This window comes from Carcharhinus amblyrhynchos, chromosome 26 (assembly GCF_965287045.1).
Source record: "Carcharhinus amblyrhynchos chromosome 26, sCarAmb.v2.hapA, whole genome shotgun sequence".
In the NCBI taxonomy this organism is placed as follows: domain Eukaryota; kingdom Metazoa; phylum Chordata; class Chondrichthyes; order Carcharhiniformes; family Carcharhinidae; genus Carcharhinus; species Carcharhinus amblyrhynchos.
In genome coordinates this window covers 29244492-29532849 of record NC_137349.1, presented here as the reverse complement: position 1 = coordinate 29532849, position 288358 = coordinate 29244492, and the positions used below count along the sequence as shown (strand labels likewise).

At 42.8% G+C, this 288358-nt stretch overlaps 5 protein-coding genes across 12 annotated transcripts; 1 reads left to right on the top strand and 4 right to left on the bottom strand.

The window, feature by feature from the left end:
* Positions 1 to 6671: 6671 nt before the first annotated feature.
* Positions 6672 to 53933, bottom strand: malt2 (MALT paracaspase 2). Its single transcript, XM_080212846.1, has 18 exons — positions 53356 to 53933; positions 50298 to 50445; positions 49192 to 49404; positions 44558 to 44724; positions 39711 to 39868; positions 37568 to 37712; positions 34898 to 35076; positions 30699 to 30795; positions 26915 to 26962; positions 26004 to 26057; positions 24172 to 24375; positions 22219 to 22396; positions 20362 to 20436; positions 19722 to 19849; positions 14092 to 14241; positions 12547 to 12704; positions 11201 to 11335; positions 6672 to 8207 (listed from the first exon to the last, which is right to left on the bottom strand). Exons 3-18 carry the CDS (start codon positions 49329 to 49331, stop codon positions 7767 to 7769), a joined length of 2457 nt encoding a protein of 818 aa, XP_080068972.1. The 5' UTR covers positions 49332 to 49404; positions 50298 to 50445; positions 53356 to 53933; the 3' UTR covers positions 6672 to 7766.
* Positions 53934 to 57435: 3502 nt separating this feature from the next.
* Positions 57436 to 62654, bottom strand: mrpl54 (mitochondrial ribosomal protein L54). The gene is made up of 3 exons (XM_080212710.1): positions 62526 to 62654; positions 60671 to 60827; positions 57436 to 58030 (listed from the first exon to the last, which is right to left on the bottom strand). The coding sequence occupies exons 1-3, from the start codon at positions 62632 to 62634 to the stop codon at positions 57898 to 57900; spliced, it is 399 nt and encodes a 132-aa protein (XP_080068836.1). The 5' UTR covers positions 62635 to 62654; the 3' UTR covers positions 57436 to 57897.
* A 12902-nt stretch (positions 62655 to 75556) lies between these two features.
* Positions 75557 to 158471, bottom strand: LOC145358506 (phosphatidylinositol 4-phosphate 5-kinase type-1 gamma-like). 6 transcript variants are annotated; one of them, XM_080212625.1, is made up of 19 exons: positions 158131 to 158471; positions 120412 to 120443; positions 120217 to 120309; positions 118330 to 118460; positions 116638 to 116755; positions 109391 to 109543; positions 107085 to 107384; positions 106166 to 106371; positions 104621 to 104704; positions 103599 to 103647; positions 99143 to 99227; positions 97831 to 98016; positions 95709 to 95862; positions 91972 to 92004; positions 89779 to 89901; positions 86380 to 86533; positions 84801 to 84875; positions 81377 to 81460; positions 75557 to 78102 (listed from the first exon to the last, which is right to left on the bottom strand). In XM_080212625.1, exons 1-19 carry the CDS (start codon positions 158231 to 158233, stop codon positions 78100 to 78102), a joined length of 2166 nt encoding a protein of 721 aa, XP_080068751.1. In that variant the 5' UTR covers positions 158234 to 158471; the 3' UTR covers positions 75557 to 78099. The 6 variants fall into 6 exon arrangements, with proteins under 6 accessions (XP_080068751.1, XP_080068748.1, XP_080068749.1 ...); XM_080212622.1 differs by having other exon boundaries at positions 75557 to 81460; XM_080212623.1 differs by having other exon boundaries at positions 75557 to 81460; positions 97831 to 97992.
* A 15024-nt stretch (positions 158472 to 173495) lies between these two features.
* Positions 173496 to 261381, top strand: LOC145358923 (tight junction protein ZO-3-like). 2 transcript variants are annotated; one of them, XM_080213299.1, is made up of 21 exons: positions 173496 to 173650; positions 215555 to 215611; positions 217692 to 217816; positions 222182 to 222284; positions 225707 to 226154; positions 231605 to 231708; positions 232730 to 232886; positions 235104 to 235203; positions 236369 to 236436; positions 237345 to 237417; positions 239106 to 239262; positions 240685 to 240793; positions 243894 to 244113; positions 246804 to 246997; positions 248132 to 248227; positions 249667 to 249749; positions 251073 to 251283; positions 254066 to 254166; positions 256137 to 256394; positions 258335 to 258375; positions 260597 to 261381. In XM_080213299.1, the coding sequence occupies exons 2-21, from the start codon at positions 215564 to 215566 to the stop codon at positions 260706 to 260708; spliced, it is 2808 nt and encodes a 935-aa protein (XP_080069425.1). In that variant the 5' UTR covers positions 173496 to 173650; positions 215555 to 215563; the 3' UTR covers positions 260709 to 261381. The 2 variants fall into 2 exon arrangements, with proteins under 2 accessions (XP_080069425.1, XP_080069424.1); XM_080213298.1 differs by lacking the exon at positions 173496 to 173650 and adding an exon at positions 198245 to 198304.
* A 4185-nt stretch (positions 261382 to 265566) lies between these two features.
* On the bottom strand, positions 265567 to 287292 carry LOC145358573 (amyloid-beta A4 precursor protein-binding family A member 1-like). 2 transcript variants are annotated; one of them, XM_080212738.1, is made up of 11 exons: positions 287198 to 287292; positions 286675 to 286817; positions 281985 to 282021; positions 280669 to 280814; positions 280023 to 280109; positions 279247 to 279423; positions 278654 to 278830; positions 277141 to 277353; positions 272614 to 272733; positions 269303 to 269443; positions 265567 to 267869 (listed from the first exon to the last, which is right to left on the bottom strand). In XM_080212738.1, the coding sequence occupies exons 2-11, from the start codon at positions 286720 to 286722 to the stop codon at positions 267798 to 267800; spliced, it is 1218 nt and encodes a 405-aa protein (XP_080068864.1). In that variant the 5' UTR covers positions 286723 to 286817; positions 287198 to 287292; the 3' UTR covers positions 265567 to 267797. The 2 variants fall into 2 exon arrangements, with proteins under 2 accessions (XP_080068864.1, XP_080068863.1); XM_080212737.1 differs by having other exon boundaries at positions 286675 to 287292.
* Between the last annotated feature and the right edge of the window lie 1066 nt (positions 287293 to 288358).

Sequence of the window (288358 nt, the reverse complement as noted above, 5' to 3'; positions counted from 1 at the left end):
TTTTTTCATGATAAGCTAGCCATTCACCAGCCTCCAGCATGAGGAATGGCTGTTTGGGAGAGTGGAGGGTCACCGATACCTCCTCCCGTACGGCCCACACTCCAGCATGAGTCAGGATGGGGTGGAAGGCAAGACGAGATATTTGTTTAAACTGAACTCACCTACGGCCCACTGGGAGTTCCATTTGACCAGCCTGCTATTCTGATCTCTTTGAAAAGTTGGCACCGGGATGGCACCCAGCCCTGAGGTGACCAGCGCAACATTCCAGAATCAAAGCCCAAATTGTTGCGCCGTCTCAGTCTAAAGCAGTTATCTGCTGAACAAACAAGAAACAGTTGTCTTTGCATCGCGTCCAAGGCTCCTTTTTTTTGAGAGCATAACTTCCTTCACCCACCACCCTCGTCTGAAATCAAATTCTGAGCGACTCAGGTATCACATTAATAGAATAATGCTTACAGCTGGACTTCCTGTTAGATATGTGTCCGTTCACCTAATTAACTCATTAAAAGCAGTTTTCACGATAACCAGCTCATATCTGCACAGTAAGAATGGAATTCACAGCAGAGTCTTTTACAGAATAAATCTTTGCTTTCTTTACAGTTGAAATCTCCGATAGCCGCACACTGCCTGTGGCCAAGTTATCCAGGTGAACAATCTATCCCCCAGCTTTCACCCAGTACCACTCAAACTGCTGAGATAAACACCTTACATTTAAATAACACGATGTCACTACATCTCTCAGGAATATCTACAACACACACAAAGGGCTCGATACTCCCAAAAACATGCTGCACTGGCGAGACAAATGGTGCAATTCGTGGTTGATTTTTCAGTGGGAGTTCAGACTCGAATCTCCCACTCTGTGCACCGCAGAGGTCACAACTGTGAGAATATCATTAAAAGTTTGGGGGGGGGGTGGGGGCAGGGTCTATTTACGCTGGAGTCTGACAGTTCCACAACTCTGCACGAGGACGGCCCCAAACTGTCCGACTGCAGTTTGCTGGCCAATGTGATCACACCTTCACAGTGCTGTCCCCCCCCACCAACCCCTTCTCCAACTCCTCCTCCTCCCCGCACCCACCCCCCCACCCCAAACCCACCCACCCACCCACCCTTCACTCCAGCAGTTTGCCCGACTAGTTCCCCGCTGGAATGAAATATTCCTGGTAGGGTGAAAGATGCTATTGGGCCTGGAGAATTCCATGCCAAGCCTGATAATGACATCTAATTAAGATTAAAAGCAGATTTAAATCACTTATCTGGCCTTCCCGCCAGTTTCCAGAACAATCCCGCCTGCTCTCTGGCTGTGGGAAAAGCACATGAGTCGGGAATGCATGTGCGAATCCAGTGAAATGGCCAACACGCGATTCTCCCAACCTGACGCGCCAAAAAAGACGTGCGTATCGGGGTGGGAGAATCAGGTCCAAAGACTTTGTTTGTATACAATGAACAATTTTTGAAGTATAGTCACTGTTTGTTATGGAGGTTAACACGGGGTCACATTGTTCATTTGTTTTAGGATGGCGATTGTTTGGCAGGGTGGGGGAAGGAGACCTATTTTTCTAGTTAGAAAACAGAAGCAGGAGGAGGCCATTCGGCCCTTCGAGCTTGCTCCACCATTCATTATGATCATGGCTGATCATCCAAATCAATAGCCCAATCCCGCTTTGCACCCCCCCCCAATATCCTTTGATCCCCTTCATCCCAAGAGCGTTATCTAACTACATCTTGAAAACATTCAATGTTTTGGCCTCAACTATTTCCCGTGATAGTGAATTCTACCGTCTGACCGCTCTCTGGGTGAAGATCACCCGCCTGCTGTAGCAGATTGTCATTAGCACATGGATGCTGATGTTTTCATGTGTGCAAATTGGCTGCCACAGTTACACTGATTACACTTGAAAGGATCCTTCATTGACTTTAAAGCACATTGTCCTGAGATCAGTAAAGGGACTATATAATAATGCTTGTTACGAGGGGTGTAATTGCAGCATGCTTTGGACTCGTTACCAGACAGGGTGATGTCATTGGTGATGTTTAGATCATGAGTCAAATAATCCAGAAATACGTCCTTTTGCATCATCACATTGGTTCAGTCGATAGGTCTCTTCATTCAGAAGGTCATGGATTTAAATTCCAGTCGATGGCTTCACCATTTTAAAAGTTTAGTTTATTTGTTTGTGCCACGAGTAGGCTTACATTCACACTGCAATGAAGTTACTGTCGTATCACTCCAGTGCCTGTTTGGGCGCACGGAGGGAGAATTTAACATGGCTCAATGCACCAAAACTGGAGGAAACCCACGCAGACACAGGGAGAATGTGCAAACTCCACACAGATTGTGATCCAATGTCAGGAACCAAACACAGGTCCCTGGTGCTGTGAGGCAGCAGTGCTAACCACAGTGCCATCATCAGGGTTCGCTCCTACAGTACAGTAATGAAGGAATGCTGCCTTGTCATGCTTTCTTGCAGATGAGAGATGGCTGGAGGTAAAATACTTATTAATGTGAATTTGTTCAATATTCTAGTCAACATCAGAAACCTTCGCTCCTTATCAGCACTGTAGGTGTACCTATACCACATGGACTGCAGTGGTTCAAGATGGCAGCTCACCACCACCTGCTGAAGGACAATTAGGAATGGGAACTAGGCCTAGTCAACAACACCCGCATCCATCAGAGAATAATTTTTAAAAAGCCAACATCATGTGAAAGAACAAAAGAAACTTGAAGGGTTGCAGAATCTCCACAAATTGTCTCTTACGGATGTGTAAGAGCAGCAATTGTATTTCAGAAGTGACTCAGTGGTTGTGCTATATGAATGGAAGTGTTTTAATGAAGTGAAGCTGCCTTTCCTGACAGTTCATACACTCGAATAAGGTCCACATCCCACCCAAGAGGCTGGCATTAGCGCACCGAGCAGGCCACTGCACATACTCCAGTCTGTCAGTGCAGAGATTGGCGCATGCACACTGGTCTCCCCACCACTGGCCTCCCGATCCCCCACCAATTGCTATCCTCTCACCACCCCCCATCGCTGGTCTCCTGGCCCCACCCTCCACCCCCACTGGGCCAACCCCAAGCCACCCCCCCCAGCACTGATCTACCCACCTCTGATGGCCAGCCCCAACTGCGTCTCCCCTCACTCCCGCCCCCACCAACCCCACTTGCAGAATGGCAGCAGATTCCACCCCCCCCACTATCAATCAACCCCCCAATAGGCCCCATCCCTAGTATGCCCCGTCTTCTCTGACCCTGCCCCTCAGCACTAACTGGTGCCCTGTGGGCAGTACCAGTTTGCCGTGCTGGCTGTGTCAGGGTGCCAGGCTGACATTGCCAGGCTATCACTGCCCAAGGTGCACCTTTGCTCCCGACCTTCTTTGGGGGGGGGGGGGGCGGGGGGAAGTGGGGGGGTGCCTCAATGGCCCCTGTCCCCATCCGCGGGGTGAGCATCTGTTCCCCATTAGGGGGGAGCAGTTGTAAACGCCCTCCAGCGGGAACCTCGTGGGTGGGGGTGGTAGATGCTAGAGGATCCGGAGAATATCGTCCCGGGCCGGATAATCAGATGGAAATGTCAATTTCCATATGATAATCAGCTCCATGTGGATTTCTAGTGCAGAGCTAATTATGTCAGTAAAGGAGCCTGGGAGACTAGCGATCGGCTGGATGCTGGTCGTGAGTCCTGCTAAAGGCTCCCCACTGATGTCTCCCTGCCCATATCTTTGAGGTATTTCAATAAATCATTTAGTCCATGTTAACGAGGTTGAATTTGTTGAATCTCTCAAATTCTGATACTGTGTGGACCACTTAGGCCAGAGGATCAATTTACTTGATTGTACATTAACTATATTGACCACACTGACTGTGCACTAACTGTACTATATGACCATACTGACCAGAAACTAGACATACAACAAACCCTGGAAACCAAGCAGCAGATGAGCCTGCACTGATGCATTTGCCTCCTGTAAGCTTACAAAACTGCAATAAGAGGCAGAAAGGTGCAAGGGAATGGGACACCACAGAAAGAGGTGACTATTGCAATTAGAACCCAACTTCCCCACAACCCTGACCAGCACCACTTCCTGAGCAACAGGCAACCCTCATACAAATTCCTCAACTGCTCTATATTCTTCATTCTAAGCTATTGATGCTGTACATATTGTATCATAAATAATTTAACGCAAGTAAGAATGGAATGCAATTAAAACAGAAAATGCAGGAAATGCTCAGCAGGTCTGGCAGCATCTGTCGGGATGGAAATTGAATGAACATTTCAGGTCAACGATATCACAGTGATGGAGAAAAACCCCAAAGTATGGATGGGTATGTTGGCTGAAAAACTTTCCAGTACTCATGCCAGTGGGATCTTCCAGTCCTGCTGATGGTGCACCCCCCACTGCAGGTTTCCTGGTTGTGAGGGGTGCATTCAACTGGAAAACCCGTTGACAATGGTGGGATGAGAAGGTCCCGCCACCTGTCAATGTCGGGCCACCTCCGCTACCACAAAGCATGTAGCACAGTGGATTGCATGGAAAATCCCTCCCATTGAACTTTTAAATAAGGTTTGCATTTTAAACATGGTCTACAAGCCAAAGTTCGCTGAGGGAATAAATTCTGAGGATGTAAATTCAGTCACTGTCTGAACTGCTGCAGTGTGAGTGATACTAAGGGAGAGAGAATGGAATGTCATCTTGTCTCAGACAGACATTCAGAAGGAACAAGCCATACAAATGTGAACTGTCATCTCCTGTGGAGATAATGGAAACTGATCATCCTCTTGGCAGAAATTATGTCCTGCAAGTTATGTCCTAGGCCGGTTTGTGGATTTTCACCTTCCGGGAACATACAAGGGAAGACGTTAAAAAAACACAGTTGCAAAACTTGGTTAGTGTGGATTAGTGCTGATTATGTCAGAGTGTGTGATACAGAAACAAGCGTACAGCATTCCACACGCCCCACACACATGCACAGTGTGGTTGCTGTAAAATCGCAGTTGGAAAGGAAGCTGGGCAACTTCTCAGTTAAACTGCTGGACCCTCAGATCTCGTAACTAACTCCTGAAGTCAGCACTACTGAAATCACAAACCTCAAATGACCACAACATTTCACCATCTACTCACAACAAGTTAAAGAGTGAATTGCATTTTTCAAAACTTATTTTTGGACTCGCTTCTCATTTCTAATGTGTGAATGTATGTCCATGTGTTTTACTATATTCATCGCATTTAGTGGGTAACAAACTCACTCACTCCACAACTCAAGGAATCCTGGTTAAATTGGCTTCTTTTAAGAGATAAATATATGGGGATGGGGATGGGGACTTGCGAGGGAAATTATTCATTTGAAATAATCTTGTTGCGACCGACCGAGGGTCTGAATAAAGGAGCCAGTCCACTCCTCCTCACCTACGGATTTAACAATTCTGGGGGGTGTCCCTTAAAACATCTGGGACTCGTGCCCAGATAGTTCCCACAGAGGGGATGGAGGATAACAAATTTGGGGACCTGGCCTGGGAACAGTTGTAGTAATGACCATTCATCAAAAATAAGAACCCCATGGTTCTCTCTTTTAAATTTGAGATCAATTAATGAAAAGTTTTAAGCTGCACTGAAACTTTATTGCAAGAATACTAGACTTTCATGGATTGCTTGGCTATGGGGTGCTTACCAAGTATTCAGTATTGTCAACCCATCAGCAAAAGGGAAGAACATGTCAGGCATAGACTAGCATCATAGAATCTCTACAGTACAGAAGGAAGTCATTCAGTCCAACAAGCCTACACTGACAACAATCTCACCCAGGTCCTATCCCTGTAACCCCACCTATTTACCCTGACTGTGGCAAATGGGAGATTTCCCCAGTAACTCCATCGCAGTATTAATGTAAGCCTACTGGTGACACTAATAAATAAACTTCAACTTACTAACATCTCATAATAACAGAATTAATGTACATCATGATCAAGAACAATGGAAAGGTTACACTGAGTAACCATCACAAAGCAATAACCTCAAACTACACCAATTTACACAAGATTATTCTTCCCACTTTTACTTCTTGGTGCAAGTGTTTTCTTCTTTCTTGTCCTAGGAGTTCTGACTTGCTGGAGTTCAGGCATTGTCCCCTTCCCGCTTAACCAGATGACCAGTCTTCGATAGGCCAGTCAGTGAGTGCAGAGCAATTGTGTGGGGGGGGCGGGGGATTATAGTACAGCACAGCCAACATCCACACACACATTCATTCTTGATAACCCCCTCAAGCAGGTACTCCAACTGACATCACTCTTTCAGAGCCCAGGGAGGCAAACATCAATGCTTCAGTAATTCCTGGCAGAGACTGGCCAACTCACCAAAACTGTGGATCATGTCTACACAATTTGACTGATCTAGTGAGCATAATAAACAATCGGAGCAATAGAGGGGAAATTGGCCTCCACTTCAAAATGCCTTAAAGGTGTGAAAGGATAGAAGCAAAATCATTCTTTTTACTCTCTCTCAAAGAGGAAGTACGTGACAGACAATATTTCTGCTCATTGTGTTAGGAATCAGATCAGAAACTCCAGGGTATATTGTGAAGATAGTCTAGACTCCACCTTCTTTTGATTTTGGCACTAGCATAAATATAAGGTATTTTACTCCAGCTGTGATTCTATTAACTCATAGGAAGCTTTTATTAAAACAAACTTTATTTAACACAGTTACAATATTAAAAAAAATCGGATAACTTGTACCAATTAAAATACTTAAACATGACAAGGTATAATTCTTAACAGCTAGCTATCTCTATAGTTCCAATTTAAGCAATATCCCCACACAAATAAATCCTTTTTCAGAATCAGCATAAAAACAGATATGCTCACATGGGTGCTACATTCCCAGCCTTGTAACCCCACTGAACACAGATAAAGGAAGATACCTGATTCCAATACAGCAGCCTCCAGGGAAAGATCTATCTTTGAACAGCAGTATTTCAGAGCAAGGGACTTATTTTCTGGCACATCCCAATCTCCAGATCCATTGAGAGACAGAGACCTGCAGAGATCTACTTCTTTCTAAAGATCTCAAGCAGCAACTGAGCTTGTGTCTCTCTCCGAGCTGAGCGCCGCCCAGTCACATGATTTCTCTGTCAATCAACCTAATCAAGCCCCACCCTGAAAATCCCCAGAGGAAAACACAAAATAACAATGCTGCAGTAGCCCAGGTTAAAACAAACATCTTGGCAATTAAGAGAAACTATGCTTCTGCAGAATCAACATGGGCTGTCAGTTATAGACAAAGCAGCACCGGGTGAATAGAATGGACAGCTAAAACAAATCCTGCAAAAGAAACATGACACAAATACATTTCTTAAAGGCACAGTATCGTTACAATTAGCTGAAGTGCTTGCTCTGAAGTTGATTAAAGGGTGAATCTGAGAGTCACGTGAGACAAATCCAGTCAGTGGTTTTGCGCTAAGCCAAGTCAACAAAGTCCATCCCTTTTTCTCCAATAGGCCAATAATGAGGTACGAAGCTACTCCATTCTGAAGGAGGAAAAGAACATGTTGATTATCAGGAAGGACTGGGTAAAGCAGGAAGTGGTTAAATATTAAGTGTAGAGTATTACAAGAAAACTATTTCTTTTCCCTAGGATCCCTGAGTTCCACAATCAATCTCCTGCCTCTCTAACTAATCTTTGTTCAAGCATTTTGCATTTTGGTATGAAGCTCTCCAATATCGTGCTGTTGTCCCTCCTGATGTCTCTGTGTGAAGAGAATGTCCCAATTATTGCGAGGAATTCAGAGACTTAAACTGGGCGGTAATCCCTTCAATGGTCTCTTTGGCAGTTAGCCCAGTCGTAACTCCTGCTGACTTTCGGCTCTGCTTCTGTTGTGCCTGGGTGCTATAGAACAGATTGGTGGATTTGTTTCTGCATTGGTATAAATCAGCATAACCCTCAAGATCATTCAAACTATTGCAGGAGCGTAAAGGGGTTGGTATACAGGAATGGAAGAGGCTAGAGTCTCGGATCAGCAGCCGTGAAGGCTCACTTAAGGAACTCTGCAATGAGCCATAAACGGAGATGTATTCGCTCTGGTGCTCCCATCCATGCAGGTTGAGCTTAGATACAAGGGGCTTTCCGACACTGACTATTTTCTTCTCTTCTATGGTTTCCTCCATTTCCTTGTACTGGTACTGCAGGCAAACGGAAAAGCTCAGCTCCTTCTACACAACAGAGATAAAGCAAAGAAGATCGTTAATTTATGTGATATAGTCCCTAATTTCTCTTCCCCTTTGCCCCATCATCATATTGGGGGTCAGTTTCACCCTGGAGTACAGTATAGACAACAACTTGCCTTTCTCAGTGTGTCTGGACAGTGTCACTGGTCTAACTATCCTGATAGGGTCCACACCAGACTCCACATGCACAGGAAGACAGATATAAGACCAAAAGAGGAAATGCTGGAAAATCCCAGCGGGTCTGGCAGCATCTGTAGGGAGAGAAAAGAGCTGATGTTTTGAGTCCAGATGACCCTTTGTCAAAGCTTTGGCAAGGAGCCATCTGGACTGAAAATGTCAGCTCTTTTCTCTCCTTACAGATGCTGTCAGACTTGCTGGGATTTTCCAGCATTTCCTCTTTTGATTTCAGATCCCAGCACTCGCAGTAATTTAGTTTTATTTAGATAGAAACAAGAGAAGGCCATTTAGTTCTTTGAGCTTTTTCCATTGTTCAATCAGATGATGGCTGATATGCAAATTAACTTCATTTTGCCCATAACCTTTCATATGTTTAGTTAATAAAAGATCTATTAATCTTGGATTTAAAATTAATCGCACTGCCATTTGCAGAACAGAGTTCCAAATTTTTACTATCTTTGCACATAGAATTGCTTATTAATTTCACTTCACAAAAGTCTGGCACTGATCTTTAGGCTTTGTATCCTGTTCCTGGACTCCACAATCAGTGGAACTCGTTTCCTTCTCTCTCGCCTATCAATTCCCCAAAATATCTTAAAAACTTAAATCGTAACACCCCTTCACCCTGAAAATGCAGAGAACCTAATCTTGTTATAATGTAACCAATGATAACATGCTGTGAGGGTCAGCTGACCCAACAGACAATGTAACCAATGGCAAAATGATGTGGTGGTCAGCTGACCCAGTATAACAAGAAAGCAGGTGGGGATTGTGGGCAGCTTGTGTGGCCAGAGTGTTGGTGTAATGAAGTTTCTTTATCAAGCCTTTTTCTTTGATTTACTTTAACTTTGTGAAGTTAGTTCTTTTATTGCTTGCAACTGAAGTATCCTTACTGCCAGATGAACAAGCCTGCACTAGATTAACCTCTCCTCACAATTTAACCCATGGGATCCAGGTAACATTCTGGTAAATCTTCGCTGCGGTCCTTCCAAGAGCAATACATTTTTCCCAAGGTGTGGTGAACACAGCACAGAAATGTCTTACCATTCATAGGGGCTATGTCCCTGTGAAATCTTGAACAATGAACATACTTTATAATGGGGAATGAGTCAGATAGGTTCAGACATTGCCAAATTACTCTCCACCTGTACATCTGAGCAATGATCTTCCAGATGTGGAAACCTCTCCAACTCTTTACCTATCTCTCTCGAGCAGTGACAACCCTCAATTAAATTAACTTCTCCTCAGCCCCCTCTCTCCAAAGAGAACAGCACTAACCTACTCTTTTCCTGTGGCTAAAATTCTCCTGTCTGGACAATGTCTTCATAAATCTCCTCTGTATGCACTCGAGTACAAATCCATCTGTCCTGTAATGCAGCAATCGGAACTATACACAGTACTTGAGCAATTGCCTAACCAGTATTTTGTACAGTTCTTGTATTACCTCCCTGTTTTATATTTTATGCCTTAGCAATTAATGCAACTATCCTGTTTAACCTATTCCACTATCCTTAAGGAATCTTAGACAAGCACTCTAAGGTTCCTCTGTGTTACACTTCTCAATATTCTACCACTTATTCCCTTGCCTCACATCTTTCTAGGTTGGCTTCCCTTTGCCACTTTTCTGTCTGCCTGTCCAGGCCACTTGTACTTTCCTTCCTCATGCTCAATGTTGTGACCAAAATAGGCACTTTTCTGATCAATATGACACTGGTGCGTTTACTTACTGAGTTATTGGGGAACGATGAAGTTATTGATTTTATGGTGAGCTGATGTGTCAGCTTGGCTCAGTGGATAGCAGCTTTGCATCTGAATCAGGTTATGACATCAGGGCCTGCTCTCGGATGTAAACTACAGTATAATGCAGGCTGACATGTCAGCTCATTACTGAGGGAGCGCTTCATTGTTGTCCTTTGAATGAGATATTAAACTGGTATTCTGCCAGTGTTTCAAGTAGAAGTTAAGCACCCCACAGGACAAGGGCATGTCCTGGAAATCACCCCTCCCTTAACCAAAAACAACTCAGAGGGCAGGATTTTCCAGCTGCGTTCGCCCCGAAACTAGAAAATTCTGCCCGAGGTCAAAGGATCTCTCCATGGTTCACCCCTTGCCCACCATGGTTCCTGAAGTGGGCGGAATGGGAAAATTCACCCCACTGAGTCACTCTTCTCAAACTTTCTTTAAACTATCTTCAACCACCAAAGCCAGACAGGGTGGGCCCTTGGTGCTTCCGGGCATACTTCACATCCATGGTCGTCGCCGTTTTGTGCTTGGCATGTTCGGTGTAGGTCACCCAGTCCCTGATGATATTTTCCAGGGAAACCTTTAGGACCCCGAGGATCTCTTTGTAGATCAGCTCTGCAATGCGCTCGACATCCCCACGGTGAGCCAGGCTGTGGTGCCATGGATGTTACCACAACACTTTGCGGTGCCAGTTGGTTCTGGCTTTGCCCAGCCCCTGCCCACCTTTCTCTCTGCCTGACATGATCTGCACTGAACGATATACACTCTTCTCATTGCTGTGAGGGAGACATTGTTACTGACAAAGTAACTTGAATTCACCTAGATAACGTGGAGCACGAGGTAGTGTTCTGTGTAAAGTACTGTGAGGCATCTTGATGCTGTACAAGACCAGAAGATAGAGGAGCAGAATTATGCCATTCAGCCCATCAAATCTGTTCTGCCGCCATTCAATCATGGCTGATAAGTTGCTCAACCCCAATCTCCTGCCATTTCCCCTTGATCCCTTTATAAGTACAAGATGGTAATTAGGGAGGTGACAATGGAAAGTGGATGATTACCTTTAACTTCTGCAGGCCACTTAGCCTGGTGTAGAGACACTTATCTGGATAGTCAAAGTTCCTGATGGTGAACAGGATGCTGCCTGTTTCCTCAGGACAGTCTTTGTTTGTGTGCTTCAGGTCTATGTCCAGATCCTATGATTCAGAAAGTTAAAAAGGAAAATCACTGGGAGAACCAGCATTCTGCTGTAAATGGGATCACCCACCAATATAGCACAAGACAGACACTCAGCAAACATTCCAATTTGATCGTTATTGTATTTCACCCCTCTGCCGGAAGGGTGGACTCGCTTGCTGAGGTGCATTGAGCTCTCTGCCATGATTCTTTGTGATCTCAGGTAACACATTCTAGCAGGAGTCAGCGGACAGCAACAAGGAGCAGTAACTCTTTCCTGTGCTTCACCCAGAAGCACCGAACCGACTATAATCTCTCCAACTGAGAGCAGCTACCTCAGCCTAGACCAGGCATCAATCCTGAATGCAGTTATCTGTGTAGTATGGTGCTTATTATCAGAGCTTTAAGCTTATTTTGTTAGTGTCACAAGTAAGGCTTACATTAACACTGCAATGGAGTTACTGTGAAAATCCCCTGGTCGCCACACTCCGGTTCGGGTACACTGAGGGAGAATTTAGTATGGCCAATGCACCTAACCAGCACATCTTTCAGACTATTAGGCTACTGGGAGAATGGAGAAAGGACAAGCTTGCCAAGAATGACAAGAAGCTAGGATATGTTTTCTGACAGTCACTTGTACTGAGTCATTGGTGTGCCCTGTTGTGAGATGAACCTGGAATTTACCAAAGAATTCCTGTCCATACCTGAAGATTGGATACATGCTTCACAATAGTGAGTACAACATTATGTGCCAGGGGATGAACCCCCCTCCTTATCATCAGTGCTGAGGAAGGCCCAAGCTTGGGCAGCCAGCAACCGATATTTATCTTTGGCTTTTGTTGCCTCTTAACCCCCTCTCCAGAGCATTTGGCCTCTAAAGACACCAATGTAATATAAGGGGAGTCATTGTATAATGTTCCTGTGGAAATCCCATTACTGTTGTGGGGGGATACTTCAAGTCTGCAAGTTCAGTATCAGTGCAAAGCTTGGCAGCAATGTTAAAACCTGGAGCTGAACTAACTCCAAAGCAAAGGGGAATGAGTCTCCCACAACTTGAAGTCTGCTTCCCCTTCACTCGGGTGCCAGACGGGATCCTAATGTTGGATTCAGATTGGAGTTACTTTATTACTGCCACCTCAGTGAGAAACAAACCATTTCACACCAATGTTGTGTTTGTAGCGTGGGTGATCCTTGAAAGGAATATTGAGCAACCTTCTGCATTGTTCCATACCTCTGAAAAATCAGTCAGCTTGGCTTCACATTTAGTGATGTCCTTCCGAGTTTGCTCTATCCTGGTATAAATAATCATAATGTTTGAAAACTCAGCTGCAAATCCAAGACGAACTGTGACCCCGCATTCAAAATGGACGTACAGGCTCTCTGGAAGAGCTAGAAAGAGCAGACCGATTGGACAGTGAGCATTCTGATCTCATTTAGATGAATTCACATCTTTTAAACCCCCAACATTACCAGCAACTCCCCCGAAGTTCAGATTCATTGCAGGCACTTCAGAACTATGGAACTCCTCACCTTTCTCATAACTAAACATCAGAGAGACAGGATACCTTAAGGGAAAATGCTGGAAAATCCAGCAGGTCTGGCAGCATCTGCAAAGAGAGACAAAGGCTGATGTTTCGAATCCAGACAACCCCCTGTCAAAGCTGTTGAGCTTTGACAAAGGGTCATCAGTACTCAAAACATCAGCTCTTTTCTCTCCTCGCAGATGTTGCCCGACCTGCTGAGATTTTCCAGCATTTTCTCCTTTGGTTTCAGATTCCAGCATCTGCAGTAATTTGCTTTTATAGAGAGTACAGGTTATTGGTGAGAAAGTGACCCGTGACAGCACTATTGACAACATCTTCCGCTATTTTGTCAATGGTTGAGAAGAGGTTTGTCGGGTAGTATTTGTTTGGAGTGGATTTGTCCTACCAGGTGGCTAGGACATACCTGGACAATGGTTCCACAATGTCCAGTAGATGTCAGTGTTACAGCTGTACTGGAACAGCTTGCTTAGCTGCGGGGCCAGTTCTGGAGCATAAGTCTACTTCATAACAACCAGAATATTCTCGGGGCCCACAGCCTTTGCTCTGTGTCGTGTGTGCAGCTGATATTGCGAGGAGGGATTCAATTGGTCATCTTTGATTCTGGGGGCCATGGGAGGAGGCTGAGATGGACCATCCAGTCCACAGCTCTGGCTGAAAATGTTTCAGCTTGTCTTTTACATTCACTTGCTGGACCCAACCATCAATGAGGGTGTTGATGGAACATTTCCCTGCTCCTATTAACTGTCCATCACCATTGATGTCTGGACATGACAGGAGTGCAGAGCTGTGATTTGATTTGTTGATTGTGTAGCTTCATACATTGCCTGCTGTTTAGCTTGCATATGTAACCCTATGTTGTAGCTTCACCAAGGTGGACGACTCACTTTCCATTCACCTGACAAAGGGCAAACCCAGAAAGCTGGTGAGTTTACTGTCAAATAAATTGGTTGGACTTAAACCTAATGTTGTCAGACTTCTTACTGTGTTTACACCAGTCCAACGCCAGCATCTCCACATCATTAATCCCACATGAACAGTAGGCACTGGAGCTTGACATGGGAGCGTGCAGGCTCTTTAGGTGCTTTTCCCTTGCAAAGATATTCATCAAAATTTATGGACAGAGAAATTGATGCCAAACTCAGGAAAATTATTTCCCTCTTTAAATGCTTAGCGCTAAGAACAGAAAGACTTATGACAAGTTGAAGCATTGAAAGGAGTGAACACTCTCATACCATGGGCTTTGGCCCACTGCAGGTTCCTGGCTGAATACTCATCCTGATATTTGGGTGGTTTAATGTGATCTCTCAATGACCGTCTCTCTGACAGGCTGCTCCGGATTTCTAAAGCTTGTCTTCCTCTTGTGAGTTCACACTTCCCCATATCTGAAATCACAAGGGGGAAAGTGACAGCGAAATTATTGCATTTCTTAATTCATTTATTCAGCTTGATGGCCACTTCATGTCACGGGGAATTCGAACTCTTTCCCCCTTTCAGCTGGAATGGAACAGGCGAACACTGGATACGGAGCCTCTCTAATTCCCACTCAGTCCTGAAGATTTCTCGTTTTAGTACCAGTGTTTTTTTGCTGGAGCTGCAAATCATGGTCATATGACATACAAGGGGCTCCAATGGAGTTTTAATCTGCCCTGGAGTAATCGACTGCAGCAACAACTTGCATTCGTTAGTATCTTTATGTTGTTAACCATCCCAAGATATTTCACAGGGGTATATAAAACAAAACTGACATCGAGCCAAGTAAGGTGGATAGGTAACAAAGAGATAAGTTTTGAGAACTGTCTTGAAGGAGAAGATTAGAGGGAAGCTCCCATCAGACTAACATGGTTGAACTTTATGAGAAGTCATAGGTATGGATCAGAAACCCCAAGGTATATTAGGAAGTCAGACTAGATCCCAATAATTTTCTATTTTGGCATTAATATGAGGACTATAAATCCCTACCAAGCAGAAAGAGGATATGATGCTTTACTCCAGGCATGATACTACTGATGCACTGGGAAGTTTTTAATCAAAGAAACTTTATTTAACAACACGGTTTAACGACAACAAATGACTTAGCTTGTCATTTAAAAATTGAACAATACTTAAAGGAGACAAGGTACAATTCTTAACTCTCATGATGAGTCCCAATTCAAGCAATATTCCTCTTATGGACTTAAAGCCTTTTTTAAAATGAGTTAGCAAAACACACATTTACTTGCTTGTCTTAGGTTAACAGCCTAGAGCTCTCAAAGAGGCCTTTTCAGAGAGAGGTAGAGACAGAGAAATACATCTTGCTTCCTTCAGAATCAGACAGGAACTCACTTTCAAAATGAAAGAGAATCTGTATTTTCCTGAAGCTTAGCTCCTCCTATTAGCATGAGTCTGTCTTTGTCAATCAACCTAATCAAAACCCTACTCTGAAACCCCAGAGCAAAACTCAAGTAAACACAAATGCATTAACTCTGTTGAGACAAACACACCATTAGCTAAAATCCTATAGTCTCAGCATGCAGCTGCATGTTTTTACAGATAAACTGACTTCTTGCAACAAAACACTGCCTCTTACAAAAAACATAATATAAATAAATTTCGTAAAGGCACAGTATCACTACAGAAGAGACCAAGGTAGGTTGATGCCGTTAATGTTAGCAAGGCTCTTGACCAGGAAACGTAATAACTGAGGGGATACAAGGGTAAAAGGACAAATTGGATCCAAAACTGGCTCAGTGGCAGGAAATAGAGGATAACAGCTGTATGACACTTTTGTGACTGGAAGGCTGTTTCCATTGAGGATCTACAGGGCTCAAAACAAGGTTATTTGCTTTTATGACAAACACCAACAATTTAGATTTAAAATGTCAGGCCCATCATTAACAATATTGAAAAGCTTTAGACTGCTGGGAGATTTCAGTGGTCTGCTCAGTTGGACTGAAAAGTGGCAAATGCAGTTCAATGAAATAATAATGCATTTAGGGAAGACAAACAAGACAAGGAAACATACAACAAATGGCTGGAAACTGAAGAGTGTAGAGGAACGGAAGAACCTTGGAGTACATGTCCAGGGGGAGGCAATGGTCTACTAGTATTATTGGTAGATTATTAATCCAGATAAGTCAGCTAATGTTCTGGGGACACAGGTTCGAATCCCACCATGGTAGATAGTGGAATTTGAATTCAATTTTTTTAAAAACCTGGAATTAAGAATCTATTGATGACCAGAAGGCCATTGTCAATTGTCAGAAAAAACCCATCTGGTTCACCACTGTCCTTTAGGGAAGGAAATTTCTTATCTGTTCTGGCCTACATACTCCAGAGCCACAGCAATGTAGCTGATTCTCAACTGCCCTCAGGCAACTAGGGATGGACAATAAATGCTGGGCAGAGAGTGATGCCCGTGTCTCATGAATGAATACTTTTTTTAAAACCCTGAAAGTAGCCACACTTAGTGTAGTTAAAGAGGAAACTATCCCAGATGACTTCATCAACTGGGGAATAAAATAGGGAGTTTATGCTTGAGCTGTAAAAAATACTGGTTAGGCCACAGCTGGACTACTCCCTGTTTTCACTGCTTTCCACCCTATATTTTATCCACCCATCTAATCTCGAATGGTAACATATTATCACTCTCAACCGCTAATCCTGGAAGTGAATTCCACAGCCTTGTGACTTTGTGTGTGGACATTTCTCCAGCTGTTTGCTTGGAGGAAGAGAAGCCATTGCTAGATTAGATTAGAGGGATGATGGTGGAGAGGCATTGGAGGCGATTAGTGTGATCAACCGTGTCAAAAGCTGTATATAGGTCGAAGTTGCTGAAAAGAGGTTTATTATCTTTATTACAGTCGCATAGGATGTCATTTGGGACTTAGATGAGAACCTTTAATAAAAGCTGAGGGCAGTAATCTGTCATACACAACACCAAGTCGCTGAGACTACTAGGCCAAGTCTAGCTATACCTTCATTAATGTTTGCTGGAAGTTTCTCTATCCACACTTCAGGAACAAAGTGTGTCCAAGTATATTTGTGTGTGTGTGTGTGCGCATGTCCGTGTCTGTGCGTGAGCGTGTCCGTGCCCGTGCGCACACGTCCGAGTGTGACCGTGTGCATCTGTCCCTATGTGTGCATATGAGCTGCTATATCACATCAGACAAGGAAACGAGTGACATGAAAAGGCTGCTGAATCACTAAGGAAATTAAAACAAAAAAGAAAGCAAAAATTAAGAAATACATCTGGTTAAATTTACAGGGTAAAGGTCATTGATATTTAAAGGGCATTTTTAGAATGAATCTAAATCAAAGTTAAACTGAATCAGTACCAGAGAAATTGAGGGTTGCATAAGGAGAACAAGGGGAATAGGAATTGTTTTAAAGCTGGAGAGTAGAGGGAGAAGGGCTCTGTTTGTCAGGGAGCTGCAGACTTGAAGGGAGGAGGGAAAGAAGGCTGAATATATGGTTTTGGTGTTCAGTGGTTATTCTGCGTTTAATTAAAAAGACTCAGGTAACTGATTTATGCTCTCTATGCTTGATTAAGTCTGGGTGTGGACTCAGAGCAAAGTAAACGGCTATCACAGAAGGTAATAGATGCTGAGTGGTAAGCATGGGCACAGACATTTTGTGGTTGCAGAAATATTTTAAAATTCTTGTAAATACACCTGTTGCACAGTGTCCACTCTGCATTGTTCTGAAAGATATAAAAGATATGGCTGCACCCTTTCCAAAATGGCTCACTGTGTCTGCACAGCAGTGTTAGCTTTAGATACCATCACCTCAAAGGGAGATCAGCAGCCATGACCCTTAGCAACTGCTCTTGGTCTTGTTAAATTACAGCAAACGCCCTGAATAACAGGCTGGCCGTGGGAAGGAGATGGGTGACGATAGGGTTGCTAACTCAAAGTGAAAATATTTCAGGGAGGGTTCATCATACATCACCAATCAACCTTTTTCCTAATTTCTATCAACAAAAGTGTTTAAAGAAAATGAAAAAAAAAGTTGGCAGGACTTCTTGTGAAACAGAGATGCCCTGCTATTGGCTGGTGGATTGGTGCCATTGGCGGGATGTTCTGGTCCCACCATTGTCAACAGGGTTTCCCATTGAATTCACCGCTCCCCACTGAGAATCATAGAATCCCTACAGTGCAGAAGGAGGCCATTCAACCCATCAAGTCTGCACAGACAACAATTCACCCCAGGCCCTATTTTGGTAACCCCACATATTTACTCTGCTGCTCCATCTAATCTAAGCATCTCAGGACACTAAGAGACAATTTAGCATGGCCAGTCAACCTAACCTGCACATCTTTGGACTCTGGGAGGAAACCGGAGCACCCGGAGGAAATCCACGCTGACACGGGGAGAAAGTGCAAAGTCCACACAGACAGTGACCCTGGAAATTCAACCTGGGTCCCTAGCACTGTGAGGCAGCAGTGCTAACCAACGTGCCACTATGCTGCCCACAAAGAGAAATCCATGGCAGGTCTGTGCCATCGGCAGCACCGGGAGATCTCACCCTGTGAATGGTGAGAAAATTCCAGCCTGTACTTCTTTTTCAATGCCACTGATTATCTTTCCCCTGGGTTGTGAACATTAGTGCCCAGGGGAAGACTCTTCAACATCTGGGACCAAGGGTAAATCAGGGAGGTAAGAAATCACCACAGGAAAATTGAAGGCAGGACTTGTAGAAGCCGGGGGTGGGGGGTGCTAAAGAAAGGGGGAGCAAGAACAGCAGGCAGGGGTTAGACAAAAAACTAGCAGGATAACAGAGATATTGGCCAAAGAGAGGGGAAGAAGGGAATGAGGAAAACCATTATCAAACCATAATGAAATGCTGAAATTGCTGAAGGCAGGAACGTGCGTAGCATCATAAAATCCCTAGAATGCAGAAGGAGGCCATTCCACCCATCAGGTCTGCACCGACCACAATCCCACCCAGGCCCTATTCCCGTAACCCCACATATTTACCCTGCTAATCCCTGACAGTGGGGCTAATTTAGCACGGCCAATCCACCTAACTGGCACGTCTTTGGACCGTGGGAGGAAACCGGAGCCGACACAGGGAGAACGTGTAAACTCCAGACAGACAGTCACCTGAGGCTGGAATTGAACCCGGGTCCCTGGCACTGTGAGGCAGCAGCGCTAACCACTGTGCCACCCTGCCGCAGCTTGGGACGCACTGCTTGGAGAGTGAGAGACTTCACATCTGAGGTGAAGTGAGAGAGAGAATGAGGCAGAGAGGAGGAAGAATGTGTAATAGGCAGGAAGTGACTGACGTCACTTCAGGACTGACAGGAAATTGAAAGTCTGAGATACAGGGATGGAGACGATGATGTGGGCAGCTCAGAATAAATGAAATAGTGAAACTGTCTAAATAAAGCAACATTACCATAGCGACAGTGGAGGCATGTCACAAGCACTTCCTATTGGGACAGGAAATCCCAGTGTCCACAGGGACATACCCACGTCACCAGGTGAATCAGCTGAAATTTCTCCTTTCTGTTTGAGTCGGCCAAATCCAACCCAAAATCCTACTGGAGAGTGGGATCAGGCAGTAATCATGGATCCTCCCCCAGATAAATAGCAATGAGTTGGCCATAAAGCCCAGTATTGGGAAGAATGGACAGGCAGCCAGACTGCCCTAGGCCAGCAGGGAGATGGGATACATCAGGCTGGATAAGTAAAACGTGGCTGTGAAGAACAGTGACAGGTCTGAATAGAACGAGAGGGCAATGACCTCCTTCTTTAACCTGCAATGTTTCCAGCTCTTTGCGACCCAGTTCCTGAGTCACTGGCTTAACCCAGTGAGGAGAACTTACCTCACTGCCTTAACCCACTGAGCAGAGCTTTATTCTTTGTGTCAAATCAAACTCACCTTCTGCAACTTTATCCAGGAGGACTGTGATTTTCTCATCCTCCAATAAACGTTTCTTCAGGAAGCTGATGAAAATCCCATTTGCAAGCTCCCCTTGGCTGATTTCATACGCTTCTGCATCTGGGCAACTGGATCAACAAATAATAAGTCTGTGAATCATCAACACTCTCTGAAACAGAGCCACCGCGTGGTCAGGGACTAATTACTGCCCATTGTTCAGCCACCTAATCTTTAATCAATGATAGCTCGCCCTGGAGACTTTCATCTGGACTGGCACCAGGCTTAGCACCATCAGCAGGCCTGGCACCTGAGACAGGACCACCACATGAACTGGCACGAGACAGGACCACCACCTGGTTTGGGGTCTGCAATAGGACCACCAACATGACATCAATGATCTGGATATTATCACATTGCTGTTTATGGGAGCTTGCTGTGCACAATATGACCGACGCATTCCCTACACTTCAAAGGCAACATATTGGCGTTAAATTAGCCTGCCAGGTTCGGAGTTGTGAAAAGCACAATCAAAGTTCTCTCTATGACGAAAATTGGAATATCTCTAAGAGGCAACAGTGTAAATAATTACAAAATTAGGCTGCTAAAGTTTGAGAGGATAAGGAGCAGGTGTATTACTTACGTAGCATAACCGTAGACAATATTCGCTGTGACCCTTAGGGCTTCCATTTGTGGAATGATTTCATCATGCATGTTCCTGAGAAGGGAAAGTTACAAAGAAGCCCTTACAGCCACAGTTATACCTGCACTGGTCCCACAGCTACCCCATCACCATCATTTTTGTCAGATAGTCATTTCTGCTCTTCCTCCTATCACAGGCCCTTCCCCTGTACTTTCCTTAGCTCAACAAACACCCCCAACTGCCCTCACGCACAACAGCACCCCCTGACACACACTGACACCGCACCCCCCCACACACATCTATCCACCCACTCGCACCCACACACACCTACCCACTTCCCCCCCCAGCTGCCCTCACACACACTGACCCACCAACACCCACACACACACACCCCCACACACATCTATCCACCCACTTGCACCCACACATACTTACCCACCTCACCCGCCCAACTGCCCACACACACATGCCGCCCCCCCACCTCCCAGCTCACATAAACACCTCTCTGCCACCTGCCTACCCACCACCCACACACCAACCCACCCAACACCCCATCACCCACCCACTCCTCTGTCCCCACACACACCAACCAAGTCCCGCAAACCACCCCCGCATATATACCTATCCACCCACTCGTGCCAACAGACACATAGCCACCTCCCCCCCTCCACATATACACACACACACACACACACACACACACACACAAAACTACCCACCCACCCACTCACCTCACACACACACATCTAACCAGTCCTTCCTGCATACACACACACCTACCCACCAACTACCCTGTCCCCACACACCTACCCAACTCTCGCCCAAACATACCCCCCTCCATTAACCCCCTCCTTCCCACCCCACCATCTACTCACCTAACCCTGAACTCTTGTTCTTGGTTTTGTGTCTGCTCAAAAGTTTCTCCTCTCTCACTCGAGCTCTGATGAAAGATCACTGACCCGAAACATTAACTGTCTCTCTCTGAGGGTGCTGCCTTATCTGCCAAGTGTTTCCAGCATTTTTGGTTCTTATTCCCTAAGGTTGTAAGCCTGATGATGGTTTATCTTTGCTTGGGGTGGGGAAGGGGAGGAGAAGGAGAAGGGGAGGGGGAGAGGTTGGGGTTGGGGTTGAGGCGTTTATGAAGGAAGGGGGGAATGAAAAACCTGCAGCTCTCAGATAACATCTCCACCCAATTCCTGGTGGCCGGACACCTGGACTCTGGCCCTGGTTTAAGAGTCAAGCAACTGCAGTGAGAGGGACCAGCAGATGTGGAAACTTAAAATAATCAGACCAGAGTTCGGGACAAGAGCACCTTTGCTATTGCTGCCCCAGGAATGTTTGATGCAGCAAGTGCAGGGGGAGCTCTGTTCTGTATCTAACCCAGTGTGGGTTGTGACTCCCAGTGGGGTGGTGAGGTGAGACTTTAGGAGCATGGGTTGATTTTTGGGCAACTGTGACATCTCTTTAAATTTCGGGGGGTTATTTTTCTATTGGTGGGTGTGGCCTAATGGACTGCTCTGTGAAGCCTGATTGCTGCTGCAAAAATAGTGTAAGAAAGCAGACGTTCAGTAACAGAACCCCCCAATCGCCCCTCTCCCCCGACTCCCTACACAACAGCTCTGAGGTCACACAATCCGCGGCATTAAAATAGGGTCAGACGGGATAAAGTTTGGGAAGTGACCCGTTCCACACCTGTTTACTGGACAGTGTGGAGAGGGATACACTCCACACCTAACCCATACTGTTCCTGCTCTCAGTGCCCTGGGAGTGTTTGATGGTGTCTGCACTATTCCCCAACACCACAAACACAGAAATTGAGCAGCGAGAGTGCAAGAATGAAATTCTCCTTTTCTGCACCTTTTGCGACACATGTCAAGGAGGAAGACATTCAGCCCAGTTTGTTTTTCTTGCATCAACTGCAGAATGTTTTGGACACAGAGACAGTGCTCGGATGTGTAGGAACCTGGAGCATCAATGGGTACCATGAAACTGTTCCCGTAGTTTTCATATCCATGACCAGCATAATACAGCAAACCTGAGGAAAAATCAACAAACAGCTCCCCTCAATAAAAACAGACAGCCTGGACTCACCCCATATCTCCCCCAAAACACCCCGTACCTCCCCCAAAACACCCCGTATCTCCTCCAAAACACCCCGTACCTCCCCCTAAACAGCCCGTACCCCCCAAAACACCCTGTATCTCTCCCAAAACACCCTGTATCTCTCCCAAAACACCCTGTACCTCCCCCAAAACAGCCCATATCTCCCCCAAAACACCCTGTATCTTTCCTAAAACACCCTGTATTTCCCCAAAACACCCCGTATCTCCCTGACAGTAGACCCTAGGAGCGATCTTACTGTATCGCCCCCTCCGGCCGATGGGCAGGGCAAGCCAGAAAGATGGTGCAAGAACCGAGATATCAGGTCCATGCTGGATTTCTCGCCTTTCATGATCTTGCCATCACCGGATGTCCAGCACATTCAGCCTCCCACTCATTTCCGGCACAGGGCTGAATAATTTATTCAAATCATATTCATATCTGTTTTTCATTGATTTTATGAGCCTGGGTGTTATCGTCCGTTTGTGGCCTCGCCGGGGGGAGATTCTCTCTGGCGAGAATCACAGCTAGTCCTCGGCAACAGGGACCAGCTATGATGGTCTCGCCAGTAGAACTGAAGGATGTTGAAGCCCCACGAGGAGGTCGGAGGCAAAGATCTGCACATGCGCAATGGTGCTCTCTGCTACTCTCAGCCAGTGTTCAGGTGACTTAAGCTCCACCCCCTCCCTCTACAGGTGAGCAAGCATTTCTGTTGGTTTTTCATGCGCTGAGTGCAAATGATCACAGATTCAAACTCACTCTTAAAAAAATCTGAAACTCTCCTATTTTCACACCCATCCTAGACTTCAAAGTTATTTTGGTAAGTTTGCACCCCCATCTCCCAACTTTCACACCCAAAACACTCCCAACAACTCACCCTGGTGTGACACCCAAAACTACCCCAACAACTGACCTGTGTTCACACCCATCTCTCCCCCAACAACTGACCCTATGTCACACTCAAAACACCCCCCACAACTGACCATTGTATGACACCCAAAACTCTACCAACAACTGACCCCAGTGTTACACCCAAAACTCCCCCAACAACTGACCTCCGTGTCACACCCAAAACTCCCCCAACAACTGACCCCCATGTCACACCTAACTCTTCCCCAACAACCGGCTACAATTCCTGTGGCAGGCGGGATGGGAAAATTCTGCCCTGTCACACCCAACTCTCCCCCAACCTTGATGCACTGTGTCACAGCCAAATGCCCCTAAAAATACAGGTTTCCAATACTCACTCCCAACAACACAAACTCCCTGTGTCATACCCACTCCCCTCTCCAACAGGATGGACACTGTGAATAAGATCCACCTCCACCCCCACCGCATCCAACAACACCGACCGCCCTGTCTCACAGCGGGCTCAAGAACTCCAAACCTCAGGCTATACTAAGTGGCACATCTCAACTCCAGCTACAATCAATGGTGTTACAATTCAGCATCACTATGTTAGTGAGTGGAGGGAGGATCAGGCTGGTTTCCTGCTCCTCATCACTACCCACTAATTCTTGCTCAGAATCGAGCAATGCAGGTGTTGGACAGGATCAGCAGAATGACAATGGCCCTGATGGTCAAATCCCCCAGCAACACTGCAGGCATGTCAAGCTGGCATCTGGAGTCCCTGGAATGGTGCCCAGCTTTGAGAGTGTGGGGAGAGGGAGCCTGTTTGAATCCGGGTTGGAAGAGTGAAGTTGTAGGTACCATACACTCCCTTGTCAAGCAGCAGTAGAAATTCATTCACGGCTCTGTGCATTTCAAGTCGGGTGAGGTCAAGAAGGGACACAACCTTGAAGTCGAGTTGGCGGAGGAGGTTGGTGAGCTCATGCACATCCACCATTGGAGCCTTCAGCTGCTTGTGGTATAAATAATTCATGTTCCCCATCAGCAGGGCTACCTTGTCTGTCGCTGAAAGAAAGAAGGAGTGAGTAGAAGCATTGTAAGTCCCCTCTGTATGGTCTGGAATCAGCAATAGAACGCATTAGGCTTTCAGTGTCAGCATCAAGCATCAGCTAGAGATGGCATAGGTCAGAGTTCAGAGTGAGATTCACTTATCAATAGCATATCTCAGTCCCATGACAACGCAAAATCGCCGAGCAGAAACTGATACCCAAGTTGCACACAAATGAGAATGGCCTCAACTAGGAGCTTGGATTCATCTCACATTGTATGTAATCCCCACCATACTGCCTGGGTTTGCAAAATCCTGCAAACTGTCCTGGTTTGAGACACCTCTTTAATCTGTGATTATCCCTCTCTCCATGAACACTGTTTGTACCTGTAAAGACTTGATTACCTGTAAAGACTCACATTCCAATCTGTAATTATCTTAGAATTACATATGCCGTGTTTGTGAACTAACCTCCACTCAGCGCTCCAAAAGCTCGTGATTCCAAATAAACCTGTTGGATTTCAACCTGGTGTCGTGAGACTTCTTACTCAGCCCCAAGCTCAGAGAACGCACCAGTACAACTCCTATTTCTCAGGCACTTTATGCGTTTTGGGGGTCATTTCTAAAGATGGGCCCCTGCCCACTGAATGTGAATTGATTCTGGTCAAACATTTCTCACGTAGGAAAAAACCCAATCTGCTGTCGGCTTAAATTGAACCCAGGTCCCTAACGTAAAGAGTCTGCTCCGTGAGTCACCCAATCATTCATTTCCCCCCACCACCGAGCCACTGAATTCAGCGTTGTTAAATTGAAGAATCTATTGCCTGATGTTCCTGAAGCTTATCACAAATTAAAAATGAATATAAAAGAATAAATTCTTTGTGGATCTGTTGCAGGGCACAAATATCTAGTGCTGCACTGTCAGAGGTGCTCACTGCCAGGTCAGATGGTAAATTGAGGCCCTCCTGGGTAGAAAAGAAAGATCCCACGCTGCTATTCTGCAGAAAGGCAAGTGAGTTCTCCCATGTATCCAGGGCAATATCCATTCCGCAATCTAAAAAACATGACTTGGTCATTTTCACAGTGCTTTTGTGGAATCTTACTGTGCACAAATCAGCTGCTGTGTTTCTAACATCACCATGGTGATAATACTTCAAAGAAAAAAGTACCTCACTGGCTTTGAGACATCCTGAGGTTGTAAACAATATTAGATTTTAGTCTAGATTCTTGTGTTCATACTGCAGTGGGGGATGTAGAGGGAGGGGGCTTATGGAGAGGGAGGGTACGTAGGGGAGGATGTAGAGACGGAGGGGATGTGGAGAGCGGGAAATGTGGAGGGGGGATGTGGAGAGGGAGGGGATGTTGCGGGGGAATAAGGTGATGGTATTTATTTTGGTATTATCCCATTTCTTCATCTGCATGTTCCCAGTGTAGCCATTGCACAGTGGCCCAGTGTAGAACTCTTCAGGAGTATGAATCAAACTACTATCCAGTGAACCACTGGCAAATGCCTCTCTGGACAGAGAGATCAGGCCCAGTGTCAACAAGGTTCAATACTCTGCTGAAACTCATGGTCCAGGTTCACTCAATGATAGTTCCCTTTGTGGAAAGAAAATACAAAGTGATTTGAAAACTGCAAACTTACCACAGAAATCCACAGGCTGATGGGGAGTTCTCAGCAGTGGGTCCGGACTGGAATCTATAGAAAAACACAGAACAACATCCATGAGCATTCATTGGAGACAGAAAGTGCAATGTGGAGCATCAGTTACCAAGGATTAACCGTCTGGATTCACACCCTCACTGACCATGATTCCCCTCACTAACCGTGATTCACACCATTATTGCTCAGAGTTATTTCACAGAAGTAGATTCAGACAAAAATAAGCATCAGGCAGCAAGCTGCTGGAACTGGTGATAAAAAGCACGCTGCGGTGATTAATTTTAAGCTGTAGAAGGAGGTGTGAAGATTAAGGGAAAATTAAGGGAAGATTAAGGGAAAAAATTCCAGATCTTTGGGCATGGAATTCTGAAGGCACATCCATGGGTGGCATGGTGGCACAGTGGTTAGCACTGCAGCCTCACAGCGCCAGGGACCCGGGTTCGATTATCGGCTTGGGTCACCTTCTCCCCATGTCTGTGTGCGTTTCCTCTGGTTTTCTCCCACAGTCTGAAAGACGTGCTGGTTAGGTGCATTGGCCATGTTAAGTTCTCTCTCAGTGTACCCAAACAGGCGCCGGAGCGTGGCAATGAGGGGATTTTCACAGTAGCTTCATTGCAGTGTTAACGTAAACCTACTTGTGACAATAATAAATAAACTTAACACAAATGTGTGTCTGTTTCCAAAAGGCAGGGCTGATGGATTGCAGAATCCTCAGCACTCTGCAGTGCTGTAACAGAAAACATAGACAGGGAAGTGAGAGGCTATTTATACATTTAAATTGGAGACCCTGGGAGCCAACATTGGCCAGCGAGCACACAGAGTTTTGGTGATCACCGTGTGATGTGAAGTAAGATAGCGCACCAATGCCTTGGAGACCATTCTGAAAACATTACCTTCATCACTACCCACGAAGAATGCCTCATTGATGGAGGTATTGGGTCCTTGAAGGACAAAGAAGAAAAATAAATTTGTGACAGCATTAACAATGACAACACTGAAGGTTTGTTAAGATAAAATGTCCTCAAATAGATTTTGACATTGCACTGCCTGGGAGGATGGTGGAGGTGGGATGCCTCACATCCTTTAAAAAGTACCTGGATGAGTACTTGGCACCCCATAACATAGAACATAGAACATTACAGCGCAGTACAGGCCCTCCAGCCCTCGATGTTGCACTGAAACAGTGGAACCAATCTAATGACCCTCTAACCTAAACTATTCCAATATTATACATATGTCTATCCAATGACCATTTGAACGCTCTTAAAGTTGGTGAGTCCACTACTGCTGCAGACAGGGCATTCCACGCCCTTACTATCCTCTGAGTAAAGAACCTACCTCTGACATCTGTCCTATATTTATCACCCCTCAATTTAAAGCTTTGCCCCCTCGTGTTAGCCATCACCATCCGAGGAAAAAGGCTCTCACTATCTCCCCTATCTAATCCTCTGATCATCTTGTATGCCTCAATTAAGTCACTTCTTAACCTTATTCTCTCTAACAAAAACAACCTCAAGTCCCTCAGCCTTTCCTCATAAGACCTTCAAGGCTGTGGGCCAGGTGCTGGCAAGTGGGATAAGGTGGGCAGGTCAGGGCCTTTCATGCATCGGTGCAGACTCAATGGGCTGAAGGGCCTCTTCTGCACTGTAGTATTCTGTGATTCAGTAATTCAGTTGTAGAATGGAAATGCACTGACTAGAACAAATCTCAACACGGAAGTCTCCCATTTCACTCAGGCATTAAGTTGATGGCAAAAGAGATTTCATCTTTTCCAATCAAAATTAAACTTTTGTCAGTTCCCCGTTAAGTGCAGCAACAAATATTAAACAGAGTGATATAAAACCCATCGCACCAGGGTCAATCGCACCAGTGGTGCTTTTTGTAACAATACTTATAATTCATTCTCAGATCGCAGTTAACACTGGCAAGGCCACTTTTACTGTGCAGGAAGCTCTGAGAAGTCACAATGATATTTGTCACAGAACTTGGGCAGTAATCAATTATAAAATGGGTGACTAGCTCTGGCACACTGGAGAGCATTCAGAGTCAACAACATGGTGATCAGACTGGGCATGGATGCCAAGCTCATTTTTTTGATGGGCACTGGTGAAGTAGCTGGGTTAATAAAGGTCGTGAATGTAGCCCAATCCATCACGCAAACCAGCCTCCCATCCATTGACTCTGTCTACACTTCCTGCTGCCTCGGCAGGGCAGGCAGCAAAATAAGGACCCCACACACCCCGGACATTCTCTCTTCCGCCTTCTTCCATCGGGAAAAAGATACAAAAGTCTGAGGTCACGTACCAACCGACTCAAGAACAGCTTCTTTCCTCCTGCCATCGGACTCTTGACTGGACCTACCCTGCATTAAGTTGATCTTTCTCTACACCCTAGCTATGACTGTAAGAGTACATTCTGCACTGTCTCGTTTCCTTCTCCATGAATGGTATGTACTGTCTATATAGTGTGCAAGAAACAATACTTTTCACTGTATGTTAATACAGGTGACAATAATAAATTAAATCAAAATCAAATTTTATGAAACAATTGTAATCGGCGGCAGCCCACAAACTATCAAAGTTTATTCTGAATTGAAATTCCCCTGCCCTCATCGTGGGTGCACCCTCTCAGACCCTGTGGCCTTCAGGTCCTGCCCCCTCCCCTTAGGCCCCAACCCCTTGGCAGTGCCTGCTATCCAGTGGACAGTGTCAGATGCCTGATGGGCACTGCCAGGTTCTCAGGCTGGCAGTGCTAGGCTGGCACTAATGAAGGGGCACTGCCTATCCCTTTCACCAATCATCTGGGGGGGCTTCAATCCCTCCGGCAAGGCCATCACATCAGGTCTCCATTAGGAAGGACCATATGTGATCCTTGCTGTTGAGGAGCTCCACTGGCGAGACCAAGGCAAGTGAGTCAGGGACTCACTATCATATTTAAATTATTCAATAGATATTTAAATCAGCCTGATATCCTTCCTGGGTGCCAGGCTGATTACACCAGCAGAAAGGGGCCAGTATCATTGAACGAATTGAGAAACTGGGCGCAACCTGGTTTTTTCCCTCGTGCCTGACCTTATCGCCTCGTCACACTGGCTGAATGGCGTTGCAAGCTGGTAAAAAAGTGTGCCTCCCCCCACTACCCCCCACCACCAGAATTTTGACCCAGCAACAAAAAGGGATTGTCAGCATATTTAGTCAGAAGGGCGCGTGACCGGGAGTGGAACCTCCAGGCAGTAGTGTTCCCATCTATCCGCTGTTCTTGTCCATGTCGGTGGTGGCAGGTGGGTCTGGAGGGTACTGTAATGAAGGCTTGGTGATTTGCTACAGTGCGTCTTGTAGATGGTACACACTGCTGCACCGTATATCTGTGGAGTGGATACAAACGGTGGTGGATGGGCTGTCAAGTATACCGGCTGCTTTGTCCTTGATTTCATTGAACTCCATGAATATTGTTGGAGTTACACTCATCCAGTCATATGGACAGTACTCCATCCACTAATCATAGCCAGATTAGTTTTAGGGATCTGGCAAATAGCCTCACCATCTCTACACTCAGGAAATGAAAAAACAGCCAGGAGTCCTGTGTTCATCCAGTGACTCCTGCCATCTTTGTTGATGGTAGGTGAGGATAAGATGGGCCTCAAAAGGTAAGAGTGTGGTCAAATAAACTGCAAGTTATTGGAGAGGTACCTGGCAATGGATAGCAATTGACACATGGTGTGCAATAGGATTTGGGAGTGTTGAATGATCCTAGCCATTCTGAAACCATTGCCTTCACCAGTGCCCATAAAGGAACACTTCACCAAAGGAGGCACTGGGTCATTAATGGATAAAGAAGAAACATAAACTTCCACAATTATGAAATCAAACCATAGGGCAGCACAGTGGTTAGCACTGCTGCCTCACAGCACAAAGGAGCCAGGTTCAATTCCAGCCTTGGGTCACTGTCTGTGTGGAGTTTGCACATACTTTCAAGTCTGCACAGGTTTCCTCCGGGTGCTCCGGTTTCCTCCCACAGTCCAAAGTTGTGCGGGTTAGGTGGATTGGCCACGCCCCTTAGTGTCAGAGGGATTAGCAGAGTAAATATGTAGGGTTATGGGGATAGGGCATGGGTAGGATTGTTGTCAGTGCAGACTTGATGGGCCGAATGGCCTCCTTATGGACTGCAGGGATTCTACGATTCTACCTCAGTGTAAGTTGGTTTTTACGGAGATGAGGAGAGCAAACCGAGTAGAACAAATTTCCCAGAGAAACAATGACCATAGATAAGTATAAATAAACTTTTTGCAGCCTTAATAAAATCACACCAAAAACAGGGGTTGGCTTATAGACCCAGTGTCAAAGTGAACTGCTGGAGTGGGTATGGGTGGTCGCCATTTCGAAATATCATCCAGCAACCAATGCAAAAAGTGGGCGTATCTTAAGCTTCCACACATCTTCACAAAAAGTCCCTACCACTTGTTTCCTTGTATCTATCTGGTTGGAAGGTATCAAGAAGTGAAACTTGCATTTATGGGGTGAACAATTGACGCTGACTACAAGTATAACATCTTGCGGCTGAAAAGGGGGAGTAGACATACATGCTGAGTATATGATTTTTGGGGTTGGTAGAATGGGGTTGCCTTATACGCCAGGTTGGTTTATGCTCTGAGATTTATGGTAATTATGCTGAACATACCGATCTCCACTGAGACAACCTTGCTCCAGACTTGATGATAAAGATTAAACACATGGCAGCAATAGTCCCCACGGTCAGCAGTCGTGACTCCATTAATCTGGGTGTAAAATCGATAAGAGGGAAATCAGTACATCTTCGCCTGTTTAGATGTTCACATCACCATTTAGTTATGCGCTTCCAATCAGGAAGTTGGTTGTAACAGCAGAGAACCAGCTCCTTCCCAGAGAAGGAAGAGTTTACTCACTGCCTTTTAAAATGAACTTGGTCTTACGATGCAGCTGACAATACTGTGGTACAAGACATCAAGGTCTCAAACTACAATTTGCCCTTTTCCTGGGGCCTCAGCAGCAACTGATGGGGAGGCCCCAGGTCCTTTGACGGTCTTTGGCTCTGTGTCCACGTTGCTGGATCTCACTCTAGTGGGGGAGGGGGAAAGATAGGATATTCCATTTGACCTCAGTGCCCCTAAGTCTGGGAGGTGCCAAACAGCCAGGAGTCCTACTCTTGGTGATTCTCCAGGGGTTTCCTGCTGGAATGACATGCTTGTGAGCATCAAGTAAGGAGAGGGCAAGTCCTCCTCATCCTTCTTGATATCCTCATCCTTTAGGGGAGGCGATGGCCTAGTGGTAAAAGCAAAATACTGCAGATGCTGGAATCTGAAACTAGAACAGAAAATACTGGAAAATCTCAGGAGGTCTGGCAGCATCTGTGGAGAGAGAATACAGCCAATGAAGAACTGATGAAGGGTCATCCAGACTCGAAACATTGGCTCTATTCTTTCCTCATCGATGCTGTCAAACCTGCTGAGATTTTCCAGCATTTAGATTTTGTGTTGGTCTAGTGGTATTATCGTTAGACTATTAATCCAGAAACTCAACAAATGATCTGGGGACCTGGGTTCAAATCCTGCCACAGTAGATGGTGGAATTTGAATTCAATTAAAAAAATATCTGCAGTTAAGAATTGACTGATGACCATGAAGGCATCATTCGATTGTTGGAAAAATCCATCTGGTTCACTAATGTCCTTTAGGGAAGGAAATCTGCTGTCCTTACCTGCTCTGGCCTACTTGTGACTCCAGAGCCACAGCAATGTGGTTGACTGTCAACTGCCCTTGGGCAACTAGGGATGGGCAATAAATGCTGACTAGCCAGTGATGCCTGTGACCCATGAATGAATTTTAAAAAAGTATCCTGACGCTCTCCGGAATGACTATCCATAAAGTAACGGAGGACAGCCATGGATCAGTGGGGTCTCTTTTGCCTCTGAAGATCAGGAGTTCAGTGCATCTCCAGAGAATGGAGCAGGTAATGCAAGCTGGCACTACAGCGAGGGAGTGGTGCATTGTCAGAGGTCTCTTCTTTCAAGTTAGGCGTTGAAACCTGTGCCACCTCTGTCCTGAGAGGGTCAACATCAAAGATTCCAGAGCAAAATCAGGGAAAGAGCAGGGGAATACTGCTATCCCAGTATTTACCCCTCAACCAAAACCTTCATCAGACGATCACTTACTCTGTGGGAGCTTTCTGTCTGAAAATTGGCCGTCACATTTCAAATGTATTTCACTTGGTTAAGGTTTATTTATTAGTGTCACAAGGAGGCTTACAATAACACTGTCATGATGCTACTGTGAAGTATCCTGGAGTAAGGAAAGGTGTTGGATAAATGCAAGTCCTTTCTCTATTTCAAGGGTGAACAGCTAAAGCCTGTGGGATTGCACCCAACATTCAGCTTATTTGAAGCAAAGGGGAGAGATAAAGGGAAAGAAATAAAACATGTTAAGTCCACCAAATTTCTTGAGCAGGAAAGTGAAAATGTTTGTCAGCTGATTGGGTGCGGTAACCAGGAAATCCAACCTGCATCTGCTGGACCTGAGCTGGGAACGTTTAATGCTGGCAGAGAGGACTCCCCATAAACATAAAAATAAGAAGGAGGAGTAGGCCATTTGGCCCCTTACGCTTATTTCCATTTGATGAGATTGTGACTGATCTGACTGTGGCCTCTATTCTCCCATCTACCCCCATAGGTGGCATGGTTGCACATTGGTTAGCATTGCTGCCTCACAGTGCCAAGGACCCGGGTTCAATTCCCAGGTTGGATGACTGTCTGCACTGGATCTGCACAATCTCCCTGTGTCTGTGTGGGTTTCTTCCGGGTGCTCCAGTTTCCTCCCACAGTCCAAAAGATATGCTGGTTAGGTGCACTGGCCATGCTGAATTCTCCCTCAGTGTACCTGAACAGGCGCCGGAGTGTGGTGACTAGGGAATTTTCACAGTAACTTCATTGAAATGTTAATGTAAGCCTACTTGTGACAATAATAAATAAATTTTAAACCACCCTTTGATTTACTTGAGTCAAGAATCTATTTAATTCAGCCCTAAAAATATGTTCCAGCCTACACTGCTGTCTGGGGAAGAGAATTCCACAGTGTAGTGACTGAGAGAAAAATTCTCCTCAACTGCATCTTAAATTGCAGAGACCTTATTTTTAAATTGAGCCCTCTAGTTCCAGCCTCTCTATAAAGGGAAACATTCTTTCACATCCACCCCATCAAGTCCCTTCAGGGTATTATATATTTCAATAAAATCGCCTCTCATCCATTTAAACTCCAATGAATACAGACCCAATCTGTCCAATATTTCCTCATAAGGTACCCTTTCATCCCACGAACCCGGCACTGCCATTCTCTACCTTCTCAAAGACAGTGAGGTATTGTGGTATTTATCAGAATCCAGATTTAGTATCTTTAGTTTACACATCCAGGCCATGCTGGAGTGGGACCCACGGTGGAACCTTCCTCTGCTAGGAAATATAAAGGCTAAATTCACCTGAATTTTGAAACCTAGGCTCTCGGTTGACTAGAAAGAAATCTGCATTTCAAGCCTGATTGAAGGCATTTAAAACCAAGTTCTTCAAAATCGGCACTAAACTCCCAAATACAGAGTGTGATCCCAGAGGATCCTAAACAGAAGGGATCACAAAGTTGAGAAAAAGGTCACTGGACTCATTGACGTCCACTCTTATTTTACTCACACCCTCATTCCTGCCTTTGTTAGCTCCAAACGTGACTATTCCAACACACTCCTGAGCAGTCACCCATTTTCTACCCTTTGTAAATCCAGGACATCCAGCTTACACCAAGTCCCATTTAGTCATCTTTCCTGTCCTCACTGATCTCCTTTGGCTCCTGGTTAAACAACGCCTTGATTTTTAAAACGCTCATCCTTGTTCACAGATCTTTCCCTGGCCTTAGCCCTCCCTACCTCTGTAACCTCCTCCAGCCTGACAATCTTCCAGGGTATCTGCACTCCTCAAATTCTGTCTTCTTTAGTATCACTGAATTGAACTGTTTTACCATTGGTGGCCGTGCCTTCAGCTGCAGAAGATCTATGCTCTGAAATTTCCTCCTTAAACCACTTCTCTACATTGCTTTCATTTTTTAAAATGCTTCTTAAAACCGACTACCTACTTGACCCAGCTTTGCACCAGCTGCCTTAATAACTCTGAAGTTTAAAGTTTATTTATTAGTGTCATGAGTGGGCTTACATTAACACTGCAATGAAGTTCCTCTGAAAATCCCCTGGTCGCCACACTCCGACGCCTGTTTGGGTGCACTGAGGGAGAATTTAGCATGGCCAATGCACTTAACAGCATGTCTTTGGACTGTGGGAGGAAACTGGAGCACCTGGAGGAAACCCACGCAGACACGGGGAGAACATACAGACTTCGCACAGACAGTGACCCAAGCCGGAAATCAAACCCGGGTCCCCGGTGTTATGAGGCAGCAGTGCTAACCACTGTGCCGCCTTATAAGGGAGTTTATGTCAAATCTTGTTTGATAATAGTCCTGTGTTGCACTTTGTAACAATTTACAACCTTCAAGGTGCTATAGAAATATAAGTTTTTATCTCAACATCAGTGAATGCGTTAAATAATTGCTCAATCCGGGCAGTGTGACAGCAGAAGGGTTTAATACTTCTAACACTTAGGAAAGACTTGGAGCCGGATTCTCTGATCTCGTTCGTGGCCACCCCATGGTAAGTGAGAACAGAGAATTTGGCGTTGCAGCTAAAACTCCATCACTTTCAGCGGCACAGGAGAATTCCAGCTGCAAACAAGGGGGGAGATTTTCGGTGTTGGTCTCTGTCACAGTCAAACATTCAAAGCCTAGCCAAACATTTGGACCAAGAATGGTCACAAACCTTCAGGTACGGTTCGTTTGCCTCAGGCAGCTTCCGGCTATTGCAAAACCACTGGTACTTTGGCGGAGGATCACCAACAGCGTAACAAGGAAGCACCAAGGTATCGCCCTCCTTCAGGGTCAGTGAGCTGGGATGCACCACAATGTGCACAGTGTTCAAAGTCAGGCAAAAGCCACTCGCTGCAGGGGAAACAAAACAGAGATTCCATCGTGAAGGTCGATGGCAGATCAACTGAGTTCAGTCTCAATAAAACCACACATGGCCACGGGCGGCACGGTAATAGTGTTGGTTAGTGCTGCTGCCTCACAGCTCCAGGGACCTGGGTTCAATTCCTGGCTTGGGTCCCTGTCTGTGTGGAGTTTGCACATTCTCCCTGTGCCTGCATGGGTTTCCTCCAGGTGCTCCGGTTTCCTCCCATAGTCCAAAGATATGCAGGTCAGGGGCACTGGCCAGGCTAAATTGCCCCCATGGTATCCCGGGATGTGTAGGTTTGAGGGATTAATGGGGTAAATATGTTGGGTTGGGTTGTGGGGAAAGGGCCTGGGGTGGGATTGTTGTCAGTGCAGACTCGATGGGTCAAATGGTCTCATTCTGCACTATAGGGTTTCTGTGACATTTTGATGACAAAACAGGGTAACCCTGCTGCAATAGCAGAGAGAAGTAGCATCCATTGTACTACTGGGGTGTACATGTCAGGAGGTCCTGGGCCTGCTCAGTGCTGTATTAGATGAATTTCTCAGGTTTGTGAGAATGGGAAGAAGCTGTCACTTCTACAGTTGGTCTCAGTGAGGTGAAGTTCATTCTGCTTGCCTGCTCCCAAGTGAATACAGTGCAGAGCCCCGTGGCTATCAGTTGAGAAAAGTATGGACTCTGGCACTGGGTCTCTGGCAGTTCCTGCACTCTCTGGTATTTCCCTAAAATGAGCATTCTATTGGTGTTGGCAGGATGTCCAATTAACTCAAGTCCCAGCCTCATCTGAATCTCACATTCCGAGCTCTCTGACCCACTTTGAACTCCCTAGGCGCTGAAACCAATGGTGGGGGCTGACTGAGATTAGCCAACTCAGTGAATATCTTGTTCTTGGCACCTACTCCAAAGAATTTGGCTGAAAACAGGAGCTAACTGGGCGATCAGTATGGTTTGATATTATGGAGTGTGGTCCTTGACTAATCTGCTCCTTATCTCACTCCTCATCTTGAGCAGATCAAGATTTAGAAAGTGAAAGTCACGGACAGGCAGTGACTAAACAAGCCTCATTTACACGCAGCCCAAGCTGTGTGTGCAGGAAGGAGTGGGTTTTAAGGTTGAACCAACAGGCAGCAACTCTAATGGAAAATGACCACACCAAGACACAGGATATGGAAAAGAGGAAGGAACCAGCAGAGCTAAGAATATCGAGCAGCTAATACAGGTGCTGCACTCAATCTGCACTCCGCAGCTTCATAAAGTGACAGTGACGCTTTACTCTAACTGAGATCAACTAACACAGCAACTGGGCACCAAACCTAGGAACCTCCATGTACCGCATCAGATACAACATTGCCCAACCATAAGGGGCGTTTTTTTTCTCCCTCTGTTTATACATCACTGAGGGGCGATTTCTATACTTTTTGTGCTTAGATTCCACTGCAATCTGGAGAGAAATAGACAAACAATGTTAAGGTTCTTGGAAATGTTAAATGTGGGTGGGTTGCATCAAAAACTACTCACGCTCCTGTTTTCCATGATCTTTTACATCAGTTTAAGATTCAAATTTGAATGAATCAGGCCCTGTGCACAAAACTGGCCAGACTTGGCTAAAATTACAAGCCTATACCAACAGCATTTTCCAAATGGGTGGCATAGTGCTTAGCACTGCTGCCTCATGGCACCAGGGACATGGGTTCAATTCCCAGCTTGGGTCACTGTCTGCACGGAGTTTGCACATTCTCCCCATGTCTGCATGGGTTTCCTCCAGGTGCTCCGATTTCCTCCCACAGTTCAAAAGGTGTGTTGGTTAGGTGCATTGGCTGTGCTAAATTCTCCCTCAGTGTACCCTAACAGGCGCCGGAGTGTGGTGACTAGGAGAGGTTCACAATGTTAATCAAAGCCTACTTGTGACACTAATAAATAAACTAAACTAAACCGGTGGTCTCTACCACCAAGAGGGACAAGGGAAGCAGACACATGGCAACACATCTGCCTGCAGGTTCCCCTCCTTCCCTGGAGGACATTAGTGAACCAGATGGGTTTTTTAACGACAAGTTCCAAAGGTAGAAAAGTCAGGTACTAGGGGACATAGGTTTAAGGTGAACGGGGAAAAGTTTAGAGGAGATGTGCGAGGCAAGTTTTTTTTTACACAGAAGGTGGTGAATGTCTGGAACACGCTGCCCTGGGGAGGTGGTAGGATCAGATACGATAGCAGCATTTAAGGGGCAACTAGACGAACACATGAATGTGATGGGAATGGAAGGATAGGGACTCCGTAAGTGCGTAGGGTTTTAGTTTAGGCAGACATCATGATTGGTGCAGGTTTGGAGGGCCGAAGGGCCTGTTCCTGTGCTGTAGTGTTCTTTGTTCTAATTCATGGTCACCATCAGAATTTTAATTCCAGATTTTTTTTATTGAATTCAAATACAAACATAATTTGCTGATCACAGAGACACAACTATCAAAGGACTTTTAACTTACTTGTTGTTGGACCGCTGGCAACTCGGAGTTGAACCCATCTGGAATAGGTGTAGTGGGTTTCACAGTGAACCCGACAAACATACCAGTCGCCATCACCAAGGTCAGCGCGCTTAAAGAGAAGCTCCGAGGAGTTACCACCCTTCACCTAGGCAAAAGAAAGTTCGTCCTGATATTGAGATGGGTGACAATGCCCTTTAACAGGTAATTAAAATGGCAGCTGACTACATGAAGAAAATACATGAGAAACAATGATTTGCTAATTAATCCTATCCCCCTCGTAGCCTCCATACAATCTATCCCATCACTGACTCATTTAAACACTCTCACCGGCTCCCTCACACCATTCATGTACAATATCCTTTATCCTACCCACAATCCACACGCATTTATTTAGCGCCTTGAATCTAATACAATGTCCCAGCATGCTTCACAGGTGCATTCTAACACAAGATGCGACGCCAAGCTACACGAGGAGATCAGAAGACCAATAGCTGGATTGAATGGGTAGGTTTCAAGCAATGTCTTCAATAAGAGAGTGAGGTAGAAAGGTAAAGAGTTGAAATAGGAGGCCTTGGTGGTGTCTCAAATGGAAGCTCAGGTTTGGCAAGGGTCTGCTCCAATCTCAGGGAGAGGGGTGGAGTCAGTGGAAAGTAAATTGAGTTTGTGGTAAGAATCAGAGACAATGGGTGTGATTCTCCCAGCTTGCTGAGCTGCTTTAGTAGGGCAGCGGGCCGGGAGACTCAAGTGGAGGCCATTACACAGGCTCTCCGCTGGGCACCATGAGCCTCTGGCAGCTGGATTTCCGGTGCCACACCTTAGCTGCATAATTTATTCAAGTGACAATTTTAATCTATTTTGCATATTATTAGCGAGTCCGGGACTGAAATCTGAAGGTCCGATAGCATTCCATCCCCCCCTTCACCAGAGTGGTTCACTCCAGCGGGGTTTACTATAGCTCCCGATTTGCAGGGAGCTGAGGGCTCGACCCCGCTGGAGCGAAGCGGGGGGGGGAGCCATTAAGACTCCCCCCCCCCCAGTGGGTTGGGGGTAATGGAGTGTGCCCCCAGGCATTAGCACCTTGGTGGTGCCAGCTTGACACCCGGCACTGCTCAAGAGCAAAGTTGCAATGCCCACCTTGGTACTGCTCATCAGATATCAGGCAAAGTAAAGGCGCGGGGGTGGCGGACCTAATAGAGGCAGGGCCTAAAGGGTGAGAGGCTTTTGTGGGGCGTGATTAATGGAGGCAGAGGGTCCCGCTGCTATTCTGCATACGGGATCGTGAGCAGAGGGATGAAAGCCAGAGATCAGGGCTGGGCATCGGGATGGGGGCAGGGAGTCAGGACTAGCAATGGAGGGGGTGGGGGGGGGGGGGGGCAGGGGGAGGGGGTGGGTGGGTCAGGGCTGCCTTTGTGGGGGGGCGGCAGATTGTGAGATCAGGGCAGCTGGGGGTGGGGGTGAGGTCGACGCTGGGCCACACGTATTTGCGAGGCCGGCGATCAGGCCATAGGGAGGTCACACGGCTGGCCAGTGATCGGGAAGCCAGCAGACAGGGGTTACTGTGCATGCACTGATCCCAGCCCTGACAAATTGGCGCATGTGCAGTGGCACACTCAGCACTATGCTGCCGGCCTCTCCAGCGGGAATAGGCCCTGACCTCTGATTTCTCATGTGATTCATGCTAGTGCACTCTGCAATGCACAGGAGTGTGGGAGATTCACTTTGAAACTTCCATTGAAAAACCAGTGGGATTTACTCCAGTTTTTTTGTGAATTGGACTCTTCGAATCTTCTCCCTAAATGGTTTCTGTCTTCCAAATATTTAACTGGAGGAATTTTCTATATGTGGTAAGGCAGCAGCCTGAAGGGAGAGATTTAAACATGAATAACATTGACATGATCTTGATCTCAGCTACATCACATCCTACCAGCCTGTAGGAACAAGGCCAAATGTCTCACAATAACACTCATCAGACATTACCCAAAAGTAGCCCTTTGCAAGTCCAGAATTTTGGTTGCCATTAGAATGAGATGTACCTCTATTATTTATTAAAGGGATTAGGTATCTCTCTTGTATTTCGGATACCATAAAAGACTTATTTTGCATAATGTGAATGTAAGAGGATGGCTGAAGTCACCACTTTTACCTCATACTTTCGTCGAAACCACTGATAGCTGAGACCTGGGGGACCAATGGCTTGACAGCAGAGAGAGACCCTGTCTCCAACCGTCGCATCTTGGTCTTTGGGCTGCACAATGATCTGAATAGTTGTTGGGGTTGAGGGCAACGTAGACATCAGCAATCCTAACGATGCAAGGAGAGAGATATCGAGAAGCTGATCTCACTGTAATCATATACTGTAATCACTGTAATCATGGTGGACTTCAATGAGATCCCCCTGAAACACAGTGGGCAAAATCTTTAGTCCACCCTTTGCCATCTGCAAGGCGGGACTCAGTTCGACTTCCAGATTTTGAGCCTTGCCCCTTGCCGGGGGCATGAACCTTCTTTGCATGTATTTGCATACCCATCCCCTCTCCCCCCTCCAGTCCCAACCAACAGATGCTGTTGTAGCATCTGCATGGTTTCCCCAATGTACCATGCCTCAGGATATCCTTTCCTGCAGCGTATCAGGTAGACAACGTTGACCGAGTTGCAAAAGTATATACCTTATACCTGGTGGATGGTGTTCTCAAGAGAGATGATGTCATCTGTGTCGATGATCTGGCGCGTCTTGCAGAGGTTGCTCTGGCAGGGTTGTGTGGTGTCATGGTCACTGTTCTCCTGAAGGCTGGGTAGTTTGCTGCAGACAATTTGATGTTGTGCGGTTGTTTGAAGGCAAGAAGTGGGGGTGTAGGGATGGCCTTGGCGAGATGTTCGTCTTCATCAAGGACATGTTGAAGACTCCTGAGAAGATGTCGTAGCTTCTCCGCTCCAGGGAAGTACTGGACAACATGAGGAGGCCGGTGTGGTTTTTCGCTGTGGCATATGGAGCTGTCGATCGATGTCAAGTGCCATATCCTGTTCTTATGAGGGCATCTTTCAGCATCTGGAGGTGTCTGTTGCAATCCTCCTCATCAGATCCTGTGTATACGGAGGGCTTGTCCATAGGGGATGGCTTCTTTAATGTATTTAGGGTGGAAGCTGGAGAAGTGGAGCATCGTGAGCTATCTGTGGTCCTGTGGTATAGTGAAGTACAGCTACAACAGCGGATGAATGAACACCACTCGACAATCACTAGGCAAGAGTGTTCTCTTCCTGTTGGGGAACACTTCAGTTGTCGTGGGCATTTGGTCTCTGATCTTCGGGTAAGTGTTCTCCAAGGTGGCCTTCACGACACACGACAGCGCAGTCGCTGAGCAGAGACTGATAGCCAAGTTCCGCACACACGAGGACGGCCTCAACCAGGATCTTGTGTTCATGTCGCACTATCTGTGACCCCCATAACTTGCCTTGGCTTGCAAAATCTCACTCACTGTCTTGACTGGAGACAATACACATCTCTTTAACCTGTGCTTAACCCTCTCTCCACACACATTACCTGTAGCTTTGAGATTTGATTACCTGTAAAGACTCGCATTCCAACCATTATTTTGTAAATTGAGTTTGTGTCTTTATATGCCCTGTTTGTGAACAGAACTCCCAATCACCTGACGAAGGAGCAGCACTCCGAAAGCTAGTGGCTTTTGTTACCAAATAAACCTGTTGGATTTTATCTTGGTGTTGTGAGACTTCTTACTAACACATCTGTATCAGATATTTTCCATTCTTGAAATGCAGGCATCATGGCAAATCTCCATTTCCTCCTCATTGCTATTTGTAGAGAGGGTGGTGGTGGGCTGCCATCTAGACGATAAAATTGTCTTGACCACACAGGCCGGTTAAGAGTCAATCTTTGTTGTTGGCCTGGAGTTACATAAAGACCAGACCAGGAAAGCTCAGCAAGTGTCCTTCACTAGAGGATGTTAGTGAACTAAGGGCCCAGTTTTATCATTGCAGGCGCGAGAACTTGGTAAAGTCGGGCATGAGGCAATTTGCACAATCCGTGCCCGCGTCCGCACAGATGCCTACTTTATCAAGACCAGAAAATGGCCACGATCTGAACCGCACCCAAAACAGTGCAATGGTGATTTAATGGGCTGCCCGCCCAACTTTACCCCAACATTTCCCTCTTTACCATCCAGATTCAGCACAAAACAGACGTGCTCAGCAAAGGTCTGCTGGCGTGGGGCGTGGGGTGGAGGGGTGGGGGTGGGAGTGGGGGTTGGGGGGGGGGGATGGACCAGATCATTCTCTAGTGAGGGGGGGGAGGGAGGCCAGATTGTTCCCGGGAGAGGATGGCCGGGGTGGGGGGTGGCAGGGGTGGCCGGGGGGGTGGGGGGAGGCCAAATGGTTTTCTGGTGGGGGGTATGGGGGGGTACTGCAGCCACTCTGTGGGCAATTGATGGGGGCGGGGGTGTCCGCTGCCACTCTGTGGGCAATCGATGGGGAGGAAGGGGGGGACAGAGGGTCACGATTGGTCTGAGTAGCCGGGGGGGGAGGTGGGTGGACAAGGGGGACAGTTATGTTGGGGGGGGTGGGGTGATGTCTGTGGGGGCCATCGTTCCCGCTTTTCGCTCCCGGGCTGCTTTATCCACTTTTTGCAGCCTGGGGCCAATGTGAAAGAGGCACGTTTATCAATTATTTTTTTCACTGAGCATGCGCAGTTCGAAGTTCCAATTGGAACTGCAGCATTTCAGGCGCGATAAGCCCCATCTACAGCGCAATTCACACTCACGATATTTTTTTCAGCCTGAGAGCAGATTTCCAAGTCGGATTTGAAACGCGCCCAGATTCAGCACTTAGAATGAAAATGGTAAAATTGGGCCCTAATTGTAACAATCCAACAATTTCAAATCCATCTTTACAAATATTAAACTTTTCTTTCCACATTTTAAAAAATCCGATTCGAATTCGCAAACTGCCAATGTAAGAGTTGAACTCTTCCATGTTTAGATTGTTAGCTTGGTCCCCTATGTTATTAAGTCCAGTAACATTACAGCTAGGCAAGTATAGTAATAAAGCAAAATATCCCAGATCCTGGAGATCTGAAATAAAAATGGACAGTACTGGATAAACTCAGCAAGTCTGGCAGCCTCTGTGAAGAGAGAAACAGAGATAATGTATCAAGTCCAATATGACTCTTTGGCAGCTATGCTATCCTCTCATATCTGAGCCATCAAAGGAAAGGTGAAGACAGACTTTTAGAGAGTGTTCAGCAGCTCAAATGTGGGGGCAGGGCAGAGTAGCTGAGGCAAAATTCTAGTCATTTAAGAAACAGGATAGTTCCTGTCTATCCAATGCCGGTATCTCCATATCATATCCTGTAAGGAAGACAGGATATCAGGTGGGATCAAGCGGGGTTAAAAGCTTTCATTTGAATTGATTTCACAACTGTGTTCCGACTATACTTCCCTGACTTACTTCATTTAATTTTGATTTGATGTATTATTATCACATGTATCAACATACAGTAAAAAGTATTGCTTCTTGCGCACTATACAGACAAAACATACCATTCATAGAGAAGGAAACAAGAGAGTGCAGAATGTAAGCAGAGAACGAGAGTAAAAAGTATGTTGGGCACAGCTTGCAGCCTCGGTCTGGTGCCATCTTCAGCAGTTGTACAAGAGCAAAGTTTTAATTCCTATTTTCTATGGAAAAACTTACAAACTTCCTAGAAACTTTCTTGATGCTGTTTCAATTCCTCTGACTATCTTTAATTTGTATTTTTTTTTAATCTGTCGTATGTCAGCATTGGGTGTACACAAGTTCCCATCGTTTGCATGCTCTGCGGTAATATCATTCTGCCTGTGTTTAGGTGACAGAGTAACAAGTCTGTCCAATGATGATCGATTTGGTTCCAAATTTGCATTGCTAGTTGTCTCATCATGGGGGTACCTCAACCCCAAGGAGAAGCTGTTTGTAATATTGATCTCCTGTGGAGACAGACTCATGGTAAATATTAAGTAAGGACAGGATTGTATTCATTCGCTGATCAGGTGTCCCTTTGAGTCTCACTTTGGAACAGGAACAGGCTCTTCAGTGCCTTGAGCTATTCAATGGAACCTTGGCTGAGTTGTATCCGTTCACTTGTCTTCAGTCCATATCCTTTCATTTAGTGAAGCAAATGGAATCTCTGGTGTCAGGCAGAATTCAATTGCTGTTTAGTCAATCATATGCTTGTTAATTTCAGATTGCAAGCACCCAGTATTTCAAGACTACTTTGTAAATGTGTCAAAGGAGGTAATTTTAACCATTAAAAGTGGGTGAGATGTATAACATTAAAAGTAACTCGAACGCAACCCATCTCAGATTATTTTAACAGAGGCAGCCAACCACCTCTTCACACATTCATCGGAATCTCGCTGCCATTTACATCAGCTGGATCTTACGGTCCTGCTGACAAGTGCATCCCCGCTACGGGTTTCCCAGAGGCGAGGGGTGCGTTCAACGAGAATCCCCATTAACAACGCTGGGACTATCAGATCCCACCACCAGTAAAACATGCCATGGGAGTGGCGGAAAATCTCGTTCAATGTAAAGACACTGTCTGCCTCAGGCTATATCTCTCTTCCAGCTGGCCTCAGGAAACAAAGCAATTAATGAGGCCAATTGTGTGAAATAGGTAAATGCTTTTCCAGCGCAGCTTGTGGGCCAAGAGCCTCTGGCCTCTCTAACATGATACTTTTTTTTAAGCTTATCAGTAAAATAACTTGTCATGTTACTCAATACAAGTCAGAAGATTCATTGCTCTATAAGAACAGGCACGTAACCGCAATGTATTATTTCTGCAAGGAAGCTTTCCCTTTTAGAGTGCAGACAGCCATCATTTAACATTCTTGAAATGAATGAGATAAAAATAAACTGCAGCATCCTGACTACTGCTGTATCCTAATCACTCAGACTCTCTCCAAATTATTCACCCTATGTCGTCTCCATTATCTTACTCACCCACTGACATGAGGCACTTCATTGCCTCTGTGTGTCCCATCTTATGCAGACTGCTGATTAGATAATTCACCGAGCAGCCGCGATCTGCCATTAACTGGATGAAATATCGACCTGGGCTTCCATCTGGCTCCAGAACTTTCAAGGAGCAAGTCTCCAACTCCTTCTCACTGTCAACAGATTTTCACACAATTTATTGGTCAGATGGTCTGTTTGTACTGTAACATTCTATGATCTAAGTACAACAAGGGAACTTTTAGGATAGGGAAAGGCTTTTGCGCTCAACAAAACAACTCCTTTTTCTATCCACTTTCCTACCATGTTCCTCAGCCCCACATATCCACCATAATTCCGCAACGTCCTGTCTTTAGCTCCTATTCTATCTCTAATTAGAATGTCCATTTCCTAATAAATCATGTTATCTTTTGGATGAAAAATCTCCCATACTTTTAACTTGCACATTTTTTTTAGTCTGTGTCCTGGGATTTGATTATTTCAATGTACCATATTAGGCATCTATAGCAAAAGGAATAGAATGTAAAAGTGAGGAAGTATTGTTGCAACTGTACAAGGCATTGGTGAGGCCGCACCTGGAGTATTGTGCAATGTTTTGGTCCCCTTATTTCAGAAAAGATGTAGTGGCATTGGAGGCAGTTCAGAGGAGGTTGACTAGATTGATTCCAGATTTGAGGTATTTGTCATATGAAGAGTGATTGAACAGTTTAGGCCTATCCTTTCTGGAATTTAGAAGAATGGGGGAAGATCAAATTGAGGTATATAAGATGATTAAAGAAATGGACAAGGTGGACATGGAGTGGATGCTTCCTCTTGTGGGACATTCTAGGATGAAAGGCTGTAGTCTTAGGATAAGGGGTAGCAAATTTAAAACAGAGTTGAGGAGAAACTACTTCTCCCAAAGGGTTGTGAATCTGTGTGGTGGATGCTGGGACAGGGAGTAAATTTACGGAGCAGTTAGACAGATTTTTAATTGGTAATGGGTTGAAGGGTTATAGGGAGAAGACAAAAAATTGGGGATGAGGAGCATATCAGTCATGATTGAATGGCGGAGCAGACTCAATGGGCCAAATGGCCTAATTCTGCTTCTATATCTTATAAACCTATGAGCCAATTATCTACTTCATTGAGGGTGGGTGAAACTGGTGGAGATGGGCAAACATTCAGCTGCATCAACATATATTCCACAGCCATTTTCCCTTCACACAACACTGTTGTTTTTGCGCTACGGGATGTTAATAAGTTTATTGTTGTTGTAGAGGCATCCAGGCATGACCATCTCCAACAAGAGATGATTTAATCATTACCCCTTGAATGGTATTATCATCACTGAGTCCCCCACAATCAACATCCTGGGAATTACCATTGACCAGAAACTGAACTGGACCAGCCAGATAAATACTGTGGCTACCAGAGCAGGTCAGATGCTAGGAATCCTGCAGCGAGTAACTCACCTCCTGACCCTCCAAAGCATGTCCACCATCTACAAGGCACAAGTCAGGAGTGTAATGAAGTTCTCGCCAATTGCCTAGATGAGTACAACCCCAATAGCACTCAAGAAGTTGACACCATCCAGGACAAAGCAGCCCACAAAAACTACCCCTCCTACAAACATTCAATCCCTCCACCATCGACAAACAGTGGCAGCCATGTGTACCAACAAGATGCACTGCAGGAACTCACTAAGATTCTTTAAGCAGCACCTTCCAAACCATGACTGCTACCATCTAGAAGATCAAGAGCAGCAGACACATGGGAGCACCACTACTACCTGGACATTCCCCTCCAAGTCACTCACCATCCTGACTTGAAAACATATTGCCATTCCTTCAATGTCACTGGGTCAAAATCCTGGAATTCCCACTATAACTGCACTGTGGGTGGGCCTACAACTCAATGACTATAGCAGTTTAAGAAGGCAGCTCACCACCACCTTCTAAAGGGTAAGTAAGGATGGGCAATAAATGTTGATCTAGAAAGCCATGTTGTGAATTGACCGTATGTGAGAAGCTCCCAGGGCTGAAGGGGCTGGTGATATGGTCAGAGCCCAACACTGCACTTGCTGATCACAAACAGGATCAGCAGGATCACAAGCAGATCTGGCTTTGCCCACTGAGATCTTTCAGTCCAACTCATCATTTGTACAGCATCTATTATCAGACCCCAACATGTTCATCCGATAAAATATTCAGACAGTCAATAACTTGCACAAACACTGCAGACATCTTGTAAGCAGGCACAAACAGAAATAAGATGTATATGAATCATATGGATACAGAACTGGCTTGGTCATAGAAGACAGAGCGTAACAATGGAAGGGTGAGTTTCTGAATGGAGGGCTGTGACTATTAGAGTTCCTCAGGGATCAGTGCTGAGACCTTTGCTGCTTGTAATATATATATAAATGATTTGAAGGAAAACTGATTTGATTAGTAAATAAATAAGACAACATAAAGATTGGTGGATTTGCAGATAGTAATGAGGATCATCAGAGGATACAGCAGGATATTGATTGGTTGGAGACTTGGGCGGAGAGATGGCAGGTGGAGTTTAATCTGGAAAAATGTGAGATAATGCATTTTGGAAAGTCTAATACAGATGGGAAAAATACAGGAAATGGCAGAACCCTTAAGAACATTGATAGGCAGAGGGATCTGGGTGTACAGGTACGCAGGTCACTGAAAGTGGCAATGCAGGTGGAGAAAGTAGTTAAGAAGGCATATGGCATGCTTGCCTTCATTGGCTGGGGCATTGAGTTTAAAAATTGACAGGTCATGTTGCAGCTTTATGGAACCTTAATTAAGCCCCACTTGGAATATAATGTTCGATTCTGATTGCCACACTACCAGAAGAATGAGGAAACTTTGGAGAGGGTACAGAAAAGATCTACCAGGATGCTGCCCGATACGGAGGCCATTAGCTATGAGGAGAGGTTGGTAAAACTTGGTTTGTTCTCACTGGAACCATGAAGGTTGAGGAGCGACTTGATAGAAGTCTACAAGATTATGAGGGGCATGAACAGAGTGGATAATCAGAAGCTTTTTCCCAGGTGGAAGAGTCAGTTACTAGGGAGCACGGGTTTAAGGTGTGAGGGGCAAGTTTTAAAGGAGATGCGTGAAACATGTTATTTACACAGAGCGTAATGGGTGCCTAGAACTTGCTACCAGGAGAGGTAGTGGAAGCAGATACAATAGTGACTTTTAAGGGGCATCTGGACAAATACACGAACAGAATGGGAATAGAGGAATATAGTCCCCAGAAGGGTAGGGGGTTTTAGTTCAGTCGGGCAGCATGGTCGGTGCAGGCTTGGAGGGTCGAAGGGCCTGTTGCTGTGCTGTAATTGTTCTTTGTGTTAAGTAGTGTTAGTTGAAAAGGGTTAGCACATTGGGAAAACTCCAGTGACTCTTCAGCAGAAGCTGTACCCTATCTAAAGGATGGCATGGTACCATTGAAAATACTCCCTCTGTACCACACTGAACTATCAGCGTAAAATATGACCAGGAGTAGGATTTGCAGCGTTCTGAGACAAAGTCAGAGCGAAGCTGACACAGGGCAGAAAATCTTTTTGTTTACTGCTTGAATCTGTCAGACACTTTCCATAATCACCAGGGTTAGTTGAGACTTGGGAGCGACTCCAAGAATAACATATAACTGGAAGTGAATTCTGCAGAAAGCGAGAGATATCCAAAAGTGAGCTACATGAAGATATAAAAATATTCACGAGAGTTACCTGGAGAGTGGGTCACACAGTTTGTAATGGATACCTGGAAGTGTGTTACACAGAGTGCAACAAGTGGCTGGAATGAATTATACTAAGAGTAGGGGATAATTTAACAAGGACCAAAGATTTTATAGGAAAGTAAATTGCGCAGCCATTCTTAAGGGCGGCACAGTGGTCAACGCTGCTGCCTCACAGTGCCAGGGCCCCGGGTTCAATTCTGGCCTCAGGTCACTATCTGTGTGGAGTTTGCACATTCTCCCCATGTCTGCGTGGTTTCCTTCAGGGGAGCCGGTTTCCTCCCACAGTCCAAAGATGTGCAGATTAGGTGGATTGGCCATGCTAAATTGACTCTTAGTGTCAGGGGGACCATCAGAGTAAATATGTGGGTTTACTGGGATAGGGCCTGCGTGAAATTGTTATCGGTGGAGGCCAGATGGGCTGAATGGCCTTCTTCTGCACTGTAATGATTCTGTGAAAAGTGGCACCCTGTATGACTCCAATCTCAATCTGTACTGAGTTTCTTGGTCTTGGATCAGGCTGGTGATAATGATGACAATTGGCCTGAAATATCTCTGGGCTAAATTAGCCCTGGTTTCCATTCCTGACCACTCTCCCGAGAGGTTTGCTGGGAATTTCCTTTATGTTGGACAGACACAAAGGTGGGCTCGGTTGTGATGATTCCACAATGGTAAAACAACCTGTTAATTCATGGTCTGGTTCACACATGAAGAATGGCCACTTTAGATTACTTACAGAATTGTAAACTAAAAATGGTACCAGTCTTCCACTGAAAGACTCAGGCCTCCAGGAGCAAATGTTTGTTTGTAAAATTATACTGAAATTGGGGATTTGTGTCACCATTTCTAACAGTCCTGTGGTTGGATAGTAAATGTGTACTCACCTGCACTTAAACCGTCTGTCTGTGCCAATAACTTCAGCCAGTTTCCTCCATCCCTTCTTGGTGCAGTTATCCAGAAACATGCTGAGCTTCCTCAGTGTTGCTTCCCCAAGGCTATTTAAAGGCAAACTCCCGTTCTCCATGATTTCCCCTTCAATGTTTCAAGAGAGTGGCGAGTGTTGCTCGAAGTGCATTGCAGATGGGCAATTGTGAAAGCTGCGTCACAAAACAAGCGTTGAGGAAGAGAGACTCAAGAAACTTAGACCACAAGACTATAAGACATAGGAGCAGAATTAGGCCACTCTGCCCATCAAATCTGCTCTGCCATTCAATCATGGCTGATAGTTTTCTCATCCCCATTCTCCTGCCTTTTCCCCATAACTCTTAATCCCCTTACTAATCAAGAACCTAGAAATTTCAAGCTCATTCTGAGCAGGAATAATTTGTTGTATAACTGGGATCCAAGTCAAACTACAGAAGGGGAAAAAAAAGACAGGGAAAGACTTTTCCCATTGATTGGTGAACCGACCGCTATTGGTGGAATGAAGGAGGAAGTTAGAGTAATTAATTTTTCTGCACATATTGGAATTAGAATCTTGCTTTATAACAACTGGCTCTTTGGGCAAAGGCTAGGATCATTTACAAGGTGATGGAATTCCTATTTGCAAAGGAATAATATAAAAGGATGTATATAAGGGGAATGGGAGAGATATAAAATTCAGCTGAAGAGTCAGCGCCAGCACAGATCTGTCAGGAAGGTCTGTAATCGACTGATTCTGTGGCTCTGACTGACTCTTTAAGTAATAATTTACAACCACTGCACAACAAAGAACACCGACAAACCATTGAAAACAAGGAAATTTCAGTCCTAAGCAATGAGGATTGTACATTGATAATTAAACAGCACTCCATTCCAATTTTAATAGGCACTATCTGAAAATAACCAACAGAAACATTTTAGATAATATCAGAAAGACTTCAGATTTCAAAATAAAAATATAAAATGAGGCAATTACACATCAGATCTCCATCGAAAACCTGTCTGCTTCTTTTTCCAGATCTCCTAAACTTTAACTTTTTCTAACATTAAAGGGATTTGAAAAACTTGCCTTTGATTAACTGCTCTGGAAGCTGTCGGAACGGAGGCTGTCCATGTGGGACAATGGCTGGTTCAGCTTCGCATTGGTTACAAATCATTCATAACCTCCCAGCTTGTCACAGCAGCAACAGAAGTGGTTTCCTGCTGGTCTCTTCAGCCTAAAAAAGAGGAAGCGTTTATAGGCACATAAGCAAACACACAGACACAAACCTGCGGATGTGAAACTCAGATACACATATAAAAACACTCACTTCTGCTTTTCCATTCAACGCTCCCCAACTTCACATTCTGCCCAGCATTCTGCTCCCAATAAAGCAGAACATCTAAGATTTGCAAACTCTCTCCCGGCAGAATCAGAAGTTTTGAAATCACAAACCACTGGAAGGCTAATTGGGTAAATTTCTTTTTATTCATTCATGGGACATGGGCCTCGCTGGCTGGCCAGCATTTACTGCCCATCCCTAGTTGCCCAAGGGCAATTGAGAGTCAACCACATATACACAGCCTGGTGAGATTAATCCTGGGGGGGCGTGTGAAGACTTGTGTTTATGGAGTGCCTCTCACCACCTCAGGTCAGAGGTGTAACCAGGTTCTAAAGTTGAGGGGAGCGAGCACATAAAAAAGGCGCTGCTGCCACGACGCATACCAAACAATTTTAAATTCATTACACATTTTTATTTTGGGTTGAAAATCAAAATATAATAAAAACACGTGTTTTATTTAATTATTTTACATTTTAAACGTAAAATGAAAACAAAATGAAGCAATATTGAAAAGGCATGAAGCAACTACAACAGCCTCTTTCATCTAGGCTTCATTCTAGCAAAGTTATCTATTACTTTATTATAATCTACCTCAGTAGCCAACTGTCTTTCAATGGAGATCAAAGCTAACCCAGACAATCTATCCTCGCCTATTGTAGAACGAAGGTAGGACTTTGTGTTTGAGCCAGCTAAAGGATTGTTCCACAACTGCGCTACTTATTGGTAAGGTCAGAAAAATCTGGTACAATGTGGACAGGTTAGGATAAATGGAACACATGTCATGAATTTTAGTACATTGTTGATGGTCAGTTTCTGGACACTTGAATTTGCCTTACTGCTAGTGCTTATTATCTCTGTACATGTCTTTGAATGAAAGAAACTTTTGTACAATTTCAGTCGATGACGTCTAGGTATGTGTCTGCTAAAAATTCTCATTTGTTCACATTAGCTGCGCTGTCAAAATGCTTTGGATCTAAACCAATAAACATGGAAACCACATTTTTAAAATGCTCAAATCTTTTACTTATGCTATTTATAACAGAACCTAAGGATATTAAGTAGGATTCAACTATGAAGTTCTTTCTGGCATCAAATATTCCTTCATCCTCTGCAATTTCTCCAGGGAATCTTTTTTCTTTAACGTTCTCCGTGAACGTTGTAGTCTGTATTAAAATCACATTTTCGAGCCAACTTGGTTGCTTCATTCTCAATCTGCTTGAATTGAGATTCATACTCAATTCGCATGTTTTTCATATATTTTTCAAAAAGCTGAATCAAATGAGGAAATGTTACCAGATCTAGACTAGTTTTCTGTAAATATGTGGATAAATTAAAAGCTTCATCTAGCACTTTACTCCAGAATATAAGAAAAACTAAGAATTCATAAGTACTGAGCGTTTCCAGTGTACTGTTTGCCTCAGCGAGCTGTTCAGGAATACAGTTTTTTAATCTCACCATCCAGAATTCTTTGCAGAGCAACTACTGGTGCTGGTAAATTCTGCAACACTGCCTCTACTGCTATCTTTCAGGACGCCCATCTAATATCACAAAGTTTCTTTAGAGGCAGTGCGAAAGATTTGATATGATTGCGTTGTTCTTCTTTTAGTACTGAAAGATGAGGTAAACTGCCAGAAAAGAAGGTTTAGACACTTTGTAGAGTTCCAGAAAAACAACTTGGATTGAATATTGGAGTTTACTGCATCAATTAGAACCAAATTTAAATTATGTGCACAGCAGTGTGTAAAAAGTGCATTTGGAGCAACTTTTCTAATCTTTGTTTGGAGACCAGATATTTCACCCGACATGGTGCTTGCTCCTTTGTAAGACTGACCATAACACATAGTCATTGACATCCCTAAGTTTTTGATTGCTGGAAAAAGAACGTTGAAAAAAGTCTGCCCTTGCTCCAGGTACTTCGCTGAATTGTATAAATCATTCCACTGCATCACCGTTTATTGTTACAGATCGCAAAGATAAAGAAAATTGATCAGTTCTGCCAATATCAATAGTAGAGTCAACAATTATTGCAAAGTACTTAGCCACCTTGATTTCAGCTATTATCTTTGATAGAACCTGGGCTGATAAGGACTGTATCAGACCATTTTGTATGTCAGGGCTGAGATATGTTGCATTTCAATCACTCATGTTGCTCCAGTAATGTATCATTTTTGGCAATACCTTAATAAATTCCAAAAAATTGCCTTCTTTTGTACTTGGGGAACCTAAACCTCAATACTCGCGATGGCCACAGAATGCCAAATCCCTGTTTTCCCAAATAAAGAACCGCATCTATAATAGAGGCTAGAATCATCTTATTTTTCTCTATCACTTCCCTTCTCGTTGTTATAACGCCAACCAAGACAGTTCTGTTGTTGAACAAATAAAATTTGGTAAGGAAAAGAATTTTCTGTTTTTTTTGGGACTTTCACTTTGTTCGTGTTTTTCAATTTTGTGTGTACCTTTAACAAAATTCTTGCAACCAGTTTTTGGATCACTCCAACTATCCAGCTGATTTGCAAAAAGCCAACAAGCAAAGCAAAGCATAGTGTTTGCTCTTGGTGAGTAAACCTGCCAGTGCCTATCCATTTCACAACCACATTTGACTTGTTTCTTGTACCAAGTTGCACTGAAATGACGTCCAGCTTCATCTTTTGGAAAACTGTCAAAATTATCTTTAAGACCTGGTTGACGAGGGCCTAACTCAAGAAGAGCACATACTCGATCAGATATTACAGGTGTTTCACAAAACAGGTATGAATCTGTTGGGTATTCCGTATGTGTGTCAATGATCACGCATGGTCTCACCGTGTCATCTTCATCCCCCGGACGACAGTCGGCTGAAGTGGTCACATCTTCTAGGGGCTCCACTTCCACCACCTGTGCAGCCGCAGCAGCCAGGGTGCTGTCACCAGCTCCTAGGATGAAAGTAGGTACTAGCAAGTCCCCACAGGCTTCCACCTCTGGTGCAGCGAACGTTGTGTGCTTGCTGAATGAAAAGTAGGTCTCCAATTTCTGACATTTTGATGATTCTTTCTCTCGATTTGTAACTTCTTTCATCTTCCTTCTGTCCCACTCAGATAGTTTCTTTTTCTTACTGTTTTTCTCCATGGATTTCCTTATCAGAAAAAAATGATAGTCTTTCTAGGCAATCTTAACAATAGACATATAACACCCTCATAACGAAACAAAAAAGCATCTCAAACTTGCCTTTGCAACACATATGCCGTATATTAAATAGAACAAACCCGTAATCCATATCATCATTTTCACTTTGCTCACGCATGGCAGGGCATGTGCACTTGTACCCGCTGAGCATGCATGGCAGGGCATGTGCACTTGTACCCGCTGAGCACGCATGGGCAGGGCATGTGCACTTGTACCCGCTGAGCACGCATGGGCAGGGCATGTGCACTTGTACCCGCTGAGCACACATGGCAGGGCGTGTGCACTTGTACCCGCTGAGCACGCATGGGCAGGGCATGTGCACTTGTACCCGCTGAGCACGCATGGGCAGGGCGTGTGCACTTGTACCCGCTGAGCACGCATGGCAGGGCGTGTGCACTTGTACCCGCTGAGCACGCATGGCAGGGCGTGTGCACTTGTACCCTCCAGAAACTGGAAATCATGGCAATAATGGCAATCATGTTGCTTCCGCAAACTCATTAATTCATTGGCTATGCTCGAGACACAGCTAGCTCAAAATAACCAGTGCTTAAAATGGACAAAACAATCAAATGTTCATGCAAATGGAGAGATGCAAGGTTCCAGATTCTAGTTCAGCTTTGGAGTAGTTAATTCTAATGATACACAGGCACATAATTTAGTTTTATTCACCATTCATTCAATACTGTGTAACACAGTATTGAAATAATGGTGACTTAAAACTGTAAATTACATGCCAAATATTTTCACTAAACCATTCACTAATTTGATTAATTAAACTAATTTGATCTTTGCAATGTACTTAAGATTCAATGTACTCGCCCAGACTCAGCTGGTGATCTCCGTCAGTGAGGGATGCTTGGTGTCGACTGCACGTTGGTGGATGCTTTTCTCCTTCACGCCTCTGCAGGGGCCTGTGAGGAAGGGCCTGTTAAAAAGGTGCCACTTCAGCAAAATGCACTCAGGGGGAACAGTCACTCCCCCTGCATCCTCCCCCCCACCCCCAACCCCCAACCCCAACCCCTCCACCCCAGCTACACCACCTCAGGTATATTGAACTTTAACAGCCACTAAAGTGACTACACTAGATGTAAATCTAGACTTAGATGCACAGTATTACAGTGATTATCACTACTGCTTCATAACACCAGGGACCCGGGTTCGATTCCCGGCTTGGGTCACTGTGTGGAGTTTCCACATTCTCCTCGTGTCTACATGAGTCTCCTCCTGCAGTCCAAAGATGTACGAGTTATTGAATTGGCTATGTTAAACTGTGCCTTAGTGTCAGGGAGACTAGCTAGGGTATATGCATGGGGGTATGAGGATAGGGCCTGGGTGGGATTGTGGTCGGTGCAGACTCAATGGGCCAAATGGCCTCCTTCTGCACTGTAGGGATTCTATGAGTAGATCCTGGATTTAATCCATCTTCCATGTTGAGGTAGCTGATCTCGGCGGGGACATGGTGACAGTGGGGTGAATAGGAGAGGCATTACAGTCCATTTAGCTCAACGTCCTATCAAGCAGGATTGGGGGAATTGTGGCTGAATTTGATCCCTTGTCAACGTGCGTTGTGCTCAGTTGTGTTACCTCAACTGCTGCCCTGCCTCGAGTGTCTTTCCTGTAGCCTAGAGGCATAGGTCACTGAACTGGTAAACCTAGAGCAATGCTCTGGGGTGCCAGGTTCAAACTTCACCAGAGCAGGTAGTTGAATTTGAATTTTGAAATAATAGCAAAATATTGCTGATTCTGGAGAAACTGAAATAAGAACAGAAAATGCTGGATAAATTCAGGTCAACAGGACTATCTTGCAGAAGGATCATTTCAATTTGAAACATTAACTCTGTTTCTCTCCCCAAAGATGCTGCATCATTTTCTGTTTTGATTGTGGGGAGCATCCAAGTGAGCACAGGTTGACCAATTCAGATAGCACAGCACTGTGACTCAGCACAGCAGTCGGATTACTAAGCCAATTATGCCCACTAACTCACTACTGATGTGAGTGCGATTGATTGCCACTCAGCCCTATAGGATTCTAAACACATTTGGTCCTGTATTGGGCTCTGGGTTCAACTGCAGTACCGACGAGATTGATTAGTGCCTGTTCTCTCACTGCTGGGAAGAGGCTATATGGTACGTAGCTATGGACATGAGGATAATGCAGACATTTGCCACAATTCAAATCTAACTGAACTCTGCACACTGTATGTTGGATGTGTAGGAAGCAGAAATGTAACAGCAGACCAGTGGCATGAGTGCAGTCTCAGTGTATGTGTGTGTGTGTGTGGGGGGGGGGGGGGGGGGCGCACAGTCATTTGCTGCATTCATTCATCCTTCAAATAAGCCAGTTTTATTGATGTCCTTAATGGTTCTTGTTTTCATATCTGCACTCACTTCCCTTGGAGAACAATACAAAGGGAAAGGAATCATAAGCTGATGCATGGACTGACAGACCACTGCACTATCACACCTGCCATTCAGCCCCTTGAGCCTGTGTTCTGCAATTCAATTAGACTTTGTTGGTCTGTATCATAGTATCTGTCCGCTGTCCATCAATCTCAGTTTTAACCTGGAGCTTCAACAGCTTTGTGGGGGGGGGGGGGGGGGGGGAAGAGTTTCAGATCACCACATTACCCTCTGCGTGAAGAAATGCTTCTAACCATCAGTCCTGAATGACCTGGTTCTAATTTTATGATTCTTGATTTTCTGCACCAAACAAAAGTTTATTCCTATTTATGCCACCCCACCTTTAATCAGCCTAAACACCTCAATCAGATCACCCTTTGATCTTCTATACAAAAAGGAATACTAGCCTGGTCCACATAACATACATTCATACCTGAATCAGTGGTGCACACTTTTGAGGCTAATACCTATTTTTTCCTGAAGTGCGATACCCAGATTGAACCCAACATTCTAAGTGGGGTCTTACCGGAGCTGTATATAATGTTAACACATTTCCCCCCACTTTGTATTCAAGCCCCTTTGAAATAAAGACCAGCATTTGACCAGACATTTCAAGTGTTTTTTAACCTGTCCACCACCTTTTAGTGACTTCTGCACTTGGGCTCTTAAATCTCTCTGCTTGTCCCCATTTCCAGGCCTCTCACCATTTAGATCGATCTTTCTCAGCTCCACATAGATGGCACCACATTGAGTTTTCTTTGACTGCCAGTTTTAGCCATTGACTTAAACTATTGATGCCCATTTGCAACTCTTTTGCTCCAAGCTATGTATCATCTACTTGCTGTTGTCAGCAATCTTGGATACAAGACTCTCTCTTCCTTCACCCAAGTCATTAAGATGTAAAGCTGAGGTCCAGAGCTGTGGGAAACATCACTTGTCATACATCCCCAAATTGATTACATTACAATTACTTTTTGTCTCCTACCTCCAGTTCCTTACCCACATCAGTATGTGCCTCCGGTCCCATGCACTCTTATTTGGTGCAGTGCCAAATACAGAATTTTGTCCTGGACGTCCATATAAATCTGTCATCTTGGATACCTTCTCAAAATCCAACCAAGATCACTAGCTTTAACAACTCCGTGTTGGTTCTAATCAGTTGTTAATTGCCCCAATGTTCAATCGTTCTGACTAGTAACTTCCCCAGAATAAGTGTGAATAAGTGAATAAGTGTGAAACTATGTGGCCTATAATTTCATAGTTGTTTGTTTCCCCAAATTTTCTTAATACAAAGATATGAGCAATCTCTCAAAGGGACCATTCATTCTGTAGCCAATAATGTCTTTATTAACAGTTGCAGAACCCACAACACAGCAACGCTCAGGGTCTGTTGAGCCCCGACCCCTCTGAGTCAGGGCCTACAGGGACAGGGTCACAGAGTCTGTACCTCTCCGAGGGTCAGAGCCAACAGAAGGTCAGAGCGTGATGGCTGTGGAGAGAAAATAACATTTTAGAAAATTGCTAATTTTATTTTTCATCATTCACCAGTAAATCAAAATGTTCAATGCACTTTCACTTTCCCTAAGTAGCAGGGTCTGACTCAGGTCACATGCAACTGAGGAAACCAGGCTCAATGCCTTCACAGCACTGCCCTGTGTACTGTCTGTTGGTTTGAAGTGTAAGTAGTAGCACTGTGTGGCTGCAACTCAGATTCTCTCCTCAGGCTGCTGTCCTTGTTTTAGTGAAACGGATCTTTGGGCCACATTGTCCAGATGTTTTTCCCTAGAATTTTTTTCCTTTGTGAACTTTGTTGTGTTGCCACATGTGATGCTTCCTTATCCTTTTCCAGTATTCCCAAGATTCCGGGTCCAGTTCATCTAGACTCTTCGGGGGTCCTAGGTTCAGCGTAAACAACCTGCAAGATATTCATCTATTAAAAGCAAACCAATTTATGGTGTGCAAGGCAGCCACTTAGTTATACAATAAACAAACCCCAGCTCTGGGTTTCCCCCTGGTGGGACAAAAGGTACATGGCATGTGTTAATATCAAGTATGTCCTAACTTATCTGGTCTCAGCACAAAGACTTAGCTCACTGGGAGAAAGTTTTTCAAAAATCCAGCTCGGGAATCCATTCCTGATCAAAGTCATAGTGCTTATATCAGTTTTTTTTTTAAATGTCCTTCAGGTGTTGACAGTGCTGTTGTCCAGCCCAAGATAGTGGTGCAATCAAACTCTGCAGTGAACTGAGTGACATGGTGAATCACTTCATAAGGATCAAGAGTCAATCATAGAGCATGGGGGTGTATCAGGGCCACATTTCTTCGAGTGAACGATATTAATCAACCAGTGGGTTTTTACAACGATCAGCTGCTTTCAAGGTTAAATCTGATTTATTGAATTCAATATCACACTCCCCAGGTGGAATCTAAACTCACAGAAGCCAAGTCAAAGTCTAATACCACTAGGTTACCACATCTGTTGAAACTTCTTCACATCAATATTGGGGGAGGGGGTGTGTGAGTGTGTGTCAGTGTGAGAGAGAGAGAAAATTCTCTACCTCAATGTTCTGATAGACTTATCCACACACTCATTACTTGGGTATAGTATGGGATACTTAATATGAGGCAAAACAAAGTAATCAGGGACAACTCTCCATTCTTACATGAGTAACCACAACAAGGGGACAGAATTCAAATTAAGCTGGTTAAAAAACAAATCAGGAAAAGTTTGCAAAAGTTGCAAGGGTCTGGAAATGACTGCATTCGATGGGCCAACAACTGAAGTTCTAGGGAGAGATACGCAAATGAACATATGGACAAGAGGAGGCCATTTGGCCATTGGAGCCTGCTTTGCAATTCAACAAGACCATGGGTGATCTTCTAGCTCCACTCCACCGCACTATCCAAAAACTATCAACCTGTCTCAAATATACTCACCAATGGAGCACTCACAGCTCTGTGGGGCACAGAATTCCAAAGGTTCACAGGCCTTTTATCAAAGCAGTGTCTCATCTCAGTCCAAAATGACCAATCCTTTATTCTGAGACTGTTCTAGATTTCTGAGCCAGGGGAAACATTTCCTCAACAATCACCCTGTCAAGCTCCTTAAGAATTGTGTATGTCAATTAGGTCACTTCTCCTTCCTCTAAATACGGAGAATATAGATCTGGTTTACTCAACCTCCCTTCATAAGAAATTGTCCAGTAAACCTTTGTTGCAGTTCCTCTGGAGCAAATATTTTCTTCTTTAGGTAAAGAGACCAAAGTTTGGCCTTACCAATGCCTTGCACAATTAGAGTCTTGGGGATATCCAAGTTAGGTTGATTGGCTATGTTAAGTTGTTCCTTAGTGTCAGGAGGATTAGCAGAGTAAATACATTGGTTACAGGGATAGGGTCTGGGTGGGATTGTTGTCAGTGCAGGCTCAATGGGCCAAATGGCCTCCTTCTCTACTGTAGGGATTCTACGAGATATGCAGCACAGAAACAGGCCCTTCGGCCAAACTCATCCATGCCAACCAGATTTCCTAAACTGAACTAGTCCGATTAAAGTGTGATTTCTTTACTGCTACACTCCAATCTATTTGTAACAAACGTTAATATGCCATTTACCTTCCTAATTGCTTGCTTTACACGCATGTTAATTTTCTCCACGCCATACAAAAGGACACCCTGGACTCTGAATGCAAACACTTCCCAGTCTCTCAGTACTCGAGAATTTTTTTCCCCCCTATCGAACTGGATAACTTTATGCTTGACAATATTGTGATCCATCTGCCTTGTTCTTGCTACCCATATTACTTTGTAGTCTCTTTACACCCTCATTGCTAACATCCCCAAATTCTTTTAGTCTTAAAATTTTATATTCAAGGGGAGCTATGCAGTGGTGGAAAGACCAACATTCCAGACTGCACAGTGGCTAGCACCGCTGTCTCACAGTGCCAGGGACCTAGGTTCAATTCTCAGCTTGGATCACAGTCTGTGCAGAGTCTGCATGTGACTGTGACTGTGTGGGTTTCCTCCAGGTGCTCCAGTTTTCTCCTACAGTCCAAAAGACATGCTGGTTAGATGCATTGGCCATGCTAAATTCCCCCTCAGTGTACCTGAAAAGTGCTGAAGTGTGGCAACTAGGGGATTTTCACAGTAACTTAATTTGCAGTAAGGCCACTTGTAACATTTATTGTCCATCTATACTAGTCCCATAAAAGGAGACATTGAGCCTCCTTCTTGCATGCACTGAGTGATTTACCAGGCCATTCCAGAAAGCAGTTCAGATCTGGAGTCACATACAGACCAGACCAGGTGAGGATGGCAAATTTCATTCCCTGAAAGACATTCATGAACCAGATTGGTTTTCATGGCAATCAGTAGTTTTATGGTCACAATTACCAATTTTAGCATTTTAATTTTAGATGTTTTTAACCAACTGAATTTAAATTCACCTCCCTCCATATAACATTTACCATAGCCACAAGTCAACATCCATACCCAATCATGTATGCCTAAAGGAAGGAAATAGGCAACAAAAAAAAAAACAGGTAAGGGGGTACACACTCACCACTCAGGGTATTCGCTGTCTGGCTGCAGTTCTGGATCTTTGCCTTGCTTGTAGATATTGACTCCCACAGCATGAGTGGTCAAAACGACAGGGTCCTTGCAAACCTCTGGTCCTTGCGGAACATCTTTAGTTCCCATCTTACCTTTCCCTTTAACAGCTGAAATTATGCAGAGAAGTAATCAGGAATGAAGAAAATATATCAGCATCCTGAGGACCTCCTGAAGAGCTTCGCAGGCAACACACCTTCCTACAGTCACCATTGTAAAGAAACTGGCTATGGATTTAAACCCTAGAAAATATCCTAATAGGCAGCCCCCTCCACCAGTTCGCCCAGTCTGGGGGGAGAAGCAGTCATTGCCCAGTCAGGGGGAGGGTGGGGGGAAGGAACTGTCACTGCCCAGTCTGGGGCGGGGGGGCGGGGGGGGAAGGAACTGTCACTGCCCAGTCGCGGGCGGGCGGGCGGGGGGGAAGGAACTGTCACTGCCCAGTCTGGGGCGGGGGGGGAAGGAACTGTCACTGCCCAGTCTGGGGCGGGGGGGGAAGGAACTGTCACTGCCCAGTCTGGGGCGGGGGGGGAAGGAACTGTCACTGCCCAGTCTGGGGCGGGGGGGGAAGGAACTGTCACTGCCCAGTCTGGGGCGGGGGGGGAAGGAACTGTCACTGCCCAGTCTGGGGCGGGGGGGGAAGGAACTGTCACTGCCCAGTCTGGGGCGGGGGGGGAAGGAACTGTCACTGCCCAGTCGGGGGGGGGGGGGAAGGAACTGTCACTGCCCAGTCTGGGGGAGGGTGGGGGGAGGAACTGTCACTGCCCAGTCGGGGGGGGGGGAGGAGGAACTGTCACTGCCCAGTCGGGGAGGGGGGGGGAGGAACTGTCACTGCCCAGTCGGGGGGGGGGGGGGGGGGGGAGGAACTGTCACTGCCCAGTCGGGGGGGGGGGGGGGTGGGGTGGGGTGGGAAGGAACTGTCACTGCCCAGTCTGGGGTGGTGGGGTGGTGTGGTGGGGTGGTGTGGTGGGGTGGTGGGGTGGGGGGAGGAACTATCACTGCCCAGTCTGGGGGAGGGTGGGGGGAGGAACTGTCACTGCCCAGTCTGGGGTGGGGGGGTGGGGGGAACTGTCACTGCCCAGTCTGGGGTGGGGTGGGGTGGGGTGGGGTGGGGTGGGGAGGAACTGTCACTGCCCAGTCTGGGGTGGGGGGAACTGTCACTGCCCAGTCTGGGGGGGAGGAACTGTCACTGCCCAGTCTGGGGGGGGAGGAACTGTCACTGCCCAGTCTGGGGGGGGAGGAACTGTCACTGCCCAGTCTGGGGGGGGAGGAACTGTCACTGCCCAGTCTGGGGTGGGGGTGGGGGTGGGGGTGGGGGGGTGGGGGTGGGGGGGGGAAGGAACTGTCACTGCCCAGTCTGGGGTGGGGGTGGGGGTGGGTGGGGTGGGGTGGGGGGGGGGGAAGGAACTGTCACTGCCCAGTCTGGGGGGGGAGGAACTGTCACTGCCCAGTCTGAGTCTGAGTCTGGGTCTGGGTCTGGGTCTGGGGCTGGGGCGGGGTGGGGGGACTGTCACTGTCCAGTCTGGGGTGGGGTGGGGTGGGGTGGGGTGGGGGGGGGGGAAGGAACTGTCACTGCCCAGTCTGGGGGGGGGGGGGGGAGGAACTGTCACTACCCAGTCTGGGGGGGGGGGGGGCGGGGAGAAGAGGAACTGTCACTACCCAGTCTGGGGGGGGGGGGGGGGGGGACACTGTCACTGCCCAGTCTGGGGGATGAAGAGGGATTGCTCAGCCCAGTTGACACTCCGCGGCCTGGGGCAGTACACACCCTCCCCGGAAACCCGGTCCCCGCGGCCTGTCCGCATTCAGCTCACCTGCTTTCTTGGCGTAGCCGCTGACGGTGTCGATGCGGAGCCGGCCACGCTGCAGCAAAGCGCCCCTGAGCCAGCACCAGCTCCGCCAGCAGCTGCCCGCAGCCGCCATGACAGCTCCCGTCAACCCCAGCGCCGCCTCAAACCACGCCCCTTTCGCTTACGTGATTCAATTGACAGCAAGGCTGCGTCGCCCCCATGAGGCCCCCCTGCCACACTGCAGCAAGTTCAGCCTGACCACAGAGAGGTGGCTTTATTAGTGTGACAAGTAGGCTTACATTAACACTGCAGTGAAGCTACTCTGAAAATCCTCTCCGGCGCCTGTTCGGGTACACTGAGGGAGAATTTAGTAAGACCAATCTACCCAACCCGCACATCTTTCAGACTGTGGAAGGAAACTGGAGCACCCGCAGGAAACCCAGGCAGACACAGGGAAAATGTGTAAACTCTGCCCAGTGACCCAAGCAGGGAATCAAACTCAGGTCCCTGACCGTAAGAGGCTGTAATGCTAAGCATTGTGCCTCCAAGCTGAGATCAGAGAATTGGAAGGGAATGTAAAGCACACTTTAGAATTCAGTGAATTCTAATGTGTTGCACGGTCCCATGCAAGCAAATAGCTGTTGCCTATTCACCTTCAAGTTCCTTATAGTCCCTGCCTCAGGCAGAAGCTCCAGGTTTGAGTCCCACCACAGTACTTGATGACCGAGGAAGGTTCATTCATAACATGGTCAAAAATATTCATATTGCAACTCAGCCTCAGAGTGAACCACCTCATCACCACTACAGTGAATTTTTTTTAAAAAGAATGCAGTAGATTGCTGTAAATGCAACTGATTAGGCATCTGCTTTAGTGAAATTTGTCTCAGCTGGCAAACGTGAGCAGAGTTTTCAAAGCACATTATTGGCACAGATTGGCCTGAAGTTTCCTCAGTGGGCGCAGCTTTGTACTTAGAGCATCATGGTAAGGCTCAAGGAAGAACTGCATAATTGTAAAAACACAGCATGGTGGAGGGATACACTTCACTGAGCACCATTTTCAACTTCTGAAATGTAGCTGCTGCATAGAGAAGAGCAACAACGAATTTGCGCACAAGAATGAGATGACAAGTGTGTTTATTTCAGTGTTAGTTGTAGGAGAATTAAGGGAAAATGGAGATTAGCATTGCTATGCTAATACAATGCAATTGATTTTATATATTGGCATACTGGGTCAGAAGTGGCATAATCAAGATTAAATATAAGGTACGTTCCATGTTCACACAGAATGTGGCAAACTATGGGCAATCCACGTTTGTGACATAGATGTACCCAGAATCAATCCACCCCTTACAAGACCAGTCTTTACCTTTGTGAGAGAGGGTGCTTTCACATAACTATTGTCTTTTTAAGTTGATATTTTTGAACTTGGCCTTGTCTTGCAACAACCAAAATGGACCATCAGTTCCAAGTTATCTAAAGAACAATCTTAGAAATAATGCACAAGAGCAACAGTCTACAACAGAAATCCAGGCCATGAAGAAAGGTAAACTGGATGAGAATCTTCAGTAGTGAGGACAGTATAGATAAACTTGAGTTTGTTTCACTAGATCAAATAGGTTAAAAGGGAGATCCAACAGAGGCACTTAAAATTAGAAGAACTCCAATGGTCAGTGCCTAAAAGGCATACTTTTAGTTCCATAATGAAGTTACTTTAAGGGTTTTCTTTTCTTAAGAATGATTAGAGCTATGTAATTCCTTACCAGATAGGGATGGAAGTAAAATACAACATTGCTTTTAAAGGGATTCAAGTTGATAAATTTTTAAAAAGTGTATTTAATTAAGACATGGCAATATAGTTAAGTGAATAGTCCTTTCGGAGAGCTGTGCATTTGTAGTTTGCCAAAGTGGCTTGCTATTCTGTAAAAGTGATTTTTTAATTATTTGAATACTAAAAGTCGAGTTTTCCTCCTAGCTCACCATTGTATGTTTTTTGTTCAGGATCATCTTGTCAAATGCATGAATCTGGGAAATGTGAAATTAGCTTAAATCAGGATACAATTGTTAACCACTTGACAAAGACATATCTGATCATTGTGCAATCTGTTTCTGGTTGAGGGCTTCTATACAATACAAATTACTACATTTACTATGTACCATTTTTGTTTAATCAGGAAGCTTGGAAAGGCTCACAATGCAAAATGCACATCAAAGTTTCAGAAATGGTGATGAAATGAAAGGATATGCAATACCGGAGACCATTTGCTACACCATCTCTTCTACTCTAATCTACTCCCATTCACTGGCCTTTTCCAAATGTGCTTTTTTGTTTCAAAATCATATCCTTGTGGAATATTTTATACATTTCTGTGCTTACCAGTCACATTAGACTAAGGTCTTTTCCAGTGGGACACACTGAAATGTTAAATAATGAAGTTGCATTAGGTGTGGAACTTGACATGCAGCATCACTAAAAAGCCTATCACAAACTACATTTTGTGAAATAAGTTCAATGCTGGAGATAATGGGGACCTTGAATCCTAACATGTTCGACAGTCATATCTCTGCAATGCTGCACAGACTCAACCTAAATAAACTGATGCTTTTATAAAGCTTCACTGCTTTTGATTCCTGACATGCAGGTCTCACGACAACACCAAAGTAAGTTTGCCAGATTAGATGGGAGGCAGGGTTGCACAGTGGTTAGCACTGCTGCCTCTCAGCACCAAGGACCTGGATTTGATTCCCGACTTGGGTCAGTGTGTGGGGTTTTCACATTCCCTCTTCATGTCTGTGTGGGTTTCCTCCGGGTACTCTGGTTTCCTCTCATAGTCCAAAGATGTGCGGGTTAAGTGGATTGGCCATGCTAAATTGCCACTTAGTATCAGGGGACCAGCTAGGGTAAATGCATGGGGTTATGTGGATAGGGCCTGAGTGGCATTGTGATCGGTGCAGATTTGAGAGGCTGAAAGCCTCCTTCTGCCCTGCAGAATTCAGATTTGGAGACCTCCAATGTGAACAATTTTATAAGTTTATCTGGCATTGCTGCCAGTCACATATGGCCAGAACTTGAGGAATCAAAAGTGCATCAACTTTAAAATACAAAGTAAGGCGATTATATGGAGCTAACTGACTAGGACGGCAGAGCATCAGCACTCAAAAAACAATGCCTCAAATAGAAGGACTACTAGATCAATAGAAAATGGTCTCTGTACAACTCTATAATCAGGGATTTTCATACCAAATTACCATTAGTCTAAGTGCACAGGTTGATCGGTGAGAATGTTTAAAAATATTGAATTCAATTAAACGCATTTTAAAAACCAAACAACAGATATTCAGCAATGTAGTGTTTTATTATAATGTTGACATTTCATAAGAAAAACAGCAGCAAGAACAAAAGAGCTATCAAACGAATTTCATCCAACTTCACAAACCTAATTGTTTAAAATCAGGATTAAAAATATGCATGAGCAACACACACGCTCCATTTTAATACAAGTCTACGTTCAGGTGCCCAGTCATTTGCACAATGTAAATGAGCCAGAGTTGAAAGAAAATAAATGCTTTGAGCTTTCAGAACAGACAGCAGCTGAGCACTGGAGTAGAACGTGATTCTGAATGTTAATAAAGACAAAGGTGCCAAAAGAACATTCCCTGTGCAGCAAGGGTTAAACACATTACCTGGAAATTCATTAACTGAAATGAAGACCTATCACTGGGTCATAGGATGAAGCAGTTTCACATTGCTTACTACTTATAACAGGGGAATGTGATTTAACCCCTTGTGCACTACTTGCCAGCTGCCAGGCACTAATACACTAATCAATATCAAATAGTCTTTGATTTAGAAATACACCATGGGGGGAAATATTTCCATGTCTTTTTATGTACAATCATTAACAAATATATACAAAAAACAGCATATGTACAGAAAAGAAGTTAGTTGAGCCACTGGCCTGAGTTTTAATAACAATACTATCAGGAACAAAGGGACAATAACACGTCACAGATACCTTATCAGGAAACTTGCTGTCAAACAAACTTCATGATATTTGTGCAGGGCTGTATTCCTGCAAATTTAAAACTAACTATATTCTATAATTTAAATTTACAAATGCTATATATTTTTGTTGCAGTGCTTGAACAATGCCTGAATAAATCAGAGGCTGTGGCATTTCTTTGTGGCATTACGTGGTAGCAATCTTATCCTTTCCATTGAAGCAAAACACTGGTACCATACACTGCCACACTGTAAAACAAGAGCTCTTCATTTCATTCCTTATAAATTGTGAATGCATCCAATCATTCTGGATAAGGTGCAAAACTGTTTAGAAGTTGGCCACATTGTGCCTGCTGTTGCATTTGGCATCTGCTGCTATTGTATATTGGCTAAATGCTATCACAATGGGTGAGAGTAATTGCATTGTAACTACAGCATCTCCAAATACAATCTTTATAGATAATTCAACTTTAATTTTGCTGAGACATTTGATTAGAAGTGTCAGGAGCACTGGAATGCTTAAGTTTTGTGCTAATAATGTCCAATTTAGAATATTTAACCAAAAAAAACCAAATGGTCCATGAAAGCCATGGTGTTTTGAAGTCTGTAGCATTACCACAAAGGTTGCTTTATGCCAAATTTCTCACCTCTTAAAAGTGCTTAATAATGTGGGAAATGCAGCTTCACAGCAGCTTTCCAGTAACTCATCCAGATTAACATGCCATATTCTCAAATCAGAATGTAAATGCAAGTTATTTGACCACTGGAGGCATAGCATCAAGCTAGATGCTATGCTCACCAAGCGTTCACACTATCCAGAAGTCACTGAGTAGAAATCAAGAAATATGGATACTAGTCAATGTTCCCCTCCTGGTTCAGGAGTATTGCATCAATTATTGTGCCCTTGCACCATTCAACACACACCTGGGTTTGAAACTAAGACTCTCTCATTTTTACAGTCTAACTGTGCATTGCTTGTCCCATTTAGACCACTGGAGGGAGTCTCATTGCACATTTCAGACCAATGTTAAAAACAGTACATTTTCGGGAGAAGAGTTTATCTAGAAATGCAGAGCAATAAACACTGACAAAATACTAACTTTATTGCATAATATTTCAGTCTATGGATTTGTAATACATGAGGACTGAAGGGTCGTATTGCTCAAATCTCTTGGGACAGAACTGACAAACCAGTTCAGGAACAGAAAGAGATATCAGGAGATCTATAGGATAATCAGATGAGGTGCAAGTTACTAGGGAAAGAGATTGAAGCTAACAGTACAAATAGTCCTTCTAAAGAGATTGTGTGTTCTGAAGAGAAGGTGCAGTTGATTTGTCAATTTGCTTGTTCAACCTAATAATCTTTTAGTATCTCCTATATTAAAAGTCAAACCAGATAAAGTATCGAACCTTGAAGTTGGATATATTTGATTATAGGGGATGCTACAAATATTTAAAAATCCATTTACTCTCTTTTAGCACTTCTTACATTTTTACAGGAATGGGATAATATTTTTCTGGAGGATGTTTCACTCTAAAGTTAAAAGGAGGGAGCAACAGGACTTCCAGCATAAAACCCCTCAAACAAGAGGCATCAGTGTAAGGTAATGCTCAATGTTAAGTGTTAAGATCATTCTCCAAGACTCTTCATATTAGGTTGAATCAAGGTTGAATCAGGAGATGGGATACTTTGGGAGGAAGAGGAGTGGGGAAATGGGCCGAGTTAAGGACAGAAAAATAAGTTTCAAATTTTGTTTTAACTCAATCAGAACACAAAATTTGTGCTTTAAAGTTACAAATTAGGCTTTGCTTCCTAGGTTCTGCTTTGTGCACCTTCCTGAATGGGTTTTTCTACAAAAATGATTGCAAAATATCACGTCTCCTGGATTACTCAGATTCAGAACAATTTCAGGTATCAAAAATTCCTAAACTATTTTTCTCCCAACAAATATTTAATAAAATCACTGCTCAAGATCCATAAAAACATATGAAGCTTGACTTGATCACATACTGAAAAAAGTACTTTGCTGTACACCTGGCATACTCTATCCAGCCAACATTCCAACTAGAAAAATCTCAAAACATAAAACAGTTAACAAAACAGTTTTGCCATTGGGTTTTATTTAGTGTATTGGTAGAAATGTGCTATAGAAAAAATTGTACTGAAAGCCAAAACATTTTGAAGCTCCCACAAACCAGTACCTATACATTTACCCTAATTACACAGTTCGAAATACTCTTCAAATAGTTAGATTTTGGGAAGCCTGGATCTAATTGCATTGTTGGGTGCTCATCACATTTCAAGCACAAACAATTTCACACCACTGAAATTCTAGTGGCAATTTTGATGTGCCTAAAATGAACTAGATTAAATAATAGGCTGAATAAATAACACATTTTTACAAAGTCTTAGAATAACAAGCAAGCTGACTGATACATAAATGAGGAACCAATTAGCAGAGTTAAATCTATGTCTACTCATTTGCTGCAAACCACCTAGTGACAATGGATTTTCTGTGAAGTCAGTCTGAGAATGTGTTCTCAAAAAGTCACCAGTTAGATTAATAGCAAAGGTTAAATTTTAGGGAATACCTCTGGCGCAGGGTAAAACTGAATAAGCTTAGCTGTGTTAATGATATCAGTTCCTGGTATGCTGATATTGTGCAAATACCATAGTGGCAACACCAAAGCAAACTTTTCCCAATCGGAGGTGACTAGTGGGAGATTGAAAGTGGCCATTGGCAGGTTCTTGTGTTATACAGGCATGTCTGAAGCCTGTGGCAAGAACATACCAGAAATTGAATGAAAGGCAGATAAAAAGGGACAATGTAGACAGATGTTTAATTTTTTAAAAATATCTATTCCTGGGGTTCTGTTTGATTCTTATTTGAAAATCTTGGAAAATACAAAAAAAACACTTCTGCTGTCCTAAAAACTTTCAATCAGGAAGTACATTTTAAATAAAAACATAAATGCCTGTATTTCTAAACTGCAACTTAAAGAACTAAAGTAACTAGGCACTGTCATGTAATATTTATATTTAAGTTACCCAGCTGACCTGCTTATAGTAACACTGATTTTATAAAGCTAAAAGTATCTGAAAAATATCTTCACTTTTTTTTTAAAAAACAGAAATCACAGACTACCATTTAAATTTGAACAAAAACAATGACATGCAAATAGTGTGCAAAGTCTAATATAGACACCCAAGGAGATCAATTCATTGTCTAAATTGATAAACTGTACAAAGCAACTCCTTATATGGACATGTATTGAAATATTACCAACGAGGAAACATGGGCAATTGGAAATGTGAAGTTTTTACTTATTCCTCAATGAATATTCCTCCCTCCACCATTCTCTCTCAAGTACTGAACAGCCATTAATTCACAATATTTCTCATCCTTTTAATCAGCAAAAACTTGGTGCCGACTTTACTAAATCCCACACGTTTATAGCCACTGGCATGAGATACTATAAATGATCATTCTGAAATAGCTTGAGTATCAAGTAATTTGAGAAGATAAAAAAAGGTTGGAAATTCATAGCAGCTCTTCAGCACATGAAATGAAGGATGGATTGAATGATACATCGGGTAAAACCAATGAGGTCTGCACTGAAATTTTCACATGCTTCTTTTAATTATTGACTTGCACTATGCATTTCTGACATTTTAAAATATTGGCCTGTGATTTTGATTTTAAAATGGAGCAATTCCAAAAGATAGAAGGATTTGTATTTGTCTAACATTTCTTCTCATCTCAAATATCCCAAAGCCCATGATGTACAACGAATTATCTTTAAATGCAGCGACTGCTTTGTGAGTAAATGTTAAGCCATTTAATACACAGCAAGTTGCCATGAATAGCAGTCAGATTAAGTTTATTTTACAGAGGGAAAGGAAATGTATGTTTGGACTAGATAGGGTGCTCTGCAGAAATGAAAACAAAACCAGACATCTAATACTTCCGCTATTTTGTCCTCACATTTCATGCCAAGATATGAAAACCATTTAAAATGACTGCTAACAATTAAACTATTAGACATTGGCTGTTTTCTATTCCTGATTACTTTAAGTATGCAATGAAATTTATTGAGATTAAATAAAATTTAATTTGCAAATTAAATTTGAATCAAATGTTAAATCCGATATTCAGCATCTGCTGACACAGCTATTGTTACTGGTGTTTCGCTACATGAGTGGACCGTTATTACTGCTGCCCTGCAACCTCCAAGGATACAAAAACAAACTTTACACAGGAAAAGTGGCAGCTATTCTAACTTCTACATCTGCGAAACGTTCCCAACCAATAGGCACAAATTTAAACAATTGGAAAGTTCATTTTAGCCTATGTCACGATTAAATACAATGTTTGTTGTTTAGGGCTGTTACAGTAATCAATATTTTAATAGGAATCAGAAAATGCTGAGAGTATCAATATCAAGGCTCAGGATACGCAAACACTAATAAATAACCAAAACCAATATATAGATGGCTTGTTATTCTAGTTATGGGGCAAAGATCACCTGCATTTCTATTCAACAGTTATCAATATATTAAAGAAAGAGAATCTGAAATAACAAAACATTGGAAATGTGCAGCAACTCTATTTGAATCTGAAAAGACAGGTTCGCCCTGAGCAGCAGCATATTCAGTGTTGTATTTTATGCGCAAATATTAATGATAGCGCTATTGACCCTGTGCAAAGAAAAGGAAAACATCACGAGATTGTGTGATTGCAGTTACGTTTTCAACATGGTCTGAAAACTTCACATTAGTGAAATTGACGTAGGAGAGTTGATTGCACATATTACAGAAGCTGAGCTATACAATTTACATCATTTTTAACTCAAGTCGTAGGCACAGGATACCATCACTTTTCATTTACCTGTCAGCAAGATGTTAAATAAGGTCACCTTTGTTCACTGGAGACATTACTCTCATCCTACCATTCCAAATCTCCTCTCCTCCGCCCATCGCCCACCCCCCTACAAAGCATCAAATAGGATATCATGTTACGAAATAAATTGACCTACCTGTTCTGCACTTCAGTGACTATTAGTCACATATGAATCTAACACTGCATGACAAGCTTTCAAACTTCAGAGGACTGGGTAGTTGAGCCTAGTTGACAAACAACTTTGCAGTCTATACACTTGAGAAAAGAATCCTATCTGACCATAAATTTTGCTAACCAAACTGTACCAAGACCAACTGTAGCTGTCTAATTGCTGTGACCAAACCGATGAGTTTCATGTGGTTCAAAAAGAAAACTACCTTGATAAGTGTTAATATTTCTGAACCCTCTACTTTTCAAAATAAGAACACACCTGTCCAACATTAAGCCATTTAAAAATGAAAACATTTAAAATTCAACACCTCATTAAAAAAAAAACAAGTTATGCTTTCAAATGAGGCATGACGATCCTTTCAAACAACAGTCTGGGGTCAAAGCACTTTCACAGATTGAGAACCACACCTCACTCCATTATCCATCACAGCCAGATACACTCACGCCACTGCATCAATTTAGTAAATATGTGGAGCGAGATCTGAACGGCACTGAAACAAAGTCACAATGTTCATTGCAATTCAATATTCGCTGCGAAGGCCAGCCAGAACATGACTGGCAGGGAAAAGAAGGTCGATGAGTGCAGCTGCAATTAAAGCATAATTTCCATTTTAATTAGATTAAGTACAAAATGTTGTATGATTGAAGGGTACAGCTACTACTTTATCAGAGAAATGAACTTGCCAGAAAGAGGTCACAGATCAAGCTCCCCTGCAGAAGGACATTCAAACTATTTGCTCCATCCATCAGACTGTGCGCACGCACGTGTATGTGCGTGTAATATGCAGGTGGGGGGAAAACAATTCTATTGCTTAATTGCAGCCATCAATGGTTCAACCATAGATTGGCATAGATTTGGAGAGGGAAGTGGAAATGGATCGTCTTAACCTGGAGGAAGCTTATATTTGAGATGACCAGTATGGGGTTAGGGAACATGGAAATAGTCATAAAAATCAATTATGTTCAGTAGTTTTTAAAAATAGATTACTTCAAGAGGTACACTGATGGAAGAAGAAATGAGAAAAAGACTGCTCCAATCTACTAATTATTTCAGTAAAAGATTGAAGGACATCATTCATATGCATGTATCAAAATGGAAATCTCTCCTGCCACCCCTTAGGTATACATTACGGAGGCCCAATTTCTACTGCCTTAAGAGCTTTTGTAATGAATCAAAGAATTTTAAGTGTGGATAATTCCACATAAAACAGGTAGCTCACATTACACTGGATTTGTTTATATCCTGGTTCACAGCACATGGTTTAAATCAGAGCCCGGGCACCGACACATATTCATTTCACTTCTTCTGAAATCAAACACTCAACAGGTCTGATTACTGAACATCTGAAAAATTTAACAATATATTTAAATGTTGCATTAACACCAGTGAACAGACGGGCTGCATCAGCACATGTTCTTAAATCACTGCAAAAATACACTTTTCCCCCATTCCCAGCATCTGAACAAAGTGAAAGTGGACTGGGTCCACAATTACACCTAAGCCTCCACAATAAAGATTCTCCAAAATGCAGGGCATTAATAGTCAGAAGTTGATCACTTTCACAGCTGGAGAAAGCAACGATTTAGCACTCGAGATCCTCATATTTATAAGTGGAAGTTTATAGCAAAGTAAACCATATTTAAATTTTAAATCAATTTAGGGCACCAGAAGTTAAGTAACAAAAATTTAGTCAGGAAGAAACACATAGGGAAAAGAAACTTTCAAGATTTAAGTAATTGGTTTTAAAAATGTTTAAGGACTCTATGTGCAAACTAAAATTCAATCATTCTAATATTGCTCAGGGTGTGTTACGAATTATCAAACGCATACTCGCTAAAAGCCGATCATACCCGACTCACATACTACAACGATAACAATGATATTTTAATTGTTCATCCTTTGGTGAAATCAATGCTGTGAATCAGAGAGCAACTTTGGCAACTATGTACCATAATCAGCATTAAAATGAATGGAAGTAAATGCAACAGAATCAGCAGTACAGATTTTAAAAAATTGGGTGATTTGTAAGTAGCTGTTAAGTAGCAGCAGTTCAGGCAGCTGTTAAAAATCAAGAGGCTTTGTTGTTTTTGTTTAGAAAAAAAGACATGCATATATAATGATTTTCATGACCTCAGGATGTCCTGAAGCACTTTACAGTCAATCAAGCAGTTTTGAAGTCTAAACACTATTGTAGTGTTAGGCATCAGGATCTCCTATTTCCTCATTATACTCATACCTCAACTCTATTCAAACATATATAACATATACACTCTAAGCGACTATCAGAAGGATTTCCAAATGCAAGGTGAGCAACGGTTAGTATTGGATACAGTGAGAACCATACAGCTGACATAGTGATGAGGAATACAGTCAGGTTGGCTTTGTAAACATTTTGCAAGTTTACAACATGCAATTCACTCTAAATTAATTTAAGGTATCAGAAATTCAAGCGAAGTTGGGTTCTCCTCTGTACTGTTCTAACAATATACCTCTACCAATAACTTCACACCACCACCCCCCTCCCAATAAATTATTAGTGGGGCTTCCCATTGGCCATACTTGTGGATGGAACTCCTGATCTAACGGAACACTGAAGTATGATAGCAGGTACATAAAAAGTCCAAGAGATCCAATTAACTTTCTAAAGAAAAATAATGAAGCAACGCAGCATTTACATAGCCTCTTTCTATATATTCTGAAATGTCTTAACCTATAAAAGTAGATGTGCTGGAATTGTTCTCCTTAAAGCAGAAGAGATCCAAGAGTTCAAATTATGAGAAGTTTTATTAAGAGTAAAACTTATTCTTGAGGAAGGAGTGATTTCCATTCAGAGGTTGCCCAGTAACCAGAGAACACAGATTTAGGATAATTAGCAAAAGAAACAAGAGCAAGATGTTTTGTATAAAGAGTTATGATGACTGGGAATGTATTGCTAGAATGGGGATTGAAAGAAAATTCAATGACACTTCCCAAAAGGGAATTATATACATGTCTGAAAAGGAAATATTTTCAGGGATATGAGGAAAGAAGAGAGTTGAATTAATTAGACAATTCTTTCAAAGAAATGGCACAAGCATGACAGATCAAGTGGCCCATCTCTGTGCTATCAGATTCTGAGATTCAGATCCTCAGGGCGTACCATAGCACTTCTCAAATCATTTGCACTCATCAGGTTAAGGTTGCAAGAATACCAATTGTAAAGGGAACAATTTATACTGCACAAGAAGAAAGTGCTCATTGGTTGGCAAGTGGACACTGGTAGGTAGGCATCGCCATGGGGAATATATCAGGTAAAAGTTCCCTGCCAAGCTTTTGTTTAAATTCAAACCAGGCAGATTGGCTGGATTGTGAGTATACAGATGTAATGAGGAGGATCATTGAAGGACATCATTTCTGGTAATGGTTTATTCTATTTCATGCCTTGTGAGCAAATTAATTTATGTTTTAGTCAGCCTAAAATTGTATAGATATGCTGTCCAAACCTTCCATCTTTCAACAGGCAGATTTTTACCTAAATTCAAAGCAAGTTAACTCTGTGGGAATGAACCAGGGAATGGCTGTCCTCCAAGCTTTGCTTAGTTGAAAAAGGTGCAATGCATGAACATACTACTTCTGTTTGTAAAGGCAAGGCCCGTGTTTGAAATATACATAGCTTCTAATACACACAAGTAAGCCACACTGCAAGCCTGACTAAATCATAATCATCAGTTATCAGTATAACTCTTAGCACAATCAGGATTATTTAGCAAGTCCAATTACAGAATTGTATCTAATAACGGGCACTATGTTTTGAGTTTTATAAGCATGGGCTGATTGTTGTGAACAGCCGAAGGGACAAGCTGTTTGATGCAATCTGTCAGTCGGTTCATTCCACAGGGCTTGAATCTAAACAAAAGCCTGCCACTTGAAAAATGGAAAGTTTGGACAGCATGTCTATACAATTTCAGGCTGACTAAAACATAAATTAACTTGCTCACGAGGCACGAAAGAGAGTACACCATGACCACAGATAGTGCCCTTCAATGGCCCTTCTCATTACATCTGTATAGTTCCAGTTACTAGCCTCAGCTGCTTAGAAGTCCACTGAATAAGGGATGTTAAAATACACAAGTCTTTGAAGATGGAGTCAGAACTATCTACGGGTACCAAGAAATGTTAGGACTATAGAGAACAAACTGTTATATATTTGGCATCCGACTAACTGGAATTCTCTACCACCACATTGGGTAATGTTCCCTTAATACAAATCATCACCAACTTCACCACCAGACACAATTACGTTATCTGGAACCTGCACCTGTATACTGTATTTTTATACTTTTGTTAATGTATTGTTGAACATTAGAAGTAAAAAGAATACTGTTTTTTACTTCCTGAGTACTTGCATATTTGTTTATGCTACTACAAATATGGCGCTGTATTCCATTGGTAAATGGACGGAATGGTGGCACAGTGGAACAGAACTGCAGCCTCACAGCGCCAGTAATCTGGGTTCAATTCTGGCCTTGGGTGACTGTTGGAATCTGCATGGGCTTTCTCCAGGTGCTCCAACTGGTTTCCTCCCACAGTCCAAAGATGTGCAGATTTGGTGGATTGGCCATACTAAATTCACCCTTAGTGTCCAAAAATGTGTAGGTTAGGAGGAATAACGTGGTAAATGTGTGGGTTTACGGGGAAAGAGCCTGGTGATGGGATACTCTGTCGAAGAATCAGTGCAGACTTGATGGGCCAAATGTCTGCACTGTAGGGATTCTATGAACTCCTTGGTAAACATTTTTGATCAAGAGACATCACCCATTTCCTGTGCATGGCAGATAATAAGGATTTTACTCTATAAAGTTTAAATTCCTTATTTGGAATTTGTCCACTATTAAGGCAGAAAAACAGATAATTCCAAACCAAACTTCAAATAGAATGAACCAGTGAGTAAAAGATTTATGCAAAATTAGGACAAAATTGCCTGTGTATGAAGGGCCAAACTGCCAGGGCTAATGGGGCTGTATCCCTAAATTTATAGTTGGATGATGAAATTGGAGTGGAGGGTGAAAACTGTGAATTTCTGTTGTGATGGATGAGCTGGGAAGAGCAACTCACTTTGCTTAACTCTACCCATTTTGTAATCTGGATTAGGAATGTAAAATCCTTGACACAATTGCAAGAATCGAAAAGGTACATGCAAGGTTTGCTGAGAAGATTGATCTGGCAGCTCATTTCATAGCTACCTCAGTGCAATGTTTATAGTTGTTAGATAATTAATCATATATATTTTGGAATTTATCATACAATACACATTAAATTTTTAGATTGCAACTTATAAATTTCCTGACATTACAAAATTCAAAACATTAAGCTATTCATATATAACCTGCAATTCTGTACTGCAGGTCTAGAAGAGTATTATTTGTTAGGAATACACATGCACTTCAGAAAAATGTATGTGTCACAGAAGCAAAAAAAAGAGATGCTTGCCAAATATTGATGTTGAGATACATTGTCAGGACAACAAAGGAAACTTTATTCTGCCTCTAACCCATGCTGCTTCTGACCCTAGTGTTTGATCAAGTAATGTAGAGGAAGCTTTACTTTGCATCTAGCGTGTTGTAGCATGCCTGATTCTAATCCTGGGTGTTTGATTTGGAAAAAAAGTTCCATCCCATAGAATATTTCTCATCCTGATCAACAAACAAAATAAACACTAAAGTCATAAAAAGACATGCAGCTTTTATATATATGTACACAGTTTCTGATTGATTGCCAAAAATCACAATACTGCTCTGCTTTCTACACCCCTCTCCCATGAAAAATAAATAAAATGGCTGAGAACTGCATATATTCAACATCATTCAGGAAAATGCACTCCTGCCATGTGAGGCATATTTAGTTTTGCATTGTGCTTCCAAGTTTATAGCTACCAGTGTTTCGGTATAACTCAGATTTGTACTTATATTCACAAAAAATTTAAGTTGACTAACACTTGTGCAAAAATAATCTCAGCACAAAATGAACAGTTTGATTGCTCACACATGATTTACACAACTGGAATCACATTGCCAAAAGCCGCACAGACTTGGATAAACAAAAACATATACATTCACTGTGAGCTTGATCATGGCACTCTGCAATCGATTTGTGAGGACAAAATCTAATTGAACAGGCTTCGGCTGGACACAGACTACTGAGCAGTGATTTGTCTCTGACAAGTATCGACCACATAGAATCACATGATATGGTTGTTGTGCAAGGAGAGTTGGGCAGAAAGTTTGTTAACACTAACGAACAAGTTCACCTGCTGGCCCATCAGCCCCGCCCCCAAAGTGTCATAGATCCCATTCCCCCAACATGAACTCTGTTCCAGCTGTTTTCTTTGCCCAAGTTTCACATACTACATGTTGTAACACATAGGGCCCAGCCACGAGCAATGACGTCTTATTCGGATCCAATGGAGTGAGGCAACTTCTGACCAAAGTAAGTTGTTCTTCTGGGAGAACTTTCCTCTTCATTCTTCACAAGTGATCTGGGTAAGATTTACTGATGAAAAACAAAACAGAATGATGTCAGCGTGTATCCTTTTGTGCTCTTGGATGTTGGCTCTACAGGTGCTTACATACTTCTATTTCCCCACTTTAGTAGTTATTTGGCACAATGATGCCACAGGCCATGTAATTATGAATGACCAATATAAATGAGCTGACTGTCATAAGCTAGATATTTGCACATGCTTTTCAACAGTGATCACTGAACAGCAAAAAAAAAGGAAACCCTGACTGATCTTCCCCTTTCTCAGATAAAGGGTCAGCTGTAGCCTGTTTACCACAACCTATGTTGGGGTCAGCCAACTCAGCATGGGCAAAGGTTTGAATTTAGGGCTACCCTGATGTCATTATCTACTAAGGGAGGGGACTTGTACACCAATTTTGGTGCAGCTACATGAAGCACTTGAAATCAATGCAGTAATTTAAGTGCAAATACCTTCGTGACACATTAGCTGGAAATTTACTGGCACACCCACTCCGAGGCTCACAGAACAGCATTCTCCATTGGCCTCTGGCGGGGTGTTACAAGCCTCGGAAAGGTGAGGCGGTAAAATTCCGGCAATTGTCAATTGTGCTGGTTCAGGGCATGAATATTAATTATGAGGTCCTGCTCACTCCACAATTTTCTTTAAATATCTACAAGAAATCAGGATTGTTCTTGAGTATTGCTCCATGATCACATTATACAAAACCAGCACTGCCAGCAATGGCTTAATTAAGGCTAAAATTAATAAATATAAAGAATGTTTCTATTTACTTCTGCTGTAAACTAATTGGTATTATTTACAAAGTGGTTGAACAACTGGGAAGCTGATCACTTTCCACCTCATCCCCACTACAACATAAAACATACCCAAAGTGGCATAAGATGGATTACACTCCCTGCCCACTAAGCACATCAAGGTCAGGCACAGTATAGGTTAGGTGGATGCTAATACTTTCCAATAATGCTCCTCAGCCTTCAAAAAGTGGTCCCTCCTGCACTAGTGCAACATTTCCGCATCTCTAGTCAGCTAGTAATGAAAATGGGTGAATTTGGCAACTCATGTTAACCAGGGTCGAAACTACCCAAACTACATAACTCCTACACAGTCTGAGACAAGGGGACTTTTGTTCCCATCAGCTTGGGCTAGATCACATTCCAGAAACGTTCAACCCACAGTAACACTCAGCACCTTTCCCAAATCCCAGTGATAATGAACTGCTTTCAAAAGCCGATCACTTGGCTAAAGTACTTGATCATCTATTTCCACTGTATTTATGACCTGCTGACCTGTGTGGATTATAAGAGTATGGTAATTACGCTGCTACATTTAATAGATAAATGCTTTTAAAACAGTTGGATAATAGGTAGGGTAAGGTATCACAAATATCAATTCCTCTGCAAACATGTAGACATCAATATATCTAACTATAGGCCAACTCAAATTTAGTTTGCATCCTATTTTTCATGCTCTGCAAAGGCAATAGGGAAAAATTAGCCACCATAGCAGTTTGCAGGAAGTAAAAATTGATATATCGGTGGAAAACCCACCATTAAGCATATATCTACAAACAATATTATTTCACAAGCAACCAGTCTTAAAATAACTCAAATTGCCAGAATATTAGCATATTTATTTGGCCAAAGTTTAATACACAAGTTTGTTAGAATTTGTAAAAAAGGACAATTGCAGAAATATTGCAAGTCATTTTTTATAAATTTTTGTTAATTCTATTACCCTATTTGGTTCAATGAGATTACGAGTTCAAGTGAAACCTGGGAACTTGTCACAATATTGTTTTAGAGTGTATTAAATATAAATTTATAACTAAATCTTTAAACTACATCCAATATTTCACATAAGGCTACCAATCACTTGCTTTACTCATTATTACAATGCATGCACTAGGCAATTCAAAAGCTGCATGATCTCAAATTTTCTAGCACAAACATTCAAGTGGTCACAACATGGGAAAAAGGTCCAGTCATAAAACAGAGCACAAGTGAAAGAGTACAGCAAGTCCACTGTATGCTCTGGCTGCAAAATAGAGCTTTAAATTCTAAGGCTGGGAGAAAATGAATGTTTAAGAGCCTACATAGTTGTTAAGAACGTTGAGTTTTTTCTTCAGGAAAAAAGGAGATTTCAAGCTGCTCTAATTAGATCACAGACTTGTTTTAGTATGCAAAAGGAGGCCATTCAGCCCACTGTGAATGAACAATTCACGTAGTGCCATTCCCCCAACTTCTCCCTGTAATTGTGCACCATCTTCCTTTTCCAATAACAGTAACTGCATTTTGAATGCTTTGCTTGAACATGCCTCTCCAGACCTCAATCACATGCCAAGCGATAAAGACTTTTCTCAAATCATTTTTGCTTATTTACTATTTCATGGCATGTGGGTGTCACCAGCAAGGCCAACATTTGTTGCCCATCCCCAATTGCTCTTGAACAGAGTAGCTTGGTAGGCCATTTTGGAAGTCAGTGAAGAGTCCCCACATTACTGTGGATCTGGAGACCATTAAGGAGTGGGAAGGTGGCTGGTGGCACTCAATGCAAGGCTGAACTGATTCACAATTTTTTTGTGTATTACTTCTGGTCAGTTTCCTAGAGGACACTACAGGTGTGTACAGATGGGGACAACTCAAATACAGAAGCTTTGTTGAAAAACAGATTTTGATTTATTATAAAACTGGTCAATGACTCCAGTAATTAAGGTTCTAGTTTAAAAATACAGCAACAATTTGTTTGACCTTGCAACAAAAAAAAACATAGTGGTGTATTAATTATGAACTGCATCTTTTTGATTGAGAAATTCTGAGGCTATAGTAAGTTTCAGAAGATTACTCAAGTAGAAAGCCCTTTTGATTTAAAAATGATAAAAATTGAGATCACAAAGTCTTTGAACATTTTACCATACAATATCAACAGCATAGTAAAATACCATTATTAAAATACCTTCCAATGTCACCAAACCTAAAGCCATGCAACCCGTGTTAGTGCTGAGTTGAATGTTCATCGTAAACCAAATGTATATACTTCCTCTCTTTTGAAATAGACACTTGACAAACATTGACCAAGAGTACAAGGGTTATTTCACATATCACATGTTGTTCACTCCATAACTATCAGCTTATATACAGACAAAGGCAAAAGAAAAACAAATTAACAAACTGAATGCCATTTGCAGCTTATATTCGACTCAGTACTAATCCTACATATCACCACACCTGTTTAGGTACCTACTCTTAACATAAGAGTTTGAAGGAAACGGTACATTACACTTACAGTTTCACTTTCTCCATCAGAAACTGAACGTACGTGAGAGCCATAGTGAAGAGGAGAGTAAATCCACACCCTCTCTTCTGCACACTGAATAGCCGGAATCAAGAAGGCACAAGAAGAGAAATGAAGGAAAGCAACAAAAGAAAGAAAGAAGAAAGGCAGTAACAGGTGAAAAAACAGGTCATATGTTACATGTATATCCAGAGCATGAATACAGGAAGGCTAAAGGAAATATGTCAGCAGCACTGCTGATAGCAATGAAACCGTTTTGTGGTGCACTGGCTTCCATGCGTTATTATTCGTACAAAATGTTGAATTCTAGCAAGTGTACATTTATCTTTAAAAAATACTGTATTTTTTTCCGTACAGTAAGGTAACAACGTACAAAACAATTAACACCAAGTCCAGCTTATGTTCAGGTTGAAATTAATATTCTCTTTCCCATCAGGACACTAACAATTTACCAATCCTTTCACTCTAGCTTATTATCTTAACGGATAGCAACAGTCCTTCCTAGAAATTATTGCTTCAAAAGTAAATTATCTGCATAAAGGAATTTTGAACCACTATCATTGCAAATTGCAGACTGCTAAATCCTTTGCAATACAGTGTCACTTTCTCATATAGCAAGATGTATCGTTACTACATCTATAATTATTTAGAAAGGGGCAATAAATTCTTCTGGTTTTCTGTTGGCAGTCAGTCAGCTGATCTCAGCCATGCTGGTTGAGGAATTACAATGGTCCACATGTACTTAGACTGGGATAGATGGAGAATAGCATACATCTGATTCTCATCACTAGGTGGGAAAGGTGGGAAGATGAAGTGAGGTGACTGAGTACATGAACGAGGAGTGGAAAGTGTATCTCCAAGCGTGCCTGTCTTGCGTACGCGCGCACACACACACACCCCCCCCCCCTATGAAAGAGCAGAATTGGACACTGTGGTCTAAGAGTCTGTTGAACCACTGTGGTCAAATTCGCTGCTGTTAGTTAGTGTCAACACTCACATAGCTGGAAGTTTGCTCCGATAGCACGATGCCCTGGAAAGGGGCTATCAACATCTTCAGAGGTGAAGGGACTAGAACAGGTGAGAATTTTCTAAAAATTAAATAAATGGCTGTACACTTCACTTGAAGCTTGCACATCCTTCATAGTCCTTTATCAATTTTGCTGCCTGGGGAGGCATTTACTTTTATTCAGCCGAGCAATTATTAACGCATAAGAGAAATTGCAACAAGGCTTTTCTCAAATATTGTACTTAACATTTTGATAGAATTCATTGCTGTTGCTGGTTATGAAATATTTGAAGAAATTCAAATAAAACAAAAAACACTCAAGTGGAAGTTGTGTAACAGTCCCTTCCTGAATATAAACGAATGAGAATTGGCACAGGCTTTAATCACAATCTATTTAAACTCCACTGAGATTAACCAATTTTAGCATATTTAGGATTTAGCACCAAATATTAAGGCAAGTAGAAAATGGGTGCAAGAGCCTAAAGCTTCTATAATGCTGCCCATGGAACTGGGCAGATGCAGCATAGGTTAAAGCTCCCTCTACATTGTGCTTCAACCCCAATCTCAGCAAACCATCTACACCAAGTACAACATTGCCCTCTTCCAATAACAGCACCCTGCAAGATAACCAATGTAGTGCCAAAATAAATTTTTCCCCTATTTGGCTCAAGGACACGAGCAACTAAGTTGAGGTTGGACAAACTCATCTGAGGATGAATATGGTGAGGAGAAAGGGAAATTTTAATTCCAAACATACCGGGTTTCAAACCACATTGCAAAGACACTTCACTGAGGGCATCAACAATTATGTTTAAATATTTTAAATGGATGATAGAGGCATTATAGACTAGACGAAAGAGAGAAACCAAGGCTATTCTTACGGCATTTTTGTCAAAACTTTGTTGAATTGCTGGTACTCTCGGTTTAATGGTAACGTAGCATAGCATAGAATCCCTACAGTGCAGGAGGCAGCTATTTGGCTGATCAAGTCTGCACTGACCACTATCCGACCCAGATCCTATTCCCATCACCACATGCATTTACCCTATCTAGTCCCCCTGACACCGAGGGAGAATTTAGCATAGCCAATCCATCTAACCCACACATCTTTCGACTATGGGAGGAAACCCACACAGACACAGGGAAAATGTGCAAACTCCACACAGACAGTGACCTAAACTGGGAATCAAACCTGTATCCCTGGCGCTGTGAGGCAGCAATGCTAACCACTGTGCCACCGTGCTGCCCTAGTCACTGTGGAAAGAACTTATCAAATATATTGCTCTTCACTTGTAACCTCTTAAAGGGGCTAATTAATCTTTTTAAGCAATATATTGGATAGTAATCGAGGCCAAAACGCTGTCCAATTTCAACAAGAAACTAGGTATAGCTCTTGGGGCTAAAAGAATCAAGGGAAATGGGGGTGAGACAGAGAGAGACAGAGAGAGACAGAGAGAGACAGAGAGAGACAGAGAGAGACAGAGAGAGACAGAGAGAGACAGAGAGAGACAGAGAGAGACAGAGAGAGACAGAGAGAGACAGAGAGAGACAGAGAGAGACAGAGAGAGACAGAGAGAGACAGAGAGAGACAGAGAGAGACAGAGAGAGACAGAGAGGTTCACTTAAGGGCTTCCTACCCATGATATTTTATTAGTGATGGGTGGGCCCTCCACCATGTGGAGAGGCTGTTTGTTAAACACTGCTAACCTGCCTGTGGGTTGGGGAAGTGGGAGAGAAATACCTGCCCCATCAGGACAGCTTTCTCTCACCAACCGCACCCCATTCTCTTCCCTTTCCAAGGACCTGCCTGACTGGCCCTGGTGATCCCGATCCAACATCCATGCTGCCTCTCTAGGATGGGTTCAGTGCCAGCAGTTGCTTCCACCCCCAATGTTATTGCTGAAACCCAAGAGCTGCCAGCCCTCTGGAGGCAGGATCTCATATCTCAAAGGGACAGGAGCTCCCTAAATGCTACAGAATCTCGAAGTGCCAAACTGGTAGTTGCTCCTAGCTTTTGGGTCTGCCATTATCCTAACAAAATCTAGTCAAGTGTGGAATATCCTATAAGACATTGTACAAACATGAACTTTTGGGAAAATCTCTCTTTCCTGTTTACTTCCAGTTGCCAAGTAGCTAATCTAACTCTATTGACACATCAACTGTGGTGTTGGTGAAGCCGAACCTTTTTCTACAATGGAAATGCCAAGTTTCTACACTGATTTAGCACTGTTTTACATTTCCACCACTGACTTTAATGGTCTGAAAAGTAGTTTCAAACTTTTATAAAGATGATATGATAAACAATGTTAAAACAAAAAAGTCAGGAACACAAATGCCGAGCATAAAATAGAGGTGACAGTAGATCAACTCGACAACACTCAGGAGTACTTTTAAATACAACCAACTTACACTCTCATCAGAAATTGAAGTGGTTCGGGAACAAGTGCGTCGTGGAGAGTAAATCCAGTACTTTCCATCCGTAAACTGGATGGTGTGAGAAAAACACAAACAGGAAAGGAGAAAGCAAGGATGGAAAGAATTAAGACAATGTAAATGAGGGAAACAAAGAAAAGAATGAAAAAAATGTAACATGATAATGTCAACAAAAGGTAAAGCAAAAGTTATAGTAAAATGTCCTAGATACCTAATAATAACACTAACCTTCACAAAACTTTTTTTATTATTTGAAAGCCTGAAAGGGGGTGGGTGGGAGGACAACGAACTATGGCATTCAGGAAAAAAAATCAGTGTTGGGTTCACTCGAGTGGCACTCCATTCTACGTTTTCTCAAAAAATTGGTTGCCAGTTTGGCCTAATTGAGCACACAAGCTTATTTCACACTTAGACGGAAACAAGATTAAAGGAGGAATCAAAGCCTATAGGAGTTTGAGGGTAGTGCAAACACTGGATCATGTCCTTTGACAAATGGTCAGGGTGAAGGGAAAAGATAGAAAGAATTAATTTGTCATCAACTATGACTCCTGCAAAGAGTTACAACAGAGCATTCACACAAGGAACAAAGATTTTTTGATGTATCCCATGGTAATTAATGGTTTTACACAAACAATTAGTCTCTCAATTGGGTGGCCTAAGAACTAGAATTTTTGTGAAGACATTAGTAGAAAAATATCCTAGTACTGAGTCATATGTCTATCTTTCCAAGTCCCTTTAACAAGTTAAATTCGCCAGTCAATCAAAAGTACCGTTGCACTCTGCACACATCTGCCTAGCTCTGATGTCAGATTACTAAGTCTATCGTAGGTTTTCGCTGTTTAAAATTTCAGTCAGACATATCATTTTGGAACCATTTCTAAGGTCAGTTGGTCATCAAACAACACCCAGGCTGCAGCCTCCACTTGGTGGACAACAGATACCATGACTACCCATCAAATTAGAGCCTATTAGGGGACTATGTTGCTAGATTAGCTGTGATAGGAATAAATAATGTGAAAGATGAAGACCTTAAATAAAAGTTAATGTAATTTCACAGCTCATACTCCATAATAGCTGACACTCAAAAGGCAGGCAGTTTTGCCTTAGAACATTTGTAATCTTTCAAATCCATTTTAATTTTGTACAGCCCATCCAATTCCAAATGATTCCAAAACACACTGCTGTTGGAGTGAAGATGATAAATTGAGATAGATCTGACAAAACTCTCATGCAAGGTGCAGCTTAAGAAAATGACTCATTCAAATACAGTTGATGTCATCGCAATTACAAGAAGCTAGGACGAACCAGCTCCTAGACTGATGGCTCCCTGGAGGTATCTCCCACATCAGGACATTGCTGGCATTGGTCATTTCCTGAATTATACTTCTGTTTTTACATTAATATATTCAAAAATGAAGGCAGAAATACAACTGCACCCTTTATGAACAAATACAACAGAGGGCTGCTCAACATGTTCCATAAAAATTGACTGAAGATGTTTCCCCTACTTAAAAATCAAAAATATTTCAGCAAGCTGAAAGGTTGTTATACTCACAAAATATATGTCTGTTACAGGAACCTCCTCCTCCTCCTCCTCCTCATCTTCTGCCTCTTCAGAGGCATGGCTAGCTGCTTCAGAGATCTGGCTCACAGTGTCTGCTTCCAGTGTAACAGTAGAACTTGTACGTGCTGATGCTGAAGGAACTTCCCTATCAAAAACACAAAGACCCTCACTTAAGGTTCAGAAGAGACCCACTGTGGACACACATACATGCAATTACACGCTTGACAAAATGTGATCATCTGCAAAACTTACTGAGGAACAAAAATAGTGAACAGTATTGGGTCTAAATTCAATCCCTGGAGATTGCAAGTGAGCTTGAAGCATCAGTTTGGTTGTATATTGTGTGGGGTACATGCGTGATATCAAGAACAATGAATTATTAGTGTTAGAAAGCTGCAGGCAGAGTGCCAATGTGTACTGGAATACACTAGGGGTACAGACAATAGATACATATTGTCATATTGTGGATGGCACAGTGGTTAGCACTGCTGCCTCTCAGTACCTGGGTTAGATTCCCAGCTTGGGTTACTGTCTGTGCGGGAAATGAATGTTCTCCCTATGTCTATTTGGGTTTCTTCCGGGTGCCCCAATTTCCTCCCACAGTGTGAAAGACGTGCTGGTTAGAAGCATTGGCCACACGAGATCCTCCCTTTATGTGCCCGAACAGGTGCCGTAGTGTGGTGACTAGGGGATTTTCACAGTAACTTTTTTGCAGTGTTAATGTAAGCCTACTTGTGACACTAACAAAATAAACCTTAAATAAACTATTCGGGGCACAATACTTGGGTCAGCATTCTAAAGCACATTTATGTATAGCACTGGTGCAGTATGCTACCTCATGTACAACAGGTATAATATACAAGATATGTACAGTTATATTGTGTAGCTTCTTGGTTGCACTACAACAGGAAAACTGATTTTCCAAAATTGAGCTCTTTGGTCAAAGTGGTGTGTTCAAATTTCTGAAATGCTATCACGCTCAGTCAACTTTAGATAAATTTTCATATTCTACTTATTTCTAAAAGCTTTACCATGGTACTGTTCTTAAAAACTGGACAGGATTGCATTTATTCAGTTAAACTTTGCATTACATAAACATATCACGTTTGAATAGTGAAAAAGATATATTTATTAACATGAGCTAGATTTATATGTGCCCAGAAATGGTCTCATGGTTTACCCTTTATACGTAGGTTAGGTGGATTAACCACGTTAACAGAGAGGTTACAGCAATAGAGCGGAGGAAGGGCCTGAGTAGATACTCTATCAGAGAGTCGATGCAGACTCAATGGGCTGAATGGCCCCCTTTTGCACTGGAGGGCTTCTGTGATTCTAAAATAAATAAATCCAAAGTACAAGTACAAACCTTGTGACTTTGAAATGAACGAATTGTCACAAAACCCCCAGCTGGTTCTTTAATAATCTTTAGGTAAACAGTCTACTGTCCTTACTGTATGTGACTCCAGCCACACAGCAATGTGGTTGACTCTTAACTATGTAGTGAAATAGCCTGGCAAACCACTCACTTGTATCAAATCCCTACAAGTACATCATATCGAAGAAAAAATTGGATGATCACTCAGCATCCCCTAATCTTTTGGGCACAGAAGGCATACTCGCATTAGTCAACGTTGCAAAGTCCTCAACCCTGACTTCTGTGGCCTTGTGCCAAAATTGGGAGAGTTTTTTTTATAACTTAGTAAACTGTCGGGCATAGTCACTCTCTCAGAATCAACGTCCCAGAAACCTCTATCACCATCCCTAGGCATGTCCTTTCCCACTGGCAGGCCAGACCCAACCAAGATGACAGTAGATTGATATACAGTCTGGAGGGAGCGTCCTTGGGAGTCCTCAATATTGACTCCAGAACATTGAAATCTTATGGCATCAGTTCAAACATGACCAAGTAAGCCACTTGCTGATTACCACCTACTCTCCTCCTTCAGTTGCTGGAACCAGAATTTGGTTTTGGAGAAGGCAAAGAATGGATTTGGGTTTGCCCAGTCCATTAGAAATGTAGTATGTTTGGAAGAAAATACTGAAGCTAACAGGACACAGAATGCACTCTGTATGGAGCGTTACGCGTCCGTGGAGTGGCTTCACTATTGACTGTGTTGGCTATCCAAAAGATCTGCCAAAATGGACCTGCAGCAAACGGTTAGACAACAAACAAGAGGAAAAAACAAACCATATCTGACCTCTTCCTCACCAATAAATTCATAATAGCAGTGGTAGAAGTGACCATAACACTGCACAGGCTTTATGGAGTTGAACACTGATAAAAGTGACCACTGCACCGGCCTTATAGAGATGAAGGCTAGTCTTCACATTGAAGATACTCAAATATTCTATACTAACACCGTGCTAAATGGAATAGATTCAGAACAGATCTAGCAGCTCAAAACTGGACATTCACGAGGTGCCGCGCCATTAGCAGCAACAAAATTGTATTCTACGGAATCTAACTTCATGGCCCAGCATTTCCCTTGCTCTACCATTACCATCAAGCCAGGGGGTTAACCCTGGTTCAATGAGGAATCGAGACATGCTTAGAACAGTACCACTTATTAAAACAGAGATGCCAACTTGAAGTTACAACACAAGAAGAAACAGAAGTAGACCGTGATCTGTCAAGCCTGATTCTCCATTCAATAATGGTTAATCCTGGGTTTCAGCATCATTTCCCCAGGCAGCTTCCCATATTCCTTCATTCTGAGACACCAAAAATGTCTAGACTGCAGTGGTTCAAGGTTTGGTCCTCTTCTCAAGGGCAATAAATATTAGTCTTGCCAGTTCTGCCACTTCCCATGAGCAATTAAAGCAATTTATTTTTGAACGTACTGTCTTAGAAAAGCTTTGCTCCAACCAATCTCTTATTCACATTTTTTTTTAAAAGACTGAGGAAAAAACAGCTCAAGAACATGCAAAGATAAAAGGTAATTCAGCCTTAGGTATTTGAAGATCTGAGTGTGCCTCAATAGTTTGTATTTATGCGAGGGGACAAGGCTATAGCCTGAGCAATTTTGAGACATTTCATTGTTTCATGGTGGAGCAGATGAACTGTCCTGACCTAAATTCAGTAAATGATAGCCTGATTTTTGCATTGACCAATATTTATATACCCTTTTAACAAACATTTTTGACCAACTTAGTCCTTGTTCCAATCCCCATTAAAAATAAATCCATATTCCCTTTCTAACTCAGCATGAAATAAGCACATTCATAAATTTAGTTTTCAAAAGATGTTTATCTGGTTCCTTAATGAGGGTGTCAATGAGTTAGGATATTAGCTATTGCAGGGAAATGTTCAATATTTGAGATTTGAAATTAATGTGAATGTTATACATAACAATTATGACCCTAGGAAATGTCCAGTTAACACACACTAACGTTTTATCCTCCTCCTCTTCTGTTGCTTCTTCCTCAGCTGCAGTTTCAGCCTCGATGCTGGACTTCGCTTCCAGCTCAACAGTAACCTGCTGCAAGTCAGCTTCAGTGACTAATTCATCAGACCTAGAAGCAGACAGTATATTTAGATATAAAGAAGTGGTAACTTCAAAATACTGGAGGTAAGAAAACTGACAAGTACCTGATAAAATCTACAAGGTGAATAATATCAAAAGGAAAGAAATCTTTTTAACTATAGAACACAGCTAACATCAAAAATACAAATTGCAGACATATATTCCTGAAAATAGTAGCCATTTTCCACCTCTGCTGAACCAGAAGCCTGTTTCCCAGATGCGACCACCCTAACCAAAGTGTGGTAATTATTCTGCTGGATTTAGCTCAGTTATTTAATATTGGATGCTGTCTGGAAAAAAAGGGGGTGTCTGAGTTCAAGTAATACAAATAATTTGGGGTGATGGGCTGGTTTCATGTAAAATTGTGTGCATTGTCATTGTACACAAGTGTCTTACTGTATTATAGTCCTTCTTGTCAAGTGTTTTTGTTTTTCTTTAAAGTGAATATTTTTTATTAATTGTTCATACAACGACCAGACTGCTCCTCACTGGACCGAACATCATTCCTCACATTATACCAAAAAACATATACACCACTAAGAATGAGTGTTCCAAGTTACCCATCTGGATTTTGGGACATCCTCTCATGCAACATCAGCACGGTTCATAACAGGTGCCTCTCCACAACATTTTTCCCTTGATCATTCTTGCAACACTATATTTTAGATCACAGTAAAGCAGCATTTATAGCAACAAGACAAAAGTATTACAGGTGTTAGAAATCTGAAATAAAAACAAAATGCTGAAAGTGCTCAGTAAGTTGTGTAGCATCAGAGACGAGGAGGAGGAGGAGGAGGAGGAGGAGGAGGAGGAGGAGGAGGAGGAGGAGGAGGAGGAGGAGGAGTGAAATCTTAAGTCTTGAAGCCATCCTAAAAAGGCGTGACTGACTGCATTATTCACATTAAATTTGCTGACCCCTGGGAGACACTATCCAATAAGATGTGCTGTTTAGTTCATAATCAAGCAGAAGTTATGAAAGCAAATACAAGTTAGATGTTGGGTGGCACCTCATTTCATAGAAAATCCTCTGGAATAATTGCTAGTAGAGTGAATATGGGTTCAGTGAAAAACACATTTAAAATGAGTAGGATGAGTTCCTGGGAATAACCAATGTATCCATATAGTGAAGTAGATGGGTCATCAAGCTTGGCTGCCTTTGAAGCAGGTGGAGGTGAGGGAATGAAGTTAGTTTTTTCCTACTCCTACTTCTTCTAGAAGACTGTAAAGAAGAAATGGAGAATTTGAGTAGAAGGTGGAAAACACCATAGAAGAATGGGATGGATTCAAAAACTGGTTTTTTAACCTATCCTTTCTCATTTGTCCACAGGAACAAAGCTACTGGCTCACAGCTGAAACTGATCATAAAACCAGCAAATATGCTCTGGCTTGCCGCTCCCACTAATGAAACTGTGATTCAGATGTTCGTAACAATGCTGAGGTCATCTGGCCATGCTATATTCAACTATTCAACACCAGCCTTGGCCATGCAATCCTCAGTTATACAACTCCAATATATGTCCTCTGGTTACCATCACTTCAATGGCAGGAGAATCAGTAACAAGAGGACACAGACTTAAGATGATTGGCAAAAAAACTAGAGACAGCTTGAGGATTTACTTTGTTCAGATGCTGTGAGATCTGGAATGCACTACTTGAATAGAGGTGGAAGCTGATTCAAGAGTAATATACAGAGTGAAATACCTACAAGTCTATGGGGAAAGAGTTGTGGAGTAGGAGTAATTAGTTTACACTTTGAAACAGCTGGCACATGCAGGGTGGGCCAAATGATCTCCTTTGGTGCTGCATAATTTACTGACATTATCCGAGCTAAGCCATGCACCACAGAACTATACAATAGCCACACTCGCTATACTACACACAATGTTTGTGCTATACCCAACACTGAAGCAATTCCACGCTGTGCCCAATTTGACAATATTTAACTGGGTAATGGTAATACCTCGCTATACCATATCCAGCCATATGTTTCACTCACCAGCACAAAACTCAGTTTACAAGACAAAATTAAGAAAAGAGTAAGAGCAAGTCTGGTTCTCACCCAACATCCTGTGCTGATGAAAGTGTAGTTTTCCTAAACAGATACAGAACAAATGGAACAAACAAACAACAATGGAGATTAGTGTGCCACGAACATTAAAAAATTAGTATTTGTCAAAGTAAGAGGGCGAGGCCTAGGCCTCAACTTAAATACGTAAGAGTTTGGGGAGATCCATTCGCATACATGCGAAACAATCAAGTCGTGACTCAGCTGGTAGAACTCTCATCTGAGTCATAAGGTTGTGACCTTAAGTCCCACTCCAGGGCTTAAACACTGAAATCAAGGCCGACGCTCAATGTCGTACTGAGGGAGTAGTGCATTGTTGGGAATGCTGTCTTTTGTATGACACATTAAACTGAGGCCCCTCTGCCTACATGTATGCATGAAAAAGGACCATTGGCACTACTTCAAAGAGCAGGGCAGTCAGCCCCAGTGTTTTGTTCAAAATATATTCCTCAAACATCACCACAAAAACTGAGTCATATTACAGTTTGTGGCAGCTTAATGGCTGCTACGTTACAAGGATCGCACTTCAAAATTACTTAATCCTGTGGTCATGAAAAGAACATACAAATGCAAGTCCTTTATTTTATAATATTACATTGTTATATGAAATAACAGCTAGTTTGGCAGCATCTGTGGAGAGACACACAAAGTTAATATTTTGAGTCCAATATGATTCTTCAGAGCTGGAGAGTGTTAGGGATGTAATGGGTTTATGCAATTGAAAAAGGGGCAGGTGGATCAAGAGGTCAGGGATAGGTTTGAAAGCAGGGGAGATTAAAGGACAAAGATATCATAAAACCAGGGCAAAGGCATTAGTAATGATCATATTAAAACCACAAAGCACTGATCCAGAGTAGGTGCTAATAGGAGAATAAGGGTCCGAAAGCAAAGTAGCAGAACATGCTAACAGCAGAATAAATACCAGCACTGTCAAAACACAAATGATAATAGGGTTTAGGCAGGCACTTGATCTCCTTTGGTGCTGCATAATTCAAAAAGATTCAAAAAAGAGTGGTCGACTTCATAATCCGAAGTTGTTGAATCCAACATTGAGTCAACAAGGCTATAAAGTGACTAATCAATCATAAGATGAGATACTGTTCCTCCAGCTTATGTTAGGCTTCACTGGAACACTGCAGCAGGCCAAGGACAGAAATGTCAACATGAAAGCAAGGTGATGAATTGAAATGGCAAGTGACTGGCAGGTCAGGGCCATGCTTGCAGACTAAGCAAAGGTATTCCCCAAAGTAATTACCCAGTTTGCTTGAGTCTCTCCAGTCTACAGGAGATTGCAATGTGAGCAGCAAATGTGGAAAACTAAATTAAAAGAGATCCAATTAAATCATTGGAAGTCTTGGACAGTGAGGAGGTAAAGGTATCAGACCTGTGTTTGCGTTAGAAGGTGCACTGGGAAGGGAATCAGGTGCTGGACTGATAGAAGAGTGGGCCAGGATGTCGCAGAAGGAGCGGTCTGTTAGGAATGCTGACACATAAGGGATGGATTAGATGTGTCTGGTGATGGCATCACATTGAAGTTGTTGGAAATGCCAGAATAATCCTTTGAGTACAGAGGTTGGTGGGATGGAAAGTGACGATGAAGAACCCTAGTATGGTTCTTGGAAGGGGGCGTGGGAAGAAGTGCAGGAAATGGGCCCTGCCAAAGATAGTGGGAGGATGGGGATTGGAAGAATCCTCGGCTGAGGAATAAAATGCTGTCGTAGAGGTCACATTATCAAAACAGATTACGGTGCTGGTCAAACTGGGAGAACAGTGATCAGTTTACAAGGCATCTTTTGTTGGGATATTGTTTCATGAACAAACAAGAGTCAACACCTTTAGGAGAGAATGGGATAAAACTGATAGGGGAATCATTTTTAAAAACAATAGCTCACTAAGAAAACTAGCTAGACTGCTAATATTATTAAGAGCAAAATAGAGTTTTTTTTCAAGAGCAAATACAAAATATTAATCCATCAGGGAGCTAGCCAGAACAGTTAGCCTTACAATGCTAAGTTATTCTATTCATAATACAAAAATTCAATCCGCTGAAACTAATTTTGAGTTTTATAAGATATGAGGATTCCCAAATTATGCTCATGCAACACACACAGTTGTACTGCACACGCAACCAAACACAAGCATCATACCTTTTCATTCAGTGTTTTACTAAAGCTGTCAGATTAAAGTTAGTTTGAGTTTGTAGCATCTGGCATCAGTTGGCAGCTAGAAATCTAAAATTGATCATCACTCAATTATTCATGAGTTTAGCACTTAATTGTATTAGAGAAGGAATCACACTTAATTTTACAGGTTAATGGAAAAAGTAGCCTGCTTGTGTCCTCCTCACTTGCTGAGTCATTATCTCTTGCTGGAACAAAAGCAAAACATTGCAGACAGTGTAGATGTGAAATATAAAAAAAACACAGACAATGCTAGATACATTAGTAAGTCTGTCAGCATCTACTGAGAGAGAAAAAGCATAACTTCAGGTCTGCGACAGCTGCTAAGTATCCAGCATTTGTATTTTTATTTCAGAAACCTGCTGGAACATGGTATCACAGAAGCCAAAACCATTTTGTTATAATGAATCTTGGCAGGCTAATCAAGCATGGACCATCTTAGAACCAAAATCAATTTAGTCCCCATGCAAATGCTCTTCAGCAGTAAGTCACTGAATATCAGTTAGAAGCAGTGACCTTGCCTGACTTTCCCCATTCAGAGATGTCCAAGATGCTCAGCATTAGTGCAGCTCCAACAACACTCAAGATCAACATGATCCAAGAAAAAGCAGGACAGGAGCAGCACTTTATTCATCATCTTAAACATTTACTCCCTTCATCATCAGTACAAGTGTGCAGTGTGCACCATCTACAAGTTACACTGCAGCAACATCCCAACTTCTCCCACCCAGAAGAACAAGAGTCACAGGCAGACTGGAACTCCATCATTCCTGAATTCCCCTCCAAGTCATACTTGAAGTTGCACACCCTTCCTTCATCACTGCTGGATTAAACTCCTAGAACTCCTTACCCAACAACATGGAAGAGCATCTCCACCACAATATTGTAGCACTTCAAGAAAGCAATTCACAATATTTTTCTACAGTCAATTAAGGACGGGGATTAAATGCTGGCCTTATCAGCTGTGCCCACATCTTGTAAATGAAGACGATAAAAATTCAAAATGATTGGTTTTCAAAATTATTAAAACCTCTGCCTAAAAATTCCAAAATAAAAGTGGATTGTAACCTTGACATTTCATTTGGTTAACTCCTACAAGAGTCACTTGAACATAACTGCCTTGACTGGTACTGAAACTTTTAGCAACAAGTATGTCATTGCATATGCAACAGAGGCATGTTACTGAAACTTTTAATTTTTGATGATTTGCACAAGAAACCTAAAGACAAAAAGAAAAGCATTTTTATTTTATAACGTTATATATAAAATGTGCTCCCAATGTAGTTTATAAAAGCAGCATCCAATAGTCATACTAAAAACCCAAATTTACCTCCAACCTGATAATATGATGAATGATAGAATAGTAGAAAGGGGATAAACTATCAGTGTCCCTGCTAAAAAGATGAAGAAAGGAATAGACACTGAATTGTCACACAATAATCAGTAGTGATGACCAAAAATTTGATCAAGTACATTTTCTAAAGAGTAAGTGAGAGGCAGACTGGGTTAATGATAAGTTTATGCAAAGGATAAAAAACCCACTCCACATACCTGTAGCGGTGATGTTGCTCCGAGCCTTCTGACGGTGATTGTTCTGTTATTGACAAGGATGTTGTTGACGACAGAGTTGTTGCTATCGAAGCTGTAGTTGCTTCTTCAAATGAAGGGGGAGTGCAAGGAAGGAGATCTGGCCGGCCTAACAGACCTACAAAAATTGACAAATTTTATCAACAACCTTAAAAGGAAACCACTATCTACCTCACCATGAAGCAGAATTATCATCTAAATTAAAAGTGATGAGGAAGTTGATTCAGCCTAATGTTTTGCTCGTCTAACTGCTTTTAACAATGTACTGGTTATTCTTTACATGCTACCCAGAATACAAAACCTTAAAATAGATTAGGCTGCTGCATCCAGATGATATGCACCCAATGGTGATCAAAGAGATGGGACATTTACATTACCAGTTCCTTATCAAATCTGTAACAGCTCACTGGATTCTGATTATTTCCTTGAATCGGGAGGATGTTCTTAGTTACAATTTTAAAGAAGCGTGACAAGTCAGAACCAGAGATATAGACCCATTAGTCTGCCAGTTGTAAGAAGGATGCTTGAATAGATGCTTATGATCTCAGCTTACAGAGTTGTCAAAAACACAAAACAGATTTGAGACTAGTAGTATAAACTTGCTCGAATTATTTTTACTAGATTAGTGGATGGCACTGTCATCTTGAATTTTCACAATGAGCAACTCAAAGCAAGAATTTTTGTACACAGTGAGAAGTTGCTACAATGCATTACAATTTGACTACATTCCCATAGGCTGTGAATCTGTTTAGAGGCCTCTCAGTGGTGTATTTCAGGGATCAGGGTTAGAGCCATTGTTGTTTACTATCTTCATAAACTACCCAGAGATACGCATTATGGTAACGGCCTGCAAGTTTGTGGGTAAGATAATTTGTGCAAGTGTCAGGAGCAAAGGAGAAGAAATTTCTGCAAACAGATTTAGATGCACAGCAGAATGAGCCAGTCTGGTAAATGACATTTAACTTTAACTACAGTAGTATTTAATTACACAGGACTAACTCTAAGTATACTTGTATATTAGATGGGATAATTCTGAAATTGGTCAAGACAGAAAACCTTGGTACTTTAGTTCACATTTCTTTAAAAGTTCATGATCAATGTCAGAGCTAGTTAGTATTAACAGGACAACTCAATGTCAAAAAAAAGCACAGCAATCTGGCCTTGCACAAACCTTGGTTAAACCACATCAAAAATACTGCATTCAGTTTTAGACCCTTCACCTGGTGGATAACGAAGGCTTTAGAAAAGGTTGGGGGGGATGCAAAAAATTCTCACTCAAAACAACTTAGTTAATAAGATACATTTACAACACTGGGTTAATTCAATTTAGAAATCTTTGGAGTGATTTGTTTGCTGTATATAAATAGTTAATGGACAAGGTTGCATTGCTAGAATGAAGGACAGTGATACATGCTATACAATGGCAAGGATAAGCTAATGGTTAAGCAGTTCTTTTCTTAGCGAACTGTAAACTATGGACTAAGTTACTATCGCCTGCTGATAAAGATGTGCAGAATGCCAGCGTTCGATGAATAGTTGGTTTAGTTCTTGGCTGAGGAAGAAGATCACACCTTAGGAAAAAAGGGAGAAGAAAAGCTTGGCAATGTGATCCCTTGAACCAGTTTCAATTGGCTAAAAATGGCAGAGAAGAATTTTCCATATGCTATACCCTGCCTCCCAAATGAACTGAGTGCTTTGTATAGCTATTGGTGGATAGGGGATGCCTGATCATTATGTTTTAGTATCTCAGGGCAGGATCAGATGGAAGAGGAAACATTTCTTCACTCAAGACGGTTGTGAACCTTTGAAAGTCTCAACGCCAAACAGCTTTGGATACTCAGTGATTAAGTAGATATTCACGGCTCCACTGAAGAGATAAATTGATTTTAAAATACTAAAATGTGAGGAATATGGGGATCAAGCATTAAAGTGGAGTTGAGGATAAATATCAGCATGGTCTTATAGAATGGTAGAATAGACTAAAGGTTGTATAGTCTACTCCTATTTCTTATATTTTTACCTAAAGGACCAGTGATGGTTCAGAGATTTTTAAAAAAAGGAAAGAAATTTCTTGCAGGGCAACTACCTTCATCTTCAAGAGTTGGGAAGCTCCTGGCTCCCCGCAGGTCATACCGCGTATCCTCATCTTCTGTAGGAATCTGACTGGCCGAAAAAGCTTGTCCAGGACCAATATATTTAGGAACTGGTAGAGAAGCACGTCCTTTCTTGGATGGGGATGACTTCAAGGCTGTCGTATTATGAAATTGAAATGCTAAATGAACATCAATGAATGAAACGTATCAGATATCAAGGTTAATATCAATCATGGTTAAAGTTCCTATCGAGCTATTTACACAGCGGCATCACAATCAGCAATATTATTCCTTATACAAAAATGAACAGATTAACAAGCTATCCCTGTGTTGTTTATAGGATATTGCTGCATGCAAAATAGCTGAGGCATTTATATGCAGAACAGTCACTGCATTGGTGTAGATCCTCCAAAACTTAAAAAGCTTGACACCATCTAGGACAAAGCAGCCCATCTGATTGTTTGTGGAAGGGGTGCCATTCATTCCCTTCACCACCAATCCACAGTGGCAGCATTGTGTACCAGCTAAGGCTCTTTAAACAGCATCTTCCAAACCCATAACCACTATCATTCAGAAGGCCAAAGGCAGCAGACTCATAGAAATATCACCATTTGGAAGTTTCCCACCAAACCACTCACCATCCTGACTTGGAAATATATTGCTGTTCCTTCACAGTCACTGGGCCACAATCTTGGAACTCTCTCCCTAACAGCACAGTCAATGTACCTATACCAGATGGACTGCAACAGTTCAAGAAGGTAGTTCACAGGGGCAATCAGTGCTGGGCAATAAATGCTGGCCTATCCAGCAAAGCCCATGACTTTAAGTTCAGAAAAGGAAACTAATCCTGCATTGAATGTCTCTCACATTTCTGAGGGATGTGATAGGAACTACATGAATAAAATCATGCATTTTTCATCAGACAAACATACCCCATATTAGGAACTAGGCCATTCAAACTAAAATGTCTGATCCTTAGCCCGTGCTGAGCTAGCTGGTGTCAGCATTCCAGTAGTAGGGATACTAGATCAGCTTCATTGAAGCCCCATAGAAAGGATGGGTCACATATCAATCCTCTACTGGAAATTGATGCTCTTGGATAGGATCAAGGTCAGCTGGAATACCATAAGTTGAATAATCTGCTGTTTCACTGTCTAAACTCACCTGGGCAAGGTACTGCAGGGTGCTACTATATTTAGACTCCACAGACATTGGAGTTGTTTTTATTTTTTTGAAATGTTCTAATTAATGTGAAGCACTACAGTGCAAGGTTTAATTTCTAACTAGAATACAATTCATTCTTACATGAAGTCTTTCTGAAGACAGTGTTGCTCATGAATTTATAAAATCTTTCAGCATAGAAGTTTGGCCTGTGCACCGACACAGTATCCTGTAAGAACAAACAGGAAGGACAATATCACAACTCTGGAAAGGAGCAGCTCTTCTAGCAGACGTAGAGCAATCAGAACTAACTACTACAGCTAAATACAATCCATCAACAAAATAGTTAATTACCAGGCATCAAGAAGGCATGGTGAACACTTTGCGCACACACACTCAGTTGTCTCAAGGGGCAAAACAATAAAGGCCATTTGGCAATAGATAAACCAGGTAAATGAAATCATGATGGAATTGAGAAGTGGGTTTCCAAAGTTAGCTTGGTGTTGAGTTAGAAGAATGATCTTTGCCAAAGCAACAATTGGCCTCAATATTCCTCAGCCATTGAGGCAATTCCTGCTCCAGATCAAGTGGCCTTTACTAGAACATTGTGTCAGCATCAGCCAAGATTCAGATCAATTGATGCTCTTTACAGTCAAGTGGGCTGCTGCCGCTGCAGAAATGCAATGAGGAAAGGTCCAAGATCTTTCAGCCTTAGTGAACTAAGGGGAGTTGAATTGTGGAGAGCCCTCAGTCTGTAAGACTCACATTGAGTATTTAGAGCGAGCATTACATGTATCACAATTGTATGGAAGCACCTCAGAGTGCAGCTTGCTCTAGGTAGACAACTTAAAATACCTTTTTGCATCATTTGTAATGACTATTTTGAAATGTCTAATATCTTTGATGTACTAAAGCACTCAAGATTGCAGCATAGTATATGTAAAGAACCTGAATATTATTGTAACTAGTGTATGGCCATTTTGAAATGTTTGCAATATTATTTCAGATATTTTATGAATAAAGTATATTTTTGCCAAACAAAAATAGCCTGTTCATATTTGCTGTCTAAGAACACAAGTGAAGAATGGCTACTTGATATGATGTTACAGACTAGCAGCTGCCACTGGAACTATGCAGAAATAAGGGGAAACAATGCTGAGAAATCAAGAATAATGGGTTTTTTAAAAAACAGTCTAACTACTCGGTGTTAATGTAACATAACAAGATTCAGATCTCTGAACTCTGCTTACATATAGCCTTTTTAGCAGCATGCAATTCCACCAATTTAAAGTTTCCTGGAAGGACTTAGCTATTGTCCAGCGCTCTGGCATTTGTTAACCTTTAAATACCAGTTAACATTAAGAACATAAGAACATAAGAAATAGAAGCAGGAGTAGGCCATCTAGCCCTTCAAGTCTGCCCCGCCATTCAATAAAATCATGGCTGATCTGAAGTGAATCAGTTCCACTTTCCCACTCTCCCCATAACCCTTGATTCCCTTGTCTGTCAAAAACCCATCTACCCGTGACTTAAATATATTTAGCGAGGTAGCCTCCATCACTTCAACAGGCAGAGAATTCCAGAGATTCAACCCCCCCTTTGAGTGAAGAAGTTCCTCCTTAACTCCGATCTAAACTGCCCCCCCCCTTATCTTGAGGCTGTGCCCTCTAGTCCTGCTATCCTTTCTAAGCGGAAAGAATCTCTCTACATCTACCCCATCCATCCCTTTCATTATCTTATACGTCTCTATAAGATCCCCCCTCATCCTTCTAAACTCCGAGTACAGACCCAGTCTATTTAGTCTCTCTTCATAGTCCAACCCCCTCATTTCCGGTATCAGCCTAGTGAACCTCCTCTGCGCTCCCTCCAAGGCCAAAATATCCTTGCGCAAGTGTGGCGACCAAAACTGCACACAGTACTCCAGCTGTGGCCTCACCAGTGCCCTGTACAGTTGCAGCAAGACCTCCCTACTTTTATATTCTATCCCCCCCTCGCTATAAAGGCCAGCATTCCATTTGCCTTCTTGATCACCTGCTGCACCTACAGAGCGGGTTTTTGTGACACATGCATTGTATTTGATGAAGTCAGATTGAAGTATCCTGATGCTTTGTTCATTTTATATTAATTGTGGAGTTACCAGTTGAATGGAACATTACAGAATGCTTACAATACTCCAATTAAATAAAGCTCCAAAGCTTTTTGCTAAGGAACAAGGAAATCTGCATTCTAAACAAAGATCAAATCTCCAAACCTGCTTTTCTCTATTCAATGCTGCCCGATCCTCTCATATTTTCAACTCCATTTTCTTCAGGTGCCCAAAAGCATTTCTCCACATAACCTCTTGTTTGCAGAATCCAATGTTTCATTTGATAAGCCATTATTTAAAAGCCACATTATATGAATAAGTCACTCAGTGGACATTGTGGAACATAGAACTTCTCCACACAATTAAGATGCCTCACCATTTCAGGAAATATTTTTTCCATTCCTAATTTGGCTATGTTATATTTCAGATGGTGCTTCATGATCATCAAAATGAGTGGACTATGTATTGTCGAGGACATAAGAACATAAGAAATAGGAGCAGGAGTAGGCCATCTAGCCCTTCGAGCCTGCCCCGCCATTCAATAAGATCATGGCTGATCTGTCGTGGCTCAGGACACTACTACAATGTTCACATTACAGTGATATCACCAGAATCAGGGTTGACTGTAATATAGTGTGATAAAGTCGACATTCTGTATATTCATAACAGCTGGACCCCACACTGCACATCAATGAACTACTCTATCCCAGTGCCTTTTCATTTTGCTATTTCTTCTGTATTAAAAGGCTGTTAGGAAAACAAAGGTAATTTGAAGGGATTTATATTTGCATGGGTAAACATTAGAATTAAGGTATAATCTTAAATGGGTTTAATTTAACATTTGTGTATCCAAGAGGTTAAAACCTATCATTAGATCCATTCCGAACAAAGGTGCTTATATGGTTTCAATTCCAATTGGGATTGTATTATGCTTGAGGGGGCTAAGGTGTGAAAAATAAAATAAAATTTAATAATAAATAAAGAGAAGGATAATGGTTGCTCAGCAACTGGGGCCTTGAAAGGATAAAAAAAACTTTTCTTTGCTCTTAGTTTTTTTTTAAAACTGAAAGCCACAGCAGTTGGAGCAAGATTACTGAGGAGTGAACAGCTCTTAACTCTGCCAGGAGAATCTGAGCAAAGGGAATTGCAATGATGCAAATTTCCAAAGGAACAAGATATAGTCTAAATAACCAGAAGGCTGGGGCAGAAAGAGTTTCTTACAAAGACTGGTGTTAAACAGAAGAGGAAACCGCAAACAAGAGATTACTGACCAGTGAAGTCAGAGTTGAAAAGGCATCGGATCGTGAGAAGTCAGAAAGGTATCTGCAGAGGTGCTAAGGTATGAGAGAGATTACTTTAAATAACAGGGTAAATCAGTGGCTGGATCTCAGAGTTTGTACAGAAGCCTTTAAGACAAAAATCCAGAAAAGGGTTGATGCAAAATCCTGTTCCGAGTTTGCTGACAAAAGGTGGAGCAGAATCTCTGTTCACAGGAGTCTTCTGGAAAACATGGACTGGATTTAAGAATGGAAACCACCAAGGGAAAGTGTCATGAGAGAAGATTTTAAAGCATACTTTGGGAAGTAGAGGTTAGAAACTCTTTCATGACAACAATCTGGGGAGATCCTTAGGAGAAGTGAGGGGCAGCAAAGTGCCACAGTGGTTAGCACTGCTGCCTCACAGCTCAAGGGACCCGGGTTTAATTCTGGCCTCAGGAGACTGTCTATTGGAGTTTTTCCCCCCGCAGACGCGTGCGTGTCCTCCAGGTGCTCCAGTTTCCTCCCAAAGTCCAAAGACGCGCAGGTTAGGTTGCGCTAAATTGCCACTTGTCAAGATTAGCCAGGTAAATACATGGGATTATGGGGATAGGGCCTTGGTGGGATTGTTGTTGGTGCAGGCTTGCTGGGCCGAATAGCCATCCTATTGGAATTCTATCATTCTATGAAAGCAACAGACACTAACAGGTTCAAAAAGGAGTCTGTCTGACCACATTGTGTGCGTGCCAAAGTGACATTGGGTATCAGTGAGACCATGATACCATGATGTACAGTATATGTTAATCTTAAAACCCCTTAAGGGGAAAGAAAAGGAGTATTTTATTATAATTCAATTTTTCCACGTTTAATAAATGGTATTCCTTGATGTTAAAACTAATTAGCGGCCCTGTGACTCTGATGTTCCATGTTTTATAGTTAAAAAAAGAAAAGTTACGATCTTTTGAGCAAGTGTTTTATTCTGGGATCTCCGTGTCAAGTTACAACATGAACTGGGATCACAACAAGGTATTCAGTAACTTATGTGTTTTCTTCTTAAATTCTCCTCATAATTAGATAAAAGTGAAATCCTGGAGAAAATCTAAAGCCTCAATTGAAAGCTATAATAGTGGGAAACTGGTTGTGTGCAATATTAAATTAGTAGACAAGTAATATTAGGTTTGTTTTCTAAATATCAAAATATATAACAAAACTAATAGAAAATATTTATCTCGTGTATCATTTTGAAATGGAAACTTACACCGTCATGAACAAGTGCTTTCCAAGTGTGCTCCAGTTTCTTAATTAACCTGAAAGTAAATATTTGCATATTGTGATTACTGTCAGTTCTAATTAAACCTTATATCATCTTTTTCAGTCAAGACTGAAAGCATCCTTTCCACACAATAAACTTTAACACTTTCACAGGAATTAAAAAAAGGTTGTGATTTTAAGTATTCAAGACCTGAGCATATAAATCTTTGCTGCGGTACTGATTAGTTGGAAAATTCCACCTTTTGGATAACATATTAAAGTTGTGGCTTACGCAGCCCTCTGAGATGAACATGGGAGAATGTGCAAACTCCACACAGACAGTGGCACCAGATCCCTGGTGCTATGAGGCAGCAATGCTAACCACTGTGCCACCATCCCGTCCCTCAGTTAGGCCACATCTTAAATACTGTGAACAGTTTTGGTCCCTTTGTCTAAGTAAAGATAAACTGGGATTGGAGGGAGATTCACGAGGCTAATCCCTGGTTTGGAGAGATTCTCTTGGCAAGATAGAGTAGGTGGGGCCTGTACTCACTGGAGTTTAAATGAAACAAGGGCAACCTTATTCAGACATTTAGGATTCTGTGAAGGTTTGACAGGATAGATGCTGAAAGTCTATTTCCGCTTGTGGGAGAGTTTAGGACCAGAGGTCATAATCTCAGTTGCCCATTTAAGACATCTTCTCGGAGAGTAGTGGATCTGTGGAATTCTTTACAACAGAGAGCTGTAGAGGCCAGGTCAAGGCTGAGATGAACAGATTTTTAATCAGTAAGGGAATCAAGGGTTAATGGGAATGAGACAGGAAAGTGGAGTATCATATCTGATTACTGATGATCTTGTTGAATGGTGGAGCAGGCTCAAAGGGCCAAATAGCCAACTCGTGCTCCTACGTCTTATGGTCTTATAAAGCCACTTTTTAAAAACAGTGTTTTGCATTATATTTTTCCCCACACCTATTTATTCAAAGCACTTGGTTTTATTTGATAAACACAAATCAAAACAAAAACCTACCTGTACGACTGTAAAATATCAATGATACCAATGTACAAGAGAAGTCTCTCTCCTTTACCGTTGACAGCTGGTATACCTCCCATCCTAACACAAAACAGAATATGTAAATATCATTTTATAACCTGATAATAACATTCTTCAGTATTGAAAAACAAATTCCTCAAAGGAAGGAGCATTTCTTCCAAGATTTTTCTTAAATTTCGAAATATGAAACTAATTTTCAATTACTTTCCACAATGAGAAATTTCTTCAACAGACAAGTGCTAATCACCTCATTAAGGATTTGGCTGAGACATGTTATCAAATACTTTGTTCCAACTGTTCTGTCCCTGACACACAGGTCTGTTGCACCTCTAAAAGGTCAACCATATCAAGTTATAATTCCCAATAGCATCAACATGATCCAAGCCTTGAATGTTCAGACGTGATAATGGTGCTTCACACTGATGCATCAGTCAAACTGCAGTGCAATGTGCGCACCTTTTTTTAAAGCTGCTGTGAAAAATCTAGTCATGGTTTATATGTTTTAGAACATAATTTTTAATTTTAGGAATTAAAGTTTTAACTGTAGAAAACAGGGCATTTGATGGAGAAACTGATAATCAAATTTGAATTAAACATAATTCAAACAAACTCTAAGTTTATTACACGTAAAAGGTTAGGACCATGTTGCCTTCAGAGGTTAACAGCTAGAAAGGCAAGATCATAAACAACAGGGAATTTGCTCTTAGATTTGTAAAGGTGTCAGTAAATTTGGGAAGCATTGTGCTCCGTTAGAAATGCAAATAATTTATAAGGTTTCTTCAAATCAAGAATAACTACCTTTTAACTCCAAAGTGCATTTGCATTTCTACCTGGGAATGAGTCTTGCGTGTCACATATTCACACAGATGGCAATTCAGTGTAAAGCCTTGGTTACAAGGTTCTTTTGTTTCATTTTTCTGTAATTACTGACAAAAACAAAGCTCAGTTTGGGAACCAAGAGAGCTAGTTCCATTTGGATTTTGTAAACAAAACAAAAAAAAAAAATCGAAGATTAACTCTAGCTTTCAGCTATTGGAAGAATTCTACAGTGGTCTTTATGGAGCCTTGAGGGCTGTCAGCAGAATTAGTTTGGAAAGCAGCTGGATATCAACCAGTATCCTGAACAAGGAGTTGCAGCTGTAAGGAAGGTGGCCCTGCAACTTACTTAAACTGTTGGAATGCTGTGGAGAATCAAGGTAAATTCCAAAGAACTGGGGGAGGTTTCAAAATGTATTTAGACAGGATCCAGAACCAAACTAACAAACAACTGACTTGGAAGGCTCAGAGGCTGCAATAACAGGAAAGACAGACAGAAATTCTCACTAGTGCAGAATGAGGATCTTCTTAAAAAGTCCAAAATGAAGTTCTTCAATTAAACAACATAGTCTTAGGTTTGATTCATGCTGTATTTACTCAGAGCAGTTAATAAAAGCACTACATGATCAAAGTCAAGCATGCTATTCACTGCCATTTGTAAACACAAAGATGAAAATGAACTTTAAATAAAAATATGCCACCTACGTATCATCTGTGTCAATGGACTCGCCCCGTGAAGATCCACCTTGAATAGATTCCATGGCTGTGGAATAGAGAGCTTTTTGTGCAATGGGTCGCTTCTCATCAGAGGTATTTAGAGATCCCTCAGCTTGTCTCTCACGTTCTGCTTGGTCCAAATTGTGAACTCCTAACAACAAGCTGTAATCCATGATTTTAAAACTTTCTAGCACCTATTGAAATTTCAGAGGGGAGAAGTGACAGGAAAATTAGTCTATACTAAAATAAGAATGAAAGGAAATCAAATAACCCAAGTTGAGAACTTGTCTGACAGCACAAAATTCAAAGAGCTATAATTAAAATGTTTCAAAGATTAAATTGACCAAAATTTTAGAAATATTGTAAACGAATATTATACCTAAAACAGAGCTTTGTAAAATTGCAGTATTCCATCTAATCTCAAATTAATTACATTAAATTGGAAGTATGGACAATATTACCCATTGGTTGATGTCTGGGCTAGCAGCAGCTGTATAACATCCACATTATCTCCTGGAGAAACACTACGGTCGGACAAACTGTTCACAATTCAACCACAAAAGGCTTGAAAAAGCATTGGAAAAGTACTCATTCCAATTTCCTCTTTCTTACCAATGCCCAGCCTGAAAGAATCATTTATTCCAGATAGGAACACATTTATTCATGGCTGTTCAGATCATAATTTCAACAGGAGTGCCCAATCTCCACCAGAATTATTTTCTCTCCTTTCACTTACTTTTCTTAGTATCTTTTAATATTCTCATTCTTCACCCTTTGTGAGTATTAGTTGCAACTATGGCATCAATAATTGTCTAAATGACTTCATTGAACCTTCACCATTTTTGCTGAGTTGTACTACTATTGGTAACTGTTTTCCCTGACTGTATAACCCTGAATCCTGTCTTACCAGACAATCTCTCTGTAGGGTTTTAACCAGAGCACTGTTAGTGTCTGTGTCCAGTAACAACCCATCTGAGAAATCCTGCATGAAGTCCAGGTCTTTGAATGTTGGCCTGCATTTCTCACGCTCTTTCCTTGAAGCTCTCCGTTTGTAGGTTGAACCTTTTAAATCATACTTTAAGTGCATCTTCACCACTCGTGGTAACACATTATTCATCACTGCCACTCGGATATTTTTACCACCAGATTGGACACAATACAGTCCATAAAATTTTGGCAAGAGAGTCCTTGGATTTTGGTTCAGGTTCTGGAGCAAAATAGAGAAACTATTCAGAATGCAGTAGTGTAATAATGAACCAATATCATTCTTCAAATGACAACAGTACAATGCTCTGCGTATACTAAGACACTGGGATAAATTTTCATTATGGGGTCCCAATTTCACTTCATGTTGATATTTACTGACATTTCTAATGGCCCTATGTATGCTCAGCTTCTAATTAACAGGATTTCTGTCGCTGGAAGGCCAACTGGAGATCCTCCAGATAAAAGGTAAAAAAACTGCAGATGCTGGAATCACACAAAAACAGAATCTGCTGGAAAATCTCAGCAGATCTGACAGCATCTGAAGAGAAAAAATAGTACCAACGTTGCAAGTCTGGATGATCCTTCATCAGAGCTAAGAGCAAAGAAAATCAGAAAAGATTTACACTATGAGGCTTAGCAGAACAAAGGGAATGTAAATGACAATAAAAGGAGGCTGAGAAAGGGGCTAAGTGTCCATTAAGTGATCAGAATGTGTGAATGGCAGAACAGAGGTAAAGATGTGAAGGCAACTCGTGGGATGAGAGTGGGGGAGCAAGGAGGAGAGCAGGAATAAAGATGTGGAAAAATGGAAGTGAGAAAGCAGGATGATAAAAATGGATGAATGAAAAGAGAAATGAAATGAATGGAAATGAGGTGAAGGTGGTGGGGAGAGTTCATGCTCTGAAGTTGTTGAACTCAATGTTCAGTCTGGAAGGCTGTGAAGTGCCCAATTGGAAGAGGAGGTGTTGTTCCTCCAGTCTAAGTTGGGGTTCACTAGAACATTGCAAAATGCCAAGGATGGACATGTGGACAGGAGAGCAGGATGGTGTGTTGAAGTGGCAAGCGGCAGGAAGGTCTGGGTCTTGACTGCAACTGGACCAAAGGGGTTCAGCAAAGTGATCACCCAGTCTACATTGGTCTCTCTAATGTAGAATAGATCGCATTGGGAGCAGCCAATGCAACAGACCAAATTGAAGGAGGTGCATGTGAAACGATGCTTCATTGAAAGGGTTGTTTAGGATCTGGGATGGTGAGCAGGGAGGTAAAAGAGCAGGTTCTATGATTGCATGGAAATCCTCCAGCACTGAAAAGTTGGTAGCACCAACTTCAGATTTGGGCACTACAGATGTGTGCAAGACAGAGGTGAAATTACAGATGGAATGCTGTATCCCTGGCCTGCCAACAGGCAAGTTTGGCCTCAGGTGGGGGCTTGACTGAAATTCCAGTGCCCATTTGCACAACAGTATTAATAGGCCTACTAAGGGGCATAATTGGCTACCCACCTTTAGTTAACTGTCAACTACCGTCCCACCTTCACCTCCCCCACCACTCCAACTTAACTCTCCCCCAATCCTGGCAGCCTCTGGAGCATTTCCAATATCATTCCCACCAAGTTAATTGGATATCATTTTATTTTTATATTTAACATGAGTTGTGCTTACACCAATGGGTGGCACTACATAGAAAAGTTTGAAGTTTATTTATTGTCACAAGTAGGCTTACATGAACACTGCAATGAAGTTACTGTGAAAATCCCCAAGTCGTCACACTCCAACGCCTGTTCAAGTAAACTGAGGGAGAATTTGGCATGGCCAATGCACTGAACCAGCACGTCTTTCGGACTGTGGGAGAAAACCAGAACATCCAGAAAAAATCTATGCAGACATGGGGAGAACGTGCAGATTCTGCACAGACAGTGACCCAAGCTGGGAAGTGAACCCAGGTCCCTGGCACTGAGGCAGCAGTGCTAATCACTGTGCCACCGTGTCGCCCAGTTTGTGGGCATCAGCAAAGGTTGCATTGCCTTCCCATAGTTAGGCAGATGACACAATGTACACTCCACATACAAACAGGTCAACACTTACTGCCACTCGCCATTCTGCTCATGTGAACAGATACTTGAGCGAGGTAACAGAAATCCCTGGCACCTGTGAAATTACATTCAGGCAAAAGTTAACGTCTTCAAGAGAGGTGAAGGGGGAGGTGGTAGGAAGAAAATTCACTTACCATATAATAACCTGGAAGCAACTTCTGCAGAAATTCTGCTTCTTTGTTTACAACGGTCTTTATAATAAACTCATCATCGCTAGTCACATAAAAGAGAGAACCACTGGCACCAGGATTGGAGAGTTCAATCAAGGGCTCATTGCACAATGAATACTGTGAAAAAACACCAAAAAAACTTTTATCCAGGACTCAACTTTACACTTGAACTTTTGTCAATAGCGGTTCTTAATAAACTTAATCTGCCTTTTGGCAAAAACAAGAAGGTTGGATAATCACACTTATTACTTTGGAAGCTACTTTAATTTCATTAACTCCTAGCAAGGGGAGGAGAAAATCAGGAATGTGTTGATCAGTCTGAGTCTCAAATGATAATTAACCTTTGACACAGCTGACAGTTATCCAAAACGATGGGTTACAAATAGAGTCATGGATTCTGCTCTGGTATTTGCTGCTAATGGAAGTCTGTTGAAATATTGAATAATTCCTTCATGAGACACAAACAAAATGGGAAAATACAGTTTTTAAAAAATGATCCACATCTTTCCCGATTCAGTTTGAACCACATTCTGGTAAAAAAATAGGAAGTCTGGTTTGATCAGGTTCAGAGCACAACAAATCTTTTCTCAGCATTTATCACAAACTCTCTGACACACTATTTTTTTTAAATGGGCTGAAAAACACATTCAAATATTCCCTCATTTAATGTTGCCAAAAAGCACATGTTCAGAAAAGCACATGTTTGGAAAAATTTGTTTTGTAAAATGCTCAAATGTTCATCTCCAGAAAATCCCACCAGTGGTTTCCTACTGCCTGATGTGCAATGTTTAATGGCGATCTAGTGTGTTTCATCAGCGCTCATTAAGTTGCCGTGATGGAAACCATAGCTGATCGATAATAAAAGCGGTTTGTGAGGTCTTCAGCTTTGTTTGCTTTCACAATGAAGCTCTAAATTCACTTGTTAATTAATGACTTGATATAATTAACAAAATGAGAGATTGTACTGGGAACTGGCCAGGTCTAATAAATGGATCTTCCCTCCCTTTATGCAATTATGTCAGGCCGATTCAGGCCACTATTTTGGACTTTCAACAAAATGAACAAATTCAAAACGAGATAGTACCATAAAATCAGCTTATACTGTCAATCTTGAATCCATCAACTGTTTTGCTGGAGGATTAATCACTTAAATGACTGGTTTATTAGCACCTAACTAACTTTGAGGCAGGCCATTTGAGTGAGCGATCTGAAATTTCTAAACTGCCAGATTTTAATGTCTTTTTTTTGATTTCCCATTTTGTTGTGTCTCATGGCAGAATTATTTTTTAATATTTCAACGGACTTCCATTTGCAGCAACAGCAGAATCCAGCACTCCTCTCCACACTCTTCCCAACACAGTTTCACCTAGATTCTGGAAAATACAGTAACTCTGGTTTAATGAATTTCATCGCACAACAAAGCTTTTCGCGGTATTAAAACTGTTTGCTTTGATATCGGCCTCAATTCAAGGCCCCGGCATTACAAGTATAAAAACAAATTTACACATTAATTTTAGTTTTTCTCCTCACTTTCAGGTGCCCAGCCACATTTGTGACCCATCGTTTTGGGTAAGTATCAACTGCAACAAAGGTTAATTATCACTTGAGACTCAATCTGATCAACACATTGCTTATCGCGATTTTTTCCCCCCCCCCTTGCTTGGAGTTAATAAAACTGAAGCAACTTCCAAAGAAACGTGTGACTACCTAGCCTTTTAGTTTTCACTCAAAAAGCAGATAGAGTTTAAGAACAATGAAAGCAACTGAGAAACCATTTCACCAAACAGGTTGGTAGTGGAAAATATAATATTGCCAAAGATGGGGGTCTGCATTATAAGAACATAAGAAATAGGAGCAGGAGCAGGCCATCCGGCCCCTCGAGCCTGCCCCGCCATTCAATAAGATCATGGCTGATCTGTCGTGGCTCAGTTCCACTTTCCCGCCCTCTCCCCATAACCCTTAATCCCTTCTCTTATCAAAAACCCATCAACCCGCTTCTTAAAAATATTTAGCGAGGCAGCCTCCACCACTTCAACGGGCAGAGAATTCCAGAGATTCACCACCCTTTGAGTGAAGAAGTTCCTCCTCAACTCCGTTCTGAACCGCCCCCCCTTTATCTTGAGGCTGTGCCCCCTAGTCCTACTGTCTTTTTTGAGCGGGAAGAGTCTTTCCACCTCTATCCTATCCATCCCATTCATCATCTTATACGTCTCAATGAGATCTCCCCTCATTCTTCTAAACTCTAACGAGTACAAGCCCAGTTTATTCAGCCTCTCCTCATAGCTCAACCCCCTCAACTCCGGTATCAGCCTAGTAAACCTCCTCTGCACTCCCTCCAAGGCCAAAATATCCTTGCGCAGGTGCGGCGCCCAAAACTGCACACAGTACTCCAGCTGCGGCCTCACCAATGCCCTATACAGCTGCAGCAAGACCTCCCTACTTTTATATTCAATCCCCCTCGCTATGAAGGCCAGCATCCCATTCGCCTTCCTGACCACCTGCTGCACCTGCAGGGTGGGTTTTTGCGACTCATGCACAAGGACCCCGAGGTCCCTCTGCACCGTCGCCTGCTGCAGTTTTTCGCCACGTAAGTAATAGTCCTTCCTACCATTCTTCCTACCAAAGTGGACCACCTCACACTTGCCAACATTAAATTCCATTTGCCATTTCCTGGCCCATTCGCCCAGCCTATCTAGATCCTTCTGCAGACTCTCCACACCCTCCGCACAATTTGCCTTTCCCCCAATCTTGGTGTCATCAGCAAATTTCGACACCCTACACTCGGTTCCCTCCTCCAGATCATCTATATAAATGGTAAATAGCTGAGGCCCCAGCACCGACCCCTGGGGCACCCCACTAGTCACCAACCGCCAATCCGAATAGCACCCATTGACCCCCACTCTCTGCCTCCTATTTGACAACCAATCCTCTATCCACGCTAACACCCTACCCCCAACTCCATGTCCTCTGACCTTCTGCAGTAACCTCTTGTGAGGTACCTTATCAAACGCCTTCTGAAAATCCAGAAAGACCACATCCACCGGCTCTCCTCTATCCACCGCCCTAGACACATCCTCATAGAACTCCAGTAAATTTGTCAGACACGACTTCCCTTTAATGAAACCGTGTTGCGTCTGCCCTATCAAGCAATTCCCTTCAAGATGCCTCGCAATTTCCTCCTTAATGACGGATTCTAACATTTTACCTACCACAGACGTTAAACTAACCGGCCTGTAATTCCCCGCCTTTTGCCTGGCACCCTTCTTAAACAACGGCGTAACATTAGCCGTTTTCCAATCCTCCGGCACTTCCCCGGAATCCAGCGACGTCTGGAAAATAACCACCAAGGCATCCACTATCACCTCTGCCATTTCTTTCAGAACCCTCGGATGCATTCCATCCGGTCCTGGGGACTTGTCCACAATCAGCCCCTCCAGTCTGTCGCGCACCACCTCTCTAGTAACAGTAATGTCATTAAGACCCTCCAGTCCTACCACCTTTCCATCGCTAACACCCGGCAAATTATTCACGTCCTCCTCCGTGAAGACAGAAACAAAAAAGTTATTCAAGACCTTAGCCATATCCCCATCCCCTACCACTAGGTCCCCTTTCTCATCCGCTAAGGGACCAACGTTCACCCTAGCCAGCCTCTTCCTTTTTATATATTTATAAAAACTCTTGCTATCCTTTTTTATATTAAGCGCTAGCCCAGCTTCATAGCTTCTTCTACCCTCCTTTATCAACTTTTTTGTCAATCTTTGTTGACATTTAAACCTTTCCCAATCCTCTTCTCGCCCACTGCTCTTAGCTACTCTAAATTCCTCCGCTTTTAATTTAACACTTTCCTTCACCTCCTTCGTTATCCACGGCTTATTACCTCTCTTCCTACTGTCCTTTTTAACCATCGGAATAAATTTCTGCTGAGCACCAAGAAAGATCTCCTTAAAGATCCTCCACTGCTCCTCAGCAGACCTACCTTCCAACGCGCTCCCCCAGTCCACATTCGCCAATTCTTCTCTCATCCTACCATACTCCCCTCTATTCAAACAAAGGACACGTGTCCGGGAACCCACTTTCTCCTCCTCCATCTGCACCAGAAACTCCACCATACAATGATCACTCTCTCCAAGAGGATCCTTCACCTCAAGGTCCCTAATTCTACCCGCCTCATTACATAGCACCAGATCCAAGATAGCTCGCTCCCTCGTCGGCTCCAACACACACTGTTCCAGGAAACTATCCCGGCAGCATTCCAAGAACTCCTCCTCGAGCCCACCTCGTCCAACATGGGTCGACCAATCAATATGCAGATTGAAATCCCCCATAACTACTGCCGTCCCATTCCTGCACGCCGCACTTATTTGCGCGTTAACAGCCCGCCCCACCTCCAGATCATTATTCGGGGGCCTATAGACGACACCCACCAGCGTCTTCCTCCCTTTGCTGTTCCTAATCTCCACCCACAACGATTCCACTTTCTGCTCTTTGGCTCCGATATCATCCCTTGCTACCACCTTGATGCTGTCCTTAATCAGCAGAGCTACGCCACCCCCTCTTTCCTCCTGCCTATCCTTCCTAAACACTTGATAGCCCTGTACATTCATCTCCCAGTCCCTGTCACCTTGCAGCCACGTCTCTGTAATGGCCACCAGATCGTATCCATTTGTGTCGATCTGCGCCACCAGCTCATCCACTTTATTCCGAATGCTTCGTGCATTCAGATAAAGCGCTTTCATCCCAGCCTTCTTCTGGACCCTATTTGCCGTAACGCCACCACTTGGGACATCCTCAGCCTCTTCCCTTACCTGTACCCTATCCTTAACTGTAGACCTCCTAACATCACCTACCCTCGCACCCTCCCCCCCCCTAATTAGAAACAAAGCTTGGTGCCAATGTCAGCAGCAACTCCTGTTACTGGATGGTACTTTCAAACTTTAATTGAAGCAGTCGATTGGGTATTTGAGAGTGCTTTTCGTTTAGAGAAAATTTTACAAGTGGTTACACAGTATATAGTTGTATTTAAACCACACTTTTTTGTTAAACAAATTAAAGTGGGATTTTTTTTAAACATATAGTGAAAACTCTCATGGGTCCAAGTTTTGAATAGGATTTACATGCAGCACAATACATATGGCAGGCTAAGGAAATTTGGCATGTCCACTACAACTCTCACCAATTTTTTACAGATGCACCATAGAAAGCATCCTTTCCGGATGTATCGCAGCTAGGTATGGCTCCTGTACTGACAAAGACCGCAAGCAACCACAATGGGTTGTGAATGTAGCCAGCCCATCATGCAAACCAGCCTCCCATCCATTTACTCTATCTACACTTCCCACTGCCTCGGGAAAGCAGCTAGCGTAATCAAGGGCCCACACACACCCCAGACACACACTCTTCCACCATCGAGAAAAAGATGCAAAAGTCTGAAAACATCTACTGACCGACTTAAGAACAGATTCTTTCCTGCTGCCAGACTTTTTGTATGGCCCTGTCACATACTGAACTGATTTTTCTCCTCACCCTATTTGTAATTGCAACACGACATCCTTCACCCTATCCTTTCCTTCTCTGCTACGTATTCTGTGAACAGTATGTTTGCCTGTATAGCTCACAAGAAACAATACTTTTCACCGTATTCCAAAATAATAATAAAATCGATTCAATCTGAATATCCACTGTAGTTGAAAAAAATCTTAGAAGGAGGCTATTCAGCCCATCAAGTCTGCATCGACCACAATCCCACCCAGCCCCTATCCCCATTTAATTACCCTGCTAGTGCCCCTGACACGAAGGGGCAATTTAGCATGACCAATCAGCCTAACCCACATACCTTCGGACTGTGGGAGGAAATTGGAGCACTCGGAGGAAACCTACGCAGACACGGGGAGAATGTTCAAGCTCCACGCAGGGACAGTGATCCAAGCCGGGAACTGATCCTGGGTCCCTGGCACTGTGAGGCAGCACTGCTTAGGATGCTATTTCAGGGATGAGTATTCATACATCAGATGATGTAAGAGCATAGGTTAACCAAGGGTATCTCCTAGCTTCAAGTTGAACTCATTGTCCAAGGAAATCAAAAATAATAACAAAAATGTTACCCAGCACAGAAAACACACCAGTACACACTTCATAATTGTTTTAGAATGATAAACTAACTCAGGTCAATGTGTTATCATGGTATTGTTATGATGGTACTGAGTCATATAGGATGGGACAAGACAATCCCACTCTGTCAGTGTGGAATTGCATGTTCTAAACTAATAGTGGCTTTCAAGTGCTCCTGTACTAGGTGGGGATGGGCAGAGGAAATCTGTTGGGACTCCCATTTTTAATGATTATATCTGTGAACATGTCAGTTCAGATCAGGATCTGGGTCAGCTGTAATGACCTCTTATGTGGAACACTGTCCAACATATTGTCTCAGCTAATGGGGGAGGAATGGCCTTGAGCAAGGTGCCAGATGGACACTTCAGTAGCATGATGTATCATGGCATAATTCCCACATAGCTTAATTGTTTACTTCTGTCATCTCAATAGGCTGGTGGGATCACTATCTTTAAATCAACACTAAGCTAACAATGACTGTGGAAAATATTTCCATTTATAGATTTCTATTAGTAGAAATAAGCCAACCAAACCATCAGTTCCAAGTTAATGGAAGAAACATGTTAGCACAACTGAACATAAGGACCACAACTAGAAATTAATGCTCAAGATCAGTTTACTTTATTGCATTTTACAAATAATCCTCCCAATAACTTTACAAGATACTTCAAGTAAAATGAACTACGCCAATCAAGATTTAGAGTAACTCGCAGTGACTACAAGATACTTGGGACAATATATTTTCCACCATCTTTCCCTGTAGCTATTGACTTGTGTTGGGGTAGAGCTCCACAAAACCCATGTTCATCAAATACGCTGATGGTTATTCTTCATCTGACATTGAACAGTGAGAATCAACAGGCTAAACAATAATAGGGTGTTATAGATAAGCGTAACATTACATCTTTAAGCAACATCCTTTCATTGATACTTTCCATTGAGGATGCTGGATAGCGACATGAAATTGCGATTGATTTATCTTCACTAAATCCCATGAGAATATCACATGCAATTTGCTGAGAAGGATTTTTTTCCTCACAATCCAACTGAAAAAGGTTTGTGGCACAGCGTCCACTGCCCAGCATTAAAATAGCCTCACTCACCAGATAGTCATCTGGTCGAATTCCAAAGAGTTCCCTAAAGTAACGAAATGCCACTGGAGCATAGGTCTTGAATCTGAAGTCAGGAAAGTGATGTGCAGGAGTCAAATTACTACCTTCACTGCAAAATTAAAAGAAAACTTGAGTTTCAAGATTAAATTGTACTACATTTATCATATGCAGCTCAATGCAATCGCTGTTTGCGGCACAGCCCAAGAAAGTACTAATGAAATGATCAACGTGCCTTTCCACATTTAAACACACTGAAAATTCTAGTATATATATTAAGCAGTACAAATACCAACATTGTTAAGTGCTCATCTGAATTCATACACCACTAAACGTTTTATACACACATAGATGCATTAAAATATCTGATTGCAGCATGATGAATTCCCATTTAATTTTTCTTTCAATGCAGCTATTCAGTAACACTATCTCCAGATATCTCAACAAACCAGAGTGATTCAGACATCAGTGCGAGTAAAACCCAATCTTATTACAAAGCAATTGAATGATTACAGCAACTTTCTTCAGAATCACCACCAGTCATTTTGTGTTTAATATCACCACGCCACTTTTTTTAAAAAAATGCAACAAAATCAATAGTGAAAGTAAAAATGTTTCTAAAACAAAAAACTTCAATAAATAATCAGTTTGAGGAATATACTTGGACTATTTGTTATAATTAAAATTTGACGTACATCAAGTCTGTTGTCCGATTAATTAAAAAAATTACAATTGAAGATTGAAGACTTCTCTGCCATAGAGTAAATTTTGTTGAAAAAGTACTCATTGTCAGTGATTCTTGCTGATATGTGGGTTTGCAGTTGTTTTGGGAGTTACAACTGTTACAAATTTATCATCGTTCGTGAACCAGATTTGGATTTGCAAAAAAAGACTTCTTCTTTTTGTAAATAAACTTGAGGTTTGAATCAAGCCTGTTTTCTGATCTTATATACTTATACGCCGACTTGTATATGAATTCAAAAAAATTGGAAATCTAATCAGTTCAATACATTGGCTCGTACACCAAAAATACAGTACTTCTGAACCGCAGTCATTATGCAGTCAAATGTGGTAGCCATATCAGTAGCAGCAAGGTCTTGTGAATAGGTGGTGAAGTGCAAGAATAACTAATTTTTAATTACAAGAAAGGTGAACAGTTCTTGCATCCCATGATGTCAGCCTGGTTCACCGAGACCACAGTCACGTCTGAAATCACTTGTAAACTGGAGCCAGTCTACAGACTTCAGCACATTATTACATAATCACACTGACAACTGTGTTTGCTATCAAGAAAGAACAGTATTTTTGAAAGTGCAGTCTTTTGGATTAGGAGTTCAGCCAAGGCACTGGTTGTCTATTAAGTGGCATTTAGCAATCCCATAACACTATTTGAAGAACATGAATTTCTCTTCTTGCCTTGGCCGGCATTGTTCTCCCAACCATAAAATGAAATGAATGATCCGTTTATTTAACGTTTGTGGAATCTTGAAATGCACTAATTGACTGTCACATTTGCCTCTATTGCAGCGACTGGACTTCAGCTCTGGTCAGAAGACAGTAACCAAGTGCTTAACAAAAAAAACTATTACAGAAACAATCTTAATTCAAAAGGAATGAGAAGAGCAGCATGGCTTAATTAGTCACACACACACCCAAAAATTGTATGTGCAGTAAAGATCGACTTACCTGGGAAAGAATATGCTTTCAACTACGTAGAAGTCTTGCATCAGTACATCTCTTTCAGGTTTTGAACTGAGGTTTCCTACTGTGTATCCAATACCCAGCTGAATGGCTCCTTTAAGAGTGGATGAGGTTGTCTGCAACATATGCATATGACAGGTTAACCTTACACTGTACAAGGTAACCCAGTGGTTAGTAGACTTAGTTCCCAGAAGCATGTCTAGATTTTGAGTAAAATCAACAAGGAATAGAAGGTTTAAAAATAAACCAAGTTAATTTTGTTGTGAGCACTTCAGCCAAAAATAGACACTGCAGATTGTTTATCAGAAACTTTACCAGCTAAGCACAAATTTTTCAACTGAACACATTTGTATCTTTAGTAGAAAACAATACAAGTATTGACAAAAGAACGTTTCCATAGATAAGATTTTTGTTTTATATACAGGGCATTCCACGATTTTCTTGTTTTGGTCATTTAACGCTGCTCTTTGAAGGCAAAGTTAAACTCAACAATTTGACAGCCTTGACCCCAGATGTTTATTTGGATTATGTAATGAGACCAATAGGTGGGAAATCATGTTACAAGCTGATAAAGGTGGGTGTCTAAATTAGTCTCTCAGCAACATGCCAAACACATTTTCGGCAGTTTATGCAATGTTTTGATGTTAGAAATGAAGAACATAAATCAAAGATTGATTTCAACTTAATTACTGTAACTTATGCCACCCAACCAAAACAATTCACAAACATTGGTGTCAAAGTTTATGGGATTTATTTTAAATAATTTTTCAGTGCATCACTTAAATTGCTAAACAATAAGTATATGCACTTTACACCTCAAAAGTCACAGGTTGCGTCTCAACACACAAAAAGAACCATCAGGGAAAACAACTGAATTCACAGAATCCTTACAGTGCAGCAGGATGACATTCGGCCCATACTGACCCACCCAAGCCCTACGCCAATATTTCCACATTTTCACCCCATTAATCCCCCTAATCCACACATTCTGGGATACTAAGGGGCAACTTAGCACAGCAATCAAACTAACCTGCACAACTTTGGATGATGGGAGGAAACTCACACAGACAGAAGGAGAACATGCAAATTCCACACACAGACAGTTATCCAAGGCTGGAAGTGAACCCAAGTCCCTGGCGCTGAGAGGCATCAGTGCTACCCACTGTGCTGCCTATTGCAGAAAATAGCATAAATTTGCAACCGGATCATAGATTGCATGGAAACAACAGCGATACACAGCAACCAATGTGGACCAGCCTCCTGAAATATCTCGAGTCTTTCATTTGCTGACACGGTTACTGAAAGTCAAGGTTCTTAGTATAACATCAACTCCACAATCTCCTGAAACCATTGCAAATTATCATACTCAGTGAATCCTTTTTACCTTGTGACTACAGAAGATGGTTCAATTAATGCAAAGTAAAGGCCAAGCACCTAACTATACTACTTGGAAAGACTTACATTGTTAAAGTTACTCAAGCTAAGTCCTGTAAGGTAAAAAAGCTGGCCAGAAAAAAATAGATTATTAAGTATTCAGCAAATAACAAATTAATATTTCAGGTTAGAACCCAAGCTTCTCAGCTTTGGTAAGGGGCACAATTTGAAATATTCTCTTCATCCTTTTTAGACATTGATGGACTTGGCATGTTTCCTGCATTTTTACCTTTTATTTCCAATTTGATATTTAAAAGTTATTCTTTGTACCTGGGCATCTTAAACAATTGCCCAGATTTAGTAGTAAGGTGTTCCCATTGAAAAGTTAAATTGGGCAAACAGCAACTCTATTTGCCTGTGATACTACATCATTATAAAGTAAAATGAACAAACCAAACTAGGAAAGCCTCTTTAATTTTAATTAAATTTACTGAATACCTTTTTATATGTCGTCTCACCAGAAGCATCTACTCCCCTGTGTCCAATCTTTTTGCCTGCAGGTGCATCGCTATTTCCAGAGGAAGAGGGCATCTTGAAAAACAATACAAAATATTAAAGATGTTAGTTACATGTGCATAACAAGTATTACTCATTTTGTGAGAAATTTGTATTATAGCTGCAAATACTGCTCACCTCAGCCAAGACTGCTTTTTTACTGTAAGATTCTGTAAGTGAAGAGAAAAACAGAACAAATTGCAGCATCATACATGAACAGGAAAGAAAACTATAAAAATTAATATAGGAACAGGAATAGGTCATTCAGTCCCTCAAACCTGTTGTGCATCAAATTCAATCAAGAGTGACATGCACCACTATGCCATGAACCTTTCTTTGCTCTATAGTGTTTGGTATTTTAAAATAACCATAGATATAGACATTAGTATATAATGCTCACCTGAAGGCAGTGAACTATACTGCACTAAGTTCCAAAGGCACTCGCAGCCCTCTGATGGGCCATTTGCCAGATGATTCTTGTACCTAGAAAGGCCATCATAGTTCAGCCTGACCCTATCCTCAATGAATGCATGTGAGAGAACTGGGTAGCAATTAGAAGACAGAATCCCATCATGGATATTAATAATAATTGCATTTCAAGCTTTGGAGTTGAGATTAGCCAACTCTGGGCAGGAACTGTTTTTAGATTCTATGTATCAGATAGTAAACCTAAGTTTCAAGAACATTTATTATTACTGTATATTCAAGTAGTGAATGGAGCATTTAACTTTTGATAAGTCCCAACCAGGAAATCTGGAAGCAAACCAGTTTAATTTCTTACAATATTTAGTACTGAATATTCAGGATATTTTTGCAGAAAACTTCAGTAAGCAAAGGAGCTCCTCTCAATTAATGTTTTGCAGTCAGCAGAATTTAGAAGCCTTAATTGTACACAAATACTTGTTTTGATCCATTAACAGCTAGAGCCATTCCTCACGTTCAATGGTGAAGATATTTGCATATTTTCCTATATTAGGAATCCACTTTATTATCAAGGCAAAATAGTGTGAATGAATAGAACCTTCACAAATTTTCTCATTTTTTTTCCAAAGACAATAATAACACTTACTAAAATACAGTTCATGGTGTCAGACACTCTCCAGTATCTTACCCAGTGACCATTAGCCATGTTTACATTATGTGATTCATGTTTTTTATTCAAAACCCAGGGCACTCCATTTTGATTAGGGGTGGGTGCAGCTAGAATAAGAAAGAGAAATGCTCCTCTCCTGGATTCTTCACTGAATTATTTTCCAGGAGATTCACTAAGTAAACAGCAGACAGTGAGCCTAACTGGAATTGCCCCAGCTAACAAATAGATTTCTAAATGGCACATCAATAGGTGACCCTTTTGACTCAGCACCAGGAATAGTCTGCATTGTACAGTCATGCTAAAAATCACCAGTTAGTCACAAATATTTACTGGAAGAAAATCAAGATGAGTGCGACATATTTAAAATGGTCAGATAAATCAAGAAATAGGGTTTAAGAGGATATGAGGCTTGTGTTTTAAAAGCCTGAAGACAGCAGGAAAAGACAGGATAGAGTTGAAAAAGGATGAGGATTTGGTGGCAAGTGTGGGAAGCATGACAGAAAAAAATCTTTTCTTGAAGGGAGTTAACTGAAAGAAAAACATTTTAACATTAAACACATTCTTAATGGGCATAAACCTAAAACACGTTCTATTCCTATTTTTAACGTATTATTCCCGGATATATTCAGAGTTTTAACTTGCTTTTTAGAGCTGCACTGTCAAAAGCAAATGTTCAATTCATATGGTCTGTTACAGTAATTTGCCCCCAAGAAAATTTGATCTACGCTGACCCCAGATGCACATGCTTTGCATAGATGCACCTGTATCCACATTAGAATTCATCTGTTAACAATGGCAGCCCCCAAGCCAAACAACTGTTTTCACATCGTAAGTGTACTGGGGATGTATGTCCTGCAAATTGCAAACATGCATTTCACTCAGCCCTCATTCACTCTACAAAGTTTGACTGCATTCCCAACGCTGCCTGTTCTGCACAGCTTTTATATTATCTTGTTTTCCCTTTAATTGGTTTACAAAACATATGAAGCTAGATATTTTAGCTTCAATCAGATCAAGCAAAACAACATTATATTGTAAGTTTGAAAAGTTTCTGATCACGAATTAAACATCTTTGTTCTACAGGGAGTTTTTTTGTTAAGTGCAGATCTTTGATATTACCAAATTAAAAACTGAAAGTCATGAGGTGCTGATCAAACTTTTCATTTGGTAAATCATACTGCACCATTTAAAGAGCCTATCTTTGCGGAACAGGCCACCTTCTGGATCTCAAATAGCTAAATATTCATTAACATTCATCCTGCCTGGGACAAGTGGTGGTAAGGACTAACTGCCCCAAACAAAAGAAATAATTCTCCAAACAATGATGCTATTGTTCCATCTTGAATACATAGCTTAATTCAGCTTCTCTTAGGTGAAAAATGACAATCTCAAAAAACAGCTCAATGAATTTAACACCGACTGATCAGGTCTCAAATCTCAGTTGGGTTAGGAGGAGTGGCATTACCATTTTTAAAATATATCACAATTAAAGAGTCATAGAAGAAAGATCTACAGGTACAGGTTGATAGCTCCTTGAAAACGGAGTCACAGGTGAACAGAGTGGTAAAGGTGATATTTGGCACACTTAGTTTAATTGGTTGGAACAGTGAATACAGGAGTTGAGACATCTTGTTGAAGTTGTTCAAGACATTAGTATGGCCACACTTGGAATACCGTGTGCAGTTCTGGTCACCCTATTATAGAATGATTATTATTAAACTAGAAAGGGTGTAGAAAAGATTCACTAGGATGCTACCGGGACTTGATGGTTTGAGTTAAGAGAGAGGCTGGATAGACCGGGACTTGCTGTAAATCTCTGACTCTATAACCATCCTTAAACTCCATATTGGGAATATTCAGCCAAGGCACCTACTCTTAATCAGTATCCAATAACCCCTGCGTGAAGTGAACATATGTGGATATTCAATGGAAATGGATCATTTGTGATGACCCTGAAGAATGAATACCCTGCCAAAGTTAAATATCAAAATCCATTCGAATAATGACCACTTGGGCAAATTATTTAACAGCAACTGGTTGCCGTAGAGCTGTACCTGAATGAGTCAACAATTTACAGAAAAGGAAGTTCGCAGAGGAGAAAGAGGATATCAAAATTAATCAAGAACTTAGCTGGGAGAGGCAATGCAGTCTTTTTACAATGACCTGATGAACAGAGTAATTAACAAATTTTATCCACTGAATGTGAGTTACTTCATCCTTTTGGAAATTACAAGCTGAATTTGCGCATAATTTGATTTGCAAAATGCATTTATACTAACCTGCTTTGATCAAGCTTAAAAAATTACATTAAATTCAAAAAGGCACGTGAAGCAAAACACAAACTTAAGACAGCCAGATTTTACATCAACTGATTCAAGTTCCAACTTGTAATTAGCATTAACAATGACAGTAGGACAAGGAAGCACAGCCCTAAAATGCGACCTGTAATTTTCTGAAAACAGCAGTTCAGATGGCTGTTAAATACTGCCCATCATTTCCACTAGCACAAAAACAAAGATTTGCTTCTCCTTTCTCCGCATGAAATGAGAGCAGATTGCATTGCAGATTTGCTATGAATTGACCTGCACGGAAAATCACTGCCCCACTTCTAAGCAGCTCTCAGCTATAATAAACCTCTTCCTTATAAAGTAAAACCAGCTTATCTGTCACGAGGCAAGACACAAACAGCAGTGCTCTGACTGCAAGTACCCAACTAAATAGGAACACAAAAGAGAACTACAGAGAAATCCAGATTTTCACTGAAGTGTTATCTAAGTATTTTCATTCTTCAGTACTGAAAGTTTTATACTAAGCAAATCACAATTAAACCAGTTGTCTAAGATCATGAGGCTACTGCTCAGAAAGTTTGGCAAATTTCAATAGTTTAAGTGTCCTAGAAAAATTTGCTGAAGCAATTTCAATGTAGCTCTTATATGTTAAACACGAAGTGAGATAACACATTCCATTTCAAAGCCCATCAGAAACTCCCACATCAGGTTTCCTTTAAGGAAAACATTAAGTGAAGTACCTGCTATACAAGAAAGTGGCGTTGTGATAAAATTTGCTGATTTTATACATCATTAAATGTTATTTGGCAAAGCAATTTATTAATTAGTACTTTGAAACTTATACTGTAGATGCAAAAACAGTAGCCTGCATGCAGGTCACTGAACCACAATGATATTGTAAAAGAGTCTTTGGTTGTGTATTCTATGCAATTATATGCAACCTAATTTATTATGTTCCATGTGAGAACCAGCAGCTGTGGTCAGTATCAGCAAGGTTAGGTAATACATTTGAGGTATTAAAAAATTATTGTCCCATTTCATTTCTCCAAAACTTGACTTCCCCATGCAGGCCTACTGCTACCTTCAGTCTGCATTTAGTGCAGAAGCACTCCCTAATAATCTGCCTTAGCCATAAAGCCCTGCAGCTCTCATCCGTGCTTCTTTGCCCCTCACCTTGTAGTCCAATGTTCTGCCCCCAAAACAAGATAACCTCCCGCCAGCAACCCAATCCACCAACTGCTCTCACGCCATTCAGTAACTACCCAAGCTCTCAAATTTCCCCATCAATAAACCACAGCAGATTTTACGTCTCAGGCTTCATACTCAAGGTGCCTCTTAGTGACATATAGCCTTTTTATTCAAAGCAATCTTGCAACATGCATTTTGACTTTTACACCAAATCTGTGTTGCCTCCAAGTAAGTAACATTATGGCCTGCTCCCCTCCTCCCAGCCCCAAGCCAAGCAATATTATGGCCTGCTCCAAACCACACCTCGTCTCCCATCCCCACTATTACTGAACAATTAAAAACATATGAAATAGTAGACCATCGAGTACCTTGCACCTTCTTCACCATTCTACACCATGGCAATCAGCCCACTCCCCATACTCCCTGACTACGTGTGGGGTTTCACTCCCAAGGTTTAAATTACATAGAAAGAGAAAATAGGAGTGGGCCATTCGGCCCTTTGGGCCTGCTCCATCACTATTCATTACGATTACGGCTGACCATCAAATTCAATAACCTGATCTCGCCTCCACCCCCCACCCCAGAAATATCCTTTTATCCCTTTAGCCCCAAGAGCTGTATTTAATTCTTTCTTGAAATCTCTAAGTTTTGGCCTCAACTACTTTGTGATGGTGAATCTGTGAAATTCACTACACTGTGGGTGAAGAAATTTCTCTTCACTTCAGTTGTAAAAGGTTTACCCCTTATCCTCAAACGATGACCCCTCACTCTGGGCTCTCCACCATTGGGAACATTCTTTTTGAATCTACCCTGTCTAATCCAATTTAAATGTTACAAGTTTCAATGAGATCCCCTCTCACTCTTCTAAACTCCAATGAATATAATCCTAACTGTTTTAGTCTCCTCATATGACAGATCTGCCATCCAGGAATCAGCCTGGCAAATTTCCACTGCACTCCCTCTCTTGCAAGGACATCCTTCTTCAAATAAGGACACCAAAACTACATGGCGGCACAGCGGTTAGCACTGCTGTCTCTCAGCGACAGTGACTGGCTTGGGTCTCTGTCTGTGCAGAGTCTGCATGGGTTTCCTCTGGGTGCCAGTTTCCTCCCACAATCTGAAAGATATGCTGGTTAAGTGCATTAGCCATGCTAAATTCTCCCTCAGTGTATCCAAAAGGTCACCGGAGTGTAGCAACTAAGAAATTTTCCCATTAACTTAATTGCAGTTTTAATGTAAGCCTACTTGTGGCACTATTAACTAAACAACACTGTGCATAATCCTCCAGGTGTAGCCTCATCAATGCTCTATATAAATGCAGTAAAACATCCCTTTTCCTATATTCAAATCCTCAGGCTTTGAAGGTTAACATACCATTTGTCTCCTTTACTGCCTGCTGCACTTGAGCACTTACTTTCAGCAACTGATGTACAGGAGCACTAAGGTCTTGCTGAGTATTACTTCTCTTAATTTACATCCAAATAATCTGCCTTCCTATTTTTGTAACGAAAGTGGATAATCTCTCATTTATCCACATCATACTGTGTCTGCAATGCACATGCCCATTCACTTAGCCAGTCCAAATCATGCTCAAGCATCTCTGAATCCTCCTCACAGCTCACCCTCCCAACTTTGCAGCATTTGCAAAGTTGGAGATAATACATTTAGTTCCCTCGTCCAAAATTAATATATAACGTTAACAGTTGGGGTCAAGCATTGATCCCTTCAGTCCTTACTAGTCACTGCCTGCCAATCAGAAAAGGGCCCATTTATTCCAACTCTTTGCTTCTTATCTGAAGAACTAACTGCAATTCCGTGCTTTAACTTTACTTAATCTGTTACATGAAACCTTGTCAAAAGCCTTCTGAAAGTCTAAATAAACTACATACCCCAGTTTTCTCTGGTCAACTCTACCAGTTACATCTTCAAAGAATTCCAGTAGCTTTGTCAAGCATGATTTCCCCTTTGGTAAATCCATGTTGACTCTGTCTGATAATATTACTGCTTTTCAAATGCTGTGCTATGAAATCCTTGATAATGGACTCTAGCAACTTTCCTACTACCAACATTAAGCTCTACAGTTCCCTGTTTTCTCTCTACCTTACTTTCTGAATAGCAGGTTTACATTAACTAACCTCCAAACTGTACGAACCATTCCAGAGTCCAAAGAATTTTGGAAAATGCCTGCCAATGGATTATTTCTAAGGCCATTTTCTCAAGTACTCTGGGATGAATACCATCAGGCCCTGGAGATTTATCCACCTTCAATTCCGCTAATTTCTCCCAAGCCATTTACCCACTAATGCTGATTTCCTTCAGTTCAAATTTGTTTCTCTCAGAACTTCTGGTACATTATTCATATCTTCCTTTGTACTTTGCTTCAGTGTTCACAAATTTAATTCCTCAGACATTTCTTTTTCCCCCATTATGAATTCTCTCATTTCTGACTGTGAGGGGCCTACATTTGTTTTTGTCAATCATTTTCCCTTTACAATACCTTGATGATTTTTAAAATTTAAAACTAAAGGAAAAGTATTTCTAAATTTTTTCAAAGAGTATGTGATTAACTGGGTGTGTTTACTAACAGTGAACTCTTCATTGTCGTGATTACAGCAAATTTTGACCCACTTTTTAAATGTGCTAGTCTGACAAAACAATCCACACCCAAAATGACAGCTGCTCTGTCCTCGCCACAGATGCTGCCTGTCCTGCCGAGTGCTTCAACTATCTTTTATTTTCAATTTCCAGCAGCTGGGTTTTTTTCATCTTTTCAATTAAACTGGTAATAGGAATATCGCTAATGGCAAGCAAAATGATACCTTTATCAAAATATATAATGTATACTAACCCCCAGAAAGCACTTGCAGAGTAACTTTCACCTACTAACCTCAATATACTTCTGTTCCAGACATCGTGGGTACTAAACCATCAGTTACCCAACTTTGGGATGTCAGAGAGCTGAGATGCAGTGCAGTCTAGCACAAAAATAGCTACTGATTACTATTAGAGCAGTCACCAGGGTTTCAGGAAAGTGAAATTGTTCTCTTAAAACTATAGAATATATTCATCTTATTCACTTTAGCAACTGTGCAAAGGAACGTTAGTGGAATCAGCAAATTACTGTTGCAGGTAACAGCATCAGACTTTTGCCCGTTGCTTGTTATGGCTGTGTTGCTCATATCTCAGGGCAATAAAACAAATTGCAGCTAAACAATCTGTACATAGCAAGGATTCAAATATAACGATAACAGGGTGCTGCACTGTCACGATGTTAAATTGATGCCCCATCTGCCTGGCTCTGGTGGGTGTTATAAACCACACTGCACTATTTAATGAATAAACTTGCATTTATAGATTTCATCAGTAACCTCCAAAGTGCTACAGTTAATTCTGTACATCTGAAGTGCAATCATTGTTGCAACGTAGATAAGCACAAGTCATTTTTTTTTTAAAATAGCAAGATCCAACAAACAGCAAACAGGATGTCTGACAGCTAAATTGTTTTTAAAGGAAGCGTTGGTGAGTACTGCATGTTAGTCACAAAAGCAGCAGGCTGCCTCAGCTCTTGAACAGGTGCCACAAGATTTGTCAACTCAAGGCCAGTAACTTACCTGAGCATTGATATCACATCCTTGCTTGCATTCCCTCGTGATTTTTCTGCTGTGTTGCAGACTTTCAACATTGGCATTTCTCTGCAAGAATCATTACCTGGCAATCAGGAGCAGAGTCACTGGTTGTTCTCTTTCTAACTAAATGCTAACTTGCCACTTAACAGAGAGCACGATTTGAACTTGGAGCTCTTATTCTGTGTCACCAATAACACTCATTATCAGGGAGGAGATTGAAGTTATCTTTTTCAGCCCATCCAGTTAAGTATCAAACATTCCTCTAAACCAGAACAACCATACAATAGCAGTATAGCAGCATACCATATTGCTGACTAATTCATTTCTCTATATTGCTCACTAATTCATTTCACAATTTTACATACATGCTCAGTAGATACTCTCAGATGTAAGCAATTCCACCCCCCCCCCCCCACCCCCTCCATATGCTGCAATATGGAGAGATAGAACTGGATCTAAACCTGTCAAAGGGGTTTTAAGATAACTAATCAAATGACTGTCAGCAATGGTTCGGGAGCCTTATTTACAGAATAAACAATTCAATTATATAAACGTGATTTCCAAAAATAATAGATAAGGAAGATAGTCTATGAGACAATAACTGCAACCTTATCATTCTAAACTACTACTAAATAAACTACTATGTTTGATCAGTCAACAAAAAGGCAACTAGCAATCTGCTGCTGTTGTTATCTACACATTGTATCAATGAAAAACTAACCTGCACACAAACCACAATTAGTATAAGTGAAACCTTCACAATAGGGCAGTAGACATCATCCCGTAACAATGTGCAGTACCTGTTCCTTCAATGTAGGAAAACATCCAAAGGAAACTGATAAAAATGACATTCACTGGACAACCACACATTTGAGAAAACAGGTGTTTTTCAGAGAAATATTTTGTGTCGGAGTTTGGAGCAAGGGGGGGGGGTATCATTTGCAGAACTAAGCAGCTGATGCTTCAGATGCCAATCATGGGTTCATGAGAGATTAGGCAAACAAAAATTTCTACTTGCAAGTGTTGATTTAAAAAGTTTGAGACACTAGTAAGGCTTACATTAACACTGTAATGAAGTTACACATGAAGTCATGAAAGACATTCAAGACATTGGAGGAAGACAATGCTGATCAGCGAGCAAGATAATGATACCAGATAGGACACTGCTCAAATGCGCTGGAGCATACAGAGCATTTACAATGAGGTTGCTTGAAGACCATTAGAAATATTGACTGCATGTAAGAAAGGCATGGATTAGGGCATCATTAATAGATAGATTGGAGAGGAGACAAGTGATGTTGTAGAAATGGAAGCAAGGAAATCTTTTTCATGAAAGTACAAGATCATACCTCACTCAGGTTGAATAAAACACCAAGTTTACAAACATCAGACCGGGGAGGGAAACGGAATTGAATTCAAGGGTACACAGTTTATGGCAGGGCCAAAGACAATTTTGTGGTTAGTCTTCCCAAAGTTCACTTGGGTGCTAAACATGCACACAGCATAAGGACAGTTTGAAACAAATGGTAGCGATAGAGGTGTGCTGTCAACATACCTTTGGAAGCTGACTCCATTCCTACAGATGCCACCAGAGGATAACAAAAACACGGAAGAGACGTGAACCAAGGATAGAGCCATAGGGCTTGCAGGGAGCGGAGATACTTGGTTTATAATCAGCCAGAAAAAATTAGTATCAAGTAAAGACTGTTCCAATTACCTGGGATCGACTGAAACAAAAGATACTCTGGAGATAGGAGAAGGCTAATGCACCATGATCACAATTACAGAGATCATTCGTGACTTTGTTTATACAAGTTTCAATTCTGTGGCAAGGCCAAGGTCCTAACCCAGAATCAGGGGAACTGCAGGAAAGTTAGGCACAGCTTGGAAAGCAACAAGCTCAACACGTATGGAGATGAAAGGGATAAAGATGCAGAGGAGTTTTGAACAAGAGGGTGGGATTTCTGAGGGGACTGGTTGACAACAATCTAGAAAGGGAAATGCATCAGCTGACAAGCAGCCCAGGAAGAAAAAGTTGGATGGTGAATAGATTAGTCTGAATGGGCTCAAAAAAGTAAGAGATTGATCCCTGGATAAAATGAGCCACGTGAAGTGAAGTAGGAAAAAAAGGTTAAGGGCTAAGGAACATACAAGATGGAAGAAATGGACTATTCAGCCCATTGAGACTGATTAGTCACTCAATTAGATCATGCTTGGTATTCTACTTCAATGCCATTTTACTGCAATATTCCCACATCCCTTGCCGTTTTTACTATCTAGGAACCTATCAATCCCTGACTTGAACATACTCAATGACTGATCTTTCATAGCCCTCTAGCGTAGAGAATTCCAAAGATTTACCACCCTCAGTGAAGAAATTCCTCTTCATCTCAGTCCTAAATTGTGTAACTCTTATTCTGATACTGGGTTCTCTGGTTCTAGACTCACCAGCCAGGGGAATCTACTTTGTCAAGCTCTGTAAGAATTTTGTGTACTTTAGAAAAATGAAACGCATTACACTTCAGAGAATACAGACCCAGTCTCCTCAACCTCTCTTCATAGAGCAATCCTGCCATCCCAAGAGACAGCCTGGTGAACCTCTGCTGCACTCCCTCTCCAACAAGCGTATATTTCCTTAGATAAGGAGACCAAAACTGTATGCAAAGCCCCAGGAGCAATCTCATCAAGGCTCTATACCAGCAGTTCTCAACCCTTTCCTTTGTACGAACCACTAGATCAAAAGTTCTTGTGGACCATGATGTACGCAAGCCATTATAATCAATCCTTTTAAACATAGCCTATGGCTGACAGGAGTCAAACAGATATATCAGCGGGTATTAAAAACACAGCTATTTCTAATAGTTTATGGTGCACACTCACAAATACATTGTAGTCATCACATCACAGTAGGCCTGCCAGTGGAAACAGATGCTAATCTAATGAGAAGGCTGGTGTCCCCACGCCCCCAGACCATCTGGAGTATTCTCATAGACCACCAGTGCTCTATACTATTGTAGCAAGAATTCCTAACTCCTGTACTCAAATCCTCTTGCAATAAAGACCAACATACCATTGTCCATCTTCTGCATCTGCATGCTAGCTTTCAGTTACTTGAACAAGGACACCCAGGTTCTTTTGGACATCAACATTTTGCAATCTCTCACCAGTTTTAAAAAACACACTGCGTTTCTGTTTTTCCTACCAAAATGGATAACTTCACATTTTTACACATTCCATCTAAGAACATAAGAAATAGGAGCAGGAGTAGGCCATCTAGCCCCTCGAGCCTGCCCCGCCATTCAATAAGATCATGGCTGATCTGTCGTGGCTCAGTTCCACATTCCCGCCCTCTCCCCATAACCCTTAATCCCCTTGCCTATCAAAAACCTATCAACCCGCGTCTTAAAACTATTGAGCGAGGCAGCCTCCACCACTTCAACGGGCAGAGAATTCCAGAGATTCACCACCCTTTGAGTGAAGAAGTTCCTCCTCAACTCCGTTCTAAACCCTTTATCCTGAGGCTGTGCCCTCTAGTCCTACTGTCCTTTCTGAGCGGGAAGAGCCTCTCCACCTCTATCCTATCCATCCCATTCAACATCTTATACGTCTCAATGAGATCTCCCCTCATTCTTCTAAATCTACCAGCTTACAGGCCACTCACTTAGATCCCCTTGAAGCATTTTTGCATTTTCCTCACAATTCCAACTAAATTTGTATCAGCAGTGAACTTGGAAATATTATATTTTATCTCCACATCAAAATCATTGATATAAATTACAGCCCAAGCACTGATTTGTGTGATAGCTCACTGGTCACAGTCTGCCAACAAATGAGTGTAGGAGGACAGAGGAGCACATTTTAGGTGACAAGTAGTAAGCCACACATCATCCAGTCACACATTGTTAAAAAGCACCTTTGTCAGTCTCAACATCAGAACAAAGTACACAGGGTATCCAGTAAACATCAACACAACAGAATATTCAGAGAAGGTCTTGTACAAACAGTTAATTCTTTTAATCACAATAGCTTTTGACCAAACAAAACCTTTTGACAAGTTTACTACCTCACAACAAAATGTGCAGTTGCTGCAAAACTTTATAAAGTAGTAGTAAATTGGTAAATCACTTCATGAAAATTTAGCGGCACTGTTATCCTTCTTCAACTGATTCTCAACCCACTGTTGACAGCTAAGCAACAGACAAAACAGTACCAGATTTTATCAAAAGTGGAATTCTTCATACAACCCTTCTAAATCCAGGCAGCAAATACATCAAACTCGGGTTACTAAATCCATGATGTGAAGATGCCAGCATTGGACTGGAGTGAGCACAGTAAGAAGTCTCACAACACCAGGTTAAAGTCCAACAGATTTATTTGGTCACACAAGCTTCCAGAGTGTCACTCCTCCTTCAAGAGGATGAGGAGTTGTGTTGACAAACAGAGCATATATAGACACAAACTCAATTTACAAGATAATGGTTAGAACACAACTCTTTACAGGTCATCAAGTCTTAATAAATCCACCCAAATGTTGTGTCCAATTGAGAAACGTAAGAAATTTACAAACACTGCTTTCCCATCAATTGAAGCACAGCTCCAAACATGAATATTTTCAGCATCATATAGAAACTAAATTACTGTAATACTCAATTCCTACTACACTCCAAATTACCATAGTCAAACTTCACTAAAAAAAACTAAAGAGCTGATCCAACAGGATGATGGTGCAAGAATGTTTACAATATTGAAACCACAGGAAGAATATTCATTAAATAAAATACAAGGTATTTAGCATTACTGATGAGCAATATTGTATTTGATGGCACAAATGGAAAATTTACTTTCTATTGATAATTGCACAATAAAAATATCAACTACTACTCAAGGGGAATTAGGGATGGACAATAAATGTTGGCCTTGCCAGAGACATTCACGTCCCATGAAAGAATGACAAAATTTCGCCCATATCTAGAATTTATATTGGGTTCAGATTGTACTCGCTGGGTAAAATCTACCATTTCAACAAGTCAAGTCAGCAGGTCTACTGCATGGTTTCGTTCCTACACATAAGAACATAAAGGGGAACTAGATATATCCATTTTCTGTAATCTTTGTTCTTGTAATGAGTACTTATGATGAGCCAAACTGCAAGGACAGGTACCAAATTATTCAATTTGGACTGTAAAAGCTAAAAGGTGCATTTTGGAAATGTTTGGTAAATCAGTTTTCTATTTGCTTCCAGGCATACAATTGAGCTGATATTATCTCAAAATAATAAATAGAGATCTGCAATGTCACCATCAGTGGCGAGCTGTGAAAGTGAAAGTCCTTCTTCCCAAACAATGATTGATGGCTACACTGACTTCAAAGTCTTTGTTCACAGTCAGCATGATCCTCCAATACAGACACTGGTGAGAGTTTTTTTAAATGCATTCAATGCAGAGTTCTGCTCATCCCCAAATTGAGAATAAGGTGAGAAACAATGTCAACTTTCCACAACACAAAATTATACCACTGCAAAAGCACTTCACTACTGATTTCAATATTTTGTAAAGACACCAGAGATTGAATTCAAGCACAGTCCCTCAAAACCTAACCAGCAAAACCATGGAAGTGACAGGCTGAATGCCCTGTCTGAGCTAAATTCTCCACTACAGCAATATTAGAACTGTGACAAGTGACCTTAATTTTGATAAGCTATGGAAGGAAGATTAGGACAAGACCTGTCAGAGTTCCTGCAAGCCTGCTGGAAGTATCCAATAACGAAGAGTAAGACAACTTTATATTTGGCTTTCATGCCCCCCCAGAAGTGTATTTGCTTATCGACACTCACCATCAAGCCTCATCCTGAACAAGTCAATTTGGTGAAAAAAAGAGTAATGAGGAATTTAGAAAGTTGGTAAGAGTTTTTAATTAAAGTTATGACATCATGCTTCAATCATCCACCTATTCTCCATTCCATAGCAAAATTCAAGTCCAGACACTAAGCCCGAAGAGTGAAACAAATAATAGTATAATAAAAGGAAAAATGCTACGGATGATGGAAATTTAAAATAAAAACAAAGTGCTGGTAAAACTCAGCAGATCTGGCAGCATCTGTGGAGAGAGAAATACAGTTAACATGCAGTCTAATTGTGTCTTCAGAACAATTATTTCTGTATGTTCCATTGGTGATTCAAAGAATTCTAGGCTGCACTGACCTCCTAACACAAGCTATTTTAATTCCTCAGAAATATTATTCCTTTCATTCCTCTCCTAAAAGAACGTTCATCCAAAACTATCTTGATAATTGGCAATCTGAAAGGTGAGATAAAGGATTTGAAGAGTTTATCATAATCTCTACTGATGCTCACTGGGTTTTTCTACAGTACTTCAGGTGAGTTTGAAAACTGGAGCTGTGCATGATGTGTGCACTTGGGAACTGATTTGAATGCCTTCGATGTAGGCAAAGTTCAGCATGAGGATGAGAAAGGAATTGGATCCTCGGGTCCTATAGACAATACTCTTGCTCAATGAGTAGAACTGAGTGACAGCTTTATTATGGAGCCGGGCAACAGAAGAAAGATATTCAAGGAGAATAGTGTGGTTAACTGTGTCAAAAGATGCAACAAGGTTGAGAAGCAAAGATGCACTACAATCACACTCATTAGGGTGTCATGCGACTCCAGCTGCAGTTGGAAACCTGATTTGGAGCACTGTAACTGGAACTTACAGATGAGATGGGCACAGATCTTTGGCGGAGGTGGGCATGACAACTCTCAATCTTGGAAAAGCAATGGGGCTGGAGTTAAAACACAGAATACTGAGGTTCAAAAGACAGAAAACAAGTAAATTTTCATTCAAGACTTTCATTTTGATTGTGACTGTTCAAAGTAGTAACTTCTCATTCATAATTTAACATTCTTGGTTCATAGTAGACAACAGCTGCATGTCAGGGTCTGCATTTCAAAGCCAGAATAAGTCTGGATCCACTACAGTTTGTGTACCACCGCAACAGGCCTACAGCAGATGCCATCTCCCTGGCCCTGCACTCACCCTGGAACATCTGGATAACAAAGACACCTATGTCAAACTCTTATTTATTGACTACAGATCAACCTTCAACACCATTATTCCCACGAAACTCATCTCCAAACTCCATGACACCTCCCTCTGTAACTAGGTCCTGAACTTCCTAACTCATACATCACAGTCAGTCAGGGTAGGCAACAAGACCTCCTCCACGGTCATTCTCAACAGTGGTGCCCCACAAAATTGTGTTCACAGCCCCCACTCTACTCCTTATACACCTATAGCTATGGCCAAATTCCCCTCCAATTTGGTTTTCAAGTTTGCTGATGACACCACTGTAGTGGGTCAGAATTCAAACAATGACGAGACAGAGCACAGGAATGAGATGGAGAATCTGGTGAACTGGTGCAGCAACAATTATCTCTCCTTCTATGTCAACAAAATGAAGGAGATTGTCAGCGACTTCAGAAAACGTAAAGGAGAACATGCCCCTGTCTACATCAACAAAGCAGAAAGGGTTCAGAGCTTCAAGGTTTTAGTTGTCCAGATAACCAACAACCTGTCCTGGTCTCCCCATGCTGACAGAATTAAAAAAGCCCACCAACACTTCTTTCTCAGGAAGCAAAGGAAATTTAGCATGTCAGCTACGATTCTCATCAACTTTTACAGATGCACCATAGAAAGCATTCTTTCTGGTTATGTCATAAGTTGCTAAGTCTCCTGCTCTGCACAAGACCACAAGGAACTACAAAAGGTCATGAACGTAGCCCAATTCATCACGCAAACCGGCCTATCATCCGTTGACTCTGTCTACACTTCCCACTGTCTTGGCAAAGTGGCCAGCATAATTAAGGAGCCCACACACCCTGGACATTCTCTCTTCCACCTTCTTTTGTCGGGAAAAAGATGCAAAAGTCTGAGGTCGCATACCAACAGACTCAACAGCTTCTTTCATGCTGCTGTCAGACTTTTGAACAGACGTACCTCGCATTAAGGTGATCTTTCGCTATATCCTAGCTAAGACTGTAACATTACATTCTGCACTCTCTTTTCCTTCTCTAAATACGGTATGCTTTGTCTGCAAAGCAAGCAGGAAAAAATACTTTTCACTGTATGTTAATACATGTGACAATAATAAATCAAAGCATACTGTTCATAGAGTGACATGCAGTGGACAAGAAAGCTGTCAGTCCCATTGAAGCAAAAAACTGATTATCACCTCCTCAATGGAGAGTTCTCTCTGGTCAAGCAGTGACTGACTATTCAGTGACAAAGTTGAGCAAACTGGCCTATCACGCAAACCGGTTTGCGTGATGGAACAAATGCAAATTCGCTACTACACAAATGAAAGCAGCAAATCAAGATGGGATAGCTGGACCATAATACCACTATCAACAGCTGCTAGCTAAGTAAATATTGAATAATGTTAAGTTGCTCCTCTGATATCTTTACTAACATTAGTAGAAAACATTAACACCCATTAATAAGCTACAAGTGGTAGAGGAGAATGCCAGAAACAAGGCAACTTAATGGATGTAAAATTAGTAGATAGCCATATCATTACAACAATAACTGTATTTATATAACACCTTTACCCTAAGAAAATGTCCAATGATGCTTCACAGGAGCATGATCAAACAAAATTTGGCACCCAGCCACACAAATGTTTGGGCAGATGCCCAAACATTTGATCAAGAGGTAGATTTTAAACAGTGCCTAAAGGAGGAAAGAGACAGAGACACAAGGAATTTTCCCTCAAAGAACTGTGCTATTATAAATTAAGAGAATTCACATTACTCATATGTAGGTCCTGCTAATTTTAATATTTAATAAACTGGATTTGTAGCTACAGCCTGAACTACAGCAAAATAAAAATCAAAACACTCCTCAGGTCTGGAGACAGAAACCAAATTGACATTTTAGATCGGTGACCCTTTGCCAACTCTGATTTCTGTTTTTATTTCATAATTCCAACATCTTCAGTATTTTGTTCTTGCAAAGCCCAAAAGGACTATTCATCCAGCAGTTAGAGTGTTTCAGACTTACTAATTCCAATATATTTACCATAGTAAACAAGGGTTTGGTTCATGCAGGACATAGAAAGTCAGATTTCATTTGGAAGCAGACTTTGTACAGCACAAGCGAGCAATATCTGGAGAATGCCAGAGTGACTTTTTTTTTAAACTTTTATCAAAATCAACCATGGCCTGGCCTGAGATGGATGTTTCAGGTGCCAGATGAGTTGTACAAAGACAAATGCATCCAGGCTGCAGTCTCAGTTTAAAAAAAAACAAATTAATTCCCTGCTCCAATAAAGGATCATCCAGACTCAAAGCGTTTGCTCTATTCTCCTTCCACAGATGCTGTCAGACTTGCTAAGTTTTTCCAACATTCACGGTATTTTGCCTTTATATGTGTGTTGCAATTAACTCCCTCCTTGGTATCATGTCCAAAAAAAGTAAACAGAAACAAATTGTTACCATTTGATTTATAATTGCGGTTGCTAGATTGTGACTTTACTAGCTTAATTTTCTATACTCAGCCCTCTTCACAGTGGGAGAATACATTTCACATTGAGGAATTGTAAAAACTGAAAATGCACAAACAATTGCATCATAAAGTAAATTTTTGCTGTTCATTATAAGGCTCAACATTGAGACATCTAGTATGATCTGGGCCTCCAACCTTCAAGCAGAAAGTAGTAACTTTAAAATTATCTGTAAAGATTAAATAACAAAGGCAAATCAGGACTTGGCTCCATCGAAAGAGAAAGAGGAGCAATTTGTTCAGATTCTTTCATGTTGAGTTATTTTTAAACTAGAAACACTTGCTGCAAATTACTAAAGAACCAGTTTCAAAACTCAACTTTTAAGTTTGCGTATTTACCATAATTCACACCATTATTACTTCTACTTTCTTCAAATTTAACTTTAAAAATCATACTCTATTTAAATGTGCAGGCAACATCGACTGAAGCATTCTACTCTTAAACCACAAAACCACACTTAACACTTACTAAAGCTATCTGGGTTACCACAGAAATATTAGGAGATGAGGGGTTTACACTACCTAGTCAGATAAACTTGTGCAGAAAAATTCTAATCCTGCATCTGCTTCCCATCAACTACTCACATTCTCATTTATAAATTTAAATAATAATTCCTTAGGATATATAAATGACAAATAATTCACAACAAGAATGAGAAAGATGCCATCAACCGTAACATGGAGATGGCACAGTTGACAAGTAAAAGCAAGATATTTATTAGATATTGATGCTTGTGCAATATGAAGTTTATTCTCCGTAGTATTGAATTTTCTGCATTTTTCTCCTCCTCTAACTATTCTGAATTGTTCTGCAGGTAGCAACATTTCTCTGGTATCTCACTTAAGTGGTGATTCTTTGCTTTCAAGCCTAGACCATGCAGGATATTTGAATGAAGCATATCACAGCCATGCCTGTCCGGATTCTGTTCTCACCAAAATCCACAGATGCAAATTTTTCAACAAAAAAAGACAGTGACCTGGAAAGTGAATTCTGGTGACTTTTTAAACTTGTCTAGGGACACAGCACAGCATCCTCATTGCTGACCAGCTAAAATTAGCATACAGGCAATTAAACTAGGATCTTCTGATGTATATTATGCTGCAACTCATATTACTTTTATCCCCAGGACACTGAAAGTAACCTATTCAACAATACTCAGGTCATACCTAAAATACACTAAATATAGGAAAGCTCAACGCATTACCAAAAGTCCTTTCAGAGAAATCTTAATACACAGAAACACCTATTTAAGTCAGACACATCTAGTAATATCACAAATTTTATTGAATATAATTTTCCAAACAGAAATGAAAGACAAGGAGGCCATAGTTTACACAGTTATATAACTGTTACAGTTAGGGATTCAGATAGTCTCGAAAATAGTCACCTTCCTATAGCAGATGTTATGCTATCTCAGTCTCATGTGTTGCAGTACAGAAAATATATTTTACATCAATGACAAGATAGCCAGCCTTTATTTAAAAGTGAGAGTGAGACTGAAGAAAGATGTTTCTACAACATTTCCTCTTTGACTGCATCATACATTGTGAGATCAGAAAGTGTGCACATGCAAAATATTCTGAGAACTGCTGGTTAGAGGCAGCTTAAAGCAAAACAAAAGTGTGAATCAATGAACATAAAAGGCACAGCAGCATGGACACAAGAACTAAATCATTGAGGAGAGATGAGAACAACTGTCCTTGACATTGTAGCATTCAACCAAGCATTGCACAAAGAAACAAGAGGTCATATGGATTGGGAGAAAGCTCTCAAGTGCCTGGAGTCATATCAAGCACAAAGGAAACTAACTGTTCTTATTGGAAGCCAATCATTTCAGCCCTAAGTCATTGATGCACGAGTTTCTCAGGGCCCATATATCTTCTGCCATCCATCACAAGTCACAAGTGAATATGTTTGCTAATAACTGCACACTGTTACACAACCGCTGCTCCACATGCAAAGCTGCATTATCATTTGGTCCTTGAAAATCTTCTCCATTGTGTATGCCCTCCATTTAGAGTCCTAGAGGTTTACAGCATGGAAAAAGGCCCTTTGGCCCAACTTGTTCATGCCACCTTTTTTTTTTAAAAAAAAGCCCTTAGTCCCAATTGCCTGCATTTGGCCCATATCCCCCTATACCCATCATACCCATGTAATTGTCCATAAAGCTTTTTAGAAGACAAAATTGTACCTGCCTCTACTACCATCTCTGGCAGCTTGTTCCAGACACTTACCACCCTCTGAAAAAATTGCCCCTCTGGACACTTTTGTGTCTCTCGCCTCTCACCTTAAACCTATGCCCTCTAGTTTTAGACTCCCCTACCTTTGGGAAAAGGTATGCCCCTCATTATTTTTAAAAGACCTCTATAAGATCACCCCTCAGTCTCCTATGCTCCAGAGAAAAAAGTCCCAGTCTATCTAGCCTCTCCTTATAACTCAAACCATCAGGTCCTGGTAGCATCCCAGTAAATTTTTTCTGCACTCTTTCTATAATAAAGGTGACCAGAACTGTGCACAGTATTTTAAGTATGGCCTTACCAATGTCTTGTACAACTTCAACAAGACATCCCAACTCCTGCATTCAATGTTCTGACCAATGAAACCAAGCATGCTGAATACCTTCTTCACCATTCCATCCACCTGTGACTCCACTTTCAAGGAGTTATGAACCTGTACCCCTCAATCTCTTTACTCTGTAACTCTCCCCAACATCCTACCATTAACTGATTAAGTCCTGCCCTGGTTCCAGCTACCAAAATGCATCACCTCACATTTGTCCAAATTAAACTTCATCTGCTATTCATCAGTCCACTGGCCCAATTGATCAAGATCCCATTGCAATCCGAAATAACCTTCTTCACTGTTCACTGTGCCACCAATCTTGGTGTCATCTGCAAACTTACTAACCATGCCTCCTATATTCTCCTCCAAAATCATTAATATAAATGACAAATAACAGTGGCCTTAACATCAATCCCTGAGGCACACTACTGCTTACAGGCTTCCAGTTTGAAAAACAACCCTCTACAATCACCCTCTGGCTTCTGTCATCAAGATGTGGAAATGCTGGTGTTGGACTGGGGTGAACACAGTAAGAAGTCTTACAACACCAAGTCCAACAGGTTAATTTGGTAGTAAACGCCACTAGCATTCAGAGCACTGCTCCTTTGTCAGGTGAGTGGGGAGTTCTGATCACAGACCTGTCTATACCCATGTGATCAGAACTCCCCACTCACCTGACGAAGGAGCAGTGCTCCAAAAGCTAGTGGCATTTACTACCAAATAAACCTGTTGGACTTTAACCTGGTATTGAGACTTCTTATTCTGTCATCAAGTCAATTTTGTATCCAGTTAGCTACCTCATCCTGGATCCCGTGAGATTTAACTTTATACTACAACCCACCATGCAGTACCTTGCCAAAGGAGTGGCAGTTTTCAACTATCATAATCCGAGACTTTGAGATCCAGCTATTTTCAAAAACTTCCTCAAAACCCATCTTTTTAACCATGCTTTTATGCATCTCCTTCAACCCATGTCCTAACTCTTCCCTGGTGTCCAGTTTCTCCCTCATCTCTTATGAATTACCCTGGGTCATTCACTACTACAGAAAATTAATAGCTAGAAATTGTCTATCCTGCCTCCTCTTGAATAACAAAAAAAACTTGTACCATGACTAAATTACAATTCAAACTGTCTCATTGTAGACCTTCAAAATTTGCATGCCACAGTGTTCAACAGAACTTGAAAGGAAGGTACAAAGGTAATTAGTTTTGTACGATTTTCCTTTCAAAAAAGTGTCATATGTCAATGCTCAATTAAAAAATTGTAGCATTTTAAAAATTAAAAACTGGAAATCCAGATGATAGGCAGCACCAAGTTGCAATTAATGGATGCATCACAAAGCAGATCTGGGAGTATCTACAACCCAGCTGGCCTAATTTGACGAATGTCAGTAAGATTATTTTAGTTTTGGAGATTAGATTTATCTTCTATGCAAAGCTGTAAGTTTAATGCAAAACTGAAAACCATACAGGTGAAAGCAATGAGTCAGGATCACAAAAACAAGCTGTGATAAACAATAGTACAGCACAAGAAACATTCAAACCAGAACCTATGGGCCAGTGTAGTTATACTGCTCAGTGATACAATACCAGATAGGAGGCTGAGGTTTACAACAACTGCCTACGTGGGGTGGTGCCAAGTTTCAGTCGATCCATAGTCTTAAAGTATGAGGAAACAGAAGAGGAAACTACTCCAAATACAAAATTTAAACTTAAGTCAGCAAAAACCAGAATCTGTATTCATTTGTGCATCACCCTTTGAAGAGAACAGCATGAAATGTGGAGAGAAAACTTGCTAAAGAACTTACTATTTGGAAAATAAAGCTAAACCACCCAAAAACAAATCAGACATCTTGAGATTTCTAATAATCTGAATTTAGAAGACAAATAGTTGATAATTTTAATTCACCACAATTTCATTGTACTCTTTTATATGTGCCAAATTACAACTGACAATCTTGCATTCAAGAAATGTCACAGTTAATCACCTACGAATAGGAAATTCCTGTCTGCTTAGGAATAACAGCAAAGACACTGTGCCTTTAAAAGCTTTGCCACATTTATATTGTGCCTTATGGTATTATATAAAAGGGTTTCTGTGAGCCAGATCTTTAGTTCTTCATAAACTGAGGTAGCAAAGACGTATTAAAAATGGGCCACAAACATTTTAAAAGAGACAGCCAGTCCAGGAATGAAGGTAGCAAATTTTGGTACAGTTGAACAACAGTCAGAATGAGAATGACCATAACTGAAATAATCTGACATTCCTTCCCTTTTACACAACTCCACACCCAAACAAGAGCGTACTATAAAAAATTGCAGAATCTGCAAAGGCGGCTAGAAGGGCAGTAATGTTCAAATTAGATTGCTACGTGAAACTGCTTAGCCCTGAACTAGTCAGAATAGTAAAAACTAAAAGGAAACATGCAAGTTGGTCCAAGCAGTAAATTTATTGCCTTAAACCAGGCAAGTTTAGTGCTATTTAAGAAAAAACAGACCAATGTGCCCTCCTTCAATTCACTGGGTCCTGGATCTCACCTGGCCCAAGTCAGAAGGACATAAGACAAGCACTAAGAAATTTGACATAAGTAAGTGGGCACAAAGTGGAACTCTGATGCTGAACATCGCTCCAAGGAAGTTACGGCCCACGTCTCAATCACTTTTGGGTCGATCCCAGTTGACATATATAAACTAGGATGGTACCAAGTTTTATTTCAGCAGAGTTTGCACATCAATGTTACAAGTAACATTAAGCAAGAATCTACTTCCCTATATCGGCCCTCGAGGATTACAAAATGTGATTGATTTTTACAGTCAGCCATCTTCCTTTGCAGTAATTTACATTATTGTTTACTAACTTCTGCTCTGCTACTTGGGTTTCTAGTCCCAGAAGAAACTTTTTTTTCAGAATGACAGATGCTAGTAAATCCATCTAAATATAAAACAAAGACACAGGATACATTTTTGAACAAGTCTTCACAAGAAATTTAACTTGAATTTACACAGTAACTTTAACAAACATCGAGGCACTTTACTGCAGCATTACAGAACAAAACCTGGCACTGAGCTACATTTGAAGATATTACGCTAGATGACAAAATGTTGGGTCAAAGAGGTATTCAAATACCGAGCAAGAAGACAGCTGTCCAATAAAATGTAAACTTTCCATAAAACTGAAAACACATACAATATGCACACTAACCAAATATCCCTCCGGACTAAAAGGGTTGTCATGAAAGTCACATTTTATTTTCCTTCCTCCTCCTAAAGGCTTTGCTTTCTTTCTAGGAAATGACCCCACTTATTGCTCAGTACCTAGCTCAAATGAGTAATATTTATATTTACTTTCCCATAGTGAGTGCTCAGTATTTGACTATATGCAGTTTCTTATATCCAATTCAACAATGGTCATTGGACAGAGATTGGTTTTGGGAAATAAGACAAGCAAAAATTTGCAACATTTCAAAGACCCCCAAGGACAATTGTATAGCCCCCTGTAACCGCCAATTAGAATTAGCTGACTCTGCTGAAATAAAACTTGGTACCATCCTAGTTTATATATGTCAACTGGGATCGACCCAAAAGTGATTGGGACATGGGCTGTAACTTCCTCGCAGCGATGTTCAGCATCAGAGTGCCACTTCGTGCCCACTTACTTATGCCAAATTTCTTGGTGCTTGGCTCGCATGTCCTTCTGACTGAGGCCAGGTGAGATCCAGGACCCAGTAACAAAGTGCAGAAGTGAATTGAAGGAGGAGACATTGGTCTGTTTTTTTCTTAAATAGCACTAAACTTACCTGGTTTAAGGCAATAAAGATCCCACTAAAATTGTTAGGAAGAAAATAAATGGATAGGATTTGGTGGTGTGGGGTGGGGGTGAAAGAGAGGAGGCAACTGGGAGAACACCAACGGAGGTGGGGTGGTTACTCGAGGGTCGATCTGGTCTTTACAATTGTTAAGCAGAAATTAGAACAGGTTTTAATTCTAACTTTTTCTGAGTAACTATTGATGTAATCTAGGTGGAAACATCCAAAGTTTGCGAATTAGATCACTTGTCCGATGGTTCACAGCACAGGGCGATTGCACAGGCGAAGTCTGCACATCTAGACATTTGTTGTGCAAATGCTCATCAGTGAAGTTCCGAGAGGGGCTCCCAGCATATCCTCACACCTATGCTGGAGAGTTCAGAAGTTATGGCCCAATGCCTCACAACCTGAAAATAAATTAGGTGACGTGTCCCAACTTAGCAGCAGCTGTAAGAAAGACAGGGTGATTTGAATTGAGTCCAAAGTATTCTAAGCTTTGTCTAACTTGACCCAGTACTTGACATAAGAACATAATATAGGAAATAGGAGCAGAAGTAGGCCATTTGGCCTCTTGAGCCTGTTCCATCATGCAACAAGATCATGGCTGATCTTTTTGTTATAAGTTCTACATTTCCATTATCCCCGATAACCTGCCTAACAATAATCTATCTCTGCCTTAAAAATATTCAGTGACCACACTTCCACTGCCTTCTGAGGCAGAGTTCCAAAGTTGAATAGCATTCAAGAAAAAAGTTCTCACCCCCAGTTTTAAAACAGTACCCTCTTAGTTCTGGACTCACCCACATCTGCTGTGTCAAAACCATTCAAGATCTTACGTATTTCTATCTAGTCTGCCTTCATTACTCTAAACGTGAGTGGAAACAAGCTCACTAAGTCCAACCTATACTCAAGGCAACCCACTCATTCCAGGTTTCAATCTATTCACCATCTCAAATGCACTTAGATCCTTTATTAAGGAGAACAAAGCTGCACTCAATATGCAAGAAGGGTACCACCAATGCCCTTTATTACGGAAGCATGACATCCTTTTATGCTCACTTCCTCTCATAATAAAGGATAGCATTCAATTAGCCTCTTGATTATATGCTCTACATGCATTCTAATTCTGACTCGTGTGAAAACATCCACATCCTTCGGCACCTCAGAATTCTGCAGTCATTCTCTGTTAAACAATTTTTTAATTCTTCCTATCAAAGTGAACACCGTCACATTTTGCCACATTATTCTCTATTTGCCAGACTTTTGCCCGCTTACTTAACTATCTATATCTATATGCAAATTCCTTATGTCTTCTTCACAAGATAGGTAGGAAACTCTTATCTGCAAACTTAGCTTTGATGAAGTAACAGGAAGAGCTGATGAAGGCTATGTAGCTGTCAGACATTCTAAAAGCACCGTCAACAACTTGTCAGCAAAATGAAAGCTCATGGGATAAAGGGACAGTTGCATAAGGGACAAAAAAAAGAGTAACGGCCAATGGTAGATTTTAGAGTGGAGGAAATTAGACAGTAACGTTGTCCAGAGGGTCAATATTAGGACTGCTCTCTTTTTGATACATATTAATGCCCTAAGTACCCAGGGTATAATTCTGAAACTTGAAATCTACTAACCAATGAGAAGGAAAGGAACAAACTTGAGAAGTATAAAGGCAGACTGGAGAAATGGGAAGAGGTATGGCTAATGAAATTTAACGCAAAGCAGTATGAAGTGATATATTTTGGTAGGTACAATGAGAGACAAAATAAGTTAAATGCTGTAATTCTAAATGAAGTGCAGAGGACAGAGAGGAGAAATGTATGTATACAAATATTTCAAGTTAGGAGAACAAGTTGAGATGGTCAGTGAAAGGCATGTGAAATCTTCAACTTTTAGTCACTGGATACAAAAGCAAGGACACTATGGTTAACCTTTACCAAACATTGATTAAGCCTCAGCTGGATTATTGTGTTCAATTCTGGGCACCACACTTTAGGAATGATATCAAAGCTTTCAGGAGGGTGCAGAAGAGATTTACTCCGAACAGTATCAAGGATGAGCAACTGCAATTACATGAGATGGGAGAAGCTGAAAGAGGAGATTTGATAGAAGCATTCAAAATCACGAACAGGCTTTCTAGAGTAAATAGGAGAAATAGTTTCCAGGGGAAAGACAAGTTGGTAAACAGAAGACCAAGATTTAAAGTGGTGAGCAAAGAACTAGAGGCAAGATGAAAATTGTTCTTGTTTTAGACAAGAGTTGCTGTGATCTGGAATGCACTGAATAAAACTTCCAAAAAGGAAATAGAAGGGAAAAAAATTACAGGGTCATAAGGAAGCATAAGAGGAATGGGACTCAAGATAATTATTTCAAAAAGACGCCATAGACAAGATGGGCTCAGTAGCCTCCTGCTGTGCCATATCGTTCTGATTCTACAAGTTTCAGAATGGAAAAATCATGCGGTTACGTAACAACATAAGAAATAGGGGCAGGAGTAGGCCATCTAGCCCTTCGAGCCTGCCCCGCCATTCAATAAGATCATGGCTGATCTGAAGTGGATCAGCCCCACTTTCCCGCTTTCCCCCCATAACCCTTAATTCCCTTGTCTATCAGAAATCTATCTAACCGTGACTTAAATATATTCAACGAGGTAGCCTCCACCACTTCAATGGATAGAGAATTCCAGAGATTCACCACACTGAGTGAAGAAGTTCCTCCTCAACTCCGTTCTAAACTGCCCCCCCCTTATTTTGAGGCTATGCCCTCTAGTTCTGTTTTCCTTTCTAAGCAGGAAGCATCTCTCTACCTCTACCCTATCTAGCCCCTTCATTATCTTTTAAGTCTCTATAAGAACTCCCCTCAGCCTTCTAAACTTTAACGAGTACAGGCCCAGTCTATTCAATCTCTCCTAAGGTATCCCCCTCATCTTCGGTATCAGCCTGGTGAACTTCCTCTGTACTCCCTCCAAGGCCAATACACCCTTGCACAAATAAGGGGACCAAAACTGCACACAGTAGTCTAGCTGCAGCCTCACCAGTGCCCTATACAGTTGCAGCAAGACCTCCCTGCTTTTATATTCTATCCCCCTCGCTGTAAAGGCCAACATTCCATTTGCCTTTTTGCGATTCGTGCACAAGGACCCCCAGGTCCCTCTGCACCATAGCATGCATCAGCTTTTCGCCCTTTAAATAATAATCCCTCCTATTATTTCTACCAAAGTGAATAACCTCACATTTGCTAATGTTATACTCCATCTGCCAGGTCCTCGCCCACTCACTCAGCCTATCCAGATCTCTCTACGCCCTCCATGCAATTCGCTTTTCCACTGATCATCTTGTCAACTCATCAGGTGCAATCTTTGTGGCCCTATCAGGAGTTCATCTCAACATTCACTGAGCTAAAAAAACTGTTGCTTAATCCTCTATTATTGAGCAACAAAACTTTGGATGGAATCTGGTATTTCTACACAAGTTACACAGGCCTCTGGTCAAAACCAACACATGGCTCAAATGTTCTCCAATTAAGAACATAAGAAATAGGAGCAGGAGTAGGCCATCTAGCCCTTCGAGCCTGCCCCGCCATTCAAGAAGATCATGGCTGATCTGTCGTGGCTCAGTTCCACATTCCCGCCCTCTCCCCATAACCCTTAATCCCCTCGCTTATCAAAAACCCGCGTCTTACAAATATTTCGCAAGGCAGCCTCCACCACCTCAATGGGCAGAGAATTCTAGAGATTCACCACCCTTTGAGTGAAGAAGTTCCTCCTCAATTCCGTTCTAAACCGCCCCCCCCCTTTATCTTGAGGCTGTGCCCCCTAGTCCTACTGTCCTTTCTGAGCAGGAAGAGTCTCTCCACCTCTATGCTATCCATCCCATTCATTATCTTATACGTCTCAATGAGATCTCCCCTCATTCTTCTAAACTCTAACGAGTACAAGCCTAGTTTATTCAGCCTCTCCTCATAGCTCAACCCCCTCAACGCCGGTATCAGCCTAGTAAACCTCCTCTGCACTCCCTCCAAGGCCAAAATATCCTTGCCTAAGTGCGGCGACCAAAATTGCACACAGTACTCCAGCTGCGGCCTCACCAATGCCCTATACAGCCGCAGCAAGACCTCCCTACTTTTATATTCAATCCCCCTCGCTATGAAGGCCAGCATCCCATTCGCCTTCCTGACCACCTGCTGCACCTGCAGGCTGGGTTTTTGCGACTCATGCACAAGGACCCCAAGGTCCCTCTGCACCGTCGCCTGCTGCAGTTTTTCGCCACGTAAGAAATAGTCCTTCCTACCATTATTCCTACCAAAGTGGACCACCTCGCACTTGCCAACATTAAACTCCATTTGCCATTTCCTGGCCCATTTGCCCAGCCTATCTAGATCCTTCTGCAGACTCTCCACACCCTCTGCGCAATTTGCTGTTCCCCCAATCTTGGTGTCATCAGCAAATTTTGACACCATACACTCGGTTCCCTCCTCCAGATCATCTATATAAATGGTAAATAGCTGAGGCCCCAGCACCGACCCCTGGGACACTCCACTAGTCACCATCCGCCAATCCGAATAGCACCCATTAACCCCCACTCTCTGCCTCCTATTTGACAACCAATCCTCTATCCACGCTAACACCCTACCCCCAACTCCATGCCCCATTACCTTCTGCAATAACCTCTTGTGAGGTACCTTGTCAAACGCCTTCTGAAAATCAAGAAAGACCACATCCACCGGCTCTCCTCTATCCACCGCCCTAGACACATCCTCATAGAACTCCAATAAATTTGTCAGACACAACTTCCCCTTAACGAAACCGTGCTGCGTCTGCTGTAGCAAGCAATTCCCATCAAGATGCCTCGCTATTTCCTCCTTGATGACAGATTCTAACATTTTATCTACAACAGACGTTAAACTAACCAGCCCATAATTCCCTGCCTTTTGCCTGGCACCCTTCTTAAACAACGGCGTAACATTAGCCGCTTTCCAATCTTCCGGCACTTCCCCAGAATCCAGCAATGTCTGGAAAATAACCAAGGTATCCACTATCACCTCCGCCATTTCTTTCAGAACCCTCGGATGTATTCCATCCGGTCCTGGGGACTTGTCCACAATCAGTCCCTCCAGTCTGTCGAGCACCACCTCTCTAGTAACAACAATGTCATTGAGACCCTCCAGTCCTACCACCTTTCCATCGCTAACACCCGGCAAATTGTTCTGTGCCGCTGGGGATAATAAAATTTTCAGTGAGTTAAGTCAACTTTGGGACAGCTCTGTTCTTTCTCCATATCTAAGCCTTCTACTCAACAGCCAACAACTTCCAGTGACCTGGCAATGATCACATGCAGTCAAATAGCTGTGCTAACTCAGGCTACCTAGGTTAACAGAGAAAACAGTCTTTATTCAAGCTACTGCAAATTGCCAGTACTGCCAAGACACCAATTTTACAATTTTAATGAGTGTCTGTACAGTGTTTCTACACAATGTATGATTAGCTTCCAAAAGGCTAAAGGTCTGTCCAACACAGGACTGTCTTCCTCCTTCCCCAATCCAAATCTGCTTTTGACAGACAATTGAAAACAAAAGCATTGGGCTAACTGGGAAGAACAGAAGCACCACTATTTCAAGTAGTGATGCACTGCACTTGTCAAATTATTGACCAGCAAGTCAGATATGCAAATTCAGTCTCGTTACACTAAAGATTTTGGTTCATTATATAAATGCTTTTGATGGACATATGCCAGAAGTCTGAATCCTTCAAGAGCTTATTACAATTGTATGGGTGTAGTAATGCCAGTCTCTATTCAGTAATTAGATATTAAAAACAAGATACAAACTTCAACAGCACAATACTAGGATTATAATACAATCAATTTCTCAGCATTACAATAACTGAAGTACATTGCATCCACTGTCCTATAATTGATTTGAACATATGCAATAACGTTCAATTTTTTTAAAAAACTGCAGAACTTACTTTAGAAACATATTTAACTTGATAGTACCAGGCTATCAAAGGAAATGCTACAGTTGTCAGAACCTTTTGGAGACGACAACTATCAATTTCAACATAGGTCCAAATCAATTTGGAAAAGTCCCTAAAGCTAAATTAGGTCTTGTTTTGAATTTTGTGCACCATAACTCCAACCTTACTTCCCATTTACCACAGTTCCCTAGATCAATTTCACTCATTAATCAATACGTGATCAATGCATATATAAAACTTACTTTGAGGATAACATTTTTATCTCAGATTCTTAACCAAATCTTTAGTTGGCCTGTGCAAGGGTATTTCTAGCTGCTTTTCAAATGTATCTCAATGGAAAGGCAGTTATACAACAAGCTCACAATCATTTATGGAACCATATTACATGACTTCTGGTTTACTTGAAGTCAAGCGTGGATATGATACCAAATTAATAACAAATAGCTTTATCTTGAAATGTTATGCACACTCTAATAAAATCTAAGTCAGCATCACTGAATCCGCCATCAATGATTCCCCCACAATCAACATCCTAGGAGGTTACCATTGACCAGAAACTGAACTGAACTAGCCTTTTTAACATTGTGGCTACGAGAGCAAGTCAAAAGGTCAGAATCCTGCAGCAAGTAACTTACCTCCTGACCCTCAAAAGCCTGTCCATTAATTACAAGGTACAAGTCAGGAGTGTGTTGGAATACTCTCCACTTGTCTGGATGAATACAGCTCCAACAACACTCAAGAAGCTTAACACAATTCAGGACAAATTCAATCCCTCCACCACCGAACATTGGTGTACCATCTAAAAGCTGCACTGCAGGAACTCACCAAGGTTCCTTAAGCAGCACATTCCAAATCCATGACCAGTACCATCTAGAAAGACAAAGGTAGTAGATACCTGCAAACACCACCCCCTGAAGATTCCCCTCCAAGTTATTTACCGCCCTGACTCAGGAATATATCGTTGTTCTTTCACTCTCGCTGGGTTAAAAATCCTGCAACATCCTCCCTAACAGCTCTATGGGTGTACCAACACCTTATGGACTGCAACAGTTCAAGGAGGCACCTCACCACCACCTTCTGAAAGATAACCAAGGATGGGCAATAAATGCTGGCCTAGCCAGCAATGCACACATCTTGTAAACAACTGAAATAAAATTGTAATTTATTATCCAATTGATAATCAAGCAGCTACACTTCTCTTATCACATACTGCTTTGCACAAACATCAGTTTCCCATTGTAGAAGGCTCCTCTGTCAGCATCTTCATGATATTGCTAATAACGCACAAGAAACAAAGAATCAATTACATCTGTAAAATTCAAGGTGGTATTTGAGTATTATCTTCTGATCAACATTGCACACACAATTAAAAATAGACAGCTTTTAGGTTCACTTTCTACCAAAATGGGATAGATTGCCCCTGATAATACATCTTATTCATATTTCAGGCTAAAACTTCAATGCTATGCTGAGAGAGGTGTCTTCTTGAGATGAGATGTTGAACTGATGTTACATGTCTAAACTCTTAGATGGGCATAAACGATCCAGGGCACAATTCAAAGAGCAGAGGTATTCTCCCTGGTACCATGGACAACATTTAGCATTCAAGTAGCAACTAAAACAAATCATCTGGTCATTCATTCTTTGTTGCTTGTGGGAACTTGTACGTCAATTTTGCTTTTGTATTTCCTATATTAACTGCAGTTCAAAGTCCTCATAGGTTGTGTTGAGACATCTTGAGATCATGAAGTGCACTGTATGCATAGAATTTACAGCACAGAAACAGGTCTGCATCAGGGTTTGTGCTTCTAATAACCTTCTCCCAGAACTGCATCTAACCCCATCAACACATTTGTCCATTCCGTTCTCTCATGTTTATTGAGCATCGTACCAAGTGTATCTATGCTAGTCAACCTAGTCCAAGTGGCATCAAGTTCCACATTCCATCTACTCTGGATAAGGAGGCTTATCCTGAATCCCATATTGGAATTATTTGTGACTAAGCCTTTCCTTTTCTGGAGAAAGTAAGCTCCTGCCTGTTCAATGTTTCATGACAGGTATAAGCTCTCAGTTCTGTTATTATTCTAATAAACTTTTCTGCAACTTCTCCTGTGCCTCCATATCCTATTTATAATATGGAATCCAGAACTATTCACAGTTCTCCAAGTGTTATCTAACCAAAGTTCTACACTAGTCTAACATAACTCTCTCTGCTTTTCATTCTATGCCTCTAGAAATGAACCCCAGGATTTGATTTTGTTTTAAATGGCTTTCTTTACCTTTGTTGCAATGCTTTATGTTCTGTGTAGCAGTTTCCTCAGAAACCTATTCCTCTAAAATCTAGTCCATTTAGGCATTTAAGATCCCTGTAAGTGAATGACCTTGTTCCTCTATGAAAATGTACCACCTCACAATTATCTACACAAGTTTATAAACGCATATGAATTTACATTTTTCTTCTACTAAGCTTTCAGCACCAACTTATAAAAAAGTTGAAGAATTTAATTCCCTCTCCCTCAGATAATTTAATGAGTCTATCTTGAGAGTAGAAGCATGGGAAATAGAATAATTTCAGGTTTCAATCCTAGTCAGTATTTAGCTACTGATCTAAAACTGCATTCAGGGCACAATGAATAATTGTTTTTTTTGTGCCCAAAGGACATGCGTCTTTGCTCCTCATCACTATCCAGAAGTCAGTGCTAGAACAACTGGATGGAGTCAATGCGATACGCCTATTTGGTTGTGAGGATTCTTTCTTTTAATTCATAATAGATGCCAGAAAGGCCAGTATTTATTCCCCCCACTGTACAACTGAGTGGCTTGCTAAGCCAATTCAGGTGATAGTTAAGAATCAACCACATTGCTGTGGAGCAGAAGTCACAAAAAACATCACAAAGTACAAGAACTACAGATATTTCCCCAAAAGGACTTGAATAAACCAAAAAGGGTTTTTAAACAACTACCCAATAGTTCCACGGTTACAATTTCAAACACTAGCTTTTTTTTATTCCAGATTTATTTAATTAACTCAATTTAAATTCCCCAGCTAATGCTGTAAGATTTGAATTTTTCATCTCTGGATCATTAGTCCAGACCTTTAGATTACTAGTCTAGTAACAAAACCACTACGTTAATGTACCATCTTTCCTGTCAAAGCTCAAAAGTAATGGCAATTTGGGTGACATACCAATCAGTTATAGTTACTTATGGCATTGTACCAGAGCAGGCAGTGAGTGAATACTTTTACAAAGGTGAGTCAAGCAGTGGAAAGGTGAGTGGGGGTGGTGGCAGTACCAAAGAGAGAAAAAATAAACACTGTTCTTCTGAAATGTTAGCAATTGTGGTTTCAGTCCAGTTCTTACACAATTTGGGAAGTACATTACATATGTATAATTATTTCAGTTCCACTATTGGAATCAATTAACCCAGTTCTTTAAACCACTCAATTTGTTGCTGCCCCTTATCACAAGTCATCCCACTATATTAGCCATGACTACCACAAAGCAATAAAAACTACATGCTTGAAGTCAATAAAAACAAAAATCCAGAATGGGTTAATCAATATGCAAAAGAGAAGAAAGCTAATGTACCAGGTTTCAAGTACTCTGATGTACAAAAGCACTAACTAGAGCTCTCAAAACCTGAAATGTGAACCCATCATTCTCTTTCGTTTGTTGACTGACCCAGTGCATATTCCCAGCATATTCTGATATTACAAACCATCTCTTCTTTTTGGACATTTGAAAGCATCATTCACTATTTAACGCCAATTTGCTGACACAATTTACTGCAATCGCATTATTTCATAATCACAATTTATGGACCAATATATTAACATGAGCTAATACTGGAATGACATTAGTCAACACAGATTAAGGCATTTGCAATACAGTTGAGAAACCAACAATGACCCCACAACTGGGACGTAATCACCTTAACAAATCCAAGCAAACAGTAGCAGCTGGGTTCCTTTCCTAGTCCAGTCCCAGTATTACAATTTGGGTATGCATGACCTCATTGGTCATTCTAAAATAAAAAAACGAGGGAAGAGAGCAAGGGGAAAACTACAATCGAAATGAACAGCAGTCATGATTAAAATTGACTGAAACCCTTTGACAGTTAAGTTGTATCATTCTCATAAGATTTACTTTCAACACTACACCTAAAAGCTTCCGTGACTTTGGTCACTAAGATTGTTAAAAGACAAACTGAATGAAAGACGAAATGAATGAAGATATTTGCTATAATCAATCATTAATTCCTGGAATTCACTGAGGAACATTCAGCCCACAACAATGCACCAAATCCTCAAAAAAAAACATGGAGCACAGCATCATCTTGGTAATTATTGATTGAGTCAGAGCTCCCTTTACAGGTTCCTAGTTGAGAGTTTGCTAATTTGTCACTGTGCTCAGTAGAATTACGCAGCAAATTCATGCAAATACTCTTCAGCTGTGACTATAAGCTACACTTTAATGTTGCACTAGTATGTTCTTGCATGATGCTCTTCAGCCAGCGCTTCAAATTACTGACCATATTTAGAACTGTACTGCTAAAGGACTTTTTTTAACCACTCAAGTAGACATCTTGCATATCTGCTATTATACTTTAATGAGAATGGATAATCAATGCAGACACAGCAACAAGAAAAAATATGCAAAGAATACTTCAGATTTCAGAATAAGAGGATTTCACTGATGAGAGTTCCAACTGAATAAAGGCAGATGCAGTTTGTCTGCGAATCCTGGGTATATGCAGACTCATGTCGATTTAATGGAATCTAAATAAACGTGACAGGAAAAGAGTTCCATATAATGAAGTATCAGCCAAGTGTTGCTAACTGCCATAATGAAATGGATGGAATAAGCAGCAAGTTCAGTTACAGTAAACAGGTTCCTAAAATTGAAACCACTCCATTTTGGCACCAAGTCAAAGCCACTGTAAAATTGCAATAAATGCTGCACGTTCTGCTTCTTGAGGTCAAGAGACTAACTCGGCAACAACTGCAGAGTTTTAGCAAATGGTCTGGAACTAAAATTTATACAAGTGTCAGGCTCAGCTCAAACAACGGCACTGAATATTGTAGTCAAAAGGATATGAGATTAAACTCACTCCACCGTCGGGAGTCTCATCATTCCAATGCAGCATTAAACCTAGGTCTTGCCTGCCCAGCGGTGGTCGCAAAATATCCCATGGCACGAGTCAAATTTGAACAGGAAGTTTCCCTGGTTTTCTGACCAATAATTATTGATCAGTCAACACGACAACAATTATTAAATGGGCATTCATCTCCTGACTGATTGTGGGATAGTGTTTTCTCATACTAAATAAATTGGTTGTACACTTTGGGTCATCATGAAAAGATATGATATGAATATAAGTATTTTCTTTCAAGGGAAATTAAGGCAATTCATGCACAGTTTGCATATGATAGAAAGTTAAAAGCACAACAGCACTCTTAACAAAAGTTAAGAAAAGTCAGCATTTGAGAGCAATAAGATTAACTTTATTGGTTGGGTCAAACCTGAAATGTTAATTTGTATTTTTTTCCAAATGATAAACAATAAACTATGCACAATGATAATTTAATGTATCTTATCCCTGTTTTCCCTTAGTCCTGCCATTTTAATTCACGTCATTTCTCCTAGGAACTCTTGACTGTCTCTTCCTCAGTATCCCTCTATTCTCCTGGAAATTCCTCAAACATCAATCTTTAACTTTACTCCAGGTTATTGCTGTCAGTAGCAAAAAGGGAATTACTATCCCAACACATTCTGAAAAGTCAATGTAGCAGCATATGGCTACCAAGATTTTCACAAATAAAGCTCTAATGGTCACAATGGATTTAGATCAGAATAAAAGGATATTATAAACAAAGAATATCCAATTAGTTTTCACAATATTCAGTACTGAGAAGAATCACACGAGTACAGTTTTAGAATGAGTGGGAGAATGTGATTAAAATATTCTCTCTTCTTTAAGTGTTGAATGCACCAGCCGTGAATTCCAGTAACTTTTATTTTTAAATCACATTTATTTTTCTTCACTAGAGCTAGTTAGCTGTTGGTAACAATGGAGGAGGAGATGATCCGCCTCTGTTGCCATCATGCACATTAACCTTTCCATATTTTTCAAGCTGAGAAAGGTCACCACCCACATCCTGCCCCACACACCCATCACTCTCGCCTTTACCATTTCCCTGATCCCAAATTGTATCAAAATACGCCATCTTGTTTACAATTCCTTTCATTGCCCCACCCTATCTCTACTCCCAAATCTTGAGTTCCCTTGCATTCGTTATAGTCTTCTGACACTGAACTCCTTTCTCTTTGCTACACCATAAGCAGCAGTACCTTGGCTCTTTTAAAAACTTTTTCTTCTATTTTATGTGCAAAAAGCCTTTTTAAAATCTCTCTTTCGCTGCTACTCCCTATCCATTTCTACCCCTTGTAGCACCTTGTCAGCTTCACATTAAAAGGTGCTTTATTGGAGCACTTTGTTATCTGGTTCAGAAAATCCACGTAATAGCACGCAAAGTACGTTACCATAGAAATATCTGATTTAATCACTTAATGTATCTTTTCTTATTGCAGCTATAATGCTTTTTTCTGAAATTCAGCATAAAGCTGGAGATTGTTTTTGCATCTTCAGAACCCACCTACCATATTACCATTTAATCAAAAGACATCAAAATCATTTTACACACAATTCCCTATGAGCCCATCACATGTTAAATGGCTGGTGTCAGAAAGTTACAACTAGGAGAAAAATCACTTACACATCTCGCCAATGAAATATATACTGATTGCAGTCTGATGCAAGCTGATTTGAAGTAATCACGCTTGTGCCTTAAAGGGATTTTCAAACTGGGATCCATGGGCTCTTCAGCTGCTGAGGTTATTACAATTTTGTATTCATTAACCTATTAGTAGGTTATTTACTACTGTATAGAAATAACAATTCTTAAAGATAACTGATTCTGCCTTTTGAAAGCAAGGACAAGTGGTCACTTGGAGTCATTAATATTGAGAGGGTGCTCCACAGAAAAAGACAACAAATACATTTAGCACATCTAAAAATGGGTGAATCTTATTTCAAAGATCCCAACTTGCGTTCTAAACATCCTTGAGGCAAACCTAGCCTCAACATAATGCCCTTTGCACCAAGCCAGAGTGCCACCGGCACGGGACACTCATAAACAAGACCACCAATTCATAGGAATGACTGATGCAGTCCTGACCTTTAATTTCATTAACCTTCCCACTTGCTTTTGTTGTTAGACATTTCCTTCTGTGCAATTTTGGTTACTTTGAGGGGATGGGGCCAGGCAGAGGCAGTGTCAGGTTCGTTTAGTGATTGTTTTTCAAGATATTTAAAGCACTTGTAATAGGTGCCTTGGCACACTGATGTGGCAGTGCTGCAGAGCGTACCCAGCCAAGCAACAGAGTGAAAGGGGGGGGGGGGTGGTGGTGAGTGATGTAGCTTCCATAGAAAGACGTTTACGATGCACTGCCAAACCCCCACTTACACCCCTGGTAGTTGAAATGCAGCAAGGATGGTAAATAAGGAAGGTGCTCGGATCCTACTGTCTGCACTAACCCAATGGGGATGTGACAGGAGCTGCAGCCCGGGGGGAGGGGAAGGGGAAGGGTGATGGGGGGGGGGGGGGTGCTGGGGACAAGCACCTGACCCCCTCCAATGGGTTCCAGCACCGAGACTGCCAATAATAACAACATCCCCCTCTCCCCCCACCCCCCTTCTTACCTAACGGATACAAATCGCTCTCCGCTCCCTCGATCGTCGACTCCGCGGGCGCCGACGCTTCGCCCTCCCCTCCAGCCTCCGTCGACGCTCCGTCCGGTTCCATCCAGCCCCTGACAGGATTTGATATTTAATTACTGGCGGGGAGTCCGCGAGACAAAAATATTTTTTCGCCCCCCCCCTCCCAAAAAAATACAAATAACCGGGATTTGATTGCAATTTTTTGAAGGGTTAAAAATAATCGCCGTTGGTTCGTGTCGAGCGCTGGCGAGCCCCCCCGTTCTTCATCTGCTCTCTCTCTCTTTCTGTCTGCCGCCACTCACTAACGGCCACCCGGCTCCGCTCACCGGCAACAAAAACATCAGCAGAGCCCGCGGCCGGCGCGTCACCGCTCTCTGTGCACTAGAACCCGACGCGTCACCGCACTCTGTGCACTAGAACCCGCGCGTCACCGCTCCCTGTGCTCCAGAACCCGACGCGTCACCGCTCCCTGTGCTCCAGAACCCGGCGCGTCATCGCTCCCTGTGCTCCAGAACCCGACGCGTCACCGCTCTCAGTGCTCCAGAACCCGACACGTCATCGCCCTCTGTTCTCCAGGACCTGTCGCGTCACCGCTCCCAGTGCACCTGCATCGGCGCGTCACCACTCCATGCGTACATCTATCACGTCATCACACGCCTTTCCCAATGATGTCATTCTATTTTGAGCAGCTATATGACATCGCAGCCCACATTCTAGGATTGCTATTATCTCCGCAGGAGTTGAAGATTAAGCCATTTTGTCTGCTCGTTCTTTTCTGGGGTGCGAGCAAAGGCCAGCATTTATTGCCCATCGCTAATTGCTTATTTTTCAAATTTTTATATGCAAAAAAAATTTAAATTCAATCCAATTCATGGTCCCCACAAGAGTGACAAACAAAATCCAAACTGACAAGATGAGGCATTGCACTGTATCCCAGGCTTGATCTGATGCTTTACTTTAGCCAAAAGATCAAAATGGCTTTGAAAAATTGCATCAGGTGATGGCTCAGTTTAACCTCAATGGTTACCCTGATCATTGACTCTCCCCTGTCAGGTAAGTATATATTTTTTATTCCATCCAAAAAAACACTAAAATTGAATCCATTTCATGGTACCCACAAAAGAGACAAACAAGATCCAAGCTGACAAGATGAGGCATTGCACCCCATCTTGGGCTTGACCTGACAATTCATCTTAGCCAAAATATTGCCACTTTGAACTGAGTAACCTGCTAGGGCTATTTCAGAGGGCAGTTAAGAGTCAACCACATTCCTGATAGTCTGGAGTCACATGTAGGTCAGGCTGAGTAAGGGCCACAGATTTCCTTCCCTAAAAGGGGTATTAGTGAACAAGATGGGTTTTTACAAAAATGCATGGCAGTTTCATAGTCACTTTCACTGAGATTAGCTTTATATTCCAAATTTTATTAATTGAATTTGCATTCCACCAGTTGTCATCATTTGCTTAGAAACCATGACCCGAGAGTATTAGCCTAGATCTCCGTTCTGGTGACATTGCCACTATACCACCATCTTTCCATCCCAAGGCATTCAAAAATAATTGCCCTCTTTTACCCATTTTCTTTGAAGACTCATTTATTAATTTTAAAAACACAAGAGTTGGGATGAAAGTGTGTTTGACTCAGCCAATTGAATCATAAAGAGTCTAGTTGGTTTTAATTGGTCTGGGTAAGATGGTGTGCCATGAGGATGGATATACTGGGTTCACCAATGACCAGGACGTATGGGCAGGACAATGGAAGGTGGATCACCAGGTGTCATATTTCGAGGTATGATCCAAGTACCTTTAAGCTCCCACTGATAACAGTCATATCCCTTTTCCAGATGCAGTTATCTAGAAATTTTTATTTCACTACTTTCTCCCACTCTTTTTTTGAAATGCTGGCACACACAGTTAAGAAAGTTATAGTTAAAAAAGCTCACCAATGCCACTACTTTCCCAGAAGTCTGAGAAAATTTGGCATTTCAGCTACAACTCCCACCAGCTTCTACAGATGCACTATAGAAAGCACTCTTTCTGGTTGTATCACAGCTTGGTTTAGCTCCTATTCTGTTCAAGGCGCTGCTAAGATATTACAAAAGGTCATGAATGTAGCCCAATCCATCACATGAACGAGCCCCCCCACTCCATTGACACTGTCTACACTTCCCACTGCCTCGGCAAAGCAGCCAGAATAATTAAGGACCCCACACACACCGGACATTCTCGCTTCCATCTTCTTCCTTTGGGAAAAAGATACAAAAGTCTGAGCTCACATACTAACTGATTCAAAAACAGCTTCTTCACTGCTGCCATCAGACTTTTGAATGGACCTACCTCGGACTAAGTTGATTTTTCTCTACACCCTAGCTATAACTGTAACACTGCATTCTGCACTCTCTCCTTTCCTTTTCTATGAACAATATGCCTTGCCTGTATAGCATACAGGAAAAAATACTTTTCACTGCATTCTAATACATGTAACAATAATAAATCAAATCAAATCAAATCAAAACCAATCACAGGGATGGATAGCTTCCATTTCGAGGAGTTGTAACATTGAAGGAGTTAGAGAGGCAATGAAAGGATAATAACAAGATTGGAGAGGACAGCCACTGTCAAAAAAAGGGATACAATACATACCACAGTAATTTGCATTTAGAACATAGAACAGTACAGCACAGTACAGGCTCTGCGCCCCTTGATGTTGTGCCGAGCTATTTGCATTGACATTATGCTTTACAGAGAAGAAGTGAATGGATATCAGGCCTTAGTGGGACAGTAAGGAAAGGTGTCTGAGAGTTAAGTTAAAGAAATCCCACCCAGCCCTATTCCCTTTGAAGATTAGGAGAGCTGCAGAGCACCAGATGAGTTGGACGACATTTTAGAGAATGGAGCCAGAGTACTCAGGCTGCCAACCAAATCAAAGTGCCACGTTCTCCACTTTGATTCTGCTTGGTATGGTGGTTGGCACCGCTGCTTCACAGCGCCAGGGATCTGGGTACCATTCTGGCCTCAAGTCACTGCCTGTGTGGAATTTGTACATTCTCCCAGTATCTTCCTGGGTTTCCTCCGGGTACTCCGGCTTCCTCCATAGTCAAAAGATGTGCAGCTTAGATGGATTGGCCATGCTAAATTGCCCCTTAGTATCAGAGGGATTAGTAGGGTAAATATGTAGGGTTACGGGAATAGGGCTGGGTGGGATTGTGATCGGTGCAGAATTGATGGACTGAATGGATTCCTTCTGCACTGTAGGAATGCTATGATTCTATGATTGTAAATACTACCCCTAAAGATTTAGCAAAGTAAGATAGAATCCAAAGTTGGCTGGAGTCGAGTGGATGAGAGACAAGGGAAGGGAGAAGGTTGTAGAAGTCAGTGGATCAACTGAAAATTCAATAGTTTGAAAGTTAAAAGTTCAACTTGCTGCCTCTGATCAAAATCAGATTCAAGCTATTTTCTCCAATTCTCCTTGCTCCTTTCCTCTCCTGTCCCATCCGACTGTCCCTGAAAATATTTTACCTTCAAGTACTTACCTAATTTGTTTTTGAAAGCAATGATTAAATCTGCTTTCATCACACTATCAGCCAATGCTCTCCAGAGCATAACCAGTCACTGCGTAAAACCATTTTTCCTCACAAAGTCCTTTTGCCAATCACTTTAAATCTGTATTCTCGTGTTCTCAAACCTTCCCTCAATAGCGACCATTTCTCTCCAATGTTCGGTGTCAACCCCTCTTTATTTTGAACACCTCTATCAAAGTTCCTCTCAATCTTTTCCCAGAGAGTAGTCCCAGCTTTTCCAAACTACCACATAACTGAAGTCCCTCATCCCTAGAACCATTCTCATAAATCTTTTCTGTACTTCACTAAAGCCTTCACACCCATTCTAAACTGAGGTACTTAGAACTAGACATAATACACTAATTGGGGACTATTCAGTGTTTTATAGATGTTCACTATAAATTCCTTGCTCCTGTCTGGTTTCTCCTCCCCAACTCAAGCCAATTGTAACATACCATTGTTGTCTCAGCTCAGATCGGCTAAAGAAACTGAATTTTTTTTTTAATTCTTGAACTCACCCTTCGATTTACAGACACCTTCCCAGAATCTCCTTGAGAGAATCAACCCCAGTATGTTGTATTTTCTGGAAACCCTGTCAGTTCCAGAGCTAATAATAAGGTTGCAGACGAGCAAGTACACATTGTAATTATCAGTGCTTTAATAACAGTGTGAAGTCATCCTATACACCATTTTGCAGCACATTTCATGAGGGGCTGGGGACCTGCTTCTCAACTGTTAGATCAGCTTCTTTTGTAGAAACTGACTGTGTGCATTGGGATTAATTATGTAATGTTTTGTTGTGCAGTTCGGTATTGGATGCATATTTTCTTTGTCAAACCAACCTTTTTGTTTCTTCAATAAGGGCAAAAAAAAATACCTGCAAAGGCTGAAAATCTGGATCAAAAACAGGAAATCTTCAAAGTATACAGGAGATTCATGTAGATAATAGGTTAGTTTACTAAACTAAAGCCAGGGCTGAGCCAGTTGCCTTATGAAGAAAAGTTGGAGAGGTTAGGATTGTATTCACTAGAGTTTAGAAGAGGCAACTTGATCGAAATCTTGAAGATTCTGAGAGATATTGGCAGGATGGATAGGGAGCGGATGTTTCCACTTGTCGGATAATCTGGAACTAAGGGTCACTGTTTTAAAATAAGAAGTTGCTCACTTAATATGGTAATGAGGAGAATATTTTCCTCTCAGAGGGTTGTCAGTCTCAGGAGATCTCTTCAGAAGGCAACAGGAACAGAATCTTTGAATATTTTTTAAGCCAGAGTTATAGATTCTTGATTAACAAGATGGTGAAAGGTTATTTGGGGGTAGGTAAGAATGTGGGGCTGAGGTTACAGTTAGATCCCTCATGAATTGAACGGTGAAGCAGGCTCAAGCAGCCAAGTGGCCTATTCATGCTCCTAATTCAAATGTTTAGAAGTTATTGAATCTGTTCTGAAGAAGGGCCGAACCTCCAAAAAAAGAGTTGTTCTCTGCACGGTGTGCTTCAAGCATTTCCCTTTTATTTTTCTTTTAATTTCCTTCTTCGGTGTTCTTATTCTCCCCTCCAGAAGGTATTGATGTTTCATTATTGTACAACTTCATAGAATCTTGACAGTGCAGAAGGAGGCCATTCAGCCCATGCACCAACGACAATCCCATCCTGGCCCTATCCCTGTAACCCCACATATTTACCCTGCTAATCCCCCTCTCACTAAGGAGCAATTTAGCATGACCAGTCAGCATAACCAGCACATTTCTGGAGTGTGGGAGGAAACTAGAGCACACGGAGGAAACCCACGCTGACACAGAGAGAATGTAAAATCTCCACACAGACGGTGAGCCAAGGCCAGAATTGAACCTGGAACCTTGGCACTGTGAGGCAGCAGTGCTAACCACCGTGCAATGGTGCCACCCATAAGAATCAGCCAACGTCATGGTGCTTAAACTTGAATAGTGAATGTCAACAAGTTACCTATCTCCCTGCTCCTGGTTACTATACAGAGCCTCTGGCTAAAAAGTGTATATCAGAAATTTGCTTAAGAATGGCATTGGGATCAATCATGTTGCACGCATTAATCTGTGAATAGTCACTATCTTGGCTAATAGATAAAGAATGGTCACTGGGTGAGATACAGGAAAGGATATGTAGAATACTCAAATGGAATCCATATCCGAAAGTCTTAAATCATACACTAATTCACATAAGTCTCCATCACCCATCAATCCTGCGACATTGACTCCCAATCTAACAAGCTCAAGTTTAAAATTCTCAACCTCATGTTCAAATCCCTCCCTATCTCAGTAAACTTCTCCAGCTCCAGAACCTCCTACGAACTCTCATTCCTTCATCTCTGGCCTCTTGCTTATCTCTGATTTTAACCAGTCCACCATTGGCAGTCATGCCTTCAGCTGCCTAGATCTTAAGCTCTGGCATTCCATCCCCAAATCTCTGAGCCTCTCAAACTTCTTTAAGATGCTCCTTAGAAACTATCTCCTTGACCAAACTTTTGATCATCTCTCTGAGTGTTTCCCTGAGTGGCTCAGCATCAGATTTTGCCTGGTAACTGCCTTGTGAACCACTTTGGGACATTTGACTATATTAAACTTTTTTAAGAGCCAATTATTCCTCATGTTTTTGTGTTAACGATCAACAAGAGGAGGTGAGAAAGTTGAAATTAGAAAGCAAACAAAAGTGAATTCAAACATAAATGTTCTTTTTTTGATTTATGAGTCTTGTCAAACCAAGACCTCATCAAATTAATTTTAATCAACATTTATGAATTCACCTCACATCTGATGTATTAAGCTTGCTACAACCTGAAACTGTGACAGTAAATGTTCCAGTTGATATGAGAAGAAAAATATATAAATATCTGTCAGCTGAATTACTTTATAAAAATTTTTTTCTCTCTCTGTTTAAACAAAATAGGCAGTTGCTGAGCTGACAAAATGGCTCCAGCTGATCACATGCTAATTTCTGGAAGTTTCTGAGCAGTTTGAAAATGAAGAAAGGCCAACACCTCACACCTTCTGGAATGTAACACTCTTTGTATTGCATAAATATTCTAGCCAAGCCAACAAAATGGTCTCGTAGACAACATGTCTGCCCTAACCAGCTATGAACAAAGGCTGTTTGCAACTGCTACACTGGAGTTTTCCCATCCCAGCTGCCATGGGAATCGTAGTGAGTGGAACAGGACTATGAAAATATCCATTGACCTTGGATGGGATTTTCCAGCCTTGGGGTGCGCGCAGCCAGAAAATCTCGCCCCTAATCTCCGATCTGGTGCTGATGGCTTAAGCATTACCTGTTCAACACACAGTCACTTTCAGGTGGGGGCCTTGTTTAGTCAAACTGAAACCAGTCTCCAAGAATAAAAGGAACGCTGACACCTCAAGACTCCTGTCTTGGGCAAATACGTCCCTTGTCTAATATTGAGGAGAAGTGGTAGGAAGTATGTCAAATGACAATTCCCAAGCTGCTGGAACTTGTAATATTGTCTTGTGGACCTGAACTCAGGCAGTTACAGTTTGATCTCTAAGGAGAAACTGTAGCTCCAAGCAAGCAGCCAATGGTGTTGACTATCTTATCATCTGGCAGATGGCAGCAGAAAGAACCCTGTCCCCTCATAAAAACTGTAAACTACAGGAACATTGGAACTTGTACCTTCAAAGCTAACTCAACCCTTCTTCCCTGGTGGCAGTCTCGTCCCTAGAAATACAACAGTCAACTCCCCCTCTGAAGAAATTTTCCATCAGAGGATTGAAACAGCCCATATTTAAGGGTTGGGGAAAATAAGCCACCACTTATAAAGGAGGAACTCAAAAATGAAAAAAAAATCTTTCTCTTGACAGACAGGTAATGAAAGGAAAGATCAGGACTATTTGAATTCATTCCCATCCTGTCCATCATTTTGGTGAGAATAGGGATGAGACAGCAGGAATTGTGTCTCGTGGGAAGGTGAGCTCAGGGAGGGCATCGGAGGGAACTGGATGGAAAGAATCAGAAAGAATGTGCAATTCAGGGCAATGGCAGCGGTGGCTTTAGAGGAAGTTTAGCTCAGTGGGCTACAGGGAGGGAGATCACTACTGCCCAGTATACCATGACATTAATCACAGGTTTTTGATTTGATTTGACTTATTATATCAATAGATGGGAGGCTGGTCTGCATGATGGACAGGGCTACGTTCACAACCCTTTGTAGTTTCTTGTGGTCTTGGTCAGAGCAGGTGCCATACAGAGCTGTGATACATCCAGAAAGATACTTTCTATGTGCATCTGTAAAACTTGCTGCGAATCACAGTGGACATGCCAAATTCCCTTAGCCTCCTGAGAAAGTTGGTGGGCTTTCTTAAATATAGCATCAACGTAGAGGGACCAGGACAGGTTGGTGGTGATCTGGACACCTAGGAATTGAAGTTCTCAACCATTTCCACTTCATCTCCATTGATGTAGACAGGGGGCATGGCCTCTTCTTAACTTCCTGAAGTCAGTGACTATCTCCTTCATTTTATTGACATCAAGGGAGAGATTATCGTCTTCACACCATTTCACCAGGTTCTCTATCGCTTTCATGCATTCCACCTCATCATCATTTGAGGTCCAACCCACTATGATGGTGTCATCAAAAAACTGGAAAATAGAGTTTGAGCATAATCTGGCCACTCAGACACTGGTTCGAAATCCTGATCCTCAAACACTGTTTTCCTCAGTCAGTCAAAGGCCAAACTTGATATATCGGAGGCAAAAATGAATTTTGTCACCTATGTCCAGCTTCGCTGGGAGGAGATAGGTCAACAAAGATAACTCTATGTTGGAAAGGCTTGAACTGAGTAGATGCCTCCTGTGCAGCAATCTCTATAATTTTTGAGTTCAGTTCCATAGTCAATGAACACTTTGTGATGCTTCATCCAAATAGATTGTCTTTACGTGAAATCAGTCTGAGCTTTTCACCTAATTTGGGGGCCAGTTGCAGCCCCAAGGTCACAGTTCTTGTCTAGTGGTGGAGGTTTGCCTTTCAAACATGTAGGGCTGGATTCTCCGACCTCTCCCACAGCTTGGATTCTCTGGTCCTGCTGCAGTGATTGGATATTTGGTTGAGTGCCAAATTCTCCATCCTCGCTGGCAGCAGGGCGCAAATGGCTGGAGAATTCCAGCTGTAGTACTGGGAATGGATTAATCACTTTCCCATCTTCCACACCTTGGAATGGTTTCATTTAAATGCATCAAGGTTGAAATAAAGGAATGAATTAAACCATTTGATTGAAATGTTTCCAAGAGCAGTGCACATGATTTGAAGAGTGAAAGTCACATTTTGTATTGTTTATAAATGGAACATGTAATAAGCAGCAGATTGTGATCCCAGCAGGAATGCTACCCTGACACATTGAATATTCTTTGTTATTAAGCAGTTTCACATTCCTGAATAATTTTTCTGTCACTTCCCTATATATCGTTTGCTTTGTTGTTTTTCAGAATATTTAAATATAGAATTCTAAAGCTCCATTTCTTTGAATGTCTCCATCCTTTGTCTCATTCTCTCAATATATTTGTTTAATATCACCATTTCTCTCCTTTGTTCTTTCCTGAAGTTGATGGCAGCTTGCTGGGGGTTCAGTTGACACTAAGCTCCCTTTGCTATCAAATTTAACATTCACTTTTGACCCTTGACTCTGACTCCTGGCAGGTTATTGAATTGTAGTGGAACATCACAGCCAAACCCAATTCTGTCCTTAATCGATATCCATTCATGCATCTTCCATCGAGCGAGGCAGGGGGAGGAGTGTGGGGAGGTTGGAGGGGGCATTGGATAGTTATTAGAAACAGATACATTGACCAATTTCCCAATCCCCAGCTCAGAAAAGGCTGAGCCCAATGGTACAGCCATTCAAACTATGTTTGGCCAAGTCCTAACACTTCTGTGCTCGCTAACATACAATGATTACTGCCCCAGCAATGGCTGGATTTCAAAAATCTCACTCTCGATTTCAAATCTCTCCCTATCTCTGTAATCTCCTCCAGCCTCCCCACCCCCATTCTCTCAACAACTCTTTGAGATTCTGTCTCTTCCAGTTCTGGCCTGAGAATTCCCAGCATCAGTGTCATTTCATCACTGAAAGAATTGCCTTCGGCTGCTTTGGATCCAAATTCAAGAGTTCCCTCCCTTGTTCTCTCTACTTCACTTTGCTCTTTTGAAACACCCCTTAAAACTTGCCAACATGACCAAGCTTTTAGAACAGAAAACAAAGAAAATTACAGCGCAGGAACAGGCCCTTCAGCCCTCCAAGCCTGCACCAACCACGCTGCCCTACTGAACTAAAACCCCCTACCCTTCCAGGGACCATATCCTTCTATTCCCATCCTATTCATGTGTTTGTCAAGACACCCCTTAAAACTCACTATCGTATCTGTTTCCACTACTTCCCCCGGCAACGAGTTCCAGGCACCCACCACTCTCTGTATATAAAATGTGCCTCGTACATCACCTTTAAACCTTGCCCGTCACACCTTAAACCTGTGCCCCCTAGTAATTGACTCTTCCACCCTGGGAAAAAGCTTCTGACTATCCACTCTGACTGTCCATGCCCCTCATTATCTTGTAGACTTCTATCAGGTTGCCCCTCAATCTCTGTCATTTCAGTGAGAACAAACCAAGTTTCTCCAACTCTCTTCACAGCTAATGCCCTCCATGTCAGGCAACACCGTAGTAAATTTTTTCTGTGCCCTCTCCAAAGCTTGCACATCCTTCTGGTAGTGTGGCGACTAGAATTGAATACTATATTCGAAGTGCGGCCTAAATAAGGTTCTATAAAGCTGTAACATGACTTGCCAATTTTTAAACTCAATGCCCCAGCCAATGAAGGCAAGCATACTGTATGACTTCTTGACTACCTTCTCCACCTGTGTTGCCACTTTCAGTGACTTGTGCACCTGTACACACAGATCCCTCTGCCTATCAATATGCTTTAAGGGTTCTGCCATTTACTGTATATTTCCTAACTGTATTAGACCTTCCAAAATGCATTACCTCACATTTGTCTGGATTAAGCTCCATCTGTCATCTCTCTGCCCAAGCCTCCAACCGACCTATATCCTGCTGTATCCTCTGATGGTTCTCATCGTTATCTGCAAATCCTCCAACCTTTGTGTCATCCTCAAACTTACTAAACAAACCAGTTACATTTTCTTCCAAATCATTTATAAATATTACAAACAGCAAAGGTCCCAGCACTGATCCCTGAGAAATACTACTTGTCACAGTGCTCCATTCAGAAACACACCCTTCCACTGCTACTCTTTATCTTCTATGACTGAGCCAGTTCTGTATCCACCTTGCCACTCACCTCTGATCCCATGGAACTTCATGGCAGACTGATGCAGAAGGTGAAGGACATTGTCAAAGGCCTAACTGAAGTCCATTTATTTCCAAGTGGGAGTAAATCCTGACTCAAAGAATTCTTTCCAATAATTTCCCTATCACTGATGTAAGGCTCACCTGGCTGTAATGACCTGAATTATTCTTGCTACCCTTCTTAAACAAAGGAACAACATTGGCTATACACCAATACTCTGAGACCTCCCCTGTCGCCAGTGAAGATACAAAGATTTCTTTCAAGGCCCCAGCAATTTCCTCCCTTGCCTCTCTCTTATGTATCCCATCAGGCTCTGGGGACTTGTTTACCTTAATGTTTCCCAAGAACCCCAATACATCCTCCTTTTTGATCTCAACATGACTCAAACTATCTACACATCCTTTCCCAGATTTATCATCCACCACGTCCTTCTCTTTGGTGAACACTGATGCAAAGTACTCATTTAATATCTCACAGATTTCCTCTGGCTCCATGCATAGATTCCCCCCCTTGTCCTTGAGTGGGCCAACCCTCTCTCTGGCTACTCTCTTGCTCTTTATATATGTTTAAAAAACCTTGGGATTTTCCGAAATCCTGCTGGCCAATGCTTTCTCATGACCCCTTTTCGCCCACCTTACTCCTTGCTTAAGTTTCTTTCTACTTTCCTTGTATTCCACACTTCGTGTGTTCCCAGCTCCTAGCCTTGACAAATGCTTCCCTTTTCTCTGTGACTAGGCTCACACTATCTCTCATTGTCCAAGGTTCCCGAAACTTGCCATACTTATCCTTCAACCTTTCAGGAATGTGCCAGTCCTGAATCCCTATCAACTTGCACTTGAAAGCCACCCACATGCAGATGTTGATGATCTCAAACATCTGCCCCCAATCTGCATTCTTCAGTTCCTGCCTAATATTGTTGTAATTAGCCTTTTCCCCTTTTGTCCGGATATCTCCTCATGTGGCTCAGTGTTGAAGATAGAAGGAGGATAGATTTTGTAAGGAGAAGCAGCAAATCACCCCCAGAAACAGGTCTATTATTCTGCTTGGCAATAAAGTAGACAGGTGCTATTGGAGGCAATGTGCAAGTGGGCTGAAAAAAATCCTAAAACCCAGAAAGCTGTGTGAGTGGCTTAGAAATACTGAGAGCTGGGTGTTTTCCCAGAAGTGGTCAAACTGTGAACCAGGGTTGGTTGAAAAGGCAAATAAGAGGATGCTGGAATCTGAAAAAGAAAACAGGAAATGTTGGAAACTGTCAGCAGGTCTGACAGCATCTGTGGAGGGAGAGAACAGAGCCAACATTTCAAGTCAGGATAATCCTTTGTCAGAGCTAAAGACAAAGAAAATAGGACAAGGTTTATACTGTGAGGGGGTTGGGATGCTGTAATTGATAGGGCTGACATAGACTAAAAGACAAAAGTAATGTAAATGATGATGATGATAAAGGCTAGGAATGGTGCTAAGAGTATCCATTAAGAGATTGGAAAGGCAGATAGTGTGTAGGAATGTGGCAGATGGCCCTAATGGGGTGGAGGGGAGGCTGAAGCAAGATAGAAAGTGAGATTAGGGAAGTGAAAAGCTGAGCCATCAGCTTGTGACCTGGGGAAGAGAGGATTCATAGAACTGTGGCTTCCAGATGATAATGGCACCTGTGAAACATGGAGATGGAAGTTGTTGTCAGTTAGGATTCCTGACCTACCTTATGTGAATAAAGAGCAGCACATTGTGGAAATTGTAGCTATGTAAAGCCATAAAAGTGAAGTCAACTATTTAGAATACAAATTAACATCATTTTCCCATTATTTAATGCTTAATTCGCATTGCTTTTAAGTCATAAAGTAAAAGTCACAAAAAAGTGGAATCTTGCTGATGAGTTCTTCATTTGGGGCTCATTCAGTAAATTTTGTTATTTTGGCTTTGGGTTCAGTGATTGGAACGCTTCCCATTTTTCTCCATCCTACCTCCGCAACCTCCTGCACCCCAATGCCCCATGCTCCCTGTTGTTTGAACTTTGACTGCCTATGCATTCCTCCCACACGCTGTTCTATGGCTGATGGCTGTGCATTGAGTCACCTTGGGCTGATGTAGCAACCCTCTGCTAAAGGAATTTCAGCACCTCCATCCTCTATCCTTGTCAGTGGGGTAATAAAGACATCAAACCCATAGAGGGAGCCATGCTAATATCGAGCATAGCAACAAGGAATGACCTGGTCATAATTGTCTTCCAACCCCTCGAACGCAACATAGTTTTCACACTGTTCAAAGTTTATTTATTAATGTCACAAATAGGCTTACATTAATATTGCAATGAAGTTACTGTGAAAATCCCCTAGTTGCCGACGCCTGTTCAGGTACATTGAAGGAGAATTTTAGCATGGCCAAGGTACCTAGCCAGCACATCTTTTGGACTGTGGAAGGAAACCAGAGATAACCCGCACAAACTGGGGAGAACATACAGACTGCACAGACAGTGACCTAAGCGGGATTTGAACCCAGGCATCTGGCGCTGTGAGGCAGCAGTGCGAACCACTGTGCTACCATGCCGCCCACTGAGTCCATTAACCTTTCTCAACATAACTTAGAACAAAAAGATTAAAAATCTTTGAAGAAACCATGAATTAAAACAAATCTGTAGAAAGCATAAATTATTGTTTTGTAACATTTAGCTCTGAAAATCAACATTATGATTTGTAAGATATGGTTAACCCACACGAAATTCATTCTTCATCATTGCAACCATTGCTTTTTTAATCCTCATTTTATTAAACTATTTTATATTCTGTTTTTGCTTTCTCACATTGTTGTGTGAAGATATGATTCATTCTGGGCCGTTGGTTCCACAGACATCAGTTATTCTTATTAATTTTCCAATGTGTTCTTTCTCCATGTATGAGACTGATTTGACTTGATTTGATATGATTTATTATTGGACTACAATGAAAAGTATTATTTCTTATGCTATACAGACAAAACACACTATTCTTAGAGAAGGAAACGAGAAAGTGCAGAATGTAGTGTTACAGTCATAGCTAGGGTATAGAGAAAGATCAACTTTGCTAAGGTGTTTGTAAGAGTTAAAGTAGAATTGTAAAAGTGTAGAATGAGAGCAAAAGGTAGAATTAGAGGGTACGCTGGGGACAGCTTGTAGGAAGTCGCCACATTCCAGCACCATCTTGAAGAAGAGGCAGTGGGAGTCAACAGGATATTTAATTGTGTGAAATTATAGCAGCCAAATCTGGATCCAAATTTAGGATGGCAGCAGGGAGTGGGTCACTGAACAGAGATCGAGAAGCAGGAACCTGGGCTGATTTTTCTGGACTTTCTGAACTGGCTCACTGAAGGTGAATGCTGTGCCCTTTGCAGGTTGACAGCCTCAGCTCAGAGCAGGGGTAAAGGCTGGTGCTTTCCCGGCCTGTATGGCTCAGTGCCACACTGGACGCTGCATTTAACCATCCAGCCCAGATTGCAGTGTTTGCCATTCAATAGCTGAAGACTGTCAGCACGTGCGGCACAGATTCATGCCAAGCAGCCGGAAGGATTGTTACATGGGTCTCTGAGTGTGTAAATGTTTCCACATAGGTGGGTTACCAAGGGTCATTACCCAGGCACTAGGATCTCCTTTGGACCATCAGAGAGAACATTTTCTGAATGACTGTAAGGCTTATGTTGTTGTTTTTTTGCCTCTCCTAGGAGATTTTATAGCACTGTTGGGGGCTGAGGGCATGTGTTAACATACAGATTTCACAAAGTGCCAGGATAGATTAACATGACTTGGAACCAATGTGAATTAAGCATTAAATAATGGGAAAATGATCAGTTAATTTGTAATCTAAATAATTTATACAATTACACACAAACACCAGGCATTCCCCTTCAATATTATATTGGGGCGGCACAGTGGTTAGCACTGCTGCCTCATAGCGCCAGGGAACCGAGTTCCATTCCCGGCTTAGGTCACTGTCTGTGTGGAGTTGGCATGTTCTCCCCATGTCTGCATGGGTTTCTTCCAGGTACTCCAGTTTCCTCCCACGCTACAAAGATGTGCAGGTTAAGTGGATTGGCCATGCTAAGTTGCCCCTTAGTGACAGGAAGACGAGGCAGGGTAAATACATGGGGTTGTGGGGATAGGGCTTGGATGAGATTGTGGTCGGTGCAGATTCGATGGGCCAAATGGCTTCCTTCTGCACTGTAGGGATTCTATGATTATATAACAGGATAGGCTCAATGGACAAGTTGCTTTGGGGGGCCTGGTGTCCATGCAAATGACATGTTCTGCCCAGTGGGACAATAATAAGTCTAAGAGGGCATCCAGCAAACACTCCAGAGCAAAAGCCTGGACTCTCGGTTCTGAGCACCACAAAGGGTTAAGCTCTTTGTTAACCTGACACCTAGCTGTAGGGTAATGAGGAGAGAGTTATCCGCCTACTACTTTACCTAACCTAAGGCCGGGCGGGTGCTCTCTCTCTCTCAGTTCCTTCCAGTATATTGATAAGTGCCAGAAAACTAAGAATGAGGAAAACATTTTAACTCTAGCGAGGATTTAAACGTCGAACTGCAGGATTTCCATACTTTCCATACGTACGGGGGCCTTCATTCTTGGTGAGTGAAAACTATTACCTTTCAGAGAAAGCAGCACCTGGACAAGAATGTGAAAAAAAATCTCAAAAGATAGTAGGAACCACTGTTGAGATTTTTATTTTGGTGACCACATTTTACAAAGTTTTAAAATGGGTAATATCGGGGCATATCTAATCATATTTAAACAGTTTTGTGGTTATGTTTCCTTATCCATTAAAATTCAATGGTGAAATGTCAGTGTAATCATTGTCAATAGTTTGAGGAACCAAATAAAATAGTGATCTCAATCCAATGATAGATCGATGATTTAAAATATAAATCATGAGATGGTTTTCAGAGTTTGGCTCTAGCAGTTTATAACTACTGTTTGAAATATCTCGTACCATGTGCTTAAGACCAACCCTTAGTATCATGTCATTTAGACAATCTAATGTAAAAGCAATTGGCTTATTTTAAAGTACTCCATGTCTCGTTTCAGAACCTTGTTTTTGATCAAACAGATTGTATCTGTGTGGAATCTGAATAGAGCATTTAGAGTTAAAGAATAATGGATCGAAATACTGCTGGTTACAGGTCTGTCAAAGGCAGAGACAATTTGAGACGCTGAACTTTAATGCTAGACAAGCAGTGAATCACACATTAAAGTATATAGGCAAAATACCACAGATGCTGGAATCTGAAACAAAAACAGAAAATACTGGAGAAACTCAAGTCAAGACAAAGGGTCACCCAGATTCCAAATATTGGTTCTGTTCTCTCTTCACAGATGCTGCCAGACCTGCTGAGTTTCTCCCGCATTTCTGTCTTTGTTACACATTAAGAACATAAGAACATAAGAAATAGGAGCAGGAGTAGGCCATCTAGCCCTTCGAGCCTGCCCCGCCATTCAATAAGATCATGGCTGATCTGTCGTGTCTCAGTTCCACATTCCCACCCTCTCCCCATAACCCTTAATCCCCTCTCTTATCAAAAACCCATCAACCCGCGTCTTAAAAATATTTAGCGAGGCAGCCTCCACCACTTCAACGGGCAGAGAATTCCAGAGATTCACCACCCTTTGAGTGAAGAAGTTCCTCCTCAACTCCGTTCTAAACCGCCGCCCCTTTATCTTGAGTCTGTGCCCCCTACTCCTACTATCCTTTCTGAGCGGGAAGAGTCTCTCCACCTCTATCCTATCCATCCCATTCATCATCTTATACGTCTCAATGAGATCTCCCCTCATTCTTCTAAACTCTAACAAGTACAAGCCTAGTTTATTCAGCCTCTCCTCATAGCTCAACCCCCTCAACTCCGGTATCAGCCTAGTAAACCTCCTCTGCACTCCCTCCAAGGCCAAAATATCCTTGCGTAAGTACGGCGCCCAAAACTGCACACAGTACTCCAGCTGCAGCCTCACCAATGCCCTATACAGCTGCAGCAAGACCTCCCTACTTTTATATTCAATCCCCCTCGCTATGAAGGCCAGCATCCCATTCGCCTTCCTGACCACCTGCTGCACCTGCAATCTGGGTTTTTGCGACTCATGCACAAGGACCCCAAGGTCCCTCTGCACCGTCGCCTGCTGCAGTTTTTCGCCACGTAAGTAATAATCCTTCCTACCATTATTCCTACCAAAGTGGACCACCTCGCACTTGCCAACATTAAATTCCATTTGCCATTTCCTGGCCCATTCGCCCAGCCTATCTAGATCCTTCTGTAGACTCTCCACACCCTCCGCACAATTTGCCGTTCCTCCAATCTTGGTGTCATCAGCAAATTTTGACACCCTACACTCGGTTCCCTCCTCCAGATCATCTGTATAAATGGTAAAAAGCTGAGGCCCCAGCACCGACCCCTGGGGCACTCCACTAGTCACCATCCGCCAATCCGAATAGCACCCATTGACCCCCACTCTCTGCCTCCTATTTGACAACCAATCCTCTATCCACGCTAACACCCTACCCCCAACTCCATGTCCCCTGACCTTCTGCAATAACCTCTTGTGAGGCACCTTGTCAAACGCCTTCTGAAAATCAAGAAAGACCACATCTACCGGCTCTCCTCTATCCACCGCTTAAAGTATACTTTAAGTAAAGGGCTGGCACAGTGGTTAGCACTGCTGCCTCACAGCCCCAGGGTTGATTCCCGGCCTGGATCACTGTCTGTGTGGAGTTTGCACATTCTGCCTGTGTCTGGTGGGTTTCCTCCGGGTGCTCCTGTTTCCTCTCACCGTCCAAAAATGTGCAGGCTAGGTGGATTGGCCATGCTGAGTTTCCCCTTAGTGTCAGGGGGACTAGCTAGGATAAATACATGGGGTTGTGGGGAGAGGACCTGGATGGGATTGTGGTCAGTGCAGACTTGATGGGCTGAATGGCCTCCTTTTGCACTGTAGGATTCCGTGATTCTATGATACTGGGTTAAGTGTACAATTTTTTGTATTAATTCATGGGTGTAAACATCGCTGGCTGGGCCAACATTTGTTGCCCATCCCTAATTGAGTGGTTTACTAGACCATTTCGAGGGCATTTAAGAGTCAAACACATTGCTGCGGTTCAGGACACATAGGCCAGACCAGGTAAGGATGGCAGATTTCCTTCCCTGAAAGAACTGGCGAACCGGATGGGTTTTTAATGACAATTAATAATGGTCATCACTAGATTTTTATTCCAGAATTCAAATTTCACCATCTGCCATGATGGGATTTATCAAGAGTTTATTGGGAATGACACACTGAACAAACCCGATGTCATGTCTGACATGTTTCTTATGTACCGGACACTGACTGGTTCTGGTGTATCAAAAGCTTGGATTCAAAATGATCTGGGTCTTATGTTAAGCTTATGGCTTTAGGGAAGATCATGATGGCTCTCCAAAATACATACTCCAGTTCACACATTCAACAACTCCACTCCCGCATTCAGTTCCTCTCTCCCCAAAGATGCCAGGTTACAATTTATCCTCCAGTGTTTCACAGTGCTTTAATGAGCCTGGCAGTGGCTCTCAGCAGGTTGTTCAACTATATATGGGAGTAGGGGCTGGGGAACCACACCCAACACCTACATGCACAAACTTTGCAGCAGGAATAGGTAGTTAGCTACTGAATTCCCCAGTCCCCTAGTGCTCAAAGACACTGAGCCTATGTGGTTCATCAGGCACCACACTGAGCACCTAACTTACTGTGCTTACCCCAGTCCAACGCCAGCATCTCCACATCACACCTAACTCCTCACAGGCCAGCGTTTGAACCAGGGATCTTTTTAATCTGAATGTGTTAGTTATTCACCAGATACATTCAGTAAGGCATCGAGGATCTGTCATACATTCAACTGTTGGCATTGCAGTGCATCAAAGATCAAGTGGCACTATAATAATTGCAGAATAAAAAAGGTCTTTAAATCCACAAAGGCTTCCTGCAACGTATGTTTTTTCACCGAGCTATTGCCAACAGTGTGAACGTGTAAAGTCAACTACAAGGCCTGTAGCAGTGATGGAAAACTACGTGCAACTGTCCAACATTTGCTGTTTGTAGCTGAGGCTTATCATTGGCAGCACAGACCATCAGCCTTAGGAGCAGAATTAGGCCACTCGACCCATCGAGTCCGCACCGCCATTCAATCATGGCTGAAATTTTTCTCATCCCCATAACCCCTGATCCCCTTATCAATCTAGAAGCCATCTATCTCTGTTGTAAAGACACTCAATGACCTGGCCTCCACAGCCTTCTGCGGCAAAGAGTTCCACAGATTCACCACCCTCTGGCTGAAGAAATTCCTCCTTATCTCCGTTTTAAAGGATCGTCCCTTTAGCCTGAGGTTGTGCCTTCTGGTCCTGGCTTTTCTGACTAGTGGAAATATCCTGTCCATGTCCATTCTATTATCACTCCAATCTATTATTCACGGCATCACCTCTAATACTTTACCTCATGCCAAAGCAGTATGAGTTGTGGAAAATGGTGTCAGTAAGATCACTGACACTGCTGTTCAAACTCCTCACACTTCACTCCAGCGATACGATTTGGCTGTAGTGGTCTATGCTTGCCAGTGGCAGTACTGAATCACTGAGAAGGAGGAAATTCCCGTTGGTAGTGTTACTGTCCAAGTGTTTTAACACATCTTAACATAGGCATAACATGGAAAACAACAGCAGCTTAAGTATATATTGTACCTTTAATACATACACATACCAGGGAAACTTCACAATAGAGTTATAAAACTAAAGGGCTGAAGGGATTTAGGGCAGGAAGGTGGGATCAGGTACTGAATTTGGTGATCAGCCGTGATCGAAATGAATGGCACAGCAGATTGGAAGGGCCGAATGGCCTACTCCTGCTTCTATTTTCTATATATGTTTCTATGTAAAACCAAATTTTTTGCTGAGCCGCTAGAGAGAGATTAGGGCAGGTAGAAAGCTTGCTCAGTGTGGGAGATGTTATAAGAGGAAAGAGAGGCCAAGAAGCAGGCAGGTTCAGAGAGGGTATTCTAGAGCTTAGGACTTTGATAGCTGAAGCTACGGCCACTAATCATTAAACAATTAAATTCAAGGATGTACACGAGGTTAAGATTGGAGGAACAGATCCTTTGTTGGGTTGTACGGCTGGTGGCATTTACAGAGATAGGGAAGGGCAGGGAAGAATTTGAGACCAAAAGGGAAAATGCTGGAAAATCTCAGCAGGTCTGGCAGCATCTGTAAAGAGAGAAAAGAGCTGACGTTTCAAGTCCAGATGACTCTTCGTCAAAACTAAAAGGCATAGAAAGTGGGAGATATTTATACTGTAGGGTGAGGGAATGAAAGATGAGTCATAGCCACAGAAACCTGGGGAAAAAACTGCCAACAGCTGTCCACAGAGGGAATAAAAGGTGTGAATAACCAAACGACAGAGAAGCTAAAATGAGAAGGTAAACTATGACAGATGAAGATTGTGGGGCGGGGAGGGGGGGAATAGATGGGACAGAGATCAAATTTAGAAAAGGGGAAGCAAAGGGGGAGAAAAGGGAAGGGGATAAAGTAGGGGGAAAAGAGTGGGGGGGGGGAAGAAAAATGAAGAAAGACAATAAAGAAATAAAAGGTAGAGAACAGCAAAAAAAATAAATAAAACACAATGAAAACAAAAGAGTCAAGGTGAGATAGAGCAAATCATCTGAAGTTGTTGAATTTGATGTTGAGAATGGAAGGCTGTAAAGTGCCTAGCTGGAGATGAGATGCTGTTCTGCCAGTTTGCATTGAGCTTCACTGGAACATTGCAGCAGGCCAAGGATAGACATGTGGGCATGAGAACAGGAGTATGTGTTAAAATAGCAAGTAACCGGAAGGTCAGGGTCCTGATTGTGCACAGATCAAAGGTGCTAGCAAAGTGATCAGCCAGTCTACACTTGGTTTCTCTGATATAGAGGAGACCACATTAGGAGCAGTGAATGCAATACACCAAATGCTGCTTAACCTGGAGTGAATGTTTTTGAGCTGGGATAGTGAGCTTAGAAGCGGTAAAGGGACAGGTGTTATACCTTCTGCGATTGCATGGAAAGGTGCAATGAATGACGGGAGAGGTGTTGGATATAGTGGAGGAGTGGACTAGGTTATCCTGGAGGGAATGGTCTCTGTGGAGTGCTAACAGAAGGAGTGAAGTGAAGATGTGTTTGGTGATGACATCACGCCGGAGTTGGTGAAAGTGGCAGAGGATTATGCTTTGCATGCGGAAGCTGGTGGGGTAAAATGTGAGAACAAGGGGAACTCTATCCTTGTTCTGGGAAGGAGGAGAGGGGGTGAGGGTTGTGACACAGGAAATGGACTGCTACTGTTGAGGGCCTTGTTGACAAGTGTAGATGGAAATCCACGATTGAGGAAAAAGGGGCACATATTAGAAGTCTCACTTTGGAAAGTGCACCATCAGAACAAATGTGATGGAGGCGAAGGAGCTGAGAGAAAGGGATGGAGTCCTTACAGGATGTAGGGTGTGAAGGGCTGTAGTCCAGGTAGCTGTGAGAGTTAGTGGGCTAGTAATGGATATTGGTGATGTTCTATTGCTGGAAATGGAGACAAAGGTCAAGGAAGGGAAGGGAAGTGGCTGAGACGGACCAGGTGAAGGCGATGGAGAAGTGGAAACTGGAAGTGAAGTTGATGAATTATGAGGTCTAGATGAGAGCATGAAGCAGCACCAAAATTGTCATCGATGTACCGGCTAAGGAGCTGTGGGAGGGGACTTGGGTAGGCCTGGAACAAGGAATGTTCCACATACCCCATAAAAAGACAAGCGTAGCTAGGACCCATGTGGGTACCCATTACTACTCCCTTGATTTGGAGAAAGTGGGATGAGATAAAGGAGAAGTTGTTGAGTGACAGAGCAAGTTCAGCCAGGCAGAGGAGAGTGGTGGTGAATGGGAATTGTTCAGGCCTCTTTTCAGGAAAGAAGCTAAGAGTTCTGAGACTGTCCTGGCATGGGATGGAGGTGTACAGAGATGGCACACCCATGGTGAATAGGAGATGGTTAGGACCTGTGAACTGGATCTGTCAACATGATAAGAAGTCTCACAACACCAGGTTAAAGTCCAACCAATTTATTTGATAGTAAACTCACAAGCTTGTGAGTTTACTATCAAATATATTGGTTGGACTTTAACCTGGTGTTGTGAGACTTCTTACTGTGTTTACCCCAGTCCAACGCCGGCAGCTCCACATCACGACTGTCAATATGACACAGGGCATCAGAGGAATCTTGGATGTAGACGGGTAGGGAATGGACCAGGGGAGTGAGGATGGAGTCAAGGTAAGAGGAAATAAGTTCAATGGGGCAGGAGCATGCTGACACAATGGGCCTAGCAGGACAATCCTTTTTGTGAATTTTGGGATGTAGATAGAAGTAAGCTGTCTGGGTTTGGGAGACAGAGGTTGGAAGCTGTGGAGGGGGAAGGCACCCGAAGGAAATGAGTTCGGTGACAGTGTTGGAGATAATGGCTTGATATTCAGTGGTGTGGTCATGGTTCAGTGGGAGGTAAGAGGAAGTATATGAGAGTTGGCACTCAGCCTCCGCGAGGTAGGGGACAATATGCCAGACGACAACAGTGCTCCCTTTGTCGGCAAGGTTAATGACAGAATTTTCTATGACAGGAATTTGAGATCATGGATGAGTTTTCAAATCCTAATTGCCTAACCAGGAGTTAATGTAAGCTAATGTAAGTTAAGGTGAGAACAGGGATGATAGGTGAAAGGAACTTGGTGCAAGTAAAATTTTTGATGACCTCAAGTTGACAGAGCATGGGAGATTGGAAGCCACCCTGGAGTACATTGGCTTAGTAACATGGGGCGGCACGGTAGCACAGCAGTTAGCACTGCTGCTTCACAGCTCCATGGACCTGGGTTCGATTCCCGGCTTGGGTCACTGTCTGTGTGGAGTTTGCACATTCTCCTCGTGTCCACATGCTTTCCCTCTGGGTGCTCCGGTTTCCTCCCACAGTCCAAAGATGTGCGGGTTAGGTTGATTAGCTATGCTAAAAGTGCCCTTAGTGTCCTGACATGCATAAATTAGAGGGATTAGTAGGTAAATATTTAGGGATATGGGGGTTGGGCCAGTGTGGGATTGTGGTCAGTGCAGGCTTGATGGGCGGAATGGCCTCTTTCTGTACTGTAGGGTTTCTATGATTTCTACGATAACAAAAGCTTATATGAGGGTTTCAGCAATAGATAAGCTTAAAATAGGGGCCTGGGGCAATACTAGTGAGATTAAGATAGGTAATCTTATGATGGCATGGATACATAGCCAATTAAGTTCATCTCAATGTCAAATATAACATCAAGATTGCAGTTTGGTTTAGCCTCATATGTTTTCCAGAGAGGGGGATTCTGGGGGCAGCAGGGGAACGGAGTTTGTGGCAAAAACCAAAGACAATGGCATCAGTTTTCCCAATAATTAACTGGAGGACATTTCTGCTTACCAAATCCCAGATGCCTTACATATTTGTCTGTTAAGTTGAGAGCAGGGGAGGGGTTGAGAGAGATGGTTGTGAGGGACAGTTGGGTATTACCAGCAGTGGACAGTGGTTAGCTCTGTTGCCTCATAGCGCCAGGGACCCAGGTTCAATTCCAGCCTCAGGTGGCTGTCTATGTGGAGTTTGTATATTCTCCCCATGTCTGCGTGTATTTCCTTTGTATTCTCCGGTTTCCTCCCACAGTCCAAAGATGTGTGTGTTAGGTTAATTGGCGGTGCTAAATTGATCCTAGCGTCAGGGGAATTAGCTGGTAAACGTGAGAGGTTACAGGAATAGGGCCTGGGGGGGGATTGTGGTCAGAACAGACTCGATGGGCCAAATGGCTATCTCCTGTACTGTAGGGATTCTATGACTCACATGTAGAACCTGACACTGTGTTTTCAGGATGATGCAATGAATAGCAGCATATGTCAATAAGAGGGGGACCAAGGACAGATCCGAGGGGGACACCACAGGTAACTAAGGGAGCAGAAAGAGAAGACCTTATAAGTGGTTCTTGAGCCAAGACTGGATAGGCATGATCAGAACCAGACAAGGCACCCTCAATCAGACTGGCAAGGGTGGACAGGTGTGAGTAGTCAACCAAGACAAAGGCAGGTCAAGGATGAGGAGGGATAGTTTACCACTGTTTGAGTCACATAAGGTGTCAGTTATAACTTTGATTGGAGATGTTTGTACACAAGGCTGGAAACCAGAGTACAGGGTTTTAAGCAGAGTCCCAGGAAAGATGAGCACAGATTTGGGATACAACAGCAAATCAAAGATTTGGAGTATAAATGAAGGTTGGAGATGGAGCGGCGGTTTTACAAAGGCAGAACGGTCATGGAATTTTGAGAAGAAGGTGGATGGCGGCAGATTTTAAAGAGTGGGGGAAAGTACCTGAGGAGAGAGAAGTGTTAATGATATCGAGTAGCATGGTGACCAGGAAAGCAAGTTCAGTGTCAAGGGAGCAGCCGTGAGAATTATGGATAAGGGGATGAGCATATGGGGAAATAGGATGTGAGTTCAGGGCACAGGTAGAGAGGAGCTTTGGTGGATGTTAAGTCTGGCGATTGAGGTGGAGGAAAGGATGAGGCAGAGGTAACTGGGAAGATGGTCTCAACCTTAGTGACAACGAATGCGATGAAATCCTTGCTCTTGTCACTGAAGGAGACAAGAAAAACAAGGTTTAAGAAGACATTTTACAATAGAGAAAACCAACTTGTTATTCTTGCATTGCAGGACAATCTTAGAATAGGTTTTTGTTTATTCATTCATGGGCATGGGTGCCACTGGCTGGCCAATATTTATTGCCCACCCTTAGTTGCCCTTGAGATGATGATTGTAAGCTGCCTTCTTGAATCGCTGCAGTCCCTGTGTTGTGGGTTGACCCACAATGCCGTTAGGGAAGGAATTTCAGGATTTTGAACCAGTGACTGAAAGAATGGCGATATATTTCCAAGTCAGAATGGTGAGTGGCTTGGAGGGGAACCCTTGTCCTTCTAGATGGAAGTGGTTGTGAGTTTGGAAGGTGCTGTCTAAGGACCTAGTGAGCAACGTTTGCCAGAAATGAGCAGGGCCGATTGGGTCCAACTTGATCTTGTGAATGGCTAAACCAGCAATTAGCCAGAGATATTCACATCTGCTGATTGAGGTTGGAAATTGGTCTGACAACCATTTCCGGTCTATAGAATTATAGCAGACTAATGATGGGAACAAAACCAGTGACTGTGAGAGCTAATGGCACCAGAGTAATTCTCCAGAATTACCAACTATTTAGTTATGCTGCTGTTCCTGTTGAACCAGTCTGACTGCTCAAAGGTTTCTGCTTGGCTACCAAGCCTGGAAACTCAGTTTCACAGCAAGCTGAAAACCTCTGTGAACTTTTAAAAGAGGATTAACATTATTCAGATAATTTACTGGTTTAAAATTCAAGCTGGACGGAATTAAATGCTGCTAGTTATAGACTGCTGTTGTTTCACTAATTGGATTTGTAAATGTGGAAAACTACACTTTAACTCATTTGTGGTTTGGATATTTGGAAAAAGCAAGGGTGACACACACATATCACAGCATCTTATAATCAGTTTAAAGCTTTTGCAAACCTTTATTAAAACTCACTTAGTCTTCCTGACTTTCAAAATACTTAACGAAATTTTGCACAGGAAATGCATCCCAGAAAGAAATTTGAATATATGTGGTGGCTCTCCCAAGCTCAGCATGTTCTGAAGTGCTTTACAGCTGGTTAATTACTGATGGAAATGTTGCCCTGTGGTGCTATAGAAAGCATGGCAGATAATTTACACACAGCAAGGTCAGAAAATCAGCAGTGAGATTTGATTTTTTTTTACAGGGGTTTGCTGTGGGATAAATATTGGCCTTGAAATAATGCCATGTCTCAGCTGGAAGTCAGTGCCTCAGCCAGTCTAGTGCTCCTGCAGCCCTGCAATGAAGTGCCAACCTGGAAAATGTGCTGAAATCTCTAGACTGGGAGATGAATGTTGCCACTGAGCCATGACTAACATCTTACATTGACTTAGAAGGTCACAGCTTTATGCCTGGTACATGTTATTTGGCTATGGGGTCCATTGGAATTAAACTAAATCATACCCTGACTGAAAATCTACACGAGCTCTGGCCAGCAGGCACTATCGGAGAGTGTCCAGGAGTTATCACTCATCATCCCTGTTTTCACACCTAACCAAGAACATTGGGAAGGAAAGCAGCATTAACACACTGCGCAACTGCACTAATACTATACTACCATGCTAACACTGCGCTATCGCATTAACATACTGCATTATTGCACTAATATTACACTTTCACACTAACACACTGCACTACTGCAATAACACTACACTACCACACTAACACGTTATGCTACTGCACTAACACCAAGTACTGCACTAACACACTGCGCTGTCGACTATTGCACATTACAATAACACACTGCATTACAGCATTAACACGTTACAACAGTAATGGTCTGCATTACAGTATTAACACATTACAACAGTAATATACTGCAGCATTAACACGTTGCAATGGTAATGCACTGCATTACAGCTTTGACACATTACAACAGTAATGGTCTGCATTACAGTATTAACGCATTACAACAGTAATATACTGCAGCATTAACACGTTGCAATGGTAATACACTGCATTACAGCTTTGACACATTACAACAGTAATGGCACTGTACAACAGCATTAACACATTACAACAGTAACACACTGCATTACATCATTAATATATTACAACAGTAACACTGTAACAGCATTAATATATTACAACAGTAATGGCACTGCATTACAGCATTAACACATTACAACAACAATGCTCTGTATTACAGCTTTAACATGTTACAACAGTAACACACTGCATTACAGCATTAATATATTACAACAGTAACACTCCGCATTATAGCATTAACACATTATAACAGTAACACATTGCATTATAGCCATGCGAAAGGCCTACAGATTTTAAATGAAATGTTTGTTGAATCTTTTACATCTTCCTGAATGGACAAACAAAGCCTCAGTTTAAAGTTTTATCTGAAAGATTGCTCCTCTGCTCATGCATCCTTCCAGTTTTACACTGGAACAACAATCCAGATTGTGTTTTCAAATCCTGGAATGGGTTTTAGACCCATAGCTTTATAACAAAGAGTTTCAGCTGAAACAAACCAGGGTGTATACACCACCTGGATTGCAGTGGCTCAATAAAGCAGCTCACCACTGCCTTCAAGAGCAATTAGGGATAGGCAACAAATGCTGGCCTTGCCAGTGACGCCCACATTCTACGTAATAAGAAAAAACTGGCGTTGCAACACACTGATACATTGTATTGCAGCATAAAAACATTAATACACTTTATTACAACAACAAATTGCAATTTTATGATACCATTAACAAAGTAAAACATTCAGGCAATGCGTAGGAGTGCTATCAGGCAAAGCTGGAACATTACATATATTACAGTGCTACCTAATTCATGCAGCACAATGATACTAGTTTATTGACACAGCAATGAGTTCTGATGAAAGGCAATGGACTTGAAACATGGGGCCAGGTTTTCAATACCCAGCTGAACTCCGGGTCTGCCCTGTGTCCGGGTTACGCCACTCTCATGATGCACTTTTTAAATGTAATTAGCCAGGGAGGTGAGCTTGGTGCCCGGTTAGAGGTGCTGGGCTGCCTGCCTGGTACCAACGTCAAATGCGGATGGCAGCCGTGTTGGGGCCTGCTGTTGCCTTGCCGATTAGAGCAGACAGCTGTTGTGAAGGGCATGGAGCTGGAACCAGTGGGCACTGGTCTTGCACAACAGGATGAAGACCAGTGCTAATGGCAGATTTGTTACCTAGTTAACTGCAAAGAAATTTATTTTAGCCCTGCGGCGAACTTGATAGTTGCGCGCTGACATGTATCAATCTGTTCCAGCTGACTAGGAAAAAAGATTTGACAAAATTAAATTTGGGAGCAGACAGGCCCCTTAACTAGCTAAAATTTAAGGTTTATATATTAGTGTCACAAGTAGGCTTACATTAACACTGTAATGAAGTTACTGTGAAAATCCCCGAGTCGCCACACCCTGGCGCCTGTTCGGGTACACGGAAGGAGAATTCAGCGTGCCTGGTCTTTTGGACTGTGACAGGAAACACAAGCAGAGCAGGGAGAATGTGCAGACTCCACACAGACAGTAACCCAAGCTGGGATTCGAACCTAGGTCCCTGGTGCTGTGAGGCAGCAGTGCTAACCAACTCCTTAAGGAACTTACGGAACTGTTCATTTGAAATATGCCAGGGGCATCGGAATCCCAGGATCATCTCTGGGACCACAATTCTCAAAACCTGTCCATGCCAGTTCAGGTTTCTTCCTGATTTTCCGGTTTCTCCTCACAGTCCAAAGATGTGCGGGTTAGGTGAATTGGCCATGCTAACTTGCCCTTTAGTGTCAGAGGGTAGCCAGGTAAATATATGGGGTTATGGGAATAGGGTTTGGATGGGATTGTTGTCAGGACATGGTTGATGGGCTGAATGGCCTCTTTTTGCACTGTAGGGATTCTATGATTCTCATGCTGTCCGTTCTGCAACCTCCTTCAGCTGAATAATCACTTCTGTGCCTTTGATAATCAGCCCCTTGTCTTTTTAAAAAAGTTTATTTGTTAGTCACAAGTAAGGCTTACATTAACATTGCAATGACGTTACTGTGAAATTCCTCTAGCCGCCACCAAATTATTTTCCTCCGTTCTTAACTCTCCCACGAATGTTAACACCAGTTAGCCTTCAGACAAATGCCTTGGGATGTTCTCTTGTATTAAAGGTGACGTATCCAGGCAAGTTACCGAGAGTGAGTGTTGGGGTTTTGGAATGGCACCCAGCAAGAATCAGCACAGCGTACAAGTGCGCAGGTGAAACGGAAACAGAAAATGCTGCTAATTATCATGATTGAAACACTGGAGAGACTGTAAGGAGTGTATGAAAGAGCTAAGTTTAGATGCAAGAGTAAAACTGGGGATATTGACTCAGCTTGTTAAATACAGCTGCTAAATATCTCTCCTCATTTCCGCATCTATTCACTTCAATAGAGACACAAGTTCAGGAGAGTTCAAGTGACTGAGCTGCTATTAGATATTTCATCTTATTTTCCTAATGCAAAATTGCCACAACAGAGACAGAACAGACACAGCCAGTGAGCAGGAGCCCTTCAGCAATCATAGAGGGCAGAGCACTGGTCAGCACTGCTGCCTCACAGCTCTAGGAACCCGGATTCAATTCCCAACTTGGGTCACTGTCCATGAGTTTGCACATTATCCCCGTTTCTGCATGGGTTTCCTCCGGGTGCTCCTGTTTCCTCCCACACTCCAAAGATGGTGGGTTAGGTGCATAGGCCATTCTAAATTGCCCCTTAGCGTCCTGGATGCGTAGGTGAGAGGGATTAGCGAGATAAATATGTGGGGTTATTGGGATAGGACCTAGGTGGGATTGTTGTTGGTTAGGCTGTATGGCCTCCTTTCTATACCCCCATAGGGTTTCTATGATTCTAAATCACTTTGTCTGAATGCTAATTCAGAACAATGGGAGGCTTTAGACTGCAGCTAAATCTTTGCAATGTACACGCTCAATGCACATGTTTGTTTCCCCATTGGTTTTACCCACAACTGACTTCAGGAAACCCTCTGGGGTTGTTGCTAGGTTACGCAGTAAGAGCTGGTAGAACTAGAAGGATCTCAGATCCTAGCTTTACATTTAAGTGACAGGAAAGATGGAACAGATTGCTGGCAGGGAGAAACAATCCTTTGTGTATAGCCTGATGGGGAGAAAAGGGAGCTTCAGTTCTCCTTGGCCGCCTCCTATTTCTCACCTACCTGCTGCCTCTTGGCAACATCACCCAAAAATACAATGCTATGTTCCACAAATATGCTGAAAAGCCTCAGCTTCCAGAGCCTTGAAATGATCAGCTGCTTGTCTGGCATCTAATACTGGACAAGTAGAAATTTCCTTCAAACTAAATCTTGGAACGTCATTGTTTTCAGCACCCATCACAATCTCCCTTCCATGGCCATTGAGTGCATCCCTCTCCCTGGTCACCGTCTGAGGTGAAACCCAGATTGCTCAAATCCTTGGTATCCCCGGATTTGATTCGGATGAGCTTCTGACCACATTTCATTATCTTTGCTAAGATCTAACTTTACCTGTCTCCATCAGATCTTTTGCCGCTGAAACCCTTATCTATGTCTTTGTAACCTCTAGACATGACTGTTCTAATGGTACCACATCCTACCCCCTCTATCAATTCAAGGTCATCCAAAACTCTACTGCTCGTACTCTGACTTGCGCAAAGTCCCATCACCCCTGTGTTCACTATTAATTGACTAATTGAACTAATTAGTCAATCAATTAGTTCCTGATTCACTAAGGGCTCGAAATTTAAAACTCTCATGTTTGTTTTTGAACCCCTCCGTGTCCTTACTCTCTATAACCACCTCTAAACCTACAATCCTCTAAGATTGCTGAGGTAGCGACAGCTCCAGTGCTAAATAAAAACCCTGCCTGTGGAGGAAAAGGCTCCTACCATTTCTTTCTGTTCACCAAACTGCTCCACTCTCCCATTCAGGCTGGAGGTCAACATAATTCAATGAGAGGTACAGCGAGGACCACAGTCAGTATTCATGACCATTTGTTTAGGGAAGGCAGTGGCATGGTAGTATTGTCACTGGACTAGTAATCCAGAGACTCAGGGTAATGCTCTGGGGATCTGGATTCAATTCATACCATAGCAGATGGTGAAATTTGATTTCAATAAGAATTTTGAAAAGTCTAATGGTGACCAATGCCAATTCTTATAAAAACCCATCTGGTTCACTAATGTTCTTTAGGGAAGGAAATCTGCCAACCTTACCTGGTCTGGCCTACATGTGACTCCAGGACCACAGCAATGGGGTTGATTCTGAACTGCCCTCTGAAATGCTTAGTAAGCCACTCAGCTGAAGGGCGATTCGGGTGGGCAATAAATGTTGGCCTAGCCAGCGATGCCCGCATAAAACAAGTACATAATCTTGCAGATTGAGGGAATATTATATCTCTGCAGATCGAGGGACATTAAACCAACACTCAGTCTGCTTGTTCAGGTAGATGTAAAAGATCCTATGGCAACATACAAAAAGCAGCAGCAAGTTTCTCTAGTGTCCTGGTCAATGTATCTCAAATGTAACTAGCACCACCAAGACAGACTTATTTATCTCTGTGCTTATTGTGGGAATCTTCTCTGCACATTTTAGTTTCCAGACTTATAAATTCGTAAGAAATAGGAGCAGAATTAGGCCATTCAGCCCATTTAGTCTGCTCAATCATTCGATCATGACTGATCTGCTCCTCATCCCCCCATTTTCCTGTTTACTCTGCACAACTCTTCAAGCCATTACCAGTTAAAAATCTGGCTAACTCCTCCTTAAATTTACTCGCTGTCCCAGCATTCATCATGCTTTATGGTAGTGAATTCCACAGATTCACAACCCTTTGGGAGAAGTACTTTTTCCTCAACTCTGTTTTAAATTTGCTACCCCTTATCCCAAGACTATGGCTCACTGAGGAAGCATCTGCTCCATGTCCACCTTACCCATACCCTGAATCATTTTATATAACTCAATTTGATCTCCTCTCATTCTTCTAAATTCCAGAGCGTTATAGGCCTAAACTGTTCAATCTCTCTTCATAAGACAAACCCCTCATCTCTGGAATCAATCTAGTGAACCTCCTCTGAACTGCCTCCAATGCCACTACATCTTTCCTCAAATAAAGGGACCAAAACTGTGCACAATACTCCAGGTGCGGCCTCACCAATGCCTTGTCTAGTTGCAACAAAACTTCCTTACTTTTATATTCTATTCCTTTAGCTATAAATGCCCACATTTCATTCACTTTCTTTATTATCTGCTGTACCTGCATACTAGTTTTCTGTGACTCATGAATGAGGACACCCAGATCCCTCTGCATTGAAGCATCCCAAAGTCTCCCCCATTTAAATAATAAGTCGCCTTCCCATTTTTCCGACCAAAATGTTTGACCTCATACTTATCCGCGTTAAACATCATCTGCCACATTTTAGCCCAATCTCCTAACTCATCTATATCCGTTTATAGGTTTCTACGACACTGACTAAACTTCAAAAGCAATTATCTGACAGTTAAGTGTTTTGGGCGTTCCAAAGATGTTTACAACATGATAAGCTTGACAGGATTAAGAGACACATCTCCGCTGTGTTGAGGATACAAAGAGAATTAACATTGTGAGTAGCATAGATGGAAATATAGAATTACAAAGAGATGTTAGTAAACTAAGCAAATGTAGAAAGTGGATTTCAGTGAAATGTTACAATGCAGTAGCTACACAAATGGACTGAAAGGATGCTGCCTTGGGCCCAAGAAGATGTTATGCCCACCACACAATTCAGTAACATCACATATGAATTTCAGTGTAAAGTTGTCCACTTTGGACCTAAAGAAGTTAAGGGAATACTTTCTAAATGTTAAAAGACGATGGAGACGTAAGAGGTTTATGGGTCCTTGCTCATAAATAATTACAACAACGTGGACAGGCACAGAAAATAAACAAAAATGGACCAGTGACTTTTATACCAAGCCAGTGAGAATTCAAGGCTCTAGAAGTAATTTCATGGTTTACAAAGCTTAGATTAGATCAAACCCGGTGCATTGTGTTCAGTTCTGGCCACCACACTTTTGGAGGGATAGATTGGTTATGGAGCAAGTGAGGTGATTCTGCGCTGTAATGTTCTATGTTCTATATGATACCGGACTCGAAGAGTTAAATTACAAGGAACAAACTGAGATTGTATTCCCTGGAATTCAAAAGGTGAAGGAGTGATTTGATCCAAATTTTCAAGATAATGAAGGGAACAGATTGAGTAAATTGGGAGAAATTATTTCCGCTGGGCGGGGAGACCAGGGAGCATTGTCTAAATTTAAATGACTCACCTGAGAAGGAGCAGTGCTCCGAAAGCTTGTGATACCAAATAAACCTGTTGGGGTTTAACCTGGTGTTATGAGACTTCTTACTTTAAATTTAAAAGCTAGATCTTTTAGATTAGGTGCATTGGTTATGCTAAATTGTCCCTTGGTGTTGGGGGACTGGCTGGGACAAATGCATGGGGTTATGGAGATAGATCTTGGATGGGATTGTGATTGGTGCAGATTTGATGGGCTGAATGGCCTCCTTCTATACTGTAGGATTCTGTGATTCTATGATCTTTTTGGCGTGAAGTAGGAAACACTTTCTATACTCAAGGGTTAGTTTGGAATTTTCTTACATAATAATAATTCATGCAAAATCATTGTTAATTTAAATCTGAAATCCATAGACGTTTGTCATCCAAAGGAATGTGGGCAGGGGTAGATATCCAGATGGAATCTTCTGTCCCCACAGGAGGTGAGAAAGGAAACAAATTGCCTGAAAATTTGGTGGGTTGGCATCAGGACCAATAACCTTCCTGCCTCCACCAGAAGTAGGTTCTGGGTGAGAAAACCCAAGATTGACCTTCCTGCTCTTCCTCTCCGTCAATTAGCAATACTTCAAGACCTCTTCCTGTCTTTAGAAATATAAAAATTAGGTGCAGGAGTAGGCCATTCGAGCCTGCACCACCATTCAATATGATCATGGTTGATCATGCACTTTCAGTATCCCACTCCCACTTTCTCTCCATAACTCTTGATCCCTTTAATCGCAAGGGCCATGTCCAGCTCCCTCTTGAACGTATCTAATGAACTGGCCCCAACAGCTTTGTGGTAGAGAATTCCACAGGTTCACAACTCTGAGTGAAGAAGTTCTTCCTCATCTCAGTCCTGAACGGCTTACCCCTTTTTCTTAAACTATAACCCCTAGTTTTGCATTTCCCCAACATTGGGAGCATTCTTCCCACATCTAGCCTGTCCAGTCCCATCAAGATTTAATATGTTTCTAATCAGGTCCCCTCTCACTCTTCTAAATTCCAGTGAGCACAAGTCCAGTCAATCCAATCTCTCTTCATATTGGCAGAACTGACATGTGACCTGCCAATAACACAGTGGTTAGCACTATTGCTTCACAGCTCCAAGGACATAGGTTCGATTCCTGGGTTGGGGGTCACTGTCTGTGTGGAGTTTGCACATTGTCTTCATGTCTGCGTGGGTTTCCTCCGGGTGCTCCGGTCTCCTCCCACAGTCCAAAGATGTGTGGGTTAGGTTGATTGGCTATGCTAAAAATTGCCCCTTAGAGTCGTGAGATGCATAGTTTAGAGGGATTATGTAGGGATATGGGGGTAGAGCCTGGATGGGATTGTGGTCAGTGCAGACTTGATGGGTCGAATGGCTTCTTTCTGCACTGCAAGCTTGCTATGATTTCAATGATTCTTTCTAGAATCAGTCTGGTGAACCTCTGCTAGAGCCCCTTAATAGCAAGAATATCCTTCCTCAAACTAGCAGATCCAAACTGCACACAATATTCAACGTGTGGCCTCACCAAGGTCCTGTATAACTGCAGCAAGACATCCTCACTCCTGTACTCAAATTCTTTGCTGCAATCTTCCCAGCTCATTAGATACAGGTCATCCACATGTGGCCTGCACAGCGGGTAAAATTGTGTGTATGCATGTTAACTCTGGGGGCATGTCCTAGGTGTGTGTGTGTGTGTGTGTGTGTGTGTGTGTGTGTGTGTGTGTGTGAGAGAGAGAGAGAGAGAGAGAGAGGAGTCCCTTGAACCGCAATATGTTCATAACTGACATGGTGCAGGTTGCAGGAGGGTGGACACAGACAGCCACCCCCCTTGTCCTTGCTACTGACCCCCATGTACCCTATTCTCCCCACAACCCCTCACCCTGCGATGGGACTATTCCCCCTCCCTCACTCCACTCCCCAAAAGCACTTCCACTTTTCCTGGGTCATTTCGCAACCCTGGGATCCACAGAGGGTGTTGTTCCAGCAGCAGCCATGGCCTCACCTGTGGCGCTGCTGAGTGCAAGAGTTGATGGCCTGTGATTGGCTGGCAGCTCTTGGTGGGTGGGATACCATCTTCCTCATCTAGCCTGAAGGATTTCTGCTGCTGTCCACTTCACTGCCTGATGGCCAGAAGATAAAGCAGGCTTTTCTCCTCAGAGTCAGCACTGGTGCCTTGCTGCTTTTTCAGGCAACACCCAAGACACCCATTGAGAATGGAAGATTGCACCTAAGGAGTTAGATCACAGATCAGCTGTGATCTCCTTGATTGGTGGATCAGACTCCCTAAGGAGAGGGTAAATGGCCTACTCATCTCCCTCTTAATGCAATTTAAAAAATTATATATGCAAAACTGTTTCTCACCAGGCTTCCACTGTATCACACCTCATTTACTAAGATGCTCCATAATGTGAACATATTACAGCACACCTCTTGTATGTACCATTTTGTTTCAATGGTTCAGGCCTTAGAAAGTGAGTATAAAAAGCAAAAAGTCCTCAGTTCGATACAGGCCGATGGTGAGTTAGCTAATCTGAGCTGAGGTGTTGCAATTAGCCCCACTGCTCCCAGAAAGATCAATGTAAACTCACCTTCCTCTCCTGGGAAAAAAAAAATCAACATTCTCTTGATCAGAGGGGATAGGATCTGGGTCAGCTGTGAGATCTCCCATGGCCAGATAACACTGCTCAAAGCTCAGACAAGAGGAATAGTCACATGGGTGAGATGTTGAGAGTTGAGGAGGAACTTCTTCACTCAGAAGGTGGTGAGTCTCTGGAATTCTCTGCCCATTGAAGGCTACCTCGCTGAATATATTTAAGTCACGGGTAGATAGGTTTCTGTTAGACAGGGGAATTAAGGTTTATGGGGGGAAAGCTTCAGATCAGCCATGATCTTGTTGAATGGCGGGGCAGGCTTGAAGGGCTAGCTGGCCTACTCCTGCTCCTATTTCTTATGTTATGTCTTTTGGGTAAGACTCAGCAGATCTAGAACCCAGCAGGAGTCAGCACCAACAGGGGGAAAGGGAACAAACCAGAGAACAAAAGTGCTCGCTGCATTCACTGGGCATTAGGCAGCAGCTCAGGGGAGTTCTTTGGCTGTTCTTGGCTGCCTGTTCATATACTGGGGAAGGAGGTCAATCCATTCTTTTCCTCCCCTGCAGAGGCAACAACAGCACTAACTCACATCTTTAAAACACCTCGGACACAGTAAGATGTGACAAAGCCCTTCACAGGAGCGTCATCTAACAGAATTTGACACCATAGATCCACATAAAAAGAGATCCTGGGGTGGATGAAGAGGTAGAATTTGAGGAATGTAACAACGGGAGGAAGAAAGGTAGAGAGAGAGATAGAGATATTAGGGAAGGAATTCTGAAGCTGAAGAAAGCATGGTTGGAAATTGTGGAGTGATTAAAATGAGTGTTGCGCAGGAGGCAAGAATTTGAAAAGCGCAGATCTCTCTCAGTTGTAGGCAGTGTATCTCAATCAATTCATAGAATCCCTACAATGCAGAAAGAGGCCATTCAGCCCATTGAGCCTGCACTGACAACAATCCCATTCAGGCCCTATCTCCTTAACCCCATGTATTTATCCTGATAACCTCCCTGACACTAAGGGGCAATTTAGCACGGCCAATCAAGCTAACCTGCATATCTTTGGACTGTGGGAGGAAACAGGAGCACCTGGAGGAAACCCACACAGACATGGGGAGAATGTGCAAACTCCATACAGACAGTGACCCACGCTGGGAGTTGAACCCAGGTCCCTGACGCTGTGAAGCGGCAGTGCTGTGCATAATTGTGTGTGGCCCTTTCAATTTTTGTGTACAGCCACACATGTGATTTATCTTAAAGGGGCTGATGTGTGCACAACACACCCTGTGCAGGAACTCTCTGGTTGCTGTGCAACCACATAGCTTCAAGGGAATATTGACTGTAGGACTGTGAGGCTACAGAGATAGGGAGAGAAATTGAAATATTTCCTCTTGATTGGATTGAAGCACCTCAGAATACGATCGAAAGTTTGAATATTATTGCACTCTCTGGCCATTTTGGAATTTTGAAATCTTCTTTCAGGTATTTTGTGAATAAAATATAATTTTGTTAATAAGTTGAAAACAAGAATGAGAATTTTAAAATTGACCTATTATTTAACCAGGAACAAATGTTCATTTGCAATCTCAAGGGTAATAGGTACATGTAGAAAGCTTTAGATTGGCTAGGAGGGAGTTGAAGAGGGAGTTAAGAAGGGCTAGAAGAGGGCATGAGATGACTTTGGCTGATAGGATTAAGGAGAATCCTAAGGCGTTCTATAGGTATGTCAAGAACAGAAGGTTGGTTAGGGCAAGATTAGGGCCAGTTACAGACAGTAGGGGGAAGTTGTGTGTGGAACCGGAAGAGATTGGAGAGGCATTGAACCATTATTTCTCTTCGGTGTTCACGCAGGACGATATGAATGTAGCTGAGGAGGTCACTGGGGTGAAGGGGTGTAAAATAGAAAGTATTGCAGTTGATACAGAGGATGTGTTGGATATTCTAGAAGGGTTGAAAATAGATAAGTCCCCTGGTCCAGATGGGATTTACCCTAGGATTCTATGGGAGGCAAGAGAGGTGATTGCAGAGCCACTGGCTCTGATCTTCAGGTCGTCGTTGGTCTCTGGTATAGTACCGGAAGATTGGAGGACAGCGAATGTTGTCCCATTGTTTAAGAAGGGGAACAGAGACTTCCCTGGGAATTATAGACCAGTGAGTCTTACTTCTGTAGTGGGCAAGGTTTTAGAAAGAATTATTAGGGATAGGATTTATAGTTATTTGGAGAGTAATGAATTGATTAGAGATAGTCAGCATGGTTTTGTAGCGGGAAGGTCGTGCCTTACTAACCTTATTGAGTTCTTTGAGAAGGTGACCAAAGAGGTGGATAGGGGTAAGGCAGTAGACGTGGTATATATGGATTTTAGTAAGGCGTTTGATAAGGTTCACCATGGTATGCTTCTGCAGAAAATGCAGATGTATGGGATTGGTGGTAATTTAGGTACTTGGATCAGGAATTGGTTAGCAGATAGGAGACAGAGGGTGGTGGTTGATGGTAATTATTCATCATGGAGTTCGGTTACGAGTGGTGTGCCTCAGGGATCTGTTTTGGGGCCACTGCTGTTTGTAATCTTTATTAATGATCTGGATGAGGGTATAGTTGGGTGGATTAGTAAGTTTGCTGATGACACCAAAGTCGGAGGTGTGGTAGATTGTGAGGAAGGGTGTCGAAGTTTGCAGGGTGACTTGGACAGGTTGCAGAGCTGGGCCGCGAGGTGGCGGATGGAGTTTAATGCGGAGAAGTGTGAGGTAATCCATTTCGGTAGGAATAACAGATGTGTTGAGTATAGGGCTAACGGGAGGACTTTGAATAGAGTGGAGGAGCAGAGGGATCTAGGTGTATGTGTACATAGATCTCTGAAAGTTGGGAATCAAGTAGATAAGGTTGTTAAGAAGGCGTACGGTGTCTTGGCGTTTATTGGTAGGGGGATTGAATTTAGGAGTCGCAGCGTCATGTTGCAACTGTACACAACTCTGGTGCGGCCGCACTTGGAGTACTGTGTGCAGTTCTGGTCCCCACATTACAGGAAGGATGTGGATGCTTTGGAGAGGGTGCAGAGGAGGTTTACCAGGATGTTGCCTGGTATGCAGGGGAGGTCCTATGAGGAGAGACTGAGGGATTTGGGGTTGTTTTCACTGGAAAGAAGGCGGCTAAGAGGGGATCTTATAGAAACATATAAGATGATTAGAGGTTTAGATAGGGTGGATGGTGATAGCCTGTTTCCTCGGATGGAGAAAGCTAGCACGAGGGGGCATGGCTTTAAATTAAGGGGGGGTAGTTATAGGACAGATGTCAGGGGCAGGTTCTTTACCCAGAGGGTGGTGAGGGACTGGAATGCCCTGCCTGCTGCAGTTGTAAATGCGCCTAGTTTGGGGGCGTTTAAGAGATTGGTGGATAGGTTTATGGACGAAAAGGGATTGGTTTAGATTAGTGGGTCAATGTTTTTTTTTTAAAATAAGACTGGTCGGCGCAACATTGTGGGCCGAAGGGCCTGTTCCACGCTGTAATGTTCTATGTTCTATGTTTAAATAGAGCTAAGCAGCACAGTCTTCTTAAAATCCCTACAGTGCAGAAGAGGCCATTCGACCCATCGAGTCTGCACCGACTCTCTGACAGATTATCTTACCCAGGCCCTCTCCTACCCCCACTATCTGCATAACCCCACAGCTAATCTATCTAACCTAAGTGACAGTTTACCATGGCCAATCCCCCTAACCAGCACTTCTTTGGACTGTGGGGGACAACTGGAGCATCCAGAGGAAACCCACGCAGACAACATGCAACCTCCACGCAGTCACCCAAGGCTGGAATTGAACCGGGGTCGCTGGAGCTGTGAGGCAGGAGTGCTAACTACTGTGCCAACGTGCCACCCCACTTGATGATGTTAGATTATGCAGGATGGAAAAGGGAGGCTGGCTAGGAATGGTGCATTGAAATAGTCATGGTAGAGGTAGCAAAGGAATGGATGAGGGTTGCAGAGGTGTGTTTAAATGTATAATATCTATATGATGTGGAGCAGGCCAAGATTTTAAACAGGTGGATTTTCACAGGGAGCTGAGGCCGGTAGAAACACTTTCCGAGTTCGAAGTGAAACAGTTTAGTAACTTTAGTCTGCGTGTGCAGAGAATTATGCTGTGTCTGGATTAACCTTGGTATGCAAGGGGCACCTCCCTCATACCAACCAGTTAATGTTTGATAACATTACTTTGCCTGGGGTGGGAACTTAACTTTCAAAAAGCTGGGTTAATTGATGTTATTCTGTTTCTGCATCAAATCCGCAATTTTGGAATGTTGAATAAACTCTGGGCCCGTGGTGCAGGACGTAGATTTAGGCCTGAGATTTCAAACCCAAGAACAGTAACGGTGTTTACCTGAGGTTGTGTGTTGCTGTGTCGTCACTGGGCGGGGGCAGAGGGAGGCTCTGGCCTGTCAGCTCAACAGGTTTCACTGCTCTGCGGTTGAGAGTGCAGGTGTAAGTTACCAGGGTGGAATTTGCTGCACGTTCTTTCTCTGGGAGCTATTGTGTGGACCTCCAGCACAATCTCCAAACCTCTCAAACTCAGGAGCGGCAAAAGTGAAGAGTTACCAGAATCCCAGCGGAGCAGAATCAGGAAACATGAAAAGATAATTGCAAAATGGCTGTCAGATTTCAGGACCAGGTAAGCACAGCTTTAAGCCATTGATCCAATTGACATTGCAGTAACCATAGGCTTAAACCAGGGTCATACAATATGTTAGTACACCTTGACCGAGATGTACGTAACACCGCTGGCCAGTGACTGTTGGTGTTAAATTAACTGAACAGGAAGTAATCAAATCTCATAAAAGCGCAGAAAGTCAGTGCGAGGAAAATTAAAATATAAGCTTTCTCTGATCTTACAAACCTACAAATTAAAGGTAAGAGTAGGCCACTTGGCCCCTCAAGCCTGTTCCGCCATTCATTACGATCATGACTGATCTGATTGTAACTCCAACCCCACATTGCTACCTACCCTCAATAACCTTTCACTCCCTTACTAATCAGGAATCCATCTAGCTCAGCCTTAAAAACATGCAAAGGCTCAGCTTCCACTGCCTTGTGAGAAAGAGTGTGTCAGAGACCATCAACCCTCTGAGCGAAACAATTTCTCCTCATCTCCATCTTAAATGAGCAACCCCTTATTTTTAAACACTCACCTCTATTTCTAGACACAGCTTTCTCCAGAGTGGGGAAGGTTTCAACGCATCACCTGAAGGTTCAAACACGAGTGTCAGTTTGACCCTGTGTGAATTGTCACTAAAAAATAAAACCATGGGTTCAAGACCCACTTGCCACACTTAAGGGCCAACATCTCAGCTGATATCCCAGTCAGTACTGCATTATTGGAGGTGGCATCTTTGAGCGGAGAGACTAAACCATGTCTCTGTGGGGATATTATAAAGAATTTCATGGTGATGTTACTGAATCAAGCTGATGTTTGCGACCTCAGCATCCTATTTGAATCCGATCTGAGACTCTGACCACATAGTTACTGCACCATCAAGGCCTCCAGCTTTTAATATTACCTGTCTTTGCCCATCTACTCCTGAAATCTTCACATGCTTCCATTCCCCTGGACCCACCTATTCAAATATGCTCGTGGCCAGCCTTCCATTTCCACCCTCCATAAACCACAACTCAGCTGAAACTCCCTATCGAAACCTCGAACCGAATCCCATTCCTTCACCAGCCATGTGCTCGCTGGCCTACATTGGCTCCTTTACCACCAAGACCTCAAATTTTCAACCCTGTTCCCTCCAAGGCCTCACCCTTCTGGACTTTCCAGGTTAAGTCCTTTGAGAATGTTAATATCCACCAATTCTGTGTTTTGATGCATACCTGATTTAACTCACCCTACAATTGCTGGCCCTGCTTTCACGTGACGACGTGGAGATGCCGGCCTTGGACTGGGGTAAAACAAAGAAATCCCACACACCAGCTTAAAGTCCAACAGGTCTATCTGTAGCAAACACCCCAAGCCTTCAGAACACGTTCCTTTGTCAGGTGGCTGGGCGTTTGCTACAAATAAACATGTTGGACTTTAAGCTGGTGGGATTTTTTTCTGTTTCATGTGAAGACCCTAAGCTTTGGAATTCACTTCCTTAACCTCGCTGCCTCTCCTCATCTCTCTCTCATTCCTCCTTAACGACTGCTTCAGACCTACTTCTGTATTAGTTTCTCCTTCTTTGGCTCAGTTTCAATTCTCGTTTGATTAAACTCCAGACAGTACTTTGGGAAAATTTACTTAAAGATGCTATACAAATGCAAGTTGTTTGATTAGAATCATGGAATCCCTACAGTGCAGCAGGAGGCCATTTGACCCATCGAGCCTGCACTGGCAACAATCCCACCCAGGCCCTCTCTCTGTAACCCCACGCATTTATCCTGCTAATCCCCCTGACACTAAGGGGCAATTTAGCATGGCCAATTCATCTAACCTGCACATTTTTGGAGTGCAGGAGGGAACCAGAGCATCTGGAGGAAACCCACGCAGACATGGGGAGAATGTGAGGACATGGCACAGCCAGTGACCCGAGGCCTGAATCAAACCCAGGTCCACAGCGCTGCGAGGCAGCAGTGCTGACCAGTGTGCCACCGCGCTGTCCCTCGTTGCTTGCTCATTGTTGCTAGTATTTTGACCTCGGCTGAGCCCAGTGGGTTTCCAGGAACTGCTAATTTTCTTTTATTGGACTGGCATTTCTCAGAATGGCTGATAGGGATCAGATCACACATCCGATTGGGGTTGGGAAGTACAGCTGACAAGCCTACACTAATACATGTTCTGAGAGAAGTTGTGGCCTGCCACTTCCTGTCAGAAACAAGCAGTTAAATGCCTTCCCCCTCCCTCAGTGCCTCACCAACGAATTTTTGAAAAGACCACTATTCAGAGAGACATGGCGACTGTCTCACTTTAACGTAAGCACTGGGTTTTGGCATCGGCCATTCGATCCAGTCGGACCCCCAAAGCTGCCAGATGTTGAGTCTGATGCGCTCACGATAACAGTTCCCAAGTTGCGCTGTCACTGAGCTAGCTGGCTGGAGGAGAGCAGGTCATGGTTAAGCTGCAGGATGGACCACCAGAGATCACAAATTCAAATCTCACCATGGCAAGCTGTATAACCAAATTCAATTAAGCTCGTAAATAATGGGCTTGCACCAGTTAATCACTCCCAGACGGTCGCGATAATCCACTTAATACCAATCCCACAACACGTGGTCGACTGTTGTAGCCTCCGAAGTGGCCTAGCGAGGCCCTAAGTTTAAGCAATTAGTCCAAAGCAGGATCCAAGAATAATGTCGGACAAAACTATTGGCATCAACCTAAGCACTGAAAGGTCAAAGGTAGCCCCAGCCCACTCAACCCTAATAAACCTTTACATTACCATCAGGGAACTGGTTCCCAGGTTGGGAGAACCAGTCAACAATTAAGGCTATAGCCTGATATATAGCCATACTGAAAAATTAGATCTGGGAATAGTCACCACTTGCCTCTATTGGTGCTGTATAACACTCAGGAAACTTGACAGTGTTTCAGAGCATTCTGCTCGATTATTGCTCTGTCACTACATTGAATCATTGTATCTCTACCCCTGCCATACTGTGGCTGCACTGCGTAAACTCTCAGGAAGAACTGCAGCAACTCAGTGACCTGGCTTAACAAAACTTCCCAGGTCAGCCCAGTTTACCAGCAAGAAGGACAAGAGCAGCAAAGTGGTTAGCATTGCTGCCTCACAGCGCCAGGGACTCAGGTTCGATTCCTGGCTTGGGTCATTGCCTGTGCAGATCCCGCAAAACCTCCCTGTGGGTTTCCAACGGGTGCTTCTGTTTCCTCCCACAGTCCAAAAGACATGCTGGTTAGGTGCATTGGCCGTACTAGATTGTTCCTCAGTTTACCCAAACAGGTGCCGGAGTGTGGTGACACAGTGTTAATGTAAGCCTACTCGTGACACTAATAAATAAACGTTCAACTGGAAAGAGCAATGAATACAGGTGGTATTGACCACCTCCTGAGGACAAGGGAAACGAAAGATGCTCCAGTGTGACGTGAGATTCCCTGCAATCTTTCCCACTTGATTTATGTTGGGCCACCTAATGTGAACTTCCTGCAAAGTGCCACAAGAAATGCGATAGTTAGCACTTCCTGCCAAAGCGTGTATTTAAATGCTTTGGCCTTTCTTTCACCCTTAGCATGCCAGATCCAAGAAAAAGCACCAAACACAATTAGAGCGGAGACTCAGGCATGCAGCAGGTTTTGGATACTGAATGCTGCAATGAGTCAAATATTCAGCAGCACGATAGGTTCAGTAGGTCAGGGCACTGGGATTAAGATGCTGACCTTGCTCTTATGGGCTCACTTTCAGCCCAGGTTGGATGAAAGTACTCATAAATTTCAGGTTACTTTTGGGAAATCTCAGTCTAACCACCAGTGAGGATTGGGATCCAGAGCAGAATGTTGCTGTTAGTTCAATCGTTTCTTAGGGGTCCGGGGATGCAAAGTGGGAGAAATGGAGAATTGTCACACTGTCTTGGTATGGACCTTCCCCTGGGATGGGGAGGGGGGCGGGTGGAGCCCCCTGTTGGAGCAGTGCGGAATGAACTGTACTCAGCATCTAATCCAATGCTGCACCCAGCCTGGCACATATGATGGGGTAACTGGGTACCCAATTTTGGGCCATGCAATCCTTGGCATTGACCGCAACTCGATGATCACATAACAGGTCAAATTTTTAAAAAATTCGAATGTATTTATCATTCTTGCCCGCAACATCAAAAAAACATGAATAAAATCAAAGATGTGATCAGACAGGAAAATGCTTATTGAATCTGTGTAATGGTGTAATAGCACTGAGTTGCTAAAAGGTCAGTGGCATTTAAAATGATAAACACAATCAAGGTAATTAACAAAATTTACAAGTGCTCTCTTAATCCATGGCAACCGAACTCAGCACACAATGTACAATACCATCTGTGTGGAGTGACTGCTGTGCCATATGTTTAATAACCATGCACTTGCATTAAGTGAGCAAGCCAGCTGCACTCGCTGATACTTGAACAGCCTCTTTTTTGTACTCTGTTATCGCTGCTACATCACCCCCACTTGAACTCGTTCCATTTTTAACCCTTGCCCACCCAGGCCCTCAAAGAGGCGCTGTTGAGTTCATCGGAGAGGCCAGAGCCCACTATTGGTTCTAAGATCAGTCTCTTCTACCTTTATCTTATTGGCAGCACCAGTGATACCTTAACCCGAAACATTGGGACACCAATTGTAGAATCCCTACAGCGCGGAAGGAGGCCATTTGTCTCATCGAGTCTGTACCATCAGCAATCCCACCCAGACCCTATCCCCGTAACCCCACTTATTTACCCTGCTAATCTCCCTAAAAGTAAGGGGCAGTTTACCATGGCCGATCAACCTAACCTGCACACCTTTGGAAGTGGGGGAGGAAACTGGAGCACCCGGAGGAAACCCATGTTGACATGAGAAGAACGTAAAAAGTAAAAGTAAAGTATATATATTAGTCACACGTAGATTTACATTAACACTGCAATGAAGTTACTGTGAAAATCCCCAAGTTGACACACTCCGACATCTGTTTGGGTACACCGAGGAAGAATTTAGCCACTAACCAGCTCATCTTTTGGACTGTGGGAGGAAATCAGAGCACCCGAAGGAAACCCACACAGACATGGGGAGAATGTGCAAACTCCACACAGACAGTGACCCAAGCCAGAATTAAACCCAGGTCCCTGGCACTGTGAGGCAGCCATGCTCACCACTTTACCACCTTGGGATCGTCAAAGCTCAAATTCAGCCAAAACTCCACGAATGATACACCTCACTCTGTCACACTCTCACTTTGATGAGTACATGGGATTTAATAGGATTGAGGGTTGTAGGTAGGCCTGGTAAGTAGGGATATGATCAGCGCAACTTGTGGGTGGAAGGGCTTGTTTGTGCTGTAGTTTTTCTATGTTCTATGTCTCATTCATCTTGGTCCCATTAACCCCTACTCGCTCTCTACCCTGCAACACATCAACTTCAAAATCATTTTGTGTCTACAAATCCCTCCCGGTTCTAATCCCAGCCTCAACTCAGCAGCCGAGTGCCCCTCCTTGAATCTCCACTCTACCAATTCCGGCAGACTATACACATCCTTCCCCTGTTCCATCTATGCTTGAACAGCCTTCCATTCTGGCCCTATTCTCTAAGTGTTTGCCATCGCTGCTTCACCTTGCTCCCTCCCTCTTTTCATACTTAAAACCCACCACACAGTCTTGCCTGTTGAGCATGCCTCTGATTGATTGCCGGAACATTCCCCACTACTTGGTGCTTACTGCCCTATTCCTCCAACCCCATAAAGTGAAGCCCCTCACAATTTTTTGCTACACTGCAGTTTTTGTCAAAAGACAAGTAGTTGTAAATATTTACAATCGGGGCTGAAAAATGATATTTCAAGGTTAAATATAAGCTGCTGTTTATTTTTAAAGTTCTTCTTACATCATCAGTGTAGGACGCAGGAGAAAAAGGGGAACAAAATAAGGTTTAAATCAATGAAAGTATGTTTAATTTTGGTCCTCGGCAATTTTCTCCCTCAGCCAACATCATCAAAAGCAGATTACTCACCTTTTTTAGGGCCTTGTGTGCAAATTAACTTGTGTGTTTGCTTTTACAACTATGAATTCAAAGGTAATTATTATGCTGTGAAGCACTTTGGCATGCCCTTTGACACAATTATACATCTACATACTCTGTTTCCCCCCAGTGACCCTTCTCTCCTGATTAGCCTGGGGTGGCACAGTGGTTAGCACTGCTGCCTCACAGCTCCAGGGACCCGGGTTCAATTCTGGCCTCGGGTCACTGTGTGGTGTTTGCACATCCTCCCCGTGTCTGCTTCCCACAGTCCAAAGATGTGCAGGTTAGGTTGATTGGCCATAGCTAAATTGCCCCCAGTGTTCCAAGGTGCAGAGGTTAGACAGATTAGCCATGGGATATATGTGGGATTACAGGGATAGGGCGGGTGAGGGGGTCTGGGTAAGATACTCTGTCAGAGAGTTGATGCAGACTTGATGGACTGACTGTCCTCTTCTGCACTGTAAGTGTTCTATGGTTCATTTGCAAAGGTTCTAACAGTCCTATATTTCTCAAAAAGACCATTCTCCATATATAGGGGATTTCTGCTGAGATCTACAACACAGCACAGAATGGGGCTCAGCCCCAACAACTCCCTGAACCATCAAGAAAACTTACATGGATGCATTTTCAATGTACCATCTCTAATTCAAGTATTATCATTGCCACTTGTTTATTCAATTTTATCATAAAACCATACAGCACACAATGCACAAGGTCCATTTTTGGATAATAACGGTTTTATAAGTCCAGTAAAATCATTATAGTCCCAGTTGATCCATCAGCTGATTTCCCCTTTGAGAGGGAGAACTAACTGGGGGTGATTTAGTCTGAGGGTCAACACATCATGGGCTAAGGGCAAAGTTGAGAAGGCAGGGCCTTCGTGAATAACCTCAGCCAGTACAGGAATTGACCTCACGCAGTTGGCATCACTCAGCACCACTAACCAGCTGTCCAGCCAACTGAGCTGAACCGACCCCAAAAGACTACTGTTCCCCTTGGCGCAAGGATTGAGAACCAGAGGGCTCAGATTAAAGGTTGTTAGAAAAAGAAGCAACAGCTACATGAGGGAAATCATTTTTATGGAGTGAATGGTTAGGATCTGAAATGCACTGCCTGAGAGTGAGGCAGAGGCAGATATTATTGTGTCTTTCAAAAGAGAAATGAATGCAGGGCTATGGGGAAAAGGGACTAAATGAGCTCCTTTTGCAGAGAGCCGCACAGACAATGGGTTACTGACCTCCTTCTACATTGTAACCATTCTATAATTCTAGTTGCTGATAGATTTCCACTGACTGTTGCTACAATTGTATACGTCTATGGTGCTTTCAACAGTTCTATAAAGTTGCTAAGTTCCACAGAAGGTGCTGTGGTAGACGCTAAAGTATTTGCCCCTGACTTTGAGATGTAGTAATAGGCATTCCCCTTGGCATAAAATATAACTGATAGATTGATCAGAGGTTATACAGAGCAGGACAAACTGCTAGAAGAAGGAGAACTCTCAGCAGTGACCATATATGTCCAGATTGTTCAAAAAGCAATTCTACCTGAACCTCAGTGAAGATCAATGTGTGGGACATTTACACTTAACCTCGGGCGTCCTTACTGAAATCTTCTCCCTGCTGCAGCTACAACCTTAATCTCAGAGCAGGGCAAAGATAGCATTGCTAGTGGCTGTCAAGGTACCCACAACCTTTTAGACACTGAGCTTCTCCTAGACCACAGCTGGAGATTTTTGCAACTTCTCAGTTTGTGCGAGGGAGCTTACGGAGACGCTTTTCAAAGAGCTGACCATAGTTCATTCTCTCTTGTGATGGAGCATGTGACTTTGCAATGGTTTCAGGAGCTCCATGGTGCAATGTGTTGTTGACTTTTGCAGAGAGCCGCACGGCTTGTGCATGGCTTTGCAGGAACCACATATTGTCTCTAAGAAATACAGTAGTCCAAAGGGATTCTACTCTCTCCATAGGCAGCTGATGTGGAACCATACACAGCACATCATGCAGGCCAATGCCTAGTACCTTGGCTGCCTTCATTCTGCAGCAGTCCTCTGTACCATGGAGCTACCGAGAAACCAAAATGTGGCTATTGGCTTATCCATGGCTAATGACTCTGGCCAGCCCACCGCACATGGGCAGCATGCTTACAATGAAAGCTATATTGCTGCACAAAATATGAGAGATCAGACTACTGGGCTGCTGGAAGAACATTCCTGCTGCCTAAACCACTCTGGAAAAGCCCTGCAGTGATCCATAGAGTCTGTGTCGAGATTCATGCTGGTCTGTTGCATGCAGTGCAAACTTCCAATCACGAGGGCACAGCCTTCACGACCAACTACCGTGAGCAGCTAGGGAGCAGGAGAGAAGGGAGAGGATAGCAAAGCAGGCCACTCTTTGGCTGAGCTCTCTATGAGTAACTCACCTGAGAGCAATAACAGTAAACACTACCCCCATTCCCCATTGCTATGATTTAATTTACAAATTTAATTTGGAATGTTTCATTTGGTCTGGCTTTTATTTTTGTACTGTGGCCTGGTTGATGCTGCAATATTCAGTGATATCTAGGACAGGGTAACTGTTCTTTAAAGTCACTGAGCGCCTTTGCAAATGTCATTATCCCACACTCTCTGTACAACTGGCCTCAGGCACTTCTCAATGCACCACATCCCCACCACTCACCCACCCGTATTAGTCAATGAACTTTTGGCAGTATTGTATCTGTGTCTGGTATTGGCCGCTACCGCTATCTGCTCCCACTATCTTCTGAGAGTTTGCAGTTAGAGGACATCTCTCCTCCTCTGACCAGGGCCTCAGTGCAACACTGGGAAATGTTGGAGTCTGCACACTCCCATCTTCTGACATTCGTGTGTCTTTCCCAGGTCAGATTCACTTATGGAATGACTTCCTGTGCCTGACCTGGCCACAGCGTACCTTCCTTTTAAGGGCTACAGGCTAAATTTAAGCAAGGTCACTGCCCTGAAACATTGGAGGGATCTCCCCACGTCTGGGTGGGTTTCCTCTGCGTACTCCGGTTTCCTGCCACCGTTCAAAGATGTGTGGGTTAGCTGGACTGGCCATACTAAATTGCGCCTTAGTGGCAGGGGGCTAGCTAGGGTAAATGAATGGGGTTATGGCGATAAGGCCTGGGTGGGTTTGTGGTCAGTGCAGACTCGATGGGCTGAATGGCCTCCTTCTGCACTATAGGATTCTATGAATTGTCCAGCCCTTAAGGCCGGCAGGATTTTCTGGTCCCACTGCTGTGAATGGAGAGTTGGCTGAGTGCCAAATTCTCCGTCCTCACTTGCAGTGGTGACAGGACATGAACGGCTGGAAACTTCCAGCCATTAACTTTGTTTCCCTCCTCAGATGTCGCCTGATGTGCTGAGTATCTCCAGAATTTCCTGTTTCTGTTTCAAATTTCCAGCTTCTGCGGTATTTCGCTTTCGGATTAGTTTTAACTATTGCTTTGTCTCTCAGGACTTTGGACCCCTGCTGAGGAATGCAGCCACTCCAGACTGTAATTGGTCTTAGCTGCACGCTGCAGTCGTGTTCATTAGCAGCCAGCACAAGGCTGGGCATGTGTCCTGCACCTAAAGCAACGGGCAAAGGTTAATTCTGCATTGTAATCCTCACAGCCATGTTAAGGGAATTTAGCTCCCACAGCGCAGTACAGCACAAAAGTTAGTCCATTGTTAGTCCCATTGTATCTTGGCTGGTTCTCTGAAAAAACCATTTAGTTTCCACTCCTTCCTCATTGTCATGCAAACTTTTCATTTATAAGCGCATATCCAAATCTCTGCGGGAATTGTAGTTGACGAGGGACAGGCCATGGAAAGATCCACTGAGCCCGGGCAGGATTTTCCAGTTTTGGGGTGAGTGCGCCTGGTAAATCCCACAATTGGTGCCAACAGATTCAACACTATCCTTTCAAACAGTGATTTCAGTGTCTTGGATAAGGCTACTTCTTCCATTTCTAACTTCAATTCACAAGTATTTGTGTTCGTATGTAATCTACAGTGTAGGAGGCGGCCATTTGGCCCATCGAGTCTGCACCAATCACAGACCCTATTCCTATAATCCCTCATACTTACCCTGCTAATCCCCCTGACACTAGGGGCAATTTAGCATGGTTAGTGCACCTAACGGGCACATCTTTGGAGTGTGGGAGGAAACCAGAGCGCACAAAGACACGGGGAGAATGTGCAAATTCCACACAGACAGCGCCCAAGGCCAGAATTGACCCTAGGTCCCTGGCATCGAGGCAGCAGTGCTAACCACTGTGCCACCTTGCCGATTATGTGAACTGAAAACTTGACTTGTGTTACCATCCCCACGGGCAAACTGTAAATCAACATAATCAAATTTACTAAATGACCCTTCAAAGGAGGAAGTACCAACATAATCCCATCACTTGTAACTTTTACCTAATTTGAATGAGAATCAATGTAAATTAAACATGAATTAAAAAAGCAAATGATACTTCAAATAAAAAGGTAAATTTCACCTTAAATAGTCAATACAACAAACAAAATGTCCTACACAACCAGAAGCATTCCTTTTACTACGTATGGCAATACATGGAGACAGTGTCACAGAATGCTGTTTTTTATTCAGGCAGCATGTGTCAGGTTACAGTATCTGAGTATTGCGTTTTTGTAACATGGTCCCCGCGTCTGAGGAACGCACTCAGTTAAATCTTCCCAATTTCTTATCCATTCCTAAGCTGTACCCTGAATCTCTATATGTCTGAATTTAATTCAGGTGTTTTATTTATTAGTGTCGTAAGCAGGCTTACATTAACATTGCAATGAAGTTACTGTGAAAATCCCCGAGTTGCCACACTCCGGCACGTGTTGGGGTACACTGAGGAAGAATTTAGCATGGACAATGCACCTAACCAGCGCATCTTTCAGACAGAAAGCGGATCACCTGGAGGAAATGCACACAGACATGGGGAGAATGCATACACAGTGACCCAAGCTGGGATTCGGACCTGGATCCCTGGTGCTGTGAGGCAGCAGTACTAACCACTGTGCCACCATTGACCTTTATCAACATGTTTGGAAGTTGGGTTTCACCATGTCATTAACTTAGGTTTTGACTTCCTCAAAAAGGCCGAGGAAATCTTCTGACAGAACCTTATCTTTCCAAATATACACTGAGTGTTGTTAAACAAATTATAGATAATGCTCAGATTTATTCCTGATAACTGGTTCCATTATCTTATCAAGTAAAATCAATGGCCTTATAGTGCCTTCTGTCCTGTTTGGTCATTCTTAATTAACTGCTTTAAGGTCTACTGTTCCCCTTGTGAACATCCATTGACCCTCTCACAATGATTCTCAAAACCTCACAGAGCTCCTTCCTCAGAGGTAAAGGCCATTCATTATGAGGATATATTTGTGTTGAGACCCTTTGACCTGTCTAGGTCTTTACAGCTAAGCTGCACAATCTGTGATCAGCTAACCCATCTAGAACAAAGATTGAACCTGAGCATACTCTTCTACATGTGGGGATAAATTTTCCAGGCCCGCCTGCCATGGGGGAGACAGACAATTTGACCATCTAAACGTCTGTTGACCTTGGGTGAGAATTTCTGGTCTTGGGACTGGAAAATCGTGAATTTTACACCTGCACCATAAGACTGAATTGAACTCAATTGATTCATTATCACGTGTTGGGATACAGTCAAAAATATTGTTTCTTGCACACTATAAAGACAAAACATACCATTCATAGAGTACACAGGAGAAAGGAAAAGGTTCAGAATATAGTGTTACAGTTACCGAAAGGGTGAAAAGAAAGATCAGCTTAATGTGTGATAGGACCATTCAAAAGTCTAATGGCAGCAGGGAAGCAGTTCTTGAGACAGTCGGCGCACGACCTCAGACTTTTGTATCTTTTTCCTGACGGAAGAGAGACTGTCCTGGGTGCATGGGGCCCTTGATTATGCTGGCTGCTTTTGAGACAGCGGGAGGTGTAGATGGTGCCAATGGATGGGAGGCTGGTTTACATGATGGAGTGGGCTACAATCACGACCCTTTGTAGTTTCTTGCGGTTTTAGTTAGAACAGGAGTTATAGCAACTTGTGATACAGCCAGAAAGAATGCTTTCTATGAAGCAAATGTAAAACTTGGAGGTATAGCAGACATGCCAAATTTCCTTAGCCTTCTGAAAAAATTGGGGCATGGTTGGCTTTCTTAACTATAGGATTGGTGTGGAGGGACGAGAGAACTCTGAATGGAAGTCTAGATATCTGAAGTTAGTCCATTCCTTTTGTTGTAAGAGCTGCATCATCCTCCCAGCACACAGGCAAACAAAACCGATTTGGTCATCACCAATTACAATCTTTACAATCACAAGTACTTATCCAAAAATTCTCATTGTACTTTGCATTGTTGTATTCTACCAAGAGTCGAGCCTGGGGCAAGATCCTGTTTACCAGTTTGTTGAGCAATTCAGTGCTTCTCAAGTGGATGTGAAAGATCCAAACAAGAGCAAGGGAGTTATCTCTGGTGTCCTGTTCAATATTTATTCCTCAATCAACACCACACAAAAAAAGTTTGTCAACTTCAAATATAAAATGTTATCCAGCCATCTTTCTATTGACTGCTGCCCTGGGCATAGAAAAAATGGTCAGATTTACTTAAGGCTGGCAGAACTAGTTGGGAGATTAACACAAAGTAACTGTAGGATTGTGGATAGGACAGATTTCAACAGGCATTATTGAAAAAGAAATACCTGCACTAATATCACCTTTTCCACCAGACATTTTATGGTTAAAGAAGTAGTTTTCAAACGTCATCACTGTTATAATGTATGAAACATGGCAGCCAATGTGTACGCAGCAAACTCCCATAAACAAAAATATGATTAAGACCAAATAATGATTTTTTTTGCGCTGTTGATTGAGGAATAAATATTGAACAGGACACCAGAGGGGTGATCTTACAGAGGTCTATAAAATAATGAGGGGCACAGATCAGCTAAACAGTCAATACCTTTTCCCAAAGATAGGGGAGAATAAAACTAGAGGGCAAAAGGTTAAAGTGAGAGTGGAGAGATACAGAAGTGTTCTAGGATTTTTTTTCCCCACACAGAGGGTGGTGAGTGTCTGGAACAAGCAGAGGTAGTAGTAGAGGCAGGTACAATTTTGTCTTTTAAAAGCATTTAGGTAGTTACATGGATACAATGGGTATAGAGGGATATGGGCCAAATGTGGCCAATTGGGATTAGCTTAGGGGTTTAAAAAAATGACAAGGACAAGTTGGGCCGAAGGGCCTGTTTCCATGCTGTAAATCTCTATGACTCGATGAGTCTAACTCCTTTGCTCTCATTTAGATCTTTCAAATACACCTGAGAAAGCAGCTTACAGTCTCAGCAGAAAGACCAGGACCAACAGCAGTGCAGCACTTACTGCATTGGGTATCCACTATGGGTTTTAGTCCAGGGATGGGACTTGAGCCCAGAAGCTTGTGATTCAGAGGCTACCTACTGAGATGTAGCTGACAGCAACCAGACACAGTGATTGGGAACCCTGGATGATTTGTCCTTTCCTCTCCCAAGAAATGTGGTCAATTGAAACATCTGAACAGTAGTCGAGCTGTGATCAGCTGCTGGCCTTCATTATGGCCTTATATTATGCTACACTGAGCTAGATAAAAGGTAAATTCGCCATAGACCCAGATGACCATAGGCTGATCTCCCCTTTGAGGGGGAGAGCTGACTGGTGCTAATTTAACCTGAGGATCACCACATCTCAGGTGAGATCATTAAGGCAGGGTCTTCGTGAGTAATCCCAGCCAGTACAGAAATTGAACCCATGCCGTTGGTGTCACAAACCAGCCATCCAGCCAACTGAGTTAAACCAACACAGTTACAGAAGAAGCAGATTACAAGAAAGCACTTTCACACCCTCAGGGAATCCAGACAGCTCCACGTTTAATGAATTAAAAGTGCGAAGAATTATCACATAGGCAAACTCAGCAGCTGATTTGTACACAGTAAGGTGCCACAAACAGCAGCAAGATAAATGACCAATTCACCTGTTTTGGTGCTGCTGGTTGAGGGAGAAATGTCAGCTGGAAAACCAGGAGAAGTCACCAAACTGCTCTTCAAATAATTCCATGGGATCTTTCATATCAACTCAAAAAGGCAGATAGGTTTCACTGCCTTCTGGCAATGCAAAATTCCCAGCGTGCTCTGCTAAAATGTCAGCAGAGATTACACTGTCAAATTCTGGAGTGTGTCATGAACCCACAACCTTCTGGTTTCAAGGTAGGAGTGCTACCAACTGTGTAAAGCTGTGGGGGTTAAATAGAGAATTCTCCATTCACCTGATGAAGGGACAAACCCCGAAAGCTTGTGAGTTTACTATCAAATAAATTGTTTGGACTTAAACCTGGTGTTGTCAGACTTCTTACGGGGTTAAATACCTCCATATATGTGGCAGTTCGTTGAAACAAAGACAGAAAATGCTGGAAAATCTCAGCAGGTCTGACAGCATCTGCAGAGAGAGAATAGAAAAATTGGCTCCATTCTCTCTCCATAGGTGCTGTCAGACCTGCTGAGATTTTCCAGCATTTTCTGTTTCTGATTCAGATTCCAGCATCTGCAGTATTTTGCCTTTATGGTAGCCAGTTGAGGTTTGTTGTGTCCTTGTTGGGAATTCTAATTTTAGAGTCAATTAGGCAATGTTAGATTTTGAGATGCATTGAAGGTGAATGGGTTAAATAAAGACATTACTACAGTTTATAGGGAGTTATTGCTTCAACCTTGCCAGAACAATAAATCTGACATTCCAAGAATGCAATCGTTCAAGCTGTAAATCAGAAGATAAGTACCTTCTAGAGATTATTCCATTAACTTTGTTATTCCATGAACTTTGAGTCAGAGGAAAATGTCTTACTCTGTTTCTTTCTATATTAAAAAGTGAAGTTTAATTATTAGTGTCACAAAAGTAGGCTTACATTAACACCGCAATGAATTTACTCTGAAAATCCCCTAGTCACCACACTCTGGCGCCTGTTTGGCTACATGGAGGGAGAATTTAGCACGGCCAATGTATCCAACCAGCACGTCTTTGGGACTGTGGGAGGAAACCGGAGCAGCGGGAGGAAACCCACACAGACACGGAGTGACCAGGCCAGGAATTGAACCCAGGTCCCTGGCGCTGTGAGGAAAGATTTGAAAACTCATTAATTATCATATTTCATTTCAAACTGATTCACTTGTGTAAATTACGTCCTGTTGGTCGTTCAGGCAAAGATAGCACCAGCAGATCTTACAATGAAAATGAATTACCAATTACTTTGTCTTTAGCAGGGGAATGGGAAATTCTGGAGTTCCTCTTTGAATCTTTAACATTTGCTTCAAAAAGCAGAGCAGGCCCCTGTTCTCCTCCTGAACTGCATTATATGTTCAAAGCTGGGTGTGGAGTTCAAATCCACGAGCTTCTTGATTCATAGAAAATGTTCGACCAGTAACTGACTGAAGGTGGCTTTGTGCTGTCACCAAATATTCCAGCCATTGTGGTTCAGATGGTAAACTTGTTGTAAATTTCAAACTGAGAAACACAGGCAAGAAAAACAGGGCAATATTTCATACCAACACCAGCCCCCCCACCCCCAAGGTGAGTTGGGAGATGGGAGGGGCATTTAATTGGGCAGGTGAGTGGCAGGTGGGGACTCAGCCTCCTTCCTGCTTCTGCCCCGACAAGTCTGGGGTGAGGAGACCCATGGATTTTCCCGTCTCTCCAAGAACTGAGGCCTTAAATGCACAATTACTGCACGTTTAAGGGCTTCTTCTCAGTGCCATTGATATTAACTTAACAGGGGGCTGGGGGTCTCAATGTACAGGAAGCCTGAAAAGCAAATCCTTGGAGTTGTTTTCGAAGGGGAGGTGGTTAGGGGTGGTTCCTTGTTGTCAGGTGCTCAGTATCTCACTGAGGAACCCAGCATCAGGAGGTCGGAACGCTGAGAACAAACCCATTACCCAACACCGTTCTAATCCACTTACTCCAGCCCCACAACAGCCCTCCCACCATCACCCACCTATACCCCGAGTCACTTGGCTATCCGAGGCCTTGGGTAGGTCTGGTACCAGCAGTAACCTCTATTACATTCTTCTTCGCTTTAAATATACCATTCATACACACTGGTGAAACAATAACTTGGGTACTTTATTTGAAGATAGTCTACATATAGAGTTAATTGAAATATGAAAAATTGTGCATCTAATCCTGACTTTACCACTTGTGGACTGACTTCAAGTCATGGGACTAATGCAGCATACCCTATTTTTTATGACACACTCTCTTAAAGGTGCAGGCACATCAGGGTGAGGCATCAGAGGATCAAAGTAAAGTTTATTTATTAGTCACAAGGCTTACATTAACACTGCAATGAAATTACTGTGAAATTCCCCTAGTCACCACATTCCAGCGCCTGTTTGGGTCAATGCACGGAATCAGCACATCTTTCAGACTGTGGGAAGAAACCGGAGCATCCAAAGGAAACCCGCGTAGACAAGGGAAAAACGTGCGGACTCCGCACAGACTGTGACCCAATCCGAGAATCGAACCCGGGTCCCTGGCGCTGTGAGGCAGCAGTGCTGACCACTGTGCCAATCAGGAGAAGGAAGTTAAGATACCTGTTGTTAATCTGCTGATTCCTACTGGATAGTGCCTTGTGGCTAAGATCAAGCATCACATCAAGCTCAAGATGCAATGCATAATCCTGTCAGCTCGAATCATGTATGTCTCTCTTGTGGGGAACTTGAGCTGGATTCAACTTGAATTTGGTTTTTGGAGCAAGCAAAGAGATGAATTCGGGTCTGCTCTGCACATTGGCTTTATAACTTTAACAATTGAGTATTTTTTTTTAAAGTTTCCATTAGTGCATGTGTTGGTTATGATGATCTTCAAGAGTGACACAACTCACTCCATCCATGGCTCATAATTGGGGGCACCTGGGCCCCTTCATATAACACCTTATCAAAAAAACAGCACCCAACAAACTGGAGCCCAGTATGTTAGTTCCCAGAGAACTGTATCCAACAAGAGTCATCACCCAGGAACCTATACCCAGCAAGTCAGTGCCCAGAGACCTGTGTCTGGGAACTGCAATCCAGCAAGTCAATATCTGGGGGGGTGCACCCAGGAAAGGGCTGACATCCTCAATGGAGGGTTGTGAAAGAGTTGTAAAAAAAAAGCTCTTAATTGAAGTTCAATTTATTAATAATCTGCTTTTTTTCTTCACAGGTTGTAGAGATGGAGGAAACTTTGATATGGGAGCAGCATACAGTGGTGATAAATCGGGTAAATTCATATTTTTCAGTCTTTACCATTTTTATATCTGCCATTGGAAGTGGGCAGGGGTGATGCTCACTGTTTGTTAGTCTATTTGTCAATAAACAACAGGAGAAATTTTCCTGTCCTACCCGCCATGGGAATTGTAGCAGGTGGGCTGGAAAAGCCTGCCCTCAATTTCAAAAACTAGTAGATTTCAACCAAACTTGGTACACAGATTAGTTATGGCCAAAGAACCACCGATTAATTTTTGGTAAAGGTGACTGCCTGCATTCTGGATTATTTTTAGAAAGGATCTGCTAACATTAGCAGATGGAGAAACTGACTTTTTTAAAGAATGTTTTGGGTTGTTTTAGTTAGAACATTATGGATTGTTTCAGCTGCTGTGTTGGAGTTTGCCACAACTGTCAAAATACAGGCAGAATTTTCAGAGCAGATTGTTGGATGTCTTGAAACGTCCTCAGTGGGATAGAAACTTTTAATAAAAATAAAATATTTTTTCAGCTTTGGAGCACCAACCAAGCAGGAAAAAGCCTTAAGGTAGAATTGCATACTTATAATAACTTTGAGTTAACACAGCGTGGCAGGGATAAGTGCTCTATTGTGTGTCCTCTTCACTTGTTTCTTTTAGAATCTGAAAAACTGAACTGTTGACCTACCAACCCTACACTTCCCTCAAACCATTTAACAATTTATGGCTACCGTGAACTTTAACTCATCTCCTTAATGTCCCTCCCAGTGTTCCAGTATCATCTGCACATCATGGACCCTAACTAATTAATTTAATTTCCTTGGGGAATATTCTATGATTTTCAATAGGGTCAATGACTGATTTAGATTGAGTTCAAAGAACAAAACATCCCCTCTTAAAAGGGAAAGAATGCAACATCAGTAAACATCTAAGCCACTTTTACTCTGTTTTAATTCAAATTCAAAAGACTTTAAACCTGTTCCCAGCTTTTGTGCTACTTATCTCAGGCTCCCTTATCTCAGGAATAGACTTGTCAGCTGCAAGGAAATGAATCTGATGCCAGGAGAAGTCAGCCAGGTTTAGCAGAATTAATGTAAATTGCAGCACAGCAGTAAGTGACCCCCCCCCTCCCTCCCAGCCAAATTCTGGACCCCCATCATTTTGGTGAGAGCCTTGAAGTGGGAAGCCTCAGGCAGGGGCCTTACTTACCCAGGCAAATCTGCATCTTGAGGAGCTGACAGACTCTCAATGCAGTAATGCAATGTGATTTCTCACATCAGTAAGCTGCTCACCCACAGACAGCTAATGTACTGTTTCCATCTGACTGGGGGCACCCCACTGGTCCTATGTAACAGAGACTGGCGTAACTTTTGTCTTCAGCCCCAACACAAGACAGACGCCAATGCACCAACAGTCCTTTTTTCTTTCTGTTGATGCAATATAAAATGTGCTCCCAATAGGAGGTCACCCACTTTGTGCTCCTGATCAGTCAAGTTCCACTCTTAAGGATAAAACAATGACAAGAAGGTTGGGGATCAGTTAGCTCAGCTGTCTAGATGGCTGGAGTATGATGCAGAACGATGCCAGCAGCACAGGTTCAATCCCTGCACAGCCCATAATAGCTCATAGAGGCGTGTCTCCTCACCTCACCCAATGCCTCCCTCAGCCTGTGTATAACCAATTGGCTGTCTATCCAATGGAGGAAGATGCCAATGGTCATTAGAATCCCTACAGTACAGAAGCAGGCTGTTTGGCCCATTGAGTCTGTACCAACCACAATCCCACCCAAGATTTATTCCTGCAACCCCACGCATTTATCCTGCTAATCCCTTTGACATTAGGGTCAATGTAGCATGGCCAATCCACCTAACCCACGCATCTTTGGAGGAAACCGGAGCACTCGGAGGAAACCCATGCAGACATGGAGAGAATGTGCAAACTCCACGCAGACAGTGACCCGAGGCTGGAATTGACCCAGGCGCTGTGAGGCAGCAGTGCCACCCTGACCCTCTGTGGCTGATTGCTAAAGTTCCCCCTCAGCACCCATGTCAGAAAGGTACCTCGTACTGTCCCCATTTCTCGGTCTGTCGCAATTCTCACTTTTGCATTTTGCTTCAGGATTCTAAAATCGGATTTGGCATCGCAATATCTGGTGGGAGGGACAAGCCCAACAGCAGCACAGGAGAAACTGCCATTCTCGTCTCAGATGTTGTTCGCTCAGGACCAGCTGAAGGGAAGATTCTGTGAGTAACAAAACACTCTTGTCAGGGTTATTCCAACTAGAATTTAAAGAGACAGAGACATGAGAGACAATCCTTGAAAAATGTGTACCTTAAAATTGTTAATTGAGCAGGAGGGGGGCCCATAACGGGAGTTTAAGATGACTGTGACATTAACGATTATAGGTTGAATATCCCCAACCCATGGACCCAAATGCATTTTGATATTCAGATATTTTTAATTATTAGATCTATTGTACTTGCACATACCTACATCACAATAGGCTAAGCCAGTTACAAAGATATGGTTGTTTCTCCATTTGCCAATTCACGCACACCCTATTTAGAAAAACTGGGCTGGATTTTCCAGCCTCGTTTGCCCCGAAACTGGAAAATCCCACCCGACGTCAACAGACCTTTCCATGGTCCACCCCTCACCTGCTCCGATTTCCATGGCTGGTGGTACGACCATAGATGGTTATTGGACAGAACAACTTCCCAAAACACCAGGGACACTAGGCAAGACACCAACAGCAGATTCACCCCTTCAGAAAGGCAAGGCCTTGCTTTCAGCTAACCAGTAGAATTTCCAAAACCAGGGGGAGAGAGAGAAACTTCTTTTTGGCTTGATGCCCCTTCTAAAACTCAAGTCTGACTGCAGCCAACCAAAAAATAAACCTTAAACCTACTGGGAAGGAAAAGAAAGCTGTCAGAAACACACAACTGCCCTCCTAACCATGCAGGATCATAAAACAACCCATAGTTAAAAGAAACAGACCCCTGTTTAAGCAGCAATAAAAGGACACCTGGTAGACAGCTCAGCAGCAATGAGAAAAGCTGTGAGAAAACATGATTTAAAAAATATCTTAACGGTACACTAACGTCACAATTATAGACCATCACGACAGTGGCAGGAAGAAGAGTGAAGGTGGAAATGTGACTGAAATGATTCAAACTCCTTCTCAGGGAAGATTTATGATTACTATCATAGCTAACCTTTGGCAAACGCAAATCTTGAAAAAGCCCTTTCTTCCTTTCATTTTCCGCTCTCCTGAAGCCAACTTGACCCAAGAGAGTGACCAGACGACTTACTGCTAGATCTTTGCATGTAGCTGATACAAGGCTAGCAGCTAGAACGGTCCCTCCATTGAGCTGAGATAGGGAACTCAAATACCAAAGAATCAAGAGAGACAATTTTAGCCACACTCAAATTTACAAATACTGTGCAGTGAAAATTTGGCCATTTTTAATGCCGTTTTGACACAGGATACACGTGATCTCTCTCACATCCCTATATATTTGATAAGAACCAAAAAGGCTGCTTGATAACTTTTCTGTTAACTGACGTGACAGATGTCAGTAGTGGAAAATCAAACTACTTTTCTAACTCAGTTCTCCCTCGATTGTCAGTTCACACGTTGCCAGGTCAGATACAGCACAGGTTGGATGCAGTTAGAATCTTCCTCAACATTGTCCCAATCCGTTCCCAGTCACATACATTAGATACAGAGCAAAGCTCCCTCTATTGTCCTGAGGATAATATAATACCAACTCCGTAAGACTACCCCTACTGCTGTACCAGTAAGAAAAATCATCATACACCTGCCAGAATCCTCCATTCTGGAGTTGAAGTTTAATGATGGGAGTGGAAGTGAGTTGACTCTTAACTGCCCTCTGAAATGGCCTAGCAAGACACTCAGTTCAAGGCTAACTGGGGATGGGCAAATGCTGCCAGCACTGCTTATTAATGGTTAAAAAATAATGTAAAGCACTGTGAATGATGGAATAAATCTACAACATCAAGTGCACACTATTTATGTGTAGTCATGAATATTCTAATTTCTCACAGCCAGGGAACTTAATTCCAGAAAGGTTGCTTTTGTAAAGGAGCCTTCATGATATGCTAGTGCATGCAAAATGGCTTCCCAACATCATTCATCAGGAAGCTCATCCCACCTTTAACTTGGCTTCAAAAATCCCAGGAACATCATCCTGCCATTGGGGGAATCTGATTTTTGGCCTCCTGCCAACTTAGGTTCCCCAGCCCACCCACCACATTACAGAATCATTATAGCACAGGAAGAGATCATTTGGCCCATTGCATCTGCATTAGCTCTCCAGCATCTCTAAACAAACATCCTGGCTTTGCACCATTTCCCAGTCTTTTACCTGTACTCCTGCACATTGTTTCTATATGAGGCAGCCTGATTCAAGATCCATGTAGGAGCACCCTAGGTTCAAATGCCATCAGGGCTGACAGACTAGCAGTCAGAAACAGGAACCCTGGCTGAGTTCTTCCCTTCTAATCCAAGGGGCCAGTACAACACTGGCCCATTGCCACCCCAACTGAAATCAGCACAGAACATGGATCCGAGATAGTATTGAACAAGGCAATGTTGCCAGGGGCTGGGGATTGTATCAGGTGAGGTGGAGCTCTCTCAGTTCAATAATTCATAGTTGTTCAGCTACTAGATAAAGTGAATGTTTATTCACAGATCTTCAGACACTCACCAAAATGGAAATAAATACCTCACTCATCCCTGAGTCTACACAAGGCAGCCCCTCTCTCAGGGACTCTCCTTTCATATAGAAGTGGGTTTATCTCTAATCAGGACTCTGTACTCTGTTTATATAGGCTGATAAAGTTGCACAGCTGATCTGCATTGCACTGATTACCCATCAGTCTGCCATGAGACTTCCTGCGGCCATCTTGGGAGGAAAACTCTTATCCAGGATCTGGAGGGTATTAGGAGGGAAATACCACCTTTTTAGCACACTTCCCCACATGGGTAATGTGTCTACCTGCTAAAGTATTGAAAGGGTTGATGGAAGTGAACTCACTTACCAGCAAAACAGTCAAACTCAACACCAAGCAGAATAATGTTGAATAACCCTCAGTGGCTCAGTGACTTTATTCAATGATGAAATAAGACTGATGCTGAGACAATAGCAGATTAAATATTTTGCCTGTACAATCTCAGACACAGCAATAGTGGTGGAGCAGAGTTTATCCCAACATTTATATCATTAGGGGAGGGGGAAACCATACTGGGTGCCTGCACCTGAGCAGGTCTGCGTGTCTAGAGGTTGAGAGTGAAAAGTAAGAGTATAGAAATCAGGGAATATCCTATCTGTCACTTATTGTACACTCTGTCCAATATTTAGTTCCCTAATTTTATTTTAATTTGTTCATCCATGAGGTATGGGTATCACTGGCTAGGCTGGCATTTATTGCCCATCCCTAATTGCCCTTGAGAAGGTGGTGGTGAGCTGTCTTCTTGAACCACAGCACTGTGTGCTGTTAGGGAAGGAGCTCCAGGACTTTGACTCTGTGCCAGTGAAGAAACAGTGATATATTTCCAACTCAGGATGGTGAGTGGCCTGGAGGGGAATTTGCAGGTGATGGTGTCCCTATGTACCTGCTGCCACTGTCTTCTAGCTGGTTGTGGATTTGGAAGTTGCTGTTGAAGGAGCCTTGGTGAGTTGCTGTAGTGTATCTTGTGCACTACAGCCACTGTGCATCAGTTTTGAAGGGAGTGAGTATTTAAGGTGATTGATGGGGTGCCAGTTAAGCAGGCCGCTTTGTGTTGGATACTGTTGAACATCTTGTGTATAGTTGGAGCTGCACTCAACCAGGAAAGTGGAGAATATTCTATCACACCATGTCTTGTGCTTTGTAGATGATAGAGTCATACAGCACAGATTAGGCCCATCGAGCCTGCACCGACAATAACTACCACTACAGTCACACTAATCCCATTTTCCAGCTCTTGTCCCTTATCCTTGAATGTTACGGTGTTTCAAATACTTTCTAAAGACTGTAAGATTTCCAACCACCACTACCCTCCCCAGGCAGTGCATTCCCATCACTCTCTGAGTGAAAAAGTGTTTTCTCAAATCCTTTCTGAATCTCCTTACCCTAACACTATACCCCCTCGTGATTGACCCCTCAGTTAAGGGGAACAGGCTCCCTGCTCAGCCTGTCCGTACCACTCATAATTTTATACCCCTCAGTCATGTCCCCCCTTAGCCTTCTCTGTCCCAGAGAAAAAAAATGGACAGGCTTTGGAGAATCAGGGCTGGATATCAAACATATTACCATATAATGGGCAGCAGATGCAATTTGCTTGTTTTGCATTCCTCTATATGGCCGATTTCTATCCCAATGAGTGAGGCCCCGGATTGGGGGTAGGTGTTAAGCTGAATATAGTTGAATATTCTACTGTAGTCTCACAATAACGAGCTGGAGTACCCCATCTGAAATCAGTACTGTGCAGAAAGGAACATAACATTCTGGTGGGAGGAAATAACACTAAGCTACACTGTGATAGGCCGTGTTACATTGTCATAATGTTCCCCACTTTAATTTGAATGGGTTTCTCTTTTCAGGATAAAGGACAGGATTGTTATGGTGAATGGCGTCTCCATGGACAATGTGCTCTCTTCATTTGCCATCCAGTGTCTAAAGAGTTCTGGAAAATCTGCGAGTATAGTGAGTGTCAAAGGGTTCGGTGCAGACCTGAGGCTGCCCTTGCTCTGAATCGTGCTCTGTTATCATTTTGCTCTGGGTCACAACAGCATTGGATTAGCAACCCAATGGTCACGGCTTCAAATCCCACCAGGGCCAATTGTGAAATTTAATTCAATAAATGTGCTCATTCTTGGAAAAGCGGCACAGAAATAACACTCGACAAGCCGCCTGCCTGTCAGAGGAACCCAATTGGTTTAGTTTGTTCCCTTAGAGAGAGATCTGCCCCCACTAAACCAGCCTGACCTATTTGTAACCCCACTCCCACACAACAGGTTTGGCCCTCAATATCCTCAGGGTAAACGGGCACGGGTGACAGATAGTGGCTTGTCAGTTTTGGCCACATTGTAGGAAAATTTTTTTGAAAAGAATCAGAAGGAGTGGATCTTATGTGATGGCTTTGCATATGCTAAAGTCAGTGAAGTGCCTTTCTCGTGATGATTATTATTGGGATCAGTTTAGCTCAGTTGACTGGTTAGTGATAGTCACGCCAACAGCACGCATTCAATTCCCGTACAGGCTGAGGTTATCCATGCCCTGCCTTCTTAACCTTGCCCTTCACCTGAGGGGGGCCGATCCTCAGGCTAAAATCAGTGAAACTCCATCGTGCTGTTCACTGAGGGACAGAAATTGGCCAGGAGACCAAGACACCCCTGCTCTTGTTTTGAATAGCGCCATGGATCCCACAGGTTGACCTGAGAGGCACTCGGTTTAATACCTGATCCAAAAGATAGCGCTTCTGACAGTGCAGCACTCCTTGGGTGCAGCAATGAAGTGCCAGCTGAGATTAAATGCTCGAGTTTGAATCCATCAGGTGGTAGCATTACCACTGACTCAGTGCTGACACATCTTTTCAAAGAATTATAGTAATGCAATGGGTCAGAGAATCCCTGCTGTGCAGAAGGAGGCCATTCGGCCCATTGAGAACACATGCACCAACAACAATCCCACCCAGGTGCGTGTATTTACCCTTCAAGTCCCCCTGACGCTTAGGGGCAATTTAGCATGGCCAATCCACCTCCCTGGAGTGTGGGAGGAAAATGGAGGAAACCCACGCAGGCACAGGGAGACTATGCAAATTTCACACAGACCCTAGGCCAGAATGGAATCGGGGACCCTGGCGCTGTGAGGCAGCAGTGTGCTAACCACTTTGTCACTGTGCTGCCCTCAGACATTTGATCACAGCATCATCGGTGAGAGAGGGAACAAATCAGTCAGAGTGCTTTCTCATGAGTCCTGTCCAGTCACACTTCCAGGAAAGTATGTGTGAATAATGGACTTTGCTGAGAGATCAAACACAGTTAATCAGTCTGTCAACACCCAAGCCGAGATTCTCCGATCAGAATTAATTTAATGTCATTCAATGTCAACAGTCAGAAATCAAGAGGTGGGGAGATCCTTGTGAAAAACCACAGGAGGAATACAGCACAAAATACCGAAAAGGGATGCTGCTAACTCTTGCCAGGTTTCCACAAAATCTTTTAGCTTTTGGCCAATAAAAGGGAAATCCAAACCCAGCTGTGAATATGATGGAATGAGGTCAGACTTTTAAAACAGGCAAGTGAGATTTTATGTGCAATAATCCTCTTGATGTTTCTTTACAAGTCAATAAAAATCGACAAGGAGAAGCCAGTAACATTTCAATCAAATGTCAGAGGCTCTCTTTTATTGAGCTCTGTTACTGCTGTTGAAATATTTTACAGCAACAAAAACCGCAGCCATCGCTGAGCCATCTCTTTGCAGAGATCAGCCTCCCTGATCACCTTTCTCACCACAGAATCATTTTATCAATCCCTTGGAATGTGTGTGCCCCACTAAAAACTGTGACCTAGAGATGGGGCTATAATATTGTAGCATCAATTCTCTGACCCATGCTTACTGCAACCGTTAACTCCTCTGGAAATGTTAGATTATGGGATGAGCCCTCTGACCTCCCTCCAGAAACAAAGAACAGTGAAGCACTGGAACAGGCCCTTCGGCCCACCAAGTCTGTGCCGATACAGATTCCTCTCTCAACTAATTTTTTCTTGCCCCTCCATGGTCCATATCCCTCCATTCCCTGTCTATTCATGTATCTATCTCAATGCCTCTTAACATTTGCCCCTTACATCTCTTTGAAACTTTCCTTCTCTCACTTTCAACCTATGCTCCTGAGTAATTGACCCTTCGACCCTGGGGAAAAAAGACTCTACCTAAGCCTGTCATAATCTTGTAAACCTCTATTAGGTTCCCACTCATCCTCCAACGCTGAAATGAAAAAACAATCCAAATTTGTTCAATCTTTCTTCATAGTCCGTATTCTCCAAACCAGGCAACATCCTGGTAAATCTCTTCTGCGCCGTTTCCAATGCATCAACATCCTTCTGGTAGTGTTGCGACCAGAATTATACACCATACTCCAAATGTGGCTTAACCAAAGTCTTATACAGCTGCAACATGATTTTCCAATTCCTAAACTCAACACCCCAGCCGATAAAGGCCAGCATGCCATATGCCTTCTTGACCATCTTGTCTACCTGAGTTGCTACCTTCAGAGAGCTGTGGATCTGCATGCCTAGATCCCTCTGTATGCTAATATTTCTAAGGACTCCACCATTTACTATATATTTTTCTTCTGCAGTAGACCTTCCAAGTTGTATCATCTCTCATTTGTTTGGGTTAAATTCCATGTGCCATCTTTCGGCCCAGAACTCCAGCCGATTTATATCCTGCTGTATCCTCTGACAGTCCTCCTCACTACCCGCTACTCTCCCAATTTTTGTATCATCTGTAAATTTACTAATCAGACCACCTACATTTTCCTCCAAATCATTTATTTTTATATATTACAAACAGCAACAACATCCCTTCATCTTATTCATTCTGATCAATTCATTATCCTTATCATTAGAGTAGAATAGAACAGGACCCTGACAGTGCTAAAGAGGGCCATTTGTCCCATCAAACCTGCACTGACAATAATCCCACCCAGGCCCTATCCCGTAACCCCACGTATTTACCCTGCAAATCCCTCTGACAAAAAGGGGCAATTTAGCATGGCCAATCATCTAACCTGAACATCTTTGGACTGTGGGAGGGAACCGGAGCACCTGGAGGAAACCCATGCAGACACGGGGAGAATGTGCAAACTCTACTGTCATCCAAGGCCAGAATTAAGCCTGGTGTCCTGGTGCTGTGAGGCAGCAGTGCTAATCACTGTGCCATAGTTATTAATCTACACGTTTTGAAAAGTTTTTGACTGAAATCCATCCTGATTCTGTCTTCCCTTATTTCACACTGTTTGGGTTTTCCTGTTGTGTTGTTTTTGGAAGTCCAAGTTTGAACATGTACGGGTTTGTTCACTGGGAGATTCCATTCTAACTAATGGTTTTGGCCTTTCTTTGAAGACAGTGAAGAGGTCCCGGAAAATCCAGATTCCTGTGACTAACGCAGCACCCCCAGCAACCAGTTACCATTCCAGACGCTCAGACTACGTACATGAGGATGCCTCGGATGAGGATGAGGACTATGATCCAGCTGACAGGAGACTCCGAAGGATTCAGAACCAAAATCTATACCAGGATGACTACCATCACGACAGCGACTATGACCGGGACTTTGACAGGAATGACAGTCCCAGCCCCTCGAGGAGTTACGATCTGAGGAGTCCCAGCCCCTCGAGGAGTTACAACCATCAACACAACAATCGGGAATACAATTCTGGGGAATACAGTCAAGAACGGAGCCCATCTGAAAATTACTATGATGAATTTGAGCAACCGGACAGTCTGTATGACTCTCACACAACAAAGAAACCCATCAAGAGTTTCCTCATTAAACGTAATGCTAATGAAGGTGAGATTCCAGTCAATGGACAACCAGAATTCCATGTCGGGAAGCATATCTAGCATTGCAAACCCCCAATCACCATCAATGTTTTCCCTCTGAATCTCCATTAGTGCTCTCTCTCTCTCTCTCTGAATCCCCATTAGTGCTCTCTCTCTCTCTGAATCCCCATTAGTGCTCTCTCTCTCTGAATCCCCATTAGTGCTCTCTCTCTCTCTCTGAATCTCCATTAGTGCTCTCTCTCTCTCTCTCTGAATCCCCATTAGTGCTCTCTCTCTCTGAATCTCCATTAGTGCTCTCTCTCTCTGAATCCCCATTAGTGCTCTCTCTCTCTCTCTCTCTGAATCCCCATTAGTGCTCTCTCTCTCTCTCTCTGAATCTCCATTAGTGCTCTCTCTCTCTCTCTCTGAATCCCCATTAGTGCTCTCTCTCTCTCTCTCTGAATCCCCATTAGTGCTCTCTCTCTCTGAATCTCCATTAGTGCTCTCTCTCTTTCTCTGAATCTCCATTAGTGCTCTCTCTCTCTCTCTGAATCTCCATTAGTGCTCTCTCTCTCTCTCTGAATCTCCATTAGTGCTCTCTCTCTCTCTCTGAATCCCCATTAGTGCTCTCTCTCTCTCTCTCTGAATCTCCGTTAGTGCTCTCTCTCTCTGAATCCCCGTTAGTGCTCTCTCTCTCTCTGAATCTCCATTAGTGCTCTCTCTCTCTCTCTCTCTGAATCTCCATTAGTGCTCTCTCTCTCTCTGAATCCCCATTAGTGCTCTCTCTCTCTCTCTCTGAATCTCCATTAGTGCTCTCTCTCTCTCTCTCTGAATCCCCATTAGTGCTCTCTCACTCTCTCTCTGAATCCCCATTAGTGCTCTCTCTCTCTCTCTGAATCTCCATTAGTGCTCTCTCTCTTTCTCTGAATCTCCATTAGTGCTCTCTCTCTCTCTCTGAATCCCCATTAGTGCTCTCTCTCTCTCTCTCTCTGAATCCCCATTAGTGCTCTCGCTCTCTCTCTCTCTCTCTCTGAATCCCCATTAGTGCTCTCTCTCTGGATCCCCATTAGTGCTGCTCTCTCTCTGACTCATCATTAGTGCTGGCCTCTCTCTGACTCTCTCTGAATAATCTTCAGTGTAAACATATGTGGAAACATTATTCCAAAAGTCTGTGGGAGGTGGTCCTGTTTCTCCGCCACTCTTAGTTGGGGAACGTTGCCACTGACCAGAACTTCTCCCATTGCAAAAACTGATTAAATGCCAACTGGCTCCTTGGTGTTTATCTCAAAATGTGAGAAGGATTTACAACTGGAAGCGCCTTTGTTGGGAATCTTGTAGCAACTTGTCCCACAAAAGATTTATAAATGATGATGAGGCAACACTCTGAGGATTGTGTGTCAAGTGAAATGGAAGCTAAAACAATGCAAGGGGCTCAGTAGGTGATAGTGTAGAGGAAGGGAGTTTCATATTGAAGTGCATGGAATTGATGTTGCAATTTGCACAATCATAGCGTATGATTCACAGGGATTGAGGAAGATGAGTTGTCCATTTGGAACCTGTGTGTCATTTCCAGAAGATCATGTTTGAGTTATACCCATCTCCCTATATCCCTGACAAAGAAAATCTATCAATTCTTGCCTTCAATGAACATGATTGAACATTGATTGTGAATTGCTAAAGAGAGTTCCAAACTTCTACCGCCCTGTGTGTGTAGAGCTGTTTCTTAATATCACTCCCAAAAGACCTGCCTCTAATTTTTACACCACATCCACTCATCCTACACACTCTTCCAGAAATAGTTCCTTTCTATCTGCCATCACTTCCCTTTCATATTTTGGGAACTTCATTCAAACCACGCCTGAAATTTCAGGAAATTCTCTGTTGTGTAATTTTTTTGTGGAATTGACAGTACAGAAGGAGGCCATTTGGCCCATCGAGTCTGCACCAACAGCAATCCCACCCAGGTCCTATCCCTGCAGCCCCACATATTTACCCACCGAATCTAAGGGACAATTTAATATGGCCAATCTACCTAACCTGCACATTTTTGGAATGTGGGAGGCAACCCAAAGGAAATCCAGACACGGAGAGAATGTGCAAACAGTGACAGTGACCCAGTGCCAGTATTGAACCCGGATCCTTGGCACTGTGAGGCAGCAATGCTAACCTCTCTGCCACTGTATTGCCTACCTTTTGAGTCCAGCTATCATCCCAATGAATTGACTCTGCACTTCTCCAAGGTCAGTACCTGAAATGTGATACCCAGAACTGTTCCTAGTACTCCAGCTGTGGCATAACCAGGGCACTGTACAGCTTCTACACCCTTCCATCCAGCCCCTTCTTCTCCCATTTTCTACTCCTCCAGTTACAAAAGCCAGCATTCCATTTAGCCATTACTTTAGGAACATGTCCATCACATTTATACGGTTTATGTACCGGACCCCCAGGTCTTTCTGGATCTCTGCAATTTAGATCGAAAGTGGATGGCCTCGTTTTAGCCTGTATTGAAATCCACTTGCCACAGCTCAGGCCATTTACTTATCTGCTAATGGACTGGATTCGGCCACTGCTGGCAAAGCAATGATGCTGGCTGCTGACCTTGAAGCAAACTGCCCACAAAGATCCCAGTATCCCTGCAGCGTGCTTTCCCTGTTCATGGCTGCAGCTTAAACCTGGTGTCAAGTTAAGGAAATCTCCAGGCATCAGCAGCAGTGATGCCGGCCAGCAGGGTAAACAGCTAATCGTAATGAAGAGTCCCCACAGAAATTAAACTGAGAAATTAAAGGCGCTGATTCCCTTTACTTTTAATTTATATATTCCAGGTTGTGAAATAAATCATGATTGGATTGAGATAGAAGCTAATATCATAAAAACCTTCAAGCATTTTTAAAATCAATGGAATTTTTGAATCATCCGGACAAATTTGACATTACACTGATCTAAAATATTCAGGTCCAGTAACAGCATTTGCTGGTATTTGTAATTAACAGGAAGCTGTTAAAAGGTCAGATACACCTTATTCAACAAGACCATAGAATCATAGAATCCTACAGCGCAGAAGGAGGCCATTCGGCCCATTGAATCTGCATCGACCACAATCCCACCCAGGCCCTATTCCTGTAACTCCATACATTTACCCTAGCTAATCCCCCTGACATTAAGGGGTAATTTGGCGTGGCCAATCCACCTAACCCACACATCTTTGGACTTTGGGAGGAAACCGGAACACCCAGAGGAAACCCACGCAGATATGAGGAAAATGTGCCAACTCCACACAATCAGCGACTCAAGCCGGGAATCGAACCCATATCCCTGGAGCTGTCAGGCAGCAATGCTAACCACTGTGCCTCCATGCTGCTTCGATGTAACTTTTTCAACAAGATGTAACTGTAAAGTTTTGCAGTGAGACTAATGGATGGAGAGTGGAAATTCCCTTCAACTCATTGATTTCCCACTGATTGCACTCTGGGGAGTCCTCAGGATCAGATCCTCAGGATGTGCATAGAATCACTGACAGCAACTGGATTGCCATACAACTCTGCACAAATGTGAACTCCTGAACTTGCTGTGGAGTAAGATCAGTGGAGTAAGGATGGATGACACTGACAGTTTTGCTCTCAGTACTGTGGCAAAATCTAAGCCTTTGTCTCTTTGTAATTTTATGCTTCTGAGTTAGAACTACAGGTTAACCGAGCTACATTGCGAAGGGTTATTGTGCGAGTGCTGCACATCCAGAACAACTTGCATTTATGTAGCACTTACAATGCAGTAAAACAACACAAGGGGCAATTGCCAATTTGACACTGAATTTTTGAAGGTGCGTTGTCTGCTGGTGCTCACAGTAGGTAACAAAGCAATGGAGAGTGTTACCTTGCCTGCTTTGGTGTTGGGCCATTTGAGGATTTTACAATACTGGTCTCCAGTTCTGGTGTGTAGGAATTGCCACCTCTCTCCAAACAGCACGGTTTACATTCCTGGTAGACTTGGTGGCATCTGTCCCAGGGAGCCTGCGCCTCCTGCCTTTCATCTTCCAGAAGAGAGCTGCATTTGCAACATTCTTAATCTCTAGAATGAGGCCTTGCCTGCTGGGCACAGTACAGGGGCCTTTGGCAATATTGATACCCACATGCCACGAGCCTCTTTAACCTGCTCCAATCTACTGCTCAGGTGCAGCTGAGTATCTTTTTGAAGACAGCACGAGAGCTGCCAGGTAGATCTCACCTGTTTTCCACAAGCTTTATGCCAAGACAGCATGTGTGGCAATGCTACTGTACTGACCCAGCCCAATCTGCAAGTAGTTGCCTTCACAGATGAAAGTTGTAAGTGACGAAGTTCACTTTGTGGAAATTCTGGGCCATTGCCTCTTGGATCAATACACACTGTGTCATATAAAGCAGCCCAAGGTCATGCCTGTGTTGTTCCTGCTGTAAGTGATCTCTGATGTGGAGATGCTGGCGTTGGACTGGGGTGGACACAGTAAGACGTCTCACAACACCCAAGTTAAATCGTGAGCTTTAAAACAAGTTAAATCGTGAGCTTTAAAACAAGTTAAATCGTGAGCTTTAAAACAAGTTAAATCGTGAGCTTTAAAACAAGTTAAATTGTGAGCTTTAAAACAAGTTAAATTGTGAGCTTTAAAACAAGTTAAATCGTGAGCTTTAAAACAAGTTAAATCGTGAGCTTTAAAACAAGTTAAATTGTGAGCTTTTGGAGTGCTGCTGATGAAGAAAGGGTACTCTGAAAGCACATGATTCCAAATAAACCTGTTGGAATTTAACCTGGTGTTGTGAGACTTCCTTGATCTCGGCCTTTAATGAGTTCATTTGCTTTACTTTCTTTTCTTCCTGCCAGTCTTCTTTCTCTTTCCTGCTTTTTCTCTCCTTCTCCTTTCCTTTCATTTCTCTCTCTGTCTCCCTTTTCTGCCTATTTTGCTCCATGGAGCATAATCGAAGTACGGTGTAGAATGCACACGTGTCTGCTGTATCTTCACTCCCCCTTCTTTTAGCATAAGGGATACAAGCCATTTGAACCGAGCGTTAAATCCACTCTAATCATAGTCAATGTTTCCAGTGCCATGCTTCCAATCAATTTTCACCCCATCCACTACCTCTACCATCCAACCACCTATTAATACCTTGTTAGCATTCTCTTCATTAGCAAGCACCAAAATCATTAAGAATTCCAGCCATTCCCTGCACCTGTAAGGAAATATCATTTTCCTTGCCCCTCATATCATTCGTGCGTTTGTAAGGTTGATTGGAGCCGAGTGAGCTTTTCCCAGTAAAGTGCGGAGTATACTAACTATTATTTTCCTTTCAATAAAATCTCCAAAAGATTCATTGGGTTTTGTGTGTTCTTTTTAAAATTCAGAGCAGGGAGGTGAGATTGAAGTCTTTTTGACACTTGTAGGTTGTCAGTGTTTGTGAACAATTCAGAGATGAATTCCTAACTCCCTCCGTGCTGTTTTTATTCTCACAGAATACGGCTTGAGACTGGGGAGTCAAATTTTCATTAAACACATGTCTTCGGGTGGTCTTGCTTCAAAGGAAGGAGTCTTACAGCAGGGGGACATCATTCTGAAGGTAAAATATCCATTCTCGAGAGTCATGGAGCTATTACTTAATGAAGATGATAGATTATATTTGCAGATCTCCAGAAAAGAACACAGCCCATCAAGGGAGTGATTTGGTCATGGCATATTATCAGTGGAAAGCAGAACTGGCAAAGAGCTTGGATCTCAGAATCCCATGAAGAATGGGTTGATTCAGAACCGCAGCACCAACACCCCTAGTCCTGGGCCCTGAAATAGCTGGTCCCCACTAGCACTGTGTGATCAATGCTCAAGAGACTTTGGGCAAAATCTTCCCATCCTCCCCACTGGCAGGGTCTTCCTGCTGACGGTGTACCCCTGCTGCAGGTTTCCTGGTGGGAATGGGGTGGATTCAATGAGAAATCCCAACGACAGCGGCAGGACTGGAAAATCCCTCTGCTGGCCAATGGTGGACCACGTCCCGGCGCTGAGAAACACGCCACCAGCAGGAGGGGGAGGCAGAGAATCCCTCCAATTGTTTGTTGCTTTCAATTCCCCAATTCCCACCTTTAGCTTAAAGAATTTCCTGTGAATGAATTACTCACTATTGTTAAGGGCAAAGGTTGCTGGATGATGGTGGATTAAAAGAGTCCAAAAAAAAATATCTTAATCCAATCATCACCCCAATGTCTCCAATCCATTTAATGGGATTGAAAACCTATTTTTATCTGTCCTCACCTTGTCCGAACACTGATAACAAAAAGGCAGGCCACAGGCTTAAATCCCAGAGATGCAAAATGAGGAAGAGTTATGAGGGGAAACATTTTGGGGAATTAATTAGCTGGAAAAGTGATTCAAGTGGAAGGTTCCAGTAGGGCAGAGAGGAATTCAGCTGTCACCCTGGATAGGGAGGGGATTGAGGACTATGGGAGATGGCCAGCAGGTTGCGTTGAGATCAGTCTGACTAGGAACAGCCCCTCTGGGCCTAGTGGCCTATTCTTAGTAGCTTCATGCTCCTAATGGACAGTTGTTGGAAGAGGTGACAGTGATGGGCCTTTTCTCTGCTTGTTTAGATTAACGGCATAGTGACCGAGAATATATCGCTGGAAGATACACGGACACTAATTGAGAAGTCCGAGGGAGAGCTGAGATTGGTGGTCCTTCGGGATGACGAACAGTTCCTGATCAATGTTCCGGAACTGGTGGACAGTGAGGAAGGCAGCCTGGGCGGTAAGCAACCAAATCACAAATACACCATCATTGTACCACATTCCCATTTTAACCCTTAAACTGACAACTGGTCCAGAGTAAGTGCTATTCCTAGTTCTTTTTATAGCTTCCGTTTCACACACTGTGGCACTAAAGCACATATGAATGTTCCATAGAAACATGGAAAATAGAAGCAGGAATAGGCCATTCAGCCCTTTGAACTTGCTCCACTATTCATGGCTGATCATCAAATTCAATATCCGGATCCCACCTCCCCCCAGTATCTCTGGATCCCTTTAGCCCCGAGCTTTATCTAATTTCTTCTTGAAATCCCTGATTTTTTTATTCATTCATGGGATGTGGCCATCATTTATTGCCCTTTCCTGAGGGCATTTAAGAGTCAACCACATTGCTGCGGAACTGGAGTCACTTGTAGGCCAGACCAGTTAAGGATGACAGATTTCCTTCTCTAAAGGGCATTAATGAATCAGATAGGATTTTTGCAACAATGGTTTCAGGGTCATCATTAGACTTTTAATTCCAGATTTTTATTGAGTTCAAATTTCACCATCTTCCATGGTGGGATTTGAACCCAGGACTCCAGAGCTTTACCCTGGGTCTCTGGATTATTAGTCCAGTGACAATACCACTGTGCCACTGCCTCTGCTAATAAGTTTACTCTAATACAAAGCCATGGTCAATACAGTGCGATAGAATTTCCATTTGGTTTCCTTGCTCTCCCTTTGGAACTTTACCAGATGATTGGTGGAAACTGGTGAGGAACAACGTTAGTGGCTGTTTGCCTCCAGGATTTCTGCTGAGTTCCCAACCAAATTACAGAATCATAGGATGGGATTTTCAAACCCTTCCCACTGGTGGTATCTCCCAATCCTTTTGGAGTCAATCCCTGTCACAGTTTCCCTATAGTGGAGCCTTGCAAATGGCCATTGACTTCAGCGGGACTGGAAAATCCTGCCGGCGGCCAACAGCAAGCAGCCTCCGCTGTGGGAAAACCTTCCACGGGCTGGAAAATTCAGTAAGAAGTCTCACAACACTAGGTTAAAGTCCAACAAACTCTACCAAATAAGCCTGTTGGACTTTAATCTGGTGTTGTGAGACTTCTTACTGTGTTTACCCCAGTCCAACGCTGGCATCTCCACATCATGGAAAATTCAGGCCATAGAATCAGAATGGTTAGAGCACAGAAGGAAGCCCATTTGGTCCGTTGAATCCTTGTTGGCAATTTAGCTAGCCCCACTTCTCTGGAGAATGCTTCATCTTCTGGCAACTCTGGCCTCCAATTTCTGTACTATCTCTGCCTTCTCTTGTTTTCATTTTACTTCTATGACTGAGACCCTATCACGGCCTACACTGATACCTAGAAATTACATTGCCAATATTAGTATGCAGGTGGTTAATACATGCACGGGACCCATATAAAACAAATGGACAAACAGCTCAGCTAAAACAGCTAGCAGAGCAATGACTGATAAGCTTCTGCTAATATCACAGATTCATTTTCAGTGTTGCAGCTTGAAAATTAAAAATTTAAGTGTGATCATCTGGGATGTGGGCAAGGGCAGAGTGAGATGTTGGGGGATGGTGGAGGTGCTGTGAAGTTGAGGTTTTGAGTTCAAATATTTGCTTGATCGCGGCTAACTCTTCCACAAAACAGAGGCATAAGAAGGATAACTACATAAACAGGTTTTTGATGTCCAACTTTCTCCTTAGAAACTTCTGGATAATTCAGTTAAAAACCACATTGCCTGCCTCATATCCTAATGGGTGATCACTCGTGTCAAAAGAATCAAAATTGTGATCCTTTTTTCCAGAAGAGATTTTTCTTCATTTATTCTTCATGGGATGAAGTGTTGCTGGCTCGAAGGCTAGACCTTCATTGCCCATCCCTAGTTGCCCTTTAGAAAGTGGTGTTGAGCTGCCTTCTTGAACCGCTGGAGTCCATGTGGTGTAAGTACACCCACAGTACTGTTAGGGAAGGAGTTCCAAGATTTTGACCCAGTGACAGTGAAGGAATGACGTTATATTTCCAAGTCAGGATGGTGAATGACTTGGAAGGGAACCTCCAGGTGGTGGTATTCCCATGCATCTGCTGCTCTTATCCTTCTAGTGGTGGAGAGTTTATAAGGTGCTGCCGAAGGGACCTTGCTGAGTTTCAACGAATGGAGAGTAACGTTTTATTTCTTAAATTGTTCCGATTATCCGTGTTTATCTGTGCAGATTTTTCAGATCCTGAAACCGAAAGGACAGATTCACCAAGAGAGAACCAGTCAAAACATAATGAGGTGGATCCTAGGAACACAGTGAAGAGTAATGGAAGGTTGGTGCTTTACACAGCATGGCAATGGAATATAGAGACTGCTTTATAAAGCAATTGCAATTGATGTGGAGGCCACTTCATTGAACACGGGATCCAGTATTTTCCATTTCTAGTTACATTCCTTTCCAATACTGACACCGTGAGGGCGATTCCCCGACCTCGCCATGCCTGGTACAGATCACACTAATCTCAGAGAACAGCTTGCAAGCTTAAATATTGGTTTTGCACGCAGTGCCAAGCAGCTTGCAATTCTCCCGGCCTCTTTCTAATGGCACAAACTGGATCGCGCCAGGAAAGAGTGCCAGGCCTATTAGCATACTTAAAGTAGCTTTTAAATATTGCATAGCCCATTCACATCCCAGCGCACAGAACTCTGGCGCTAAGGCATGGCATGATAATGCTGAGAATCACCACTGGTCTCCAACACTGAGCACCTGGTGGGATGGTCACGCCAGGGGGCTCAGAAGCAGCATGGCCGGGCAGTGCCTGGTAGGGCCCACCTGACACACTGGCACTGCCCACTAGACACCCAGTAAGGTCGGTTGGGCACTGCTTGTGTGCTGAGGGCAGTGCTGAGGTGGTAGGGCCTGAGTGGAGGTAATGAAACTGAGGGGAGCTATGTAAGGGGGGGTCATAGCCTCCTATTGGGGAACCCATTGGAAGGGCCCCGATGCCCAAATGCTGGTGACCCATGCCAGGGAGGGGATGGGGGCAGATGCTGCTGCAGATGTTGCGACACCTGTGGGGGAGGGAGGGGGCCTCCCAGTGCACTGTGAGTTTGGAGGGTCCTCGTGAAATGGGACTTTTTGGGAGAATTCCGCCCATGGCTGTTACAGCTTCTATTGAGAAATGGAAGTTTAAGCTCCAGTGTCGATTTGGCACTGTGCTCCAGGACCAGTTGGGTAAGGGTTTAGCTATTGAAACTGGTTGATAGACAACAAGAACAAAGCTAGTAAAAACCCTTAACATAGTTTGTTAATGAAGACATTATCCATTTAAAATGAATGAACTCCTCTGTGAAAGAAGTGAAGGGAGGGAATTATATTTGGCACACGGTCAATGTTGATTTCCATGTATTGTGACACTGTACTGAGTGGGGCTCAGTTTGTGTTTAGCACTAGCTTGCTGCTGACCAGAGATGACCATGTTTCTCCCTCTCTTCCAGCTTAAAGCCAAACACAAAGCCATTGCCAGAGATGGTGGTCAGACCCACAGTCTCCAAACCCCCTCATGGTGAGTGAGTAACCAGCCGGTAGAGAAGTGCCAAGTCCAATCGGGGGTGGGGAAGGGAGTCCCTGAGACCTCCGTGGTGGGCTGGGGATTATATTTAACCAGGGTGCCCTTCAATGGGTGTCCCTATCTCAGTGCAGTCAGTTTTTGCCTGTGTGCTGAGGCACCATCCTCTGAGTGACAGTCTGCCTAGATTTTTTTTAGGCAGAGTGTTGTAAGATCTGGAAAGAAAGCTGACATGTTTTTCTGTAAAAGAAACATTCATTTCATTCTAATTTTCCCATCTCAGCTGAGTTAGATGTGCTCTTTGTCTCAGCTAAGTGACCTTCCTGTGACACGTGAGCCAATGGAGCTCACATTATCAAGACATTTGAACCCTAGAGGTGGAGCAACAAAGTCAAACAGTCTATCTCCATGGGTCTCCAGGTAAACACACTTCCCAGCAGGAGTAGCCAGAACGGAATCAGGACCAGGAATCCTGGCTGATTATTTTACCTCCATAATCCAAAGTCAACTTTAATTGAATACACACCAACCAATTATTGACCTCCAAAAACACAGTAGTCTGGTTTTCTGATGTATTGAAGAGCTGAATTATACAGTATTGCACAGTAAGAAATCTCACAACGCCAGGTTAAAGTCCAACAGGTTTATTTGGAATCACAAGCTTCCAGAGCACTGTTCCTTCATCAGGTGAGTCCAAGTAAACCTGTTAGACTTTAACCTGGTGTTGTGAGACTTCTCACTGTGCTTACCCCAATCCAACGCCAGCATCTCCACCTCATATATGGTATTGTGAGGAATTGGGTTAGAAGGTTGCAGGGAAGAGTTGGATTGTACAGCATTCCTTTTTCTACTATTTAATGACTGTTTTTCTTCTAAAACCTTCCTCTTCACTTTTCCAAACACAGTGGATGAAGAGCCAACATATGCTACACCTGTAAAGAATTCAAAAGCAAGGCCACATGATGACTATAATGTCGGGTGAGTACCAGCAAGCAATGAGACCAAATAAATTGGGAATGGGATGCAAGATGTATACCTCTTGCATGTTGATTCACCAAGTTAGCCCAGGAAATTACAGATCTGACGAGAACAATGGAGCCCAATTCATTCATGTGATATTTCCTCCCCTCCTGCCTGCATTGTACTGTTCAATGCTTGGGATACAGTTCCAATGGTAACTGATACCCTGTTGAATTCTTGCTGCTATTTGGTGCTTTTAGGTGAGGGAAAAAGACCACTTGCACAGGATACCAGACAGCCCGTGGGATAGTCAGGAAAGGGGAGAAAAAATACGGCTTTTTTTTCCCTGTAAATTCAAGAGCAAACCTGTTGCTCTGTTAAAAATATAAGCTGTTTGTATAATAGCAGACATAAAGTAAACCGAAAATGCTGGAAAATCTCAGCAGGTCTGACAGCATCTGTGGAGAGAGAATAGAGCCAACGTTTTAAGTTTAAATGACCCAATCGTCAGAGCTGAAGACAATAGAAAATAGAATGAGATTTATAGTGTTCGGGTGGCAAAGTGGTGGGGTGGTGGAATTGACAAAGATGTCACAGACAAAAAGTCGAAGGGAATTTTCATGCTGGTGTTCATGGTTAGGAAGGGCGCAGATAGCAGCCATTAAGAGATTAGAATGTGTAAGTGGCCACACAAAGGTAATCACAGTGGCAAAGGACAACCTGAAACATATAACAGATAGTCCTTGTGGGGTGGGGTAGGGAAAGGGAAAAAAGATGGAAAATGAGGTGTTTAAAAAGTGGAAAAATGAAATGACAAAAGAAATGAAAATATAAATAAAATTAAATGAAATGAAATAAAATATAAATCCTTCCCAGCCATGATCATACCATCTATTTTCCATTTGTTCTTTTGTCTATGACATCTTTGTCAATTCCCCCTCTCCTCACTCTGAGAATATAAATCTCATCCTATTTTCTATGTCTTCAGCTCTGACAAAGGGTCATCCAGACTCAAAACATTAGCTCTCTTTTCTCTCCACAGTTGCTGTCAGTCCTGCTGAGATTTACCAGCGTTTTCTGCTTTGGTTTCAGATTCCAGCATCCGCAGTATTTTATTATAACTATTACTGAGGTTTCCTGCAGGCTGGAAGACTCATGAACGACGATCCCCGATGATCAGCCATTGCTCCTTGTTGCAAAGTGAAATAAAGTCGCCACAATCCCAGCTGACCATAGGCTGCTCTCCACTTTGAGAGAGATGACAGGTAGTGATTTAACCTGAGGGTCACCACACCTCGAGTGAGGGACAAGGTTGAGATAAGCTGGCATGGCAGCAGCATGGATAACCTCAGCTGGTGTGGGCATCGAACCCGTGCTGTTGCCTTCGCTCTGCATCACCAGCCAGTCGTCCAGCCAACTGACCTTTAGCATGCACTGTCTGTTTAAGAGACGCAAGTTAACTGTACGCAGTACAGGCTGGATTTAAGCTGTGCCAGCAGGCTGCTGCATGCAGCCAATGCCCAGCATGATTAACACTGGCTTTGTACACTGTGCAGACAGTGTGAAATTACTGCATTGCCTGAATCCCATTAATGAGATAACCTCATCACAAACCACTCACCCCCCACCCACCTTTTGCCTGTTTTTGGCTCTATCCAATTTAGATTGTGTTCACTAATCGGTTAACCCTCTCTTTCAATGTCTAGATACAGTCCAGACATGAAAGTGGCGAGGTTTGTCAAGGATGCCAATGTTGGGCTGCAGCTGGCCGGAGGCAATGATGTTGGAATATTTGTTTCTCGAGTTCTGGATGATAGTCCTGCAGCCAGACAGGGGATCCAGAAAGGAGACCAAATTCTACAGGTAACAGAATGCCCAGTTCTAAATCGTTGCTATTGACATCTCAAAGACCCTCAAAGTTACTCCCTCGCCATGGACTTAATGGATTTATTTTTTGCCGTGAATCTTTAGCTCATCAACGTGAAGAGTCGATACAAGTGAAGGTCTCAAGGGTGAACACTGGGAAAAATAACCCCAGGTCCACCCAGAGGCTCCATTGCCACAATATATAGGCAGTGAAAGTGGTTCATCTGGAGACATACAGGCGAGAGCAGAGATTCCAAACAAGGGACATAGGATTAAATGATTGCAGGGGGAAATTAGAAGATTTATTTTTCATACAGAGGAGAAGTAAAATGCAATAAACCCCAAAAAGGCCTTCTGTGGAATACACTCAGCACAATTGACTAGAGAATGGCTCAAGTATCTGAATAGGAAGAGTACGCAAGGAGTCAGGAAAAGGATGGAAAATGGGGTTAGATTTGATTTCATTAATCAGATAGGATATGGAATCCGACACTGCTTGCTGTTGAAGAAAGGAACAGATTCATTTAAAAGAGAATTAGATATTTGTTTAGAAAAGAGAAATTTTAAACTTAAAGGATATTATGAGGGAGCAGGAAACTGGGATTAAAGTTGTTTAGGGAAAGAATCACGAGTACAGTTAATTTGTGTGCTGGAACATTTTATCATTCTGTGCCAGTATGAAAACACTGAGCTACTGACTAACTGACTGCACTGAGGTGGATCATCGATGTGAGAAGCAAAGGCCAACAACACCCCCCGTGGCTCAGTAGATAACTGCACCATGATTTCTATTGACTGAAAAGGTCTCATCGTTGGCTGAGTCCGGCAGTGGTGATGCTACAACTGGCCCTGTGACAATTCCATCAGTAATCATTATCTAGCTCTTTTTGGGCATGGATAGCTAGATGGCAGCAGGGTGCACAATGATTGGCACTGCTGCCACACAGTGCCAGGGACTCAGGTTCAATTGTATCTTTGGGTGATTGTGTGGAGCCTGCACGTTCTCCCTGTGTCTGCGTGGGTTTCCTCCCATAGTCCAGGTGTGTGCAGATTAGGTAGATGGGCCATGCTAAATTGCCGCTCGGCGTACTAGCATGTGTAGGTTCGATGGATTAGCCATGGGAAATGTGTGGGATTCAAGGATAGGGCTGGGAATAGGGCCTGGGTGAGATACTCTGTCAGAGAGTTGGTGCAGACTCGATGGGCTGAACGGTATATTCCGCACTGTGGGGATTCTGTGATTGGGTGAGGACAGGATTGGACTTGTTGTGATTTATCTGAGGCCAGTATCCTATGAACAATCGTTGTCACCCACGAGGAACAGTCCTGGAGATCTCCTGCTCCACAATTAGAGAACTAAGTTGAAAATTTGAATTTTTAATGTAAAGCTCACACCTCTTTTTTTAAAACTGGGTACAGGTGAACAATGTCAACTTCCAAAACCTCACCCGTGAGGATGCAGTGCTGCTCATGTTGGATATCCCGAAAGGAGATGTGGTGGAGATTATAGCTCAGAGGAAGGAAGACAGTGAGTATAACCTATTAAATAAATTTGTTTTTATTCATTTCTGGGACATGGGTGTTGCTGGCAGGCTGGCATAATTTCTACCTTTTGTGTTTTTTTATATATATTCCTTTTTTTCATGTTTTTTGGTAAATAATTCTCTGATTCTTGCTGGGCTCAGACTCAGAATTCATCCGGTTCCTCTCCAGAGCGACCATTCCTCAGCCGTGAGCATGTCCAGGAATTATCTTTGAACAACGATGGCATTAATAGCAAAGGCTGACCCCGTCCATTCTCAATGTCCACAAGTAGTTCTAGCATCCCCACTGCCAAAGTTAGCAGATGATGATCAGGATCAGGAACTCGGACTGATTTTCTCCTTCTTATCCCAAGGTGCTCCCTTACTGTTACTCCAGCTGAGATTAACTAATTGTGTTGGCAACATTGACCGTAATACACCTTTTACCCACTGACTTTTGTTTAGCTGAGTGCCTAGCGCACGTGGCAACCCATCCCCATGCTTAAACATTTCAAAATCAAAGCATTAAGAAATCTACATCCGCAGAATTTATAATCGATGCAGAGTTCTCTTTCCAGAGTGACACACATAACTTACCAAATCAGAGAAATTAAGGTATAGCTTTGTATGGGCATCTACCATAGAATCATAGAATCCTACGGTGCAGAAGGAGCTCATTAGGCCAATTGAGCCTGCACCAACATCAATCCCACCCAGATCCTATCCCCATAACCCCAGTATTTACCCTGCTAATTCCCCTGACACTAAGGGGAATAATCTTATGAAGAATTAATCCTAAATTCAGGGTGAGTGTGGAATTGGGAGAGCTTCTGACCCGTTCTTTGGACAAGTACAAATCTGCTATCTTATCCACTTAGACAAGAAAACCCTCAGAAACAGTTTTTCACCTGTGTGTGTGTGTGTGGGGGGGGGGGGGGGGCAGGGCTTAAATCCCCCAAATGATAACGTCCCAGGCTCAGCAAATCAATGAAAAACAGATTTAACTAGAATTTAAATAAATAATTCAGCCTCATGCTGGAAATGGGCATGAGGCTGATTGTGCCAGATACCCGGTGTTGGTAAGATGGTGAGAAATCGCAACGGTAAGACCACCCCCTCAGAGTCAATTTATCGTGGCCAATCAACCTAACCTGCACATCTTTGGAGTGTGGGAAGAAACCGGAGCACCCGGAGGAAACCCAGGCAGACACGGGGAGAACGTGCAGACTCCACATAGACAGTCAGCCAAGTCAGAAATCGAACCCAGCTCCCTGGCACTGTGAGGAGGCAATGTTAACCACTAAACGTGCCCAGTTTGGGCATTATGGCAGCATAATCTGGAGTTGGGTGGGAAGGTACCCAGCCCAGAGAGACAGGACTACTCCTAAATTAGTGAGCCAGGCCAATTGATCATTTATCGTCAGTTCCTTGCAGACGTGTCTGTGCTGTATCTACAGGACTGATGCTCGGAAGCACAGAGGCTGTCAAACCAAAGAAGTGTTGTTAGCAAGGTGTGTTTAGTACAGGCTGTTTCTTTACTCTGCACGGTTACCCACTCTAGTGTCCCGTGACACCAATTCCGGTGACACCATGCATATATTATTACAGAATTCTCAACACAGTTTATCTGAAATCAATAGAAATACATAACCCTCTACATTATCGAGCCTGCTGCAGAGAGAACATGCATCCCCAGATGTTTCATCTTTGGGGCGCTTTGCATCCCAGAAAAAATAAATGATCTATTTTCTGCCCAACACTCACCATCCCCGCCCCCATTCCCCAAGAAGATAGTTGCAAGTTGGTCTTTACTTCGAAGAAAAGCATTGCCAGTGATCAGTATAAGGAAAGCTAAAAATAAGCAGTGCTGAAAGAGAAGGCCAGTTTCACATTTTGGATGAAGAGAGAGATGTTGGTGTACAAGTACACAGAATCCCTAAAGGCAAAACTTCAAATAGACAAGGTTGTAAAGAAGGAATTTGGAATGCTGTCTTTTCATTGGCAGAAGTATAGAATATAAAAGTAAGTACATAATGTTGGAATTGTAAAACACACAGGGGAGGCAACAACTGGAGTATTGTGTGCAGTACTGGTCACCACATTACAGGAAGGACAGAATTGCTCTGGAGGATTTGCAGGGGTTTACAAGAATGTTACCAGGGCTAGAGAAGTGTAATTATGAGGAGAGATTGGAAGGTTGGGGTTATTTTTCTTGGAATAAAGAATACTGAGAGGTGATTTGATTGAGGTGTACAAAATTATGAGGGGAAGAGGACAGAATAAAATTGTTTCCCTTGGCGGATAATTCTAGAACCACTGGACATAGATTCAAGATAAGTGATAAGTGTAGAGGGGACATGAGGAAAAGCGTTTTTCACAGAGGGTGTTGGGTGTCTGGAATTCACTCCCTGAGTTGCTGGTGGAGGCAGAGACCCGAAACTCTTTTAACAAATACCTACACTGTAAGTACAGACCCAGGTACTTGGGTATCATTGAACCAGCATTGAAATGATGGGCTGAATGGCCTCCTTGCTACGTTGTATGGTTCTAACCCCTCACCAGAATTTTTCTGCTTGTTCTGTTTTCTTGACTTTAGTTGGTACATATGACTTTGTTCACAGATTGGAGCACAGTTGGGATGTTGAGCTTCCACAGTGGAGGGAGCTGTGTTAAATTGGAGCCATCCCTTCAATGTCACTGTTTGGATTTGTGCTGTGGTGAATATTTCAGTCGAACAGCCGGAGCTCAGGTGGAGGCGTCTGATGAGAAAAGTTTCTGTTATTTGGCATCTGCAGTAAATTCCCAGACGATGACCTTGAGAGAGGCTGGGTGAAAAAGCAGCAGGACTTTCTCTGGTTTTCTCTCTTTTTTTAAGGTTTTTGACACTGTGGAACATGACGTGTGAAGTGTGACTGATGGCATTGGACTACAGGCTTTCATACTTGGGAATTAATAGAACAGATTTCTGTCTTTACATTTATTGTCTATAAATTTTTTAAAACTAAATGTAAGTTATTGGAAAGGACAGTTCTGAATCTTTATTTTCTTGCCCAGTTTCATTATCAGGTTTATTACAAAATGAAACAAAAATCCCTTTCTTTTCAGTTTATAAGAAGATGATCAACTCAAATGTCGGGGACTCATTCTATGTGCGAACACACTTTGACCACGAGGTCGAAGGGACACGGGAACTAAGCTTTGGGAGAGGAGAGGTTTTCCGAGTTGTCGATACCATGTACAGAGGGAAGTTGGGAGCGTGGTACGCTGTTCGAATCGGCCGAGACTTCAAGGAGCAGGACAAAGGCACCATTCCAAGCAGGAACAGGTCTGTGGTCTGACTGGCACTCTATGAAGTAGTTTTACTTTATTTATTAGTGTCACATGTAGACACTGCAGTGAAGTTACTGTGAAAAATAGTTGCCACACTCTGGTGCCTGTTCGGGTACACAGAGGGAGAATTTATCATGGCCAATTTACCTAACAGCACATTTTTTGGGGGGAAACCGGAGCACCCGGAGGAAACCCATGCAGACACCGGGAGAATGTGCAGACTCCGCACAGACAGTGACCCAAGCCGGGAATCGAACCCGAGTCCCTGGCGCTGTGAGGCAGCAGCGCTCACCATTGTGCCATTGTGCTACCCAAGAAGATGGGCTAAAAGATGTGGAGCCAATGTTTCATTTTAATCTGAGTTAGGAATGCCATGTTATTGCTTTAACAAACTTATGTTATCCAATGCATCAAATAAATAAACCTTGCTCCATTTGCTCTTCAAGGTAATAACACACGTCCAATTCTCTCCACCACTTTGATCCAGCCAGAAATAAAAACAGGGACTCTTATACCCAGCCGATGAGTTTTAAACATAGAAACTAGAAGTAGAAGTAGGCCATTTGGCCCTTTGAGCCTGCTCTGCTATTCGTTTTGATCATGGCTGATCATCAAATTCAGTATCCTGATCCCCCCTTCCCCCCATATCCCTTGATCCCTTTAGCCCCAAGAGCTCTAATTTCGTCTTGAAATCAGACAACATTTTGGCCTTAACTACATTCTGTGGTCATGAATTCCACACATTCACCACGCTCTGGATGAAAAAACTTCTCCTCACCTCAGTTCTAAAAGGTTTCCTCCTTATGCTCAAACTCTAACCCCTAGTTCTGAACTTCCCCACCATCTGGAATATTCTTTCTGTCTAACCCTGCTGGAATTTTTAAAGTTTCTGTGAGATCCTCTCTCATTCTTCTAAACTCCCTTTAATTTTCTGCTGGAATCTTTGCCGCAGCAGGGAACAGTGGATACCATCTGGTGCGTTCTTTTGGTGGCCGTTTGCCATGTGTGAAAACGTCACAGATGGAGCATGATTCTTTCTCACCTGATGCTGATACATGAGTACGTAGTCAGGCTCACTGATCAGAGGCAGGTACTTGGCCAATTCAGCTGAACCCTCCCTGATGTTTCCCCACTCTCACCTACATTTATTTCTAGCCCAAGCGACACAGATATTAATTATGTCTCCCATTTTCCTGCCAAGGTAAGGTAAACTAATAGCAGAAACCACGGATCCAGTCTGGGATCCTCTTGGGTTCAGGCCTTAGGTACCTACTGACTTAACCGATTCCCGGTCTGGGTCACTGTCTGTGTGGAGTCTGCAGGTTCTTGCTGTGTCTGCATGGGTTTCCTCCTGGTGCTCTGGTTTCCTCCCACAGTCTGAATGATGTGCTGATTAGATATATTGGCCACGCTTAATTCTCTCTGTGCTCCCGAAGTGCGGCGACTAGGAGATTTTCACAGTAACTTCATTGCAGTGTGAATGTAAGCTGGCTAATAAATGAACTTGAACTTTAACCTGTTCAATCAGGGAGAGGTGTAAATGTGGAGTCAAAAAATTACATGATATTAAGTTCAGTTTTGTAGAATCTCCAACCTCAGAAAAGAATTTTAAAATTCATTTTCGGGATGTAGGTGTCATTGGCAAGTGCAGTATTTATTGCCCCTGAGAAAGTGGTTTAGTGAAATAGTTGTTTGCTATAACTGGGCTGGCTTGCTAAGTCATTCTGGAGGTCAGCCATAAGTCAACCAGTTTAGTGTGGAACTGGACTCACACCTGGACCAAACCAATTGAGGTCAATAGTATCCTTCCCTCTGGTACATAGAATCCCTGCAGTGCAGAAGGAGAACATTTGACCCATCGAGCCTGCACCAACAACAATCCCACTCAGACCTTATATACCCCTGTACGTACACTGCTAATCCCCCAACACTAATTTACCATAGTCAGTCAACTTAACCCGTACATCTCTGGGCTGTGGGAGGAAAGCAGAGTACCCGGAGGGGGGACATGCAGACGTGGGGAAACTTGCAGTCACCCAAGGGCAGAATTGAACCTGGGTCTCTGGCACTGTAAGACAGCAGTGCTAACCGCTGTGCCACCGTGCCACCATGAAAGACAAAAGCAAGCTTATTAGTGTAACAAGTAGGCTTGCATTAACACTGCAATGAAATCTTTTTTCAGCTTCTTCCTAACATTAATTGATTTGTAAACATATTTTGTTGCTTTTAAATACCTGGAACTAGTGGCTACATTTGATCTTTTTAGAGTTTATTTATTACTGTCACAAGCAGGCTTACATTAACACCGCAATGAAGTTACTGTAAAAATCCCCTAGTTGCCACACTCTGGCACTTGTTCGGGTATACTGAGGGGGAACTTAGCATGGCCAGCGCGCCTAACCAGCACGTCTTTTGGACATGAACCAGTTGGGTTTTTAACAATTCCTGGCAACATGGTCACTTCTTTAGATTCCTGAGTTTTAAAAATCGAGTTTGAATTCTCAGACTACCATTGTGGAATTTTATATGACATCTGAGTTATTAGGCTCCTGGATTACTGGTATACCCATCGCAGTATTGTGTCCTCATACAGTGGAGTTGGGCTGTGGTGATGTGGCTAGCAGGAAGGCTGACTGTTGTACTGCAATCTAACATCACATTCTCTGCTCTTCATTCTCTTTTTAGAGCTGAACAGATCGCCAAAGCTGATGTTATGCAGAAAACATCATCCAGCTCATCCAGCGGAGCACGGGCCGAGTTCTGGAAAATGCGCGGCCTCCGAGGCGCCAAGAAAAACCTTCGGAAGAGCAGAGAGAACCTCGCAGCCTTGACCATTCAGGGCAAATTCCCCCCCTATGAAAGGGTCATCCTGAGAGAAGGTACACAAAATAGAGAATATTGCTGCGTGATTCGGCCTGTGTCAAGAATAAAAATGAAATGGATTCCATCGTTTAAAAGATCAAGTTCAAGGGGAACCATAAACCCCAGAACCACTGGTATTTTAATAAAAATTCATGGGATGTGAGCATCACTGGCTGAACCAGCATTCATTACCCATCCCTAATTACCCTGGAACTGAGCAGCGTTTCAAAGTCAACCACATGGGCCAGACCAGGCGAGGACAGCAGATTTCCTTCCCCAAAGAACATTGGTCAACTAGATATGTTTTTACACCAATCGACAATGATTTCATTCAACTTAGGAATGGCTCAGTGGTGCCTCACAGTGCCAGGGACCCAGGTTCAATTCCAGCCTCAGGTCACTGTTTGTGTGGAGTTTGAAGTCTCACAACAGATGGTTAAAGTCCGACAGGTTTACTTGAAATCACAAGCTTTTGGAGCATTGTTCCTTCCTCAGGTGAGGGAGGTGAGGTGTTGCTCCTCAGGGAGAACAGAACAATATCAAGGATGGAATTTTCCCACCCCGCCTGCCACGGGAATTGTGCAAAGGTCCATTGACCTTGATGGGATTTTCCCCTCTTGGGGCGAGCACGACCGGAAAGTCTCACCCCAAATCCTTGACAGTCACAGATCTGTGACACGTTTAACCCTCGCGTCCCATTCTCCTGCTATACTCGTAGTTTTGCACAGTTAACAGATTGGAATTTGGGTTGGTACTTGGGTCAGAACTTACAATGCTGGTCTGGAACTCATATCTGCCTGTTGCTTATCTTAACTGTAACGTTGAATGTCAGTTAGTGCATTTTCTGATCCACCAACTGAGTTTTTCTGAAAGAGAGATTACATTAATCCAGCACAGGATCAGTCTTGCAACAACAGCAGTACTTACAACAGTTAGTCAGCAGAATGGAGATCCAAGCCTCATTCTAGCGACCTGCACTCATACTGTTTGTGAATAGGGCAGTAGTTAGCATTAGTTTGTCTCTGTCTCAGTGGAGGCAATGTTGCTTGAGGTGAATAAATGGGTATTATATCCACTAAACAAAATATGTATTTATTTATTAATCTGGAATGGATTGACTTTGTTTTAACAATTTGATGTCTTTATTACAGCCAGTTATAAAAGACCTGTTGTGATTCTTGGACCAATTTCAGATATTGCTATTCAGAGATTGGCCAACGACCAGCCCGACCAGTTTGAACTTGCCCGTGAGTATTCATAAAATCATGCGATAGAATCCCCACAGTGCAGAAGGAGGTCATTCGGCCCATCGAACCTGCACCAACTCTGTAACAGAGCATCCCATTCAGGCCCTATCCCATAACTCCATGAATTCCCCTAGCCAACACATATTGGGATGCTAAGGGACAATTTAGCACGGTCAACCCACCTGACTCACATATCTTTGGAGCGTGGGAGGAAATCAGAGCACCCAGAGGAAACCCATGCACACACAGGGAGAATATGCCAACACCACACAGATAGTTACCTGAGGCCGGAATCGAATCTGGGTCCCTGGAACTGTGAGGTAGCGGTGCTAACCACTGTGCCACTGTGCTGGCCATCTCGCCATTACCTTAGTTACCTGGGAAATAGAGCTATCTTTGGTCATGATGGATTGATTGCTTTTAGGTTTTGAGCTCAGTTGGACAGGTGCATTCTTGCACTTGTGTCTTTAGGTTAATTCAGCATTCCATTCTTCCAAGACACATGCAAGTGTCAGCTATTTGGAAATAAAATAAAGATCAGGGTTGTGACCAAAAGGCATTCCCTATTAGAGAGAGACCTGCTGTCTCTGAAGGGCAGCGTGGTGGCACAGTGGTTAGCACTGCTGCCTCACAGCGCCAGGGACCCAGGTTCAATTCCGGTCTCAGGTCAGTGCCTGTGTGGAGTTTGCACATTCTCCCCATGTCTGTGTGAGTTTCCTCCAGGTGCTCCAGATTCACCCCACAGTCTAAAGATGTGTGGGCTAGGTTGATTGGCCATGCTAAGAAATTAGTATCCAGGGATGCGCAGGTTCGAGGGATTAGTGGGTATAATATGTAGGGATATGGGGGTAGGGTCTGGGTGGGATTGTGTTTGGTGCAGACTCGATGGGCTGAAGGGCCTCTTTCTGCACTGTAGGATTGTATGATCTATGAAATGGCCTCCTTCTGCACTGTAGGGATTCTCCATTCCTCCACCCTGTCGCAATCTTTTTGCAGAGAACTATCATCCTGTACATACCTTTACACACAAATGTTTCTCCGTTTGAGTGTGCGGAATTTGCTTTACCTTGTACAAATCCCAAGGTTGTGTCCCAAGGGAATCTAGTGTTCTTTGAATTTTGTACTATGGCAAAGTTTGAGTTTTGGTTACTCTCAGTCCACCTTCAAACATATCCCATAAATAACCACTGGATAAAAAAGAAAAATCTTGCATTTATATAATTCTCAGGCTGACTCAGAGTGCTCCAGATCCAGTGAATCCCATTTTGCATGTCGTCAGTGTCGTTACATAGGCAGCTGTGGCAGCCATTTTGCACACAGCAAGATCCCACAATAGCATTTAAGCTAAAAGACCAGGTTACCCATTCACATTCATTGTTGCGTTATGATCAACATGGATGTCCTGAGCTCTCACTAATCCTGCAATGTGTCTGTTCTAGAAACCGTACAGAGGAATTCTGAAGAAGTGGGATCATCATCATCTGTCATCAAACTTGAAACTGTGCGGCTTATTGCTCAGAAGGTGAGGTGAACTCTGACAGTTGCGTCAATCACCTTTTAGTTGAGTTTCTCAATAAGCAACACAATCGATAGTTCTTTAGATCAATGCACGAGTGGGACAATATGGAGCAGGAAAGTCCCAGTTTGGCCTGAGTTAGTTGATCCCCATCTGGGCAGCAGTGGGAGAGGATTACAATTAGCCTCAATGCTTCATCACAGAATTCATCACAGCAGCCAATTCAGTATTCACAAACGTGGATATCAGTGAGCGTTAGAGAGAAAATACTGCCTCTCGTAGGGGACTTCATGAAAAGGGAGCAAGAACTTACAGTGAGAGCTAGGCCATTCAGTTCAGAAATTAGTCTTTTAAGCCAAAGGTAATGGAGATCTGGAACTCTCTCCCCATAAAACTGTCACAGGAGCATTGAAAATTTAAAATCTGAAATTGTTAGATTTCTGTTAAACAAGGGTATTTATTAAAGATTACAGAGTCGAGGTGAGTTGATGGGGTGTAGATATCCATAGAATCCCTGCAGTGCAGAAAGAGGCCACCTACTTCGAGTCTGCACTAACTCTGTGAAAAAGGATCACATCTAGGCTCACCCTCGCACTATCTCCGTAACTTTATGCACTTAAAATGGCCAATCCCCCTTACCTACACATCTTTGGACTGTGGGAGAAAACTGTTGCACCTGGACGAAACCCACACAGACATGGGGAGAATGTGCAAACTCCACAGTGACTCAAGGCCAGAATCGAACCTGGACCCTGGCACTCAGAGGCTAAACACTGTGCCACCCTTGATCTAATTAAATGGTAGAACAGACCCATGGGAGACAGTCTTGGCTGTGATGCCATCTGTGGTGAATAGCTTTCTTATTTATGTTATCTTACAGTGCAGAAGGAAGCCATTTGGCCCAATGAGTCCACACCGACCATAATCCCATCCAGGCCCTATGCATTTATCCAAGCTAGTCCCCCTGACACTGAGGGACAATTTAGCATGGCCAACCCACCTAACCCGCACATCTTTAGACTGTAGGAGGAAACTCACGCAGACATGGGGAGAACGTGCAGATTCCGCACAGACAGTGACCTGAGCCCGGAATTGAACCCCAGGTCCCTGGCGCTATGAGGCGACAATGTGCCACCATGCAGACCTAAAATAAAATTCTTATTATTTAAGTATACACTTCGAGGAGAATCATTTTGGGAAGGTACTGGAGGTACACTATAATGAGTTGCAGAAAATAATCATTATTGAAAGTGGCCAACAAGGCAAAAAGGTGGAGGTTTCTGTTAAAGTGACCCAACGTGAGCAATGAAATTTCAATTGAATTTACAGAATAAACATGGACTGCTTGATATCACACCTTCAGCCATCGAGCGGCTAAATTATGTCAAGTGGTATCCCATTGTGGTCTTCTTCAACCCAGAGAACAAACAGGAAGTCAAAGCCATGAGGCAGCACCTCTATCCTCAGTCAAGGAAAAGCTCCAAGAGCCTTTACAACCAGGCCGTAAAGCTGAGGAAATACTGGTCTCATCTCTTCACTGGTAAATACTTCAGCTTCGAGTACACCAGATACTTTGGTGAAATCGTTTTTCAGCAGCTTCCTCACATTGGTTGATTTGTAAATATATTCTGTTGTTTCTGCTCTTCAATACCTGGAACTAGTGGCTACATCTGATCTTTTTAAAGTTTATTTATTAGTCATTAGTAAGGCTGACATTAACACTGCAATGAAGTTACTGTAAAAATCCCCTAGTCGCCACACTCCAGCGCCTGTTTGGGTACACAGAGGGAAAATTTAGCATGGCCAATGCACCTAACCAGCACATATTTCAGACTGAGAGTTTAATCATCATGTTTCACATAATGTGGTGACTCTTGTGTAGAATTGAGTTCAGACAGGTGCCAGCATAAGGGACAATCTGTTCCAGGAATTTGGGTGTGATGTTATATATCCTGCTGCTTTGCCACATTTCAAGCCCCTCCATTCTGTCTCCAGTATGGTGATGTTGAAGAGATCAGGATTGCCTTGTTCAGCATGTTGCTGGTGTTGTTTTTCAGTTTGTTATAGCTGATACATTTTATTTTCTTTTTCAATGGTGTCATGTAGCAGATGATTGGCATTTGGCCCAGGGTAACCAATGGACAATTTAATGCTGGTTATTTTTGCCAAGCTGGCGAATCTGGTTCCAGCTCCCCAATGGGAATGTGTGAGGTTGAGCCATACTGTCCTTTCCTCCCCAGTGGTGCGATGTACAGCATCGAAAGATTGGATGAGGTGGTCTGCTGGATCCAGGTGATTCAGATTCCTTTAGGAATGCTGCACTCGCTGCATCAAGGCAATAGGATGTAGATGGGTCGATAACCACAAAGGATGCTACGTTATGGTGCAGAGGGACCTGGGGGTCCTTGTGCATGAGTCGCAAAAACCCAGTCTGCAGGTGCAGTAGGTGATCAGGAAGGCAAATGGGATGTTGGCCTTTATAGCGAGGGGGATAGAACATAAAAGCAGGGAGGTCTTGCTGCAACTGTACAGGGCACTGGTGAGGCCGCAGCTGGAGTACTGTGTGCAGTTTTGGTCGCCACACTTGCGCAAGGATATTTTGGCCTTGGAGGGAGTGCAGAGGAGGTTCACTAGGCTGATACCGGAGATGAGGGGGTTGGACTATGAAGAGAGACTAAATAGACTGGGTCTGTACTCATTGGAGTTTAGAAGGATGAGGGGGGATCTTATAGAGATGTATAAGATAATGAAGGGGATGGGTAGGGTAGAGGCAGAGAGATTCTTCCCGCTCAGAAAGGACAGCAGGACTAGAGGGCACAGCCTCAAGATAAGGGGGGGTGGTAGTTTAGAATGGAGTTGAGGAGGAACTTCTTCACTCAAAGGGTGGTGAATCTCTGGAATTCTCTGCCCGTTGAAGTGATGGAGGCTACCTCGCTAAATATATTTAAGACACGGGTAGATAGGTTTTTGGTAGACCAGGGAATTAAGGGTTATGGGGAGAGAGTGGAAAAGTGGAACTGAGCCACTTCAGATCAGCCATGATCTTATTGAATGGCGGGGCAGGCTCGAAGGGCGAGATGGCCTACTCCTGCTCCTACTACTTATGTTCTTATGATGGCAGAACCCTTGCTAACATTAACATACAGAGGGATCTCAAAGGTGTTAGCTGTGAGGAGAGGTTGAATAAACTAGGATTGTTTTCACTGGAAAGACGGAGGCTGAGGGGAGATCCTGATAGAGATCTACAAAATTATGAGTCATAGACAGGGTGGATAGTCAGAGGCTTTTTCCCAGCGTGGATTACAAGAGGGCACAGGTTCAAGGTGAGAGGGAGAAAGTTTTAGGGAGATATACAGGGGAAGTTTTTCACGCAGAGAGTGCCTGGAATGTACTGCCAGAGGAAGTAGGCACATTAGCAACATCTGAGAGGCATCTGGATGGGTATATGAATAGGAAGGGAATAGAGGGATATGGACCAAGTAAGGGCAGAAGGTTTGTTTTCGGTTTGGCTAGGGCACGGTGATCGGCACAGGCTTGGAGGGCCGAAGGGCCTGTTCCGGTACTGTACTCTTCTTCGTTATTTGAACGCTAACAAAATAGAAAGAAGGGCCGCCTTTATCCTGTGATTTTGCACATGGTCTCAGAAGCACCGGTGTCTGTATGTGAGGGCCCAGCTGAATAGCAACAATGAGGCCACTGGCCAGCTGTTATTCTGTTAAACCCTCTCCACAGGGGAACTGCACAAAAACACTGAACATGCAAACACTGCCTTCCCTGGTTCCTACAATCACTCAGCAGAAACTAATCATTATGGTACGACTCGTTATGCTTTCTCTTTTCAGCCTTGCTTGTGTCCTGGGCATCGCCCTGCGTTTCTTAAACAAAGTAACAAGTCTCACAACACCAAGTTAAAGCCCAACAGGTTTATTTGATAGTAAACGCCACAAGCTTTTGGAACACGCTGTTGCTTCGTCAGGCATGTGGAGAGTTTTGTGTTGTGAGACTTCTTACTGTGTTTACCCCAGCCGGCATCTCCACATCATTTCTCAAACAAAGCCAGAAAGGATCTTTTTGTGAGTTTGTATTGAGAGGCCCTGTCGGTGATGAATGTGGGTGAATCTGCGGCGCTCCCTGGCTGCAGCGCTCCATCCATCACTCTGACGCTCTCCATGACCAATCGAGCCTTACAGAGAGACCTCTCTTGGGCCGTACTGCACTCATGTAAACTCCTAGTTTGTCGCCTTACAAATCCAAATCAAACCCGCAGTCTATTCTGGGTAGCTTTGTGAATAAGCACCTTCTTTAATTTATTTTCCCCACAGGTACAATAAATCTGAACTCTGGTTCCAGTGCGTGGTATGAAGCTTTGAAAGCGACAATCAAGGAGCAGCAGACTCAGTATGTGTGGTTCACTGAAGAAAAGGTGTTTCTTCTTTCTCTCTTTGAAACTCCCAGTCATTTTATTCCATATCCCAATGTCACCGGCATCATCAGTGTGTTCCAATTCTTCAGGAGATTGGTGTTTAAGATGGTTGATTTTTAGCTCCCTATGTCAGACATTTGGTAACTGTGCCACTTTAAACTGTACTGAGCCAAAACATCGGGAGGGCCTGGGGTTCTGCCCTGAGGTACCTGGATCGCTGGGTGTCCGGGCAAAGATTCCTCCCACAAAACAAAACAACCTGGCAAAAATTGAGGTTTTTTTTTAGTTTATTTATTAGTGTCATAAATAGACTTATATTAACACTGCATTGAAGTTACTGTGAAAATCCCCTAGTTGCCACACCCTGGTGCCTGTTTGGGCACACGTGAGGGAGAATTTAGCACCTAACCAGCACATCTTTCAGACTGTGGGAAGAAACCCACCCAGGGGAGAATGTGCAGACTCCGCACAAACTGTGATCCAAGCTGGGAATCGAACCCGAGTCCCTGTGGCTGAGAGGCAGCAGTGCTAACCACTCTGCCACCTCATATTTTATGGGGATTTTTTTCCAAAAAGGATTTTCTCGAAAATAAACCAAAAAAACTTCATTGCATCACTCTTAAGTCCTTAAAAGCACTACCAAGACACAAAGTTTTGAATGCCTGAGCATGGTGAGGTGGGGAGGGATGTGGGGGGATGTGGAGTGGGAGGATGTGGTGGAATTAAATGTTGCTTGCAGGAGCAGCAGGAATATTAAGAGGTGTGAGGATCGAACGTAGAACAGTACAGGCCTTTCGGCCCTTGATGTTGTGCCGAGCTTTATCCGAAACCAAGATCAAGCTATCCCACTCCATATCATTCTGGAGTGCTCCATGTGCCTATCCAATAACCGCTTGAAATTTCCTAAAGTGTCCAATGCCATATCACAGCAGGCAGTCTATTCCACACCCCAACCATTCTCTGGTAAAGAGCCTACCTCGGACATCCCTCCTATATCTCCCACCAAGAACCTTATAGTTATGCTCCCTAGTAACAGCTACATCCACCCGATGAAAAATTATTCTGCAATTTTGCTTTATTACTGTCGGAATCCCTGAATATTTGTTTAGATCTTCTCCTCAGACGATTAAATGAATGGGAGAGAGTGGACTGCAGACAGTTAAACAGGTGGGTAGCAAGGAAAACACAACAAGACTGATGTTATATAGAGCTTTCCACTACCTCTGGACATCTCAAAGCACTTTGCAGCCAATGAAGTATTTTTTGAATTATAGTCACTGTTGCAATGTGGGAAGCATAGCAGCTAATATACACACAGCAAACTTCTACAAATAGCAATGGGATAATAACTAGATTTCTTTCTTGTGTGATGTTGATTGAGGGATAAATATTGGCCAGGATACTGAGATAACAAGGGCAGCACTGTGGCCCAGTGGTTAGCATTGCACAGCGCCAGGACCCCGGATCAATTCTGGCCTTGGGTGACTGAATGAAGTTTGCACGATCTCCCCATATCTGCATTGATTTCCTCTGGGTACTCCAGTTTCCTCCCACACTCTAAAGATGTGTGGGTTAGGTTGATTGGCCATTATAAATTGCCCCCTAGTGGCTGGGGTATGCAATAGCAGGAATAGGACCTGGATGGGATTGTTGTCGGTGCAGGATAGATGGGCCAAATGGCCTCATTCTACCCTGCAGGGACTCTATGATTCTAACTCCTATGCTCTTCTTCAGAATAGTGTCAAAAATTATTTTACACCCGTTTGACCAGGTCTCAGTTTAACATTTCAGTTGAAAGTCAGCTCCTCTGACTGTGCAGCACTCCCTCACTGGAGTGTCAGCCTGGATTAGACCTTGAACTTAGAATCTTGTAACTCGGAGATGAGAGTAGCATAGCTAACACCACAAGGAGTTGGAGCAGAATTAAAGGGCCAAGTAGCCTCAGCTTATTCTGTACTTTATGGTTTCAGGCTGAAGAAACTGGAACGGAAGACCTGGAACTGCTGAACCGATCGAGCAGCGTGAGCATGGATTATCTGAGCTGTGATGAGAGTCGGGCAAACAGTGACTATGAGGACACAGACGGAGAAGGGGGAGCTTACACAGACAATGAACTGGAAGAAAGGCTGGATGAGCCTGCAATCACCAGGTCTTCGGAACCCATCAGGATTGAAACACCCCAAATCTCCACGGCAACAGCCCATGCAACACCAAAGACCTACTCACAGGTATTGGACGCGGTTGATGATTTAAAAATCACAAAAGGGAAACTTGGGTTAAATAGAACTCCCCTTGAAACTCTCCTGCCAAAGAAGGCACTTAAAGGGGAGACTGTTTTGGCTAGATCCGTTATATTCACAATAACTATTTGTTGTTTTTGACCAAGCAAGATTTAATTCTTGTCACCAGGTACCTTGAGAAGGAGGTGGGTCCACCTCAGGGACCATAAAATGAAGAGAGAAAAACAAGGGAGGAACTTAAAACAATCAGGATCAGTGGAGAAAAAGTCCCACCAGATTGAAAAGTCAAATTTGTAACTCAAGAAAGGAGGGAGACGGAGAGCAGGAAGCTGTTGGCCAACTAGTCCAACATCTGCCATCAGGAAATAGCCAGAGTCCATTATTAAACAGAGAGTATCAGGATATTTAGTAAATGGTAATACAATCAGGCAGAGTCAACATGGTTTTGTGAAAGGGAATTTGTGTTTGACAAATTAGTTAGAGTTCTTTGAGGAGTAATGAGTAGGGCGGGTAAAAGGGGACCAGTAAACATCATGTATTTGGATTTCCAAAAGGCATTCAACAAGGTGCAGGAGAAGGTTACTGCGAGTTTGGTTTTGGGCATGATTTATGTGCATGGATAGAAGATTGGCGAGCAGATAGCAATGGAGAGTCAAGATAAATTAAATGGTCATTTTCAGGTTGGGAAACTAGTGGACTGCCACAGGAGTTGATGCTTATGCCTCAGCTTATTTGCCATCTATGTGAATGAGTTAGGTGAAGGGACATACTGTACTGTAGCCAGATTTACTAACAATACAAAGAAGGGACGGCACAGTGGTTAGCACTGCTGCCTCATAGCACCAGGGACACAGGTTCAATTCCCAGCTTGGGTCACTGTCTGTGTGGAGTTTGCACATTCTCCCTGTATCTGCATGGGTTTCCTCCGGATGCTCCAGTTTCCTCCCACAGTCCGAAGGTGTGCAGGTTAGGTTGACTGGACATGCTAAATTAACCCTAGTGTCAGGGGTTAGCAGAGTAAATATGAGGGGTTACTGAATAGGGCCTGGGTGGGATTGTAGTTGGTGCAAACTCAATGGGCTGAATGGCCTCCACCAGAGGGAAGCTTCACATCCTTTAAAAAGTACCTTTAACTTTAAAGTCACAGGACATGCTAGCACGTAAAATTCTCATTATTTTGATTTTCTAAAAAACAACTTGCACTTTCACATTCATTGTGCTGGCAGGTGGGATTAGGTGAACAAGTCAGGGCCTTTCATGCATCAATACAAACTCGATGGGCTAAAAAGCTCTTCCGCACTGTAGTATTCTGAGATTCTGCATAATTCTGTGATTGAATATATTCGAGGATGAGTTAGACAGATCGATGGGAGTCAAGGGTTATGGAGGTTGGTAGGAAACTTAAGGCCACATCAGATCAGTCATGATCTTATTCAATGGCAAAGTGGGCCTGATAGGCTGAATGGTCTTCTCTTGCTCCTGTATATATTATGATCTTAATGCAGAACAATAATTGGAACCATGTAGTAGCTCAAGGTTTGTTTAGCCTGTTAAATATGAAAAGCATCAGCTTAATTTTTTTGCCTACCAAACTGCAAATATTAGCACTAGGATCAGAATAATCCTCTGTGAAGCTGCTAATGTAATTCTGTACGATCTCCAACAAGGTTCACTGAAACCTACTTCCTAAACTGTGGCACCAGGATACTGCGATACTACCACAGCACCAGCACTTAGCAGTGGTCCTGATTTTGGTCTTTTCAAGGAATAATGGAAGATTAAGTCCGTGAGTCTGGTTTTCATAATGAATGCAGGAATATGGACAGGGATTTCACTTTTCTACAACTCAGACCATTCAATGTAAACCTCGTTCAAGTTCCTGTCTTCGGTACAATTGCTCCAATTCAGTTTGTTTGTTTATTCCACAGGCCCAGCCTGAGGGTCAGCAAAGGGATCCTCATTTCTCAAGGTGAGCGTTTACAGGGACCCTCTCTCTCCTGCACTTTATTACAGGAACTTTTACTGCACAGATTTCAAAAGCTTGCACAGTTTTGCTTGGGGTGAGATGCAGCGTAGTGTTAACATCACTGGATTAGTGATCCAGAGCTCCAGGCTAATGCTCTGGAAACATGAGCTCAGATCCCACCATGGCAGCTGATGGAATTTAAATTCGATGAATAAATCTGCAAGTGAAAAGCTAATTTCCATAATGGTGACCATGGAACCATGGTCTATTGTTGTAAAAACCCATCTGGTTCATTAATGTCCTTTAGGGAAGGAAATCTGCTGTCCCTACCAGGTCTGACCTACATGTGACTCCAGACCCACAGCAATACGATGGTTGATTCTTAAGTGCGTTCTGAAATAGTGTAGCAAGCCATTCCGTTCAAGGACAATTATCCATGGGCAGCAAATGTTGGCCTTGGCCGAAATACCCACATCATGTGAAAGAATGAAGAAAATAACTAGGAGCACCTTTGCTTCTGAATCAAAAGATAGTGCATTTCAACCCCCTACATGTTTGCATATTCCAGGACTTCACTGCATCAGCCAAAGGTGCCATCTCCTTCAGATGAGATGTTAAAATAAACTCCAGTGTGTAGATTCTGTGACACTATTTGGAAAGCGGCAGGGAGGGTATTTGTTCTCAATCAGCCATCCATTGGCGACTGTTGTGAATTCAGGTCTGCATAAATATTGTCTTGGGTTCAGTGGCTTCAGCCAATCTCTGACTGTGCCCAACTATCTTCCCTAAATGGGAGTTGCCTCATCCACACCTATTTGTATCATCAGATGATAGGAATATACTGGTAGGATCTTCTTGTGATCTAACCATGTCTTTATCCAATATCTCTGAAAGTAGACTGATCTAGATTAAATGAAGCTTGATGAAGCATGTAGGAGTAACAGACATGATCAGGGCTGTTTAACCATAGAATCACAAAAGGAGGCCAAATGGCCCATTGAGTCTGCATCAACTCTCCGAAATTGTGTCTTACTGCAACCCTATCCACATAACCCCATGTATTTACCCCACTAATCCATCTGACCTACACATCTTGGTACACTAAGGGTCAATTTAGCATAGTCAATCCACCTAACCCCCTGCACACCCTTGGACTGTGGGAGAAAACGGGAGCATCAGAGGAAATCCACACAGACAGGGAGAACCTGAGGTCAGAATCAAACCTGGGTCCCTGGCACTGTGAGGCAGTAGTGCTAACACTGTGCCACCATGCCATCCTAGTTCAATTAGTTCACACAAAATAAGAGACAGGCAAGAATACTTCAAAATCATTGGGTCGTCCTATTTAATTTACACTGAATAATCCGTTCATGTCCTGTCCTATACATCAGGACAGAATCACCCTTCCTGATGTACCCTTCTTGATCTGACACTGCAGCTTCCCATCCTTAAAGGGCCTCGCAGTCTCCATGGTTATCTGTATCCTGTTCTTAAAATTCTCTCACTCTGTGTCAAGGATCACGTCCCTTTCACAAATCAACACAGCCTTTCAATATAATGGCAGAATATTCCCGTCTCGTCTACCACGGGGGAATCATAGTGGGCGGGTCAGGACCAAACAAAGGTCGGCTGACCTCGGGCAGGATTTTCCAGTCTTGGGGGGGGGAATGTGGCTGGAAAATCCAGCGAAATGAGTGTTGAATCGCCAAGCTAATAAATTGCTTATTGGTTAATCTCTGCAAGCTTCCAATTAGCACGTCTTTTATCTGGGAGCATTTTTTTTTTAAAAACTTGTGAAAGTACATATTACTTTTAAAAACCTGGCATGAAAATAAATTTCTTTTCCAATTCCTTTTTGTGGGAAATTGGCCAAAAAAGCTCCAGAAGTGTGACTGAGAGCAAAAAGATAAACAGACAAACTGGTCTTCAGTTTGTGTTTGTTGGATGTTGTTCTGTGCCCATTGGCTGCTCAGAATTTGTCAACACAACAGTTACCGCACTCCAGAATAATTCATTGACTCTGATAATATGGTGTTAGCAGGTTATTTAGATAAGCAATGATCTTTTATTGACAGTTACATGGGTAAAATGGGTATTGAAGGATATGGGCCAAATGCAGGCAATTGGCACTAGCTTAGTGGATAAAATAAAAAGGGCGGCGTGGACAAGTTGGGCCAAAGGGCCTGTTTCCATTTGTAAACCTCTATGATGCTCTCTCTTAAAGGCTAAATGAACAGGATCTCAATGCAATCAAGTCCAGGCGAGATCTAATCTACAGTTCAGATGAAGATGAAGATGATGATGATGAATGGAATGGACCAGCCACCGAGCTCTAAGCGCTGTCCCATCAAACCACCACTCCCGTGATGGAACAGTGTTTAAGCCAAGCAAGGACAGTTTTGCTGCTCTCAAACATTAACCAAATCTGTTTTAAACTTCTTCATAGATGATTTTTTAAAACACAGACATAACATTGCTACACCTTAATTGTAAACCACTCCCACCTCTCAGTAATCAGGGAAGAGGTAAGTGCTTTTGGCCTGTATGATAGCTCACCTCCCCATTGATGGATTAATACATCATTCAGTACAGTGCATGCCTGGATGGTTCCACATCAGTCTCTGGTCTGTGTGGAATTAACTGATCATTGAGGTGTTTTTTTTGGGCACCAATTGCTTTTTAGCCTTCCAGGCCCAGGAGGAGAAAGCGGCGAGGGTTACTGTGTTGTTAGCTATCTAGCAACTCATTTTGGAAGATTCCCATTTGTGTGACTAGCACTTGTGCACTCTGTTGATTTCCCAGACCAATCTTTGAAACTGGGACTCTCCAATTTTTGTCTTTATTAATAGAGCCATCTTCGTAAATCTTTTCGTACACGTTTTATTAAAACCAAACTTTAGAATCACAAGTAGTGCTGTCAAGATTCTTTTTTGAAAGGTTCTGGTTTTTCTTAACCAAGTAAGAAATCTCATAACACCAGGTAAAAGTCCAAAAGGTTTATTTGGTAGCACAAGCTTTCAGAGTGTTGCTCCTTCTTCACTTCTCCACTCACCTGAAGAAGTAGCGACACTCCGTAAGCTTGTCCTACCAAATGAACCTGTTGGACTTTACCCTGGTGTTGTCAGACTTCTTACTTGTGCTTACCCCAGTCCAACGCTGGCATCTCCACATCATTTTCTTAACCGAGGCAGACATTTTTGCTGGATTAACTGACTTGTTTCTGTGAAATGACTGTAATTAATAGACCAAGTTGTTTGCCTAATGTTGCATAATAAAGATGCTCTTTTAGGAATGATTTACTTAAAAACTCCCCAACATACTAATAATTCTGACTATGCCCCCACCCTCCACCCAGTTGGTGGCAATGAGCCCCACATGTCCCCAGGCTCGATTCCACTCATAGCACACCGGGTGTTTTATACAGACGTGTGTGTTGCTGGCAAGGCCAACAGTCATCGCCCATACTGAACTCTCCTTGAGAAGTGATTGTGAGCCAACCTCTGGAAGTGTGGTCCATTGTGGTGCGGGTACACCCATAATGCTGTCGGGGAAAGAGTTCCAGGATTTCGACCCAGCAATCCTGTAGGAACAGTGATAGATTTCCGAACCAGGATGGCGTGAGACTTGGTGGGGAGATCATAGATGGTGATGGTGTTCCCAAAAGTTGGAACACTACAATTCAGTTGGTCCTCAGTATCTCTACGCTAGGTAGGCTCCCACTTTAGCAACCCCTTCTGGACAGAGTGTGTCAGGTGACTGAAGTGAAATAAAAAGAGGAAATGTTTCAGGTAGAGTAGCACTTGTGGAACAAATTAACAGTTAATGTCTGAAGCGACAACACATTTTAAACAAATAGAGAGGCAAGGAACAAAAGGGAAGGTGTCTGACAAGATGGAAGGCAAGAAACAAATGACAAAGGGATGATGATGCAAGACAAGTGCAGATGGCAATAGTTCAAGAAATAAAAATGGATTCTAGGAGATGTAAAAGATGTACCAGAATCATTACCAACAATTGCAACAGTTGTAAGGATTGGCATAATGGTTAACATTGCTGCCTCACAGGGACCCAGGTTCAATTCTAGCCTCCGTCACTGTGTGTGTGCAGTTTGCACATTCTCCCCATGTCTGCATGGGTTTCCTCCAGGTGCTCCAGTTTCCTCCCACAGTCCAAACGTGTGTGGGTTAGGTTGATTGGTCATGATAAATTGCCACAATGTCAGGAGGTAAACATTTGGGGTTATGGGGATAGGACAGGACCTGGGTGGGATTGTTGTTGGTGTAGGCTTGATGGGCCAAATGGCCTCCTTCTGCACTGCAGATTCCATGAACTGGTGTCTGAAAAATAGGGGAAAGGTTGAGATTGGAAATTGGTGAATTCAGTGTTGAGGCCAGAAGATCGTCAAGTGTCTAATCGAAAGAAGTGCTGTTCTCCAAGCTTCATTGCTATCGTATAGAGGTCTAAGTGAGAGTGCAGTAACTGGATTCAGCAGTGAGGCCCTTGTAGTCAAATAACCGACTGACATTCACAGGTTACAAGATTCAGTGCCCATGGAACTCGACTCCAGCGAATCAGTGCATTGAGGAGAGAAATAGGTTTGGCCCAATCCCTCTCTTGCTGGTGGGCAACAGCAACTGCCCCTAACTTGGTATTCAGCTACTATTTTCACTCTGATGATGTGGGGAATACTGGAAAGTGCATATCAGAATGTCACTGTCGATTTCACAGATCAGGAATTGAAGTTCGGACTCTTTAATTCTCACTGGGTTTTGCAATACAGCCACCTAATCCCTTTCACATATATTTTTTAATGAAAAGTGAATTCTAGAATTACAAGTAAACTGTGACTGCACCCTTTGTCCAATGGGTGGCAACGTGCTTGGGGAAAATCCTCAGCATTGATCCAGGCCTTAGTATTTGGCAGGTCCCCAGTATCTCTGAGGCAGTGAGGGGCACACTCCGAGGTTAGAGCTGACCTATATCATTGGAACAATATGAAAAGAGAACTTTACAGTGCCTTCCAGCTGTTTGGTACCTGATCCACGAGAACTCAATATTCACATATTTGGTGCCTGAAACCAGTCTATTCCATTACCCAGCACCTTGAGCACAGAGTTCATAGATCAAAAGTTACAATTATGTCTTTCATCTGCCTAGGAGTGTGGGGAGAGTGGAACTCCAATTGCTGCTTTGATTGTGGCCTATAGAAGTTGCTATTGAACCACAGGCAGATGCTGCCATCAATCCTTGCCTTGTAGAAACAAGAGCTCTTTGTCTTAACTTCCCTTCTTAAACAACTATTTTGTAAAATTACTGATATATATATATTGCAGTAAAATATGTATGTTTTTACTATATGTTGACTCGTTTCTTTCTGGTGTTTCCCATCACTGTGTAACTTTTACAGACAATTACCAAAGGCTCACCAGTCCTGTTTTATTCTGGTTCACTATCACATTCAGGCACGTCAGTCATAGGCAGCTCTCAGTGCTCTGGGACTCAGGATAAGGGCAAACAACCAACTGTTCTTTTCCTTATATAAAAGCAAATTACTGCGGATGCTGGAATCTAAAACCAAAAGAGAAATTGCTGGAAAATCTCAATAAATGTGGCAGCATCTGTAGGGAGAGAAAAAAAAGAGCTGACGTTTTGAGTGCAGGTGACTGTTTTGTCAAAGCTCAACTGCTCTTTTCCCCTCCTCTTAGATTGCTGACTCTCAATGGCACCAGTCACTCACCCAAACCAGATGTTTACACTGAGTGACATCACTGCCTGAGTAAAATTTGTAACCCAGCTGAAAACCTGGCAGCCACTCACTGCTAATGCTAACCCTGTGGGGAGGCTCACCCCACCTTTGGGGCCTGTTACTTTCAGAGCTGTTGAGGAGTGGGACACAGCGTGTTGGGTCATATGAGATCATAAGGCAAGTTTTCTCATTCTGCCTGCCACAGGAATCGTCTGTTGACCGTGGGCAGGATTTTCCAGTTTCGGGGTGAGCAAAGCCAAAACTCCCACCTATAGTTCTCATTTGAAATTGTAGAGGGTGGCAAAATGTGGCAAATTGCCCAAAAGTCTACTGAGCAATAAAACCACGCAAGTCGATAGAGAGCAAAGATTTGATACGAATGCAATACTCACCCCACCCGCTTCTGTATCCCATCAAAATAGTAAGATCTCTTTCAGAAAGGACACAGTCAGAATTTAAATATTTGCCATGTGTTTTTCAATGTACTTGATCTCTCCCAGCCCAAGCCTGTGTTGCTTTGCTCACGTGGTATAAAGTGGTTTGAAAATCTAATCAACATTCCAGCATTGCCTTGGGTGTGCAGCATCTATTATTATTTAGCTCATTTCCCAGTGTCGATATATATTGCTCAGGTCAGACAATTCTCCCTCTCGAGTTTCAATGGCAAACTGCTCAGATTCTGGTTCACCAACACCCAGCTGGTTGAGGGGCTGAATGGTCTGCACCTGCTCTGTTTCATCAGGCATTGATATTCAGTGGGCACACCATTAATCGTAGTATATCGTTTCCAATTGCAATGTGCATTATTCCGCCTACCCATATACATCAAGCTATACTCATTGCTAAGAATGCATTCCATTACCAGGGACAATAGAAGTTCATTCAGGAATAACATTCACGCATATTCAGCCAGCAAAGGCATATCTTGAAGGTTGAGAGGGCTGAGGACAGATGCCGGAAAATAATTTGTTAAGAAATGTGGCTGAGGCTAGGACACCAGCCATGCACGGTGGCACAGTGGTTAGTACGGCTGCCTCACAGGACCAGGGACCCAGGTTCAATCCCAAGCTTGGGGCAGTCTGGAGTTTGCATGTTCTCCCAGTATCTGTATGGGTTTCCTCCCACACTCAAAGACGTGCTGGTTAGGTGCATTAGCTATGCTAAATTTTCTGTGTACCAAACAGGCACCAGAGTGTGGCAACTAGGGGATTTTCACAGTAACTTTATTAGTGTTAATGTAAGCCTACTTGTGATTAATAAATAAACTTTAACATTTGGAAAACTGCTCCTGGTGTGTTTGGAACACAGTGGGGCTGATAGTCGGGAAGTCTTTTTCAGATGAAGGGATTGTGAATTCATTAGCATTTGCCAAAACGCAACTAAAGAGAAGATAGACTAAGACAACCCGAACCACCCCCATTTTTAACTAAGAAATGTACTTATGCCATAATAACTGTTTATTGCAATGGAAAAATGCAAATGAGCACCACATGAAGGAAGCACTATTATATAATTACTCAAAAACTCACGACAATCTGCCCAGTCTCTTGTTTGCATTTAAAATTCCAAAAAGAAAATTACACGTCAATAGCACATTCCTTTGGAAGAATTCAGGGCAGACCCATGTAGAAAAGGCAATTACAGGTGTATGAATTAACACTACATGCATCAAACTCAGAGCAGTCATTAGCTAGTCGTTAACTTCCGCTGTAATTAATATAGCACAAGGATACAACTCGAGAAAATTCCAATGCATTAAGGGTTGTAGACTTTCTCTGCCCTCCCTCTTGTCTGGAGATACTGACTCCTGCTGGGGTACCGTTCCACAGGTCTGTGGACCTCAGGCAGTGTTTAACTCAGCCCACACCGGCATATCTTCCAGCAGAGAAACGATAATGATAAGGTGCAGGAGCTCAGGGCTGAGTCTTCTCCTCCCCCTAGCCCAGAGAATAGCAGCCCCTGATCCTATTGCTTTGTAAACTGTCTCAGCGGAGGCTAGCTAATTCAGCACAGATCTGAGTAACTGAACCAGGGATTGGTCAGTAAAACATCAGACGCTGCAGTTCCCAGCTCAGCCAGGGGGGAGCCTTTTTCTCAGCAGTTAACAATAATTCCTTGTGCATGTGAAACCGTGTACAAACTTTGCTGCATGCACTGGAGTCAAGTCAGAATTTTGGTTCTTACCAAGCACCCTAAGCTTAATGGTGCTTTATAAGGCACCAAAGGCAAGTATTCGTTAAATGAGGTATCCTCAGTTTTTCCAATGCACTTAATCACCTACCCCCACACTGCACCAAACACTACTTTCCATTTCTTTTCTACTGAAAGAATAACTGATATGGGGGCTAACTTTCGCAGGCATTAATCACCCCAGGTCACTATAAAAGTAGCTATTCTTCCCATGAACCCAGGCAGTCTATTCTATTGCAGAGTATATCACAGCCCTTCCCAACCCTGATTTCCACAAACACTCCCATGGGAGTCACTGGATGATGACTAAATTTGTTCTTTCACTAAAGTTCCTGAAGACAAATTTCTCCTCAGAATTAGACAAAGCTTTGCTGTTTTAGAATTCTCTTTCATACTTCCTGGATGTACACTGATTAAATATGAACTAAAATGGAGCTTTCCTAGATATACAAGTCTAAACTGTACTATATACTGGTGAAGTTTCATGGGAGCAATTGTGTGGGTGCTGACCTTTGTTGGGAAGCAGTTTGGCGAACTTTGAACCTGGCTCTGGGTACAGCCCCAAGAATCAAGCAGGTGTCCAGCAACTGGATAGAGTGGGGATTTGAGAGAGACATTCAGGATCAGCAGAATATTTCACTGACCCCCAATCTATCCTTGTCCATTGCCCACAAGTGCTCTTTCCAGCAAGAATCACTGGGTAATGATCAGAAGCAGGAACCCCCAAGCTAATACTTTAATCTCCTTATTTAGAGGCACTAATTTTTGCACCCATAACTGTGCTATGAATTTTGACAGATCTCAACAAAAGGTTGTCAACTACATTTTGTTTTGATCAGAGCAAAAACTCAAGAATGTAATCTGAAGTCCTTATCTCAACATGTGGTGCTATTGGAAAGGCACCATTCACATAGGACAGAATTAAGACCTTCATGGTCTCTAGGATGACACAAAATCCATTGCCCAAAGTGCTTCGAAACATAAGATGGCAGACCAGTCTGCTTGTTACACAAATTCCTTTAGCTTATGTATTTTTAAATAAATCAGTTGATTAAAATAGTTATCAGGCTCATGTCCTTACCAATGATAAAATTAATCCATGTGAGATTTAACTGAAATAAACAATGGAGCTCCTTACAGGTGCCATGTGATAACTAGTTTGTGCTGGTGATATGGCAAAAGCTTTTCCATGATACACACAGTGCTGCACTCCATTCCAATGGCAGGGTCTCCAACGTGCAGACCTTCCTGCCCTAAAGCTGGCTTATTTCTTCCTCTCAGATGCTGGCTGTGGTACTGCTGCAGCTCTTCACTCTTATAATGGCAGCCAATTTAATGCAGGGTAGAACGGTTGTGACAAGTCAGCTCTTGAACATGCCAGTTAAAGATGGTGCTGTTATTTATCGTGGCACAATCGACCAAGCCAAGTTAATGTGGAAGCTTTACATCCCAAAATGTTTTCAGCTTGCAAGCGGTGATGATGCTTTCCTTAGATGTATATTGGTTGTTCCTGTCCTGTTAGCAATCTGTACGTTGCAGCTGGCATTGTCTTTATGTGTATCTAGGTAAGGAAAAGAGTTTTGGCGTAAATACTCCACAGCATTTCCAAATCTGTACTCTTTGTGTAAATGGAATGCAGTTTCAGGCAGTACTGAGCCTCGGGTCATAAGCCCAGCTTTAATCAGGTCTGTGTTGTGAGCCAGGGCAGCAACTATTATCCAATTCACCTCAGTACCCTTGCTTGGGGATGGGGTGAAGGGAGACTGAGCCAGCTAGTGCTGGTGCTCCTAATCACTAATCCCTTCAGGAAAATGTAACAGCGTCTGGTCAGGCTGGATTGGACTGTGATGCCTCTCTGGAGGTGACCAGTCTGCCAGCACTCACTGTCCAAGCTCATTAATGAAGTAGATTATTTTGAGCAAGAGATTAGATGTTTAAAGTTTATTCATTGGTGCCACAAGCAGGCTTACATTAACATGGCAATGAAGTTACTGTGAAAATCTCCTAGTCGCCACACACTGGCACTTGTTCAGGTACACTGAGGGAGAATTTAGCATGGCCAACATACCTAACCAGCACATCTTTCGGACTGTGGGAGGAAACCGGGGCACCCAGAGGAAACCCACTGGGAGAACGTGCAGACTCTGCACAGACAGTGACCCAAGCTGGGATTTAAACCCAGGTCCCTGACGCTGTGAGGTAGCGGTAATAACCACTGTGCTGATGTCAGTTGGTGAGGGGAAGAGCACAGGAAAAATAATTGCTCAATTTGACTTTGGGAGCATATTTTGAAAGGAAGATTAAAACATTTTACAAATGTTACTTGATATGTTGGACACCATAACATGCATGGAAACCAAGCTGGTGCAGAGCAATTATTCATCACATGGGGCTGTCCACTAATAAGTACTGGCAATTGATGGACAGTTGCAAGTTTTTAACAATGGTGGTAAAGGTTTGATGTAGCAACACTCTTGACACAGGTATGAGTGCAAGTACAATACAAATTTCAAATTCATCATGTATGTGTCCAAGGGAACCTACTCCAGAAGCAATTATAAGTTGACTTTCTTATCTATCAATTTTTCTTTGATTTTTCAGTAGTAGCAAATTCTTTCCAGGGGTTAGTTCCACAGGCATCGAGTGTTCTCAGTGGTGCCTTGTCCAAGTGGCAGGTCATTCAACTGTAGGAGAATCACAGCCTGGATCTACTCTGCCTTTACACAATACCTACGCAGACACACAATGCATTAAGTCCACTGAATGGTTAACATGAGCAGGAAACCTTAATTTTTTTTGTCCCTCCCCAACCCAAAGTTGTTCAGGAACCCTAGTGCTGACCCAGTCTGGTTCAGTAGGGACTGGAAATGGAATCTGGTCTGTATGCCTCAGTATCACACAGGGCTGTATCATCAGTCCAGAGAACCTCTCAGAAAGCAGAGATTAGACAGTTCTTTTTTTCTTAATAACCTGTTCTGTACTTTTGCTACTTACTTCACCAGTGGCATTCGATAGTCTTTCCACAATCTTTTCATGTGGAGTTGCAACAACACTTTGTCCATTTATTTCAATGATGCGGTGCCCTACTCGGATTCCGCCTCGCTCTGCAATTCCACCTCTCATGAGGCTGTAGATCTGAATCAACAAGTCGAAAGAAAATTTAGCTACATTCAGACACATTAGCTACATTAACTTGTTTGCTTGTTAGGATGTTGAATCGTTGCTGATTTTACGTCAAGGCCTTAATCCCAGTTCCTTAAAAATAAAAACAATGTTACACAACAATCCTACTCGCCTTGTTATCACTTCGCTATTTCTCCTTTCCCATTATTTAAAATGTTTGGGATTTTTAAAAAATTTACTTTTATATTCAATGATTCTATCAGAGAATCAGATCACTATCTGGAGGAAAGATTTACAGTGCTAGGGAGAAGGCAGAGGAATAGCATCAGATGAACTGCTCTTGCAGAGAACTGGCATAGAAACAAAGGGCTAAATGTCCTCAAAGAACACAAAATGACAGCACAGGGACAGGCCCTTTGGCCCTCCAAGCCTGCACCGACCATGCTGCCTGCCTGAACTAAAACCCCCTACCTTCCGGGGACCGTATCCCTCTATTCCCATCCTACTTGTGCATTTGTCAAGACACCCCTTAAAAGTCATTATCATATCTGCTTCCACTACCTCCCCCAGCAGCGAGTTCCAAGCACCCACCATCCTCTGTGTTGCCTCCTTCTGTACTGTAAACATTCTATGATTTTTGCTTTCCTTTCCTACACTTATTTCTCAAAATAAATTTAAAGCTCTTTTGGTAATCTATTCTTCCTCTGAGCATTTCAGTAAGCTCTTTATTGATCAATCAAAAAAATCCATAAGAGTTTTGAATGGCATGTTGAATGGTTGGTATCTTTGCTCCATAAGCATCACAGTGGGAATGTAGTCACTCAGCAGCAGCAAGCACGGGGAAGCATATCTGACCTGACCAATCTGATCACTGCACACAAAGGGTTCATTGTCATGTAATTTTCAAATGTCTCACTCAAAACACACCACACGTAAGCAACTCAGCAGGTTGCAGCTATTCTGAATAAAAACAAGGTTTTGCAAAGCAAGTTTAAAACTAAACTGATCAATGGGTCCAGATGACGTCAGCACTGATCTCAATCTCTGGGTTAGGTTACAGTCCCTGTAACTCACTCCCAGCCCTCAACAGATGTCTAAAGTGGCAGTATCCAATGACAAAGATGCACAATGCTTGCTTTAATGGTTTTAAATTAATTTAGTTTAGACAGTGTGAAGCAACCGCTATTGCGCACAGTTTAACAGCTTAAAATGGTCCCTGATTTAACACCAATTAGTAATATAAAAGTAATCAGAAATGAAAAATAATGGCAGACAAAGGGCAGAGCAGAGGAAGCACTTCAATGTAGTTAACCGATGTTTTTCCTGAGCTGCTGATCCTGGCAATTCCATTTCCATCCGGCACTTTGAAGAGTACAACATAACTAAAAGTAAAGGTACTCTTCGGTACAATGCTGCACTGTCAGAAGTGCCATCCTTTGGGTGAAAGCTTCAACTGAAGCTTTGTCAGCCCACCTAGATGATTGTTAAAACATCCCATGACACCAGTTGAAGAACCACTCTCGTGCTGACCAATTGACCATCCTCAAAGAACATCACCAAATATACATTATTACCTGGTCATACATCTCAAAGCAGTTAATGCAACCTTGCCTTATACAAAACAACTGCCATTTTTACCTTCAACAGTCAATGTTAACTCATTTAACATGCAGTACTTTTGTTTTCAAGAAGGGAACAGCTCAAGATAGGAATAGTTAACACTGTTTAAATACATGCAGAGATTTTTAAAAAGGGAACATCCTGATTCACACATGGATTGGTACATGCCATAACTCGGATCCAGCCCACAAAGTTTCCCCTTTGAAAGAACTAGAATTTACACAACACCTTCCACGGCCATGTCGTAAAACATCTTACAGCCAATTATCTGCTTTTTTTTAAGCATAGATGCATCATCACTGTTATAAATAAAAGAGCCACAGAAGGCAAGTTTCCACTCAGCAAGGTCACACAGGTAGGATAATGACCAGATAATCTCTGTGCCAGTAAGGTTGGTTTAAATAAATACTCGATGCAATTATCAAGATTCTGGGTTAATTAATAATCACAGGTATCTTGACTTATCAGAACAATAGACAGAAAGGATTATGCCACTTAATTTCCCCTGGGAACTCAGATGAATTTGAAGTTAAACATCATTCAGATAAGTTCAATTTGATTTGTAAATTGAAAATCAATCTCAATCCTTTCAGTACAGCAGACAAATTATCCTGTCTATATACAATGAAGATACCAGCATCACAATGGCAACTGATTCTGCTTGGTGCCAAGCTTTCAGCTAATGTACAGTATTTATTGCTCTCTGTTCCAAAGTTTAAAGTTTATTTCATTAGTGTCACAAAGTAGGCTAACATCAACATTGCAATGAAGTTACTGTGAAAATCCCCTTGTCAGCACATTCCAGCACCTGTTTGGATACATTGAGGGAGAATTTAGCATGGCCAATGCGCCTAACAAGCACATCTTTCGGACTGCGGGAGGAAATCAGAGCACCTGGAGGAAATCCATGCAGACACGGGGAGAATGTGCAAACTTCACACAGTGACCCAGGCTGGGAATCGAACCCAGGTCCCTGGCACTGTGAGGCAGCAGCGCTAATCACTGTGTCAATCTACCACCAACAGTGGAACCCAGCAGGCAGAACAAGTAGTCAAATGTAAAACGGTTTAGAACAAGAACTTATTAAAATTTAGCCTAGACAATTACAAAAGGAGGGAAGGAAATTGAGAGAGGGTAAAAGACATGGTTAAAAGTTTAGTTTAAAATATTTTCATTACAAGCAGTTTAATTTACTTTGATTCCTGACATGGGTAGAATGCTACAATATTAGTACTTGTTTCTCTGAACAGTGTAAACTTTTTTTTCGATCAAATGGCAGGGCCCGGAAGACTAGAAGTTCCTTTGGTTTAAATCGATTTACAGTAACATTTGTAAAATTTATACACAATCACCCAAAGCTTGCTGCCCTTTACACTGGCAGGATCTTATGGTCCCATCCATGTCACGCCCCTGCTGCAGGTTTGCTAGTAGTGAGGGGTGCATTCAATGGGGAACCCCATTGACAAAAGCGGGACCATAAAATCCCACTGCCAACGGGTAGCATCCTGCCTGGAAACACACTGTGGAGCGGGAAGGAAAATCCTGCCCAACATCTTACTTACAATTCCATCTTGTACACTAAATCCAAGCTGGTGCTTCTGGTCTGGTCGTTTGATAATAGCTGTTGTGACTGGCGGACAGCGTACAATATTGAGCTTCACTTCAGTCTGGTATTTCAAGTCCTTTAAAAACAATACATAAAATGTCAGAAAGAAAGATTTTCTGGAAAAAGAGTCTCCAACTAGTGATAAGATCATCACAAAAACCATGTAAAGGCTGCTTAGCAGCACTAACCATGCCTCATCTTAGTCAGAGTCACACTGAATAAGCACCAAACTTCTTCAAAAAAGGACGCAAGGATAAATCCAGCAATTATATGTCATTTGTTTCACTCTGGTGGTGGGAAATAGAGGCATGGAGTTCAAAGGTAAGCAAGTTATGGTGAATCTTCGTAAAACACTGCTTCAGCCTCAACTAGAGCATTCTGTCCAATTCTGAATAACACATGCAGGAAGGCTAGAAAGACTTTAGACAGGGTGCAGATAAGATTAACAGGAATGGGTCCAGGGATGAGGAACTTCAATTACACGGGCAGACTGGCAAAACAGGGATCATTCTCCATACAGAAGAGACTGCAACACCATGTTCTGCACGCTCTCCTTTCCTTCTCCCCTATGTACACAATAAACAGTATGTTTTGTCTGTAGAAGTGCATAAGAAACAACACTTTCCACTATCTTTACTTCACCATCTTTACTCAGAGGGTAGTAAGGGCGTGGAATGCCCTGCCTGCAGCAGTTGTGGTCACTCGCCAACTTTAAGGGCGTTCAAATGGTCAGTGGATAGGCACATGAATAACATTGGAATAGTTTAGGTTAGAGGGTCATTAGATTGGTTCCACTGGTTGGCGCAACATCGAGGGCTGAAGGGCCTGTGCTGCACTGTAATGTTCTACATTCGATCCCAACACGTGACAATAAATCAGGTTAAAGATTAACAAGTTTATTTGGTAGCTTTTGGAGCCTCAGACTCCTTCATCAGGTGTGTCACAAGTGAGTTGAGAATCACAAGATATTGATTTTAAGGAGACTGGCAAAAGCATCAACAGTGAGAGGAGGAAAGGCTTTTGTTTTAAAGACAATGATTGGTTAGGCTCTGGAATGTATGGACAGCGTAGGGGAGGAGCCACGTACAATTGAGTGTGTTTGAAATTGGATAACAACCGAAGAGAGAAGATTGGAACAGGGTGGGGAGGTAAAACTAGCTGAACTGTGCCCTGCCAGTTGCCTGCAGAAAATGAGACTGAACAACTTCCTTCTCAATTGTAATCATTCTATGATTCAATTGCATCTGACAGCAACCTTCTGTTTAATTATTTTTCATTTATTAATTTTGGCATGCTGAGGTGAAATTCATGGATGTAGCCGCCACTCTCATGCTGAAATTGTACAGCAGCTTCTTTTCCACCACTGGGGGCAATACTGTCAAGCTAAATGATTATGAACACAAAACAAAATACTGCAGACCTTTCAAATCTGTAACTTAAAAAAAAGAACATATTCAGGAGGTCAGGCAAGCTCTATGAAAAAAGAAATAAAAATGTTGTTTCTGTCTGATCTACTGGTGAATTTATTATTTCCAGCATTTTCTGTTTTTAGATCCTGTCATTGTTGACTGCCACAAACAAACACTTACTGGGATGGCAAAGAACCTCTCTCCAGCTGATTTTTCTCTCCCTAACTTCAAGGTTCACAGGACACCACACCTACCTCCCTGCCAGGGACATCTAATTAAACCAGAAAATGCTAGAAAATCTGAGCAAGTCTGACAGCATCTGTGGAGAGAGAATAGAACCAATGTTTCGACTCCAGATGACCCTTCATCAGAGCTATCATCCTGACTCGAAACATTGGCTCTATACGGGTACGATGGGTATAGAGGGATATGGGCCAAATGTGGGCAATTGGGATTAGCTTAGGCGTTTTTTTAAAAAAATAAGGGCGGCATGGACAAGTTGGGCCGAAAGGCCTGTTTCCATGCTGTAAAACTCTATGATTCTAAGACGCTGTCATACCTGCTGAGATTTTCCAGCATTTTGATTTTGTTTCAGATTCCAGCATCTGCAGTATTTTGCTTTTATCATCTCATTAAATATTGGACTTTCTGATCTGTCTGGCTTAACTTATTCCAACAATGGCCCCTAGGTAGCTGAATACCAGTCATCTTCCCATCCATTGACTCCGCCTACATCTCCCGCTTTGAACCATAATCAAGGACCCCACACAACCAGGGCATTCTCTGTTCTGCCTTCTTCCATCAGGAAAAAGGTACAAAGGTCACTTACCAACCAACTCAAAAAGAGCTTCTTCCCTGCTGCTATCAGACTTTTGAATGGACTTACCTCACACTAAGCTGATCTTTCTCTCCACCCTAGATATAACTGTAACACTATGTTCAGCATATGCTCTCTCCTTTCCTTCTCTATGAACGGTATGCATTGTCTGTATAGTGCACAAGAAACAATACTTTTCACTGTATACTAATACACGTGACAATAATAAATGAAATCAAATAGTAAACTACAAAATGGAACTGTTAAGCATACTTTTCAAACTTTTGAGTTATCATGAACAAACATTCAAAAGTACTAAAGTTTTACTTCACGACAGATCAGGTGGATTCACAGAAAATCTGATCGTTTCCTGGGAGCTCTCCTCTTCAAAATCTACTCTACCCAAAAGGCACAGAATTAGTTTCCACATATATACTGACAACACCCAGTTCGATCTCTGTCCCTTCCATTGCTTCAATGCTGTCTGACTGCTTGTACAACACAAATGATCTGAAGTTTTTTCCAAATAAACCTAGAAAAGGCCAAGCCAAAGCCAGCATCTTCAACTCCTGCAATGAATTCTGTTCCCGTGCCATTGATTTCATCTCCGCCTTCAACCACTGCTTCAGATTAAACCAGATCCTTGGCAGCCTTAGCACCCAATTCAACTTGGAATATAACCAGATGGGTATTGTCACCATGAATATTCTGAATGCTATATTGGATTATACATTCTAATGACCCTACATGATGAGGAATGAGAAACTTCAGTTATAAAGACAGACTGGAGAAGTTAGGATAGTTTGCCTTGGAGAAGAGAAAGCCGAGGAGAGTTATTCAAAATTGAGAGTTGTCTGGACAGAGTGGACAGGGAGAACTGTTCCCATTCGTGAAAGGATAGAGAATGAGAGGGCACAGCTTTGAAATAATTAGTAAAAGTGAGGCCACAGCGAGTGGTTGGGATCTGGAATACACTGCCTGAGAGTGTGGTGGATTCAGTTTGAACATTTAAGAGGGAATTAGACTGATATGTGAAAAGGAAGAACATGCAGGGTTATGGAGAGAAGGTAGTTGAGTGGCACCAGATGAGTTGCTCATTCAGAGAGTCAGTGCAAATAAGATGGGCCAAATGGCCTTCTCCTGTGCCACGTGATTCCATTTTTCAATATATCCTAGCTATATTTATTCCACATATGTGTCTGAACAATTTCATTCGCTAAAAAGGGCAACACAAACAACAGTACCTTGAGGGCTACTGGTAAGTAAATAATTTGAAATGCTACCTTCGTGGTTGCACAGATTCTGTTTTTTCTTTAATTCATTTGTGGGACGTGGGCATCGCTGGCTGCCCAGCATTTATTGCCCATCCCTATTTGCCCTTGGAGGCTATTTGAGTATCAACCACATTGCTGTGGCTTGGGAGTCACATGTAGGCTGGACCAGGTAAGGAGGGCAGAGTTCCTTCCCTAAACAACATGAATGAACCAGATGGGTTTTTCCAACAATGGTTTCATGGTCATTAGTAGATTCTTATTTCCAGATATTTTCAGTATATGGAATACAAATTCCACCATCTGCCATGGCGGGTCCCCAGAACATTAGCTGAGTTTCTGGATTAATAGTCTAGCGATAATACCACTAGGTCATCACCTCACTCAGGCAATCAATAAGTCTTTCAAGTTTTTGCATTCAAAAAAAGCTAGAATTATGAAAATCTTATATCCTCTCCCAAAATTATTTTTGGTCTGTCCAATTCTCTCTTCATCTCTCCTTAGAGTACTGATTTTTGAAATATAGTTCCAGTGTGCCAATGTGCTCTCAGTACCACACACAACTGCCCTTCTTTACCTGCTGTCCAGACAATATAACATGCAGATTCAAACAGAGGGCATCAAATGAGTCCAATACCTGTCACCCACTCATTTTCACGTCCCAGTAGCAATGGCCAGATACTGATCAAGGCCTTGGCTCACTCCCCCCTTTCATAGCTTGGAGATATGAAGATCAGTTAGGCTCTATGACACCAGCTTAGATTGAATCCAATATCACCTGGTCTCTGTGGATCAAAGTCACTGCCAACAGGAAATCCAATTGGCACATCCGAGAATGCTGCATTCAGAAACTTATGTCACTACACATCGGTGGAACCAACTATACTTTATATTAAAGACTGTTACTGCCCATGAAACTGTAAGTTAAAGAATTAGATAAAGAGAGAGCAAGTCTCAGTAAATACAAAGCTGCAAAAATTCAATACCTTTATGATGCCCTGGCAGGTGGCGAGAGGCAATCCAACTAAACTAGTGCCATTTACAGAAATGATCTGGTCGCCGATATTCAACTCTCCTGATCGCTCTGTGGGCCCACCGTGCATGAGATTGGCTATCACCACTGTGGGAAGGATGGAGCCCCAGCCAGACTCCACTATCACAAGGCCAAGAATCTCTCCTTTTGCCTTTTCTATGTGGACCTGTGCAGAGAACAAAACTGCATTAATCACAAACATTCATAGTGGAAATTCTCAGTGAAAATAGCATCACAGATTCTAAATGATGGAACTACATGACATAGAAGCTGAGAAGAATTAGAAACACGATGGGACACAATTTCTAACCAGTAGTCTCCCCGTTAATCCCACACCCACATTCCAATTTTCTCCACTCACCTCTGGAGGGCTTTTGGTTACTATTCCACAGATTCTAACTGTCCTCAGGGGGGCAACGCAATTACGTTTGGTTTGGCTGTTACATATTTTTCTACTTTAATCTCTTGTTAATTTAAAGTCAGATTGCACCCGACTCCCAAAAACCTGTCCACCATTTACAAAGTGCAAGTCAGGAGTGTGATGGGATACTTGCCTGGCTGAGTGCAGCTCCAACAGCACAAGTTCACATCATCCAAGACAAAGCAGCTTGCTTGACTCGCACCCCAACCACCACATTAAACATTCACTTGCTCCATCACTATGCACCTCTACTTTCTCAAGAGACTAAGGAAATTTGGCACGTCAGTTACAACTCTCACAAACTTCTACAGATGCACCAGAGAAAGCATTCCTTCTGGTTGTATCAGAGCTTGGTATGGCTCCCGCTATGTCCAAGACCATAAGAAACGACAAAGGGTCATGAATTAAGCCCAGACCATCACTCAAACCAGCCTCTCATCCACTGACTCTGTCTACACTTCCCGCTGCCTCGGCAAAGCAGCCGGCATAATCAAGGGACCCCACACATCCGGACATTCTCTCTTCCACCTTCTTCCATTGGGGGAAAGATACAAAACTCTGAGACCATGGACCAACTGACTCAAAAGTAGCTTCTTCCCTGCTGCCATCAGATTTTTGAATGGACCTACCTTGCATTAAATTGACCTTTCTCTACACCCTAGCTATGAATGTAACACTACATTCTCCACTCTCTCCTTTCCTTCTCTATGAATGGTATGCTTTGTCTGTATACAGCACAAAAAACAATACTTTTCACTGAATACTAATACATGTGACAATAATAAATCAAATCAAATCTGTGGCAGCAGAGTGTACCAGGAACAATTGTTTTAAAATCAGGGCTACTATATTATAGTCCCACACTGCTCTGTGCTTACTATTTGTTTGACCTTGTACCAGGTTTAATAGATCAACTTGCCCCCTCTCCTTCCAGCAGCTATTTTCTGCGCATCCAAAGTTACCCTCCTCCAGGTATCTTCAAACAGCCTCTTAACACTGAAAGAAATTAAACTATGTTAGTACTTACTTTGTGGCAGATACTCACCTCTTTGGAGTTTTCTGATTTGGAAAAGTGTGCAAGATCCCCATTGTAAAATTCGGTGTCCAGTAAGTCATTATATTCATTAGGACTTAGATCTGCAGGATTGATACCATTAGCATTGAGAAACTGCTGGTATGCCACAGTGAAAGCTTGGCCGATCGCTTGTGCGATAAGAGATGCCTGCAAGCAAAGGCAGAAGCTAAGCATTGGTTTAAGAAATGCACATTGGGGCGTGCAGTTAAAACAGACAGACACATCACACAATGAGGTTTGTACATGTGTGCACACATTCAAACACCAGCACTTTACAGGACATCTTGCAGCACTCAATTTATCAGAGCTTTTATTAAGTGTGGGGAAGGATCTGCAAAATCAGCACAAGTCTGTGGATTCCACTCAAACTCTGACCTCAAAAAAGTAACACGCAGCCAAAGAAAAAACTATTATTGCAAAAAAAAATTCATTCATAGAGCAATGTAAATAATAGTTCAGTCAACAAATACAAAACTCTTACGATTCAAACTGAGAACTCCCCTGCGGTCTGGGGATCATTGTTTAAACATCTATGCTATCATGAAACAATTCAAGCTACTCACGTCTTCTGACTCAAAGACGTGGCAAATCATCTTGTACTCTCGTTTCCCGGCAGGCGAGCTCCCGGTTTCTTGGTCTGGAGATTTACGTGGCAGTCGTCGGCGAGCCATGAAGACTATCGTCGTTCCAATATCTGCAATGTATGAAATGGTCTGTAGAGGGTGATCCATCAGGGTTTCCTACAGAAACAGCGATTCCATTTGTAATAAACCAAAGACATATTCCTGCCAAATGTTTTTCAGTTAAACATGCAGCTAATCTGCTCCCATTAGAATTTCAACATGTCTAATAGGTGTGTGTGTGTGTGTGTGTGTGTGTGTCAGAGAGAGAGAGAGAGAGAGAGAGAGAGACAGGTTGGGGGGGGGGGTGTGCTGTCAGAGAAAATCCAAGACACTATTCATAAGAGAGAGGGACTTTACTGTCTTCTGGTCAATATTTAAGCCTCAGCTTCATTATCAGATTGAGGCTGTGGGATCTTACTGTGTCCATACTGGCTGTTATGGTTTCTACATTACAAAAGAATCACTGAAATTTTGTACGGCACTATGTAAAAACAAGTCCTCTCTTTCTTTACTAATGGTTTCAGGTCTATCACCGGTGTTAATGGTCCTCACAGCAATTGGCAATGACAAATCAAGAGCATTTCACAAAATTAAAGTGTATTAAGTGGGAATTTTCATATACTATCTGGATACCAATGCACGGAATAAACCCAGTGACAGTGTACCATGCTTAGAATATCCCAGGTACGGATCTTAATAGTCACTTCTTCCATTACCTGCGTTTCTGCATTCAGTACTTTAATTCGCTGTGTTGATATGAACAGATCCACTGCAGTCATTGGCTGTGATTCTCCTTCTGGTGCCTAATAAACAAACAGAGTAGTTACTTCATCTATATTCCCATTATGCCCTCCTGTAAATCTCAGGAGAAGCTTACTCTTTGTTGGACTCTTCAAGTAACAGGAACCCCTCAGTACCTCGCTAATATAGCTGTTCTTCAAGTGAAGAAATTCACTGTCTGAACCCAGACAGTGAATGTCAGCTATCTGTACAACTTAAGGACATTAAAAAGTAACCCCAATGGTGTCCTTCCTTGATGCCCATGTAAAGCGTTCCCAGCAGGAGTCACTCGACAACAATAAGAAGCTGGACACCTGATTAAAGATTTCTTTCCTCTCTCCCAGCTCAGGGATGCTGGGGCCAACCTAATATCACATCCAAGGTGAGCTAAAAGTACAGGTTATGGACCAAACCGTGCAGGTTTCGTGGTCTATCTGACACTGAGCAGCATCAATATCACAATGAACACAGGGCAGCTGAAGACCACTCTCATTATATTTGCAGCATATTACAAACTGCTAAAATTTGAGAATGTTCTCAGCAAATAAAAATACACAAATTGCAATACTTTTTTACAAGCACCTTTATCCTCCCCACTGCTTCCTGCGCTTGTGACATTCGGACGTTGGTTGATGGATTTTTGTCTGAGAACAATTGGGTCGATCCAAGGTAACTTGCTGAAAATATGATTCCATCGAGGAGGTCCTCAGAATCACAAGGTCCCAACACTTCATGGAGAGCGAAAAGAATAAAAACACTGTTAGCTGAACATTGTGTTTTAACCTATTTCTATCCCATCTTCTGCCTTTCTGAAAGAACCTGCCCTTGTGACCATTCTTCATGGACGAACACAATAAATGCTGCCAGATATTTCTGACCTTGGAGCTCATTACAGGCAAACCTGAAGTGGTCATCAACTGATATCCTTGCTAACATACTTTCTAGCAGAAATCTATGGATAACGTTTCAGGAGAAGAAGCCTGCTCCTCATTCTCTCTAATCCAGGAGATGCTAAGGCAAGCTGTAGAAGCCCTGGCATTGCCCAGTGGAAATCAATTAACTTATCATTGGCCAAGGAATTGGCATCTTGTTGAATGATTAAGTAGAGCAATTGAGGATTAAACTTACAGCTTTGCTTATGGTGGACATACGGTTATATGCATTTACACCACAACGTTAGCACTGGAATATATATTAAAATGAGGACATGTATACCCTTTTGGTTGTGCATAAAAGGTCCTGTCGCATTATGTGAAGAGCAGAGGAGTTCTCAGGTGATGTGGACATGATTTATACTTTAATTTGTAGCACTAAGAGACTCGCCAGTCATTATCATACTGTGAAACACAGGGCCTTAGACAGATAGATAGTTGGCTTAGACAGACAACTGGTTTGTTGAAAACCATCAGGTGCAGAATTGTATTGATGATATAAATATAACAAGTGATCATAATTCATAACATAGACAATCATAAGAACAGCAGAAGAAAACTATATTGCAATAAAAGAATTGCACAATTATAAACATTTAAGTACACAAATAATCTGCTGCTGATGTTGCGAAGCAAGCGGACACAAGCATGCACTGTGCATCCCACTAAGCAGCATGTTTAATCCTCAGTTGCTCTGTTTAGTAGATACAATATGTTGCAAAAGGCTTATAATTTACAGAATGAAAATGAAGGGTCTACTGCATTATAATGAGTAAAATTGGCTGTTGTGTTTCCTACATTACAACAATGACTACGCGTCAAAAAATAAAAATGTCCTTCACTGACTGCGCAGCACTCTGGGATTGCTGCAATTGTGAAAGGTGCTATGTAAATGCAAATCTTTCTTTTTCCCTTTTCAGTACAAGAATGACAGGCAGATGAATTCCCTAAATGGAATCAGCTTACCTTCTTTAAATGCTGGATAAGCAAATTTCTTCTTTGGCTGAAATAAAAAAAAGACAAAGGAAATTTAAAATGCATTTGTTCAACTGTTTGAAGTGATTTAATCCAACATTGTGTCCAAACAGGAAAAAAAGAAAACGATCAGTAAAATAAAGAATTCTGGTAATAAAACTACTCAGTGCGTTACTGAGTCACATGGAAGGCACTTCCCAAGCAGAATCAATTGAGTCAGTCAGGGCATAAAATGACGGGCACAGGCTTATAGTCACCGTTTCACCCTGTTTGAATGCAGGACTGCCACCTCCACGGCCTTTCATCACAACTTGGAAAATTACATGGTTAAAATAGATAAGTGCTTGATGGCTGGCACAGACATCATGGGCCGAAAGGTCTCTTTCTGTGCTGTAAAATTTTTACAACTTTGTAAGAAATTAAAAGCAAGAATCAGTACGAATCTCCATCTATGCAGTGCAGTCTACAAGATGTACCACTAATCCTCAAAATACCTATATTTCCTTTGACCCAGCCCCCTTAAGTAGTAGTTGGAGCAAAAAACATACTTGCGTATAAGAAATAAGTACATGAGGGATGTGGTGAGATGAAGTGACGCAAGAGTTCTCATGTGCAGTCTAAGCACCAGCACAGATCTATTTGGCCAAATGGCCAGCTTCTCTGTTGTAAACACCATTTATGTAATTTAAGTGCACACCTGTGTATCTGAATGTTTGCACAAGTCACTGTAACTCACGCTTGCCTGAGGCCCTTTTGCAGATGTGAAACAAGTAGCCCTAAATATTACACGAGTGTTTATTAGAATAGAAACACAAACTCACACCTTTACATTCTCTTCAATAAATGGCTCAGTGTAGAGTTCCCTTGTTAGGAAATTATTGCTGCACCAGATACTAAACTGGCTGAGGCTACCAGCAGAGTAAAGCAAAAGAAAATTAACATGTGGATATTTGAATAATCAGAAACAACACTGTTGATTCCTATGGTACCAGTTGTTTTATCTTCCTCTTGCTGTTTGTTTCAACTAGCAAACTTTTCATTAAATCGGACCCATCTAACTTGTCTGTAATGCTGCTGAGAGCAGGTGGAAAGGTCATAGGTACAGCTCAGTTGGCCCAGGTCATAGAGCACTTGATATAAGCATATAGCAAATCCAATATCCTAAAATATCATACAATAGCGTGGATAGAGGATTGGCTGTCTAATAGGAGGCAGAGAGTAGGTATCAATGGGTGCTATTCAGATTGGCAGTTGGTGACTAGTGGAGTGCCCCAGGGATTGGTGCTGGGGCCTCAGCTATTTACCATTTATATAGATGATCTGGAGGAGGGAGCTGAGTGTAGGGTGTCGAAATTTGCCGATGACACAAAAGTGGAAAAGCAAATTGTGCGGAGAGTGTGGAAAGTCTGCAGAGGGATCTAGATAGGCTCAGTGAGTGGGCAAGGACCTGGCAGATGGAGTACAATGTTAGCAAGTGTGAGGTTATCCACTTTGGCAGGAATAATAGTAGGAGGGACTACTATTTAAAGGGCGAAAAGCTGCAGCATGCTACGGTGCAAAGGGCCCTTGGGGTCCTTGTGCATGAGTCGCAAAAACCCAGCCCACAGGTGCAGCAGGTGATCAGGAAGGCAAATGGGATGCTGGCCTTCATAGCGAGGGGGATTGAATATAAAAGCAGGGAGGTCTTGCTGCAACTGTATAGGGCACTGGTGAGGCCGCAGCTGGAGTACTGTGTGCGGTTTTGGTCGCCGCACTTGCGCAAGGATATTTTGGCCTTGGAGGGAGTGCAGAGGAGGTTCACTAGGCTGATACCGGAGTTGAGGGGGTTGAACTATGAAGAGAGGCTGAATAGACTGGGCTTCTACTTGTTGGAGTTTAGGAGGATGAGGGGGGGATCTTATAGAGATGTATAAGATGATGAAGGGGATGGATAGGGTGGAGGTAGAGAGATTCTTCCCGCTCAGAAAGGCCAGCAGGACTAGAGGGCACAGCCTCAAGATAAGGGGGGGGGGGCAGTTTAGAACGGAGTTGAGGAGGAACTTCTTCACTCAAAGGGTGGTGAATCTCTGGAATTCTCTGCCCGTTGAAGTGGTGGAGGCTACCTCGCTAAATATATTTAAGACACGGGTAGATAGGTTTTTGGTAGGCAAGGGAATTAAGGGTTATGGGGAGAAAGTGGGAAAGTGGAACTGAGCCACTTCAGATCAGCCATGATCTTATTGAATGGCAGGGCAGGCTTGAGGGGCTAGCTGACCTACTCCTGCTCCTATTTCTTATGTTCTTAAAATCATTAAAATTGAACTGGGCTCCACTACAATAATAAAAAAAGGGGAGGTTTTATGGTGTAGAGCCTGCCCCTGAACCAGGAGGTCTGGGTTTGAGTTCCAGCACCTGATGGCCAAGGAAAGTGCTTTCGTAATGCAGCCAGATTATGTCTCAACCTGTAAAAATCCTTCCAATCCTCGCCAATGACTGGTGGTGTGGAAGAGGCAACTCGTCAGCCATGCTTGCTGTGAAATTGCGCTCTTCATATTTGGATGGCATAGTAGCACAGTTGTTAACACTGCTGTCCCACAGCACTAGGGACATGGGTTCAATCCCAGCCTCAGGTACTGTCTATGCGGTGTTCGCACATTCTCCCTGCGCCTGCGTGGATTTCCTCCCACATGCCAAAGATGTGTGGGTTAGGTTGATTGTCCATGCTAAATTGCCCCTTAGTGTCAGGGGGTTTGGCAAGGTAAATACTTGACGTTACGGGGATAGGACCTGGGTGGATAGTTGTCGTACAGGCTTGATGGGCTGAATGGCCTCCTTCTACACTGTGTAGATTCTGTTCTAAGTTATGAGCCTCTGGTGACTGACAAGCAACCTTGCTATAAGAACAAATGAAAATCTATCTTGTGCACCACCAGCTACAGGAAGTGAAACAACAATACTGTAAATAGGCATTTCCAGAGACACAGAGCAGCTGTGCACAAAGATAAAGAGCTACCACTGACGTCATCTACCTTCAGGGCCCTCACTTAATTCAAGTTGCCAACCAGCCAAGTCTGGTTTTGCAGACAGGCAGAGGGATCTCAGCAGTGGAACAACTGTATAGCAAATTATCCTAATGACAGATTCCACTCCTAATCAGAGAGAGACACCACCATCTTACCAATGCCAAATCCATTTCTCCGAACATACATTCAGGCTGAAAAGTCCAGCTGCCAATTTAAGAAGCCTACTGAGGGTTTGCATCATGGACCTCCAGCTGCTAATACTATGAGCTGAAGCTGCCCTGATTTATTGTACCTCTGACTCAAAGTCAGACAAAGGTTGTATTTCAGTCAGGTGAAAGCTCATCATCTCAGAAAGCACCTTCCTGAGTTCTGACAAAGAGTCGTCTTAAACTCGAAATGTTGGCGCTATTCTCTCCCCACAGATGCTGTCAGACCTGCTGAGATTTTCCAGTACTTTCTGCTTTTGTTTCAGATTCCAGCATCCGCAGTATTTTGCTTTTATCCCAGAATGCTAACTGTTCCTCCTTTCACAAATGCGAGATAGTTCAAATATGCTTTTGTTTTTATTTCTTGTATTTGATGAGTCTGAATTGGATTCGATTAGAGTTCATTAGGCAGTATTCTAATCAAATTTGTTCTTACCTGTCTAGCACGTTCATAGGCGTTGCTGTGTGTGTGGCCGGCCCCTGGCTTCACTGGATCAACGTGGTCTACATCATCATCGGGTAGGAAGGACTTGCTAATATTCTCAACCTCTTCTTTTAACTCTTTAAGGGCTAAAGACAAAGCCTCTCCCTCTTTCCTCCAGTCTTTCTGCAGCCTAAATAATGGCCCGCCATCTAGAGAGGGGCTTGAATCATCTTCAGTCGTCCCATCTTTGCCTGAACAGAAGTCAGGTGATTGTTGGTCCTGGAGCATTTCCTCAATATTCCCCTGAGATTCATAAAACTCATTCCCAGATGCAGCTTCTAGCCAACTGCAAACTTCTCGCGAGGTTGTGTGTTTTCTCTCAGTTCCTTCTGGTGGGTGATGGAATGCACTGGTAACCGGATCACTAAACACCACATGATCGACACCACCAGATTTTGGGCCAGAACAACTTACTTGGAATAGTTCGTTGCCATGATGGACCAGACTTTCTATCTCATTTCCATTCAAACTTCTAGGTCTCTCAGCTGACATTAAAGGCTTATGAGTCATCTCAGTCAAACCATCCTGCTGGTTAACTGTACCAAATTGTTGTCCATCATCACCTGTCAATGCATTAGTCTCTCCATCTGTTGTGAATTTGCTCACACTTTCTAAACTAAAGCCATCAAATATTGGCTGGGAAGCTGGTTTTGTTTTACTGTCCAAAGTCATCCTGCCCTGTTCATAGAGGCGTAATTGAGTCAAAAGCACTTTGATCTGGCAGTGATCATCATCTGCATTATCTTGAAAATGTAATGTTTCCTCTGTGTTGTCAGTACCTGAACTGAAATCTAATACACCATCTCCAATCAAGTTGTTTTCAGAATCAGCATTTAGGTTTGATGAATACAGATGCACAGCACCAGAAGCACTGCCCCCTTCAGTCACTGCTTTATCTAGTTCCATATTGTCTAAACAGTTCTCATCCCCATTGTCATCTTTGCTCACATACGCACAGTGTTCATCAACATAAAAGTCTTCCCCCTGACCTTCTCCATTGGCATTCCTGCTGCCTTGAAGGTCTTCCTGAGAACCATCTCCACCAACCTCAGCCAGAAGAGTCCCCATGTTTACTTCATCATCATCATTGTCCAGTTCTTGATCATCCATCTTAACCCCATTCATACACTGACTGGAAGAGAGAAGGGGTCCATTAACCTCAGTGAGATCTTCCTGGCTGCTCATATTGACAAGCCAATCACCATTATTTCCAGAGGAAGGATGTTCTTTTAAGTCAGGGAAGGGGGAAGCTGAAGAACGGACACAAACTTAAAAGGAAGTCCAACTACAGCAAGCCACCCCCCACTCCGGGTGCAGAGCCCAGGCCCCCTCACAGTGAGCCCCTCACTCCGGGTGCAGAGCCCAGGCCCCCTCACTCCGGGTACACAGAGCCCGGGCTGCTCACAGGGGACACGGCTCTGTCTTTCTAGCGAAGCCCTTATTGGGATGGGACTGTTCCTGAGCGACTCGGACTGTCCGGCCACCAAACTATTCCCGTTCCCGGGTCCGCACCAAACTCCCTGAGCACCGCCCGGGCTGCAGTCACCCAGCTGCCTCCAACCCCGCAGCCACACTCTGGGAAACCTCCTGCACTAGGCCCGGCTCCCGGCCCCGGCTCGACGTCCCGACGCACGGTTGCACGCACGACGTCAATCGCTCCTCCCTTGCGCGATGACGCACACAGACGCCAGAGCCACGTGGTCCTTTTCATTCATAAATAAGACCCTGAGTGAGATTGGTTTGTAAAATCTCACCCTTCACAATGGATCAACCTCTGGACAAATAAACACTGCCCCACACCTTAGAAATTAAACTAACAGCCAGTGCCAGAGCCCTGAAACAAATCAAAAATACATCATTTGTCAGCAGCAATGATAAAGGCAAAACACTGCAGATGCTGGAATAGAAACTAGAAGCAGGACTGGGCCATTCGAGCCTGCTCCACCATTCACTTTGATCATGGCTGACCATCAGATTCCTGATCCCCCCTGAATCTGAAACTAAAACAGAAAATGCTGGAAAATCTCAGCGGGTCTGACAGCGTCTGTGGGGAGAGAATCGAACCAACGTTTCACAGTCTGGATGACCCTTTGTCTTGAGTGTCTCCAGCACTTCCTGTTTTTGTTTCAGCAGCTAAGGGTGGGGTGGGGTGGTCGCCAACTCTCCAGGATTGCCCTGGAGTCTTCAAGAGTTTGGGGTGAATCTCCACCGCCACAATCAACCCAGGAGATAAAACATCGGGACAATTAAAAACTATTTGTTCGAACATCGAAAGCTAGTGGCTTTTGCTATCAAATAAACCTGTTGGACTGTAACCTGGTGTTGTGAGACTTCTTACAAAGAACTGCAGACATAGTCCGGATCAAACTGGACACAACATAGCTGTATTGAGTATTATAACTTTTCAGTTATCTTGTGTTATGAAATAGCTGGGCACAAGCAGTACCAGCTTTCAAAAACAATTTGCAGCTGTGTGACCATGAAAGCTTCTGTTTATACAAAACTTTGCTTGCCTTGTTCTTTTGAATTGTAATTCCAAACTGAGTTTTAAAATGTGGCCAAGTTAGCTTTACAGCATAGCACAATCAGTTACATGGGCAGACATACCTTAAAATGAAGCCTAACTAATACAAAGGATCCCACATCCTTGTAGAGGACTATGCAAGTGGTGGG

What these genes read in the sequence shown, in the direction of transcription:
- LOC145358573 (XM_080212737.1), bottom strand. Translation starts at nt 286,722, where the DNA reads ATGGTTCTCAGGAAGACCTTCAAGGCAGCAGGAATGCCAATGGAGAAG. An exon ending in CAGGAATGCCAATGGAGAAG is followed by an intron (nt 282,022 to 286,674) that starts GTCAGGGGGAAG and finishes TTTTTATTTCAG; the next exon opens with CCAAAGAAGAAATTTGCTTA. An exon ending in TACTGAATGCAGAAACGCAG is followed by an intron (nt 279,424 to 280,022) that starts GTAATGGAAGAA and finishes CTGTTTCTGTAG; the next exon opens with GAAACCCTGATGGATCACCC.
- mrpl54 (XM_080212710.1), bottom strand. Translation starts at nt 62,634, where the DNA reads ATGGCGGCTGCGGGCAGCTGCTGGCGGAGCTGGTGCTGGCTCAGGGGC. An exon ending in CGGCTACGCCAAGAAAGCAG is followed by an intron (nt 60,828 to 62,525) that starts GTGAGCTGAATG and finishes GCATAATTTCAG; the next exon opens with CTGTTAAAGGGAAAGGTAAG. An exon ending in GACAGCGAATACCCTGAGTG is followed by an intron (nt 58,031 to 60,670) that starts GTGAGTGTGTAC and finishes AATATCTTGCAG; the next exon opens with GTTGTTTACGCTGAACCTAG.
- LOC145358923 (XM_080213298.1), top strand. Translation starts at nt 198,281, where the DNA reads ATGGCTGTCAGATTTCAGGACCAG. An exon ending in ATACAGTGGTGATAAATCGG is followed by an intron (nt 215,612 to 217,691) that starts GTAAATTCATAT and finishes ATTTTGCTTCAG; the next exon opens with GATTCTAAAATCGGATTTGG. An exon ending in CTGGAAAATCTGCGAGTATA is followed by an intron (nt 222,285 to 225,706) that starts GTGAGTGTCAAA and finishes CTTTCTTTGAAG; the next exon opens with ACAGTGAAGAGGTCCCGGAA.
- LOC145358506 (XM_080212622.1), bottom strand. Translation starts at nt 158,233, where the DNA reads ATGGAACCGGACGGAGCGTCGACGGAGGCTGGAGGGGAGGGCGAAGCG. An exon ending in TCATCAGCACAGGATGTTGG is followed by an intron (nt 89,902 to 91,971) that starts GTGAGAACCAGA and finishes GTCTGCTTCTAG; the next exon opens with GTCTGATGAATTAGTCACTG. An exon ending in CTGTAACAGACATATATTTT is followed by an intron (nt 84,876 to 86,379) that starts GTGAGTATAACA and finishes CACACCATCCAG; the next exon opens with TTTACGGATGGAAAGTACTG.
- malt2 (XM_080212846.1), bottom strand. Translation starts at nt 49,331, where the DNA reads ATGGAGAACGGGAGTTTGCCTTTAAATAGCCTTGGGGAAGCAACACTG. An exon ending in TGCCAGCGGTCCAACAACAA is followed by an intron (nt 35,077 to 37,567) that starts GTAAGTTAAAAG and finishes TTTCCCCTGCAG; the next exon opens with CGAGTGGCTTTTGCCTGACT. An exon ending in TCAGCCTGTGGATTTCTGTG is followed by an intron (nt 24,376 to 26,003) that starts GTAAGTTTGCAG and finishes TCTTTCTTTCAG; the next exon opens with CGACAGACAAGGTAGCCCTG.